The 285,403-nt window shown below is 40.2% G+C and overlaps 20 protein-coding genes, 2 long non-coding RNA genes and 1 pseudogene across 40 annotated transcripts; 8 read left to right on the forward strand and 15 right to left on the reverse strand.

The window, feature by feature from the left end:
* Window positions 1-3,610: 3,610 nt before the first annotated feature.
* Window positions 3,611-8,872, reverse strand: LOC121912827 (tissue alpha-L-fucosidase-like). Its single transcript, XM_042435285.1, has 8 exons — window positions 8,336-8,872; window positions 8,086-8,220; window positions 5,765-5,902; window positions 5,512-5,617; window positions 5,205-5,405; window positions 4,643-4,833; window positions 4,215-4,314; window positions 3,611-4,079 (listed from the first exon to the last, which is right to left on the reverse strand). Exons 1-8 carry the CDS (start codon window positions 8,680-8,682, stop codon window positions 3,945-3,947), a joined length of 1,353 nt encoding a protein of 450 aa, XP_042291219.1. The 5' UTR covers window positions 8,683-8,872; the 3' UTR covers window positions 3,611-3,944.
* Window positions 8,873-11,578: 2,706 nt separating this feature from the next.
* LOC121912826 (tissue alpha-L-fucosidase-like) lies at window positions 11,579-14,770 on the reverse strand. The gene is made up of 7 exons (XM_042435284.1): window positions 13,973-14,770; window positions 13,508-13,642; window positions 13,062-13,305; window positions 12,776-12,976; window positions 12,501-12,691; window positions 12,308-12,407; window positions 11,579-12,212 (listed from the first exon to the last, which is right to left on the reverse strand). Exons 1-7 carry the CDS (start codon window positions 14,344-14,346, stop codon window positions 12,075-12,077), a joined length of 1,383 nt encoding a protein of 460 aa, XP_042291218.1. The 5' UTR covers window positions 14,347-14,770; the 3' UTR covers window positions 11,579-12,074.
* A 96-nt stretch (window positions 14,771-14,866) lies between these two features.
* Window positions 14,867-19,137, reverse strand: zbtb8b (zinc finger and BTB domain containing 8B). Its single transcript, XM_042435283.1, has 5 exons — window positions 19,018-19,137; window positions 18,211-18,403; window positions 16,930-17,845; window positions 16,539-16,717; window positions 14,867-15,649 (listed from the first exon to the last, which is right to left on the reverse strand). Exons 2-5 carry the CDS (start codon window positions 18,382-18,384, stop codon window positions 15,335-15,337), a joined length of 1,584 nt encoding a protein of 527 aa, XP_042291217.1. The 5' UTR covers window positions 18,385-18,403; window positions 19,018-19,137; the 3' UTR covers window positions 14,867-15,334.
* Window positions 19,138-31,541: 12,404 nt separating this feature from the next.
* heyl (hes related family bHLH transcription factor with YRPW motif like) lies at window positions 31,542-35,292 on the forward strand. 2 transcript variants are annotated; one of them, XM_042434672.1, is made up of 5 exons: window positions 31,542-31,772; window positions 33,924-33,990; window positions 34,079-34,162; window positions 34,280-34,361; window positions 34,591-35,292. In XM_042434672.1, exons 1-5 carry the CDS (start codon window positions 31,693-31,695, stop codon window positions 35,274-35,276), a joined length of 999 nt encoding a protein of 332 aa, XP_042290606.1. In that variant the 5' UTR covers window positions 31,542-31,692; the 3' UTR covers window positions 35,277-35,292. The 2 variants fall into 2 exon arrangements, with proteins under 2 accessions (XP_042290606.1, XP_042290605.1); XM_042434671.1 differs by lacking the exon at window positions 31,542-31,772 and having other exon boundaries at window positions 33,761-33,990.
* On the reverse strand, window positions 31,690-39,102 carry LOC121912522. The gene is made up of 3 exons (XR_006100078.1): window positions 38,234-39,102; window positions 33,859-33,966; window positions 31,690-31,824 (listed from the first exon to the last, which is right to left on the reverse strand). It is a non-coding gene; the product is annotated as an uncharacterized LOC121912522 (long non-coding RNA).
* A 2,907-nt stretch (window positions 39,103-42,009) lies between these two features.
* LOC121913522 (coagulation factor XI-like) lies at window positions 42,010-46,757 on the reverse strand. Its single transcript, XM_042436184.1, has 9 exons — window positions 46,697-46,757; window positions 46,434-46,590; window positions 45,813-45,922; window positions 45,523-45,685; window positions 44,569-44,687; window positions 44,346-44,478; window positions 44,057-44,163; window positions 43,125-43,284; window positions 42,010-42,940 (listed from the first exon to the last, which is right to left on the reverse strand). The coding sequence occupies exons 1-9, from the start codon at window positions 46,755-46,757 to the stop codon at window positions 42,829-42,831; spliced, it is 1,122 nt and encodes a 373-aa protein (XP_042292118.1). The 3' UTR covers window positions 42,010-42,828.
* A 6,634-nt stretch (window positions 46,758-53,391) lies between these two features.
* On the reverse strand, window positions 53,392-59,541 carry LOC121913550 (coagulation factor XI-like). Its single transcript, XM_042436199.1, has 9 exons — window positions 59,461-59,541; window positions 59,166-59,322; window positions 58,717-58,826; window positions 58,298-58,460; window positions 57,375-57,493; window positions 57,152-57,284; window positions 56,868-56,974; window positions 53,704-53,863; window positions 53,392-53,504 (listed from the first exon to the last, which is right to left on the reverse strand). Exons 1-9 carry the CDS (start codon window positions 59,519-59,521, stop codon window positions 53,393-53,395), a joined length of 1,122 nt encoding a protein of 373 aa, XP_042292133.1. The 5' UTR covers window positions 59,522-59,541; the 3' UTR covers window position 53,392.
* Window positions 59,542-60,479: 938 nt separating this feature from the next.
* Window positions 60,480-63,241, reverse strand: LOC121912952 (glutathione S-transferase A). The gene is made up of 6 exons (XM_042435534.1): window positions 62,954-63,241; window positions 62,768-62,833; window positions 62,452-62,557; window positions 61,657-61,775; window positions 60,966-61,051; window positions 60,480-60,822 (listed from the first exon to the last, which is right to left on the reverse strand). Exons 1-6 carry the CDS (start codon window positions 63,119-63,121, stop codon window positions 60,690-60,692), a joined length of 678 nt encoding a protein of 225 aa, XP_042291468.1. The 5' UTR covers window positions 63,122-63,241; the 3' UTR covers window positions 60,480-60,689.
* Window positions 63,242-65,367: 2,126 nt separating this feature from the next.
* LOC121912951 (glutathione S-transferase A-like) lies at window positions 65,368-69,383 on the reverse strand. Its single transcript, XM_042435533.1, has 6 exons — window positions 69,132-69,383; window positions 67,886-67,951; window positions 67,658-67,763; window positions 66,467-66,585; window positions 66,295-66,383; window positions 65,368-66,193 (listed from the first exon to the last, which is right to left on the reverse strand). Exons 1-6 carry the CDS (start codon window positions 69,297-69,299, stop codon window positions 66,061-66,063), a joined length of 681 nt encoding a protein of 226 aa, XP_042291467.1. The 5' UTR covers window positions 69,300-69,383; the 3' UTR covers window positions 65,368-66,060.
* Window positions 69,384-69,668: 285 nt separating this feature from the next.
* LOC121913071 (glutathione S-transferase A-like) lies at window positions 69,669-71,143 on the reverse strand. Its single transcript, XM_042435730.1, has 6 exons — window positions 70,976-71,143; window positions 70,547-70,612; window positions 70,289-70,394; window positions 70,074-70,192; window positions 69,915-70,000; window positions 69,669-69,801 (listed from the first exon to the last, which is right to left on the reverse strand). Exons 1-6 carry the CDS (start codon window positions 71,141-71,143, stop codon window positions 69,669-69,671), a joined length of 678 nt encoding a protein of 225 aa, XP_042291664.1.
* A 192-nt stretch (window positions 71,144-71,335) lies between these two features.
* fhod3a (formin homology 2 domain containing 3a) lies at window positions 71,336-132,258 on the reverse strand. 2 transcript variants are annotated; one of them, XM_042435732.1, is made up of 29 exons: window positions 131,669-132,258; window positions 126,291-126,400; window positions 121,498-121,565; window positions 101,902-101,969; window positions 100,792-100,897; window positions 92,722-92,816; window positions 92,145-92,256; window positions 91,873-91,967; window positions 91,541-91,684; window positions 91,096-91,331; window positions 89,616-89,735; window positions 88,899-89,306; window positions 87,812-87,871; window positions 86,827-86,961; window positions 86,283-86,333; window positions 83,998-84,215; window positions 82,487-82,804; window positions 80,836-81,545; window positions 80,264-80,404; window positions 77,871-78,029; window positions 77,591-77,773; window positions 76,538-76,657; window positions 76,063-76,224; window positions 75,043-75,233; window positions 74,646-74,850; window positions 74,467-74,490; window positions 73,994-74,210; window positions 73,696-73,860; window positions 71,336-72,921 (listed from the first exon to the last, which is right to left on the reverse strand). In XM_042435732.1, exons 1-29 carry the CDS (start codon window positions 131,831-131,833, stop codon window positions 72,839-72,841), a joined length of 4,869 nt encoding a protein of 1,622 aa, XP_042291666.1. In that variant the 5' UTR covers window positions 131,834-132,258; the 3' UTR covers window positions 71,336-72,838. The 2 variants fall into 2 exon arrangements, with proteins under 2 accessions (XP_042291666.1, XP_042291667.1); XM_042435733.1 differs by lacking the exon at window positions 74,467-74,490.
* A 1,916-nt stretch (window positions 132,259-134,174) lies between these two features.
* On the forward strand, window positions 134,175-140,693 carry LOC121913523 (annotated as a pseudogene).
* Window positions 140,694-141,237: 544 nt separating this feature from the next.
* LOC121912938 (sodium-dependent neutral amino acid transporter B(0)AT1-like) lies at window positions 141,238-149,912 on the forward strand. Its single transcript, XM_042435517.1, has 12 exons — window positions 141,238-142,830; window positions 143,609-143,749; window positions 143,831-143,968; window positions 144,502-144,683; window positions 144,803-144,913; window positions 145,670-145,782; window positions 145,875-146,003; window positions 146,101-146,257; window positions 146,392-146,596; window positions 146,702-146,861; window positions 148,266-148,428; window positions 148,696-149,912. The coding sequence occupies exons 1-12, from the start codon at window positions 142,632-142,634 to the stop codon at window positions 148,900-148,902; spliced, it is 1,905 nt and encodes a 634-aa protein (XP_042291451.1). The 5' UTR covers window positions 141,238-142,631; the 3' UTR covers window positions 148,903-149,912.
* On the reverse strand, window positions 142,721-176,880 carry LOC121912943. 12 transcript variants are annotated; one of them, XR_006100181.1, is made up of 9 exons: window positions 176,792-176,872; window positions 175,443-175,568; window positions 175,352-175,362; window positions 174,195-174,284; window positions 173,957-174,076; window positions 172,526-172,655; window positions 159,334-159,453; window positions 143,568-143,691; window positions 142,721-142,808 (listed from the first exon to the last, which is right to left on the reverse strand). It is a non-coding gene; the product is annotated as an uncharacterized LOC121912943 (long non-coding RNA). The 12 variants fall into 12 exon arrangements; XR_006100177.1 differs by lacking the exon at window positions 175,352-175,362 and having other exon boundaries at window positions 175,420-175,568; XR_006100175.1 differs by lacking the exons at window positions 175,352-175,362; window positions 175,443-175,568 and having other exon boundaries at window positions 176,792-176,880.
* On the forward strand, window positions 153,456-157,784 carry LOC121912939 (sodium-dependent neutral amino acid transporter B(0)AT1-like). The gene is made up of 11 exons (XM_042435518.1): window positions 153,456-153,586; window positions 153,707-153,844; window positions 153,930-154,111; window positions 154,266-154,376; window positions 154,486-154,598; window positions 154,748-154,876; window positions 155,479-155,635; window positions 155,732-155,936; window positions 156,064-156,223; window positions 156,482-156,644; window positions 156,904-157,784. The coding sequence occupies exons 1-11, from the start codon at window positions 153,490-153,492 to the stop codon at window positions 157,042-157,044; spliced, it is 1,596 nt and encodes a 531-aa protein (XP_042291452.1). The 5' UTR covers window positions 153,456-153,489; the 3' UTR covers window positions 157,045-157,784.
* Window positions 159,186-167,235, forward strand: LOC121912941 (sodium-dependent neutral amino acid transporter B(0)AT1-like). The gene is made up of 12 exons (XM_042435520.1): window positions 159,186-159,595; window positions 161,041-161,181; window positions 161,284-161,421; window positions 161,552-161,733; window positions 161,831-161,941; window positions 162,033-162,145; window positions 162,309-162,437; window positions 164,011-164,167; window positions 164,261-164,465; window positions 164,591-164,750; window positions 165,254-165,416; window positions 166,299-167,235. The coding sequence occupies exons 1-12, from the start codon at window positions 159,397-159,399 to the stop codon at window positions 166,440-166,442; spliced, it is 1,842 nt and encodes a 613-aa protein (XP_042291454.1). The 5' UTR covers window positions 159,186-159,396; the 3' UTR covers window positions 166,443-167,235.
* slc6a18 (solute carrier family 6 member 18) lies at window positions 170,092-177,142 on the forward strand. The gene is made up of 12 exons (XM_042435519.1): window positions 170,092-171,848; window positions 172,506-172,646; window positions 173,075-173,212; window positions 173,885-174,066; window positions 174,154-174,264; window positions 174,363-174,475; window positions 174,572-174,700; window positions 174,814-174,970; window positions 175,143-175,347; window positions 175,451-175,610; window positions 175,715-175,877; window positions 176,812-177,142. Exons 1-12 carry the CDS (start codon window positions 171,707-171,709, stop codon window positions 177,028-177,030), a joined length of 1,860 nt encoding a protein of 619 aa, XP_042291453.1. The 5' UTR covers window positions 170,092-171,706; the 3' UTR covers window positions 177,031-177,142.
* Window positions 177,143-177,307: 165 nt separating this feature from the next.
* Window positions 177,308-189,304, reverse strand: tert (telomerase reverse transcriptase). The gene is made up of 17 exons (XM_042435516.1): window positions 188,721-189,304; window positions 186,903-188,211; window positions 186,630-186,819; window positions 186,396-186,549; window positions 186,090-186,257; window positions 185,736-185,897; window positions 185,549-185,647; window positions 185,356-185,441; window positions 185,093-185,209; window positions 184,874-184,945; window positions 184,275-184,463; window positions 183,810-183,936; window positions 181,166-181,227; window positions 180,600-180,724; window positions 180,321-180,458; window positions 178,031-178,195; window positions 177,308-177,889 (listed from the first exon to the last, which is right to left on the reverse strand). Exons 1-16 carry the CDS (start codon window positions 188,934-188,936, stop codon window positions 178,092-178,094), a joined length of 3,318 nt encoding a protein of 1,105 aa, XP_042291450.1. The 5' UTR covers window positions 188,937-189,304; the 3' UTR covers window positions 177,308-177,889; window positions 178,031-178,091.
* A 1,781-nt stretch (window positions 189,305-191,085) lies between these two features.
* rbbp4 (retinoblastoma binding protein 4) lies at window positions 191,086-197,747 on the forward strand. The gene is made up of 12 exons (XM_042435958.1): window positions 191,086-191,235; window positions 191,769-191,919; window positions 192,039-192,184; window positions 192,763-192,936; window positions 193,119-193,234; window positions 193,438-193,598; window positions 193,766-193,892; window positions 194,620-194,697; window positions 194,870-194,946; window positions 195,069-195,126; window positions 195,241-195,351; window positions 196,242-197,747. Exons 1-12 carry the CDS (start codon window positions 191,220-191,222, stop codon window positions 196,302-196,304), a joined length of 1,278 nt encoding a protein of 425 aa, XP_042291892.1. The 5' UTR covers window positions 191,086-191,219; the 3' UTR covers window positions 196,305-197,747.
* On the reverse strand, window positions 197,446-202,468 carry sync (syncoilin, intermediate filament protein). Its single transcript, XM_042435957.1, has 6 exons — window positions 202,220-202,468; window positions 199,498-201,044; window positions 199,195-199,409; window positions 198,711-198,918; window positions 198,442-198,566; window positions 197,446-198,370 (listed from the first exon to the last, which is right to left on the reverse strand). Exons 2-6 carry the CDS (start codon window positions 200,977-200,979, stop codon window positions 198,322-198,324), a joined length of 2,079 nt encoding a protein of 692 aa, XP_042291891.1. The 5' UTR covers window positions 200,980-201,044; window positions 202,220-202,468; the 3' UTR covers window positions 197,446-198,321.
* Window positions 202,469-211,696: 9,228 nt separating this feature from the next.
* kiaa1522 (KIAA1522 ortholog) lies at window positions 211,697-254,344 on the forward strand. Of its 5 annotated transcripts, XM_042435169.1 has the most exons (11): window positions 211,697-214,614; window positions 214,954-215,410; window positions 216,162-216,562; window positions 246,384-246,542; window positions 246,947-246,990; window positions 247,115-247,253; window positions 247,807-247,914; window positions 248,024-248,190; window positions 248,312-248,506; window positions 248,643-252,177; window positions 252,610-254,344. In XM_042435169.1, exons 3-11 carry the CDS (start codon window positions 216,328-216,330, stop codon window positions 252,648-252,650), a joined length of 4,623 nt encoding a protein of 1,540 aa, XP_042291103.1. In that variant the 5' UTR covers window positions 211,697-214,614; window positions 214,954-215,410; window positions 216,162-216,327; the 3' UTR covers window positions 252,651-254,344. The 5 variants fall into 5 exon arrangements, with proteins under 5 accessions (XP_042291103.1, XP_042291104.1, XP_042291101.1 ...); XM_042435170.1 differs by having other exon boundaries at window positions 211,697-215,410; window positions 216,057-216,562; XM_042435167.1 differs by having other exon boundaries at window positions 211,697-215,410.
* Window positions 254,048-259,361, reverse strand: yars1 (tyrosyl-tRNA synthetase 1). The gene is made up of 14 exons (XM_042435173.1): window positions 259,247-259,361; window positions 258,320-258,393; window positions 258,052-258,198; window positions 257,764-257,939; window positions 257,520-257,649; window positions 257,149-257,229; window positions 256,604-256,696; window positions 256,345-256,480; window positions 256,154-256,239; window positions 255,873-256,005; window positions 255,651-255,763; window positions 255,284-255,477; window positions 255,044-255,185; window positions 254,048-254,877 (listed from the first exon to the last, which is right to left on the reverse strand). The coding sequence occupies exons 2-14, from the start codon at window positions 258,374-258,376 to the stop codon at window positions 254,767-254,769; spliced, it is 1,599 nt and encodes a 532-aa protein (XP_042291107.1). The 5' UTR covers window positions 258,377-258,393; window positions 259,247-259,361; the 3' UTR covers window positions 254,048-254,766.
* A 2,826-nt stretch (window positions 259,362-262,187) lies between these two features.
* mfsd2ab (major facilitator superfamily domain containing 2ab) lies at window positions 262,188-279,247 on the reverse strand. Of its 2 annotated transcripts, XM_042436003.1 has the most exons (14): window positions 278,976-279,247; window positions 275,694-275,819; window positions 274,360-274,484; window positions 269,653-269,776; window positions 269,175-269,253; window positions 268,905-269,080; window positions 268,688-268,778; window positions 267,948-268,066; window positions 267,585-267,668; window positions 265,344-265,427; window positions 265,054-265,166; window positions 264,802-264,945; window positions 264,274-264,450; window positions 262,188-264,183 (listed from the first exon to the last, which is right to left on the reverse strand). In XM_042436003.1, the coding sequence occupies exons 1-14, from the start codon at window positions 279,063-279,065 to the stop codon at window positions 264,129-264,131; spliced, it is 1,587 nt and encodes a 528-aa protein (XP_042291937.1). In that variant the 5' UTR covers window positions 279,066-279,247; the 3' UTR covers window positions 262,188-264,128. The 2 variants fall into 2 exon arrangements, with proteins under 2 accessions (XP_042291937.1, XP_042291938.1); XM_042436004.1 differs by lacking the exons at window positions 274,360-274,484; window positions 275,694-275,819; window positions 278,976-279,247 and adding exons at window positions 270,624-270,710; window positions 270,821-270,903.
* Window positions 279,248-285,403: the final 6,156 nt, after the last annotated feature.

Consider the following 285,403-nt stretch of genomic DNA (forward strand, 5'->3'; position numbering starts at 1 on the left):
ACACGCATGTATCATTTCCTGTGAATCCCTCATGCATAGTTAGGCAATTGGAATTCACCACTAATAATGAAAACTATGATATATAGAGGTTGTTACAGAATGTAAATATATTGGATGGCTGTTGCTTAAAAAAAGCAGTATCAGAAATGAGGTTTGATTTTATAAAAATCTTAAGGATTATAACTTAAATACTTATTTACACTTTGATGAGACTAACTAAAATTTCTTGCTTGGCTCTCCTCTCAGAGATTTTACTTACATATACTGACTCCAGAGCAGCTCAGATCCAAGAATATATTTAACTGAAACTCCAATGTGCCTTTAGCACTGAGGTGTAATTGTGTTTGTATGTGTGCGTGTATTGACACTGTTGCTTTACAGTACACACACAGGTAACTATGTGGTTCAGAGACAACTGAACAATTACTGTGTAATTAACAAAATAAAATACCCTGCCACCCTCACGTTTACAAAAATGTAAATAACTGTTGCCAATGGACATTGCTCTTCTCAATATTACATATATTGTTATTACAGTATGATTAGTATGATTATTGTCATTAAAAGGATTCATTATTGCCATCACTCTCATTAAATGGTGTTGTCAGTTATAGCTATGGGTAAACATTGTTCTGTATTCAAGGGCGAGTCTTGTGTACAATAACAAAAAATAGCTTAATCTATGATGACAAGTCTTAAATCGCTGCTACTATGGAGATGGAGTAGAAGAGAAGCAAACTGACATTAACTCTGGGAAGACATTTTTCTCTGGGATCAATGATGGACACTCCTATGAGGAGTAAGAGATCACCAAAAGAGGAAAGTAGCCTAAGTGTTGAACAGAGGGACTGAACACAAGATCCAAACACAAGACCTTCTTTCTCCATGTGCTTTTATTCCACTCTGAACTCTTAGTTCTGCCAGAGGAGGAAAACAACATGAACATCAAACCAATACAGACTCTTCACTCTCTGTATTCTACTCTATAATGTAGCAAAAACAAAATAGTCCTTCGTTCTCTACTCTCTCCATGCCTCCTCTTTCATCTTTCTTGTATTTCTCACTGAACACAATGATTTTTAACCAGACGGGTTTGATACAGCGAGCTTTTCTGTCTTTAAGCTCAGCTTTATTCTTGAGTTCTCTTCTTTTATACATGTTTGATTCAGTGCCAAGACAGCATATTGTACATACAAACATTCAATGCTTTCGTTTTTTTTTTTTTTTCTCCTATAAAAAGAATTGACTGGAGCATATAGCAATAGTGATGCCATAAGATATGAACGTTTCATAATGGCACAAGTATCTAGATACACAAGATGCATGAGAACACCATGGTGACCGGGAGATGCAGTCTGAAAATGTGTTGGACGGTGGTGGAGGGTGTTGCACAGTGAAGTGTAAATCATGATTCAGTCTGTTGTGTTGTGGGTCTCATTTTGTACATACAAAATTTATTTATTGAACTTGTATGTTTTATGGATCTAGATGTGTCAAAGGAGCACGTCTGATAGCGCTGAAGCCCAGAGAGATGGCACACTGTGACGTGGTTTACCCCCAACACAGAATGTAACACTGTCAACGTTGTCAAAACATTTTCTAATGGCTAATATTATTACTATTAATATGATTATTATAAAGCTATTTTAGCGAGTTAAATCAGGGTGCTGTGTCTCGTTTGTCTTTCATTGTGTTGATTTTCTGACTCCTGTAAATAGTTTGAGTGCTGAAAAATATTTTATCTCATGTTGAATCTTAAATTTAATTTTCCTTACAGGTAAAACAAGACTAAGAGTCTTTAGCCATGCTAGCAGCTCTTTGAGGCTCTACTTAGGCTTTGAGCTAAATATTAATGCTAGCATGGCAACATACTGGATATGAAAATGCTAATGATGTTTAGTAGGTATAATATTACAATGTTCATCATCTTCGTTTGCTCTGTCAGCATGCTAACATTTGCTTATTAACACCAAACACAAAGTACAGCTGAGGCTGATGGGAATATAATTAGTTTTCCAAGTATTTGGTCATAAAATTAAGTATTGAAATAATAGGGGGGCATGAAAATCTGTACCAAAGTTTTCTCTGATAGGTTTACACTGAAAACCAAAAATGTCAACCTCACAGTATGTACTAGTACTACAAAAGTGGTGGATGGACCAGCAGACATTGCCATCCCTCACCTAAAAATCTGCCAGCAGGGTGAAATTATAAAGGACCAGTGTGTAGGATTTAGTGGCATCTAGCGGTGAGCTGCAGATTGCAACCATCGGAATACTCCTCCCCTCATCCTCCCCTTCCAAGCATGTAGGAGAACCTATGGTGGCCGTGAAACTCACAAAAAACACAAAAGACCCTCTTTAGAGCCAGTGTTCAGTTTGTCTGTTCTGGGCTATTGTATAAATATGGCGGTGCAACATGGCGGGCTCTGTGGAAGAGGACCCACTCCCTACGTAGATATAAAGGCCTCATTCTTAAGTAATGAAAACACAACAATTCTTATTTTATTTTACACTAATTAAAATATACTTATGGATATTATATTCCATTTCTGCCAAGTCTGTTCCACAAGATGCCGTTAAATTCTACACACTGCACCTTTAACTTTCCTTATTCCACCTTATTTTAAAATACTGACTTTATCTAGAGTGTGTGGTATTGTCTCATCCCATTGATAAATACTCATTTAAGAGTGAATGCCAGACAAGGTGACCTTCAAATGGACATTTTTTGCAGTGCAGACACACCAACCTGGGCAGCACCCATCAAAAATGCAAAGCAAACATCAGAGAATTTCCATTTCAAATTGTTTCCTGTTTTCTTTATCTGCCTGTATGAACTTCCAATGCAAATACTGAGCAGACCACATACACTTATTAAGGAAGGTTAACCAAGAGGACAAATAACAATTTAGTGCTGGCACTCTGAGTCAGATGCACCATCCCCTTGGGTATCCTTCCACCACTTAGGCCCTAACCTAGATTGATATATTCAGGGGATATTTTTGTCTATTCACACCATAGTCATGACAAAGAACTGCACCCACAAATTTAGCCTACTGCCACTAAATATAAGGTGTCAGCTGAGATTTAATGTTATGGTGTGCAGAAGTAGCCTCAAGGTGAGAGAAGAAATAGATTACAATCAAAGGTCAGCAGTTAGTAAAATATAAACGTGTGGAAGTGAATGAGTAATGATCCCCCAAGACACTTGCTGAAAACGAAAGTGCTAACAAGTGCTGCACAGAAACATTAAACATGACCAAATAGTTATCCAGAAGTACCCATGTTATCTTGTTCGCAGTCATGGCTGTACGGTGTAGAGTGCGAAGAGAAGTGGTTCACTCACACTTGTATAAAAAGACATTCTCAGACTGATGAGACCTGAAGGATTCTTAAAGTACCATCACTCACAGAGGAGACAACTTTGCCTCTTGACTTTGCTTTGAAGGATTCTTGAGGAAAGTGGACCTTGGAACGACAGTATTTTAAAGTTTGCCCTGTTGTTCAGTGCTGCTCCTAGTTGTGAAAACTTCTGACGTTGGTTGCTTTCCCCAGAGCTTTTCCTCAGTAGCATTAACCTTTGAGATCACTGACATGTGACATAAGCATTCACCAGACAAATCAAATCATCTTTTATTTAGCCCTTTTAAAAGGAAGCTGCACAGCAGATTCCACTTTTCATTCAGTCAATTCATTAAAATCATTAAAAAAGAGCAAAAACAAGAGCCATTGAAATTTTAAACCTTAAGTCCTCAGAGCAACAAAGGAACCATTGAAGAGGAGTGTTCCATTCTTTCACTTTGGCAAACATACTAATCATTACACAAGCCTTGTCCCTTAAAATTATAGTGCATAAATTTTCCCCTTATCCTACAAACATAATGAAAACCTGAGTATATCAAATTCTGAATATCAAACCATATAGCTTCAGGTGTTTAAGGCTCATAGGATACCATCCAGTTTGAGTGTCCAGGCCTGACCTGGGGTGTTGGGCAGTTCAGGCAAAAGGACAATAAGGCCAGCATTGGGGTAGACTGGGGACCATGGCAAGGGCTTAGGATTCCCCAACAAGGTCACCTGGACAAGGGACAAAGACCAGTGATGTAGTGACAAAATTAATGTTGTGAACTTAAATATCTTTCTTATTAAGGTTTTACTATTGAGTTTTTATAATGTGTGAAGACAACAGAAACATTATCTCAGTCTCTTTACCTTGGTGATTGATGATGTTTTGGGTTCCAACAGTTGCAATGTGGATTTGGGGGGTTTGGTAGTCACAATGGCATAGACAGAATTCCCTTTAGATGTATACCTAGAAAAAACAGAGACAATAACAGCATTATCAATAATCTGCATATACGTTATTGAATCAATCACTTAAACATGACTACAGTAGATATTTAGCTTTATTCTGCACTTTAATCTAAAAATCAGGACTATGGGGCTTTGACAAGGCCAATTCAGATCTTAAACTGAGAATCTTCAGTCAACTTCTGTCCACTATACAATATGTAAACACATCATGAGGTGCAATTTACAGCTTCAGCAAAGATTTTTGGCATTTCCGCTCTCAATTATAAAAATCCGAAACTACAGGATCACAGAGTGCTTGTCATGATCCAGCTCTCCCTGCTTCTTACCAGACTGGTACAGTGGTGTTCTCTGCCTGGACCCTCCAGGGTTTGGAAGCATAGATGGCCTCCCCGTTGACCTCTAGCCAGGCACCAACTCCCCGGAGCCTCTCCTCAAAAACTGCTGGGATCATCCCATCAGGAGTGGGACCCACATTCAGAAGGTAGTTACCTCCCAGTGCCACAGTGTAAACCAGATCCTGAAACGGGCGTAAAGGAGCAGGAGGAGAGCAAGTCGTCACTTTCACAGGACACGTTACTGACTTTATTTTTGGTCAGTGTTCTCTTGACTAAGATGACACGATTGAGGCAATAAAAAACAAAACCTAGTAATAATCACACATCAAGTTATATGTCAGCAATAAACACAGCCATAGCAGATAACAAATACAAAATGTATCCAGGTCAGGACATCAAAATATGCATCTATTCATCTCATAAAATCGGTGTAAAAGAGCAGAAATGGCCCATATTCTACATGTATGAGAGTCATACAGAAAAGTTGTAAGAGCTGAGCTGTTGTTACAGATTTGATGACCAATTTTATAATTATACCATCACATATACTCACCTCTATGATAGTGGGTAAGGTCATTAGTTCATTCATTTTCATGTTCCGACGATAGCCCCAGGAAAACGTGTCCACAGATGTGCATTTCTCCCACTTATGCTCAGGCAGCTGGCCTGGAGTATACTTGTCTTCACAGTTATAGTAGCCACCATGTTTACAGGCACAGCCGGCTCCCCATCTGTCATTGGTCACAACGGTATCCTAAAACAGGGAAGACCTGATAAGCACACGTAACCTTGCTGAAACAATTAATAATCGAATAGTCGCACACAGTTATGTATCGCTTCCTTGACATAAAGACACTTGCTTTAACAGGGCTGTCATTATAGAGCCAGGCCAGGAACTGGGTGGAGTTCCAGTAGGTGTCAGGTGCTTCCCAGTCCCCGTCAGACCAGATCACCTCAGGTCTGTACCTGCAAGACAAAAGGAAGCATGTTGCATTAAGGTGTACTCTCAAACAGGCATATGTCAGTTCAACTGAGTATGACCTAATCATATACGAGTGCAATGAATGAACAAGAACTGTAATTAACTGATGTAGAAATGTAGGCAATACACACCTTACAACCATGTTATAAAGCTCTGGCAGTAGTTTATGCAGCACAAAATCCTGTGTTTTGAATCCATTCTTCTTATCATTCAGGTAGAGAGGGTGGAACCACTCATACAAGGAGTTATAGAGTCCATAGTGCAAGGACCTAAACAAGTAAATTACAAAACCGTCAACTCTGTCAGGTCAGATGTAAGATTATTAAGCAAAATTCAGGCACTGAAACAGAGGAAAGTCAACAGCAGTGATGGCATCTTGAGTGAAAAGATAAAATAAACAAGCCACAAATTCAGCAACACAACACTGATTGTTAAATCTTATTCTGTTGTCCAGTTATCTGGAGCGTAGAGATTCATTTTTTACCTGGAACACTAGACTGCAGGCTTTCCTCATGCAAATAGGCCTTTTTACAGCAGATATTATGACTTGATATGATGATAATAAAAGCACAGGTGTTACTAATAATATTAAAGATGGCTCTGTTCTAATCAAGTGTCCAGGCCATGACAGTGTGACAGGGAGCCAGCATGCACAATACCAGGACTCTGAAACTGAAGCAGCTGAATTGAATTTAGCCATAATTAAATGTTATTATTTACACCTCTGCTTTCACTACTGTGGAAAAGGCCTATAGACATATCCACCAAATAGTGTCTAAGAAAGAAGTTGGTATATGCCAGCTGAACAGGTAAGGGTGTATACCATATGGGTGTAGATTTGGGTTATGGACTGTAGGGACATGTCCCTACCAATGTCAAGTTTTTCCTGAATTGTCTCTACCAACATTTTTACCCCTCTCAAACAATCTTGCCATTTTAACTACTCATAATGTTACTGATAAGACCTCTGCAGTTGCCAAGTGTGTTTTCCGCAAGAAGTGGGTTATTATGATAAAGAATGAAAGAGCAAGATATGGGGGATATTTAAATTTCAGGCATTAAGTGGTTGTTAGCTCTGACATGTCGTTTAATTAAAGAACTTTATTACTGTAGGCGGAAATTCCTCCCAAAGCAAATTAAGACATCAGGTCCTTTCTAAAGAACTGACGTGTAAATAATAGCTGAGCTTATCTCAGAAGAACGTCTTGTAATCAATCCAAACATTTATCTCCTTTGACATTATTAGGATACATATTTATATAACCCCATCCCTCCCCTTTTCAAAGAGTGGATGAGTAATTATTGCATATGGGTCATAATAACATGGATTATTTATAAGGTAAATTAGCTGCAGCTTGTCCAGCTGATTTGTTTGTGAATGTGTAGGCATTATTTCATTATGAAAATCCTGTCACCAGAAGCATGAGCAGCACCTGTGTTGCCAGATGTTCAATAATTATCGTATTTATACCATAATTTTGCCGTCTGTACGATGTACAATCAATAATGCCAAAAGTCCCAAAAATGTATGATAATTTGATCATTTTGAGACATTTAGCTAGTAGTTGTAATCAGTCTAGGCTATCTCATTTTAATTAATTTCCCTACATGATCAGGATAGTAAAATATGGATCCTGTGCCTGTGCTTGTATGCATATCTTCTCACATGACATCTTTCTAGACTACCCCCTTCCACACATCATATAACTATGCCATTTTATTTTTAAACGATATGGCTAGGTTTGTAGGTGGTGTCAAAAAGTTCTTCGTCTTCATAAATATGTGTTTTCTGAAAATCACACATTTACACCTATTTGTTATTTTGATTATGACTTGTGAACGATAATTTTCCACAAAATATGACAGTTTTAAACCTCTAGTACGATACTTTCACATTTCCCATCTGGCAATGCTGAGCAGCAGCAGAGACACACAGACAGGTGAGGTGCAGGCTCTCAGGAGAGCTCTGATAACACACTGAGAGATGTAGCCATAAGTTCAAGAGTCGAATGAAATATAGTACAAGTAGAAGTTTTTGAGAAGACTCAAAGATATCAATCAACAAACTGAAAGAAGCACAGAGCTGCAAAAACTCAGCTGAAGTCTGGAAACCTTACAGCAGAGAGTTGGTTCTAACAGAGCAGCACATTACCTACAGGTTTCTAGACATGCATTTTCTTATTGCAGTTATTGTGAACTTCTGTGTTATATCAGCAAATACATATTCAATAAACTTCAACTTTTTGCAGTCAGGCTTTTAATGTCTGTGTGCATATGAAACAGAAAAGAGAGATGGAGGGCAAGTGCCATCCGATAACAGAAAACGTCCCTACAGACGTTATAACTAAAACTATGCCCTTCATTTACTGCCATTGTTTGTATTTATGTTTGTGCATTGATTAGTATCAGGACACTTTCCCTGAGCTTCATAACAAAACATTTGAGGGCCCACCGTTTGCGCACTGCCTCTCCCAGGTCTCCCACAAGGTCCCTGTGAGGACCATTATCAACAGAATTCCAATTCCAGGAGTTTGGAGACCCCCAGTTAGTAAATCCTTCGTGGTGTTTGGCAGTCAGGACGACATATCTGTAATTAAGAGAGTAGATAAGTTAAATAGTTAAAGTGTGTCAGCCAGATGAGAGGCATGTCACACAATAACAGGAAGTGAAGCTGTCAACATCACCTTGAGGAACATACTCACTTTGCACCAGAAGCCTTGAAGATGTCCGCCCACTCCTCCGGGTTGAAGAACTGGGCGTGAAACTGGGGTGCAAACTCCGGGTAACTGAACCCAGGCGGGTAGTTCTTTGACATGTAGTTCACACACTTCTGGTCTGGAGGCTTTTGGCCCTGCCAGTGCCACCAGAACCACTCACTATCAAACCCGGGCACAGAAAACACTCCCCAGTGGATGAAAATGCCAACCTTCGCCTCATCGTACCATGAAGGCAGCGGTCTGGCGTCCAGACTGGTCCAGTCCGCAGTGTAACGAGCCGCCGTACGAGATGCGAGAGCACCGACAAAAACGACTAATGTTACGGCTAGCATAATTTCACCAGGTTATAAACACTTCTAGCTGGGAGCACACCTTTGTGCAACAGGAAGTCGAACAGTTTAGCATCTACGATAATGTCAAACTGCTCCAGTTGCAGCTATCATACGATAGTATTATTTCACTTCTTGTTGTGATCACGGATGTATACTCCTGCTGGACGTTTCTCATCATGTGACTGTGATCACATGAATTTTATAATGTTTTTCCGTCCATCTGTTTTTTTAGTAAAACTTTATTGAACATTTTTTTGTAAAACTTTATTGAACAAATCAGGGCTGCAATTAGTCGCCTTATGTCCAGATGTATGGAGCCAGGACAGTGACTTTATAATAAAACCGGAACTGAATAAACAAGACTGGCATTGAAATAGTTATATTGGAAAAAGTTGCATTTACACTGAAAAATAAATCAGTCATTTAAAAAAAAACAAGCTTTTAATAAAATATGAATGTTACTACTTATTTCATTTTGATATATATTTTTTTAATTCTGATGTTTTTTTTTAATACATACACAACTTTTTTCAATACATGTGTTTCAATACCAATGTTTCTTTTTTCAGTCCAGGTTTTATTTTCAATGCCAAATTTTATTTTCAATGCCAAAACTCAAAGTCACTGTCTTTGCTTCACAGTCATCATCACCTCAGTGTAGATTTGCAAAAAAAATATTTTGGAGGAAGGAGTGGTGGGGGGGAACTACATCACCCTGTGTTAATAGTCATATTGCTGCACGAAGTTTATCTTAAGTTTATCAAATGAGTAAAGACATAGTGTTGACTAATTCCTAGCCTATGCAGCCACCCCCACACACTTGGACTGCACTGTTGTGTGCAGAGTGGCATCACTAAAAAAACGAGTGGACACTAAAGATAAAACTATAAATAGTTCTGCTTTTGTCTCAAAAGAGACTTTATTTGCTCGTTTGTTTGTTACCTGAGGCCTTTGGGTGAAGAATTCAAACACTTGCACATAGTTTTCTGTTGAAAAATGAATAAAATGCTATTAATTCACATTCCATTTTACTTTTTCTTTTTGCTTCATGGTCTTATAACCATTTACAATATCATATGGCATACAGCTGCATACATATTCAAATAGCCCAAGTTGTGCTGGGTGGGGGGGGGGGGGTTATATCAGTTACTTGCTTTGTATCTTACAGCTGCAAAAGCTGATGGCAAAATAAGTACGTAATGTAAAGTTGTAAGGTGCATAAGTGCCACGCACTGCTTATTTTCTTCGTTTTCGGTGAGAAAAATGTTGTCAACTTTGGAAACTCAGTTTGCACCATAATACATCCATGATGCACACCCCTGCAAATAATCATTGCAAAGCATGATAGACAGACATGTTAACTACCAAATCAAAAGTTTTGCTTTATGTTGCATTCACCTCGCCTATGCATTTAAATATTGAAAGTCTCAATAATCTGTCACACAGATTTGACAAATGAGGGTTCTGAAAAGTAAGAGTGGTTTCTCTTTTGACATTTTGAACCAGACATTTACAGTAAGACATACTGGAAGAAGTTTAGTCATCTTATTAAACATTCTTCTGATTTAGTAAAATTAAAAAATGAAAGAATTTACCATCAGTTTCACTTTCATTATAATACACCACAGTGTTCTGGATAAACATTGGGAATTTTATAAGGAGAGACAATGAGAATGTGATCCAATTACAAAAACATTTTTCATTTCGCAGGCAACAAATGGACAATGATTTTATGTTATTTGAAGAGTTGATTACTTAAAATAAAAAGAAATGGATCCTCTCAAAAACAAACTGGACAACTGTACCAAAATCTATTTATGGCACCACAAATAGAAATGATGTGAAAACCTAATTGCTGTCTTTGTATCAAGACTTTTACTGTATCCATGTGTCCGGGTCATTCTCGTTGCTGCAGTCCGTGGAAGACTGAAGCTGCTCAGGGAAGGATTGGTCCCCAGTTGGAGCCTCCAGCCCGGCCCGGAGGAGTGAATCTCTCCGCTGAGCTCTGCGGCTGTAGCCCAGCCTCTTCAAGGTCCGCAGGGTGGTTGCGTGTGAGATGGGCTTTTCTCCGCTGCAGTTGTACAGAGCCTGGATCTGTGCGCTCGTAGCCTGGCTGTTCGCCTCCACCACTCTCTCCATCCTCCTCTCACCATTCTCGTCGACGAGACGTTTTCTCCCACAGGATCCCCGGTGACTCGAGGTCTTCTGCTTCTCACGCCATTCCCTGTAAACTCGAGATACTGCAGTCTTTGAAAATCCCAACAAGTTGACTGTTTCCGAGATGCTGCAGCCGGCGCGCCTGGCACCCACTATCATGCCCCGCTCAAACTCACTTAAATCTGGCGACTTCCCCATGTGTCACAGTCTAGTCCAACAGGCGGGTGGGAAGCGCCGCAGATCCCCGATTTCTGCTGAAAACAAAGCTCAAGCTCAAGTCATAAATAATATTCTTCTTCTATTCTGTATTTGGGGCATTAGATCGACGAATGCTTGTCGCCCTCTTCAGTTGGCTTTGTGATTTCTTGCATTTTCTGACAATTTTTGCTCACCTATGTGTTAAACAATCAGAAAAAAACAGTTGTGCAATCCTTGCAAACAGCACTCACAAACACACATACTGAGGATAAAGCAATGGTAGAGATCCGCCATTTTTTGGCACAGATTTATTGCCAGTTATTACACACATGTGGAGGTGTAGCACAAACATGTTTCTTAGTAGTGCCTCTCTTATTAATACGATGGATACAAAATACAAAATCAATTGATTTTTTTCTCTTTTAAGTGCCCTTTTCACACAAGAATTATCTAATTTAGAAAGTTTCTGGGACCTGTAAAAAAAATGTCTAGCTTTGGTTTTTCACAATGTGTATGGTTGAAATGAGGAGGAAAGAGTACATCACCATCAACATGCAACTGTTGACGTACATGTGATTTATTTTTATAAAACCTTATATGAAACTTGGGCTAACAAAAATGACTACAAATATGACTATACATGTAAGGCTTTTCCACTGTGATTGAGGCAAGATATTCATTGAAAAACTTTTTCAGTTTTTTGAGAAATGTTATAGAAAGTTAAGAAAATTATTGAGATTACATGAATGTCAACAGTATCCTGAGACAGCTAATATTACATGGCTAACAATGGAACCCAGCTTTTATCCTTGCAGTAAATTACCTGAGGGAATGTGGTCAGCCATGAAATGCTGATCTTTCTGTGAGCTCTGACAGCATATCAAATCATTTTTTGACCCTGGCATTAAAACCTTATTGTTAACTTCATTTACAATTCAACACACATACATCAAGTATATATTTTATCAGAGATCAGTGTAACAGTCATGCTCATTGACCTAAAACTACTGTCCTTATTTTGTTATGACTGTCTAGTGTTAGGCTACTCCCTCCAGTTTCAGTGTCCAGGCATTTCCAGGTGATACTGGCATAGTAGGCAAGATGACCATCAGCCCAGTTGTTTGTGTCACTGGAGCCCACTTCAGTGGTACATCAGGATAGTCCAAAAGTGTTACCTGTGAATGCAAAAGATGATGTGTGTACAGTATATGATTATGTCAAATTAGGGTGATAGTAATTAACTTTATAGGCATAAAGGTGTAAGGCTTACTCTCGTGGCCTTAGATGTCCTGGGTGTTGTGAGTTGAAGTGTTTGTTTAGGTGGCCAACCAAGGATAATGGCATTAACTGTACTATTTTTGGCAGTATACCTGTGATGGGAGCAAACAGTTGTAAGAAGCAAACTACTACAGGATTTACATTATTTTGCAACATAATTAAATGACTTTAAAATACAATCCCACCAGACTTGGACTGTGCTGTTCTCTGTCTGGACTCTCCAGGGTTTGGAAGCATAGATGGCCTCCCCATTGATCCCCAACCAGGCACCGAGTCCCCTCAGCCTCTCCTCAAACACTGGAGCAATCATACCATCTGCCATTGGCCCGATATTCAGCAGGTAGTTTCCTCCCATTGCCACCACATACACCATGTCCTGAGGAAAGGAAATCAGATGAACGTGAGCTCACTAAGTATTAAATCACAACATGGCTGTAGATGACCTACTATAACCTCCCACCTTTATGATGGACGGCAGGTCCATGAGTTCGCTGAGCTGCATGTCTCTCCGGTAGCCCCAGGAACGGGTGTCAATGGACTGGCATTTCTCCCATTTGTGGTGTGGAAGTTTACCTGGTGTGTACCTGTCAGCACAGTTGTAGTAGCCTCCGTGTTTGCAGTAGCAGCCCTTACCCCACCTGTCATTGGTAACCACCACATCCTACAGAAACATAAGAGTAAGCCCACATCACGCCAGACATGATGAAGTAGATTTTTGCCCTTTTGCAAACTGCAAACCCTTTTACCTTGACTGGGCTGTCATTGTAGAGCCAGGCCAGGAACTGGATGGAGTTCCAGTAGGTATCCGGTGCCTCCCAGTCCCCATCAGACCAGATAAGATCCGGTTTGTATGTCATCACAAGGTTCACTAACTCTGGAAGAGTCTTACGGGCAACAAAATTCTGAGTCTTGAATCCGGAGGCTTGATCCAACAAGAAAAGCGGGTGGTACCATTCATATAGCGAGTGGTAGAGACCAAAACGCAATGACCTGTTGAACAAGAATGGTGTTTCACTCTACTTTTATGTCACCCATTGTGATTATAAACTGATGAAAACTTTCACTATTTCAGATTTAAAGAATTCACGCTGGCTTACTAAATTTAACAAATCCACAAAGATTAGTAATAAAGGTTGAAAAAGCTGGATTTTGATAAACGTTAGAAAACAGAATCATTCTCCTGATCAGTCACCTCTTCCTGACAGCTGCAGCCAGTTCTCCCACCAGGTCCCGGTGAGGACCCACATCCCCTGAGTTCCAGTTCCATGAGTCTGCCGAGGGCCAGTTTGTGAAACCTTCATGGTGTTTGGACGTGAATACCACATACCTGTAAAGTCAATCACATACACATAAATGCCCACAAACATTTCAGGATCAAGGAAATGAGCAGATATTCTGTCAAAAATGACTAAGTGCCTAGGACAAGTAAGAGAGACACAGATTCTTCTATCTACTACAATACTGCATTCTGATTATTATACTCTTGATAACACTGTGACTGCAAGCCTTATACAAGACACTTTGCAGGTGGCTGTGACTAAGCAAACAGTGCCAACAAAAGGGGCCTGCTGTAGTCAAAAAAAACAAATAGGTTTGTGCACATTTTATGGCGCTATGCAAACACCTGTTGATACAGGAAGAGAGCTGGTGACCATACCTGGCTCCAGAGTCTTGGAAAATATCTGCCCAGTTTTCCGGGTCAAAAAATTCTGCGCGAAACTCGGGCGCAAAATCCGTGTATTTAAAGCCCGGCGGATAGTTTTTCTGCATGAACTCGACTTCTTCTGCTCGTTTTTTGGACTGCCACCAGTACCAGAACCACTCACTATACTGACCAAAGCCAGGGACCGAGAATACCCCCCAGTGAACGAAAACCCCGATTTTAGCTTCGTCGAACCACCGGGGAAGGGGTCTGGCATCCAGACTGGTCCAGTTGGCTGTGTACCGCGCTGCGCATCCAGGTCCCATCATCAGAAGAGGAAATGAACATATCACAGTGAGAATACATGTAGGTCGCATTCGAAGCGACATGATAACTCATGAATAAAACTGTCCCGATGAAGAAGCTCTTGCTACTTGAATATAGTCACACGCAACAGGTGAGTCCACCTTTACTAGTGGCGACAACAAGCATAAAACACCTCTGCATACTTTTATGGGAAGGGCAAACAGTGTAGTCGCCATCTGGTGGCTCAGTTGCTACATCAAGGAGAAATGTCTTTTTAAAGAAAACTATATCGTCCGTCCTATGTAAAATTGACTCAGTTACACATTTTCTGCAACTCCAATAAAAAATAAATCAGAACAAACGTTTTGATTTAAAACTTTATAATTTATAAGGTAGTCTGTTGCTCCATATTGCAAAAGCCTGTGAATTCACCTACTAATGGCACACTTTAGATATCTAGTGTGGGCTCATACACTAGAGGGCATAAACAGCTTATTCATATCATAATACTGCAGGTTGATGAACTACAGCAAGGAGATGTACATACTGTATATCATAAGATTAACACATATCTGCAAGTGAAAAGCAAATACACATACGCAATTTAGATTAAGGCCATTTATTGCAACATTATCCACAATGGCCCTGTTATAACCCTAAAGCTTATTTTATCTGTGAACTGTCACCATTTTGGATAAAACAAAACATGTAAAATCAAGCTACTGTCTTTACCCTCTGTATAATCCAGAAAAACTAGAAAGTACAAAGTAAGTAAACTAGAAACTACTGTTGTGACAGGCAAATCATTTCTATATACACAGTACATATAGAGAAATTATGTGCAAAGATGTGAACATGACATTAAAGACCATATTTATGATTAAAAAAACATGAAATCTGCTTGCTCCTGATGTCAAAAGGTTTGGATTTTCTGGTTATGAATGCATCAATAAATAAATTAATCATACAGTAATAATTTAATAGCAATAACGGTATGGCCACAGTTGGAAACAGAACAGCAGAAGCAGTTCAAGGAATGGTTTTCTTCTCAGAGTACAGTGGACTTCAGATTCACAGTGTGTGACCTACATCAGTACAGACAGCCAGCTGCCTTTCAAGCATCTGTTTCTCCACTAAGTCCTCCACTCTGCCGACCTCCACCTCGTCTACATCATCCATAAAGCTGGACCAATCTGTACCCCCGTCTGCACGGTCCATGGGCTCCGGTTGGCTGGCAGGGTGAACAGGGGCAGAATCGTCATGTGTGGTGGTCACACAGTTGCAGCTGTCGCAGATGCCGAAGCGCCGGAGTCCTGGGGAAACACTCGATCCTGTGAAGGTTCGCCTGCAGCTCTTGCATGATACCGACCAGTAGTGTCTGTGAACCTGTCAATGGTCAACAAAAACAGATAGCAGTATAAATCATTTTGCACAGGAAAGACCGATTTTTTATTTATTATAGGTGAGGAAAAACAACATACCAGGGGCCATAAAAATAGAAAATTCTGCTTGTTATACTTACTTCACTATACACAAAACACAATCAACAGGGGGAACCAAAACAGCAGCTAATTACTGGTTACAACAAACTGTTAACATTACTGGTTCCAACTGGTTTTGTACTAACCAATTTAGCTTAACTATGTATTAATTACTGTTCTCATGCAACCACGACAACAGGATTTAGTCTGTAAATTACAACACTAGAACAAATAATTACCCTTTTACAATTTCACAATAAACAATAAAATCTAAAATAAAAGCAGGTTAAAAAAGAAAACAAGTGAATTCCTTTTCTGTTGATTTGTCATTTGATCCCATCATCTCAGCTCAGCAAAAACAGTCTTTGGTCTTGTGCATGTCTGATTTAAAAAAAAAAACAACCTTTATGCCCTTATCCAGGAATTCCTTGCTTTTGTCTTGTATTTTGTAAATACCACACGTCTAATTTGCCATCAAAAGACCCAGCACTGATTACAACTGGCAAAGAGAATTAATAATAATAGTAATATTTGGACAAAAAACAGAAGACCAAGACAGGGTTTTTTGTTGAACAGGGTACATCATAAACAGGCTACATTTACAGAATAGATGGAATTAAGAAGCACAAATTATCACAAAAGGGCATATTAGTAGTTGTGTAATTCCTTCTTTAATTGACTTTTGTAATCAGCGACTACTTTTGACTTTGAAGCCTACAAAGCAAAGTTAGATGGTGTATTATTATCGAAATTAGGCTGATTATCTTGCAGTCTAAGCCACACTGAGTTCTTACACTGAGGGCGTGGCTGCGAAGGTGCTCCTGCCTTGTGAACCTCTTGCCACACATGGGACAGGGGAAGGGCCTCTCTCCTGTGTGACAACGAATGTGTCTCTTCATGATTCCTTTCTGCTTGGCAGTGTATGGGCAATACGGGCACTTGTGGAGTTTCACTGGCACTACTAAGCCATCACCTGCAGGGGGCGAGAGAGGCCAACAGTTCAGATTTACTTTAACAGGAGAGCGCTGCAAAATGTGAAGCCTTACTTCTCTATTTGACAATCTACTGAATGAAATATAGTATTAGTTTCAAAATGTATTTTTAAGCTTACAAGGAAATATGTAACCTCGGGTCATTTAATGGAATAGCATACAATCAGTTCACCTAGTTGATCTTGCCAGTTACCTGTGTCCTCTCCAAGCCAATCAGATTGGATCTCCATGATGGATGATCCCATATACCCCAAACCTTCATCCATTCTGCCTCCTCCTGTGCTGCTACCTAGTCCTTGGGTAAAGCGCTGCCCCACTCGGTCCCCCAGAGAACTGGGGCCTTCCCCTCTGGCCAGCATCTCCATCAGCTGCCTGGCATTAAAGGAAGGGCTGTATCCCAATGGGGAGCGCTCGTTGGAGGGGGAGGGACTTGGGGGAAGTAGCCTGCTATGATGGGGATTATGGAGCGAAGGCCCAGGATATGAGGTGAGGTCTTTGGTGTCAGGGGACTCCATAAGTTCCTCATCAGGGTCATACTCTATCTTTGGGTTCACTAACTCTGGGGTCAAAGCAGAGGATGAGGAAGATGAGAGGTTAGTCTGATCCAAGTGCCCCTTCTGTCCTTCACTCCCAGATGCAAACTCCTCCCTGGAATGGTAGTCGCGGTCCATGTCCCTGCTGGTGCCTGGAGGGGTGGTGACAGGGAGAGACAAGGGGGTTCTAGCTGAAGTAGCAGACTCCGGACCCAAATCCAACCCTCTATCTGCCTCTGCAACCTGTGAATGAGGCTGCGCAGCCCCTGCTCCACTGGAGATAGCTGCCGGAGGAGTGCCACTATCTGCAGGACCCATCCTTTCATCCTGTACCTGGTTCTCCTTCTCTGTGTTACTCTCCTTGTCCTTGTTGCATATTTCCAAAGATGAGCGGATGTATCCTTTACAAAAGTTCACCAGATCAGTCATCTGCAGGTAGCTGGCTGCTGACATCACCTCAATGACATTACTCCTGTTCAGGGCCAAGCGGCCAGAATAAAGGAAGTCCAGGATAATAGAGAAGGCATCAGCTGTAACAATGTCCAGCGATGCTGTGCTGTAGCGCTGTCCATTATCCTGAAAAGAGATCAATGCAGTTAGTTCAGGACTTACTTTACATGAAAATATAAATTGTGGTGTTTAGAGAGCAAACTTTTTATTTTTTTTTAAATAATTTAATAACTCTTTAATCTGGTTTCCTTTGCAAGCCTTTAACAATAATGAAATTTATGAGATGATATTTAGAGTATGGATTCATGTTGCAGCAGTAGCTTTCCTGATATAACAGATCTGTAAATTCTGATAATACTACATATATTTTCGTTGACCAGTTCATTAGATTTTGCATCTAGTCATATGTTATCCTCAGATATCATGCCCAATATCACACTTGGGGGGGGGGGGGTGGGACATGAGCAAACACTAATGTAAGCTTCTCCTACCTGCAGATAGTGAACCAGAAGAGCCCGAAAGTAGCCACTCCCCGCAAACAGCACATTACGATGGGCCTTGAAGACACGGCCCTCTACAAGGATGCTGCAGTCACAGAAGAAGTCCCGCTTACGCTGCTCATTGAGCTCAAAAAGCAGTTTGGGCAGGTAGCAAGGCACGTCCATGTCTACACCTCAGTGGGCTCTGTCAGGAGAGAGTGAAAAGAGAGATGCCACTTTGTGAAGGAAACAACAAAAGAGCCTAATATTGGATTGTTTGGTCCTGTAGTTCCAAACTTTTAATCCAAAATAAACCAACCACCATAAGAGAGAGAGAAAAAAAACCTCTGACGCCTCAATTTTGTTACTGATGTTTCCATCAAGTGTCACATCACCATCACCATGTTTTATACAATAAGACAGATAATCAGTATAGATTTTTTTTCAGATTTTATTGTTCAAGAGGCAACCACATATTACACATAAACAACATTATTGTTAAGTAGTTATTATGGTACCAGATCAAAATAGGTTTCATGTAAAGGACTGAAAGCTTCATCAATGATTTAACTAATGTGCATTAAGTCACTGCTGATTAAATATAAAAGCAGACACACGTTTGACAGACGACATAATATGAAAAGTTAACTGTCAAATAGCTCTACTTTGTGTTTACTTACAAGCTAGCTTGTGTTGCTAGCGCTAAGTAGCTAGCTGGTGATACTTTGTTAAAGAAAACAGAACTAACACCACAGGCTGCACTTTACAAAGCACGTATACTCGCCAAGAGGTATAAAAAATCATATAATACCGTCTCACCTGTCTAATTACGCGTCTGAAAGTGACAAAACCTTTAACAGAATACAACGATAGAGACTAGCAGGGCTCATTGTGCCATTGTCTACATTGGCCAACAACTTCCGCTTTCAGCAAACAATGACGTTTTTCATGTGTCCAATCAGAGGGCGAAGGAGGTGTGGCCTATAGCCAAACTCACGTGAGTGTAAATGACTCACTGTTGTTTAATAAAGTTCAGAAATTAATCTTGAAAGCCAGAACTAATTGATAGAAGGCAGGATAACAGGTTGCAGGCACTAAATTATAATTACAATTTGGTCTAAATTAAAGTATATAATTTTATATTAGAAAATGTCAGTGTTCTTATCTTGTGGTTAGATTACAAATCATAGAAAAGTCCCAAATCTTGCTCAGTTTATACTAACTCTGATGCTATCTCCTGTGGTCTGATCCTCCTGTAATATTATATGTAAACAATATTTTATAACAGAGGTCAGCAATTAGGTTCAACTGCATGGGCCAGATTTTTCAGGATTTTCATTGGAGGGTTGTTAACCAGCACAGTGGAAACACAGGGCCATGTGTTTTGTTCATTTATTTTTATTTTTCCTATTAGTAAGCAAAGGCTAGCAACTTATTTTAATACTTATTTGACTAAAAGTGACTCATATGTGAATCTATGTTCTGTGTTGCACTTGGAGACCAGAGACATACTGTATTGGTTATCCACACACGATAAACAGCGGCCTGCTCCTGTGGTTGACTGAAAATTCTGTTGTTGTCGACTTACAAAAAATGGCATCAACGCACCATTTCTGTAAAAAATAATTGTAATTAAAACAGTGTTAGAATTCACACATTAAAAATTTCAGGGAGCCAAATATTTGTGCTGGAGGACCGGATTTGGCCCACGGGCCACTATTTGTCTACCACTGTTTTATAGGATTATCAAATTATATTTGGTAAGGGATACAGAGGAGCCTGCATTTTGCATTTTATCTGCATCTGTGTGTTATGGTATGTTATGAAATGATAGCATAACCCTGGTGCATGGTAATATTAATTGTACACAGCATGCCGACGTGTACTTGAGCAAGACTGAACCACAAATTAATTAAATTAAAAGAGAGTTTAAACACTGTGATCAACAATATGCAAGTGCTTATTTCCAGCAGGCTAAATAAACTCACACTAGTCAGCTGCAATGCCATTGTAAATCTCTAAAATATGGATAAAATAGACAAATTAACCTTTAATTTGGCCCCAATGACATACCTCTAGCAGGAATGAACATATATGACATTTTCATTACAGACGAACAACAAACTAATTAGCTGGTTGGAAAAGAGATCCAATAACAGCATATGGACAAAAGGAAATATATCACAATATAAAACACTGCATTAATACATTATGTGGAAAAGAATAAAATGTTTTATTACTGAGCAGCTAAAATACAAGTAGGCTATATTAATCCCATTTAGATATATAAAAGATGGTAATTGAGTTTGGGGGTTTTTTTTCACTTTAGATTTGATAATATTTGAGTTATGTCTGTTATTCCTCATTCCAGCTCATTGATAGTGATGATGACAATGATGATGTTGCTGTGGGGAACCAACCTCAAAGTGTTGCCCCCCTTCTCATACCAAGTCCAGCATGCCGCTGCACAACCACAGGCTGCTCGCGCCTGCCTAAATTGTCTGCTCAAGAATACTTGTTTATTTGTCTTCCATTTCAGAGAAAAAATAGTTCCCTTTTTTATTTTCGGACATAGGAGGAGTAAACAAGTAGTTCCTTCAGTGCTGCGCCACACCCTCTCAGCACAATCCACAGCTCTTAGAAGTGTTTTTTACACTGATGGGTGCCGACCAGGCGACTTATTTGTTTCAGATATTTTCCCATGGCAAACAGGACGAATACAAAGGCTTCGTGGTGGCCTGGAGAAACCACAGGGTAGGCGTACACGAGCCTCCATACTCACCCTCTTTTGAAAATGAAATTTATGGCACCTCATAAAAACTCTATTCATGCTTATAAGCACTAAATATAAACTAGTATAAACCAGAGGGTTTGACTCAGTCCTTGTAAACCTGACCTGATGGAGCGTTGTGTCCGGCTGAAGGCAGGCCAACCGTCAGTTGACCCAGCTGCCCAGCCCTAACACAAGTCCATTCCAAAACAAAGCAAAGTTGGGTTGAGCTCTGAGGTAGCTCTGGTTGCTGACCTTCTTTTCGCTCTGACTCAGGGAAACACAAGGCCTTTGTTTTGATCATCTGTTGACACAAGGGCAGGAAACTCCCTCTCCACAGACCTTTCACAGCCAAGCAATCACACTGGGCTTTCTACAATACTGCCCTATCTGTGTGGCAATTTAATGCTAGTTTACACCCTGCAACTGTTTAGGAACAAATAATATGCATGATTTATGATGTGTTTTGGCTCATGCCTGTGATTATGATGCTGTATGATTTACTGATCAAAACCTAGTCTAAAGAGTAAATAGATGTAAGAATGGCTGTTATGTAAGGCTGCATCCAGATTTGGGACCTCACTCATTGTGTGTGTTAGCCACTCTGAGACCCACGGCTGGCACAGAGGGCTCCAGCAGCACCCCTCTAGGTCCCTGTGGTCTGTGCCTCAGCACATAACAGCCACTTAGGCCGGCATTTTCCCAGGCTGAGACAACACACCACGGTGGCAGCGCGAGCCACAGAGAGGGCCTGATTAAAGACTAGGGACAATGGAGGGAGAGAGAGCCGGGGACCGTGGTGGCATTTTCCATCTCTGCCGCTGTCTCCTGGGGGGACGAAGTATGTGCCGTGAAACGTTTGAATTATCCCAGAATCTCTGGAATTCAGACAGAGGCACCGCGGAGAGGACCCTCGACCGGGGATCAAAGAGCTTTGAAAGGAGTGCGGTGGACTGGTGGTGAAGTCGAGTACATAAGGGAGTATGTGTGTGTGCGTGTGCATGGCTGTGTGTGTCAGAAAACTGACTTGAAAAAGATAAAGACAATGTTTGAATTTGAATCATATTTTCTTTTATGGCTACATGTCTAAATATGTTTTCAAAAAAGCCATGTTTGACTTCTGAAGAGGCAGTGATCACTGGGCAATGAAATACAGGCATGTGGTGTGTTTATGTATGTGTGTGTGTTTTGCTGTCCTTTTATCCCTCATGGGATCAGATAATGCAATCATAGCCAATCATTGGGAGTCTAATACAGCGGGCGCCCCTCTTTAGTTTGGAGACGCCACTCTCCTCTGTGGTGGCAGAGGAAGAGGAAGAGAAAAGCGAGAGGGGGAAACCTCGTCTCTCTCTTTCTGTCTATCTTTCTCTGTAATTATCACTTAATGTTCCTCAGTGATCTGGAGACGTCTGTCTCTCGCTTAGTCCCTTCTTCCCTCACTGGAGAGGAAATGTATCACAGTCTGAAATAAATCTGCTAGCCTTTTTATTATTGTATATTTAGCACCAGAGCAGAGTAGTAAATGGAGGCGTCCCAGACCGCAAGCTTCCGGTAGCGCAGGGCCTCAACGCTAGCAGGCTGTCTTTGCCACAGCCAAGTCCAAAGATCAAAGCCTCCTGTACTATTTACAGTTAGCCAGTCGTCCTCAAACATTGACCTCAGGCAAGTTTTCATGTCTGAGAAAGGCAGCGTGTGTTTGTGCCCGAGCTACATGTAGAGTATGTGGAATTAGTTCACTACACAAGTATGCCTTTCAGCAAGCCAGTTTTGCATGGCCATCTGTTGTGTATGCTTTTCTGAAACCATGTTGGAGCTTTCGTGTCTGTCTGCATCCATATATCTCAGTGCTGTGTCAGACTTTGTCATGGCATTGTCTTGTGTTTGTTTGATGTTAAAACAGACAGCATTGCTTTTACATAAAATAATGTACTCTGTGGGGGCCTGGGAAGTTATTTCATGCCATTTAACAAGCATAATTAGCATCACATATGATCTGTATAAAGCATACGGTATACTCAAGATAGAGATGTCACTTTTTCACTCTAACACACAAAGAATGCAAGTTTAAAGATCAGCTGATGCAATCCATTAGTTTTCGTGAACAATGGAGACTTGGTTTGGCATCAGTAAAATGAAAAGTCCAGATTCAGCGTTGAGTGCATCCCTTATTTCAGATCTAGTTATTTTTAATAGTAAAAGTATTTATCAAAACCAGTAAAATTGGCATCAACTCTCTCAGGAGGCCACCTAATAAAATGATGTCTGTCATAACCCTCAACCTTCCTCCATCAAAGTCTTCCCTTCTTTCCCTGCACACTCACCATAATCCCCTTCCTGGAACACTAAAAATTACCCAACAGTTCAGTTCAGTGGCGGCAAGTTTTTATGCCGGTTTTTAGGGCTTACGCCTGCTCTTCTGAGCTGCCGTCAGAACAAGGTGTGAGCTGGATGCTTCCCTGATAAGGTCGTAATCTGAGGTGTAAAGTTATAAGAGGGATTTGGGAACGTGAGAGGCTGTCAGAGAGCAGCAGCCTGGGATGTCTGGGGCGGCGTACAACAGGGACGGAGCACCGTCTCCTGGGTTTATGTGTCTGTGGGTGCTCTTACCCATCCTGGGATCCAATTTATAGAAAGCTCTGAATTTCAAGCTGACCAGATCAAATGCAGCTGTGTTTCTATTTTGAACGCATTCTAGAGTTTACTTTCCTTTCGGATGTACACATTTCTACATTGTACGCCTTTTCTCTAGACACACAGACAAAAATAGAGAGCTGATGGAGGAATTAAGCATGACATGGCTCCATGCAGTAAAAATTAGTCTCCTTCATAAACTTGAATGATAGTCAGCTTCCAAGTTAAATGCTTGAGCAAAACTCGTTTTACAGTGGCTAATATTAGCTGAGTCTTAAAACCCCCAGTCATCAAATCAAGCACAGTCGCATGCATGGCTGAAGGGACAGAGTGGATTAGCCCTGAACTCTTTCATTTTTCACTTTTCCTTTCCTCTCCTCCTCTTTCTCTGCGGCTCGTAAAAGATTGCGTCCTGTGTGTGATGTGGCGGAGGAGTGCAGTCAGAATGAACTGATTACGGACGAGGGCCGACGTGCCTTTGAGTCATGGCACCGAACGACATTCTTCAAGCGCTTAAAAATAGTAACAGTTGGCTTTTTTTCAGGTTTGTTTTTCCAATCGGAGGACTTTGGGGCATCCTCTGCTGGCTTTTTTGGAGACTCGAATCATAACCAGATTTTTTTTTTCCTCAACCCCCCTCCTCCTCCTCTTTTCTTTCATTTTGTTATTGGGAGTTTGTTTAATCTTGTGAAGAAAATTGGCTTAGCGTGGGAAAGGCAGAATTCTTTTGGGGATAGGATTTGTTGTTTTAGAGTTGTGTGCATTGTTTGTTTTTTTTTGTTGTTTTTTTTCCGATCCAGGAAGAAAAAGTGCCAGTTAGTGCCAAAACCTCATGAAGTATAGATAAAAAGGAGTTGAGTGAGAGGGAGGCCGCAACACCACGACAAAGATATGGGCTGTCTGAGCAAAGAGCTTTACAAATGACGATCTCCAGGGGGAAAAGGGGGGGAGACGACATAGGGGAGGAAGGGAGTGGAAGAGGAGGAGGGAGGAAAAGAGGAGAAACAAATGTGGATGGATTGGTGGGAGGAGGAGGAGGAGGAGGAGGAGGAGGAGGAGGAGGAAGATGGGTATTGGGGGGAAATAACACAGAGCAGTGAGGGGGAGGGGGGAGATGAGAGGGGAAACATTCCCCCTTGCCCACATTAAAGACATAAAAAAGAAAACAAACAGAAAAACATGTCTGACATAAAGAGGCTGGTTTCCGCGGCGACAGCACAATGGCTGCCTGTGGCTCTCGGGGCCCTCGCCGTCCCGTCTGGGGCCCGGCACCAGCGAAAGTCACCGCAGTCACAGGGCCCATCAGCATGTGTGTGTGTGTGTGTGTGTGTGTCTGTGTGTGTGTGTAACATGGTGAATGTCATCACGGGCCCAGTGCTGTGGGAACCGCCATGAAAGGGACCCCACTCGGAAGCCACAAAAGCTCCTTTCTGTTTCTTCTCTTCGGCTTTTACCCTCTTTATTTATCTTTGCGTAAGGGAGCCGGATGAGGAGGGAGGACTCTCTCCCTGTCTCTCTCTCTCTCTCTCTTTCTCTGTTGCTCTCTCTCTCTCTCTCTCTCACTCTCTCCCTCTGACAGGCAGCATGACCCATCGCTGCAGCCCTCCTGCCCTCTTGACACCTCACATCACAGCAGCCACTATCTCAAACATATATACTGACTGTGTCTAACCCCATTTCTCTGGAGGTTTATTCACACCTCATATCAGCTCAATCGGATCATAAAAATACAATGCAGCTCTTGGAAACACCCAACAGATTCCAGACTCCCAGAGACAAACCTGACGTCCCCAGGAATGCCTCGTATATCCAGGTTATTCCGAGTGAATCAAGGACAGGGCCAGACAGGCAGTGCTACAGGTCCCAGGCATTCCTTATGTGTCTGAAGTGCAAATAATTCCCTCGTGGGTCCAGCTTGGACAGTGCCAAGCTGCTCTGGTGCCAGTTCCCATGCCAATCCAATCTTGACCCTGGTGACTGAGCGCCGAGCCACAGGCTGATGGCTATAAAGGCCTCATACCAATAAGAAATCAACTGATTTTTTTTGGCTATATGTCAATAGCACTTGCATACAGCAGGGCACCATGCAGGGCTCTGTTCACCAAATTTGGCCTTTCACACATTATCTGCAGGAGTTCCAGACAGTGAAGAAACACTTCATTTGACTAATGCTATTTGATCACATTTGAGGAAGTAATTTTGAATATATTGCTATTTAAAAGTGTTTCACAAACACCACTGCAATTTATTGTCGTCCATACTTGTTTAATTGGAATGTGGCGCACCATCTAGGATTTGGTCCTTTTTAATCTATATTTTTCTGTCAAGATACAAATTCTAGTACGTTGTTTCAGTGGTTGCATGTTGTTACTGTCCAGAAAAAACCACTTATGTAATTATTTTGTGATTACCACCAAATCACCAGATACTGATAATTTGTCTTAAAATTGCCTCTAAATTCATTGAATTGTGACAAAGCTGGTTTTCTTATTTCATGAAAAGTATGAATTAACTATGTGACTGTCCTCACCTACTGTATTCCATTTTTATCTTATTTTTATATTCTATTTTAATTTATTCTTTTAAAATTATATTTATTTGTTTTTTATATTGCCATGTGTTTATTATTTATGTTTATTAATGTCTTTATCTTAATTTTTTTTATGTCTGAAAATTGATCTAGGGCATAATAATTCAGTAACTGGTGTCTACAGACCTCCTTCTGCCCCTTCAGAAGCCCTAGAAAAATTTGGTGGATTAATTGCACCATTGATTGATCATAAGGTGATTATCCTTCATGATCTCAATTTAGACTGGCTTACATGAGCATCTAATAATCTTAAGAACTTGTAAACCACTCCTTTAGCATATCTCCTGTCTCCAGTAGAGTGATAGATGATGCCTCATGCAGTGTTGATGCGCAAACATCAAGGGGTGATGACAAACTGGAACCATTTGCTTTGAAATCCTCAGCACAGCTAATCTCTGAATATGTAACTCATATGTTCAATTATAGCATTGCCTCTGGCATCATCCCTACAGTTTTGAAGACTGGCTATGTTCTTCTTCACCATAAAGGTAGTAGCAATTCTGATTATCGTCCAATCTCAAAACTATCTTGTCTTGAAAAAATACTCCAGTCACTTGTTAATTAACAGTTGAAATCCAGGTATTCCATACTAACTCCATTTCAGTCTGGCTTCAAGCCAAAGCATAGTGTTATTTCTGCTACTTCTTTAGTTATTAACAATATAGTCTCAGCATTAGATAACAAAAACACTGTGCTACTCTTGTTTTGAAAATGCTAGCTGCCTGTGGTTTCAGAATTATCTTTCTGCTAGGTCGCAGCGTGTCAAGATAAGTAAGATTCAGTAATCTTTTCTTCCCATTACAAAGGGAGTTCCCCAAGATTCTGTTCTTGGACCACTTCTATTCACTAACTATATACACAGTTTTACCTCTTCATTGTACAATTGTAACTTCAATCTATACGCAGATGACACAGTCCTTTATTCCTGTGCAGACACTGCCACTCTACAGCTATCATTTAACCTTCTTCAAAAACACCTTCAAAACTTGAAACTGGTCCTAAACTGTGCAAAGACAAAATGGATGTTGTTTTCAAATGCAAGAAATACTGACTATGGTAGTTCTGAAATTCATTTTGTTAATGGCATCATAATAGAGAGAGTGCAATACTAAAAATATCGAGGCATTTGGGTCAATGAAAAGCTTGATTTTAAAGTTCATATTAACATGTTGTTATCAAAGCTGAGATTGAAATTTGGCTTTCTTTTTAGAAATAAATCTTGCTTCCATTCATTTACGAGTAAAAGAATTGTTGAAGCAGTTTTCCTCCTGGAGACTACAGGGATGTTATTTATGGGCAGGCAGCCAGTTCTGCTCTCAAACCCTTAGATGATTTATTACTGAAGATAGTTATGGGACACACTATTGCCTACTATATCAAAAAACTGGCCTGTCTGCGCTATCAGCGCAGAGGGATCAGCATTTGTTTTTATTCATTTATAAAGCTATTTTACAAAAGCTCCCCTCCTATCTCTCAGCCCTGCTTTCTCGGAATGTTGGTCGCCACTGTACCCGCTCACAGACGTGGCTCAGCCTGCAAGTACCAAAAATTCATACAGAGTTAGGAAGATCTGCTTTCTGTTACTGTGCCCCACATACTTGGAATATGCTTCAAGAAAAAGTACAAGTTGACCTCATTAATATCACTGAGTCAATTCCAAGTTTTAATTGATAATTTTATTGATTGTAACTGTCATTGCCTTTATTTTTTTTAAAACTGTTCTTATTCTTATTGTTTTAATTAATTAATTAATTTCTCTCACTGTCAATTCCTACACTTTTACTTTTCAGCATTATTAATTTTACCTTGTTTTTAACTGATATAGCCATGTATTCTTCTTTTATTGCTATTTGATTTTAATTGTGTCTGCATTTATTGTATGTCTGTACCTCGGCACCGTGTGGCACTGAGGTCTTAAATAAATATAATGAATAAGACAAATGAATGAATACAAACCACTTTGAATTGTCTTGTTGTTGAAAGATCCTATACAAATAAACTTGCCTTCGCTTGAAAATGACCCCGCTGCTTCTATGTATGAGATTGGCACCAATGCTGTTTGTAACTGTCTACTTTTGTGAATATTAAGTGTCTTTTTACACAGGAGTATCAATGTTTTGGGTGAAAAAGTTGCTGAAAGTTGGTTTTCTGCTGCTGCAAAACAGAGTACAAATAATTAAAGTCAACCATGCAGTGAGACATACAGTATCTGATCAGTTATTCAGCTTGACATGAATGCAAAGAAAAAATCACAAACAAAATATCCTGCTGAGCTGGTTCCATCTCACAGACTTTCAAACAATAGCAATAGTCATGCATCAGAAACAATAATTGCAGCTGAGTGTTTGTGCCTTATAAATTGTGGGTATGCACTGTCCACATTCGTGTGAGGGAGTTGCGTGTGTGTGTGTGTGTGTGTTTGTATGAATCAGTTCAAGGCCATGTGTGTGTGTATGTCCCTGAGCGTTCACACGTTCATATTCGAGCTGCGCATGTGTGCGTGCGTGTGCAAATTGTAAAAGTATGAGCTTGTTAATTTCAATAAGGGACGTTGCCTTGTTGTGGTTAGGAGGGATGGGAGGGAGAGGACTTGAAGTGGCCGACCAAGATCGCCAGAAATCTCCCAGAATTCCATCTCACCATCCAGTGCCAGCGCTCTCTCTCTTATGTCTCTCTCTGTCACCCTCCCTTTACAAAACCCCACCATGAAACTATTTTCATAATTAACTTATTTATTTATTCATTCATCTTCTTAATCACTTTCCACTTCATGCATGTTTTTCATGCAACTTGCTTCATACTGGAACAACTGGGAGGTGTGGCTGGCCAAAAATGACGAGAGAAGCCAGAGTGATTTCATTTTAAAGAAAGAAAAAAAAGACTGATACAGAGAAGAAAGTTATTCTTTGAAGAGAAAGGGTGGGTGGTTGATAAAAATAACAACAGAGAAGAGACTGAGGCCTGACTTCATAGATGTCTCTTTTCTTTCAGACTTTCTTCCCTGTTTTCTGATGTTGAAATGAGATCCAGATCTGAATTAAGGAATGATTGGTAATGAAAGGATATGTGGACGGGGGGTTGTTTTCCGAGGCAGGGAGGGTGGGAAGGAGCGACAGAGGGATTTCTCTTTTCTGTTAGTCCTTACTCATACTCACCACGCTATAAGCCCCCCTGGTGATTGTCACACTGATTACTGACACTTGTGTATTACACACACACACACACACACACACACACGCACACACACATGTTTTAAGTTAGTTTATTACTTTACACGTATGAAATGATAAAATGCAGGCAGATGAGGATAAGTTATGCAAGTGAGATAAACAGAAAAACAAAAAGCATGTCACACCAAAAGAGACAAAGAAAAGAAACATCTGCAGTGAAATAAATCAAAATACACTTGATAATAAAAATGTAATTTAAAAGCGGGAAACAGAATGAAACATTAAAAGGAGCTCATTACCACTTATAGCACCAAAAGAAGTACAAAAAATATTCTTGTTCAAAAAACATGCACAAAGATCTTGCACACATGCATTGTAATATGTTTAAACTAACACACCCTTCCAGTCTGCCAGGCAGGAAGAGACACACTCAGCTGGGCATTGTGTGGAAGGGGGCATGCCACTTGGCCTCTCTCCGTCTTTTTCTCTCTCTCACAAACACACACAAACACACACACACACAAACACACACACACATATGCACACACTGCTGGGTCAGTCAGGCATCGCTCCTAACAACCGGCGCCTGGGTCTCGTGTTTCCATGGCAATCTGCACCAGCAATCTTCCCACGGTGGCAGCGGAACCGAGTGCTAAGTGTTGCAAAGAACCATGTGTGTGAGTGTGTCTTTGTATATGTGTGCATATAAAGAGCGCTATCTTGTCCAGTGAAGAGCCCAGATGTTCAGACACTCACTGGGCTGATTCCTCTCTTGACCCTCAATACCTGCCCTCTTCTCTGCACACACTGACACAAGACTGGCTAAAAAAGCTTTGTACAAAGCTTTGTTTAAAAGTTGGCGCCTGAGCGCTGATCTCGCCTTCTCTATTAACAGGATTTCATGATTTCAGAAATAACACAATCTGGGTCACACTTTCAAAAACCAATATGCCGCAGTTCCACGGCTGATAAATCCTCATGTTATAAATCCGTGATTCCCTACCAGGTGTATTTCTACCCCCAGTTGAAACAGTCAATTATGCATAAATAGTTGAAATAGTTAGTCAAAGGTAACAGACAAAAAGTTGATATAGTTTATGTCAGTAAAGGTAATAAATAAAATATTGAAATAGTTTGCTAAAGGTAGTGAAGAGAACTGTTGGAATAACTAAAAGCAATGAATAAACAGTTCAAACAGAAAGTAACAGATAGATGGTTGAAACATCAAAAACTTCTTTTGCTACATAAGATAAAAAAGGTTGTGAACCACTGATGTAAACAATTTTACACTTTAGAAAGCAGTACGCAATATGAAGGATTATTTAAGATTAAAGGGAAAAAAATATGAATGATTTTCAGACTTTTCTTCATAGTGTGGTTCTTTGCTGCTTGCAGATGCCACGCATCTTTCCATCACTTGTGTTTTCTGTCTCTGCTATTGGTCACTCACACACACACACACTCACAAAAAGTAGCTCAATACCTCCGTTCTCCAAGTCACTTGTGTGACTGTGTGAGAGGCAAATATTGTGTACTGTCACACACGCTCCTGTAGATGATGGAGTCCATCACAGTCCATCATTCCCACACTCCTCACCTCTCTCCTTCCCTTGCTCCCCCTGCCATTGTTCTACAAAGGAGTATAATTAAAGGAGCAGAAGAAGAAAGAAAGGAGGGCAGAAAGAAGGAAGGAAGGAGAGCAGAATGAGATTGGAGGCTAATTGACTGAGGATGACTGAGCAAAGGGGTGGAAAGATGGGGCGGTGAGGGGGTGGGGAGGGAGGGAAGGATGGTGACAAGCCAGGGAAGGGCAGATTAAAGGGAGGGAGGAGGGACATAGAGAGGAGGCGGGGGAGCCAAAACTGGCAACCCTGCCCCAACTGCCAAAGTCCTATTTTGTCATTGGGTGGCTGTGACAGAGAGAAGGAGCCAAGAGAGAAATAACACAGAGAGAGAGAGAGAGACTATGATTGGATGCCAATGATAGAGTAAAAGACTAAAGCAGCTTGTGAATTTTCTTAGTTGTCACGGGCCCTTGGGGGTCGATCAAGTGGCACCGCTGACTCAAAGAGGAAAGGACAGAAGACACATGCGCCGAAGAATCACCAAAACAACAAAACATACACAAGTGACAAGAAGTAACTAAGGACAACAAGGCTTTTATAAGTAACAGCACAAGAGAAACAGAGAGTGAGGGGCACGCAGGGTGAGCTCTTCATCCAGAGGGGAGACGATCTTCAGTGTTGCTTCCACACGGCAGAGAAAGCGGATCACCCGAATCCATCAGTCCATCATCCATCCATCAGTCCAGCCAGTGAGGAAGGGGCAGAGAGATGAAGAGACCTCATGACTACAGCTCCCCAGACTCGGACACAGACGAGTTTATTGACGTGGGACAAGAAGACGGCTACTGGTGAGCATCAGACAACCGCTCCTGAGATTATAGCACATGGCCTCCAAACACACTTTAAAGGAAAATGACACGGCATCCAGTTGTAATTAGTAGCTCAAGACAAATTAGCTCCAAACATATTTGGCAGTAAACTGTGGGTTTTCCAAGCATTTTGACATGGAGATGAAAGTTGAAAGACTGCAGGAAAAGTCAGTTTTAAGTCTCAGTAGCTGATGTAAATTATAGAGCAATAATGCAACGCCAGTGACACTTCTTAAAAAAGTTTTTTTTTTTTTTTTTTTTTGCATTCAGAAAAAAGGCTTTTATTGACTTTTTTAAATGCTTGACAAATTGTTTAAGTCACTGAACATCAGCAGAGCAAGTGTTAACACACCTCCCAGTAAACCTGAGCTGTCAGTTTAAAGTGTAACTTTTGTCTCAGACCTATGGCAGCAAATCTCTTATATATAGAAATATATATTCATTATATTTTCTCTCTGTATAAAACACTGTCATGGTTGCCCTTCTTACATGTGAATATGGGTTCTTAATAGTCACTGCATGCATGTCATGCATTACAATAAAAAATAATGTAAGGCCTGTCATGTCTGAGACAGTGGCTGAAATTATTAACCCTTTATTCTTTGTAAATAAATGCATTTTATATAGATTGCTTGTGACCAAATACACAAGTTTGTGACAACACAAGTCTTAATCAAATACTTATTATTAAATATTCATTAATAAAGCAAATTATTGTGATGTATCAATATCAACTTGTTCATTGTCCCATGTAACATAGAAAAAAATGATGGATAATGCTGGAACGTTTGGGGCACACAATTTATGAGTGGTTACAGTGAAATAATTGTATTATACTCCCACTCTTCAATGTAATCATATAGTAAAATAAAGTACAAGCTTTTTTAATTATATGAGAGACATAATTCACTGTCAGAAATACAGTGATTACATTTCATGTCAAAAGCCATAATTTTTCTTTTCAGTTGTATATGATTTAATCACTGTGGGAAACTTTTACAGACTCAGACTTAATATATCCTCTGACATTTTGTTAAATCAGGTTGAAATTCATTTGATTCATATAGTTAACTACAATTGTATGCATATAGTTATATTAATATAACGAATAATAATATATTTAGTTATATAAATAATATGCAGATAAAATTAAGTAGTAATAACTAAAACAAGTTTAATTTAAAAGAAAAAAAAATCCTTTAATGCCACGGTGTATTACTGCAGCCCATTACTTCATTCAGTGTTGTGGAAAATGTCATAAGTAAAAGTATATTAAGCAGTAAAATGACTCTTAACACTGCACACACTCTTTACAAGTGACTATACCATTTTATGTTTTGGGGGAATTTGTCAAGCTCCTTGGCTGACATTAAGGAAATGTGAATTAAATGAAATAATAATTGGAGCTTATTTGTAACATGTGCATCTACAGTATACAAAAACACATTCACAGCAACGCTGGTTACATCACAAGCACTCAGCAAGCCAGTAACACTTAAGACAGTTTGGATTAATCAAATTGCTGTGTGACATGCAAACAGAAGACAGTGCCGCCTTTTCAAGTCAGCCCCATCAAACATAAATCTAAACAAAAACACACAGCTAAATTGGCAGCCTTCATGTTAAAATCTAATAGAAATGCAATAAGTCTCTGCTGGGGCAGTTTGAAGGGAACTCCAAAGCTGTCAGGCTCTTTCAGGCCTGTAAGATGAGAGTTCACAAACAAACACAATCCACATTGAGTGACTGTACTCTGAGGAGCGCAGATCCCATGCTGCATGTTGGAGCCCCATGCGAGCGAAAGCATCGCCGCAGGGCTATATAATCATCTTTCTAAAAGTGCTTTCGCTCAGATGGAAAGGAGAACAGCATGTCATTTCACTGAGACTAATGTCCAGAAACGCATTAAACCAAAAACAATCTCCTCTTCCCTCCTCTCCCGGGCACTCCTATGCCTTTCTGTGCCCAAAAAACTAATTCGATTGAAGGGAGCTTATGTGCCATCCTGCCTCTGTGTCATATTAGGGAGGGTAATAATAACAATATGCAGGAGAATCAAAGTTACCATGTTTCTCTCTTTGCCAATACCATCTCCCTCTGTCTTTCTCTCTCTCTATATCCATGGTACAGCCCAGTCACCGGGTCCATGTCCCCTGGCAGCGCCTCACAGATTCTGGCCCGAAAGAAGAGAAGAGGGGTGAGTGGATAATAGTCTTGGGTCTTAACTTAATAGTCCTGTCTTTTTGGTTGGCACCGACTGTCATTCTGCTCTTCTTGTTGTGTAGATCATAGAGAAGAGGCGTAGGGACCGGATCAACCACAGCCTGTCAGAGCTGAGGAGACTGGTGCCCAGTGCTTTTGAGAAACAGGTAACTGCTCATGAATGAAGATTTAAAAGGATTGTTTTATAGTTTTACAATAAAGCAATAAAACAGCTCTCTAAATCCTGACTTTATTGAGTAAAACATTGATCATTTTCTTCTCAGGGTTCATCTAAATTGGAGAAGGCAGAGATTCTGCAAATGACTGTGGACCACCTCAAACTCCTGCATGCCATGGGGGGAAAAGGTGAGAATTTTAAGTTAACTTTTTCTGCTCTTCATGAATTTTTTAAAGAAGATGAAGCTCTTGAAATGATGCTGGGAAAAAACCCATTAAATAACACATAGCAGACAAATAGAACTATTCACTGTCGTCTTATTTTGGACAAGGCAAATAACACACAGCATATTTGTCATGTCAAGCTGCATTCCATCACTATTATTCAGTGCATGACTAAACTCTTTTTCTCTCTCAGGTTACTTTGATGCGAGAGCTCTGGCAGTCGACTACAGGACTCTGGGTTTCAGGGAGTGTGTTGGGGAGGTGGTGCGGTACCTCAGCTCCCTTGAGGGGGAGTCTCCGGACCCTATAGGAGCCCGTCTTGTCTCCCACCTCTCCCATTGCGCAAGTGAGCTAGACCCTCTCCTCCTACAGTCAGCACCGGCCTCCACCTTGCCCTTCCCTCCTTGGCCGTGGGCGTCCTTCCCTCAGATCTCCCCCACCTCGCCAGCCTCCTCCTCATCCCCTTTCCCCAGTGGGCGAAGGGATCTAGCCCTGCTGGGGAGCTACCCGTCACCTGCCTCCCTCCGCCTCGCGCCCCTGGCCGGCTGCCAGCAGGGGGTACCACCGCTTCTCGCACCTACGGCTCTGGCCACCGTCCACAGGGTGCCCTCCCTGGCGGCATCCCCAGTCTTGGCCCCCTCCAGACCGACCCAGCCGTCCCCTCACAGTGCCTCCAGGGCTTCACCTCTTCCTCTCCCCACCCCTTCCTCTTCTTCCCCTTCTACTTCCGCCTCCTCTTCCACTTCATCATCCTCTGCCCCGCAACAAATCTCTTTCAGGCCCTTTGCACCTCTGGGGTCTCCCACAGCCCAGCGCAGGGGCTTGAGCGGATCAGCCAAGTCAGCCCAGGGATGGGGGACTGAGATCGGAGCTTTTTGAGGGTCAACTCCGGTTTTGTTTTCCAAACAAACTCTGTACAGTGGACATGGAGCTCCCATGCACACCATGTAGCAAATATGAAACCTTTGGAGAAAGAAATATTGAACATTTGATGATTGTCTCTTATTTTGAGAGACTCTAAAAGCCATATCCAACTATGGGTGAGGTTTCAGATAATCACAAACAATAATGTATAAAGAAAGAATGAAGAATAGTGCGGGGGAATGTGAAGGAATGGAACATTTGAATAAATTCATGTTCATGATCTTGCTTGACAAATACACACATAGAAGAGTGTCCAACAGAGCCATATATAAATATATATATATCTTGCTCAACAGAGAGTGACGTTGAGTTTTTACTGATCTTTTAACTGTGATGTTTGTTTTACTTTCCAAATCATTTATACATTTGATTACATTTTCCAGTTCTGTCTGATTGACAAAGAATGTTTTGAAAACATCTCTATAAAGACTAAGTGCCTTTACCTTTGGTCATGTTTTTACTGCGTGTGTTTCCTGACTGTATAACCAAATGCAAACATGTTATTGCAGCTATAAATGATCTGCTATCAATAATGGCAAAGGAATGGCTGAAAACGACTTGTTACCCACTTATCCATATTAGCCTTGTCTGCAAACACTGCTTGCATGTTCCCCAGCCGTAACCCCCTCGGTATCTGAGTTGTCTCCAGTGATGGCTGATGGGAGCTGTGGTCTTGTGGCTGCAGAGGATAAACATGGTGGGAGCTGGTGATGTTTTTGGGATGCCGCGGCGAAGCAAACAGACCCATCACTTTGCCCTCTAATTGGCAGTCCCCTGTAATTAACTTTACCCTTATATCAGTCTATGTATCTTCCTCTCCTCTGCTGTCTCTCTACCATTCTTTCTCTCCAATCTTGTGGTACACCAGTGGATATCTTCTCTCCCTGTTTGTCTGCGCCACTGTCTCCTCAACAATGGACAGACAGTAAGGGAGAAAGCAAGAGGGAGGGATGGAGAGAGACTGTGAGACGGGAAAACAAAGAAAAAGATCTAAAGGGCTGTGGTTGAGTGACTGATTTGGTATAGACGTTCAATAACAGGGTGGGAGGGAGGCAGGAGACAGGGTTAAGGGGAGATGAGAAGGATTGTGGAGGTTTAAAAGGACAGGAAGAGAAATGGTGTGAATCACAGAGAGTCGGCCAGCATGTGCAGGGTGCACAAGAAACCCTGAACAATGATAGATGACAGTTGCAACGGGTTGTTTCTCAAGAAGATCAGCATAATTGTGCCGTGCTTCACCAAAAACGGCTCCATGGGGATGAGAGAGCAGAGAAGAGCCTTGTGTGTGTTTACTGCTGGAGAACGCTTTGATCTACTTCAGGATGCAATGTCTGTGGTCTGCGGTCCAAAAATGTGTGTGTTCCGCAAAGTGCATATTGTTTATTTGAGTGAGTGTGCTAGTGTGTGCTTAAGCCAATCTCATGTGCTGGCTGCCCCCCTGTGCGTGTGTGTGTGTGTGTGTTTGTCTGTGCCTTGCTGAATGTTTTGTTTATGTGGTGTTGTGTGCACACACATCTTCGTGTGTGTGTGTGTGTGTGCGTGTGCATGTGTGTGTGTGTGTGTAATGTGAGTCTTCAGGGCTGGCGTCAGGACTGAACCACAGTGGCGGCGTGGCTCTCGTGCGAGGCCGGCCGGTGGTCGGACGGACGGTATGGTGGTGGAATGTTTGTGGAGGGTGCATGCGCGCGCACACACAGGCACACAGACAAAACACAAACATAGACACACACACAAGGCTGGCTGGCACTATTCTAGCCTCTGAGTGGAGGAGCCAGAGTCACCACCACAGCTTCCAGGAAGGACAACCACAGTCACACTGCACTGGGTTTCCCACGGGGGAGGGGAGGCTGAAGGCAGCAGAGAGGAAGGAGAGAAGGAACGACAGAGAAAGAAGGAGGGAAGTGTGTGTGTGTTCGTGAGTGTGTATTTGAGGCAAGGGGAGGGTTCAACATGCAAGGAGGAGGGCAGAAGTGAGAGAAAAAAGTGAAATATGGAAGTGAGAGAAAATTTCTCCTCTTCTTTAAGGTGTAAATACACTCAATCATGCAGATGCATCACTAGTAAATCAATGGCTGGATTTTATCCATGCAATTTATGTCTTGAAAAAATGACAATATAATTTAAAATGCGATGTTGGTTACTTGCATTTTACGAAACCCCCACTGAGATTTAGCCTGTTTAGTGTGAACATAGTCATTAATCTTAACCTGTACTAGCAGCAAAGCCAGTCTTGTGTTAAGTCTTCTGTTAAGTTTAGCTCTACTGATCTATTCATTATATATGTGTGTGTGTGTGTGTGTGTGTGTGTGTGTGTGTGTGTGTGTGTGTGTGTGTGTGTGTGTGCGTGTGTATTTGACTGTTATGGCCTTAGTGTTACGGGATTGAATTGACATTTGTGGTCTTTGGTCAAAGAAACCAAATAAGAATCATGAACTGAAGACAGTAAAAGCAGCGTTAGTTTTTTTGACTTTAGCAACCTCTGCTGTCAAGTCTACACAAGTGCAGGAATCAAGGTAGAACTGCAGGGACAAAGATGTTTCCTCAATCAAAATATATCATTTATTTGGATTAGGCATGGTGATGGCACGCATGAGATAGTAGAAATGCTGATAGAAGTTCATTAATATAGAATTAAAGAAAATATGTATAAGAATACGATTGTGGTGCAAGCGGAGGTAGAACTCAGAACTGTTTGGCAATAACTGGAACCAGAATTAATGACTGAATTCACAAAGCAGTTGTTCAGGGAGAAGCCAGACACAGTATTGGCATATTTGTCAACTCCTGGAGGAGCAGGCATGGTGATGGCACGCTTGAAATAGCAGAGGCGCCTTGAACAAAAAATCATCAACAACAGCATAATCAATCGTGTTTGTGTGCTTGTTTACATACATTCTTATGGTATACTGTACCTCCAAATTTCACCAGCGACGCTGTTAGTGATGTAGGTGTGGAACTGGCAGTTAGGATCATCATTGCAGTCTCATCTCCAAAGCAAAGCTCACAGTGGGCTTGAGGTGTTTTTGGATCTTTGTGGCTATGAAGCTGCAGGCCACCAAGGAAGCTTTAACATCCTTTATCAGTCCCTCTCTAGTCATCCTTGTGTTAGGTAGAGCGTCTCTCAGTGTCAATTTTAGTGGTTCCTAGTTCACTTTCACTTCTTACTTTGGGTCCTCAAGGCATTTGAGGCTTTGAAGACTCTGCTTTTGGAGTATTTCTCTGCCTCTTTTTGCAATAACAAGTGGATGTGCTCCACCGTCTCATTTACAAAGGCATTCTGCTGTAAAATAAGTTCTCCCATGGCATTGTATTTTTTAACAGTGGAAACCCTTTATCGCTGGTAAAATAAGAGTCCCGCACTATTGTATGACACAGACAGAGCGTCAGCAGTTGTTGCTGGTCCAGCTGTGCACCAATGGAGCTCCTCAGTGGGCTGAGCCACAGCATTGGCTGGACAAGCAGATCCTCCACCAGCTCACTGCTGACAGTGACTGTAGCAGGGAGAGGGAGCTGGGAAGTAGCATCTTTGAGAGAGGGGCTGTGAACCAGCACTTGTGATGGCACAGTACATGTCTGGGCCTCAGCTCTAACCAGGTCCATGATCTCAACAAAGAAATCCACAAACTTTACAGTTCTTTGGAGCAGTTGGTTATTAAGATTAAGAACAGCAGAACTGGTAATATTCGCTTAATGCAGCAGTAGACAACAAGGTAAAAACTGTCAGAATCAGACAATGGAGATGTAGTGAATACTCAGAGTGATCTGTGTAAACTGACTGGATATGAACCAGTTGGACCAGAAACTGAAGATTCTAGATTGATTGTGTACTAATCAGCATGATGTGACATCACCATCACATTCTAATTTATTACCGCATTCTATTCTATTTTCTGTTGGTCAGAACTGGTTGATTGACAGGCTGTGAAAGTCACCTGACCACCTTCATTTATAATAATAATCATTCATCTCAAAGGCACAATCCATAGTCCTAATACAAATAAAAGCTGCTTCATCACTAAAATTCAAAACACAAGATCTGAATTTGCTATCAACTGATTGACAGGTTGTTGTTTTTTTAAAAATTAAAAAGCAGAAATATATTTTCAGTCATGATTAGTTGAGATCTACATTCAATTATATACAAACAAAGTTGTTCTTGCAAATCAATGTCTTTGATTCCTACTACATTAAAATTAGTGCAGACATTGCATTTTGTGATTTCAATTCATTCAAAAGGCATCACATTTCTTCATGATACTGTCAATATTTCAATATTAAATTGTCAATAAATACTACCATCTTTGCAACAATTAATACCAATAATTACTATTATTACAGTTTGACTTAAAATCACTGACCTGACAAATCATTTAGTGGTGTGTAAGGAGACCAAAGTTAAGAAGATCATTTTATCATCTCTGTCACCTCAGCAGTCCATAATGTCATAATTAGCATTATCCTAATTATGTAACAGGTATATCGTATTCAAGTTTCTCTTGTTTTCATCAAGTTCACCAAATGAGCAAAAGGCAAAATTCAGTTTAACTGAACTTTCAATAAACCTTAATGTATCAGAATTAATTTAACAGTAATGCATTTGCATATAAGCATTAAAGACTGCTGTCTTCTGTTTTTACAGTTTTTTGGTTAAAATGTAAATCAATTTGATTGAATCAAATAGAACGGATCACAAACACAAAAGCATAAACAATACCTGAATGAGTGTTTGAATAAGTGATTAATTATTTCATTAATAGTGAGCATTTTCAGAACCATGACACATAGAGACTACTATTATAACTCTCTCTACCAAGGCATCTGTCAGGCTACCATTTCTCGTTTACAACTAAACTAAAAAGGGAGTATGATTATTCCATGGCTTGAGTCTTTAACATGCTTTTATTGAGGGAAGTACGTTCTGCTAACCATTTTGTTTAGCCACTATTGGGAGCTATACTTCTATCAGCTGTTTTGCCAGCGACATGGTGTCTGAGTTTAGTCTTTTATCTAATTTCTGTTTATTAGATTCATTCATACATGTTAACACCCCGTTTCGTCAACCTTAAGGAGTTCTAAGGTGGATGTCTTGCCAACGCTAATTCATTCAATCCAGATTAATTATTTCATTAATAGTGGGCATTTTCAGAACCATGACACATAGAGACTACTATTATAACTCTCTCTACCAAGGCATCTGTCAGGCTACCATTTCTCGTTTACAACTAATCCAAAATGCTGCTGCCTCGTTATTAACAAGGTCCAAGAAAAGAGATCACATCATCCCTATCCTTGTATTCTTACACTGGCTCCCCATTAATTTCAGGATGAACATCAAAATTCTTCTAATTGTTTATAAAACTCTCCATAGTCTTAACCCTGTATATATCTCAGAACTTCTCACCCCTTACAGCACCACTAGACCCCTCAGATCCTCCCACCATGGCATGTTGGTTGTGCCCAGTTCATGGAAAAAAAGGGCTTGACAGGGCTTTTTCTGTAGCGGCTCCTCATCTCTGGAATAGCCTGCCGGAGGTCATTAGACAGGCTGAATCTGTTGATGTTTTTAAGATGCACCTTTGGACCTACTTTTATTCTGTGGCTTTCAATTGTGTTTAATCTGATTTCTCTGGTTTTAATTTGTGTTGAAACTTGTTTCTATTTTAATCTTGTTCTATTTTCACAACATCTGTTTTGCACATATATGTCCTTATGCTTGTATGTGTATACATATTTCTGTCTTTGTGAAGCACTTTGGTGCAAAACTGGTTTGTTTTTTAAGTGCTATACAAATAAAATAAACTTGAAATTAGAAATGTCAAAGACTCCACTGTCCCTGTTACATGCTGGGTATCTTGACTGCTCCTTATATTCTGCTTTGTTGCATCTGGTTCAGCTGACCTTAGACCACTCTGTGATCTGACAGTGTGAGGGCTCCCTCTCCTGGCCAATCTGCTGCTCTGTGTCTTCTGTCTGTCTAAATATTTGTACTGCATGTACACACTGATGCGTTGCCTTGTGTCACCTCGTGTCTTATATTATGTTGTACTTAAACACACCACAAAGACTGGAGATTATATCCAAATTTTCTTTCTTTTCTTTGAGATACCTTCCTCCCAAAGCCAGCTATGAGTATGTGTTCAAGTTATTGTAAGTTGTAGACAATTCATGCTGTGCAGGCAAACTACTCTGAAGAATTAAGTAAATACAGTTACAATTCAATGAGACAAACAGAGATATCAACGGCAAAGTCACAAGCAAGCTGCTGTATGTTCATCTACAAAATTATATGCCTCTTGCTGATTGTGACAGCCCTCTGGCTTTGCCATGGCCCTTAGGTTTATCTTGACCTGGGTTCCTGTGTTTGTGTGTTTCTCCCTTCAGGTCCAGGTAGGTGGAGACTGTATTAATGCAACTTGGTGCACCTGACCAGTCCATCCAGAATGCATTTAGGATCGGCCTTCCCCATTCCTTGTTCTCTCACTTCATGGCTGGCTCTCTCCCTTGCACCATGTTTTCTCTTGTTTGGTTGTGTTGCACTTCTTTAGTTTAGGCCATACAACACTACACATTCACACATCCACTCACCAACACTACTGATCTACTGATTGACCATTCCCCACATTAGATTCATATTTTGTTGCAACGTCTTAAAAACTAAATATAATTGCTTGATTTTATTTCTCTTTATTTTTCATGGCCTAAGAATCGGGTTGCAAGATATACGGTACAGTAATACAGCAAAAATATATATTATTGTTAGCTCAGCCATGTAATATGACAAACCAGAAATATGAGTAATTTACTAAAGCACTTAAAGAAATGTGGCTAATTTTTTCACAATTTTTTTCTTGCAACAAACAAAAACCAGTATACATAAATCATACTCAGTGACCCGTACCCTTCATGGATCATGACTATGTTGATCCATCAAGGGTACGGTACAGATGCTGGAGACAGGAACTCTTCCTGCAGAGCATAAATCCAAATGAGCAAATGTTCTTCATACTTCACTTCAAATTTGACTTTCTGGTGTTGGTTTACATGAGCTGGTGCCATTTTATGTAAAGGAACTTAACTAAAATGAAGGGATGATCAACCATTGACTGTCTACTGTTTGGTTTAGCTTCTGTTGACATACTGTATTTATTAACTCATTTTTTTTTACCATATTTACCATTTACCAAAAAATGACAGGAGAAAAATTTGCACAGTTTTTTAATTTGATTTATTTATTTTTGTGAAAGAATTGGCATCCAAAGTTCAGACTGCCACATTAATGTGGTAGTGGGCACGTCTGAAGGACACAGAGGGAAAGGTCAGAAATGTGTGTGTATATGAGGGTGCTTCCTCTTTTGGAAGCTGATGTAAAGAGGAGGAGCGAGAGAGGAAGGAGATTTATACAGTAATGTAATCATGCACACAGAATGCTTTGGTTGAATATTTTGTTGAAATTTTCATGTCTTCAACTGTAATTTTCCTTTTTTTTGAAAGTGTTTGTATATACAAGTTAAACAATCCCATAACAGTTCTTCAGGGAGAAGCCGGACACAACATTACTCAAATTGGTAACTTTGGGAGGAGCAGGTATGGTGATGACACGCTTGAGATAGCAGCGGCGCCTAGAACAAAAAAATCAACATATAAATACACCTGACTTCATATCATAAAACAGGGCTACGATAGCATCAGATTGATGATCAAGTTAAACGTTACATGATTTCTAGGTTTTGCTGGAATTGTTACAATTTTACCAAAAAATTGACAACATTTGTGTTTTGGGTCTTTTTGCTTTTGTTGGCCTACCAGTAATTACGGTCAAAGAAGCTCTCGTTGACATAAGTGTAGAACTGGCAGTTGGGATCCTCTGTGCATTTCCACTGGCACATGTCTGGGTCATCCATCAGCTCGTAGCTAATGTCAGACCCTCGAAAATCTATTCCTTCATAAGCGTCCCGCACCCAGCCTGTTAACAGAGAGGAACAGAATAGACTGTTGGCTAAACTACAGAAATGCTACACTAAAATCAAATAAAAAACATGAATAAACACTGATATGTGCTGAATGATTCCAGTATTTTCTTTGTTCTGTTAGATTACATTTAAATACAAAAAATTAGCCTACTCCTGATTTTATGAAGTCCCAGCACAATGCTTTATTTCTAACTCTACAATACCCCTAACCCTAACCCCCTAACCCTCTGGCGCTAGCTTCATAAAGCAAACCAGATTAAGATGCTACAGCCATGCTAGCAGCGCTCTGAGGCTGTACTTAGGCACAGTCTTGCTTTAAGTAAATTGTAATGTCAGCATGCTAACATGCTCACAATGGCAATACTAACATGCTGATTTTTAGCAAGTATGATGCTTACCATATTCACCATCTTAGTTTAGCATGTTAACATGCTATCAATTGCTAGTTAACACTAAACATAAAGTACAACAAGGGCTGATTGGAATGTTATTAGTTTTGCTTGTATATAATCCAAAGTATTGGACAAACTGAAAGATGAAAATTAAGGGATCACCAAGATTATTACAATTCATCCAGTGGGCAATGTCAAATGTCATGGTAATCCATCCAGTCGTTGTCAAGATATTTCACTCAAAGCCACAAATGTGAACCTCATAGTTACTGAGAGTCGATCCAAACAACCAGAATAGTTCACATGGTCTGTAATATGTGATGGTCTCCTGCATGTCTTTTCTCAATGTTTTCAATTGATTAGTGATACATACTGTTAACTTGCTGACAGAAGCGTGCTGGTAGCCCAGATGTTACTCCCTCTTTACTTATGGTCACCATTTCATTGGGGTTGTTCTTCAGATAACATTTGTAGTCATTACTGCAAGAATAATGAAAATTAAATCTTCAACACAAGTATGTCTACATTTTGAGATAACAGAAAGAACAGATAACGACATTACAAATGTTGCCTATTTGATACACGAATCATATAAATATTTGTTTGACTTGACTGAGACAGTAACGTTGTACCCTTTAAAACTGCTGGCAAACACACACTACCTGGTGTAAGAGAAGTAGGTGCAGAGTGGATGAGCAGAGCACAATGTCTGACAGTGTTCAGGTGAGGCAGCGGGCAGCGTCTCGATGTTGTTTCCTTTGATATCAGTTCTTGGAAAGAGCTTGCCCTGACACACTGTACAAAACACAGGTCAAACAATGAGAGAGCATGCATGACAACCTGCAGGATGCTTTCCTAATGCTATGATCTTTGCTGTTTGTGTACCTGTGTCAAAGGACTGAATTATTTCTGCTTCGTGGGGGAACCCAGATACTACACCAGCCTTTCTTTCTATAGTAGGAATCCTTGGTATTGTCCAGCTGAATTTAAGGTGACACTTGTACCTAAAAACAGAACAAGAAATGACACCATCAGGGAACATCACTCCACAAGAGTTAAATCTTATACTACTCAGCATGTGAAAACAGTTGTACAATATCTACTTTGGCTCTGGCGGAGTGTCAGGTGTATGAAAACAACCCTGATGATGTCACAGCTATGTTGTTAGGGTTATTTCAGCTTGGGCTCAGTATTTCTTACAATATATATTCTGACCAAGGATCTTTGTTGCTCTCAGCTGTCAAATAAAGGCTTGCCGGAAAAAATATTAATGTCATTCATCCACATATATCTACCTTGGCACTCTTCCTCCTAACTCCTAACCACAAAAACCACAAATACTAAGTATGCTCATGAACCAGTACCTACAAAGCTACAGACTAATATGTCTAGTTTTTGAACTTGCAAGGTCAGCTAAGCTACGTTTAGTAGTTAAAGGCAAAATTTTTCAAGTCTGTTTTAAAACACAAGTCAAATGCCTATATGAACAGGTTTTGCTTGCTGTAATGATCCTTTCCTACAGTAATACACTTTCGATAGAAGTGATGGGGGACAAAATCCACAGCCCTCATTTTGTGCAAAAAATGTATTCAATAGTTTATAGTTACAGGATAGTTACAAAAAAGGGGAATTTCATGCTAAAAACACTGACTTTGGAAATTATCAGCTTTATCACCCAACTGAATTTCAGTGCAGGAGAAGCACACCTGTTTCCTCTTATGAGCCAATAAAAGACATTACTTAAGTAACAGCATTACCTCTGCCTCCAGAGCAGCCCTGCCTTCACAAAATGACAATACAATTTAAACTGCAATGTGATATTATGTGATTGAGTTTTACCTAATCCTCTCCGGTGTGAAGACTCCATTTACAAAAGTAAAGAACTGACAGCCAGGGTCTTGTGTGCAGGCTCTCTGACACTCCTCATAGTCACTTGTGAACAAGGATCGGTAGTCTGCCCCTAGGAAGTCCACGTTCTGGTACACCTGAGGAAGACAAGGTTCTGGCAGACAGATGGACCAGCAGACAGACAGAAAGAGTTAAAGAGAGTTTCACCACATATCACTAATTAACTAGTGACTAACTAACTAGTGAATAACTGTTAAATGGTTCAGTGGTTGTGTGCCTACTTGGGTCTGGGTAGCAGGGTTTGAGAGAAAAGCCAGAGGTGATACCCTGCTTTGAAGGCCGAGCTTTGGGCTGTCCAGAGGGAGTGGACTTGAGGAGACAGTAGAAATACCTGGTGGAGAGAGAGGCCGGTGTACTGAGGTTAAGCTTTATGGCAGCTGTGGTAAGACAACATTAGTGAGTTGTGACTCTAAGGTCACAAATTAAACTCACTTAAAGGGCAGAAAAAGCCTGAGCATGTCAGTATGCTCATATATCTGGATTCACCAGTAGAGCCACCGAACCCCCAACTGATCCAGTGGGATGCTCTAATAAACTTGTTGATCTGCGATGCATTATTGAATTTGACACAAATGAAGTCCAGCATTTTTCATTAAGAGTTTGGCACACTGAAACTCAAAATAGCGCCAAAGTGGTCAAAAAATACTATAAAAGCAAATACAACTGTTATATAATAATACTTAAAATATATACCTTGTAACAACTATGATTTTGTGGCTCAAATTTGACAAGTTTCAAGTTAGATTTTTAGTGTTTTGTTTTCTGAAATCAATTTAATCATCACCCATCACCCCTTGATATTTAATAAATGACTATTTCAGTGTCCATTGCTTGTTTTATACCTGTTATCTATGGTGGAGTCAGGCCGAACGAAGGCAAAGAAAAGACAACGGTGATGTTGGGTGCACAGGTGCTGACAATGCACAGCATCAGGAGAGCGGAGTACTTTTATCTCTGTTCCCAGGAAATTAATGTTCTCCAGAAGGTCCTTTCTACATTCTGAAGAAAAATGGACACAGCCAGACACATTTACATGTACATATAAACATACACTGATTGTACCAAATGACTAAGTGATAAATATGTAAAACAGTGTATGTATTACCTTGACTAAAGGAAAGACCACAGAGGTAGAGCAGACCCACGAAAATGAAAAGTGTTCCCATCTTCTCAGTTTTGAAGCTACTCAAGATTCTTCAAACACAGCTGCAATCAAAGGGATGTTTCTGACCCTATTGCAACTCACTCATTTATACTACTGCTCGATTTGCATGACTAGTTGTTGACATATTCAGCAATTGGCTGGCAGTAACCACTGCACAGCTGACTTGATGTGTAAATAACACAAATGCACACGCTACTGTAGCCCAGCAAGTGTCAATATTCATTACATGAGCATGAAGGAGAGCAGAGCATAACTGAAAATTCAGCAAACTTCATGTCCATCTTAAAGTAACATAAAGAAGCAAAAGACCAGTGCTTCTGTCAGTTGGTGTCTGCCAACCAACACAGATACTTAACTAACACCAACAACCAGCTTGATTTTAAAGCAGTTTATTTAATGGATGTGATCCACTGCTGATCACATACCCTTCCTACAAAAATGTTCAGATATCTCTCTTTTTCATTTGCCTTTAACCCACAGCTCAACTTAATTTATGCAAAACAAGCCAACATTCATTTTCTTAACACAACAGTGCAAATTTGTTTTCCAGTTACATTAAGAGTCCATTCTAAAATAGTCACAAGGCTTTATATGATCTATTTTCTTTCTTCTAGAATACACTTTATGCTTTGTGCTTGAACAAAACTAGTCAATAAAACTTTGCATTCCTTTTTTTATTTGTACATTCGTCACTACTGGAGAACTGCAGGTCCAAAAACTAGAGTGAAGCAAAGGACACTGAGAGCATCAGTGGCTGATACAGGTTATACAATACCTCTGCTGTCAAAACCATACAGGTGAAGGGGTCAAGGTAGAACTGATTGGACAAAGATGTTTTCACCTCAACCAAAACTGTGTAAAGAATTGGCATCCAGTGTTAAAATTTGAAAGCAGAGATCAATGTGTGTGTACAACAATTACTCATGTAATCTTTTTACACAGTCACATTATGGGGATGAGCCCCACTTTTGGGGACAAAAAGTAAGTGCCCATATTGTAAAATGCACTCAATTTTAGGGTGAAGAGTTAGTTTAAGGTTAAGGTAAGGGGAGGGTTAGGCTTAGGGTAAGTCTCCATGTGGACAATACAACATCAGTGATCAATGACAGTGTAGTGGGCTGTAAGATTGTCTATTATTGTCTATTGTCTGTAAGCCAAATTTCCCCTTTGAGACATTAAAGCTCTACTCTACTCTTCCCTGCCTGAGTGTAAGGCATTACCCCCACGTAGCTCAACTGCCCAGGTGCTTATAGTGTAAAGGTCTGCACAGACAAAACACAAAGCGAATTTTACCGCATAAGGTGTCAATGGGAAGGTGACAGATATTTTTATGTTTGATGTTCGGTGATTGGGTGAAGTTAATCCTGAGATGTCATGGGTAGATGAAGCAGAGCCAGATGCACACTTTTAAAAACTGGAAGTTGTGCATATATTGGGAGGAGGCAATAATTGAGAAAGCTATTGACAAAAAACAAGTCATAATGGGTCATTGTGTCCTATTGCATGACCTAAAAACTGCATGTATTGTGAGGAGATCCAGATGAAAATGAAGTTGGTTTGCAGTGTCTGACAAAAACAGAGAAAGCTGTTGACAATAAACAAGTCATAACTGTTCATGAATTACATTAAAGCACTTGGGTTATGTATAGCCACATTGGCAGATGTCCCCAACTGTTCTTGGGAATTTAGCATGCTGATTAAAAAGCATATAGACACTTAGATGCTGCATTGGGCATTGTTAGTCAGTGTATTGATGCATCAACATTGCCACCATATCTGTCCGGTCTAGTTGCCCCTCTGAATGCATACAAGTATATTGTGGGAAGAGGTCTATCTGCTCTCTCAGCTACTATAACTCACTAAGTTATCAATCAATTTTCCAGCAGTGTGGATTGTCACAAAATACTAAACATTTATGTGTTATCCAGAATACTTTGTTAATCAAAATTAAAATTAAAACTAAAGTTGAGTCTACATTTTGTAATATTAGAACTTAATATATTCTGCTTTCATATTACATTGTTATATAGCCACTATGATGACTGCAAAGACTGGTTATGATGGGGAGGTGGTGGAGCACGCGAAATGGCAACATGAAAGCACTAAGGCAGAGAGGGAGACGAACATATTTAAAAAGACAGTCACACAACAATAGGCAAACAATGGAGGTGTGTCACCACGCTGTTGGATAGATGTGACCAGCTGATAGCCTGTGTTACAAACTGTGGAAATGGAGCTTAAAGGACATGCAAAAATTACAAGGTAGAAAGAGTTAAATAAAAGGATATTGGTTGCAGTATGGGAAATGTAGGTTCCAGCGTTTTTGCAGCTTGAGACTAAAAGTGGAAATATCTCCTCTGCTGCTTCTATTTTGACTTCTTTTTTTTAAAATCTTTTTGGCAGGCAAGACAATTTACGTAATCTCATGGGATGGTGTATAATAGCACGCCACTTTTAAAGACACTCACATGTCATGTCTACACATTTTAACCTTTTTGCGTGTCACTTAACGCTGTTGGGTTTTTTAGGCACAAAAACCACTTGGTTAGGGTTAGATTAGAGTAACTGTTCAATCAGGAGAGACACGTTAAAGAAGTAAAGATAATTGTTTATTGTATAGATGATATTGACAATTGGCCTTGTCAAAAGTCTTTGGCGCTTAGACTCTACAGGGAGATTTTGTAATCACGGGACATCAGTCCTGAGCAGCAGCAAGATAAATCCCCCCATAGAGTCCAGACATTGGTGGTGGTGGTGGTTGATGTCGTCCGCTGAGACTGATAAGGCTGATAAGTTTGATGAAGTGATGAACTGATGAATCTGCAAAGACTGGCTATGATGGGGAGGTGGTGGTGCATGCAAAATGGCAACATGAAAGCACTACGGCAGAAAGGGAGACAAACATATTTAAAAAGACAGTCACACAACAATAGGCAGACAATGGAGGTGTGTCACCATGCTGTTGGATAGATGTGACCAGCTGATAGTTCAATTACAGCCCCAGATAATGACAGCAAAGGAAATTATGAGTGAGCATGCCTGAGAGATGTGAAAGCTGTGATGGTATGAGAAATAAAACCACAAGCGTATTCATGCAAAGATAGTCCTCCTGACTGAAGTTTCATTATAGCTCCATTAAAAATGCTGTAAAAATGTTCCTTTTAACAGCACTAAAATGCTCAACGTGACGGTTAAAATATCTGGTAACAATGTCTCGAGTCATGGTAAAATGTGTCCAGTTAGTGGTTGGTTAGTGGTCTAAAACAGTGCTCTCCTACAAGTTTTTGCCTACAAACTATTTAGCCAACCATCCAACCCGCCTCCTCCTAATAAGGCAAAATCACCATATAAAAATAAAAGAAAGTCACATTATATTGACGCCAATGCATCAGTTCCCCTGTCACTCAAACATAATGTTGTGAGGCCCCAAAGGAGTCAGCAGACCGTATGGAGCTGGGTAACCCATTCCACCATTGTGGAACCACAAACAAGATCTGGATCATGATTCCATACCAGTCACTGACAGTATTACCATTCATTTGCGGACCGGATCGGACAGGAGGGGACATACGGCCTAATGAGTGACAAAATATTGCCATACTAAGCTTTGTAATATTAGTTCCTGGCTCAAAAACACTTTGCTTACTGGAGTCTGTACCAACCTTTGACAAAGCGGATTCATATCCTGTGAACATATTCTGAGTACATAAAGGTTAAAATAACAAATATATTCCATGTGATCAGAGGCTGTTAATACAATATTACTTCTACTACATGACTGATTCATTTACTTATTCAACCTTTATTTGCACAGGGTAGTTTTTATGAGCACATACAGTTTACTTTGTCTCTGCAATTATTTAGTACACAAATTATTTTTCCCAGTGACATTGCATTAAACATAATGTCTTGGAGACAGGGTTAGTCACAACAATTCCCAGTTAGCAGTAACTGTAAAATAACATAAATAAAATGACAGAAACAGACAGCTCTGACAATTATATAAAATAAACACAATACTGGTTCAATGACAGTAGTCACTGTTGATTAGAACATAGTGTTGGAAGTTTCAGAGAGGTATTTTGATTTTTCCTACCATTTCCTAACCACAGGCTCAATGACATATTTAGACTGAAATGGCACATAATGAGTTACTGAAAACAAAAATGAAAAACTCTGAAAACATTTGAACCCGAAGTACGACTCATTTCTTTCTATTTTAGTGCCTATTGCCTGTTTTGCACCTGTTATCTCTGGTCCAGTCAGCCTGACAAAAAGGTTAAAAAGAGACAGGAAGGCTGCTAGCTGCGTAGGTGCTGACAATGTTTCACATCAGCAGAGAAATGTTACATCTGTTCGTTGGAGATCTATGTTCTACATTATAAACAAATCAAATAGGAAATATATACACATATGTACATGTACAATTATGGTTATATAGACACTCATAGACATTTACAGATGCGGTTACACTTAGTTAGCCACACACGGTATGTAAAGCAGCGTAGTGTATGTGTGAACCATAAATCAAGGGTCTAAGGATAGAAGTGTTGTACATAATTTGTATAACATAAATATATTCCTTTACTGAAACTCTGTCTGTAATCAGATCTGGTTTCATAACCATAAACTGGAGATAAAGCTGAGATGGTTTAAGGTTGATTGAAGGTGGATTGAGGGCCAGAGGTTTCTGCAGGAGGGAGCTGTTGTCAGCTGCTGTTTTCACCTCCTCATAGAAGTCGGCCACAACGTATTTCTTGTCCACCCACACAACATCCCTATTGTACAGACAAGGCTTGGTTATGCGTTGCTGGTATTCCTGGGTTGTCCTCATCTGTTATACTGTTTTGTTACCATGAGTGGGACAAGCTGTGGACTGATTGAAACTGTTTGGCATCTTTTTACAATTAACATGGTTAAAATCTCCAAGGAAAAAACAAGGGGCATCAGGTGAGATAGATGACATTGCTGCAACACTGAAAAGATGACATCGGTAGCAGCTTTGCCATTTGCCCTGGGATGGATATACACCACTGTTAGGAATATTAGGGGAAATTCTCACGGCAAAGCTTGATGTCCGGCAGGCAGATCCTCTGACATACAGTGACACTACTACACCATGGAGCTTTCCCTGTTATCCTTTGGTCACGGTCCAAACGGATCAGGATTCCAAATCCATCAATGTCCAATATAGAGTCCAGGTCAGTGTCAGATAATCACATCTGAGTAAAAGCCATCACACACACATCTCTGAATTCATGCATAAATTTAATTTATTTCTAATTTTGTGATTGAAATCTAAGGAGAAAGTCTCGAGTGTAGTGGATCCTGTTTATATTAGATTTGTCAAACAATCCCAAGGCGAGGATCAGCATGGTTGTCAGGAAAAGTAGGACTAATATCTCCATCTTCGAACTGATCACGGTAAACTCATAGGAAAAAGCGGTACGGCAGGAGAACACTGGTTTAAAGCCTAGTGAACACTGGTTAACTAAACAATAAGTTAAAAGACACAAACAAACAGACAGACACACGGAGCACAAGAGCAGCGCCATCATGCTTGTATGTGTATATGTCTGTCTTTGTAAAACACTTTGGTGCAAAACCTGTTTGCTTTTTAAAGTGCTATATAAATAAAATAAACTTGAAACTTGAAACTAGAAATGTCAAAGACTCCACTGTCCCTGTTACATGCTGAGTATCTTGACTGCTCTTCATATTGTGCTTTGCTGTATCTGGTTCAGCATACCTTACCACCACTCTGTGTTCTGTCAGTGTGAGGGCTCCCTCTCTTGACCATCTGCTGCTCTGTGTCTTCTGTCTGTAAAAATATTTGTACTGCATAGTCAGGACCCAGAAATATCAAACTGATGTCAAAGAGCTGCTGACAAATACACACTATGTGTTGCCTTGTATCACATCGTGTATCATATTAAGTTGTATTTAAACACACCACAAAGATTAGAGATTATATCCAAAATGACTTTTTATTTCTTCTTCTTTTTAATCTCTTAAAGAAATGTGGTTAATCTTTTTTTAATCTTTTCATAATTTTTCTTGCAGCAAACAAAAAACAGTAAATAAATCATTCTCAGGCACTGCTAGACTGGGGACCCCTGCCAAAAGAAAGATGACTATATTGATCCATCAAGGGTACGGTACAGATGCTGGAGACAAGAACTCTTCCTGCAGAGCATAAATCCAAATGAGCAAATGTTCTTCACACTTCACCTCAAATTTGACTTTCTGGTGTTGGTTGACATGAGCTGGTGTCATTTTATGTAAAGGAACTTAACTAAAATGAAAGGGGGATGAACCTTTGACTGCCTTCTGTTTAGTTTAGCCTCTGTTGACATACTGTATACATTAACTCATTTTTTTGTGGAAGACTTGGCATCCAAAGTTCAGACTGCCACATTAATGTGGTAGTAGGCATGTCTGAAGGACACAGAGGGAAAGGACAGAAATGTGTGTATATATGAGGGTGCTTCCTCTTTTGCAAGCTGATGAAAAGAGGAGAAGCGAGAGAGTAAGGAGAGAAGATTTATACAGGAATAAAATCATCCACACAGATTGCTACAGTTGAATATTTTGTTGTAATTTTTCATTTTATTTGAAAGTGTTTGTATGTACAAGTCAAACCCTCTCAACACAGTTCTTCAGGGAGAAGCTGGACACAACATTACTTAATTGGGTAACTTTGGGAGGAGCAGGTATGGTGATGACACGCTTGAGATAGCAGCGGCGCCTAGAACAAAAAATCAACATATAAATACACCTGACTTCATATCATAAAACAGGGCTACGATAGCATCAGATTGATGATCAAGTTAAATGTTACATGATTTCTGGGTTTTGCTGGAATTGTTACAATTTTACCAAAAAATTGACAACATTTGTGTTTTGGGTCTTTTTGCATACTCGCATAAAGAATACTGTTGGCCTACCAGTAATTACGGTCAAAGAAGCTCTCGTTGACATAAGTGTAGAACTGGCAGTTGGGATCCTCTGTGCATTTCCACTGGCACATGTCTGGGTCATCCATCAGCTCATAGCTAATGTCAGACCCTCGAAAATCTATTCCTTCATGAGCGTCCAGCACCCAGCCTGTTAGCAAAGAGGAACAGGATAGACTGTTGGCTAAACTACAGAAATATTGCACTAAAATCAAATTAAAAGGATTAACAAACATTGATAGGTGCTGAATCATTCTAGTCTTTTCTTTTATCTATTAGATTACATCTAAATACAAAGATTTACATCACAAACTCCCTGCCCAGTGCCATCTTCTCCTTCTATAGGTACCACTCACAGTACCTGTCCCCCTACCAGCTCCCCCCACAGGCTTCATCTGTCACTACCACCTTCACCACTTACCTTCCCCATACAGACCATTATTTCCCACCATAGACTCACTGCAACTGGCTCATCACTGTCACCGGCAACCCACTTAAGCCAGTTGTAAGCGGTAGCATCACACAGTAATGAGTAAAAGCAATTGGCACAATTTGGCCAATTGGAGATAACTGGAGAGGTTCGGGGACACCAGTGACACCACAAACTAAAAACTCCCTAGCTCCCATAAGGTTAGGCCTAGAGATATGGAATTTTATACAGGTTGACAAGATGTAGAAGGTATGTGGTGATTTGCATGGTTCTGGCATAAAGCATGTCCTAATTACTGTTATTCAAATATGACTCATTATAAACGAGGACCAAAAACACCTTTTTGAGCCTTATTTGAACTGATGTTGTTTTGTTTGTGTTTTAGCCACATGCTAAACAAACACATTTACAGAAACTAGAAGATGTCACTTGTCAAATGAAGCCTAATACATGTATCGTGGCCTTACAGTTCTTCTGTTACGAGCTTTTCCATTTGGGTGTGCTAAATAGGTGAAAATTCTATAAAAGGGGTGGATGCTAAAGGGTTAAATGCATCCCCATTTTAATTAATAAGAGTTTGCCGAGCTACTTTCCTATTTCATGTCAAAGTATGACAAAATTCTCATTTTAGGTGTTTTTAACATCCATACCTGCTGCCTTTCTCAGACGTTTGTAACTGATTTTATGAACACTTTAGAATCTTTTAACCTCACTCAGGCAATACAAGAACCTACACATTCCAAGGGTCACACTCTTGACCTAGTTCTGTACAGCAGTCTCAGCTCCAACAATTTTGAGATTAAGGATATCTGTGTGTCTGATCACCAAGCAGTTTTATTCAATGTGGTTTTAACCCAATTACCATTTAATCACAGCACACCCATAAGCCACCATGTTTTTAATTCTATGTCTGCTAGCAAGTTTTCTGAGCTTTTTACTAATGCCTTTTTAACTGCCTTTAATCTTCATTTTAATACAGAGGAGCTGGTCTCTCTTTTTAATCACACTTCTCAGTCTGTCCTGGACTCTGTTGCCCCCCACGATAAAAAGTCAAAGACAGAACCGCAACCCTGGCTAAACGGATCCACCAAAGAATTAAAGCGGGCCTGTAGGAGAGAGAAACGCAAATGGAAAAAAACAAGTTTACATGTATTTTATGAGATCTGGACGGACGCAATGACAAACTATCAAAAGGCAGTTAAAGAAGCTAAAACCTAATTTTTTTCTAGTTTAATTTTAGCAAGTCATTCTAACCCCAGTATTTTATTTAAAATAATAGACTGAGTGACCACCACCTCCCCTTGTCATTTTATTGATGCCTCACAAGAGATGTGTGAGAAGTTTCTAAATTTATTTAGTGAAAAAGTCATGGATATAAGGCAATAAATCCACCTATAATTGGTTTTATTCTTACCTTTTAGAAAGAACCTTCTTGGTCACCATCGGTAACCTCACTTCTTCCATAGCCCACATTACCAGTGGTGTACCGCAAGGTTCAATTTTAGGTCCAATTTTATTTTCCATCAACATGCTTACACTTGGCCAAATCATTCAACAACACAACATTTCTTTTCATTGCTATGCAGACGACACACAGATGCCTCCAACTAGTTCAGAACACAGCAGCTAGGCTTCTTACAGGTTTTAACAGACAACATCACATCAACCCAATCCTGCCTTCTCTCCATTGGCTCCCTGTTCATTTTAGAATTGATTTTAAGATTTTACTGATCTCTTTTAAAGCACATCTGGGTCTGGCTCCCACCTACGTGACAGATATGTTGACCCCGTACGAACCAGCCCGCAGCCTTAAGTCCTCAAGTGGGGCCCTTCTGGCTGTTCCAAAGTCAAGGCTTAAATCTAAAGGTGACCATGCTTTTGCCATCAGGGCCCCTTGGCTTTGGAATGACCTGCCTGAGGAGATAAGGCTCACAGAATCAGTAACTTTTAAATCACCTCTCAAAACCCATTTCTACAGACTTGCTTTTATGTACTGTTGTCTTTCGATCATCTTTCTATAGTCTTTTAATCTTTTTATCATCTCTCTATTGTTTTTCATTGTCTTCTGCTGCCTCCTTAGGGTCAGACCTGTTATTGCTTTCTGTGCCGTGTCTTTGCTTTGCATTGTACTGCTTTTGCTTTGTCTGTCAAAGCACTTTGTAAACTCTGTTTTTAAAGGTGCTATAAAAATAAAGATATTATTATTATTAAAGATGCTACAGCCATGTTAGCGGCTCTGTGAAGCTGTACTTAGACACAGCATTGCTTTGAGTAAATTGTAATGTCAGCATGCTAACATGCTCACAATGGCAATGCTAACATGCTGATGTTTAGCAAGTATAATGCTTACCATATTCACTATCTTAGTTTAGCGTGTTTGCATGCTAGCCATTGCTAGTTAACACTAAACATAAAGTACAACAAGGGCTGATTGGAATGTTATTAGTTTTTCAGGTATATAATCCAAAGTCTTGGACAAAATGAAAGATGAAAAATTAAGGAATCACCAAGATTATTACAAATTATCCAGAGGCAACATGCGTATACCAAATGTCATGGTAATCCATCCTGTAGTTGTCAAGATATTTCACTCAAAGCCACAAATGTGAACCTCATAGTTATTGAGAGTTGATCCAAACAACCAGAATAGAACACATGGTCTGTAATATGTGACGGTCTCCTGTATGTCTTTTCTCAATGTTTTTGATTGACTAGTGATACATACTGTTATCTAGCTGACAGAAGCGTGCTGGTAGTCCAGATGTTGCTCCCTCTTTACTTATGGTCACCATTTCATTGGGGTTGTTCTTCAGATAACAGTTGAAGTCATTACTGCAAAAATAATGAAAATAAACCTTGAAAGTATGTCTACATTTTGAGATAACAGAAAGAACAGATAACGACATTACAAATGTTGCCTATTTGATACACGAATCATATAAATATTTGTTTGACTTGACTGAGACAGTAACGTTGTACCCTTTAAAACTGCTGGCAAACACACACTACCTGGTGTAAGAGAAGTAGGTGCAGAGTGGATGAGCAGAGCACAATGTCTGACAGTGTTCAGGTGAGGCAGCGGGCAGCGTCTCGATGTTGTTTCCCTTGATTTCAGTTCTTGGAAAAAGCTTGCCCTGACACACTGTACAAAACACAGGTCAAACAATGAGAGAGCATGCACGGCAACCTGCAGGATGCTTTCCTAATGCTATGACCTTTGCTGTTTGTGTACCTGTGTCAAAGGACTGAGTTTTTTCTGCTTTGTGGGAGAACCCAGATACTACACCAGCCTTTCTTTCTATAGTAGGAATCCTTGGTATTGTCCAGCTGAATTTAAGGTGGCACTTGTACCTAAAAACAGAACAAGAAATGACACCATCAGGGAACATCACTCCACAAGAGTTAAATCTTATACTAGTCAGCATGTGAAAACAGTTGTACAATGTCTACTTTGGCTCTGGTGGAGTGTCAGGTGTAAGAAAACAACCCTGATGATGTCACAGCTATGTCATTAGGGTTATTTCAGCTTGGGCTCAATATTTTTTACAATATATATTCTGACCAAGGATCTTTGTTGCTGTCAGCTGTCAAATAAAGGCTTGCCAGAAGAAATATTAATGTCACTCATCCACATATATCTACATTGGCACTCCTCCTCCTGACTCTTAACCACAAAACCCACAAATACTAAGTATGCTCATGAACCAGTACCTACAAAGCTACAGACTAATACGTCTAGTTTTTGAAGCCATGTTCAGTAGTTAAAGAACGATTTCACAATTTTTCAAGTCTGTTTTAAAACATAAGTCAAATGCCCATATGAAGACAACAACAGGTTTTGTTTGCTGTAATGATCCTTTCCTACAGTAATACACTTTCAATAGAAGTGATGGGGGACAAAATCCACAGCCCTCATTTTGTGCAAAAAATGTATTCAATAGTTTATAGTTACAGGATAGTTACAAAAAGGGGGAATTTCATGCTAAAAAAGACTGACTTTTGAGAATTTCAGTGCAGGAGAAGAACACGTTTCCTCTTATAAGCCAATAAAAGACATTACTTAAGTAACAGCATTACCTCTGCCTCCAGAGCAGCCCTGCCTTCACAAAATGACAATACAATTTAAACTGCAATGTAATATTATGTGAGTTTTACCTGATTTTCTCCAATGTGAAGACTCCATTTACAAAAGTAAAGAACTGACAGCCAGGGTCTTGTGTGCAGGCTCTCTGACACTCCTCATAGTCACTTGTGAACAAGAATCGGTAGTCTGCCCCTAGGAAGTCCACGTTCTGGTACACCTGAGAAAGACAAGGTTCTGGCAGACAGACAGAAAGAGTTAAAGAGAGTTTCACCACACATCACTAATTAACTAGTGACCAACTAACTAGTGAATAACTGTTAAATGGTTCAGTGGTTGTGTGCCTACTTGGGTCTGGGTCACAGGATTTAAGAGAAAACCAAGACCCAAACAACCTAGATAGATGGACCAGCAGACAGACAGAAAGAATTAAAGAGTCACTAATGTCACTAATTAACTAATGATTTTAATAACTGTTTAAAATAGTTCCTACTTGTGTCTGGGGTACAGTTTTTGAGAGAAAAGCCAGAGGTGACACCCAGGAGTGGAGTCTGAACATTAGGCTGTCCAGAGGGAGTTGACTTGAGGTAGCAGTAGAAGTGCCTGCAGAGAGGGGCAGATTTTTTGTGTGCATTTAACTTAAAAACAAAAATTAAAAAGTGAAGAGAAAAGTGGTTTAGATAATAAACTGCATATGGAGAACAGTGTGCTCTGATTTATTTTAAATTACACTATGTTTTGCATCCAGTACAGTGACTTCTTGACCTCTAGAAGGAATTTGAGTTGGAATAAGATTTTGTTTGTTTTGTTTTTGTGCTTTCTAATTTTACAAAGCTTACTCTTAGTTTCTTGTTTTCTGACAGCATTTTAAATAAAATAAATCACTAGTACATCACAGTTAATCATTTATTTCTGATTATATGTCTATTGCTTGTTTGGTACCTGTTATCTCTGGTCCAGTCAGGCCGAATAAAGGTAAAGAATAGACAAGAGGGGTGCTGAGTGCACAGCTGCTGACAGTGATTCACATCAGGAGAGTAGAGAGATGTTATGTCTGTTCCCGGGAAATCCACGTTCTCCAGAAGCTCATGGCTACATTCTGAGGAAATAGAAAAGGAGACACACACCTACAGTATTTATATGTACAAATACAAATACACACATATCAAATAGATTTTACCACATGTAAATGGTAAAATATAAACTCAAATACATGATCATACTTAGGTAGTATTACCTTCACTAATGGAGAGGCCGCAAAGGGAGAGCAGACTCACTAAAATCAAATGTGTTCTCATCTTCTCAGTTTCTCTGGTATTCTGCTGAGATTATTGAAGCACAACTACAGTACAGTCAAAAGAAGTGAATTTGCAGCTGCAGGCTCCCCAAAGGACTGTTTTGCAATCCTCACATGTATACATCTGTTTTACCACTGATTGTTGACACATACAGCGATTGGCTCACAGGAATTGCATGCAGCTGCCTTCAGGTGCAATGACCCAGACACACAACCTTGGAAGCTAGATCGACAAGTATCAATGTTTGTCAAATGAGCATGCAGGAGAGCTAACTGAAAATTGTCCAATATTTGCAGATGTAATTTGACTAACCTTTTAAAATCAATAAATGAATGGGACTTGGTTAAAAATTAGTGAGATAAAAAGGTGTGATTTTATGTATTCATAGTCAAAAATCAGTTGAAACTAAGACCTCTCAAGTTTATTGGACGTTCCTAAGTCATATCAAGGGTTGATCACTCTTTGGATGGTGTCTTGCTCTGCTGACCGGTTTATCCTGTCACTTCATTGTATTTTTTGTCCTTTAGAAAACACATTTTGCTTGAGCAGCTGCCAGCTGCGGCCTGCAACTTGCAAGTCACCAGCAGTGATAATGGTTTCATTTACTTTGATCCCAGGGTGAAGACTAAAAAACTCAGTTTTGTGATAATAAGAAGCCAAAAGGAGCCTGAATCTGGGTTAATGTTCTGTTTGTACAGCATGTTTCCACCCACTGGCCAAGAAGGGCAAGACAGAAAAACCGTATAAGTAGAACGAACTATGGACGAGCATAAAGCATCAGTAGTTTATAGGAATTTAGCAACCTCTGCTGTCTAAACTGTTAAAGTGCAGAAACCTTTTCCCCTCAACCAGTTGTATAAAAGAATTGGCATTAAAATTTGCTCCGAATGATCAACTTTGATGAATATAGAAGCCTTCAGTGTAAACTGTAAACTGATATTGATATTAATAAAGCAGGTAAAGTTGAAAGTCAATCTTTATTGATTTGTTTACAGCATACAAAAAGAGTCATCTGTAGCTTAAATTACAAACAAATAATGTCAAGAAATTAACCACCATAGAAAATTCTTTTTTTTTTTTTTTAAATGCAGTAGTGCAATGCAAGGAGTGGTTATACATATCAAACAACAGGAACGGTTTAGTGTGACAGCTGATGTGAGTTTGAATGTCAGATGTCTTTGAGCATGTCTTGTCCCTGTGGGTTCTCCAGCCAGGTAGGAGGCCAGCTGGCTTTGATGCTGGGTCTGTCCTTCAGAGAGTTATAGTAAGCTGCCAGTTTAGGGTAACGCTCCTCAGATAACCTACAGAATGAAGAAAAGTTGGTGTGAACTTCAAATTACACATTTAATGCACCTTGATAATCAATCCATTCATCTTGCCAAGCAGCATTAAGTCATTCTCAGGCATTTGATTAATGTCATTTAACAATATTTAGTACACTTACCCAAAACGGAAGACGTAAGCGACGCTTGGAAAAACGATCACATCAGCCAGTGAAAAGGTCTTTCCTGCCAGGAAGGAGCCTGATACCTATAACACAGAACAAAGGAGCTAATTCCATATTCATGTGCTGGCAGGCAGATCTGACAACATGTTAATGAAGAGGACTGCATTTGGGGAGGGGGTAACTCATTGAAGACACACATGGGCCTCCAACAGCTGTGTTGAATGGGTATATTTTAGTTAACTAAAATACAAAATACATTATAGGTATATGTGTATATAAAATGAATAGTTCAACATTTTGGGAAACAGCCAATCCACGCATTCTTGCAGAAAGTCAGATGACTAGATAGATACCACTCTCATGAGGGTGGTATCAATCTTCTTATCTAACCTTACATTTCCTAAAAAATGTTCCTGATTTTGCTACAATCCCAAGAAGATTAAAGTTTAATTATCGTGTCATTAATTAAACTTGTGTCGCAAACCTTTCCCAGACTTACCAACTGGTGTTATCACACTAGAAGTACAATTTCTTATACACACACACACACACACACACACACACACACACGCGCGTGCGCAATAGTATGTACCTGCAGGGCTACTTCAACAAACCCTGAGCAATTGCCAATCACTGCAGCTCTGCATTTGTGTAAATATGTTTGAAGGTACAGCATCTTCAGCTTTACCTTCTGCAGGTATCCCTCCCACAGCTTGAGCTCAGCACTCAAAGCCTCTCTGTTTCTCTTCACAGCAGAGTCGTGCCTCTCCCCCTCCGGGACCTTCCAGTCGTAGTAGATAACATCAGCTGCAAAATGTCAACAGACAATCAGTTGTAACACCAGCTCTCCAAGGTATGAAAGCCGTGGGAACTATCAATGAAGCCCATCTGCACACTGTACATCCCCACCCACATTGTGCTTAGACTAACTGCTTTCACTTCCCCTTGCAGCTGATTGTGAGGTCAGTCAGGACATTATTATGTAATTTCAGTAACTAAAGACGGTGAAAGTGTCTCAGATAAAGTTTGAAGCAGCCTACTCAGAAAATAGAGTATTCACTTGAGTATTTATAATCATGTACAAGATTGTGCAACTGATAGCTCTGTGCAGCTCCCCTCTTTTTGCAAGCTCTCTCCAAAAATACCCCATCCCATGACTCGCATGCAAGTCTCTCCGAACATGTGATTCTTTGTGGGATTAAAATCATTCCTTTCAAAATCACTTCCTGTTTAAGCTGTGCACAACATACACTTCATGCATAGTGCCAAGGCTTGATTATGTGATAGCACAGCTCATTAGTGCACACCGTGTGTTTTGAACACACAGCATGCACTAATTGGAGGGGTCAGCTGGGGGATGATGATAAGTCCCAAAGGCAGACATCTAAATGGCAACAACAACTATGTCAACAGGTATGTCCCGTTTTGCAATACAACAGCATTACTTGACTTCACAATACTTTGCATGTCAGGGTTTACATACCCATTTTCTGGGTGAACGTGACACCCTCAAACATGCGCTGGTACATCAGTGCTTGCTCAGCAGGGCAGTCAGGCATCAGCTTGTTTCCCTGGGACTTGAATTGGCTCTGTTGTTAGAAACATGAAAAGACCAACTATTATGAGCAGCTGCACGGAGCTCCGGTTTCTCTTCCTTTGCAGTGTGGGGTATCTGTTTGTCTGTGAGGTATTGTTAAAAAAAAAAAACACAGAGTACAGGGAACACTCCCGGATATTAACTCCTTGGCTGCATAAATGTTTAACAAGGGCCAAGTTCAGTTCCTTGGCCAAGTTCTTACCTCCAGGTACATGCAGGCAGCGTAGGACTCATTCAGGACATGAGACCCATGTTTGAAGGCTGGAAGCTTTAAGAAAGAGTGAAATGTAAACTTTGAATAGCTACTTAAAGCTTTATTTCTATCACAAAAATGAATATGATTCAGTGCTTATCAGGAAAATATGCACCCTGTTTAAAGTGAACTCACCTGTCCCCTGGGATTCATGGCCATGACTTCCTGAGACTTGTGCTCCATTTTCTCAAAGGCAAGCAGTTTCTGGTTGTAACCCTGCAGGTTCTTCTCCTCCAGGGCAATCATCACCCTCCAGCAAGGGGGAGAGCCGGAGCCCCACAGCAGAGTCATGTCCTTGGCCATGGTTTCAGACTGAGATGTTTCACCTGACGGTTGGAATTGTAGACGGTGTGAAATGAATGAAGAGTGAAGCTGGAGAGAGACAAATGCCTGGTTTTATAACAAGCACCAGTCCTCCACAACCGGATTGGTTGAGCTAAGTCCCATCCCATTTTTGTGTTATCATCAAAGATCTGTGGCTTAAGACAGTTGAGATAGTTCACCCCCTTCTTCTGATAACATGATATCATATTTTAAGTTCACATGTTACAGCAATGGCAAAGAACTGCTGGTTGCATTTATAAAGTATTTTCATTGTGGAATGTGTCTCCAGCTGCTTGTGTCCACAGGCATTACTGTCAAGCCAAACATGAAGAGGAGTGACTTCTCTTGCTTTGCACCATTGCTCTTTGATTTCACACACACGTGCAGGTTATGAAATATGGGGAAAAGGGAAACGAGAATCTTACACAAATGCTGGGGTTCTTTGCACTGAAATGGGCACAAACAATAAAACTAGAAACACTGAAATTCTAAAAATAATCACCCAATTCACAGCCTTTACAACTACTGAGTTTATGGAGATCCTATCATGGCTGCAGTAATGTCTTTTATGCTGTAATATTCCAACAAACATAACTGAGATCATGTTTATCTGTGAAGCCACCAGTCATTGATATTATCTTTGTTCGTTGTTTTGTTTGAAATTATCCCTGGAGTGATTTCCTGCTGCATGCATACGGTACTGTTGAAATCTCACAGTGACTCAGCACTTTTCTTTTACCTCTGTACACACAGAGAGAGGGAAAACCAGTCTTTTTATTATTATGTTTATTTCTTATATATTCTGACACAATCATTCATACTAAACAATCAAATCTGCATGTAATACACACTACATGATGTATCCCTACATTTGTGATTGACATTTAAGGTAGCATGGGATTGAAATATTTAACACCCACTAATCATATTGCAGTTTCTTTGTCTGTTCCTGAGTCATACTTTGAACTCTAAATGTAATGCACTTGAATATTTTCCAGTATCAACACTACGCTTAAGTAAACTGTGTGAGGAAATAAACCACAGTACTGCCCTGTAGTCAATACAGTTTGCCTTCACCATCTCTTTGATATTCTGGTCTGCGAAGAAAACTTGTTGAATGGAACGAAGTTGCAGATATCACATGAAAATCATGTGGTTTCTCCAAAGCCCATTCCTTGCAGCAACACTTTCTGACCAGCTGATTATGTGTATTATTTTATGTTTTTGAAAGGTTCGACAAAAAGATTGCATCATAATTTATCCCTATTTCAGGAACAATCCATTCAGAACAACTAGTGTAATGTGTAACTGAGTGACTGCACCGGTGACATTCCAACTCTTCATGTCATTTCATCTTCGATCTAACGTACGTGCAACTGAAAAAATTCTTTATCTGCTGTGCATGAGTATTTCCTGCCAGTGTGCATGAGTCAGTCATCCTGCTTGGTTGGCATAACATAAACATTTTGTGTTGACAAAGCATAGAGAGGAGAGCAAAAAAAGCTATGATGTTCACAACTGGTTTTTCTCGTTAAAAAAAATTTTTGTTGAAAAGATTTTGTTCTTCGTGAATTATTTAAACATTAAATACAATACACAAAATTCAAATAGTATTTTTTTTTTTTTTTTATTGTAAAGGCTAGGCTTATGCTACCCACTGGTATGTTTCAACTCCTAAATAGTCACATGAGGCCTTTTTGTCCAGGACTGGTGTTTCCAAAGTAAAGTCATATCTTGATCTGCTTCCCTGTTGTCCGGCTTTTCCTCTGCAAAGTCACAAAACTTGTTCTTGCAAGTTGATTGTTAGCAGAATTTCATTTCAATAAGATGTGGGCCTGCAGACTTTCCCAGCATATACTGGTTCACTGATACAGTACATTGCTCATGTTAGACAGGCAGAACGGACTGTTCCCATGTCAGTTACAAAGAAACACCAGAACTGACCTTCTCATCATCAGCTGATGGAGGGAAAACAGGGGCAACCGAAAGTCCACAGTGCCAGAACTAAGCACGGACCCGGATGAGCATCCAGAGCATAAGACGTGGAAGCTGCTGTATCTTTAGTGGCATGTAAAGTTCTTTTACACAGCTGATATGCACAACTATTTATTTTTTTATTTTTGTGATATAAAGTGATATAGACCAACACACAGAGCAGCTGCTGTGAATGTCTCAGAGAAGCTGTGCATTCTACATAAATGCAAAATCATGCACATGACACAATATAGATCTACTATCTCATTTATGCAAAGTCACGATGAATGTCATGTCATTTGAGTTAGCTTTGTGTAGAGCAAACCTGTTCTGGCATAGACGTTTAAACAATACAACCATCAGGTCATGTCCTTAACGACACCACCCACATTTTCTAGATACAAGATAGAAAATCTATGGTACAGTGCACTTGAAGTAAATATTATGTTAACTTTTTTTTATGGATATCAACTTACATGAGCTCAACAATAGCAATAGTAACGTCCAAACTTTAATTCAGGCGGTGAAATGACTTTATCAATAGACTCAAAGAGGTAAGAATGCACTGAAAACTGGTTATAGTAAATTCTTCATGTATTAGTCAGCAGAGACTGGCGCCAGATATACCACGACATGTATTTGAGCAACAAAAAGCTGCTATACAAACAATGCCACATGTGATATTTTGTCTACTACATAAGCCTGTTGCCTTCAGTGACCTGTGAGTTTCAATTAATTGACAAAATGATATCTCTAAATTAAATAAAAAAGTTAATTTGACAAAAAATAAAACATATAAATGCCATTGTAACACTAATATATTTGGAACATAATGCTCATCTGATTGCTTTCCTTCTTTTTTAAACATCAGAAAAATAGAAGCACTATATTAAACAGTTGCAAACACTTTTTAGACGTGACTGTAAAGTGTGTGTGTGAACATCTCAGATGTCTTTGAGTGTGTCTTGTCCCTGTGGGTTCTCCAGCCAATGAGGAGGCCAGCTGGCTTTGATGCTGGGCCGCTCCTTCAACAGAGAGTAATACTCAGCCAGTTTAGGGTAAGACTCCGCAGATAACCTGTAGAACAGAAGGTACAGATGGAGACATTTGAACTCCAGCGTCAGTGCTTATTTAGTGGGTGAGACATCAAGGAAATGTGACAGGCTCCTCCCACTTACCCAAATCTGAAAAGAGTAGCAACAGTTGGAAAAACGGTGACATCTGCCAGTGAGAAGGGGGGTCCTGCCAGATGAGAGCCTGAGCCCAGCTACAAAGAAAGGGGTGAAAAATACAGCATGTTTGAACACAACAGTGCATTTTGAGTTTGTATGTTTGTGTATGTATAGATACCTTCTGCAGGTAACCCTCCCAGAGTTTGAGTTCAGCAGTCAGAGCTTCCCTGTTTCTCTTCAGAGCCGAGTCATGCTTCTCTCCTTCAGGGACAAACCAGTCGTAGTAGATGACCGCATCTAAAAAAAAAAAAGAAAAAAAGATGAAGATTATACACACATCACCATAGTCAGTGGATAGTGGCTTCGATCAGTGTATGAGCCTATCATCATTGCACATTTTTTTTGTGTGTGTTGAGTGGAGTGTAGCATTTTCAGACTATAATTAAAGGATAAAGACTTTTTTTATTCAGGGGCCATGGCTGTATTTTCATTATCGATTAATCTATCGATTTCCTCAATTCATCATTTTGTCTATAAAATGTCATGAAATTGTGAAAAATATCCGTTGTAGTTCCCCACAGCCCAAGGTGACGTCTTAAAATGTCTTGTTCGTCTAACTAACAGTCCAAAACCCAAAAATATTAAGTTAACCATCATGTATGACAAAGAAAATCATCATATTTGAGAACCTGAAACAAGCTAATTTTGGGCATTTTACTTAAAAAATTACTTGATTAATCAACTAATTGTTGCAGCTCTATTCTTATTGTCTACATATCCCATAAAAAGCGCATCACAAATATACAGTTTTGTTTTTAAAAGAAGTTATGTAATATCCTCAAACACCTGGGCACTGTAGTTTCTAGCAAATATTCCACAAACGGGACTAAATAGTGCATTTGTTAGGGACTATTTTCAGCTGCGGATTAACACACATTTGTTGCTCTAGCTAATTTACTGCAGCAGACAGTGTATCTAGATTGACACAAAATAAACTATGGTAAATATAAAATATTGCCCGTCTTACCCTTCAAATCACACTTTGGTATAACTTGCAGAAATGCTTCAGTGTTTGTAGTAAAAAATAAAAATAAAAACAGGACCTCTTACTGTTATGCGTCTTTAACAATCTGAACCACTGCTACTTCAAATTAATAGAATAATGTTTATTGAATGAAACACAACAGGACGAAACCTGTTGGTATTATGCTGCAACAGTAGAAATAAACTGTGCATTCTTTATCTGTGCGGTAATGAACAAATATGAGGTAAGAGGTCAGATTTGGTTTGTGTTACAGCTTGTACGTCCCATGACGATAACACTGCAGTCACAAGCTTTGAGCTGCATACTTTAATGTGTTTGTCTTACTGAGTTTCTCATAGAAGGTGAGACCCTCAAACATGCGCTGGTACATCAGGGCTTGTTCTGCCGGGGTGTCTGGGATCAGTTTGGTCCCCTGTGACTTAAACTGGCTCTGCCATCAACACATATAGAAAACACACACACACACATTTCCATGCTTCATAATGTTGGATTTAGATATAGTTAGCATCTAGAGTGTCTTATTGGTAATTCAATTTGGATAGGCTCACTCACCTCGAGGTAAAAACAGGCTGCATAGGATTCATTCACAATGTTGTCTCCATGTTTGAAAGTGGGAAGCTGTGAAATGGAGCGATTATGGTGAGCATGACAAACAATTCACAGACAAACTGTTATTTAGCATTAATCAGATATGAGATCCTGTGCTATTTAAATCCTGTTTGCTAATGCTACTGGGAGCTAATTAAGACAACCTGCTGAGCTGTATCACACAGTAGGGCTCTTGGGGAACAAAACCTGGCTCACTAGCTCAGTAACTATGAATGACAGCATAGGTAGTGTTTTCCACATCAGTATGACTATAAAAATATTTACAGAAAAAAATGGGAAGTGCACATATTTTGCTTGAGCTGTCACAGCACTTGCATACTGTCAAACGTAAGACTAACGTACGCCAAACTGCCTTCAAAATCCTGTCAATTAAACCATATCTTTTTTACTAGTAAATATGGGCAACTGATAAAGCAAGAACTAGGACTTTTAAGTGACAGGTAATCATTTCTGATCATTTCGGCATACTGATAATGCACCTAGAGATCCTCTAAAGCAGTGGTTCTCAAACTTTTTCACATCAAGGACCCCTAAACTGACACAAATTAGACCACAGATAAGATTTTTGCTTTTAGACATTTTATTATGGTAAGTGTATTAAACCCATGATCAAAACAGTCGTACATTCTGCCATTGTGTTACTTATGGATGGAATTATGGTGAAAATAAATTATTCCTCTTTTTGCCCCCTGGAGCCCCATCAAGGACCCCCGAGGGTCCCCGGACCCCACTTTGAGAACCACTTTATCATTGCTTACACTGGTCCTTAGTGCCCTCTGTTGGTGTGTTGAGGGGAAAGACCCTTGTGTGAAGTAATACAATTTTACAAAGTACAAATTTTGCTTTAAAAATGAACTGCTTGGTGAAGTGAATATAAGCCGAATTAAAAAGTCCATCCATGTGATTCGTCAGAAGCCTTCAGTCATGTTTCAACATGAGTCCTTTTTGCCGAGAAGTCGGAAAACATTACATAAGTCAAGTTTTGAATGGAGTTTGGTGCTAACTGACCAAACAGCGCGTCTATCGGGGAAAGTCAACATGGAGGGAATGTACGCTGCCTGTGTTATTAATACAAGCTGTTGTAGTTAGTATGCGTTCATCACAATGGGATTTGAGGGAAGGGATGTCATGAATTTAGTCTATTTTACAAACTAATGTATACGGTGTTTTCTAAACTACTTCTCCCTACCTGTCCCCTGGGATTTATATCTATCACTTCTTGAGATTTGTGCTCCATCTTCTCGAAGGAGAGCAGTTTTTGGATGAAGCCCTGCAGGTTCTTCTCCTCCAGGGCTATCATCACCCTCCAGCAGGGAGGAGAGCCGGAGCCCCACAGCAGAGTCATGTCCTGGGCCATGGTTTTGGATTGAATAGCCTGAGACTTGGTTGGGCCTGTTAGCTGACACCGACGGATTTGTCTTTGCAGGATTGGTTGTAACTCGTCCCACAGTTTATGTGGATCGCAGGCTATAATAACTGTGCATATTGCCATCTAGTGGCTGGAAGAAGGAAATGCAACTTTCAAACAATTTCCCTTTATCATAATTTACCAACAACTGTATTAAACTAGATTTGGGGGCACATTTTAAGTAATTACAAAAAATCAATACACTTTTTGTTTCAATATATTTTTATATATATATATATATATATTTATAAATTTCACTGTTAAACAAATAAACACATACAATAAAATGATGTGCAGGTTATACAGTGTTCCTATGTTTCAGAGGTCCTTCAGGACATCATAACCCTGTGGGCTGGACAGCCAGTGTTGGGGCCAGCTGGTTTTAATGCTGGGTCTGTCCTTCAACAGGCTGTAGTATTTGGCCAGTTTGGGGTAGCGTCCAACCGACAGCCTAAAGAAGAAGACACTGATGTCACTAAAAACAAAGCAGTTTGGGAAAGGGGAACATCATCTCTTCCAGCCCATACTATACTGTGGATGAGTAGATAGAAGTCTGTCACCTACCCAAAACGAAAAGCATAAGCAATGTTTGGAAAGACAATCACATCAGCCAATGAGAACGCTCCCGCCAGGTACGAGCCAGCACCCACCTTGAATGAAAGAAGCACTGCTGTCAGCATGGTGTGTATGCATGTCTGTGAGAGCGTAATACACGTACCCTACCTTCTGCAGATAACCCTCCCACAGTTTGAGTTCAGCAGCCAGAGCTTCCCTGTTCCTCTTCATAGCAGCATCATGTCTCTCTTCTTCAGGGACAAACCAGTCATAGTAGATGACTGAATCTAAGACAATATGGATATTGATATAGTGTGTGAATTTGTTCACTGCTACTTCTTTCCTTTTCACCCTGTGCTGGTGTTTGTGTGTGTGCATCTTACTGAGTTTATCAGTGAGGGTGAGACCCTCCATCATGCGTTGGAACATCATTGCTTGCTCTGCAGGACTGTCAGGGATCAGCTTGTTGCCCTGCAACTTGAACTGATTCTATCATAGCAAAGTACCAGAAAACATAAAGATTATATGTATATATATATATTCAATATTTTTCACATTTACTGAGGTTGTTTATGAACTGATGAGCAGAAGCATGTAGTGTATCCTTCCAGTTCAGTAAATAGGAAGTTTTGACAGTTTACCTCCAGGTATAAACATGCAGCACTGGACTCATTCAGTATGTTGTCTCCATGTTTGAAGGCAGGGAGCTGGCAGAAAGAAATGTCATGGTATTGGCATAAGAAGGTGGGCTTTTAGGTTGCTAATTGTGCAGTACAGTCTGTGCCACATGTGCATTTTGTTATGTGCAGCATGACTTAAAAAAATACATTAAGTTGCACATGGTTTTTACTCAAACATTTTATAGTGCAGGCACACTAATAAAGTTGAACACTGACTATATAGGAAATTAATCTTTTATTCAGAGGCCTCCCTAGTCATTACTGGACATTAACTATGTTGTTAAGTTAATCCATAAGCGAGAATATTGCAGTACTTGACTGATGGCTGGTATTAATTCCTCACCATGTTTGTACATTTTACTGTAATCATTATATGCACGCTAACCCTACCTGTCCTCTTGGGTTGATTTCCAAGACTTCCTGAGATTTGTGCTGTTCTTTCTCAAAGGACAGTAGCTTGTGTTTGTAGCCCTGCAGCTTCTTTTCCTCCAGAGCGATCATAACTCGCCAGCAGGGAGGGGATCCAGCCCCCCACAGGAGACTCATTGACTTTGCCATGGACACAGAACGGAACGAGTCAGTGAGACAAGGATATGAAATGAAAGGACGCAGCGAATAAAGTGAACAGCACCTCACAAATCCAAAGGTCAGTCATTAGTGGCACGCCCACGAGTTCAAGTGTGGGTTCAAGGGGCTCAGAAGTGAAAGCAGTGAAGAAGAATGACACGCACATTCTTTTTTTTTTCACTCAATAGTTTTTTGGGTTTTTTTATTGCAGAATGTGTATACACAGCATTTCAAGTGAAAGTGTATGTAACCATGACTTCATGTTCAACTCACTACATGACATTTATGCAGTGATGTTTCCCAGGTTTGTTGCACTGTGAGAGGAGCGGAGACTTCAGCTGGGACTTCAATTTATCCAGACTGTCCCACAACCTGTTCAAGTTCATACAAAATGTGACCACAGAGTTCAAAGCAAACGTCCAGATATTTCAGCTATAACCACATCTTTCCTTTCTTTTCTTTTTTTTTTAATTACAATTCACATAATAGCCTCTTTTGACCTTTTCTCTCAGACTATAATACAAGTTTCTACAGAAATTACAAAAATAATACAGAACACGAACCGCACTAAACATGCACACTGTAGTACTACAGTTTAGGGTGTCTCGCAGCTGACGAGGGCATTTACACATTATATGCAGTCTTCTCTGCACGTCCTTCAAATAGTTTATTAAAATTTTTAAAAAATGTCCTTATCTTTTTGTCTTTTTACACTTTACAAACAGTTCCTCTGAGATAAATACTTCCTTTTTTTCTGTTCAAAATCAGTCATTCATTTCAGCATGAGAGACTATTAATGTTGAGAAGAGTAAGGTGCAATAAGAAAATGACTGTCCGAGCTTTCAAATAAATACTGAGAACAATTTTGCCAAAATAAAAAAGTGAATCCAACACTTACACTGTATCACCTCGATGCAACTACACCTGCTAATGTGACATTTGTGAGTTTACTGAGAAGCAGGAGGTGAGTAAAACAAGAGGGAGAAATGGCGAAAAGGTACAGCATTGTCCCTTTTAGATGAAAGGCACACATCAGATTGAAAAACCTTTCACGTTCCTACTAAAACACAAACTACACTCGTCACTTATCAAACGTGCAGCCGTGGAAGCGAACATTTGCATTTTCACAAAGGATAATTTTCAGTAAGCCTCTTTGTTGGTGTTGATGTCTCGGGATTCTTTGAAACTGGATAAGAGAACTAATGAAACTTCCTTTTCAGGCCATTCATCTTTACAACCAAAATTCACAGCTTAAATACAAGGAAAATGGTGAAGTCACAGCTGCAGAAACTTACAAGCAAAAATTATCCCTTTGTACTAATACAATGTTTCAAATATATCGTTACATAAATAAAAATTTCAATTCAGTGCAGACGCAGCATCACTGAATTACTTTTTTTTTTCCTTTTCCTTGCCTTGATGTTGAATACATCAGTCCTTATTCGATGCATTGTCTTTCTTTACTTCCATGTTTTCCCCTGGAAGATTTTTCTTTGTATTGCATTTAAAAAAAAACAACACTATCACAACTGCAGCTTCATCACTCAGACACATCAGGCAAGATTAGCAGCAAAAACCTAAAGGGGTTTCTGGCTGGTGCAATAAAACTCTGTAAAGTGTGGCGAAGGCAGCCGGCAGACAGTGACTGTGTTTTCATGGCGACGGGGACAGGCCAGTGGTGGGTAGTTACATCTGTATATCCGGAGAATCGGTTAGTCCTAAAGCAAGTGCTTCCTCTGGGGTCAGACCGTTCTTCAGAGTCCGCCTCACTGTGAGGAGAGGAGAGGAGAGGAGATGAGAGGAGAGGAGAGGAGAGGAGAGGAGAGGAGAGGAGAGGAGAGGAGAGGAGAGGAGAGGAGAGGAGAGGAGAGGAGAGGAGAGGAGAGGAGAGAGTTATCACATCGTCATGTGATAAAAAATGTGACTTTAAATAACATTGCCAATTACACTTGCCCCAAACACATCAGTGACAGCTCGGATCTTGCTGTTACTCAAAACCCATTTTTTTAAATGTTTGATTTTATTTCCAGCACTACTCTGTACTTGTATTCTGTTTTAATTTTCTAAGTTATTTTTCTCTTACTCATTATTAAAGGGGTATTCAAGAGATTTCGTTTTGCATTTTCATTAAGTTGAGGAACTCGGGAGAGACAGATTTTAAAAAGGTCAAAACTGATGCAGCAGAGGCCGAGATAATGTGACTTTCAGTCTCTAATATGGGTCCATTTCCAAAAAGACGGGATCCTACATTTCCCATAATGCAACTAATACATGTTAATGTTGTTCCAAAAATGTAATAGTGTATTTTTTATTTTCTGAGGTGTTCTTAGAGTTGTTTCACAGCCATCCACACCTTTCCTTTATGCATTCCTTTGTGAGATAATAGTGTACAAGGTTTTTTTTAGTATGCATACTGACTGTTTTGGGTATAATGTACTTTATTTTTCCAGTGTGAACACACTAGATAAGCAAAACTCTACTTAGAATGAATATGTAGTAAGCATTTGAGAAGAAGTCTTGTTTCAGTAGCATTCAGGTCATACATGACTTGCGGTTGGCCCTGGACCTCCTCCTCTCTCGGGGCTGGGCTCTGGTTCCTGGACCCTGAGTGGCCGACCTCACTATGCGCTCCATGATCTCGTCTGCAGCATCATCTCCACCGATCTGAGTGTCCTCCACAGGTGGTGTCCATGCCTGCATACTGCGACCTGAATGAACAAGATGAAACAGATTTATGCTTGAGCAAAAAAAAGAGAAGAAAAAAACTCTAAAGTACTGTGACTCTTGTTTTATAGTTTAATTATCTGAGTGATCCTGTAAGGAACCTCCAGTCACCCTCACCTCCCCGTCCAGGCCGTGATCTGGTCCGTGTCCGGAGCCCCGGTACTACGCTGCTCTCCTTGTCACCGCCGCTGAGGCTGGTTCTCAGCACCGCTTTCATGTTTTCATGCTCTGCAGCGTCCTCTGCGTGGCCCAGACCCTGAGGCTGCTCGCTCTCCTGGCTGCCACTAGGGACGCTGTTGTTGCTGCTGGAGCCACGTCTGCCTGAGCCACGTGACTGAGGGGGGAGACAGGAAGAAACAGAATGAGAGGTTGTAAGAAGTACTTTGGACTTTGACTCAAACATTCCAGCGCTGAAGCATCAACGGCAACATCCAGACAAAAATGAATGCAATGCCTAATGCATTTTAATGATCCACTCAAATGTTTCAATCTGTTTAAAGGAAACTTTAAGGTAAAGTGGTGGAGTTTTGGTTAGTGGGATCATGCAGACACACATATAAAGACACACATGCAGAAAGGCATGGTGATACCTCGCTCTCCTCTTCCTCATCAGACTACAGGGGAAAAAAAGAGTGAAAGTCAAAGAATAGATCAAAGAAAATAAAGGGAAAAAAGTGAAAGAGCGGCGCTAGATTTGGAAAAAGAAGAACATGAAAATAAAGCTGAAAGTCTGAGTGTGTATTTGGGATTGTGTCTGTGCAATGCTCACAGGAGCGTTGACGTCTATAATCATTTTTCCTCGGGTCTTGTTGCGTTCGCGGTGGTCGGCCCGTTTCTGTTTCTGCTGCAGCACGCGGTCTCGGGTTGTTCGGTACTCCAGTGCGAACTCACTGAGGATCTTACTGAACCTGTGGACACTGATCTCTCTCACACTGTAGGCTGGATGACCGAGGAACAACAGGAACGAATGGAACCTAGGAGGAAGAGGAGGAAAGGAAAGGAGAGGAAGAATGAGACCATTGTTGCTCAAAACACAATTTCACATCAATATTTTATTACAAGGGCAGCTAATCTGGTTTTACTGGATTTATTTTGAACAAACGCATATCGTAAACTAGACTAATAAAAAAATCTGAAAAAAGTTGTGGTGAGAGGAGCTACTCTACCTGTTGATGATCCTGCGGTGGACGATCTTGAGGATGATAATCCTCTCAGCACAGTCTTTGAGGAAGTCAGACATCTTCTGCTTCAGCTGGGGCTTCATCTCATGCTTGGCGATCACTTTCAGATGGTCCCATGAGGCTTTGCAACGCCGCTCCATCTGACACAGGTTCTCCTGCAGCTGGTCGAAATCCACCTGACGGCAGAGACGATGCAAATCAGAGGCTTTGTGAATGTAGAAGAAAGGTGCTTTAGAAAATTTGCATTCAAAACAAAATGTGGGAAGTCCTCTGAGTGACTGTTTTGCATCACTCTTTTAAAGATTTCCATATCAGTCAGCCACAGTGTAAAACATCATACAGGAATTTAATCTTTTATCAATAACTTAATATAAATACTAATTATCATGAGTTCTTTTGACTTGATGCTTTGAATTGATGAGTGTTCACTGAACTCATCAAATAAGGTCACAGTAAAGCCATTTCAGGTCAATTTTGATCTTCACCTAAGATGTTCCTGTGACTGACCAGCACCTGACTGAAAATACTGGCTGTGCATGGGGAGTTCTGTTCACAGGTTAGTATTGCTTCAGTTCCCACCCCAGTACTATTTTAATTTAACAAAGTCGGTGTGAGCAACCTGATGATAGAACTGGTCCAGGTACAAAGTGGCTCCAACAGTAGCACCCACATATAAATTCAGGGCTGGGCTCTGGAAATGAACTATTCAAACTGACAAAATGTAACTGGAAAGCAAATCTGACTGTGACATGTTCCTGTTTGACTAAACAGTTGTTGAATGAACTGAATATCCTCAGTTTATTGAACTGGTTTTTTCAAATTCAGTGAGTTTTACATTAAAACAACTCATGAACCAATTTTGAACAAATTATGCAACTTAAGTTCAGTTAACTCACATTTTTAAGGCAGCAGCAGAAATTGTGTTACCAAGTTGAACTTCACATGTTTTACAGTGCTTGGATACAACATAGAGTAGAGCTTTACTATTTATTACTGAGTGCCTACTTTGGCAGAACGCGTGATGGCTCCAATCTCGGAGTAGAGGTCAGTGCTCTGAGGGAAGTTCTCCACCACCACAGAGCAGGCGTGATGCAGCAAAGACTGCTTATGAACCGTGTCCTTTACTTCTGGAACCTTCTCCAAGTACGTCAGCTCGAAGCCTTTAGCCTAGACACATGGGCACACCAATTATTAAAAAAGAAACAAATCTAACTTAACTTATTGTGCTTCCTTTTATGTATTCTTATGGTATAATTATACATATTATAAGGCACTATAAAGTACATCTGACTTCCTCTAATTATAGAAGCTAATATGTGATGTAATTTTTTAACTACAAATTACAGACTTAGAAAATTCACACACAATTAAAATCACCCACTATCTCTTCAATTACAACTAACTACTAGCACAAACAAAGGATGCTAGTCATTATGTCCCAGTGTGACGATGATGTGAACCTGTAATCGTCATGACTCACATTGGTTCCATTGAGGAAGTTTCCAATGGCGAGCAGTGTGGCGAGGATGTAGCGTAGAGTTTTGTTCTTCTCCAGCTGTTCCATACCCTCCTTCAGATCCTGCAGCGGCTCTGCTACTTCCTGAGATGGTAAAACACACACATCATTAGTTGAGTCAATTAAGCCTTTTAACAACATGTGTTTCATTAGTCCGTGGTGAACAGGTGCACCTCATCTCCTTCCACAAATCATCTGCGCTGGTTTGAGGTCATGAGAGGTTGTTTAAAGGTTGTTGCCTTGGTCAGCCTTTGCTATCAAACATGGTTCTGATTACATAAACTTTTTGTTTTTGTGCAGCAGGTTCTTCTGCGCGCATGTGTTTGTGTGCCTGCACGGTATGTTGCCCTCCATTAAGCCTCCCACTACCAAACCGTCCCACAGAGTCGATTCGGGAATGCCGCTCTGCCAAACATACGGTCAGGAATCGTGCCTTTCATGGAGAGATTAAAGACAACTACATCCTGCGGAAAGCCGTAAAATTTACAGGACAGCAACGGAGGGGCGGCATGTTTTTCATTCTCTGGGTTTGACTTTGAACTTCTCCTCCTGGATGCATTCTTTGCTCGCGTAAAACATGGTGTACCAGAAGAAGACAAGGCGCCGTTAATAAGCGTGCATATTTTGCTATGATGTTATGATGTAACTATGCTGATGTTTTGCGGATGTTTTTTGTACTAAAGAGATGTTGATACTTACTGACACAAGCGCAACACACATACGCATGCGTGCACACACACACACACACAGATGCACACATGCTGTGCACATTTACTCAAACCTTTACGGTGCAGAGTTCATTTGGCTTTGTGTGCACATGTCTGTTTCTGCTTTAATAAAAACCACTTTCACTTGCTAAGTATGATTTTAAATGTGCATTCAATAATGGCTTTTGTTTGGCCTTCACTTCTCCAAAGTCTTACAAAAACTATCTACTATTTTTTCTGAATTCTTTTTGTTTTACTAAAAGGTTAACAGTTTTAATTGTTAGAAGTGCTTTCCCATGTTTGCACAGACCTTCTCAGTGGCTTCGTAGTCCATCTTAAAGGCCCAGAGCTGGAGTCTGGCAGAGAGCTCGCTGATGGAGGACAGAGTAAGGAGGAACTGCTCTGCTGAGCCCAGTGGGACATCGGGGTTAGCCAACTGGGCCTCCTGGATCTTCTGCTTCTCCTCCTCTGTGGGGATCATCGTCAGGATTTTCTGAGGAGGAAGATGTCATATAAAAGAGGAAAGATGTTAAAGAGTTTCAGTCATGAACATCGCTCTCTTTCTTTTCGCCATTGTCTGTATCTCTCACCTCTATGCCCTCCTTGTTCAGCGCATATTCATCAAAGTTAAGGATGGCTGTCTTGATAGTGCGAGGTGGAGGCAGAACCGTCAGACCGATGTTGATGGCGTTACTCCTCTTGGAATCCAGAACGATGATCTCCTGGCGTTTACCGTCTGCTGCTGTTTTCTGGGACACACAAAAACACAGAGAGGGTCACTGCTGGGTCTCTCTCTCTCACTCTCCCTCCATGTCTGTTTTCTTGGGGTGGTCCGCTTTATGGGCTTGTAAGGATTAGAGGGATCATCACTCAGGTTACATTGACTGCAGCTGTGAGAACTATATGTTTAGTAGAAGCAGAAAATACCATCACATGTTAGATATATACTGTGTGTGAGTGTTTATGTGGATGTTTGCATTAACGCAAGTCTGCAGATGTACTGCATTGTTACTGCATGTGTACAGATGACCTCACCAGCGCTCGAGGCTATTAAAAGCCATTAGTGTGCGCAAGTTGTAATAAGTCACCACATAAAAGAGTAACAGAATAGGTGCTAAGACTTGGTTATTGCAACTAGGAAATTGTATACTCACCATATGAAGACTGGTAGACAGCTCATGTTGTAGATTATGCTGTGATGATACTGAAGAGTAACTTCATTTTTAACTATGTTTTTGGCTCACTTCCCTCATAAAAACCTTTATTAAAATGTTTTATAGAATACATAACTATATTTGTTGATGATGGTCTTTTTTCCATTACTGATGCACTGACTGGTAACACATAATGACTATGTGTTACAACACAGGTATTATGTTTCTGTTGATGTCAGATGTCAGATACAAGTAAAACCAGTAAAAAGAGCACATTAAAGCTTGCAAAAACCAAAAATAGTATAACTGAGAAATTCAGACATTATCAAAAACCTTCTGAAATGAGACCAAAGATTGGTATCTCTAATCTCTACTAGCACATACACAAATCTGCAATAACTGATTTTCTAACCACTTAGGGGCAGTGGAACAAAAGCTGGGAACACAACACTGACATTACCACCTTTTAACTTTAAATGGCGCACTTTGTAGCAAAAAGTGGCATATTTAAACATCCACCACATACAGAACAACATTAGCATTCATTTAGAGTCGTGTGTCTGGCCACCTGATGCATATAAATCCAATATTCACTCTTTTCAGTTCTGTTTCTGGTCTCCACTGACTCTTGGGGGAAATATCTGGCTCTTTAGCTGCTAAATCTTCCTCTCTGTTCATCAGAGTTGCAGTTGGGCAGGAGAGTACAGTGGGTTTTTAGAGCTTTGATTGATTCTAGCTGCTTTAACATTCTGATGAGACCATTTGTGACACACTATATTGTAAGTACAAGTGTTTTCCATCTATTAAGCACCCATGCATAAAGCATAACCAAAGGTAAGAAAATTATAGAACAAAATGAGAGAGCCTGCCAGAGCAATAACAAAGCAATATCAGCAGAGTCTGCCCTGACTTCTGAATTCTTTGATACCCTGGAGGTCCTCTAAGTTCTGGATTCTCTCATTGACTGACAACTTAGCTTGAGCTGTTTTGATACTGAAGCTGCAGACCACCATCATTCTGTTACATTATTTGTAGACCAGCAGCCCAGCTGAGGTGAGTTTCTAACTGATTCGGCTCTAACAGAAGCTGTGGTTTTGAAGTAGGGGCTCAGGGGTTCAAAGTGTGAGAGGCCTGGTTTCGGGTCCCCATCTTAGCAGACCATACTCTTCTTATTTAGAGGCTTTGTGAGCATTACAACAGATTCAAGTTCAGTTCGATCAGGATCAGAACACACATGACCCCGCTTAACCCTTAAAACCTTAAAAGTACTGGAGATAATGGACAAAACCTACCAGGCTGTTTGACTGGCAACCAAGAGGTGTTCAAAAACCAGTGCAGAAGTACATGAAATGTCATGAGAACAAAATAGATAGTACATGACTCCTCACAAAGTTCTGCAATTTATACGAGGGGCTGGTATGACTTAAAATATTCTACATGATGTGGTGGGTTAAGAATTTCCCAAATAGAAATCTCACATGGTGCAAGGTGACCACGAAACATGGCCATCTTTTGCTCAGTGAGTAACAAAAATGTCAGATTTTTAATCTGGTACAGTAGCACCACCTTTTGGCATCGCTGACTCACAGATAAATGAAAAATGTAATGTCTATGGACTGAAAAGCTTCATTTTTAAAATGCTCCACTACATTCCTCTAACTTTTGTCAAAACCCAGTTTGAGTCCACCATGTGTGATGTGAGATGGATGAACAAATAAATGAACAAACTGACAGCACTTCCCTCAGAGGCAATTGTGATTAATAGTTGGGTTAGTCGAGGAATTTGATCATAAACCTCTGTGTTCCCAGTTCAGACACTGGTTGTTTACCTTTGTAACTGGTATTTCCTTTGACTTCGACTCAAACAGGTGTTCCAGTTTGGCTGTGTCTAATTTTACTGAATCCAGTTTGGACCATAACGAGTCTCCACTCCGCTTGTAGTCCCTGTATTGAGAGTCTGTTGGACGCACCTGATCACAAACAGAACAAGAAAGAATTGGATGAGACATGTGTTGGACTTTCCAACAATAAAAAAGGCAAATGAGAGACACTCCACACAAACAACAATGATTAATAGCAGCAACGGGAACATGTTGGGTGAGTCATTTTGTTTTTGATGACTCCTCAATTACTGGCTGATTGAAATGTGATGTCTTTCGAGAAGTCTTCATCTTGGTCTATTGGATCTCCTGCATGGCCGACAATAAAGGTCAAACATCTCCACAAACTTAAGAAAGGTTAAGAAAAACTAGTTACTAAAGACGTTTTATGACTCCCTACCTCTAGTTATCATCTTCTGGATAAATTATATGTGAAGCTGAATAAACCTATAAAATTGTTTCTTTTGTCCAAAAAGCCTGAAGTGTACCTGGTTCATGTAAATATATATGTCTTGACTCACCTCACTCCAGAAGAGCCTGATTGTCTTCTTCTTCTTGTTGAAGAGAGGCGGCTCCGGAGGAGGAGGCACTGGAATTGAAGAGCTAGAAGAAGGGAGAGGAGGAGGCCTCATAATCCCTATCAAGGGAGGAGGTGGGGGGCAGCTGCCTAGCATAGGTGGGGGTGGAGGTAAGTGGGGGATGAAGGGCGGAGGAGGCGGAGGGGGAGGGAGCTCACTGCATCCGCCCATCAAGACGGCATCCAGAATGTCTTTGTCATCATCCTCCGTCAGGTCGGTGAAGTTGATGTCCCCGATGCGCAGCTCTCGAGGGCTGGCCAGGAGCTGGTCCCAGATCGTGTCCGATTCCTTTTTGGGTGGAGGAGGAGGAGGCTCATTGGCTTGGACGTCCAGGTGAGGGCTGGCCATACCGAAGTCCTTGATCAAGTTTCCAAACCGCTCAGCGAATGGGCGGATGCTCCTGCGTGCATCTGATTTGTCAGCTTTGTTGTCGCCCTCTGCGTCACCCTCCAGTTGCCCGTCAGCGTCCTCATGTGTCTCTTTGTCTTCTCCCTCTCCTTTCTCTTTCTCTCTCTCTTTCTCCTTCTCTGCATCCTCCTCTTCCTCCTCCTCATCACTGGGTTTCTTGTTCTGGGAGTACAGCATGTCCAGCATGAAGAGCTTGCTGTTGAGGAGTTTGCTGCACTGCTCGTTCATCTCTGCCTCTTTAAAGCCTGAAAGAGAGGGTGATGGGGTTAAGAGGAGAGAGGGATATTAAAAAGTGCATACTATGTATTATTGCTATTGTCAAGGAGACTTTAGTACCTTACAGTATCATCAGGATGGGATGAATTAGAAATAAAATATAATAACATATTTATTATTATTAAGTTTACATACTGATGTTTTTTCTTCTTAACATTTTACACTTTTCTTTTTCTTTTGTGGTCTTGATTCCAGATTTCTATGATCTTAGACTTTTGACATGTCATGTTCTTGGTCTAATTTTACTGTTGGATGATGTTCTAGTCATTCATTACTCTGCAAAATCACCATTTTTTTCCAAATGTAATACAATCTTCAACATATTTGTCCATCCACTATATAAGACTCTCATCTGAAATAGTATTATTGATAATGGGACCATACCACCAACTTAAGACTGTAGCATTGGAAAAACATTGCTTCAAAAACATACTAAACATGCTTAAAACCAATTTGCTTGCGGTTTTGAGATTACAATCGACCTGCAACTGGTCTTGACATTAAGTTACGCTTACTTTCTCTGTTGCTCATCAAAGCAATTTCCCTTCTCATCAATCATTTGCAACACTGATTTTTTAAAATATTCTGAAACCTGCATTGTGGTTACATCCATGTCTGCAATGCTGGCAGCAGAATGGTCTCTTGTGTTGTTGCCTGTGTGCTTGTGCATGTGTCCTCATGCACGAACACGCAATACAAACGAAATGGGGACCCACCCTTCAAAATATTGCTCAATAGCAATATTTACTCTTGGTAAAAGAATCCACAGGTTACCTTTAAACATGTACGTTGGTGTGAAGTAGTGGATAATGCTAATAAGGTATCACTAAGTATATCCATCCTAACAAGTGAGACTTAACTAGATTTGAAAATGATGTAACTTGAATGTTTTGCAGTAAAAACTACCCACCATTCTCATTGCTGCCTCTCTCCTCTCTCTCCAGAGTGCTGCTGGCGGAGGAGATGCTGGAGGCTGAGCAGTTGTCCTTCTCGTTCACTTCCTCATTCTGTCGCTCCTTGTCGCTCAGGATGCCACTGTCCTCCTCCGCCTCCTCTCTCTCCTTCTCTGGTTCCTGCTCAGGCTCCTCAGCTTCCTCCTCCTTTTCTTCTGCTGTTTCCTTCTGCACTTCCTCTTCTTCCTCCTCTTTCTGTTCTTCCTCCTCTTCAGCAGTGGCCTCTGCCTCTTTTTCCTCGGTTTCTACGCTGGCGCTGGAGTTATCGGCCTCTCCTGTCACAAAAAAGTCAGATTTACTTTATTTTTCTAAGATGCTGATATGCTATCTCTATCTCTCACGCCTTGATTTGGCATTTATCACACTTATCACACACACTTATCTGCAATGAAATACAGTTTGAAACATGTGACATGGCTGTCATTTTAAAGGAGCCTCTGTTTAGGCACATACACTCACAAGAAAAACAAAAACACTAATGTAAACAATATGGCAGGTACACAAAGTTAGGTTGTCGCAGGACCAGGACGGGAACAGGAAATGAAGAATTAAGTTCCTGTTTACGTTAAAACATACTCACGTACACGGTACACCCACATGTAACACACAGTACAGTCCGTGCAGTGATGCAGGCGGGGTTAGAATAACACGGCGATGTGAGGCCTCATACACTCAGCTACAGTACCTCAGCTCACGGCGACACATTCACTCCAAAACAAGGCTGTTTTCTTACACAAGATGTTTTGGCATCACACTTTCAAAAAGGTCTTTCAAAAATGCATATGACCCTTTCACCCATATCCTCTCTCTTTCTCTGTTTTTTTGGTTTTCTTTTGAGCCCTCACTGACGGTGTCCCCTCCTCTCCCTCACTATTTTCCACAATCTGTCTCTCCTCTCCTTTTGCTCACGCCTGCATGCTAATTTAAATGGCAGGCTGCAAACTGAAACAATTTAAGGTTAAGAATGATTGCTTTGGGGCGCTCTGTTGGAAATTGAACTGGCAACCTTCTGGTTTTAATTATAACTCCCGAAAGTAAAAGCTATACAAGTGCTCTGAACTAACAAACAGAAACAACCTTAAAAACATTTGTTAGCATGTTAAATCAAATGGCTCTCCCACCACGATTTGTTAAATTGCTTCACACTATAACATAGCATAGTCTTATTTTACAGTAGTAGTGGTAGTGTGAGCAGTACTAGCAGGAGAAACAGTAGCAGTCGCCCTAGTAATACTGAACACTATATATGTTATAATACAAAACCTAATAGGTATTTGGCTAGAGTTTTACAATTAAATCATCTAAACAAGCAGGTAAACATGTGGGCTTTACTTCTCATCATCTAAACAATTTTGGACTTGTTAATGACCCACATCCCCTCAGAGACACGGTGTTATTAGTCAAAAATATACGCCGCTGTTCGCTACATGACAGCCACTCCATCAAGCAGTATGCTAAATTCTCCTACCAGTCTCAGAGGGCGTGTAGGGGGTGGCGGGGGTCTCGGCTTCGAGGTCAGCCTCTGCCTCCTCCTGGGAGGCAAATGAGGATGGGGTGCTGCTGCGCGATGATGAGGGCCAGGCCTCTGAGGGTTCAAAGGTCAGGTCGAGGTCAGGGCGAGTCCTTGACACCCGGACGCGATTCTTCTCGCACTCCTCCGCTGCCAGACGATCCAAGTTCTTATACCTGAGGGGGAGAGAGGGAGGATCAGAGGAGGCAAAAAAAATAGAGTCAGAGACCCCTTTCTCAGCGGTGCTGCTCTCAGTGTTGATATTTGCCAATTCACTAAACTAAACCACTAGCGAACCCCTCTTTGCTATTTTATTGGAATTCCTCACAAAATCCAATCCTACTACTTTAACCTTTAAAGACTCATCTCAATTTCTCCTCTAAACTACCAGCCCATCTCACTCCTCTACCTTGCCTAATTAATCGTCCGTAAAGCATATTCAGTGCATTCATCACTAATTTCCTGCAGTCAAGAGGATCAACATTCCGCTCTCCTTTTCTGTCCTGTCTAGACAAACACCCAGCTATCACCAGCAGTCCAAATATGAAAACAGAGGAAGTTTTAGAGAAGAAGAGACAGTGTTAGGGAGGAGGATGGCAAGAATAGGAGAGCGACAGGGAAGAAGAATGGGAGAGATGGGGTGAAGTTAATGTTAGCTTGGCTGCTGAAAGGCCAAACATCAGAAGTGAATCAGAGTAAACCTGTTCAAGATGTGCCTCGATCGGTTCTCCTCCCTTGTCCTTTTCCTCTCTCTTCCTCCCTCTTCTTCTTGTTCTCCCCCTACCAAACTTTACCATTCAACTTGCCTGCCAGAACAGAGATTGGGGGCACCGAAACAAGTCTCTCCCTCTCTCTTTCTTTCTCTAACCCCTCCTCTTTCCCACCGTGCTATGAATGTGTGGTGCTTCTGTTCAGACTTCATTAGCATCAGGCCACTTCAGAGGTCTGAGGAAACTGGATACTGATATATATGTGCGTTTGTGTGTGTGTACACACGATAAAGCATGAAATTGAGCGAATGAGGGAGAGCGGCCAACTATGTATTGTGTGCTTGAACCCTCCCATATACACTGTATGTCTTTACACACTTAGAAATAAAGTGTTGAGTGACAGCAAAAACACTCTAACATACCAGTCTACTACTGTAAGCACTGTTTATGTCTATACATCACTCTTTGATAACTGTTTGTGTTCACTAAGCTGTACCCAACCAATAACTCGATATATTACCAAATATTGGACTGATATTGCCACTGTATTAAAATCTGATCACAGCAAATTAGTAGTGATACGACTGACACTGTGAATGAGAATAATACCACCTGAATTGTCACGATTTATTTAGTTAGCAAAATTAATTCACCCCAGGCACTCTTAAAACTCTGTAGGAGCCTAAAAACACATGTTTTTCTGATAATACCATAAATACATCAAGCTCTCCTGTGGATCCGATCTCCCACATCGAATCAAACTGCACTTGGTTTGTCTTTCTTTCCTTCTGTCTCCCTCTTGTTCTCTCTCTGTTTCAACAGTGACTTAAGTGAAGCCAGCAGCAAGAAGTGAAAGCACTGTAGACTGTCGACAGAAGAAGCAAAGGAAGGAGGAGAGGAGAAGAAGGAGAAAGAGGAAGAACAAAAAGGAGAACAAGAGGAAGGAAATGAGAAGTAAGAGGAAAGGAAGACGTTTTACCTCCTCATATGTTAAAACTCTGTGATGAGCAGCACAGTGGATTTGGATTTTTTAAAATTGTCATCATTCCCCACTAATATATACAATGTTGACTATGATCAGTACTAAATCTGATCGTGACCTCACATACCCTCTCTTTCTTCTTGAGATTCCCATCTGCACACAAACATAGATTTATTAGGCTCATGAAAATTCTTCGTATGTTTGTGTTCGGATGTGCATGTACTTCAGTGAAAAGTGTGTCTGTGTACGCGCACGTGCTTTCAATGTGAAAGGCTTGTCGAATCCTGGAATCTGATTTCTTCACAGCACGCAGCTAAAACAATCAAGCCCTTGGCAGTTAAAATACAGCTCCTTAAAAGAGGAGAAACAGGCAGACGGAGCAAAGAAAATCGGTTCAGTATCCCCTCGGCCTCTGGCAGCAAAGGGCACCTTTTTAACCTGAAAACAATTAGACTATTACCGAGCTTCCCAAACCACAGCCTGAAACATATTCCCCCCGGGTTCAGCTGTTCTGCGTGTGTGTGTTGTTTTGATTTAGTGCACACACTTACCTCTCATCCCGCGCAAGCCTGGCCTCTTCCATTTTATCCACATAGTTGCGGCTGTGAGGGACACACAAACAGAGAGTTTTAAAACATAATAATCATACCCTTCATAAAAGCACAGTCAGTATGGTCTTCTGTAGGCCTGCTGGTATGAATATATCATGTTTGCACATCACACACACAAGCAGTTAAGGTATTTGTTTAACCCATACCTTCATACTCTTTCTTGTGTGTTTCCATCATTGATTTTCCTAAGGTAAGATGACTTCTTTCAGACTATTACTCTCAGATTTTAAATATATATTCCAAATATTTTGCTCACTCATTATGTTGCAAAATGAATGAATATCTTTTAGAAACATGGTGTTTATCCCTCCAGTTGAGTTCTACAGACTTTTAGAAGCTATGCCAAGAAATATTTCATGTTTGGTTCATGGTGGCCCAACACCTTAACAAGACATATCATGTTGGTTTTCCTTTAACTGGTTATTCATCTGTACAAATGGTTCATTAAAAAAAAAAAAAAAAAACAAAGTCAGCAATGCCTCACCTGTGCTTGTTCCTCTCCTCTCTCTCTATCCTCTGCAGCCTCTCCTCTCTCTCCACACGGCGGCGCTCTCGCTCGGCCGCCAAAGACTCCTGGTGTTGTCTGTAGGAGGAGGACAGAAGACCTCCAAGCGCAGGCCTGAAAGAGAAGCAAAAACATTGATTTAAACCACTGCCAAGTCAGTATAATCCAGATGATAAACAGAACATTTCTCTTTTTTATCATTTATTGTTGGGCTTAAACAATTGGTCGATTAATTAATCGGTCAATCGACAGAAAATTAATTGTCAGCAAATTTGATAATTATTTGATTAATTGTTTAAGTGAGTTTAAAGGAGAAATGCCAAAAATAATTGTTTGATTAAGCCTCCAAAATTGAATATTTGTGGTTTTGGACTGCTGTTGAGACAAAACAAGCAATTTAAATATGTCAACATTTTTCACTATTTTCAGACATTATACATACATTATAAAAACAAATCACAATCATTATTTGATAATTAAAAAATCATTAGTTTCAACCCTAGTATATTAATTTTTTTTTCTGCTTTACGACAAAGTTTAAAATTATGTCTAGTATGTAATATAATGAACGCATCACTGTTTTTTCATCTGCTGGCTCACAAATGCCACAAAATCATTTCATGATACACATACTCATTGTGTATGCAGTGTTTCTATACAGTATATGTAGGTATGTATGTAGCATGTCATAAATTATGTTTTCATGGCATGGAGGAAATTTGAGCAGCTCATTAACAAGGGAACCAGAGAGCTGAAATCAAATTTACTTCAGTATGTCATCACCATGAATGCACCACGGGACTGCACACAATCCATACTTGTTACACATGTGAGTGTGTTCATGTTTGTTCATGCAAACACACATGAATATGTACTTTTATGTGAACATGTTTAAAATACGGCATATTTTAAGGATGTCTTTGTGCTCTTGTGCAGACGTGATTAAGGTGAAGCCATCTCTCACCTGGAGCTGGTGGGCGTAGAGGGGCTGCTGAGAGAGGAATAGGACATGTGACCTCCATTCCTAGGTGAGAAAGGGAGCAATAAAATGAGTGACAGTGAGTGACTACTGCAGTCATCCAGATACATGACACCATATTGACTAAGCAGTCAGTGAGAAACCGGTGGCAAGAAACGAATGTGACACCTTGTTACATAACAGAAATGTTAGTGCAACACCAGAGTGACCCTAATTAGTAACCGCTGTGGTGTTTATTCCCTTTCTGGAAAATTCCAAGCAAGGCATCTCTACTCAGTTACAACCCGCTGTGAATCTGAAAAGACTCTTTGCTAAAATGTATTTCCCTTGACAAGTCATTGAGTGAGTGTTAGCAGGCAACACATCTCTTTTTGAAGTAATAGCAGTGTATTGCAAAGGTGTCATCGAAGCAAAACCATAGTGTGTGTGTACTGTAAAACAGGCAAACAGGGCTGTAAATAGTAGCCTCTTGAATATAAGATTATCATAGCAAGCCACGCAATGTGTAGCTGAGGTGCAGGCCTTTTACAATAAGACAAACACAACAATACTATACATACTGATACTGAAGTGGACAGTGAATGGAGAGAGTAAGGCTCAGAAAATGCAAAGTTCTATAAAAAGATCATGCTAAGAAGCGAGCCTATACAGAGACTATACAGATATACAGGTGAAGAGTTGGAAAAGGCATCTGTGAAAAGTCAGTACTTGCATACTGTATTTCTTGAAAAGAAAGGTGATGTAGTGGCACTGGAAAGCAAAGCAAGGCTGTCAAAAAAGTGTGGAAGACTATCAACGCAGTGGCGGGACTAAGAAAAAGTGATGTGAAGGAGCAGCAGGTGATAATAAGAATGCTGAAAGTGAGAAGCGGTGCAGTCAAAGAAGTGAAAAGAACTAGTGAAAAGGGGGAGTTGATGAATAACAAGAGTGGAGATTCAAGCTGGTGCCAGGATGGGAGCCAGAAACGGGAGTGGAAATTGAAAAAGGAAAAGTGCATCTTCGAAGAGATGAAAGGAAAGCTTTCTTTGCTTCTTAAACTCATGGGAGATCACGTTCTGCTGTCACGCCTGACCTTGGAGGTGTCATTTTGGTTGACTGCTCGCTGGGTTTGGCTGGAGCCGGGGGCGACGGCTCCTCATCCAGGTCGTAGGAGAAGAGGTGGAAGGGAGAGTGGGGCATGTAGGGCAGGCGATCGGGGGAGGGACGGGAGCTGCCGCGCAATGGCGGGCTGACCTCCTTGGTTGCTGGGACAGTGATGATAGATTTCTTCCTGGCCAGCAGGCTGGCCAAAAGGGAGGGCTCGGCTGGGGGGCTGAGAGGGGAGGAGAGGGGAAGAGAGGAGGTGGGGGTAGAGGGGGAGTGTTGGGCTGGTGCGGGAGGTGGTTCGGTCCGATTCCGCTGCTCCTCTTTTATACCCTCCTTTCTGGAAGTGATGGCGATGGACTGGAGGGTCGTTCGGTGAACTATGGATGGAGGATGTCTACAGTAGGAACAGAGGAGTGGATGAAGAAGAGGAATAAACACATGAAACTAACCAAATGATTGTTAGCTAGTATGAATGTATCTATCTGTGCCAGTTTAACAGATTCAAGGGTTACAGAGTAAAGCATTGATACTAATAACTAACAAGCACATATGCACATAGGCCACCAAGGACGTCAAACCAACCACATATACAATGGAAAAGAATCTTTTAATAGCTTTGTGGCCTCATGTACACTCCTCTAGATGAATAAGAAGAGCACAGAACATTATTTCATTTCTACATTACCACCATGTCCTAAAATACCTGGGGGTGGTCTGACTAGACACTGTAAAAGCCCCCTCCTGCTCATCCGAATCAGACTCAGTCACTGGAGTCCCCTCTTCCTCCTCCTCCTCCTCTACCCCATCCTCACATTCCTCCTCTCTGTAGAGGCAGAGGGGGTGAGAAGGGGTGGATGGATGGATGGACAATTGAGGGAAGGATTGAAGGAGAGATGAGGCGATACATAAAAATAGCACGCAAACAGAAATCACTAAACTTTTGAAGGAATAAATAGATGGAACAGAGGAAGGGGGGAGATGGAGGGTTAGATGAGACCGATGTGTGTGGAAATAATGATCACAGCTGCGCTACCAAGCAGCTGCACAAGTATTTATATGATGCTAAAAGACAACAAACAAGGACATCAGATAGAGATTAAGTGAGAGGAAAACAAAAGGATTAAGACAACAGAAAACAACAGGAATGAAGGGGAGAATATGTCGTGGCTTGACAACTGACTTGAGATCAGTGTCACCGAGCTGTGTTGTCCAGTGAAACCAGATGAGCCATGTTGCAGTCGAGTCAGCGTGTGCTGCCAGGCGTCGTACCACAAGACCAGAGCCACATGTGTGTGACGTGTGTGTGTGACGAATGGGATGGCCAATAAAAATGTGTTTGTTTGTGCTGAGTGAGCATGCATAATAGAAAGCAGGATGTAGAACAGGCTTTCACCCATCACTTTGTTCAGTAAACCATTATGCAAACAGATTCTCACTCAATTATACACATATTCGCTTTTTTGTCCAGAGATACACAGGCGTGCCTGTGTATAAAGGGACAGAATCGGCTACATCCCCTGGAAGAGGATGAAGAGTGAAAGAGATAAGATGGAGGGGAAAGAAAGGAGAGATTTACCTGATGTAAACAGCAACACCCGCCTCCAAATTTCCCTTTAATGCATAAACACACAGCACTAAAAAGCCTGTGCTGGTTTAATAATGTGTATGCTTGTATTAGAATTACAAACAAACAGATCAGCAAACCTTGCAGGGTTGTGCAGCTGCTATGAATGGGGTTTTTTTGTATGTTTCTTTTTTCTTAGTGGAGCACGTTGTTTAAGTCTGCACTAGTGTTTCAGAGTCCACACCAAGTGCTGTATGTCAAGTGAGACACACAATTAGCTGTTACAGCATGTAGGTGAAGAGCAGCGGTAGTAATAGATAGGCAGAAAGCCACAGAGGTCAACAGCTGACCTTTCTCTGAGTGACCTTTGAACTTACATGGATGGAAGGCAACCCGACAGTGCTCTAAAGCAGAAAGTGTTGGTAAAAGACAGTCAGAACTTCTCTCTCCAGTTCAGTTATTTTAACACATGTGCATCAAAAAATATCCTGTAAGAAGTGATGACTGAATCGTTCACACCATAGTTATTCTTTGAACCTACTGGACACCCTCCCTCTGTCATGACACTTCATAAAATGACTTGTGGACTGACATTTTTCCATCTTGCCTGCTCCCTCACCTTTCGCTCATGTCCTCAGCCCTCTGGCCACTGAAAGGCTGGAAGCCTGCTCTCTGCGGAGATGCAGGGCTGCAGGGGGAGGCGTTACCGGATCGCCCAAGAGAGGCCCTGCGGCTCCGCCTCCTCTCTAGGCCACGCTTCTTATCCCCGCCCCCAAGGCTGGCCCGACGGCGGTCCCGGCGTCCCATTGGTGGAGGCTGGCTGTCATCATCGCCGTCTTCATGCCGTAGGGTCATCTGAAGAAAAAATAGATTGGGTGTGAGGTAGGAGTGGTGACGGGTGGTTCCCACAGAAAAATTTTGCATTGAGCAACTGAACTATAAATACTGTACCAGACATAAGCAGCAGCTAATAGAAATCTACTCTTTAATTAAAAAAAACAGTATCAGCTTGCAATATTTTCCTTGTGATCTTATGACTGAATATGTTTGAGTATGTCTCAAACCTCATAGATGTTGAGCTGCTCAACCAAGTCCAGATCGGTGCCCTTCCGCCCCAGGTGTCTTTGGGACACTGTCTCCATGCCCTGTTCCTCCAGACCATCCACCATGTCATAGAACGAATCCTGGTCAGGCAGCGCTGCCAGGGTCTGCAAAAAAGGAAAGGAGACAGAGAAAGAGAGGGGATTACTCAGGTGTCACCATGTACTGTACATCTGACTAAAGAGTCAAATCACAAAAAAACATTGTTCTAAAATGAATGGAAATAAATCAAGTAACTTTAAGTAACTTTATACTTAACACAATATTTAATAAAAGTCACCATAGACTTAAATACCTTATTGATGAGGGTCATGGCATAGACCAGCAGCTCTGTGTCTACGCCATCCTTCTCATGCAAGATCTCCATAGCATTGGACCATGGCTTGCAGCCTGGAAATCACAGATCAATTCATAAATAACAATATGAATTAGTTTGTTATTATCCACCAAACCACCCTATACACTTTCCCTACCTGGGCAACAAGCCAAACTATTAAATTGTGTAGACAAACAGAATAAGGAATGATTAGTTCCTCAGCAGTTGATGGTGTATTCAGTACTCTGTACCTCTCTTGGCGTCCACAGCGGTGATGGCTTGTATGAGCAGTGGGGCGTTGGACTCGGAGTACTCCACAAACACCAGCAACAGCTTCAGAGCTGTTTTTACTACCAGACGGAACTAGGGGGAGAAATATTATTATGATATAACTTTAAATTGAACTGACTTTGTTGGGTGCTTCTATATCAGACAGTTGGAATTTACGTTATAAAGGTTTTATAGATTTAACTCTATTGGCAGTCAAGAAATACATTTATGACATCAATGATAGATGCAATTCCCTATCAATGACAGGTGGGTATGCGGTATGAATGTGTTGTATATGTGGTATTATATGTCCTATGTCTATGTGTTATAGAAAAGAAACAATGCAATGTCTGGTTTTATGTGCTGGAATCAAGACTGTTCAAAGCAGAAGCGTACCTTTAAAAAATACCACAAAACAAACAATAGACACCACCCTCAGGGTCAGAACACAGAATACAATCAATAGCAGATGTTTTTGTGCACTGACCTGTTTGCAGTTTGTGTGTGTGTGTGTGGGATTGGGTTTGGGGAAGATTTAGTATGCATTCATGTCTATACCTTTGAACCAGCAAGAGTGTATAGCCACTGGATTGTCTCGGCGTGGCCAATGACACCGTTCATCCCGTCCACATAGAGCATGATCTGCCCCAGAGCTGAGAACAGGGTAGACAAAAAAAAGTGGAACAGAAAAGTTAGAGCGAGATAGAGCAAATATAGAAAGATAATTCAACACATACTCTGAACAAACCATGCATACCAAATGGCAGCTGCACACGGGTAAAGCTACAGTGGCTATAAATAACAGCAGAGGTCATAATGAACCATGTTTCTTTTTTATGCTTTGGGTTTTTAACGAAAGAAAAAAGCACAGAATACAGTAGAAATTTGAAATTAAAATTGTTTTTTAATTAATGTTGTTTTCAAGCTTCATTGGTATTGTGTCTTACTTTATTTCCCATCACAGAAACATACCTGTCAATGGTTATATATGACAGTTGTTGACATATGGTTTCCCTCTCTTCCTTCTCTACTGGGTGTTTACAGGAAATGCTGAAACTGCACTGAATGACCTTTTACTCAGTTATCAATGATGGTGAGTAAACAAATACATTTACTCAAGTACTGTGCCTGAGTATCATTTTGAAGTACAGTATATTATAATTTACTTAAGTGCTTTTTACACCACTTTATAATCACTCCATTTATCTGATAGCTATAGTTACTAGTGACTTATAGAAGATAAAGATTGTAATACATACAAAACATGATTTGCTTATCAAATATGTTGTTTGAAATAACTTCCACCTTGACCTGTTTACATGATATTGAATATGTATTGAATATTGAAGAACATTTTGCAGATAACGCTTCTGTGAAAAAGTGAATAAAGGACCTTTACTTGTAGAGTGTTTTAGATTATGGTATTTTTACTTTTACTTAAATAATGGATCTGTATACTTCAGACTAATTAACCCTTAATGGGGATATAAATAAATAAATAAATAAGTCTATGTATGCTCAAATAGTTGGTACCAAATAGCTCTGAAGATCAAAGTTAAATATCCACATGGAGACACCTGGCTGGACACCAAAAGGAAGAAGAATCCCTCTGGAGTATTGAGAAACGGGCTAATTTCTTCCCAATGATCTATTGAGAGACGAAATAGTAAAATGACAGCCCCACTGGCAATTGTGTGGTATTAGTGAGCTGTATGTGTTGAGCTTCTCTGTCAAACTCCAGAGCTGCTTTTGTGTCTTTGTCCATCCCTGCTATTGCTGTATGTCAAAGCACAGGACAAACTGTATTACACCCAAACTTGAGAAGTGAAAGAAAATTAACATATCTAATTTTACCACATGATGAATATAGTACCTGTGACAACTGAACAAAGCTCACACACATCCTGATCAAGAGAGGGACAGAACAACTCCTATCCTACCCAACTATTGTCTCTTTGTTTGTTCTTTTGGTTTCCTGTGTTGCATTTCTGTTGTTCAGTTCTTTTGGTCATTTGGTTTTGCTCATTCATGTTATTTGAGTTGTATCTTTAAAGGACTGTATTACATTTTTAGTTAGTTTGTAGTGTTGTGTACCTAAGTTTATGTATATTGAGACAGCTTGATTTATGATGGGTTGTAGTTTGAGTATTATGTGTTCTGGGTTTTGGTTTTCTCTTTGCTGTTTCCCTCCTGTGTTCCTGCACTCCTCCCAAACTTACAAAGTGATCCTGCAAACTCAAATCAATCCTAGAAAGAGAGAGATTTGCCAAAGATCCGACAACTGGCTCATTCGAGTTTGTGAAGGAGCATCTGCCGAGGAGGAAAAACAGATAGTGAAGAGCTCTATTCAACCTTATGGCATTCTGATTAAGGAATTAAAAGGATGATGATGATATTCGCACTAGTGCTGATGATGATGACGACGATGACAACAAGGACAATGGTGAATATGATGCTGGAAATGGTGATGATGATGACAATGAAGATAATGCTGGTGATGGTAATGACAGTGACAGTGATGATAGGAATTAGAGTTGATGGTGATGACGTCATTAACATTCAACAAGAACTTTATTCTACACTTACTTTGTGCTTATAATTTAGTGACATCTTCGGTTGTTTTCTATTTGAAAGTACTGTATTAAGTAATATTGGTTCAAACTTGTTGGAATGGAGGATCAATGACACATTACTTTGTTTTTCTCAGGATTTTGCTATTTTGTGATTCACCATGAAGACTGTTACTGACTTGAACTTTCCACCCATATATTTTAGTCTTTGATATATTAATCAAAAGTAGATATTTCTGTTAGTATTTGTGGTTCATTCAGAATCTGAAACCATGTTGCACATTCTATAAAAACAATGGACCTAAACACAAAAATAATTTAAAGGCTGCAAAAACCTATTTTTTCAATAAGATTCTTACTATGATTGAGAAAGGTCCTGTATGAACACACAATTTTCTGTCCAAATTCAAACAATTTGGTTATTTCACATGGAGGATTTCTGTATTTGTGTTTAGTTTTTGCTCACAGCTTTGAAATGGATGTGGCTGATAGAAAAAAGTATACGAAACAACCACACCTACATCGTTCTGTTGAACCAGATTATCTGAGTTCTTGCATGTTAAACCCCTCACAGATAGTACTTGCTAGCTTTTCTAATGTTTTAGAACTACCAGCTATAATTGTAAACTGAATATTCACAGAAATGTACTTATTCCAGCTTCCTTGTTACGCCTGAAAAACATGTTTGTTAATTGTTCATGTGTCACTGTATATAAATAAAGAGTTGTAAACGTTCTACACTTGAGTGTTTTATTTGTGCTGGGGTGTTGAGGATTTCCTGTGGAAACTTTAACTCTGCAGTTTGTAACTGACTGCTGGGCTGACAAAGACCACAGAGGTGCGAACTACACAAAACAGAAATTACCTCAGTACTTATCATACAAGTGCTTTGATGAAACAAGTGTTAGAAGAAAATAGGGATCTCTCTGCACAAAAAAAAAATATATGATTCAAAGTACCAATTGGTTTGGCACATTTTGAGTCCTCTGTCAAATAAAATATCAAAATCAAGCACAAACTAAAAATTATATGAAAATATCTTTCAAGCCTCAATGGTATTATATTCAACTATATTTTCTATCACAGAAAATTACATGTTTTTAGACTTATATGTACAGAAGCTGAGCCAAAAAGGTTCTGTTTGTCATCTGTTGCTGTACGTTAAAGTGGAGCACAGACTAATTTCTATTCAAACTGTCAGAAGTGAAAGTAAAAGAGGATTTTCACACAGTACATTATTTCATCACATGTTGAGTATGAGTTTCAGGGAGGAGTGAACTCAGCTCACACACAGTTTGACCAAGAGACAGAGAAGGCAACTTCCTCAACCATGTATTTGGACTTCAATTTAAAAATTGAAGTCATATCTTCATTTCTTGGACAGATCCTAAAACCCTATGACAAGAAATGTGGGAAAACTGCAAGTATTTTGTCTGTTGATGAATTTCATCTCCTCAACCTTATTGGGAGACAAAGTGCTTATGTGAAGGAGTTTTTCATCGATGAGGAAGAATTTTTTGACCCAGAGTATGACTACGACTTCACTGAACTCTCTGACTACTCTCAGTGTATGAGAGGCGATGAGCTTTATGAGCGCCCAAATGGTTGGTACCGAATGGCCTTAAAGGTCAAAGGTAAATATCCTGATGGAGACACCTGGTTGGGCAGCAAAGGATGGAGGAGTCACTCTGTACCTGGAGAATGGCCTGTTTCCTACCATGGAACAAGCTTGGAAGGAGCCAGAGGCATCATCAAGAGTCACTACAAAGCAGGAGGCAGAGCTAAGTATGGCAGAGGAATCTACTCAACACCTGATATACATGTTGCTGAGGAAGAAGAGTATGCCAAAACCTTCACATCAAAGACAACAGGGAAGAGTTACAAAGTGATCCTGCAAAATCGAATCAATCCTGAAAGGAGAAAGATTTGCTCAAAATCCAACTACTGGCTCATTCCTGTTCCCAAAGAAGCATCTGCCAAACGAGAGAGAGAAATAGTTGAGCGCTCTATTCGACCTTATGGCATTCTGATCAAGGAATTAAAGGATGATGATGATGATGATGATGACATTAGCAATGATGCTGATGACAACGACGATGACGACAACGACGATGACGACAACGATGATGTCATCATCATCGTTGACGATGATGATGACGCCGACGATGACAATGAAGAAGATGATGCTGGCAATGGTGATGACGACGACGACGGTGAATATGATGCTGGCAACGGAGATGATGACGACGATGATGATGACGAAGATGAAGATGATGCTGGCAATGGTGATGATGATGAGGACGGTGAATATGATGCTGACAATGTAGATGATGATGACGATGATGAAGATGATGACGACGAAGATGAAGATGATGCTGGCAATGGAGATGATGATGATGATGATGATGACGACGAAGATGAAGTTGATGTAGGCAGTGGTGATGCTGATGATGAGGATGACCATGGTGAATATGATGCTGGCAGTGGCCATGGTAATGACAGTGACAGTGATGACGACTATTAGAGTTGATGGTGATGATGGCATTAACATTCAACAAGAACTTTATTCTACACTTATGATTACTTACTTTTTCTCAGGATTTTGCTATTTTGTGATTCACCATGAAGACTATTTCTGACTTGAACTTTCCACCCATTTATTTTAGTTTTTGATATATTAATCAAAAGTAGATATTTCTGTTAGTATTTGTGGTTCATTCAGAATCTGAAACCATGTTGCACATTCTATAAAACAATGGACCTAAACACAAAAATAATTTGAAGCCTGCACAACATTATTTTCTCAATAAGATTCTTACTATGATTGAGAAAGGTCCTGTATGAACACACAATTTTCTGTCCAAATTCAAACTATTTTGTTTGTTGTCACATGTAGGATTTCTGTATTTGTGTTTAGTTTTTGCTCACAGCTTTGAAATGGATGTGGCTGATAGAAAAAAGGTTATGAAACAACCACACCCACATCGTTCTGATGAACCAGATTATCTGAGTACTTGCATGTTAAACCTCTCATAAATAATGCCTAGTGTGAGAAGTTTTTTTTTCCTGAATTTTGTTGTGAATGTTGAATTTGAAACAACATGTTCAGGTGCTTTAGAATTATCAGCTATAATTGTAAACTGAATATTCATATTATTGTGTGGTTAAGAAACTTTGGGAAAATCAATATTTAATGATTTATTCTGTCAAAGCATCAGCACTCAGCACTTTTAACCCAATAGTATACTCTTTTTCACAGAAATATATTCATTCCAGCTTCCTTGTTACACCCGAAAAACATGTTTGTTAATTGTTCATGTGTCACTGTATATAAATAAAGAGTTGTAAATGTTCTACACTTCACTGTTTTAATATCACTGGGGTGTGGGGGGATTTCCTGTGGAAACTTTAACTGCAGTTTGCAACTGACTGCTGGGCTGACAAAAACCACAGAGATGCCAACTGCACAAAAGAAAAACGACCATAGTATTTATCATACAAGTGCTTTGATAAGATAAGTGTTACAAGAAAATGGAGAAAATCAAGCACAAACTAGAAATTATATGGAAATAAGCTGCACTGTGTTTTCTATGACATAAAATTACATGTTTTTAGTGTTATATGTACAGAAGTTGAGATATGGTTTCCTCATTGAAAGAGTTCTGAACTCAGTGAAACCAGTCTGAGCAGCTTCACCTCCCCTTTGTTTTACAAAATTACACAAACTTTTGTGATATAGCCCTCACATAATACTAAGATAGGCTCCTGTATGCACTTTCATATATATGTATTCCACTTTGAAGTCTGTAAAGGAACAATTGTGAAAGTCATTCAAATAGGGAAGAATGTAGTTTCTATTGCGTTCGTCATCTGTTGCTGTACGGCAAAGCGCAGCACACATTCATTTCTATTCAAACTGTGTCAGAAATGAAAGTGACAGAGGACTTTCATACAGTATATTATTTCATCACGTGTTGAATATAACTTTCAGGTTAGAGTGAACTCTCATGCAGTTTGAAGAAGAGACAGAGAGAGCAACTTCCTGAATTATGTATTTGGACTCAAATTTCAGAATTGAAGTCATATCTTCACTTCTTGGACAAACCCTACGATTTTATGACCACAGACGTAGAAAAAAAGAAATTTTGTCTGTTGATGATTTTTTCTTCAACACCATCACCAGGAAGCAACAGGCTTATGTGAAGGAGTTTTTCATTCATGAAGAAGATTTTTTTGCCCCAAAGTATGACTACGACTTTACTAATCTCTTTGACTACTCTCGGTGTAGGAGAGGTGATGAGCTTTACGAGCGCCCAGTTGGCTGGTACCGAATGGCCTTAAAGGTCAAAGGTATATATCCCGATGGAGACACCTGGTTGGGCAGCAAAGGATGGAGGAGTTACTCTGTACCTGGAGAATGGCCTGTTTCCTACCATGGAACAAGCTTGGAAGGAGCCAGAGGCATCATCAAGAGTCACTACAAAGCAGGAGATTGAGATTCATATGGCAGAGGAATCTACTCAACACCTGATATACATGTTGCTGAGGGAGAAATGTATGCCAAAACCTTCAGATCGAAGACAACGGGGAAAAGTTACAAAGTGATCCTGCAAAATCGAATCAATCCTGAAAGGAGAAAGATTTGCTCAAAATCCAACTACTGGCTCATTCGTGTTCCCGAAGAAGCATCTGCCAAACGAGAGAGAGAAATAGTTGAGCGCTCTATTCGACCTTATGGCATTCTGATCAAGGAATTATGAAACAATGACTAATGTAGTCAGTCATCTTTTGCCCAGACCTGTTGCTCGTCCATTTCATGCTGTATCAAAACGCTGTGGACTCAAAGCCTGAAAAGGTACTATCTGAATCTCAGTTGTTCTAAAGGGGATTTCAAGAACTTCATGTTTACTTTGTCAATGCTTCTACTTTGCTTTCATATTTTGTTTCAAATGTATTTTTACAATAATCAAAATATGATGACTTGCTGTATAAAAAGCAATGTGTTTACTTCAGCTTCTCATTCCAGATTTGTAGACTACCATCTGCATACGGTATACACATGTACATTTCAACAAATGAATGCATATTTTAAAGCTTGTGTCATGTCCACGTACAGTCACTGATGCCAGTCTGGTTTTTACACCTGACAAAAATGCCTGTAAAGCACTCACATGTGTTACATAAATAAAGAGCCTTATAGTTAATGCCCTTCAGTACAGTGTTTTTACAGGTGGGGGGTTTAGCAGGGGGAGTTTCAGCCAGGGACCACAGACCCTCTGACAACTACCCTGTTCCATTTTTCACATGGCTGCAACTAACAAGTCATTCCACAATTAAAAGACACAAAAATACTCCATAATTATGCCACTTATGAAAAGATTATGAGTGCATTTACTGCTAGTGGAAATTATAGAAAGCGTGTGTCTGTGTGTGAGTGTGTGTGGAAATTTGTATCTGTGTTCATAAATGTTTTGTGTATTAGAAAATACACAATGTTTTAACTTGAAAACCAAGGAGATATCAGCTGTAGTTGAAGAAATTACAGCATGGTGTCAACTCAAAATGCCTAATTTATTATTTCTAATGCTATTATCATTAATGTAATTGTTATTTTTCATGCAGTATTGCTCTATGTTTGTGTAGTGATTCAAAACCTTAAAAAATACATATGCTATATACAGCGCAGCATATCATTCTAAAATGCTGAATGAAGTAAAAGAGACAGAGGAGAAAGTGTGACAGAGATTAAGACAGAAACAGGAAGGAAGTCTGTAAGAATCACTGAGAATCAGTGTCAGTGTGTAGAGACAAAACGGCAATCTTGGCACAGTGATGTAATTATGGTTCTGGGAACAGTAATTCCTAAAAATTCCCAAAAAACACATCCGCACATTAACAACTGCTCAGATAATGATAAACTAAAAAATTTATTGGGGGAAATAAGTTTTGCCTACATTATAGTATATTGGCTATACTGTATATAAATATGGTCATGCCAATAAAATCCATTCAAATTTGGATTTTAAAGCGAGAGAAAAGAGAGAGAGAGGGACCGTACCTCTTAATATGTAGTTCTGGTAGTTCTGGTCAGCTTCTGCTCCCACCTTGATGAGACACGTCAGACCTTCAGCCATCACAAACTCATGGACCAGGTCTTTGTCATCCTGAAATAAAGAATGAAGAGAGAGAGGGAGAAAGAGAACAGGATACATTTATACAACTTACAGAAACACAAAGCCTGACACTAAAGTGTAATTGCATTCTCTTTAAATACCACACAGTGGCAGTAATGTGCAAAGTAATGTGAAACGTTAACAGAACATAAATTTTCAACCCCCCCCCTCCCCCTCCCACTGGTTCAGGCCAGCTGATATGCACACTTCACATGTCAGCAACCGTGTGTTTCGCAATTTTGTTGCTTTTGACATGTTGTCTAATATAACAAAAAGAAAACTAAATGGATGATGCAAACACTTGAAGGTAGTTGTCTGACATAACCCAAATGATTCCTAATGCTGCCTTCAGATGCACTGTGTAAAGTTCAGACTTTCAGAGTCTTACATGTGCTCATTCAAGAGTTCTTGGGAAAAAATAAGCATAGAATCTGGAGAACATCATTTTATTGGTAGCTGTTATGTATTTTTGTAGAAACCAAGCTGCACAAAGCTTGATATAGCAGCAGTGGAATGAAGAGATGTAATATACGTTTTAATTCAACTGTTAAAACGTCAATGCATTTGCCATCAGATACTCGCATGACATTTATGCTATGCTCACATGGTCATATTTACAGGTTCGGGGGCAATAAATCATGACACTTAGAAGTTTAAAACTTTTCAAACTTTCTCACATTGCTGTTTTGTATGTGCTGAATCACGTGTTATTGTATTTGAGTGCCTTTGTGTGTGTGTGTGTGCTCCAGAAAAAGCTCTTGGTGTTTTAAGTGGCTGACTCCTCTCATCTTAAAATAAAGATTCACTCACAAACACAAAACGCAAACACCCACACACACACACACCCCCACACACACATACAGGCACACAGAGGGAAATGCCACGTTGATGGAGATCCCTGTCATCATGGAAGCGCACAGTGGCCACAATAAGCGACTGTATTCTGCTACAACAAAACTGACAGTAATTGCATGTGAAATATGTGTGTGTGTTACCTGAAAAATTTGCTTTAGAGAGAACAGCGCCCTTCTCAAGTCACGTCCATTGGAGTTATACAGTCTTTCTGCAGAGAGGGAGAGACATAGAAGTGGTTATTTGTCTATAATTTAACAAACAAAAGCAATGCAAGGACTATTAAAGTGACTGGACACAATCTGTTGCCTTGTATATTCCCTCGCACACCTTTCATCTCTCTACACTCGTTATATGTTTCATTCTGATGACGAGATCAATAAAACCTGTAATGTCGATGAGTCTCAGCTGTGCAAAAGTTGCACAATAGTTTGAGATGCGAGAGGAAAGCTGAGGTTCGATGGAACCAATCAAACAGCACGACCCGGATCACCTGAGGCAAGCACTTCATCACACACTTTCACCGCGTCCTCACTCGCAGCGCAACACGTGCATGGTCTCTCTCTCTCACACACACACACACACACAAACACACAAACACACACACAGACACACACGTTGCAATGGTGATTAGAGCTGTATTGGAATGTTAATGAGTAGCTGGCCGGGCTTCAACGGTGAGGTATTCAGGTCACGACATGGAAAGCACTCAGAACCAACGGCTACAAGCTCTTATACTAGTGCAGTGATATTCAGCTTTATTATTTCTTTCCTTGAACACAAAGAGATAAATAAAAAGTTAGAAAAGTACAAAGAGATCATTAATATACTTCTATAATATTCCTGCAGGGCCTTAAAATGATTATTGGAACCCTTTAATGGTACTTCTGGTATTTCTTATCTCCTACACAGTAGTAACATTAAAATAATCCTTTATATTCAGGGGTTTATCACGTTTTCCTGGTAATCAGTGTTACAGTAATAAACCATCATATTTTGACTATATTCTCATAGTTATGGGTATGTTTTGTCCTTCAAAAATGTATTATTTGAATACCACATGTGCCCCTTCCTCTTTCTCTTAAGCAATGTTAGCATCTCTATGTTAACATATCTGTATATGTGTGTAACAAAGGTTGACAAAATGCAATAAATACTACTGTCATGAACCTAAGAAAGTTATATTTTTGTTACAACCATGTTACAGAGATATTGCTTCAACTCGCTGGTTATTTTTGAGGTTGCACTTTGTCCTCTTGTTGTACTGTACTAATTTTGTCCGCTCCCTGTATACACAAATATTTGCATTTGCATATTATACAGCACTTGTATTTGCATGTTCATACCCCTATTACGGTCAAACGACAGAATAATTTTCTTAAGTGCTCTGCATTAAGCTCAAAGTCTGTTTATTTGGGTGTCCATGATGTCCATTTGTGAACATGAACAGTTGTGCATTCAGCTGTGTGTCAGCAGGGGGTTTTGGGAAACCTATGTGTGTAAATCCTGAGTTTGCCTGTTGGTAACAAATCCTTCGGTCCATCAGAAGGAGGGGGGGTTGGTTAAAAGCGTGTGGAGGTAAGGGCATGGCAGGACAGTGAAACCACCCCCTGATGTGGGCCCAGACGCCTGTGCTGCTGTCTGGAGCTCAGTGGTAACAATCGCTAAGCTAGGTAAGGCTATCTCAAGGCCAGGGTCAAAATCATTATCATTCTGCACCCAGACGAAGAATTACAGGCTTCTCTGTCTCTCTATCTGCAGGACTCTTTCTGAAACATTCATGAAATACATCTGTGATAGTCTACGGCGGAGATAATTAAGTTATCGAAGGTCATCAAATCATCTAAATCATTAATGCGAAGAGGCAACTGGCATACAGCAGTAAATGTATGGGAAAAAGTGACTGGAAACAGAAAAGCAAAGGATATGGAGGGTGGGAAAAGAGGAAAAAACACATAACCAGCAAAGAGGTGGGAGGAAAGAAAAGGAAAGGAAAGTAGAGGTCAGTGTCTGATTCGAAGAAAGAGGACCAATTGCTTCTGGGTAATCACGACAGAGCAGACAAATGAGAGAGCCAAAGACACGGAATTCCCCTTCCTAAAATACACAAACTATATGTCGCAGCCAAGTCATTTTACTGAAATGTGGTCCTTGAAGATTTTTAACCCCTACTTAGCTTGTCCAGCAAATTGAAAAGATGGTAAGTTTACAGGCCTGTAATTCTATGTCTTAAAAGCACTTTGAATAGCCTCGTTGTTGAAAGGTGCTACACAAATTAGCTTGCCTTGCAGTTCTAGGGGACAAACAACCACTTTGTTAAAATGTTTACTTCTTATTTACTGTGTCATATTACTGTAAGTTCCCAACATGGTAATTGCATCTATCTAACAGAGAACATTTGACACCTGCTGGGCACAGAAAAGAAAAAAAAGACAATTTTAGTAATATATCAGCTTAACTGTTGATTAGTCACACATGTGCCTTTCATTTAATGTTATGTTTCCTAAAAGCAGGAGAACGTGAATAGGTAGCAGGTGCCATGACCTCACTCGTATCTCATTCAACAAACCACAACAAACTGCGGCTCGGCTATAACGAGCTCTTACAAACTGCCAATTTCTGTCTGATTTCCTTCCTCTCGTTTCTAGGTTTCCCTGGAAATCAAGTGGCCACTTAATGATGCAGGGAACACTCCATCTGGTCCTCGAGGGTCAATGGCTCACTCAGACGATCATGTGTGATGTTTGCGGTCTTCATCAGGCCGTGAGTGGGGCTGTCAGGGTAACCTTTACCAAAACGTCTGCTGTTCATCAGGAGCATGTCAGCAGCAGTGATAAAGCTTAAACTTGGCTTGATTCATTAGTGGTGCACCACTAGTGATGCAGTCAGGTGTGAAAAGCTAGAAACCTGGCGTTATTATTAAGTAGTTTACAAGGAGAACCACCGCCAAGGTAAATAAACGCACACTGAATTACACTTTCAAAAAATGTTCATGTTAAGCTAAAGTTTATTTAATAATCTGATTCCTATACCTCTCTTCTTGCATCTCTACAACATACATCTTACAGAATGAACACCGTTTAGTATAAGAAGCCTCCCATCCTCACATTTTGAGGGTTTAAAACTGAATTTAGGTGAGTGTGCTGCCTCCCTTGCAAGCCATTCATCAAATATAGGCCAGACACATGAATCTAAAAGTTACTGTACTTCATTTTGGTTTCCTGAGCTACAGACTCAAAATAAAAGTATCTGCTAACTGCACAGCTGCATAGGACATATTAAGGACTCATTCTGTGCAGGTTAATGTTGACTGTGACTAATTTATTAACCTAGCAGGACACAGATGATGAACAGTATGCCATAAACTATCAGGACATATTGTTTGTGCCAGGGATGAATTCCATGAAATACAACAGAAGTAGAGGTGAGAGAAATGAGTCATAAGCAGCCTCTGTTAACTTAAAGGGAAACTTTGGTATTTTTCAACCTGGACTCAGGTTTTCCCATCTTTTTGTGTCTAAGTGACTAATGGGGACAACAATTTCTGAAATTGGTCCAGTATTGAGTGAGAGCCTTGCAGCCAGCAGCCGATAAATGGACTGCCAGTAACCCTTATATACTTATAATAACAATCTGAGCCTGTCAGTGGCAAAAACAAGCACTTTTAGTGGACGTACATTGACGGGGTGCTATTGCCCCGTCGGATTACATTGTAGCCAGTTTTGCAGCTGCTGACTGAAGCACTCTCACTCAATACTGGACCAATTTCAAAAATTGTTGTCCCCATTAGTCATTTAGACACAAAATGATTGGAAAATAGGATCCAGATTGAAAAAGAAGTTTGGATTTTTTGGAGAAACTGGAGATCTCCCCGCCTACCAATCATCCGGGGATTTCTAAATGCACAGTAGTTGCTTGAATGGTGGCGAGTACAGCCACTAACAAACATACATTTTAAGGACATGCTTTACTGGACATGATGCTCTCCCTCCATTCTCCTCTGTAGTGAACTGCATGTCACTGCCCCCATATCAAGGGCTGCCCTAAAGACTTTAGATTGTTTCTGCAATGCAGGTTTTTTTTTTTAAAAACTCTATAATTGTTTCCACCCAATTTTAACAACGAAAGCTGGAAGATTGTCCTCAGTCTCTAGTTGAGTGAAGCATTTAAAGACTTGTGAGTAGAGAGGCTAGAAGACAGGTTGTTAGTTCATATATCAACACAATCAACAGACTACAAAACCATGTTGTTTTTACGTAATCAATAGCACCCGGCCACTTAATTTTGTTTCCAAAGCAAATCCCATTGAAATCCCTTTTCTTTTTTTTCTTGATACTATAACAAGAGAATCCTTCATTTGTTTTTTCAGACTTAAACATTCAGTAGTAAAACTTTTTAAGATGTTTTTTGCAATGCATAGTTGAGACAACAGCATCACAGTATATGCCAACATTACTCATGGTAATACCCTGCAATCACCTGATAGTTGCTAACAAAGTCTTGTCAACATAATTACCCTTCTGCTCCAGAGTAAACAGAGTTTGACATGCTAAAATAATCAATGGGCCGTTGTCCCATTGGCACAGGGGGTTCCAGCTGGCTTAACACTGATGGCGCATTCAACCCTGGAGATAATTCAAACAAACTACTCTCACCTTCAACCTCTGGGCCAAACAGCTTGGCCTAACAACACTGCTTCAGTGCCTGCATCTCTCTAGAGGGAGACTGAAATAACAACGAAACATAAACTAGGAAGATAACACATCTTAATTAGATGCCCTCCATTGGTTCAAGTGACAGAGCAGTAAATGTGGGGGTAAGTGAGGAAGGGGAAAAAAGCAAAAGGATGGTGTTTCAATGAAGGATTTGCCTGTCCACGTGTCTTTTGCTGGTCATCCTTTCTTTTTCCTGGCTGTAGGTTTTATTATTGTCACAAGAAAAGCTGAAACACACACTGGGATGTGTCATTGTGGCTTGTGCGTGTGTGTGCTCGTGCAGTATCTGCGTGTGTGTGCGCATGCATATCTGTGAATGTGTGCTCGTGCCCATGTGTAAGCGCTGGTGTTTGCTGAGTGCAGACAGACAGATGAAGGAAAGACAGAAAGGCACGTTTCATTTATAGACTTTCTTGGAGTTTTTACTGTTTTGTTTTGGAGGACTCACAGTTCTTGTCCACGCTATTTCCCCATGACCTCACATGCACTGCATTATGTCAGCCTTAACAAGTCATTTAGCCCCATATTCCGTCTTAAAATCGTAATTTTCTTGAAGCAAAGGGGGAAAATCTGCCAGCAGAATGAGTTATTTCCACTTGTTTCTGCTGTAGCTACTTCTGTTCATAATTTTCAGATATATTTTTATAGTTTATCCAAAGAGTAAAACAAAACCTTTCCATGAGCTTTTAATAGTAAATAACACTACGCTAAGTGTGCATACTCAATAAGTCAAAAGCCTTACCCAGCATGTGAAGCTACCTCTATAATTAGAGTTTTATTGAAGGAATGACATGGACACTGGTGTTCAGTTACTGTTTACTCTCTAACAGGGTTTCTTAAATCCTCAACACAAGTGTAGACCAAACAGATATAAAAAATTATCATCATGTCTATTGCATATCATCTACACTACTTAAGTGACTTGTCATGAGAAAAACGGATTTATTGGATTTGCAACACAAAATTTTTATTCTGTGATTTATTATATTGTTCTAATTATGTTTAAAATAATGCATTAAAAACATAACTTTGAGGTTCAATAATTGGTTAAATTACTTGTTGTTTTATAAAGTGTAAGGAATAAATTCATTACTTAATGAACATAGAAGAAAAATGCAATGGAAGGACCTGTATGTGCATTAGTGCACGTGTGCATGTGTGCATGGGAGTGTCCTCTGCAGTGCATCAGGGATTCCCCCAGTGTTGAGTCTGTCTGCTAAGTCGTTCAGGAGTGCTCAGAGCCCTCCTTCCCCTCCTGCCATAATGAGATTAGTGCTGTGACCCTTCAGCTTTGACTAATCCCTGCACATTTACTGCACCATCTACACATCTCCAAACAGAAAAACACACAGGCCAAGTCAGGTTAACACAAGACCTAATCCACAGCAATTATACTCACAACCGCACTGCAGTTTGTTACACTGCTGCAACGCAGTTTGTTACACTGCTGCAACGCAACTGGGGACTCTGCAAAAACAGAGTCCCCAGTTGACTGAAGTCAGCACCAGTCTACTACTACTACGCTTAATCCTCAGACTTAACAACAGGAAGTCAGGTCAGCAGATATTTCTTTAAGGAAGGCATAGTTAAAGAGACAGTGGTGTGAAGATGGGTCTGGTACACAAAAGGTAATAAGATGTTCATCATAAAAAGGAATAAGAAGGAGTTACAGCCATTGAAAAAGTGCCTTAAGATGTAGTTCCTTTCAAGACCACTAGATGCTGGCTGCAAGCACAAAAGTGAAATTTCTTCCAACTAGAAAAACAGAGTTAGTGCATGTTTTTCCACAAAACATTAGGGTCTCAGCAACTAACCTCACTTCTTCTTAGAAATTGAATTCTTCTAGATGCTTGCTTGACCCACCTCAGCACCACCTTGCTTCCAACCTGTTGCCCAAGTTTGGATTCTGACATGACGTTGACAGCAAAACCAAAATCCTCTCAGAAACTTGATGTCACAAATGCTATATTTATGTTTTCCTACAATCTATGGATGTAAGCATGAGAGATCTGATAAACAATCTGCTTTATCGTTTCCATTTTCTCATCACAAACAATTTGAAGATGTTCTCCTAGGCTCTGGGAACTTGTGATGGGCATTTTTCACACATTTTCTGACATTTTATGGATCAAACAATCAGAAGATTGATCAATAATGAAAATAATCGCTATTTGCAGCCATACTTTTAGTATTTAAAAAGTTGGTTTACAGTAAAAAGGAAATAGATGCAAGCAAAGAGACAAAGAACCCCAAACACTAAACCTCAATGACACCTTTTCACTGATAGTACATTAACCTGCTCTACTGTATGTATTTTGACCAGGGGGGATTATTTTAGTGTAACTCTAGGGACATCTTCATTAGGTCACAGGATATTTACAGATAAGCACACACCGAGGTCAACCAAGGGTAATATTTTTCAGGCAAGTACAACTGTATGCGGGTCAAGCGAGAGAGGGGCGGGTCACAGCTGGTGGTCCAGCATTTAAGCCTAGTTATAACCGCTGACTCGTGTTTCTGGAGGATTTCATTGCACCCCTTAAAAAAAAAAAAAGCCCCCACCCGGCTGTCTGGGCCAATCAGTCAGTTGGCTTTTAAACTAGGTCTTCAGTGGGATCTAAAATAAAGAAGTGAGAGGAGCATGAGGTGTAATGGCACGCTGGAGAGCCTGATTTAATCCCAGGAAGTCTTTTCCTCTCTGGGCTGGTATCACACTAAATATAGGCCGGTTGGATATCAAACATACTGTAACACCCATAGATGCAGGGTTCATTTTTCAGGTCATGCAGTGCAGTGTGTGTGTGTGCACTGCCCTGTAATATTTACATTCAGTCAAGTAAAAATGATGCCAATTGGATGAGACAATCCCAGTCATTTTCAAGGCAGCTTCACCTGAGTGAGGAATGAAACTTGATGCCAATAGTTCAATAATATCAAGGAGGTTAAACTTTGCTCTGTGAGTGAGATTAATTTTAAGAAGTGGCGGATTTTACACCACAAGCACATTTCTTTTAACTTCTTCTAAGAAAATATGATGAAAAAAAGACAAGATTGAATTTTGTCTCAGCGTGTGCAAAAGGTGCAGCTGCTTGTGTGCAGCACACATCTGTGGAGCGGCACATCCATAAATCTGCAGTTAAAAGAATAAATACCCCCCTCAATCTGTCACAAGCTAATATAGTTTGGACAATAATGCACCATTTCAGTCTCATGTCAAGTGAAGTTAAAAGGAAAAGTTGGCAGGCAGCAAAGACTGCTGAGGACAACTGGGTTATTTTGCGACTGTCTATTTTCTGTCTGTTGGTCTTGGCCTACAGTATGAGTACTGGAGGCTGCTGATGGTGCAGATGACGTGTGTGTATGTGTGTGTGTGAGGGAGAGTGAGGGAGAGGGAAAGGGAGAGTGAGACCTCCAAGGTTTGACTGTGGGATGCATGAGATTTAAAGAATGGCGACGGACCTAGACATGAGATTACACCAGGCTCAGCAGGGACACACACAAACATGTACACACATCCACAGGCAGATACAGTACAACTATAAGCCTGAATGCAAATGTACTGGGAATGGAAACACTTGGGAGTCAATGAAAACAAACTTTTATATGATTCCCACAAATCCACCTCTGTGGAAACAAATGACTGCATATTTTACAGTTAACACTCTGATATACAGCACATACAACATACCTACACACACACAATCACACACACACACACACAGTAAAATATCTCCAGACTGTAACCTCGAATCCTGATGAAGGACTTCAGCTGTGAAAGAAGCCCAGAAGCAGATGTCTGTAGGAAAGAAACTTACTGCCACATAAACACATAAAAGACATAAAAATACATAATAAAAATACACACACACACACACATATACACATACACACTCACAAATACACACTCTGAGACCAAAACGTGCCCTGTGCCCTTCACATGACCCTGGCACCTCTAAATTAGTCCACAAACACACACATACACGTACACACATACACACACACAGGAATAGTTACCCACAACACAAACACAAATATACTCAGCTTTTCTAGCAGGCTCCATGTGCTGCCACGGCGATGACAGGCCTGAGAGCAACAGGCAGCTACAGCACTGCTCTATATTCACACGCACAAGTGCACACACACAGACTAACTTACGCTATACAGAGACAGTGACAACTTATTATATACTCATATCAACATTATACAATATAAGATAAAACAAACTAACGTATGCAGCTCAATTGATTCATTTGTCTTCTTGCATCAGTGTCAGTGAGAATAAACATTCTGGATATCAGTTTTACACAGTGTAACTATTGGAAAACGGGCCAGAAATGTTTACATGATGAAAGCTTTGATAATAATCATGAACAAATAAGATTATGAAGTAAATGACTGCAGTATGTCATGCTGTTATTGTAACTGCTAGTGCTTGTCAAAATGAACCCCAGATTTTCCATAAACTCTAAAGATTTCTGTTGTAAAAACAATGTCCAATGCTCCATTTGGACTGGAAGAAAAGCAGCTTAATCTCATTTTTTTGTCAGAAATCAATTTGTGCTGTAAAGCAATCCAACACATTAACAAATACACTGTTACAGCTGTAGTTTGTAGGTAATTTACTTTCTTGCCGAGATTTACATGAGATCGATACCACTCTCATGTCCGTCCATCATGTTGTCTCTGTGAGGTTGCTAGGCAACCAGCGGAGACTCCAGGAAGTGACAGAAACAGTGCAACACATAACCCCTGTAAAACCACACTGTCATATTTACAGTTCAGTTTTGTACAAGTTAAAGAAAGAAGATATAATTAATAATTAATTTCTGTTTGGGTTTAATAATGTACCTATCTATCTATAACTTGTTAATCAGTGAGCTTTGGAGGTGCTGGTAGGCAGGATTGTTACTTTGGGATGTAGCCAGGCTAACTGTTTCCCATTGTTTCTAGTGTTTATGCTAAGCTAACCAGCTATCTCTCAGCAAGAAAGCATATCGGGGCATTTCCCAAAATGTCAAACACTTCCTTTAAGTGCAGAACAAGGCTGCCAAACTGTGGAATGATCAAAATCAAAATCTTGTCCATTTCACTCAAAACTTTTGTCCAAATATTGCGTGCAACTGACATTATGTCATGGAGCTGGTATGTATTTGCATTTTATTTGTGTTATAAAGTGTGACCTGGTTTTCTGCAGCATGCGGACAGACACAAAACCTGATTGTGGGAAATATTGTTGTCTTCACTCCCACATACAAGTGTGCACGTGTGAAACAAGCGTCCAGTGTTTTCCCTCAATTTTCTCCCACCCACCTTTTGTCATTCTCTCTCTCTCCCTCTCACTTCTCACGCTCGCTATTGCTGTCATTGTTAATTGACTGGCTTCACTGTGCATGTGCAGTGACAACGCATGTCAGACATAAGAAAAAAAAAATCAGAGACAAACAGAGAGAGGACATTTAACTTTATAGCTAAAATAACAATTATTTTATATGTATAGCTGGCTTCTTTTATGGGCTTTGCAAATGTACTTTGTCAGCATTATTTTTGATAAAGTCATACAAATAAATCGCCTAAATGGAGTATGTAGAGAAAGGGAGGCCGACAAAAAAAGAGAAAAGGAGACAGATATGAAAAAAGAGGAAAGTCAAACGGAGAGAGAGAGAGAGTGAGAAAGACAAACACAGTAGAAACAGACAGAGGAAGCAGAGACGAATAACAGCAGCCAGAGTGAGTAAACAGAGAGGATACTGGAGGATATGTGCTGCTTGCTGAGTGGATTAACTGAGTGAAATCTTGCTCTGACTCATACCACACTTGCCTGTTATTATACTCCTCCCTTGTTTGTGTATGTATGTGTGTGTGTGTGTGTGTGTGTGTGTGTCTGTGTGTGTCTAATACAGCCAGCATGATGACATACGATGTAAGATAATGTATAAGGGGGTTATAGCATAGTTTGATATATTTACAGACAGAGAAGAGACTGTATCAGTTCCACTTTTTTAAGTCTGTTGTTCTTGGCTAACAGTGTAGATCATATAGATGATGATAGATGGCCCAGCAACTTAGATGTGCATGTGTGTGTGTGTGTGTGTGTGTGTGAGAGGTGACAGAGATAGAAAGAGAGAGAGGACTATGACAGTCAAATGAGATGAAAGATTACAGAGTGGTGTGCAAATAGTTTCCTAAACAACCTATGGGTGACATGGGAAATTAACCTGCAGACAAACTAAATGGAGATGAGATATAAATACTATATAACACAACAGAAAGCATATGTTTATGTTGGACTTATACTGGAGGATGATTTACACTGGTTGTGAAAAAGCATGGGAGTTAGAGGCACAGTTAACTTCTTGTCAGTCCAGCCGAATTAATCTCTACATTAAGCTGCCAAAGCAATATTCCCAAACTTTTTTTAACTCCAAAACACATGCTCAGAGGAACCACAGTGTGTTAAACTTAGTAGAAAACTGTGGGATTGTACCACTTTGGCTTAACTTTCTTTCTCTCACTCCTCTCCTCACCTGTAAGTCAGAGAACCACGGTGCTATGACATAACTTGTGGAGCTGCTGGCTAACTGCTGCTCTGTCTGGCAGGTGCATTTCCTCCTTGCTTTGTTTTTCCCTTGTGTTTCCTTCCCTAAGTGATTTACCATTTCCCTGGAAATCCTCCCTCTCCCTGTCTCGCTCCACACATCCCCTAAACCCATCATCCCTAAAACCCCACGGCTGGATCAGATGCCAAGCCTGCAGATTCTCCAGTGTGTGTTCTGGATGTTTAGCTTGTGGTAATTGTAATGTTTTATTGCATTATGTAATAGTTTGAAAATGATTAAAACAGACCAGCCAGAAGTTTGTGCAGGCGCACTCGGGCGCATATATGAACAAGCCCAGACATAACACTCAGACACACACACAGCCAAACACACACAAACACACACACACACACACACACACACACACACACACGCACACACATGTATGTAGTCATATATTTCTTACTTTCTTCCGGTAACTTCACTGAGGATTGGGAGAGCAAACCCCAAACAGCAGCGTGTTCTGCCACAGCACAACAGTTTGGCTGCTCATGTTTGTCAGCATAACTAGAACCCAGGGAAAATCCTGCCACATCCACAGAAAGCCCAACACTGTAACATCAAGACAGGACTCACCACACCACAGCAACAGATCACAGTGAATATAGAGACTCACAGCTGCAAAGCACATCTGGATTTCACAGAAAAACCAAAAACATAAAAGCAGCAAATAATCACATTGTAGTTTTACTGTATATTGTGGAATTGTGCAGCCTGACAGCTGAGTGTAATCAGTGCAATATGTAGAGTTGTTATCCAGGTCTCTTTATGTCTAAAAAGATCATTTAAATCTACAAATGCAGCTGTTGCAAAGGTTCCACTTTTATACACTTATGCAACTACTAAACTGTTTGAAAGACCAGACAGCCAGTTATTTACAGTAAAAGAGCCAATGTGAAGAGTGCTACTGCAGTAGGAATGGACAACAGCTGCAGGATAGATGCATGTTATGTCTTCTCTACAGCGGCTACTGCTGTAAAATTATTCCACCCCTTCCACTGCTCTACACCTCCATCCCTAATGCCTCATCAGCCCATCTCTCCATCTCCCATAGCAGTAAGTAAGGCATGACTCATGTGGGCGCAATGCTCTCAGTTGCTCCTCAGGGTTTCAGCTGCTGGTGAGGGTAAAGGGGAAACTATTTGAGTGATTTTCTCATTCTTGCTTTGCTCTCTGGGATGAAAAGAGAAGAGTACTCTGAATGCATATACTGCTGATTTCAGGTAATGGTGAGACAGTGGAACAGAAAACATGGACACGTAAAGATAAAGAGATAAAAAAAAAGACTGAGTGACAGGTCTAAACTTGTCAAAGACCACGCAAACACTTCATAAGCATAGCGAAATATCCTTGTTGACTCACACACGTGCACGCAGAGAGATCATAGGCACAACTCCTTGAGCCAAAGCCACAGGTGTCTATGAGAACAAAGAGTCACGAACAGTATGTGAAGCTGAGCAGAGTAAATATAGATTTAGAGAGCAGAGCGGGCAAGCCAGGAAAAGAAAGAAATGCAGTTAAACAACAGAGGTGGAGTGTGTTTGAATGAAACCAGTGTATGCAATGTAGCACAAAGCAGACTAATAAGAGGATGAAGGAGAAATGATGCCAGATTGAAAAGCAGTTAGAGCACATTGTCTGAGACTAGCACAGATATTAGAGAGCAGCGTGTCAGCGAAACCATATAATGTGTCTGGACTTTTACGACTGCACAGCCACAGATGTCCTATACCACTGCCCCCCTCCCAGCTTGCCCATCAACAAGCATTATCTCCCTGTCACACCATGCCATTACCAGGCCTTATCTCCTACAGCGCGGTGGGGGGGGGGTGGACACCAACACAGTAAATCACTGTTAGAACCAGCTGGAGTTGTCTCTTTCTGCAACATCTCAAGGCCAGACTGCTGTCACTATCACCGCACCCCCGTCGGTGCAGCGACAACGAGTACTTCTTTTTATATTTACAAAGACTGTGATTTGTGCAATGCTTACTGATGCCTTCGAATCCTCAAAATATCTGAGAGAGAAGCAAGGAAACATGGAGCACAGTCTTCGACTCGGTTTTTCGACAAGCTGCTAATTTGTTATGTAACAGCACAACCAGGGAAAATCAAAGCAAGTCAACCTTCACTCCAGCTCAACCTCCCACCCCTGCCTCTCCTTTACAATACTGCAGGGGGTGATTAGAGACGGATAATTGGGGCGCCGAAATCCAACAGTATAGAAGCCAAATTTCTTTGAAAAAGGTCTAAATTCCAGAGCCAAGTGCCAAGGGATTGAACAGGCTCCAAAACACATGCAAGGTCTTTTGTTCTGCCCTCCAGCTCTTTTGTTTCACCTGCTGTAACACTCATTACAGGGAGCTTTACCTGTCAGACAGCATACCCTCTCTATATTTGATCACTTAAACTGTATTTAATTACTGCATATCCTTTCACTTCAGGAGATGCTGGGAAATGAGGCCGCATGGGAAACAAGAGCTTTGGGATTCTGAAAACGTCTTGTTAAGTAATGTGCTGTTAAAACAGAGCACACATTAGAAAATTACAGTTTGTGTACAGGCAGAGCAGGTTTATACTTGGTTTTATCATTTCATCATGCTTATTTAGCTACAGTGTTTGTCTAACTTTGGCTTTGGATTTATTACTTTGTCAATATGTTATTGTCTTGTATTGTGTTTTTATGTCATGTGTAGAATATACAAAGTAGCTAATGGAGATCCAACAAAAAGCTAACATCCACGGTTGATTGACTCAGAAGGAAAACACACAAGTGACATTGGTTTACTTTGATCTTTTTATCATAAAAAGTAATTTCAAAACTATAAATAATACTTAGAGCAGATTAAAGCATAATTTATATAATTTTATATAAACAATAGCTCATGACTACTTGTATGAAAAAGGTGTAGCTTGTGGTGATTAACCCACGGAGATTTATCATCCCATTCTGTGGTTCCCCTCAGCTATATTGAGCTTTATAGCGTCTTTCAGCCTTTGTTTTGGTTTTCTGTCCCACAACTTTATGGTTCAGTCTCACTGTTCTCATAACTATAGTTTTCAGCCACAACAGGCAGCTATTTTCAACAAAACAGCTCTAAAAACCGACTATACCTAGTTGACACTAAACAGCAGACATACAAAGTTAGCTACTAGCTGATGAACAGAGTAGATATTTAGCAGCTAAATAGCCAGATATTTACCTCATGAGTTGATTAAGACCAAAACAGACCAAAAAGAAGAGTGAATATTGGACTTAATTGCACCAGGTGGCCAGAAATACTCCAAATAAATGTTAAAGCAACATGTTGCTCGTTATCTTAAATAGGCAACTGTTTGCTAACATTTATTGGTGACCCCTGCTAACATTTACTGTCTAGCATCACTGTCAGATCAAATTTTACTCTTCATAAGCACACTGGTTAATGACAAGGTATCTCATGAACTACTGACCGGATATCTGTGACCCTTTGAACTTTCTTCTAGAGAAAATATTAAACAGTAATTAGCAAATTCCAATGAAATTTACTAATCATGTTCATGCCCCCCAGAGAATGACCTTTCTCCCATTTTGGACACTTTTGGTTTAGCATCGCCCTCTAACCAATATGTCAACTTTGCACGAGACATGTCATGACATAATTGTCAAATTTCAATTAAATGAAATCATGGCCATGCCCACATGTTTTGACCAGAGCTTCCATATTGTGTGGTGTAATGTAAACTGATGCCTCTAGGTGCCACTGATGCTGCTGTCAGGACTGTAGACTTCTAGTCTTGCTATACACGACTGTTCAGTGCAGAAAAAATGTCTAATACTAGTACAAGAGAAGTTAAGTTAATTTCAGCGACCTATCAACATTATTCATTCTAATTTTCCTCTATCTTCCTCAATCAACCCTTTTTTGTCACATCTTGCTTCCTATAACTCTAACATTAAGTGAGTAGAGGTTCAGCACTGTGCTGCCTTCCTTGCATGTTTCTGTGCTGTCAACACTTTCTAAAGATAACACCTCCACTTCACCCACACCCCTGAACCACCTCTCTCTGCCCGTCAGCTAAGGCCTACAACAACTCCACTGCAACAGAGACAGCTAAAATTAACCCTTAAACAGGAGGTTCTGATTGGCACTCTGACAGGACTTGCAGACCACGGGATCAACGAAGACAAAAGGGTGGAAATGTGGGAGAGAGGGCACACAAGTAAACACTGAAAGACAAAAGAGAAAAAAAAGAGACAGACATACATAAACATAAACATAGATGGGGAAAATGATGAGGCTAAAGCTGAGGACACCCAGGATATCCGCCTTGCATTTAAAAAAAAAGAAAAATTCCTGTCAAATTGACCCCAATTTCTTGGTAGGTGCTGAGAAAACCTGGATCACTAAAGTGCCACGAAGACCTCTCCAGTGCAGATACATTGTCTGCAGGGTTGTGCTTACACCAGCAGACAAAGTCACTGTTTTGCTGACCATGCCAATGAGTCCTCCTTTTCATATACAACAGAAAACCCCATTAACTCACACACATTATCACACCCTCACTCACACATACACGCATCACAGAGCATCCTTAATCCCAAATTGGCAAGATGGCATGTAATTTGATCTTTCCTTTAGCAGCGGTGCCAAGAAATGCCAAGGAGAGCTGTGTTTCTCATACAGTTATACTCTTTTTTTTTTCAACCTTGTGGCCTTGAGAGAAGATCAATGACTGACTAAAGAAGCCAGGTCTAAAACCCTGAGATCTGCCTGACATTTGAACTTAGTACAATCAAATCCTGATCCTCACCAGTCACAACTGAATGCTGATGAGTAAGATTAGGAAAATCTGAAAGGAATTGATCCTTTCCTGCATTTTAATCACAAAAACCAAACATTTCTCACGCATGTGGCACGGTCAGCAATCCATTAATTTAAACATGCGATCCTACAGCACCATACTGACCAACTAACTGTGAGTCACAGATACTTGATTCTATAAGCAATCTGTATCCTTGATTGTGACAGACTTTTCATTTAGTGGATAGTATGCTGACCACTACTCAAGCGATTTGAAGGTCAAGGCCCCAGAGGATTACAGAGCGTTAAACGGGTAGATGAGTGGACAGCTGAACCGACTCATTGAAGCACCACTGAGAGGGGGTTGGAAATTGGTCAGTGGATCTCTAAAGTGAATGGATCACTCGGACTCGCTTGAGCTATCTGATTATGTGTCTGTTTAATGCAGTAGAATTACAAAACCGCCACTCCAGAGTATCAACTCCGGTCAGGATTTGGTTGCTGCCCAGCATCTGTGCTATGCTGAATGAAATCTGGATTGTGGTCAATACAGTCAGTAAACTCTGTCATCAAGCCTTGGCATTGGGCAAAATTTGAGTTTCAGTCATGCCCTTCAAAAGGAAATGCATCTCATATGGTGATGATGCGAAGTTCATTTTTAATAATAAGTTTTTTCTCAAATTGTACTAAAAAGGGACATTGGTTTTCCTCAAACCAAGATGAGGCATGGGAAGATCCCTCATAAAAGCCTGTGTGTGTATTACATGTGTATGAGTGTGAGAGAAAAATTTAGCTTACACCATTACTCACTCCATTCACTCAGGCCCGTTAGAGGATGACAAGAGAAATGTGGTGTTCGTGGATGCACGTATACTTGTGCACATTGTGTGTGCATACTGTATATGTATGCAGCAGGTGGCTGCAGACTCTGGTCAGGTTTTCTTATCCCCTTAAGAGTATAGCTTGTCTGTTTCAAACATCGCTGACCCTGGTACTTAAGCAAGCAGTTATTCTAAGAAAGTCAGGGAGCCATATGTCCAGCAGTAAATCAGAAAACCAAGTGAAGGTGTACAATCCCTAAAATGGGAAAAAAAAAATGGGAATAGTTATGTGGCAAAAACGTCTCTTAATGTCCCTTTTTATGTGCTTTTTTCGCTCCTTAATGTTCTACTCCCAGTGACCTTTCACCTCATCACATTCTCAACCAATCCCTCAAAGGCCCTGATTCTGGCATCCAGATTTAGCACTGCTATCACTGGCATGGAGAATGTTGACCATGCAGACAGGTTGTGGAGGAATATGGAATAAAATTAGGGTCATATATATTGTAGCTGTGTATCACCATATCTGAATGTGTGAAAACATTTTGTATGAGTACATTCAAATGAGTGAATGTGTAAAAACATATATACGAGTACAAATCAAACCTAAGAGTACAAATACTTTTGTCCCACATTTGACATTTCCACCTGAATAGCCAATGGAGATGCTCTGAAACACTGGAGCTGTGTTTGCTGAAGGCGCTAAAAGTACAAACCAACTGCACAGCCTCTGAGCCTCTGAACTTAGCAATGCTCATGCCAAACTCCCATATAAAAATACACAATTTAAAATAGGCCTTGATTGTAGGTGTAGGACAAGCAACATGGATCATATCATTTTGTAGGTAAATGTGGACTTACTGCAGTAAAAATGTAACTTAAATGACTAGTTAACAAGCGATCCATCACCAATCATCATCATTCAAATTGTCATTTTTTCAATAGAGTTCAGTGTGAACACTTGTCTGCTGAAGAGTTTGCTGGCAGCTTCATTTTGGCAGTCACCCTTGGAGCAAAAGTTCAGAGGTTCAGAGGCTGTGCTTTCAGCGCCTTCAGTGGACACACTCCCAGCGTTTTGGAGCATCACCATTGGCTACTCAGGAGGAAGCATCAAATGTGGGACAAAAGTATTTGTACTCATAGGTTTGATTTGTACTTGTAGATTTGATACGTAGTTGTAAACTTGGGATTCATACATACAGTTGAGTTCTGTGTGAACTTTTTTCATCCACAAACAGATAGATGTGTAACTGCAAACCTTTTTCATAACTGCAAATCTTTTTTTATGCACTCACACATTGGAAATTATTTGTACAAATCTTTTTCATTTGTTCACAAAATGTCGTGCACAGCTACAGATCTCCTTATGGATTCAAAAATCAAATCTATGTGTTCAGATATTTTTTACGCATTCAAACATTTGAATTCATTTGATCAAAACGTTTTTACACATTCACACTTTTGAATGTACTGATACAAAATGTTTTCACCCATTCATACATGGTGTACATATGACCCTAATTTTATTCCATAGAGGAAAGGATTGAGACACAAAGACCTAGAGGACAGACAGTAAGAGAGAGTGGGGTGATTTTAATTGATATGGAGCGGCTGAAGTGAAGACAGAGAATGGCCGGTAAAGACCCTCTTGAGACAGACAAGACCAAAAACGAATAAAAGGAATATATTGCTTGCTGTGAGACTAGGCTGTTGGCCAACTTACTAAAAAGTAGATCACAGACACCAACATCATCTATGCGTTCTCAGTAGACTCTGTTTCTTCTAGATCATTAATATAGATTATGTGATAGGCGTAGGCAAGTAATAAGATCTCAGAGAGAGAAAATAATATCTTGTAGCAGCTGTAAGGCTAGATTACAAATCATTTCAAATGAAGTTGCTAATTCTGGCAAATGTGCTAGATTTACACTTGGATTCATCCTCTGGGGACCATGAATGTCTGTACCAAATTTCATGGCAACTTATCTGATAGCTGCAGTCTGGACCAAACTGACTGACCAACTTCTTCTTCTCCATCTGCTACCTTAATGTTATGTTATATGACGGACAGGTGCCAATGATTTACTACGGAGAAACGAATGATTTTGTTGACTGTGTTCTCATATAAACAGATGATCTGTAGTTTATCAAACTTGCCTTGTTCTTTTAAGATATAGATAAGAACATAGCAATGGAGAAGAAAAGAAAATGTTGGCTGTGTGTTGCATAAAAGTATGCCACCCTTACAACTCTCTATCTCTTCTCTCTCCCTCAGCTCTAACTTTATCCTTCCTGTTGTCATAAGAGTTTTCTCTACCTTGCTGGTAGGTTTTACCTTCATCACTCTCTAACTTTCAATGGTACTCACACCTCCCTCCCTCTCTTTCTCCCTCCCTCCCTCCTCTTCATCATTACAAACTGACAAGAGTCAAGGGCATCACACAGTGAATACTTCACCAGCCCCAGAAGAGAAAAGCTACTGTGCTACTGTGATAACACTTAAAACACCTAACTCACTTCACAGCCACGCTTACATTCAGAGCTTCCCTTCCCTTTTCTCTCTCTCTCAGCCATGTAAAAGCTCCCTCCACACATTGTAATGCAGTTTTTTGACCCAATCATAATATGGAAGACTTCACGCAACAGTCCAACCTGCCTCAGAGTGGGAGGTCTCCAACCCCCACATGTAAACCCCTGGACAGCCATCTAAACGTGTGGTACACTGCGTTCTCAAGCTCGCTGATGTGTTTGACTGTGCATGTGTGTGTGTCCAGGGAGAAATGCATGTTAAACACATATATAAACATGTCACATAGCACTCACCGATGCAGGCGTGTACACGGACGGTCAGCTGGGTTCGTAAAATAACACTGTGCTTCTTCCCTCTGGACCTAAGAGAAAGAGAAGAGAGACAGAATTTGTCTTAATAGCCGGTAAACAAAATCAGTGATGATTGAAAAATAATTTGATGAAAGCAGCTGAGTATAATGACAGGTTGCTGCAAAATAATGTCACTTATGGCCAAAGCTAATTAACTTGTATTTTCTGGAATCAAGTGTGATTTTCTTGGCACTAACGGAGTGATCTGTCTGGGTTCAAGATATATTCACACTTGATTCTAGACCCTGCACTGAAAAGCAAGTGCAATTACCTCATCCTATTGGCTGCTGCTTTAAGGAAAATAACATTCTGCTACTTGTGTCAACAAAAACAAGACAAAAGGACTTGTTATGATGGACCTATTTTATAATGTAGAGGCACTGGCATGATGGGATAGGTGCAAACAGTGAGCAAGCATAAGTGTGCCTGCATTGGGTCTGTGCCCCTATACTGATACACATCTGTGCCTTGAGGACAGACAGCAGAACGGCAGGAGCAGACACAACACACATGTACACACACACAAACCTCCACACACTCGACCATCGTGCCAATGAGCACATATTCATACGCAGCATATTTCCAGTGGAAAAAACAACATAAACATGAACATAAAGTATGATGGTATTTTGAGCGTAACTCAAACTCTCTCTCCAAAATGCAGCTGTTATCATCAAATCTGTCATCACTGACTTCCATCGCTAACATATTGATAGCATCCAATCCAAGCAGAGAAAGCGCTGCTCTGATAACGCACACCGCTGGAAAACACCCATTATACACAACGTGCAGTAAGGATAACACACACCCAAACAAGACAGCAGCTGGCCTCCTATCCTTCTGTTAAGCTGCGTTATCTGCTTTGCTGGGAAATAGAGCAAAATGTTAACACCACCTATTGAGATGCTGATAGAACAAGTTCATTTGTCTTACCTTGCTGATAATCTATTGTGTGAGAATGACAGTCAAAGCAGAGACTCAGAAAGAATGAGAGTTAGAGAATTTATAACTGTGAGGATATAAAAGGGTTGTTTGGGGTCACCACTCAATCTACACCAGAGAATTTTAAAGCGGGGTCCGGGCCTCCCCAGGGGGGCTCCAAACTGTTTCAGGGGAGGCTCAGTGAATGGAAATGAAAAAATAATACATTAGTTATTACATTACTTATCAAGAAGAGATTACATAGAAAAGCCTAAATGTTTTTTCATGTATTTCGTGTAGTCTGAAGTATGTCAAACAGTAATATCAGGCTATCTTGGTTAATTTTTGTTGAGTGTCTATGGGGTCAAATGGCATAATCATGATCTCATAGGCACCTCTCTACAGTACAAATACACTTTTCAGTATGACATTAGTTATACTGTATATATATTTTACATATATATTTACTCAAAAAGGGCATTTATCACTATTTAAATAAAGCTTTGAATGTTTAATAAGGAAGCTCTTCTCTCACACATTCTCCCTTTATTCCTCCAAGGTTGAATGTCTAGTATTTCCTCCTGGTCTAATTTTCTTCATCACTTCCTTTTTCAAGTTTCTACATTCACAATCCCGACATCACAATACCTGACTAATTATCTTTCTGAACACACACATCAATCCCTGGATCCTGTTCTTTTTTTTTTCAGACATACTTTTGTGCAACCCAGCACCTCTCCATCACCACCATGACCTCCAGGATGTCCGTGGAAACTCAGCTGGAAGTTCCCATCAACCACCTGCTGGCTTCACTCCACCACCACCAGGATCCTGTCCTATCTTATATTTTCATATGGGCACAAGCTTAATGAAGATGCTTCGCACTGAGGGAGTAATCACCAAGGACTTTCTTGTTCCTAACCTCAATAAATATTGTTATACACTTCCAAATCTCCTCTCTATATTGAAATATATTTTAAATATTATAATGACAGGTGAAAATGTTGCACTTTCTCTTCAATTTCTCTCAGTGGAAGCATACTCTGAGCTGTCCTCACCACCAGAGGAGCTTGTTTACTGTCAAGTGCGGTGAGCAGTGTCATACCGCAGCTGCAATCACGACACATTTTTGATGTGTGGGAAGATAAATTCTGGATGAAATTCAGTTGACACCAATTTGCGCTTCATAAAATTCCTGGCATTTTTAAGATAGGGGTTTCCAGACATGTAGTCCTTCATAGATGCTCCAGAAATATAGGTGTGACCTATGTCTTTAAGCAAATCATCATGATAACATGATATAGACAAGCCCATTGTAATGGCTATGCATAAAAATGAGGCAAAAATGTTGTGGTTATTGCAAGATTAGAGAAGCTAGTCTCTCCCCAAATTTCCTCCACAACTTGATGTTTAGTTTATGGCATTACGTACACCTTCAAGATATTACAGCAGCTGTCAAAATCTGCCATTCTATAGAGCACAAATACAAGATGTGGTGTGTGAGGCTGAGATGTTGAGTGTGATTAGTTTATTCATTTATGACACTATATAAACAGCATTCGTCCGACAAAGGGAGGACAGGACAGGCTTAGTAAGAAGCATCCATCCTCAATCTTTGTGATGTTTTGCCAGAGGGTCAAATCCAACCCAGTGTGTGACTCATTTCCTTCTGTCAGTACAGTATGACCTTGGTAAAAGTCAGGTTTGATAGGATGACATACAGGCCAGTCCAATCCAACCAGTTCTCCAAGATCTCGGCCACTCTGGAAACACAACACATGCCTTTATTCACCTGTCGATCATTTGTCACATGGCTTAGCAGGAGCACAACAAAGACTCCACCCCCCCGCCCCCCCCCCACACACACACACATAGACACAGAGATAGAGAGACAAACAAATAAATGTACACATGGAGACAAGCACACACAAACAGATACAGAGAACAACCCGGCTCTGTGGGTCTGCCATCACTTATCATACTGCCGCCCACAGCCCCCAAACAGATCAACATACCACAACTGTCCGCAAACGCACACTGTCACACACATACATACGCAGCCAGTTAACAGCTGCCATCTGTGTGCTTCTCTGAGGTCTTTGTCACAATGTTTTGTGTATATAAAAGGGCTTTCAGGTGACACAATGCTGCCCATGTTCCAGTCCCTGAACAACAGCTGAGAACAAAGTGATTTTCTGAACTTGTGACTCAACTATAGCAACAGCAACATCTATAACATTGTGATTTATATCTGATAATGGAAACTAACTAATTCACCACTGATCATTTTAAATCTGCTGAATGTAGATCATGTTTACTTGTTCACTACAAAGCTAGTTAGGTAAAGTTACAACACCTAGTCAGCTAAGTGACACTTTGGTTTACCAATATCCCAACAAAAGTAACAAGACCATATATGCTCGAGGCAGTGCACAGATCATAATACATCAATAAAGAAATAAAAGGAAAAAGCAAAAGTAAACTAAATAAAATAAAATAAATTACAATTAATTACGTAAGACTCTAGTTTTCACAGCTTCACAGTTTGTGCCATATTTTAATGTGTCAAGGTAGGATAGGGCATGAAGACAGTAAAGTTGGGTTTCTGTTTTGCTAGCCTGTAGGGCCGGGTGATATGGACAAAATCTACTATCACGATATTTTTGACCAAATACCTCAATATCGATATATAATCATCAGTAATGTGGATATAATGACTAAGTGGGTTAAGATAAATAATAGAACAGCTGGAACAGTCTAGTACGTTCAGAAAATTACATCACTTTACTGTAATGCAGCCTTAAAAACAAGGAAAAGACAACACTTATGCCATATCAAAATATTACAATATCTAAAATCTAAGAAGATATCTAGTCTCATATCACAATATCGATATAATATCAATATATTGCCCAGTCCTACGTGTATATTTAATGTTGCTAATAAAGAAATAAGATTGATGACATACATTTTCTTGACAGACATTTTATCAGGAAAAAAAAACAAATACAATAAATTAAATTTTGGACCTAAGCAACACTGGCTCTTTGTTAAATCCTTTGTCTTATACAGCAGAAATGTAGACCGAAAATTTACTTTAGTTGGCCTACTTCTACGTTACAAGTTAAATAAGAAAAAAAAAAGAAGCTGATAAGGCTAAATACCTGCTAACGCTAACCTAGCCAGGCGACACTGTGGTGCTATTTCAAACAGCAAATACCAAATATTTAGGCTATTGTTCAGGCCACAATCTATTAACCAAATTGGTCACAAGAAGGTAGGCCTAGGTAGTTTATCACCTCTGCCAAACAGTGTCCTGGGGGAAACCCTGAACCTTAGTAACAGATTTCCACTTTCCATTTCTCTTGTCAAACCCAAGAGAGGCATAAGCACTGCTGCTAGGAGATTCGAGAGACTGAAAATACTTCACAACAGTACTGTTACAAAGTGATCATGCTGCTCCCTTCAGCACGTAAAGTTGACAGCTTTGTGAACTGTGAAAATTTGCCACAAAGACCAGAATATCAATTATTACAGTGAGAGAAGAGCTGTAACTGTGGAAGGGAGGGCACATCTGTCCCGTTTTCCAGAGTACTTCATACTTTCCGTAAACTTTTGCTTCCAAGAAACCATATCCAGCAGCTTGTGATTCTTCCTATTTTATAAGAATGAAGAAACTCAAAAAATGTGTGTGTGTGTTTGAAGGAGAGAGAGGGAACGGGGACTCATCATTTTGTCTCAAATGGTTAGAGATGATTTAACAGTTAAGAGTGCAAGTCTGGTTGTTGCAAAGGGTATAAATGTGAATCAGTCACCCTGTGTCATCCTGCTGAAAGCCCTCCAGCTCGTCCCTTTGCTCAGCCAGAGAGGACTCCAGATCCAGATAGGTGCCATTGTGGGAGAGCTGCAGTGCGCAGTCATCAAGCTGTGGAAAGGAATAAAGAAATCTTTTTTAATACAACTGGTTTAATGACGGAAACAGAAGTGAACTAAGATCCAAACTGATTCTACAAAACTAATGGGTGTCCACTAAAGCTAAAAGTAGTCACTAACTCAAAATTGGCATTTGTACCTAAAAAAAGGATGGAAAATATGATTGAGCACTACGCGGTGGCATTTTTAATGCTCCCTCACTACGTCTTTGCATGTGTTTCACACCCTTTTTTTTTGAGCCCGTAAAATGAAGCCAGTTTACAGGGCGGGGGATTGAACATGAGTGCGTACAGTGGTCCATGAAAGGAGGGGGAGCCATATGCAATGTGGCTCTGCTTTCGGCATTACAAAGCTGGTAAGGGAATTAAATAGTAGAGACGTAGCAATAAATAAACATGAAACTAAAACCAGAGGGGAACACGGAGAGAGAGTAAGACAGATTTGGCCTAAGCTTTAAGTGTATTTAAATGACATCTGTGAGAAATATGATACTTAAATATTGTTGTGTACAATATGAGAGTCTCTGTATGTATGTCTAGGGTGAAATTACAGTAATTTCAAAACAAATAATTTAAAATTTATATATGTACATTTATGCATATGACAGATCTGTTGACACTCTCTGTTTTTCACTTCTCAAGAACAGACCAATCTTGTTGTGCCCATGCCATCTGCGATTGCATGATCTAAGTTAACACTGTGGAGCAGCCTACGTCAGAATTGACCCACTATGCTGTGTAATGAGAAACCCTGCTGAGTTTGAGACCAGGTGCACAGTAATATATCTGCACACCACTGGCATTAAGGTTTATGAGTACAGTCACAAGCTGATAGCAGGTGCGAGGAGCAAATCCTAGCAACAACTCGTAAAGAGTAACATACATCGGTCTTATTGTTACAATCAGCTATGAGCTCTTCAACTCTTTGTTGAAGCTGCTGATGTCTCAATATGTGAATGAGATCAGAGTCATGCATTGAATTAGCATTTAGCACTTCTGTGGTATCAGTGGGTTTGACCTAGCCTGGCCTCTGGTGTGCTGCGAAACGCCCCCCTGCCTGTCCAGTCAAGCAGCATGACGACACTTTCTGACCAGCAGAGACCGCAAATCACAAGACCTGCTGCTGCTCTCTGACTTTCCCTCCCTATCACTCAGAAACAGAGAGACGGACTGTCGGATGGACTCACGGCATAAATATAACCTTGCTATATTTACTCTGCACTGAGGCAGCATACACACAGGATCTCAAGGGTAGGCGTGTCCGCAGGGGCTGGGAGTTTAAGGGGGGTGCTGCCAAGGCCAGTGTTACAAAGGAGAAGCTGATTGTCATCCACGTTGCAGAAGAACTTTGCAGTACTACTACTATCCTAGATTTCTTTAAGTGATCCCAGAGTGAAGAGACGAAATAACAGGACATGAGCAAAGGAGGTGATTTAGGGTCCTGCACCAGTTTCCCCTCACCCACTCACATTATTAATCCGTGCCAAATCCTAATCCACAACACTAAAAAGGCAAAACACGAAACACGCAATTATCAGACGCACCCCTGATTAAAATGTTAGTCAGTTAGGCTGATTACAAAGATAATCGTAACCATATTTCCTAAGGTAGTCTAATTCTGATATAGTCAGGAGAGAACAGGAAATACATGACAATTTTCTGACAGCAAAATGAGGTTGAAAACTAAGGAATCAGCAAGTTAACTGATCTTAAATCAAGATTTTTAGCTACACTTGCAGCACGGCCCTATTTATGGTAATCTTTGTCAGTTAGTTGGTCAGTCCATGGCTTTGATCCACACTTTCCACTTTTGGATGGATTGCCATAAATTGTGCACAGACATTCATGTTCCCCAGAGGATGAATTGTAATAATTTAAGTGACCCTCTGATTTTTCTTCTTGTGTCATCATCAGGTCAAAATTTCAATTTGTGCAATACTTTGGTTTATGACCAATTATCTGCAAAACTAATGACATTCCCATAAGCTGCAGCTGTATGTGCTGTTATGTGCTAATTAGCAGATGTAGCCTGCTATCACGATAAACATAGTAAACATTACACCTAGTAAACATGAGTATGTTAGCGTTGTCATTGTGAGCATGTTGACATACAAGTGTTAGCATTTAGCCTCGAGTACAGTCTCATAGAGCTGTGAGAATGGCTGTAGACTTTTAGTTTTACTCCTGCTTGTTCCACTTGGTTTCAGATATTGACAGGATTTGTCGTATCTGAGGTGTTGTCTAAGGTTTTGTAGATTACAATCCCTCTATTAAAAAACCAGAGCAGTATGAAAAAGGCATAAAGTAAGGTCAATCTGTACAGTCTATCCCCAATTTCAGCCACTATGGAACCCTGGTGCATTACCATTATTATTCACACTTTTCGTGCCAATATGGCATATGAGATTTGCTAAATCTCAGATTGAGGTTTCACCAAGTAGCGGGGGGTGGAAACAATGAGGGGGGTTAATCATGCCCTGTCCCACTGCCCTGGTTTTATGTTGAAATAAGACAAAAGCATTTCTTGTGCCCAATCTGTCAACATTACTCAGCACTTTAATCAAAATTCCACCGTGTGTTTTATCCTCTTTCAGCATTTGAGTGAGGCTTTCTTTATCTCTTTAAAAATCCCCCATTCTGTCTAACACATGTCGCAAGACAGCTCCGTGCTTTCTCTTACATCTCTGCTTTATCTACACACATTACTCAATCATATAAATACTGCTTGGACAGCGAGAAGTGAGCCCCCGGACCACTTTGAAACACAATACGTTAACAGCACACCCTCCGAAGGGTGTCTCTTTCCTAAAACACTTCGTTTCAGTAATAGGAGTAATAACATAACAAAACACATCATGCTGGACGGAGACGGGAGGGAGGCGGCTCCAAGAGGAACCGCAAGCTCTTCACACTCAAGGCTCCAGTCCGGGCCAGGGAAACACTTAGTGGCTAGTATACTTTACACTCATTTAATCAAATTCTCCCAGAAGAGTGAAGCAGAGAAAAAAGGGGGTAGGGGAGTAATTACTTCCACGTTAAAACAACACCGGGCCTGCTGGCAATCATGGTGGGTCGACTGTTAACGATGCCCTTATGTAACTTAGACGATGAGTTTTTAAGAACTTTTTTGTGTCAAAATCAGAGCCCGCAGAAGAGGGTGTGTTCTACACGGCTATTAAATCTCCCAATGTTGCTTTAATGGGAACCCTTTGGTAATGAAATAAAAGCTGAGCTGTGAAGTCTGGGCTTTGTTGTTTTTGAGGGGAAAGGGAATTTTTATCCCTGCACAGCTTCTGCGCTGAGCTGAACATATCAAAAGGAAACTTTTTTGTTTAGCAGTTTGGGTAAAATGACACATCCCATGCACACAAATCAGTGACTTACTGATTTAGCTCTGGCAAGTAAGCCTGACCTTATTCGTGTGTGTTTATGCGTGTTTGTGTTTGAGAGGACGAACTGGTGCATGGTCAGAGAGGTGGAAGATGGAGATGGAGGAAGAGGTCAGGAAAACCACGGCAGCCAAAGTGAGGAGAACAAAGTGTTGCAGGGTGATCCAGGCCCCGGCCACAGGAATTCTGGGACAAGTGACCTATACTTTACATGTAGCCCAGCCAGCCATACACAGAGCTCTACCATCACAACATAATAATACAGTAGGCTCAGGCTTTTCTAAGAGAAGAGCACAGGAGGTTGAGACAAAAAGAGAGAAAGACTGTTTTTAACAAAGAAAAAGCTTAAACAGCTCAAACAGCTCAGCTCAGTAAGTTGTCAAACCCTGAGCAGCCTTGACATTTTCCAATAATATAATAACATTCAAGCTTTTTAAGCGTCAGCTCCGAGATCTGGACAGCGAGACGGGCAAATGTGCAACTTTTCAGTTTCATCCCTATAATCTAAACTCAATATCCAGTTGCCATTGCGCACGGTCGTCCTCCTGATGTGAACAAAATTGCAAACACGAACACAGGCTGTGCCATCTGTGCGTGTGTAGGTTGTAATCATAAGCTTTTCTGTGCTGTGGGCCACTTTTCATTTGTTTTGTGGCTTTTAAAGACGGGCAGCAAAAGATCGACTGCTCTGGAAAACCACTCTGCTGTTGAACGCTGGTGCGCTGTCAGGGCTGTGTGCCAAGAGTTCAACTCACTCTTTCACTCTCTGCATCTCACTTTTTTTTTTTTTTAATTTCAATCAACATTTTCAGCTTGAACTGTGTATCATCTACTTACAGATAAATAATTCAATGGTCACATATCTGCTCCACTTGTATGTGAGTGTGTTCATGTGTTTGTGTGCCTAAGTCAACCTGGCCAGAGAGGAATGTGTTGCTGTTTTGTTTTTTTTCTTGGTTGCTTCAAACTCTGAAATTCACTGAAAGTGACATCTCTCTTCCTCTCTTTCACACACCCATCGTAATCTGACACTTCCCACTAAATTTGATCATCTGTGATTCGGGCTCCTTGCTGGACTCCTGAGCATTATGACTGTCACTTGCAGATGAATGAGGCAACTCAGGATATATCCAGTTGCACTAATGCCTTTGCAACCACCTGTCACTGTGACATGCAAAGCAGGGTGCAAAGAAATACACCAATAAATCCATCTTATTCACTTTGACAATAAGAATAAGAAAATATGGCACTTCGGAGATCCCCACAGGGAAGTATTCTTACTTTTAGCCCCCCTCAAGAGAGAGGTCAAAGGTTAGACACAGCTAAAGGGGTTCTTGGAGCTGTTGGGGGTTCTGCCCATAAGCTCTCGCTTATGGGCACTTCAGCAAGGCAAATGTATGTGTACGGGCTTAAATGAGGATATTTTGAGTTTAACACAAGTGAAGTGACACGTTTGCTGTTGCTGTAGGCTTCGAGGCAAACATTTGCAACCTTATTTCATCCCTCAGGCTGGGGAGCCAATCAGTTGTGCTTGCATGTGTTCTCAAAATAGCCTCTGAATGGAGGGTATAGAAGTTTCTTTGCAGTAGGCTTCAAAAGAAAAACAGCAGTCGCAAAATAAAGCCATGTAGTCCTGTTTTAAACCTGCATAAGAGTGTGCTTTGAATCTGAGTCATGAAAAATAATTAGAATCCTTGATTATTCACAACAAGATTGTTAGTTGTCCTTGAGTTTCTAGTTTGTTAGAGGAATATATCACTATAAAATTGCTGCATTAACTACATATCTTTATTTATAAGGCTACAGTTTTGTTATGATATTCCTCTGACAGTTATTTCTAGGGTGAGTTTCTTATCACACTGGTAATCCTACCTTGTGTGGAGCTTTGAGGAGCCGGTGGATGCCTGCTAACTGGTTGATGAGGGGGATATCCTCCCTGAAGGTGTACAGCGGTGGTCGAGTCGGTTCTGGGAAATTAGTGCTGTTGAACGGATCGGTATCATCTAAAAACTGAACCCTGCAGACAAACGTGGCCATGGTGCATCCATGCAAGTGGCTCCTCTGAGCCGTAAGCCCGGTTTAATGAGAGCTGTACCAGCTATGCGTCCCCTTTGCTGAGCGCTCCTGTCCTGGTAACGACAACAAACTCCGGGTCTCCAAGTGCGCCCAGTGCGCAGCCTGTCCTCCCGTAGGACACGCAGTAGGAGGGGGGAGGGATGCCGAAAAGATGGCACAAGAAGCCGGTCGGGATCTTGTCTTGCCTCCTTGCTTTGGTTTTTGCTCGCTCTGAGCTGTTTTGATGCCGCAGTTTTATTCTCGGAGAGGCAGGTGGCCAGTGGTAAAGGGGAGGCAGCAGGCGGACTCCAGCTTGGTGCCGGAGAGTGAAGGATCAGCGCAGCTTGGGACAGCCGGTCTGCTGTCTGTCTGAGTCCTAGTAAATCCACCCCCCCATATCTATTTTCCCCTCTGCCTCATCTCTCCCTCCTCCCCCTCCCCCCTCACATCACAGTCTCCGGCTTAGCAGTGGCTTCATATATGAAAATCAACTGCACTAATCACCCTGTAATACATGTTTGTAGAAGAATACCATAAGTATGTAAATACGTTAATATAAAATTATTATGTAAGATGCCACAGGGACATCAGACAAGAGGCAAAAGCAGAGATAAAGTAAACATACCATAAATTAAATAAGGTAGGCTAAATAAACTATTGATATGAGTGCAGTGTGAAGTATTAGTCTATGTAGAATGTTATGGTGATTTTAATTGAAATAGCTTACTACAGTAATGTGGTCAAAGATGCTATTCAAAGTATTTAAGATTTCTAAAGTGCTCTATTGAGTAGAACAGACAAGTTTAGATAAGGGTAACATAAGGAAAAATATTGGCTGGCAAGTTTTTTTCCTGCAATTCAAAGTGCAACATTAACCAATTACGCCCTCCTGTGGCTCAAGTATTTCAATACAGGTGGTACAGTACGCCTGTTACTTGTGCCAACTAATGTGGTCTTTCCTCTTTTTGCTGTATATTGAAGGTACACTGTCAGTCTCTGAGTATGCTGTAATGTTTTGTCTCTACACTGTAATGTGACTGACATTACAGGCACTATGGGGTTCAAAAGAAACTTGAGGAATTTGTGTTTGGTTGCAGCTGCAGATGCTGATGGTGTAATCTGCCAGTGTTAAATTTTTGTGGCTGATTAAATGATTATCATGTCACAAGCTTGCAATTGTGATGGTGGTTTGAGGCGGCCACGATGAAATCATAAAATTATTATGTGAAATTATTGTGTGAAAATAAACCTTATGTGATCACAAGAGTACAAAACAAAATAATAACACCCAGGACTCTACAGCTTTTTGTAGTTATATAAATGCCCCCAAATAGAAACATACTTTTGTATTTATAGCAGATGGAAACACAAGAAGAGTGAGAGCTCTTTGTATTTTCCTTTACTCTGAGGTTTTATGATAGGCCTTAACCTGGTCCACAAATTGTAGATTTGGCAGTTCAATCCATAGCAGTCTGCTGTCGTTAGTGTGTGTGTGCGTGTGTGAATGAGAGGCAAATCGGAAAGTGCTTTGAATAAAAGCGCTATATAAAAGCAGTCCATTTATCATATGACTAGGCCCTTTGTCTGTGCCTCTGTAAACACCATCTGTGCACGTGAGCAAAATCTATTAGTGATATGTAGTTAAATCCATAAGGGAGCAGTGGAGATCACCTTACTGTTACTGTGCCACTGGAGGGCAGAAAGACACTAGTTTTACCACAAACAAACCAAGAAAAAGAACACATCACCCTCACATATGAGGTAGGATCACTATTAGTAGCATGAATCTTAAGTTAATAGCTGGTTGTAAAGTAAGGCCGAAAGTACAAAGATTTCCTCACATGCTCTGACAACCACTCACTGTATGTTCTCTTATCTCTAGCTCTCTAGCATTCTTTGGCATGCATGGTTAGGGATTATCAGCCTGTGTTAGTCTAAACATGACTGATAATCCCTGACTGATACTTTATACTGTGCATAATTACAGTAGATCTTCAGCTTGAATGAAATAATGTGTGGTATATCAGGCCATTAGTTGAGTGATGTGGCAGGGTTGGTACTTTTAATATAATTTGCCACCAAATCCAAACCATAACCTTTAAACTTAGAACTGCAATCCTGAATTTAGGCAATGATGACAACTGACAGTTAAAAATCCTAAATTACTCTAATAGATATTTAAGAATTTAGGAACATAGGGAAAGGTGTGCTGGTTTTCTGCTGGTTTTCGCCCTCCTTTGGCAGAGTTGCACTGGCTTTTCAGCACAAATGTACTGCATCCTGAGAGTGTCTTAGCAACCATCTGTCCCACAGTACAGACAGGATGTACCGATTTGTTTTGGACAGCAGCTACTGCACTGTAGCAACCTTTGAACACATGTGTTCTCCCAAGGATGCTGTGGGGCATAAGCGCATAATTAATGCTTCCTTATCTGATAGTGATGTTGTAGAGTTTCTATTAGAACTGCACCGTCCTGGTGAGTCAGATGTAGGTCTGTTGATAGGTTTTTGTTGTTACTATACTCTTGCTGCAGAAATGTACTGAAATCCTGCCGGTAGTCACACATTTACAGTAGGTTCTGAAAACATCTTAATAGGTTGCTTATTACCACACTCCAATGTACATTCACTCTCAGACTGGTAAAAATGTAATCCACAAAATGCTCTGTTTTGGTGAAAATGTGACTTGAAGTAAATAATGCAGAGGTGTTGTAATTAAAGGCTGAATTAAAGCTACAACTAAACATCTGGAAGGAGACTGTCTTCATGTTAAACTTGCTGTACAGAGAAATAATGAAATAAACTGAAAACCTCTCAGAGGTAGAAACCTGATTTCCCAACAATCCCAGTGGTGTCAAGGTAAAAACACAAGCTGCCATTCAGGAGAGTCTGCACTTTATCTCAAATGGTTAACATTTAGCTCATGTTACTACTGATTGAATCTGATAGGCACCTCTCTGTACACGCCGCAACAATCCAACATGTCACAACTCTTCCTCAAGACATTAAAACAATTAATCATAAGGATCATAATCTGATGTCTGATTCAGCAATTTCATATCAGCTGATTTAGATCTCTGCTATCTAAAGAAGTCCTGACAGCAGAGTGAACTTTCAGCCCTGAGTTTGCTCTACCTGCATGGTCATACATGATAATGAAGATAATGAAAGCTCAGATCCCTTCTGTTAGATGCCGCTATACTGTATGCAGAGTCTTGCTATGAAGGTTTTGACATTATAAGTTTGGAGAGATTGAGAACTGTACAGAATGAATTGGAAGGACTTACATGACTGGGTATAAAAAGAATTATTTATCTATCTATCTTTATTATTGAGACAATAATAAAGATATTATTGTCTCTTTATTATTGAGACAATAATAAAGATAGATAAGTCCTTATACAACATGCTATGAGGCAGAAATTACAGATTGTTTTAATGTGTTGAGCTGTTGTAAAATATATCTCATGCTCCAATGATCACATATGGTTACAGTAAACCAGGTGTTTCTATGCAGCCACATACACATCTTACCTATCTTTCCAGTTATCTGAGCTTACCTTGGTGTGTCCACAGGTGCTTTTATGATTGGTTTTCTTATCCTGCTTGTGTTGGAGGGCATCCCACTGTTGAACCTGGAGTTTTCCATCAGCCAACACCTTAGGAAGTGCAGGGTAGGGGTTTGCGCTGCAATTAACCCCTACTTGGCTGGCGTGAATACATGACTGATTGTTAGTCTAGCTTGAAATTTTGTTCCTTTCAATAGATTAAGGATTTGGATAACAAACTTAACAACTTTAAAAGTTTATTCATTCCCATCTGAACCTGGTACCCAGAGGTAAAAAAAAAAGATTTGTGAGAAATGTCTGTTGCAGAGGTATCTGTTTTCTGCTACAGGTTTTTTATTCATGGCAGTGTCATTCTTGGTGGGTATGTACAACATCACCATAACTGCTTGACTGATGTGGTGCCAAGTTTATTATACTTAACTAAAACTAAACCAACAAACTAAAACTAAGTGTGAAAAAACATTTTAGTTAACTGAAATAAAAATAAAAACTAGACTTTTGGGGGAAAAAATGAAAACCAACTGAAACAAAACTACATTAAAATAAAATATACAGAAAATTTCTCTTCTCTAAAAACGAAATAAAAATGAAAACTAATGAAAAATACAAAACTATAATGACTCTGTGTTGTACTTCTTCAATTCATCCCAGAGCCCCCTGCCCTAGAGCCAGTGTCCTCTCAATCCTAATCTCACAGGCAGGGTACAATTTTTAAACATTTCTTTAATTTGAGTCTAACATTTAATGAACAATTTTCACCCCTCCATATCCCTGTAGATCCAGTTTCAGAATGCAAACACAGCTCTCCAGTGGACTACTTCTGGTACAGAGAGACGCTGAACACCTCAGATGCTATGTAGGAGGCTGGAAGTCTGCATTTGGTTGCTGCTTGGACTGCGCTCTATATTTGCTGCTTTAGAGGGATTGAGACTACAGGCAAGGTTAATGTGTCTAACATGGCAGCGTTCTTCATGCCTTGTAAGTACAATACATCTCACCAAAAATAAAAGCTTTGGTTACTCTAATATACTGCATCTTAAAGCCCCTATACATCCATATATTCTGCATTTTGAAACCTCAAAACAGGTGTTCTCACTTATTTTCCTGATTAGACCTCTGACTGACTGGCAGGACTGTGTGGGTGTGTATAGATGTATGATTGACACATCCTCTACTTCCTTGTTAATTTTGTTGCACCTGTTATGTCAGGACACTTTTATTATTCTTGGAATTTGCTGATATGATGTTCTGTACCTTTTTTAAGGCAGACATTTTGACTTGTGATAGCAGGACAAGCACAGGTGTAACTAATAACAGCAAAGATGGCTCACTTATACATCAAGTATCCCACTAAACCAGGGAGCTAGCTTGGCCCTGGAAATGCAACCATAATCAATGTTACTGGTTCCACCTGTGTTTTCCCTGCTGTGATGCGTCAGTCTGTTCCTCGAGAAAAAAGGAAGGGACTTGTCAGATGCAAAAAAAAGTTCAGTATGCTCAATATGTGCATGAATGAAGGCATTATATAGTATGAAGAGCACAGAAAAGGCTTGGATCAGCAGCTAGTCTGGATTGCAACACATTTCAAGCTTGGCACTGTTACTCAGGCAGCATCAAGACATTTATGCTAATGTCACTAGAAATGAAGAAAATGCAGGAGGTAACATGGTGAGTACTAGGGATGTGCAGAAGGCCCGGTATTTGTATCTGTATTTGTTGAGGCAGCGAAATTATTTGTATTTGTATTTGTATTCGAATAAAGGTGGGAAGAGGTTTAAAAATCCTGTTTTTGTTTTTATTAGGCTTTTAATTTTAGAAAATTAAAGTGTTACGATGAGTATTCATGAAGACTGTTCATGAAGCATGTGTCAGAAGGCTCAGATTTATCTTTGGAGAACACCCCCAACTCCGGGAGTGATGTCCAAGTTAGGAAATGTGCGTCATGTAGCAGGGAGATGTGACTCCCCTCATTGAGACCTGCTGACAGACGTACCAGCGGAGCAGAGGAGAGAGACTGAGATAGTGATGTAACCGATCTGCGCGCTGGTATTTTACATGTTTTTTTGTTTTTTTTCCCCAAAAACAAATAATTTTTAAAATATTTGTATGAAACAAATATTCGTAAAAACCCCACTATTTGTGCTTTGCCAAATAACGTATTTGTATTCGGGCACACCCTTAATGAGTACATCATACTGTGCAATTGTGTCTAACAATAATGGGATGCTTGCATTATTGATAAAGAATATTAGACATGTTGCCATATAGCTTAATGGCATAATAAACACAAGCACAATAGACAATATATGTAAGAGGCAGACATGCCAAAAAAAAACATGTAGTCTGGAGGTAGCTCACTCAATAACCAAAAATATGTCAAAATAAGGTAATAATGACAATCCAGAAAATACACAATATAAAGAACTATATACACATATATTACAATAGTGGTTTAGATGAAACAAGATAGATCTAGTTCCTCATTAAGCCCATGGGGAGACATTGTCCCATCTTGCCTCATGATATGCCACTTTTATTTGGACCGTCATTATGAGCAGAGGAGTTGGAAAAAAAATGTTCACATCAGCAGATCAGGAAATTCTGACAGTGACTATATGTCCTATATGTCCCACTTAGTGAAAAGAACTACGAGAAGTGTCAACAAACCAGTGGTAAAGTGGCTACAAAGGAAACCATTGCTGGCAGTTGCATCTAAATGAAATCCAATATTAACATTGATAGAATGAATTCAGCTCATTTAAAAGGGCCTATATGTTTGTGTCTGGTTTCACATGTTAACAAACTGTACCAAAAGTCAGAATATACATGTGATATCCTTTAATACAAGTTTCCTTGTTCTTCCCATTCTGCTGACATGGTGTCAATGCAGAGCAGTCAGTAGAGGACTAATCAGGAATCAGGAAGAATATTGAAAACACCTGTGCAGCAGCTTTAGCATGTAATTAATCATCACATTGATTGAGATGCACCAGTGGAATTACCATGAACTACACTATGCAACACAATGTCAAAGAATTAGTCCAACATTTTGAGAAATTTGCTTATTTGCTTCTTTCCAAGAGTCTCTGTGTTAAGAACGAAGCTTGAATCAGAGTGTTGTCAGCTTAGTTTAGCAAACAGAGTGGAGGTCGGGACTTAGCCAGCCTAAAGTTTATATTTCAAACTTAATGCTAAGACATGAGATTTCTCTTCTCATCTCATTCTTGTAAAGAAAACAGAGTGTGTTTCCCAAAATGTTAAAACCACCACTCTTCATATTGTGGAGTCTATAACAGATTTATGGTAAATGTAGTCTTTATTTTGAGAAACACAAGTGCTAACCATTAGTGTGAGATAAAAGCTCCCAATTTGTGCAATTAACCATATTTTGTTCTTACATAAACCACCAGTTATTTAAAGATAATATTGTGTTATTTAAAATGGAGCTAATTGCACCTTTGAGATTTGTCTTTCTTCTTCCTCTGTGTACATCACCTCCATTCTGCCATGAGTTGTCCCTACTATCTTCCTCGTTAGAGGACTGACACTTAAAGGATCAGTTGAGGGATTCAAGTTCCTCTTCACACCAGATATTAACTATCTTTTAACCTAAATACCTATCATAAGGATGGAAGATACTTCACTCTGACGATATTCTTGTCGATTTCTAGCTACATGAGTTGATGAACCCATCAACATCTTTGGATGCAGGAGCTCAAGTTTTTTACTCTTCTCTTTGGCCTTTGGAGGTCTCATCTCTTTCTCGTGCTGCAACCTTGTTCAGTAAGTACAGTACATGCTACTGTGGGTCATCATATATGTTAAGAGCCGACTCTATAAGTTAACAGCTAATCTTATCAGTGGAGATAAATAGATAAAGCGGTTTGCTTCTTTTTCATGTTTATGTACATGTAAGTGCTTATAGAGCCATGAAGTATATATAATATTTCATATTACATTTAATAGATTTTCTTAAATTATTTACTTTGCAAAATTTAAAGAACATTATTATCTTTTATGTTTTCTAGAAACAACTGTGGGCAAGATGCTGTTATCATTTCTGTTATTAATGGCTGTATTTCTGCCTACGTTGCCACCGTTATCTACTCACTTATTAGCTTCTGGGAAACAGAGCACTTTGATGCCTGTCTCAATGAGTGTTTACAATGAATATTACTTTTTTTTTTACTTAATCAAGGCAAAATAAAATAATCTTTTTTTTTTTTTTTTTTTTTTTGAAGCAATAGCATTACTATTATATAGCAATAGCATGACATTATATATCCTGAATTCCCCATTTCAGAAACATCATGATGCTGCGGAATGCATTTGATCAAGCTGAGGGGACCATTACAGAGAGCAACTATGATGAAATGCTGCAAAAGCTCAACAGTACGGCCTCGGGGTCAGAGGTCATTCAGGGGCTGAGTGTCAACACCGGCCACCCAAGGACTTTTCTCAGTGATGTATGATTTTTACAACATTTTAGGGAGGCATCATAATGATTAAAAAAATGCTCTATTATCAGTGTTTTCCCTATACATCTAGTATGTTGAGTGTTGCAGGTGACTCTGTGTGCTTTTGTTTTCCGGGGAGTGACGCTAAACTGACATACAGTACCTCACCTGGAATCCAAATTCAGTATGTTGAATGGCTGTCATTAGTTATTGTACACACATATCAATTAAAACCTTTCTGAATGTATCATACTTTCATTTTTGATTTTCTTGTCATGTTCGCAGGCAACCCACCATGTTATGGACACTTAACCCTGTCCTACTGTGTTTACATCATTATCTTCCTCTTAGTTGGAGTCCTCAGTCTTTTCATTTCAGGATTTGCTTTGAACAAATTATTCCAAAGATACTGCTGAGAGAAAATGATCAATAAACATGAGCTCAACACTATCTCTGCCAAAATCAACATGTGCTGTATGACGCACCCATAAAGTCATAAAATGACAAGAACATTGCACTGGATTTTGCCGCTTTATTGATGTGAAGTCTCATTTCTCTCTAACTAAAGGAGTCAGAAGTGTAGTCAGAAATAAGGCAGATGTTAAACTGTTTTGGGGTGTATGGGGGGAAATTTATTTGGATGCTAAGATTTTATGTGTACTTTATTCAAAACAAGAGGCCAGTGCAATAAAACAGGATTACTTATTCGATGGAACTTCTGCTGCTTTACTCTGTTTAAATTTAGTTTGTTGAAGTGGTTTAATTTTGAGATTGTTAACTGTATTTTGTGTGTGTTGTGTTGACAAATGGAGATATTTTTATTATAAATTTAAAAAATATATAATTGATAAAAGTATATTAAATCTACATGGAATTTCAATAATACTACAGTATTTGATTGTATCTTTTGTAAAAAGCTGGATAAAATTTTTACAATGACATTGGCCTCATTTTCAGTCAGTTGCTTCGACAACACATCCTGCAATATGTAACACTGAATTTGTTTTCCTTTTACTCCAAACCACTCTCTGAGTTGAATGTGATCAAAAAAGGAAAAGTATTTCAACACAGGATATTTTTGTGGATTTATGAATGGCATTTGAACTGACTTGCAAATGAATTAGAGTATATGAGTCCTAATTTAACAAGGCAATATGTTATTATTTCATTGTTTTGATGGAACACAGCTCAGTCAGTTTTATACATTACACAATGGTATGTCATCATACTCTAAAAATGTATTATAACCATAATTTTTACAATTTCCACATTTATAAAAATGTCATTTCTGTGACAATCACATTTACATTTTACACAAAAATATGTGTATGTATGTGATGGAAAAGACTGAAAATAATGGAAATAACATACAAATAGTGATTCTGAGCATTACATTTCAAAAGTTGGATGTGTTTAACCAATGTCAAGTTCTCTGCGTAGGGTTTTTAGTTGACAGAGCTCACTGTAACTTGAAACAACTAAGATAAGAGATAAGATCTTCTCAACTTTGAAAACACATACAGTACTTCACCTTTAGAGAAAATGCTGTAAATGAATAAAACATAAGAAAAAGAAGAAATACATTCGTCAGTGTGACACATGCAGTATGTGGCACAAATAAACAAACTGCAAAATACATAAATGCTGCAGTTCTTTTAGTAGATATAATGTAAGACACCGAACATACACACAGATAGCTTTATGAGCATCCTTGACATAACGGCTATAGATTACGAGTCAATATACACCTCTCTATAAATGTCGACTTCAGTCTCTCTGTGGTTAATTATTGCATTAGGAAGGAACACTGATAAGATTTCTATATTCACTGCTTCACAGGTACACTGCAGGAAAAATATCATGATACAAATTCAAAAAGGAAAATCATATCTTTTAGTCTGTGGCATTTTGGAAATGACGCCAAACATTATCATTTATAATTTCATAGATTCATGATAGATTTATAACATTAGCATATAATAAATCTCAGTATCTGGACAACATGTGTCTTTACAGGCTGAAATGATATGCAAGCAGATCTTTATGTAATAAAACAATCTGATAACTCAAGGGCTGGAGAAGGTGTGGCCTGATAGTTATGATAAGATTTGATGGAAAATGTGTTGCCACTGTCTGTAGAGAATTTCATTCTTTCTATCAAACAAAGTGACACAAAATTGTAGTTTTTGCCACAATAATCAATAAAGTCATACTGTTTGAAAAAGAGTTATATAGTAAAACAATCAACACAACACTCCTCACAACTTTTTGAACTTGAACAAAGGCTTCTCATTTAGTTTCTTGTGTCTCTTATTCAACTATGACTTTGCACCATTTCTCTTACAAACTCATGAATATCAGACTCATCTATCACAGAAAAGTGTTGGCAATGGCACCTCATGTGAAGTATTAACCATTATGGAAAACGCTGCACTTTCTTCTGCCTAAAATTGCTGACATTACATAATACAATACAGACTCTAATGAGCAACTGATAACTGCAGTTTAGGTGCCATAGGTCACAGTAAATACCTCAGTGCCCATTCAGATGAAACACAGTAGGGGTAAAGGACTCCGAGGAGGACAGTCCACAGAGAATCAGTAACAGTTTCCACAGAGGAGGCTGATCCAGGACAGGCACACCCTCTTGAAGGTTGCACTGGAAAGTGACAAATCCAACAACTGAATACCAAAGAGAGCCTCAACAGCTACATTTTGCAATTTGGTGTCCAGTGAAGTTTATAAAAAGGCACCATGAAGCTGAAGATTCCAAATCCAGGACTGGATGATCGGATCCCCTCTCATGGGGACCTGGAGAGGATGGAGACTGAGGAGGCAGGAGACAGGCCCAAATGGGACAACAAAGCCCAGTATCTGCTCACCTGTGTGGGATTCTGCGTGGGACTTGGCAACGTTTGGAGGTTCCCGTACCTGTGTCAAAGCCATGGAGGAGGTAGGCTTGGATGAGAGTGACTGGATGTTTGAGTTTTTTCAAAAAAGATAGAAGGAGCATGCAAGAAAGTGAGCAGTGAGTATGAATGAGGAAATGAATCTAAATATTTCCTTTACCCCTTTTCAGTAACTGATTATTTGAGCATTTCCAAAACTCAGTCATTCCACTTTTTGTCTGAATTAAACCATAACACCCATAAGTACAGTAGACTGTAACACATAAACTGTCCCATTTGAAATTGAATTTTCATGTATAAAGGCTCCACCAATTTAAAATAAGAAGGATTTTTTTTAACATTGTGAGCCAACTGAGATTTGGAAAACTTGGGAGTTAATGTTTGAATGTGCAGTAATATTTTTACACACAGCAGAGACAAAGTATTCATGGCAGAATACACGGACTGATTCATTAAAGTCTCCAATAAATTTGAAGAGACAGAAATGCTTGTTTTTAAAAGCTCAGTTTAAAATAAATAGATTTATCCCTCGGAAAATGTCTACTAACTCAGAATTATTCAACAATTTCAACTTAAATATTACAACTTGTACTACTGGAATTAATTACTTTTCTGTTGTTTTGTCAAACTTTATGCTGACTGAATTTGTCTTTTCAAGGTAAATGTAGGTAATAAAACATACAAAATGCTTTTTACAGTTTATGGGTGTCTTGATGGAAGCAGTTTTGTGGAGTGAAGTGCTGAGTATTTACTTACACTCACATTAAAGTGAATCACTCACCACATTGACAACGCATAACAACCATTTAAATGTATTTCCAGGGGCATTTATGATCCCATTCCTCATCCTTCTGGTTCTGGAAGGAATCCCACTGCTGCACCTGGAGTTTGCCATCGGTCAGCGTCTGAGGAAAGGCAGCGTGGGAGTGTGGAGATCTATCCATCCTTGCCTGACTGGAGTTGGTGGGTGAAAACATACACTTTTGGTTGTGTATTTTTATTTAAAAGCAATACTACAATACTAATTGTTGTATTCTGTTACAGGTATTGCGTCCTTGCTTGTCTCATTTTTGGTGGGCATGTACTACAACACCATCATGGCTTGGATCATGTGGTACCTCTTCAACTCCTTTCAGGATCCCCTGCCATGGAGCCAGTGTCCTCTCAATGCTAACAGGACAGGTATGTCTTCATCCATCAAGATAACAGTCAGAGAAACTTTAAAAAACTACAGTGACAGTTACTGTAGATATATTTCTGAAAATGGCTTCACAAAATCAATTAACATTAGACAAAAAGAGATGCTTTCAGAGCCTAGTTTCTTCAGGAATCAAATGTTACACAAGCAAGCCCTTTGTAGTCTACCTTTCATGCAAATCTGGTAACAATGAGAAGATACTACTCTCACATCTGTTCAGTAAATATAAGGCTACAGCTAGCAGCAGGCTAGCTTATCCAAAGACTGGAAACTAGGAAACACTACAGATTGGCTGGCTATGTCCAAAGTTAAAAAATCCTCCTAACAGCACCTCACTGCTCCACTGCCAAAATTAGTCTGGCACATAATTCCTGAAATGTAAAAACAACAAGCTGTGAAACCACAAGTTAGCATTTCAGTTTTTCAGCTGGGAGTGGTATATTCTTCTCATCTGTAGTCATTTTCTTTAACTACAGTATGTGATCCTAGATTTTCCTTTTGTTATCTGCCCCTACAGGTCTGGTGGAAGAGTGCGCACGGAGCACTACTGTTGACTACTTCTGGTACAGAGAGACTTTAAACATTTCAACAGCTATCGATGAATCTGGAGGTCTGCAGTGGTGGATGGTGCTCGCTCTGGTGGCAGCCTGGGCCCTGCTCTACGTCTGCTGCATCAGGGGGATTGAGACCACCGGCAAGGTCTGAGAGTAATCAAATGTGGGAGACTGGGAGTGCATATATGTTTTGTTTTTTTGTTTTTTTAAAATATACAGGCATATTATATCGTTGAATAATTTTGTCATTCTCTCATTTCTCAGGCTGTGTACATCACCTCCACTCTACCATACTTGGTCCTCACCATCTTTCTCATCAGAGGACTGACTCTAAAAGGCTCTCTAGAGGGAATCAAGTTCCTCTTCACACCAGATGTAAGCACTGTTGTAACCAACATTTGTCAGTTAAATTGATATCATGCAATTTTTTTAAGGAATAGTTTCATTTGTTGTCAAGAAATTTTTTTCTTGCACGAAGTTAAATAATATGATTTATACCAATCTCATGTCTGTTCAGTAAATATAAGGCTACAGCCAGAAGCCGGTTAGCTTAATTTAGCATAACACTGGAAATAGCCTGGTTCTGTCTGACCAGTATTGCTAAAGCTCCGAAATTAACATGTTACAAACAACAGAAACTGCAGCAATAAAGCAAAAGAAAAATGAAGCTGTAATTAGAATAAGCAGAGATTACCAAGATTATGCAAGACAAAGAAAAATTTTTTGCAATAAAATTTCATCACAAGACTGATAAAAGCTGATAATCAAAGTTCAAACACTGTATAGCCAATAAATTATGCATACAATGTCTTTCAAATCATGACATGAGTAATATCCAGATAACAACTGGATATTAATATAGCAATAAATTTATCACCCAGTTATTTTTCAGGATTCTTAAACAATAGTCAATCTTTTTTTAAACTCCTCCTGGTTTTATTGTGTGTCCTTGAAGATTAGAGGTCAGACAGATTATATATAGATTATATAATCCTAGTGTGCAGTAACATCACACATTAATTATTAACAATGGCCAGGACATAAGGAGATAGTGCTTACTGTCAGCTTTAAAGAACAGAAAGTAATCTAGGCTCATTTTCACAAGGAATTTATGTTTTTATTCTCTTTTAGGTGAATGAGTTAATGAACCCATCAACCTGGTTGGATGCGGGTGCTCAGGTTTTCTACTCCTTCTCCTTGGCTTTTGGAGGTCTCATCTCCTTCTCCAGTTACAACTCTATTCAGTGAGTAACTGCCTCATCATTAGTACTGTCATAGAGGAGTTCTCTGTTTAGCAGTTCCCCTTCCATGATCTACATTTTACATTTTCTTGTAGCAACAACTGTGAGCAGGATGCCGTTCTCATCTCCATCATCAATGGCTGCACCTCAGTGTACTCTGCAACGGTTATCTACTCCATTATCGGCTTCAGGGCAACACAAAAATTTGACGACTGCACGGGAGAGTGAGTTTCATCCAAATGTGCAAAAACACATTTTATTTGCAAACTAAGTGTGATTCACCTATATGAGGCTGAAGTTATGTCTGTGGATCTTTTGCAGCAACATCTTGAAGCTGATGAATGCCTTCAACTACCCTGAAAACAGCATCACAGATGGCAACTACGATGAGGTTCTGACACACCTCAATCAGACAAATCCTGATATCATTCAAGGGTTGCAACTAGAGCACTGTGACATGCAGTCTTTCCTCAGTCAGGTCAGTAAAGAACATTTAAATATACTGCCAGTGCTGTTAATCAGTCTATTATCTACAATTTATCCATCATTAGTCCAAATGAAATGACTTAACAGAGTGTTAAAGACCGAAATATTTGGTGTATACTCCTTTAGGGGGTGGAAGGAACAGGTCTGGCCTTTATCGTGTTCACAGAGGCCATTATCAAGATGCCTGTTTCTCCTCTCTGGGCTGTCCTCTTCTTCATCATGCTCTTCTGCCTTGGCCTCTCAACTATGTTTGGGAACATTGAGGGAGTAGTTGTTCCTTTGCAGGACCTTAGACTGTTGCCCAAAACATGGCCCAAAGAAGTTTTTTGTGGTAATTACTTATATTTCATTTTGTACATAAAATCATTTTCATGTTGAAATAGAAAAATTGATATGGGTATTTCAGTGTAATCAGTTGTTTCGTTTTGTGTTTCAGGTCTGACATGCTTGATCTCATTCGCCCTTGGGCTCATATTTGCCATGCGCTCTGGAAACTACTGGTTAGCTCTTTTTGACAACTTTGCTGGCTCTATCCCTCTTCTGATCATCGGATTCTGTGAAATGATTGCTGTTATCTACATCTATGGCGTAGATAGGTGAGTGTCCTAGAAGTGATTGATCAGTGCAAATTCACAGTGTCCAAGGTAATTGTTTTTCGCAATGTTAAAGGCTGATTTATGGTAGATTGCTCGACACTGTTGATAAGTGTTGCTCACAAGAAATGACATATTTTCAACAAAAATTGTTGCTTGACACTTTCCTCTCATGTCACGCACCTGGAGAATAATGTTATGTCGCGGAGTGTGATTGAGAAGTGCTAATGACGGCATGGAGATTGTAGTTTTCACTTCCTTATTGATATTTTGGTCTGTAACTTTAGATAACTTGTAACGTCCTTGTCTAATTAGTCCTGGTCGGGATGATGTAATGTAACTAGACAAGCTGGCTGGAGGATAGCATCTGGTTACCATGGAGATGACTGAACTCTTTCACTGAAGCATAAATTGAAAACATCATGCAACGCTTTAATTTCTACTAAGTGACACTTATCACAACTGTTGAGCGACCTGCCATAAATCAGCCTTTAGCAGTGTGGTTGTAGAGATGACAGCATCAGTTAGTATATTTGGTCTAGACTGAAATATCTCAGCAAATATTAAATACTAAATTTTGTATGGACAATCATAGATCCTTAATGATGAATATTAGTCACATATATATATATTCCATATAGCACCATTATAAAATCATAGTTTAGATTTGTCCACTATTTTGGTTTATGATCAAATACCTGTAAAACTAGTGACAACCCCATCAACCTCAACTGTACCTTATGTTTGTTAGCATACTAACATTTGCTACTAAGATGATTATGTTAAACACATATACCTGCTAATCATCAGCGTAAGCATCGTCATTGTGAACATATGAGCATGCTGATGTTAGCATCTAGCTGAAAGCACCTCTGTGCCTAAGTGCTGTCTCACAGAGCCGCTAGTGTGATCTTAAAACAGTGCAAAAGTGAAGGAAATAACACAGCACAATGTATTCTGACCTTGGAGCACAGATAATGTGTTACAATTGTCATAAAAGAGATAAAGAGGTACAGAGTGTACTGTTGATGTAGTAACACCATGGTGAGGAATGTGGAAAATGTTTTGCTCAGAGTTTTATAATATTATTAATAAAAGTAGTAAAAATGCTAGTAATTAGTTATTAAATGTGCAAAATATTCTGTAACAGTATGTTTTACACAAATTAATATGGGACACAAGGTTCGGTTAGCCTAAAGTAATATAGTTCAAGTAATAGAGTGCTAATTTTCACATGGTTAAAAAAGGTTTAGGTCCAGTGTAGCATCAACACGTTGAACACAGGCTGTAACAGCCACACAAGCTGCTTTATTTACTGTAACTAATAAAAGTACAAGGTCGTCTTTTATGGATGCTTTCATACACACTCAGCTGACACTAAGTCTCCCTCTTATTGCTTCCACACAGGTTTAACAAGGACATTGAGTTTATGATTGGCCACAAGCCCAATATTTTCTGGCAGGTGACATGGAGGGTGGTTAGTCCACTCATCATGGTCGTCATCTTGATTTTCTACTTTGTAACCCAAGTCACAAAGACTCTCACCTATTTGGTTTGGGACCAGGAGGCGGTAAGTGTGTTCATCACTTAAGTTTTAATTGAGATCATATAAAATAAAGATGTGGGTTTTAAAGAAGTAGCAGCCTTAAGAGGTTTCTAAATGTGTCTTTTATCAGTTTTGGTAAAATATGATAAAGGGTTTGGTGGAGGTTCTGGAGTTAATAATAGGTGTGATGAAGTGTGTGGAGGCTTTTCCTCATCATTACTGAGGAAACATGTAGTGTTTTATACATTGCTGTTGACTTAATCATAACACTGTCCTTTACTCTGGCCATAGGAGAGCTTCCCCACCCTCGAAGCGCGTCCTTATCCTTCTTGGGTCTATGTCATCGTTTTTATCCTTGCTGGAATTCCCAGTTTATCCATCCCAGCGGTTGCCCTCTTCAAATTCATCCAGAAGAAATGTTGCAAGCAGAAGGAATACACTGGTGACACAGTGAAATCTATCTCCTCCAAAATACAAATGAGTGACAAAGAGTTTTAGATAGATTTTACCTTGATTATTTAATAACAAGATGAAGGAATGTGGACATTTTATTTGTTGTTTGTATATTATGCTTATTACTTTTTTCTTCCTCCCATATCCTGGACACCAGGAGAAGAGCACACTATGACTTTTAACTGAGAAATGTAGAAGTAAATTTGGAAGTGTTTTCTGTAAAATAATGTAGGTTTGGAGAAGAAAGTAATTGATGTTGCTTTTCATACAATTGTAATATTAGTTTCCCACTGTGCTAATATTTCACATGTTATTGTATGTTATACATTAAAGGAGTAGTTTGACATTTTGGGGAATACGTTTCACTTTCTTGCAAAAGTTGGACGAGAAGATCGATGTTAATCTAATGTGTGGATGGTAAATATGAAGGAACAGCCAGCAGCTGGTTAGCTTAGCTTGGCAGAAACTGCTAGCCTGGATCTGTGCAAAGGTAACAAAGTCTGCCTACCAGCAACTCTAATGCTCACTTGATTTACACATTACATCTCGTTTGTTTAATACTTTGCACAAAGCTAAGCTAACCAGCTGCTGCATGTTGCTCCATATTAGTTCTACATACATAAAAACAGTATTGGCAAGCAAGAAAGAGAAAAAGTGTATTTTCCTAAATATGCCAAGCAAAAAAAATATTGCAATAATTTATTTTAAAACAGTATTTTGTAAATAATCTTTAATAGAGGAGCAAATTTTTTGTTAAAACTTTAAACATACTGTTGTGTAAATCTTGTTTTGTTTTGTTTTTTTAAACCAAAAATGACTATATTCATGGCATCAGTGCTTTTTAACCCACTTTTGTGTTGTTTATAAGGTTTTTGGCATATAGTCAAGGGACTATTGTAAAGTTTTAATATTTTGTGTGTATTACAGCACTGCACTTACACTGCCATAAACTGCCTGTCAGTTTATTATCTGTAAATGTTCCTCTCTCACCAGTTCAAACTAAAGAGCAAAATGAAGAGGTTACATGCTATGAAAATAAATCATGTGGAAAATCATTGAGATTATTGGTTCTTTCAAGGATTTTGAGACATACGTACATTTAGTTGTTTTTTTTTCATTGAACCAATGAAATTGGATTCCGTTTTAACACTGACATACAGTGGTTTTGAATAATCAGCAAATTTTAGAAACAAGAGACCAAAGCGATATGTACAATCTCATCCTTTTCACACTGTATCTATTTTAGAAGCAAAAGAGACCATCTAGTGATTAAGCTTAATAATTACTTTAAGTTGAGTATTTTTCAGGATAGACATGAAACTCAGAACATTTACCCTAGTATTAATTATTAAATTATGGTTATACAAGGGCAAAAGTACAGGGCGTACTTTCACTAATCTATGGACCACAACAGATAAAGTTAAAGATCATAAACTTGTTTCAAAATTGCTGAGTGCCCTTTTGTGGACATTCATACATTAAACCCTCACTAATGCTTCAACTGTAGTAGAGACAACTCCCCTGCTTCAGTGCATATGTGGACACCATGAGACTGGTACTTCCTAACCCAGGACTGGATCTGCGGATCCCTAACCATGAGGATCTTGACAGGATGGAGAAGGAGGAGGCCGGGAGCAGGCCCAAGTGGGACAACAAAGCTCAGTACATCTTAACCTGTGTGGGCTTTTGCATTGGGCTTGGTAACGTGTGGCGATTCCCTTACTTGTGTCAAAGTCATGGAGGAGGTAAGCTGGAGGGGTAAAGAGACATACGTCTGTGGTTTAACTGTTAAAAGACTTTCAATTTTTGAATGTTTGTTTGAAAAATTATAGACTGGTTGAGGCACCCAGGAGTCAGGTTATTGTTTACTCAGGTACCTTCATTTGTGATTTTGCTGGAGTCACTATTAGTAGTTTACCTGTGCAGCATTAGTATGGGTCATTGAGGGATTACGAAAGGCCATAGCTATTACCAGATATCTAAACGTCTAAATCTTAACATTTCCACTACAAAATTCACTAGGCAAAATGGAAACTTAAATATATCACTCATTCATGGCCACAAGAGAGTGGTGTGACATTTCCATCAAGTTATATGAATGATTCTCAGACTGTGAGATCTCCTGAAGTAATGGCTAATCTTTGGCATGATGAGCAAAAGACAGAGAATGTGGGGTCTGCTCTATTATTGCTATATGCATTCGCACTGCATACATTACATCACGTGTGTGTGTGTGTGTGGGCAGGGTTAGGTTGTGGGATTTTTTTTAGTTTTTTTTTTTTTTGCTTGTTTTTGTTTTTTTGATAAGTTTCAGTATTAAGTGGATCATTGTTGTTCTTTTGATATGCTGTGGATTGAGCCACAGGGGATGAGACGCAGGTTTCAAAAGACATGCATATTTTAAAAGTATAATCTGTTGTTGTTGTTCTGTGACTGGTTAACTAGAGGTTTCAAGCCCATAAAGTTAAAACCAGTGTCCATAGTCCATGTAATCAGTCACAGTAATGTGACACTTCTGATCGATACAAAACAATAACAATATTATATTTTAGGCCTCTGTAAGTTTTTTGAAATTGCATTTAATCTTTTGTCTAAGTAATACAATATACAATATTGTATTTAAACATCTGTAAATAACTATAGTCATAAACTTTGCTTATCACAGTATTATATAACAATGAACCTGTAACCTTGTACACTTCAGTTAATACCAAACTGCCATTAACTGTTATCAACAAAGCTCTTTTTAAAAACGTGACATACAGTACATGCTATAGTGTATGGTGATATTTCAACCTTGCTTATATTCCTACAGTTCATATCATCTGCAACACTTCATCATAATGCTATAATTATACATGCATTGTCCGAAATCTAGACCAGAATAAAACCTTAAAATGCAGAGAGCTGAATGGTACAGAAGCCGAGAACAGCTGTGCTTGCAATTTTTTTTTTAATGCCGTTATCTCAAGATGATTAGTTAATTATTTTGCTACCTTGTGAAAAACTGCTTTGTTACCTTGAGATAACAAGATAATCAACCTGTTATCACAAGAAAACAAAGGGTTGTTTCCTTTTATCAGAGATTAGGAGTTCCATGCCAGCATAAGTGATGGGATAAATGAAGCTTTCTAAAGCTGTGAATCAAATTAAGCAATTGTGTTGAAAACGGTTCACTGTTTCGAAGCATTTGATGCAGTCAAAATGGCGACATCTGCTGGGCAACTTTGACATTGCTTTTATATGTAAGGATTTGGGGCAAGACGTCATGAAGCAGGCAAAATATATGTAAACTCACCACTACCATCTGTTTGACGTTTTCTGCCATATTTTATTCATTAAAGGCTGTGATCTCGAGAAAACAAAAATCGTTATCTTGAGAAATCAGCCTTTTGTTTTCTCAAGATAATGAGATAAATTAACCATGACAAAATGAGCTTTGTTATCTCAAGATCATGGGATAATTAACTTGTGATCTCGAAATAATGGTATTAAAAAAAAAATTTGCAAACACAGCCATTCTTGGCTTCCATACAATAGAGATATGGACCACGTTCCTTTATTTAATTGACTCGATGTCAAATCACAATACTAACATGCTAATAATGTTTCGCAGGTAATGTTAACCATGTTTAGCAAGTTAGCTATCATGGGCTGATTAGCACAAGACACAAAATACAGCAGAGGCTGATGGGAATATAATAAGTTTGCTGGTATTCAGTCATTAACTAAACTGAACAACTAGTAGTGGACAACTTGAAAGTTATTACACACTAAGAAACACTGTGTTAAAATTTTACAGAGTTTGTGTCAATACAGCGCCGACACAATACTGGGATAATGTTACCCATAAAGCCACTCAAGACAAGGCATTGTTTTGGACCAGTTTTATGAGTTATTTTTCATTTTTACTGTTGGGTTATTAACCCACACTAAAGCGGGTTATAATCTACTCTACTCTTTTTAAACTTGCATGTCACAGTTTGTTATTGATTGTTAATAACTTTTAAATGCCATATGCACATCGTTTTTACAAGAAACAATACATTTGTGACCATTTCAAGCTTAAGCTTGTTGTGTGTAATACTGGCAAAAAATAACAGGTTGCTACTGGGTCAAGTTAACCCGATGTTGTATTGGCGCTATATAGAGCCAAATTGGGTAAGATTTTAACACAGTGATTTTTGGTGAGTGCAATTCATTCTTTGAGGAGCATGAATGTGTGTAGCAATAATGGCAGCCAATAGTTTCACTAAAACCAACAAATGTCAACCTTATGGCGCTAAATGAAAAGTTAGGCTAGGCTAAAACATGACGGCCATGTTAGCAGTAGGCTACTTATAGGTTGGGTGGTGCTTTGAGCTAAATCTGAATGTCAGCGTGCTAACAGCCTCACAATAACAATGTTATGTGTATGTTAAGCATGTATGTTTACCATGGTCACCATTTTAGTTTAGCATGAGGCTTTGCTAGTTTTGAAGGTATTTGGTCATGTTTTTATGATGTGCTGAATGTCATGTTTACAAACATCATATGTAGAATTCAAAAATTCCGCAACTCATGACCATTAACCACATACATTTTCCAGGTGCCTTTTTAATTCCCTACCTAATCCTGCTGGTGCTAGAAGGAATGCCTCTCCTGCTGCTGGAGTTTGCAATTGGCCAGCGTCTCAGGAAAGGCAGCGTGGGAGTGTGGAGGGCCATCAGCCCTTATCTGACAGGTGTTGGTAAGTAAAATAGGTTCTGAAACAATTTGTCCAAAAGAGAAGAAAAAAGGACCCCATGGCATCAGTAGGTATCTGGCTTCCTGTGAGTTTGATATCACAGTTAATGATGCTGTCCCTCAGGTATTGCCTCCATGCTGGTGTCCTTTTTGGTTGCACTGTACTACAACACCTTAATAGCCTGGATCATGTGGTATCTCTTCAATTCCTTTCAAAACCCGCTGCCTTGGAGCCAATGTCCTCTCAATGACAATGGGACAGGTATTTGAAAATACACACATTTTCAGCCCACAAAGCATCCAGATTGCATTCAAGTTTATGTATTATATATTTGTTGCCCCTACAGGCTATGTACCAGAGTGTCAACTGAGCTCCACTGTGGATTATTACTTTTACCGTGTGACTCTGAATAGTTCAGCCTCTATATCCGACTCTGGGGGAATCCAGTGGCCCATAGTACTTTGTCTGTTAGCTGCCTGGTCAATCGTCGGTATATGCTGCATAAGGGGGATCAGCAGTACAGGCAAGGTTTGTTGAACCTACCATTAATTATGATACACTGCATAATCAGTATTATCCAGAACTTCAATAAAGCTAAATTAAATTAAAGCTAAACTAAATTAAAACTAAAATCTATTGTTCATTATCAATATTAATCCATTCTCTCTTGTCATGACCTCAGGCAGTGTACATCACAGCCATCCTGCCTTTCATAGTGTTGGCAATTTTCCTGATCCGAGGACTGACTCTTAAAGGCGCCCTGAGCGGAATCAAGTTCCTCTTCACACCAGATGTATGTTTCTAATCTTGATTAGATGAAAAGACATTATATCATTATTATATCATCAACATTATATCTCATAGCTAAAAGCCACATCACAATGTGTGCCTCGTTCTTGCAGGTGAACGAGTTGATTAAACCAACAACTTGGCTGGACGCAGGTGCCCAGGTATTTTACTCCTTTGGTTTGGCATGGGGAGGCCTCATCTCTTTCTCAAGCTACAACCCTGTTCAGTAAGAGACTGACATTTATAATAACTGTGGTGTTTAGTTCAAGTCTCATTTTGCTTACTTTGACTGAAAAGTTAGTAACCATTCTCAGACGTAGAGTCAACATTATATTGGTTGGTTACTTGGTTCTTTGTCTCATTTCTTTTCCCAAGCAACAACTGCGTGCAAGATGCTGTGGTCCTATCTGCCATAACTGGACTCGCCTCAGTCTATGCTGCTACAGTTACCTATACCATCATTGGCTTCAGGGCCACAGAGAAATATGACCACTGTATCAATGAGTGAGTAAAGTTTATTTCAAGGTTATGAAAAAGTTAAGTAGAGATTTTTAGATTATGATAAATTTAAAAATTGAATGATTATATATCCCTCAAACTTATATCTTCAAAAATTAACTGATTGGGCCTTTAAAGAATGGGTTCAAATTTTTTTCATATAATCTCTCTAATACTACACTCATGTGGTCATTCTGTATGTACGATGAAAGAGTTATTGGTTTGCTGTCATCATAGCATAGCACGATAGCATTTAGCTCTAAGCGGAGCATTGCTTAGCCTCATAGACCTGCTATCATGGCATTACTTCTCTCAGCAGAAACTTTGGATGGTGTTTCCTTGCTGAGCTGTAGTGGAAAGGTTATAACACAAAGAGGGCATTTTGTACTAAAAAAACTAACTTTGGAAAATACTCAGTTGTTTTGGCTAAGTCAGAGTGCAGCAGCCTCATATTAGCTTCAGTTGAACAGATTTTTACCTCATTTTTGACATGGAGTCACACTAGTAAGGGGTCACTTTACAACGAGTACGGACAGGAGGAATGATTATAACGACCAATAATTTTGACTCCTGAAATGTTTCTAACTGGTGACATATTTTCTCCCAAGAAACATCATGACATTATTAAATGAATTCAATCTTCCTGAAGACAGCATCACTACAAGCAACTATGAGGCAGCCTTTAATCATCTGAACAGCTCTTATCCAGATATTGTTCTTGGATTGGAGATTAAAACCTGTGACATGCAGAAACTACTCAGTGAGGTAACTATATTGAGGAATATCATAACTATCACAAAAAATTTACTATTGTTTTTTACTCCCACCTGAATTTCAACTAACTCTTGTGTACTTATCCAGGGAGTGGAGGGAACAGGTCTGGCCTTCATTGTTTTCACAGAGGCCATCACCAAGATGCCTGGTTCCCCAATTTGGTCTGTCCTCTTTTTCATCATGCTTCTCTGCTTGGGGCTCTCAACCCTGTTTGGCAACATCGAAGGAGTGGTGGTCCCCTTGAAAGACCTCAATGTTTTCCCTAAAAAATGGCCCCATGAAGCACTGACTGGTAACTCGGTTTTTAAAAATCAATCTATACAGCATCTTTGCAATCCACAATGAAATGTACCTGTGCTGATTGTGGCTGGTTTCTGTTTTAAAACAGCTTACCTTGTTTTTGTGCATGTGTGTTTCAGGAATTACGTGTGTTGTCGCCTTCATCATGTCCCTCCTGTTTGCACAGCATTCAGGGATTTATTGGCTAACTCTCTTTGATAACTTTGCTGGATCTGTTCCACTACTGACCATTGGACTGTTTGAGATGATAGCTGTTGTTTACATCTACGGCATAGACAGGTTAGAGCTTATTCAAACTATTTTAGCATCACACTGTTCCTCTGTGTTGGCTTGATACATGCTTGAACATCTTGATACTTGCTGTACATTTACCATATAGGCCTACCGTATATCACATTAACAGTATTAGCCGTATTCAAGTTTACTGAGAATAATTTCATAGAGATGGCAGACTTACTTAAGTTTTGTGTAACTGGGATCACTTCATGAAACATTTCAAAGCTCTTCAAAATTAATTAAAATCCTTTTGCATGGCAGGTTCAATGAGGACGTGGAGTTCATGACTGGACGTAAACCCTCCATCTTCTGGCAGTGTACATGGAGGCTCATCAGTCCTCTAATCGTCCTGGTCATCTTAGTTTTTTACCTGGTGACACAAGTTCAAGAGGAGCTCACCTATTTAGTCTGGGATCCAAACTCTGTAAGCAGATCTGCTCAATTAATTAACCTGTGTTCATTTATATTCAGATGGATCAGCTCTGATCTAAGATTCATTAACTTTTTTATGCTGCTTCATTTGAAAATGCACAAAGTTGTCATGTGTCAAACAATTTTTATGGTAAATATTAAAAGTACAGCATGTAATAGTACCTTGTTGGACTCAGGAGTTAATAATTCCTCAGTAAAGTTTGGAGAGTCATTGTATACTAAACATACTAATACCATTTTATGCTCGGCAGGAGAAGTTCCCGTCTCTGGCATCAATACCGTACCCTTCATGGATCAACGCAATCATCTTTGTTTTGGCTGGAGTCCCCAGTTTGGCTGTACCTGTGTATGCATTATGTAGGTTTCTTTTTGTTTGCTGCAAGAAAAAATAGCAACCGGAGAAAAAATGTGCCAAATTTCTTGAAGTGATAAAGATCCTAAAATTCAGAATACAACAAAATGTTATTTAGTTTGTGTTCAAAATCGATATTTATATTACAATGTTTTTTTTTTCTATTTATATTGATGCACAGGTTCATAAAGCACAATATTGAATTTTTATTGATGCACATATCTGCTCATGTTTTGTGCAGTTTCATGGCTACTGTGTAAATATAGTCACTAATTGCACTTTTGTTTGCTAATAAAGTTTCTTGTTGTACTGGACTTTTCCAACAAGTCAGCCTTCTGTTTTCCACCCATCCATATTTTATACATCCTGTTCATCTGAGGATTATTAATCTATGTATGTATAGCATATAGCTCTCTTGTGCTTTTTGCCATTGAAACATTATTCTGCATATATAACTTTCCAAAAAATACTATTCAAACATATACTGCACCCAATAACACTGTCTACCAAAACACATCAGTCAGTATTTGCCAGCAGCTGCTTTGTGACGTACAAATACACAGACAGAAGAAGTAGAGCAGCAAATTGGCCAAGAGAGGGAGCCTTTACACGGACATATAGTGGCAGGAAAGTCAGGTCTATAAGGTGCAGATAAGGCTCCCAGCATGTCATGTAGGGACAATGGAGTCTTTGACAATAATGTTCAAGGTTCTTCAACTGTTATAATATTAACAGACCACTATGACAGGAATAATAAATCACTTATTCAACCACTCCTTCAACTGTGGTGTATAGTGGTATGTTTGTATATATGATTTATATACTATTTTTATATATTTTATATTTGTATACTATTATACAATGTTTAATTAAATACAGAGAAAGCAGAGGTGGATTAATCAGCAGTCTGTACTGCTAATAGTCTAAATACAAGAACTTTTATTGGAGTATGTTCCAGCCAAACTGAACTTTGCCTCTTCATAATTGGGTGCACTTAGTCAACTGCCAGACTATTTCCCTTCAATGATTCACAAAATAATGATAAAAACAAGAATCCTATACATAATATACCTGTCACACTGTACCTGATGTCTTCTTTTAAGGACACCCCCACAGCAGACTTAACATGAAACTGTGTGAGCTAAAGGTTAATGAATTGTTACCTCATACTGTACATGTATTCTGGGGTGATTTCAGAAAAGGGGGGGATTTCATGTAGTATTCTCAACTTATGAAAAGTTGCCAGTGATATGAAAACAAAAATCTGTACATTTTATTGGATGTGGATTAGATTGTAAAAATACAAGCTGTAAAGTCTCCTCTCATCCACGGACCACCAGTGTGGTTTTTATTTCAAAATATGATCTCTAATACATGTTTTTGGATGTTTCACCCAAGAAGCACTCTTATGATTCAAAGTGCATTACACTGTCACATGATGCTCACACAGCATTTTTGTTACATTATGGCATATTACATCATACCACTGAACACTTTTTAATAGAGTCAATAAATGACAGTGTAATTATTTTGTTCAAGGTGTCAAGAAAAAATCTTAATGTGTAGCTATACAAGTTCAAACTTGTAGGTCCAAGCTTTTTTTAAACTACTGAGTAACTATTTAGTAATTACAGGGAAAGTGATATTATTTCTGAGTCACACTATAAAATAGCCATGTGAATGTTTATAAAATGATGATTAATATACAAGGGAACCTGTGGTAATGTAGCTTTTGGGATTCAGCGTAGGATCCATCTATAATCAAATCTGAGGATTGACAAGAAATAACATTAGCTCTTATGTCATATACCACAAAAGGGCTCAATACCCATACTTTCACTTGGACTTAACTTTACTGTTGTTGGACAACACACAGTAAAGAGGCAATCTCAACTCAGTTTTAAATCCAGAGACATGGTTGGAGGCATGTGTTCAGGTATCACTTTCACTGTACAATCAGAGGAGATTCTGCAAACCTTTTGTTCAACAGTTCTCTTCACATGATCTCCCTTTATAGTTTTCTTTCTAGGACTCTGTTCTCATCGTCATCATTAATTGCTGCAACTCAGTGCACTCATGCAACTGTAATCTAGTCCACTATCAGCTCCAGATCCCCACAACCATATGACAACTGCATGGGAGCATACATCCTGGACCAGTGGATTCAAACCCGGGAACTTTTTGCTGTAAGGGGACCAAGCTGACCATCATACTGCCCAGAATGTTTCATTAAATTGATGATGGTATAAAAAAAAGTGCAGAGTGCACACTGGCTAATCTGTGGACGGCAACAGATAAAGTTAAGATCATAAACCTGCTGAGAGCATACCCTAAGCCCTCACTTTGACTCTGAGGAACCATAGTGTTACATCTCTGCTTCAGAGGAGCTGCCATGAGACTAGTACTTCCTAACCCGGGACTGGATCAGCGGATCCCCTCCTATGATGATCTGGAGAGAATGGATAAAGAAGAGGCTGAGGACAGGCCCAAGTGGGACAACAAAGCTCAGTACATCCTAACCTGTGTGGGCTTTTGTATTGGGATTGGCAATGTGTGGCGATTCCCTTACTTGTGTCAAACTCATGGAGGAGGTAAGCTGAGATGAAAATGGTAAAAGGACATCTTACATCAATTTTTGGATGATTGTTTGACAAATTATAATGTGGTTAAGGTACTTTTTAGTATTTTTTCTGTCTTTTAAATATAAACTTCCAGGAGGTAAATATTGTAGTTAAGCAGTGCAGAATTAGTTTGGGCCTTTAAGGGGTTATAAAATGATGCTAGAAACTAGATATCCAAGCTGTGAATTTGACCCTTTCAGTAAAAAAGCATGTTTCTGTGATTGTTAATTACAGTTTGTGTTAAAGTCAATAGAGGCACAGTTGCCACAATTGCACCAACTAAAACCAGCAAACCAGCAAACTAATTTACTAGGTTGTTAGATATTGTTTGCTCACAGTACATGGCTAACCAGATATAACGTAGACTGCCAAAACTGACTGTGGTAATATAGTGGAACTGTCTGAATGGCCTCTGTAAAGGTTTTTGCCTTCTGAACAAACAAATATTGAACAACGCTCCCTTAAACGGAACAGAGTGTAATGAATGATCAGAATAACTGACCAAATATAGTTGAAAGCCTCATGAAGAAAAGTTCACTGAACATCCAAATAAAAAACATGTTGCTGTTGCAGATGGGAATTTGCTGAGCTATTATCCTTATCCTCATAACTAATGGTCACACAATTACTAAACATAGTCGTGACTATGAACATTTTAACTGAACTGAAAGAAATCATTGAAATCTGCAAAGTTATAGGTTCAACTTCTAGACCTCTCTGCACATGTTTCAATATTCCTGGCAGAATATGAGAGGCAAAGTGGAGAGTCACACCTCATGCAAGCCCCGTGTCTAGAACATTTGTCAATAAACTCATTACCAAAGTCAAAAACACAAATCAAAGTGCAGAAATGCAAAGCAAAAGTTAGAAACACAAAGTGGCTAAAAATCAGAAATACAAACCAAAACGCAAACAAAATGTCATAGTTCTGAGTTCCTCAGTAGGTTGGTTGGTTTGTGATCAAGCATCTCCTTACATTTTATTTATTTTGGACTAAATCAATTTATGAATTCCACAATTATGTCTCAGAATGATGTCAACATGTCATAATCTCAAAAAAATAATGTCAAAAACTGTTTCAGAAGGCAAAAGAAAGAAAAAAGGCATGTTATGTATTTAATAATTTCTGAGCCTAATAATTTGATACATGAATATTATATATATGAAGAGCAGTCACTGTAATTTATTTTTGCTAAATTTACTTTGGCAATAATTGTGTTGTATTGTTTTGTAACATTTGTTATCGTAGGCCAATACAGCATTTTTCAGTTGAACTAATTTTTACTGTATGTTTAACATCCAAGCTTTAAGGACCATTCACCCATATTTGGCAAGTTAAAAAAAGGCCAATGATTATCAGAAATGGAATGATATGTAGTTGGACAGTTGTGCCATTGATCACGTACATTTTCCAGGTGCCTTTTTGATTCCCTACCTAATCCTGCTGGTGTTGGAAGGAATGCCTCTCCTACTGCTGGAGTTTGCCATCGGCCAGCGTCTCAGGAAAGGAAGTGTGGGAGTGTGGCGGACAATCAATCCTTATCTGATGGGTATCGGTAAGTAAAATACGCTCACCACAACACATCAAGACAAAGTTGTTAATGAATATCAGGCTACCCTTTGAGTCTCATATCAGTTATTGATTCTGTCCTACCTAGGTATTGCCTCCATGCTGGTGTCCTTATTGATCGGACTGTACTACAACACCATAATAGCCTGGGTCATGTGGTATCTTTTCAATTCCTTCCAATACCCTCTGCCTTGGACCCAGTGTCCTCTCAATGATAACGGGACAGGTATTTGAGTGTATACACGCCTTCAATCCACTCAAATACATATGCATGCGCACCAAAGCTCCCAAACTCTACCCATGATTAAAACATTAATAATTAATTAATAAACAAGGCCTGTTTATTTCCCCTGCAGGCTATGTACCAGAGTGTCAAAGGAGTTCAACTGTGGATTACTATTTTTACCGAGTGACTCTGAATAGTTCGGCCTCTATATCTGACTCTGGAGGAATCCACTGGCCAGTAGTAATTTGTCTCTTGGCTGCCTGGTCAGTAATTGGTATCTGCTACCTAAGAGGGATCAGCACTTCAGGCAAGGTACATTGAACACAAATACTGCAGTCAAGTACAATGCATGTCTGAATCACTGCCACCAATATTATTTCATGTTTTTCTTTTCTTGTCATGACCTCAGGCAGTGTACGTCACAGCCCTCCTGCCTTACGTAGTGCTGGCCATTTTCCTGATCCGAGGCCTTACTCTTAAAGGTTCTCTGAGTGGAATTAAGTTCCTCTTCACACCAGACGTATGTTTCAAATCACTAAAAAAAGAAGCTATTTAGATTCAGGTATGTCACAATACAAACCCACATTACACTGAATTCCTCGTTCTTCCAGGTGGATGAGTTGATGAAACCATCAACTTGGCTAGATGCAGGTGCCCAGGTCTTTTACGCGTTTAGTTTGGCATGGGGAGGCCTCATCTCCTTCTCAAGCTACAACCCCGTTCAGTAAGAGACTGAAATTCACAAGCATTTACATCTGCTGTGTGTTTTATCACCACACAGCAGTTCAATTCCTGCTTAGCTCACTTTGATGGTAATACTGTAGCCATTTTCTGACCCAAGGTCAACATGCTATGTCCTGAATCTTTTGTTTTTCTCTTTTCCCAAGCAACAACTGCATGCAAGATGCCATGATCCTGTCTGCCATAACTGGCTTCACCTCAGTCTATGCTGCCACAGTTACCTACACCATCATCGGCTTCAGGGCCACAGAGAAATATGACCAGTGTATCAGTCAGTGAGTAGTCACAGTACGTGGGTTTCAAGGTTTTTTGAACAGAACAGAATAAACTACTTTTTTGGTGCCTCATTACTCCAAAATAAAAGTAAAAAAGGCTTATGATTAGGGTTAGGATTGGTCAATAGACAGTAGGTGTTTTCACAGGACACAATTTGATTTGTCATAGTAGGAAAAGCACAGGTGTTACTTTCCCTGTTTGGGACAGTTTCAAACACTGTGTGGGAGACAATCTTGGATGCTTATGGAAGTGGCGCGGTTGTGCACTGCTCTTTATCTGAAGAGGGAAATGCAGACTTGCATTTGCCCAGAATGAAATACGTAGAACAGCTGATTTCATTCCCTGGCTCTCCAACACAGAGGCTATATAGAAAGGCATTGCTGAGAGGAAGTGGTCAAGCATTCAGCTCACAGAGTTGCCATAGGCAAAACACTCCAAAGTCGTTGGTTGTAAGTTGTTTGGACAGGTTTTAAACAAAATTCAGACCCACTGCTCACAGGAAGAAGCAGGATGAAGTGCTGCATTTGAGTATGCCAAGGTGTTTCAATGCACACATGACTTTCAGTAACAAAAGACGCTCCTGTCCACACTCCCATTCACTCACACGGTGTATGGCACACAAGGGAGGACTGCAATTCTGAGTTCAATCTCAGCTCCTCTGGTGGTAGTGGGGGTCCTCGCTGTCTCCCACTGGTCTGTGGGCTCTTGACCAGCAGGACTAAATCAAGAGATCCTTAAACTACAGTTTGCACGGACTTCAGAGACCTCAGTTAAGCAGTTACACCAAAGCACAATAATTCTTCCCCTAAACTCACACTCCCCTCACCAGGTCAGACATTGTTGTCACCTGACACATGCAATAAAAGGAATATGTTGTCCTCAAGCAAACTTAAATAATGGCATGTTCTTCTGATCACAATTTAGCCCACTGTGGCAGGCACGTGCAGTATGATCTACATTGATCCCATGTCAGCAAAGCTTTGCTATGGGAAGCATCCAGGACTGTCTCTCACACATTGGATAAGTCTCAAAGGGGGGTAAAGTTACTAATTATGAATGATGGTTCTGTTTTATTCAAGTGTCCCAGTAAGCCATAACAGTGTGACACTGAGGCAGCATGAACAATAACAGAACCCTGAAACCAAAGCAGCTAAATAGAATTCAGAAATCATTCATTTTATTATTTACACCTTTACTTTTCCTACTGTGACATGTCAACATGTCTTCAGTGACAAGGAGTAGGTGGAAATGGGCAAGTATGTATATAGTTGGAGAATGAGATGAGGATGTACGGGCAGGTGTGGGAATAAGGTGACTTGGACTACTAGAAACACACTGAGGGCAACTGCTGGTGGTTTGGGGAATGACAGGAACTGGATTAACAGATGAGTAGCAGGCAAGATAGATAGAATAAGTGAAACAATTAAAAGCTAGCTGACACCATGACTCTAACTGAAAATCATCAACTATGTGTACATACTTCATCTTTAAGGGGTCAAAAATACTCATTGGACCTGTAATGTTGACTCCAGTAATGAAGAGTTACCAATCTGTGACATATTTTGTTTCTAGAAACATTATGACATTATTAAATGGATTCAATCTTCCTGAAGACAGCATCACTACAAGCAACTATGAGGAAGCCTTTAATCATCTGAACAGCTCTTATCCAGATACTGTTCTTGGACTGGACATGAAAACCTGTGACATGCAGAAACTACTCAGCGAGGTAACTGCTGTTGATCAGTATTTAGCACTGCCTCCATGACATGACATTTCTGAACTAAAAGCACAATGCCCTCCTCGTCCTATGTTTGTTTAGGGAGTGGAGGGAACAGGTCTGGCCTTCATTGTTTTCACAGAGGCCATCACCAAGATGCCTGGTTCCCCATTTTGGTCTGTCCTCTTTTTCATCATGCTTCTCTGCTTGGGGCTCTCAACCCTGTTTGGTAACATCGAAGGAGTGGTGGTCCCCTTGAAAGACCTGAAGATTTTACCTCAAAAATGGCCCCAAGAAGCAGTGACTGGTAATTTTTAACTTTTAATTATCTAGACTGCATCTTTGCAATCCAGAATGAAATGTACCTGTGCTGATTGTGGCTGGTTTCTGTTTTAAAACAGCTTGCCTTGTTTTTGTGCATGTGTGTTTCAGGAATTACGTGTGTTGTCGCCTTCATCATGTCCCTCCTGTTTGCACAGCATTCAGGGATTTATTGGCTAACCCTCTTTGATAACTTTGCCGGATCTGTTCCGCTACTGACCATTGGATTGTTTGAGATGATAGCTGTTGTTTACATCTACGGCATAGACAGGTTAGTGTTTTAAACTCTTGTATTTGCTTAACACGGTATTGTATGATATTGTACAGTTTACTGCAAAATTAGCATATAAACAGCACAAAGTGCCTTGCTCTAAAATTGATACATTTTTAAAAATGTTATGTATTTAGTTAAAGCTGCACTTATTTTTACACTTATACACACTTATATTTTTACATTAACAATGGATCAAATGACTATGTGTAATGTTTTGCAAGGTGTTGCTTATAGCGAAAATTATCACTGACAATTATCACCTGAATTTGCAGTTCCCAGATTTTTCAGCTTCTGCTATATAGACCATTTTAGCATTTTTCAGCTCATTCTTTTTTATATTGATAATAATCTATTATAATAAATCAATGATATATGTTTTGTAATATCTACTGTATTTCTGTCTTCTATGTACTGCTGCTGTCTTGGCCAGGACACTACAGATTGTTAATCTCAGCAAGGTTAAATGTTATATTTCTAATTAAAACCATTTTGTGTGGCAGGTTCAATGAGGACGTGGAGTTCATGACGGGACGTAAACCCTCCATCTACTGGCAGGTTACATGGAGGTTCCTCAGTCCTCTAATCATCCTGGTTATCTTAATTTTCTACCTGGTGACAACACTCCAAGAAGAGCTCACCTATTTAGTCTGGGATCCAAACTCTGTAAGCAAACTCAGTTAATTCATCTGTGTTCATTTACATCTCGGTATGTTAGCTCTGCTTCAGTATCTTTCCATTATGTTGCCTTTTTCCTTTCATCACAGTGGCGAAAAGTACATTTACTCAGAATAAGATTTTACATGGAAACCATATGATTCATTTTAAAATACAATGCTTTTAAATCAGTGGTTCCCAACTTTTTTGGCTTGTGATCCATTACAAAAACAGCAGTGTCTAGTTGCGGAACTTTGTCATGTTTCAGAAATATGACCTGTCTTTAGCTCCATGTTTCCCCTCTAAATTTAATTTAAATGACAGTTAAAAGCCCAAAGAGGTCAAATTATCCAACATTTCAGAAATAAACATCAAAGATTAGGGAAAAGTCAAAAAATGAAAACAAACTTGTGTAGCAGAATTTTTTTTCTTCTGTCTGCCCCATGAATCATCTTAACAGCTTCATAACAGATTTATTTTGTGACCCTTTTGGAGGAACCACTGGACTAAAATCCATGACTGTATATAAAGTAAAACTAGCTGCACTCTGACAAGCTACAGCAGTCACATGGACCATTTTTCTGAAGAATGTGTCCTTTTGATTTAGACACTTGTAGTACATTTTGTTGATAATGCTTCTGTACTTTTACATAAGTTGGATTTTGATTTTGCAGGACATTTATTTGTATGTATTGGTACTTTTACCTAAGTAAAGAGCCTGCATACTTCTTCCACCACTGTCTCATCATGTCTAATGATGTGTCCAACATTTTTCTGGTAAATGTTGTTTAATAGCACCTTGTCAGGATTCAGGAGTTAACAATTCCTCACTTAAGTTTGGAAAGCCATTGCATGCTAAATACACTAACTATACTGCTTTCTGCTCTGCAGGAGAAGTTCCCGTCTCTAGCATCAATACCGTACCCTTCATGGATCAAGGCAGTCATCTTTCTTTTGGCTGGAGTCCCCAGTCTGGCAGTGCCTGTGTATGCATTATGTAGACTGGTTTTTGTTTCTTGCAGGAAAAAAAATTAAATCCAGTGAATCGATAAGCCAAATTTCAATTTAATTCAGAATACAACATAATGTATGATTATTTAATTTGTTGCCTTGGTTTAATGGAAATCATCTTTAACATTATTTGAATTAAAGATGCAAATTATGGTTTGTCTATTTATATCCATGAAAAGGTTCTCAAGGCACAATATTGAACTTTTATTGATGCACTTTAGTAAATGTTTCATATTTGTTCTCATATTTTGTGCAATTATATGTCGGCCCTATCAATAATATATTTTTTTCTATTTTATAGTGAGGGTCTAAGGATAGAGGATGTCATGTGTTGTACTGATTGTAAAGCCCCTTGAGTCAGATTTGTGATTTGTGATACTGGGTTATATCTAAATTAAACTGAATAGATGACTTTTTTATTGTTTATCCTCTTCAGTAAATGGCATATCATTTTGTACGTGAATGTATAGTAGTTTGCTTGTGATTTTTGCCATTAAACTATGTTATGTTCATTGAAATATATCCTTATTCACTTAATTTTTCACAGTAGTTTGCCTGCACAGCAATTGTCTACAACTTGCAATAACTTGAATATTGAGCACATACTCATAGCTGGCTTTTGGAGGAGGGTATCTCAAAGAAATATCAATTTGGATATAATCTCCAGTCTTTGTGGTGTGTTTAAGTTCAACTTAATATGAGACATGAGGTGACACAAGGCAACGCATCAGTGTGTACATGCAGTACAAATATTTTGACAGACAGAAGACACAGAGCAGTTAATAAAATAATTAATCACTTATTCAAACACTCATTCAGGTATTGTATATACTTTTGTGTTTGTGTGATCTGTTCTATCTGATTTAATCAAATTGATTTACATTTTAACCAAAAAATAGTAAAAACAGATGGATTTATCAGCAGTCTTTAATGCTTATATGCAAATACATTACTGTTAAATTAATTCTGATACATTATGGTTTATTGAAAGTTCAGTTAAACCGAACTTTGCCTTTTGCTCATTTGGTGAACTTGATGAAAACAAGAGAAATTTGAACATGACATACCTGTTACATAATTAAGATCATGCTAATTACGAAATTATGAACTGCTGAGGTGACAGAGATGATAAAATGTCTTCTTACACACCACTAAATGATTTGTCAGGTCAGTGATATTAAATCAAGCTGTAATAATAGTAATTATTGGTATTAATTGTTGCAAAGGTGGTAGTATTTATTGACAATTTCATATTGAAATATTGACAGTGTAATGAAGAAATGTGATGCTTTTCAACGAAGTGAAAACACAGAATGCAATGTCTGCACTAATTCTAACAATTATTAACAGTTAGTTTATTTTTAAATCTACTAGATATCAAATTTATTGATTTGCAATATCAACTTTTTAAAATCTAATTGAATATTGTTCTCAACTAATCATGACTGAAATATGTTTCTGCGTTTTAATTTTGGTCCTTTAAAAAAACAACCTGTCAATCAGTTGATAGCAAATTCAGATCTTGTGTTTTGAATTTTAGTGATGAAGCAGCTTTTATTTGCATTAGGACTATGGATTGTGCCTTTAAGATGAAATGATTATTATTATAAATGAAGGTGGTCAGGTGACTTTCACAGCCTGTCAATCAACCAGTTCTGACCAACAGAAAATAGAATAGAATGCAGTAATAAATTAGAATGTGATGGTGATGTCACATCATGCTGATTAGTAAACAATCAATCTAGAATCTTCAGTTTCTGGTCCAACTGGTTCATATCCAGTCAGTTTACACAGATCACTCTGAGTATTCACTTCGTCTCCATCGTCTGATTCTGACAGTTTTTACCTTGTTGTCTACTGCTGCATTAAGCGAATATTAACAATTCTGCTGTTCTTAATCTTAATAACCAACTGCTCCAAAGAACTGCAAAGTTTGTGGATTTCTTTGTCGAGATCATGGACTCCAGTACATCGTTGAACCTGGTGAGAGCTGAGGCCCAAGTTCTGGTCCACAGCCCCTCTCTCAAAGATGCTACCTCCCAGCTCCCTCTCCCTGCTACAGTCACTGTCAGCAGTGAGCTGGTGGAGGATCTGCTCGTCCAGCTGATGCTGAGGCTCAACCCATTGAGGAGCTCCATTGGTGCACAGCTGGACCAACAACAACTGCTGACGCTCTGTCTGCATTTGAGCGCAGTCACTCTTGAGACCCTGAAAAGAGTTCCAGGTGTGTCTTTAGATGCAAACCTCCCTCCTCCTCCCTGCAACATATGGAAAGTTGCTGTGCTGCTCCAGAGCAGCCTCATGAAGACGTTTGGCACATCAATCCAGGTCAAGAAGCGGCTGGTGAAAAAAGACCCAGCACTCCTGAACTTCATCCCTCAACACATCATCAAGGCCGTCCTAACTAAGGCTGAGTCTGCAGGTGAGACTGCAGCTCCGACCCTAGCAAGTGATGAGGAGAGCCGTCTGTTCTCTCAGTTTCTCCCCGAGTCTGTCAAGGAGGAAATGTTTGAGCAGCATGGATCCTGGATCAGGTGCACAAAGGTCTTCAGCAAGGCTTTCCCCATTATAACAGATGAAGATATGCTGGAGTACCAGCAACGCATCACCAAGCCTCGTCTGTCCAGTCGGGATGTTGTGTGGGTGGACAAGAAATACTTTGTGGCCGACTTCTACGAGGAGGTGAAAACAGCAGCTGACAACAGCTCCCTCCTGCAGAAACCTCTGGCCCTCAATCCACCTTCAATCCACCTTAAACCATCTCAGCTTTATCTCCAGTTTATGGCTGTGAAACCAGATCTGATTACAGACAGAGTTTCAGTGAAGGAAGCCACAATCAGAAGTGTCCTAGTGGATCTTTTTAAGTGTCGAAATGAGAACTTCTCCAAAGCACAGCAGCAGAAGGCCTTTGTAGATGACATGGTGGAGCACATCCACTTGTTGTTGCAAAAAGAGGCAGAGAAGTACTCCAAAAACAGAGTCTTCCTACAAAACCTCAAATACCTTGAGGACCCAAAGCAGGAAGTGAAACTGAGCCAGGAACTGTGGCATCCACTCAAAGTCAGACTGGGAGAGGCTCTGCCTAATACAAGGCTGACTAGAGAGGGACTGATGGAGGATGTTGAAGCTGCCTTGGTGGCCTGCAGCCTCATAGCCACAAAGATCCTAAACCACCTCAAGCCCACTGTGAGCTTTGCGGCAGGCACCAAGCCTGGAGATGAGACTCCTTACAGCATTAACATCCCCATCAGAAGAGACGAGAGAGAGACAAAAAGAGAGCTGACCCAGCTGGAACTACGTCTGCAGGAGGAGAAAGCACGAGCCAGGGAGGAGGTCTTCTCTGCAGAGATTGTTACAGTGCCAGTTGTGGCAACAGAGCCTAAAGAGAAAACCAAGAAGAAGAACAAGTTGTTCTCTCTGCTCTGTAAACTGGCCTGGTGGAGGAAGACATAGAAGCAAAAACACAGAAGCAGTTACTTCTACCAACTACAGCTTTTTTTTTTAGACATTTTGTTGTGACATTGTTTTTTTCTTTTCTGTATTTCTTCATTTCTTGTGTTTCATTATTGAATTTAATAAATATGTGAACATAACAAAACTGCTTCAAAAGACTACGTGTAGAATTCTTGAGTTGATTCTCTAGTGCACCAGGAGCAAATGAAGTGATTTAAGTACTGTAGTTGTATGGTCAGCTTTTCACAGACACACACACAACTGAGGATGATGTCAGGCAGGGATTTGCAGAAGCATGTTTACACCAGTAGGTGGCAGAAACAGACAACTGTTTAGAATTTTATCAGTTCAACATGAAGGGAATTAATATGTCAATCAGGCTTTTGAAAAAGATTTTTATTCAAATGAATGATAAACTCAGGTGGACATTTATACAGATACAGTTGTCTCTACTTTATCTGGGAGTCATAATCATTCCTACATTGTTTGATTTCATATTGATAGGTAACCAAAATGGTTTCAGATATGGAAGGTCCTGATTCAGAATGATTAAGTTGATAATATTTAAATGATGATGTTGATATATTCATGAAAGTTTAAATCTACACCAGGAAATTTTTATATTATTATTGGATCAAATGGCTATGTGAGGTTTGCAGTTCCCCTCAGCTCTACGCAGCGTTTTAATGTTTTTTAGTTCATTGTTTTATTTTTTGAACTCAGGTTGTAGCTGTTGACTCAGGGGAGAACTGAGTAAAACTGAGCTCACAGTCACAGGCAGGAAGTGCAGGTATGATGGATTTCATCACTTGGTCAAATTATTTGTTTTTCGACTTCAGATAAACATGTATGTGCGTGCACCTGGAAAAAGCAGACTCAACTCCTGCAATGCACCAACCTCAGGTCTGCTCAGAAAGTCTTTAAAACAATAACAACTTGTCTTGTACAGAAAGTTGTTGGAGATAAACAGGAACAAAGAAATGAGCTGACAACGCTCCAGTTTTAACGTCCAGTCATTAGATTAGATTTGAAGAGATGGTGCCAAAATGTGACCCTGGCAGAGAATCTTTATTTCTTATTGTAACAAAACTGAGACTCTGGAATAGCTTCTCTCTTGAACTTTTCACCTGATTTACTACATTAATTTTACTGTTAATACTGTTTTACTGAATTATAATTACTTTTTCCCATTTTCTCTCCCTATGTTCACTTTAAATGTATATTTTAAGTGTGTTCTTCCTCAGTTATTCACCTGTGTGCTGTATTTCCTTGTAAAATAGATTGTATTTTAATTTACAACTAAATTAGCTATAAAAGTAAAGTTTCAATGATGAACAGAGACACAGCATGGTCATGAAACATCTGTCTTTATTAATGACCACATCCAAATGGTTCTCTTTACTGAAAGTCAGTGTAACATTGAAACAGCATCACAGGGTTACCCATTAATCTGTGGCTTTGCACACTCCCATCCTAAACAAGTGGGGAGGTTTAGCCACTAAATCATCATGACTGATGTTTTCACTCCCTTCCTGGTGCCCTGATATCGTCATAAAAAAGCTATAAAATCTGTATCATTGACTCAAAGCTGCAGCTGATAGGACATTTAAGGACAGCCCAGGAGAGTAAAGACAGACAACGAGAGAGGAGCACCAGACATCATTCACACTACACCACTTGAGACGGTAACTACTCTGACACACACTGAGCTGCAATCAAAAGGAGAATTCTGGATCAAATAGAAAATTAAACTAATTTAAGTGTATGTTAAGATTAGGAGAGTTGCACCGTTGTAACAGAAGTGGCATTGTGCTGAGCCTTTCTGCCAGCTGAGGATGGGCAAAACAAACGACTCTGTGGCGGAGGAGAGACCCAAATGGGACAACAAGGTTCAGTATCTTTTAACCTGCATTGGCTTTGCTGTGGGACTTGGAAACGTCTGGCGGTTTCCCTACCTGTGCCAAATTTATGGAGGAGGTGAGATGCTACCTTTACATCACTTTTATCGAAATCATGAGATACTTTGATACACAGCTGAATTGCAACAGCACTCATTATTCTCTGTTTCACTGTAATTAGTCAGTAACAGATGAACTAAGAAATTGTAAACCTTATCTATGTCTGATTAATTAAATGCTGATTGAATCAGCACCAATTCCTGTATTTATTTCCTCATAGTTCCTGGTGAGATATCTTGAGTCCCACAACCTGGCTCAGGGTTGAGTAAACAGTCAATCCTGTTAAAGTGTGCAGGGTCTATTAACTTAAAATATTGACTTTGAGATTCTTTATTCTCACAGCCAGTGTTTCAGACTCAGCTGAGCCTCTATTTGACCTCAGCTCAGTGATCAATTAGTTAACCAGTTATTGAGTCTCTTTAGCCTCAGATCTGTGTTATTTGGATGAAATAATGAGCAGTGATTGAATGTCCATTAGGATCGCAGTGCCCTTATTTAGCATGGCCTGTAAAAGATTCATCCAGATGGCTCAAATAACCACTCATGATCATTAAACTTTCACAATGTCAATTTCTTTCATTTGCCACGTAAAGTGTGATAATTAAGATTGTATTGTTCTCTCTAAAGTCCTGTCTGATGCCTAACTGTGAGGTAAATATTTACCCAATGTCTTCAGGTGCATTCCTCATTCCCTACCTGATAGCGCTGGTGTTTCAGGGCCTCCCTCTGCTCTACCTGGAGCTGGCTATAGGACAGAGGCTCCGCATGGGTAGCATCGGTGTCTGGAACTCCATCTCACCACTTCTGGGTGGAGTTGGTGGGTAACCTAGGATTTTTAGTACAATTAATCACAATTATCATTTGTTACAGAAATATGTCTTTTGAATAACTGCCTTTATAATAAGCGATATTTCAGAAAATATTACTGCTGTACCACTACTACTACAGATAATTAAAGTAGATGAAATAAAATACAGATTCACCAGGTTCATAGCAACTCAGGGCACATTCTCTTTACTAGTCACAGTTAAAACATTAAATGGAATAAAAATATTCATGAGAAAAAAATGATGCATGTGTAAACAGATTTTAATTTGTTATAATCTTTTAACAAGTGTGTTGATAAAACTGAAGTTACACATATAAAACATTGGTAAACCTTCTCCATGTATTTTGATGTATTTTTTGATGTATTATTTGGAGTGGAAAATGTTGTAAAACGTATTATTTATTTCCTGTGTGTAGGCATTGCCTCCATGATAGTATCTTTCCTGGTGAGCATTTTCTACAACACCATCATGGCGTGGGTGCTCTGGTACTTCTTCCACTCTTTCCAAAATCCACTGCCATGGAGCCAGTGCCCACTCAATGATAACCACACAGGTAAGTGTGGAAACCCACTTTGCAGTTGTTCTAGTTGCTCTAAATACACTTATGATCACCTTGATATAGGACACATAGTATATTAACACAATGCTGTGGTTGCCACTATTACAGAGAGAGTAACAATAGAAGTATTGCCTGATTGCAATTTGATACCGTATGTATACTATCAAATAGAGTTTAAGAAATTATAACCAAAGTGAACTGTCGCCAAGCAGTCTGGTGAACTATCAGGCTCTGCATGACATTTCAGGTCATATTCAACAGAGAAACTACTGAATTGTTTTATGGCACAAAGGATGATTGCACCACAATAAAAAAAAAAAAAGCTTTTCTTTCCGGGTAGATTTCTCTGCGTGGAAGAGTGACAAGCAAAGAGAACAAATTGTTTTCATCATTGTCTCATTTGTTTTCAGTAATCTGACAAAGGTATCAATATTTATTTCATGACGTATTGTGTTGTAAATGCTACATAATTTATCTTTAATTATGTGGGTACGCATGGAGTTTTACTAAAACCTGAATACAAATATTGATATTAAACTCAGTACATGAACCAAGCTTATGAATGTAATATATAAACCAAAGTGAACTCTACTTTAAAAATAGGCACTTATAGAATTGTATACACACCAAAATTTTGTTTCTTTACTTGTGTTTGGATCCATATAGGCTACAATGTGGAGTGTGAGAAGAGCACTCCGGTGAATTACTTCTGGTACCGTGAGACACTGAACATCACACCTGACATTGAGACCAGTGGTTCCCTGCAGTGGTGGATGGTCGTCTGTCTGGCCAGCGCCTGGAGTGTGGTCTACATCTGTTTCATTAAAGGCATCGAGTCCATAGGCAAGGTTAGAGGACCTGGTGAAAATATATGTATAGTCCTTTTAAAATCAATCTCTGTATCATACTGAATTATCTTTTTTTTAACTTCTCAGGCTGTGTATGTGACAGCCACCTTCCCCTACTTGGTACTGACCATTTTCCTGATCCGTGCCCTCACTCTGCCTGGCGCGACTGATGGACTGCTGTACCTCTTCACTCCTGATGTGAGTTTGCTCCCTTGTTGCTACCACAGGTAATGAAAGTTTGTATTTTAAATCCCAGACACAATGACCTGATGTGTTGTTTTTTATGCTCGCTGCAGTGGGAGATACTAAAGAACCCTCAGGTGTGGCTGGATGCTGCCACCCAGATCTTCTTCTCTCTCTCTGTGGCCTTTGGAGGTCTCATAGCTTTCTCCAGCTATAATGCAGAGAGGTAAGGACTAAAACTCTTTAACCTCCCTTTGCACAAATAGGATGATTTGTGTGATGGCTGGCAGAACTATGTTTTATTCTGTTCTGTGTCTATTAGAAACAACTGTGAGAGGGATGCTGTTCTAGTAGGAATAATAAACAGTGCCACATCTCTTTACGCATCCATTCCCATCTTTTCCATCCTGGGATTTAAAGCTACCAGCGCCTTCAACTCCTGTCTAAACGAGTATGTATGCACATCTATTCTATGTCATTCAATGCTTCTTCTTTGCTTGCTGATACCAACTGAGCATGTGAAAATCCTGAGAGATTTTTTTTTTCTTTACATCTCATCTGCAGAAACATCTTGGCTCTGACCAACCAATTTGAGTTTTCTGACCAGAACATAACACTGGAGAACTATGAGCACTGGCTTAATTATCTAAATCAGACACGCCCAGATGAGATCTCCAGTTTGCATCTGAGGCACTGTGACCTGCAAACATTCCTTGACCAGGTAATGTATCTTTAAAAACTCATCACATCTTGTACATTGCACTCTGTCCTCTCTAACCTTCTGGTTGTTTTCTACTCCCCGTTCTCTCCAGTAGTAGAGTACATGATGTACTGGTCAAGTATGTGCAAATTCAAGATTCCTCATTATTTTCTTTCCCATCTTTCTCCCCCAGAGCGCTTCAGGTACTGGCCTTGCTTTTATTGTGTTCACCGAAGCAGTGTTAGAGATGCCAGGCTCGCAGGTATGGGCCATATTGTTTTTCGTCATGCTCTTCAGCTTGGGCCTCTCCTCCATGTTTGGCAACATAGAGGGAGTCCTCACACCCATCAATGACCTCAAACTGGTGCCCAAGTGGATCCCAAATGAACTCGTAACAGGTACCTGCAAATCAGCTTGAAGGACAAGTTGTTTTGAAGTCAGAAGGATATATTTTGTTTCTTTTGGATTACCTTTCTGATTTGTTTTTCCTCACTTCCATAGGGGTCCTCTGCTTGATTGCCTTTTTGACGGCTCTCATCTTCACCCTGGGTTCAGGGAACTACTGGGTGGAGGTCTTTAACAGCTACGTGGGCTCTGTGCCTCTGCTCATCATTGCATTCTGTGAGATTATTGGAGTCATTTATATCCATGGAATGAAAAAGTAACCTTTTCTCCTCCTCTTCTTCAATATAACTATAACTATCTTCATATAATTTGAATCACAATGTGTTAAACATGTTCTCCGGTTGCTGTGTCCTCTAACAGTTTCAGTGAAGACATCTATTTCATGACTGGGAAGAGGCCCAACATTTACTGGAAGGCGTGCTGGATGGTAATCAGTCCTGCAATGCTCCTAGTGGTGTTGGTTGCCTACGTGGCCATCCAGGCACAGACGCACCCCTCCTATCCCACATGGAACCCTGCTTATGTAAGCAAGACAAGGATACTGAAATGGAAATGTTAAGAATGCACTAACATGGTACTCATGGATCTCGCATGGATCCATTATACAGTACTGTGCTGTTGTGTAAAATACCTTACAAAAAACTTTAGCAACAGTATTTAAAGCTTCTATAATCAACATTTTTACACTTACAATGGATCAAATGACTATATGTAATGTGAAAGGTCCCACTTATAGAGATGGTCCCACCTGACTCTTAGTTTCCCTCAGTAGAGGATCATTTAGCAGCTAAAGAGCCAGATCTGTTTCTCAGGAATTAATGGAGACCAAAACAGGAGAGTGAATTCACCTGGTGGACATAAACAACTCCTATCAAATGCTGATTTCGGTTTGTGTTTATTTAATGTGTAAATTTGAAACTGTTTGGTAACATATTCGCATAACAACTTTCTAAGGTGATAAATGTCAGTATTGTCTTGTGTTGCCCCCAAGCAGCCAAAAATTATTTTAAAAAATGGCAGGTTTAAAGTGAATTTCAAGAAATATGCTTATTCATTTTTTATTTGTTCTGTCTGTACAGTAATTATGAAGCTAAAGCCAGTTTAGCTTAGCATTAAGACTAGAAGCAGGGGGAGAACAGCTAAACTGGCTTTGTCCACAGGTTTAAAAAAAAAAAAAAAATCCATCAACCAACACCTCTAAATTTTACTAATTGCCACTTTATATCTTCTTTGTTTAATCTGTACAAATACGAAAAGTAATTGTTGCTATGCTAAGCTAACTGCCTGCTAGCACTAGCGTCATAATTAGCATACAGATAAGACTGATATCGATCTCATCTAACTTGACAAGAAAGCGAATAAGCAGTTTACCAAAAATGTTTAACTATTGTTTTAACATAACCGCACTTTAAAATGAAAATATGTTGCATTTTATACCTTTCTGTCTTTCTTTTTAGGAATTGTTCCCCCAAGCTGATGTGCAGCCCTACCCAGACTGGGTGTTTGCCATAATCATCCTCATCTCCGTAGTTCCTGTGATTTCCATCCCACTGGTGGCTCTCTACAAACTGATCTGCTGTGGAATCAAGAAGTCTTCAACACAAACCGACCTAAGCCCCTACTGCAACGAGGGCTTTGAGATTGAAACACAGGAACAGAGGAACCAGACGGCTTAGTAACAATGACACTGGTGTTCCTGAACAGAAAAAGACTTTATGAGTACTGATGTTTATCACTTCACCTATGGACAACTGTTGATCCTGTTGATTTTTTATGTTTACATTTATCAGGTCTTGTCAGTTCCTGACCTGACTTATGACAACTCACATTTGTTTTTTCAATAACAAAACTGAATTTATTTAACAGTAAGATGTTAAATCCTTGCTTTCCTCAGTACATGTTTGTGTAGTGCACATGATGTAAATACAGAAGTAACACAAATCTAACACATCATACTGAAACACAGTGTCTTTTAATTCAGCATTTATAAAACCCTACATTTGAATATAAGTGTAGTCTGAACAGTCGCTTTAAATGTCACAAAACATCATTGCATGATATCTTAAGCTTCCTACTGTTCATAGGAAGAACTCTGATTTCTAAGAGCTTTCTAAAAGATTTTAAGTAATACAAAGAACTGAAAGCACATCAAACCTAAAGGCAAATCATCTTGACTTGAACTTATTTACACATAAACTATTTACGAAGTGACAACATGCCTTATTCCTGGAAAATTACTAACAAGTGTAAATCAAAGTCCAGAGAGACAAACAGCTATATGTTGAAATGAGGTCTAATAAAGCTGGATGATTTGGAATCATTCATCTTTATTGATCTGGTGATAGGTTGTGTTTATGACAAAGATTCACCACTTGAGTGTTTTATATCGTATGACCAAGGACTGTTTTTCTCTGTCTCTGCAACCTGCTTTCCAAACACTTAAGGATAGATAACTTACGATTGCTCTGACACATTAAGGATCAGATAAATACAAATCACTGTTTCAACACACTGCTCGTCTCACTCCCTCGAAACCTGAAGATGAGACAAGATTAAAAAATAAAATTTAAAAAAATCGTTCTTCATGGTACAACTTAGTTTGACAGATATGGGTTAATATTTTCAGTATCACAACATTAACATATCAGAGAAGCTGGACTAAATACTTATCCATACCGTTCAGCTGCTGGGGGTTTCTTGGTTGTGATGGAAGCCTAAACTGGGTCAAACTGGTAGTTTAGGTCTGAATGGCCAAGAAGTCTACAGGGGTCCTGGGGTTAGTGGCCTGTCTGACCCTGGCCAGCCTCAAATCCCCCAGACACCGCTCCAGACTGCGCTTCCCTGTCAGGAGGATGATAACACGAGAGCGGAAAAAGTTTTTACTCTTTGCTGGTAAGCAGTAAATCTATCCACCTGAACTTTTTCCAACTACTGTAAAAACTGATTTAAGGTGGCAATAAACTTGCCTTGTGTACTTTTAGGATCCTGTTGTTGGAAAACTTAAGATTTAATTTTTAATCTAAGTATCTAGGTTTGTTGGGTTGGGTGAACTTCTCACAAAGTCCACATTCAACAGGATTGGCCTTCATGGTAAATTGCAGTGCTGATGTTTTCATATTGTACATTTATGGTTTGAAGGAGGCTAAATTTCCTGCAGGCGCACAGCGCACAGTAGAGCCAACACACTTATTCCTTATGTAATTTTCCTCAGGTGGTGGTTTATTTTTTGCATCTGTGCCTGTTTGGTAATTTCCTGGCTCCAAATGGAACCTGCTTGCACCAAGGTGGGAGGAGCAGTGCAATTTTTGTGACTCATTTTGGCACGAAATTGCACTTGTGTTCCACCTGCTCAGATCACCTCACGTTGCAAATGTAAGGCAATTTTGATGGCTATAGTTGGCACAGACTCTTGCACACAGAACACACCTTTACCATGTATATATGTATGAGTTTTGCCTCTTTCAGTTTGCTACACATTTTTACATCTACTCTCTACTCTTTACTCTTTCCACGACAATAGCTTTTACACAAAGTACCATCACTGCAGTTCAGTTGCCCCCAAAGTCAAAGACAAACAAAAAGCCCCATGGAAAAACACATACACAACTTCCCTTAAAAATTGCAAAAAGGCTGAACGTCAATTGAGCAAAACCAAAATACAGTACATCATCATTCTAATGGGAAAAAAAACTGTGGGGTCTAATTTGCGATGCTATTTTTCAGATTTGATCTCTAATAACAAGGGTAATCCTCAAGGTTTGGTTTATTTTCAACAGTTGAATACCTACTGAATCCTTGCCCGGTTAATAGACTCTGACCTTTTATCACTATCTAAATGAAATGCCTTTCCAGCCTTTCTGTTCAGATATAAAATAACAAACATCAGCTCGGATATACTGTCAGAACACAACAGTGGTCATGTTGAAGTCAAATCTATCCCTCCCCCAAACAGCAGCTTTTCCTGTTTCAGTGTAGTTGATGCTGATTTGCTGTGGAGTAGTCTCTTTTCTTAGGTCTTCTACTTGTGCACTTGACCCCATAACTGCCGCATATTATCAACTTCTACCCGTAGACTGGCTCTTTTCCAGTGACCTTCAAAAATGCTTTGGTACAGTCTCCTCTCAGGAATAACTCTCAAGATGCCAGGAACATTAACAACTTTAGGCCAGTTTTCATTTTTGAGCAAAATATTTGAGAAATTGGTTTTGGTGTTCAGCTATCGGGTTTTATTGGCTCCAATTTCAATCTTGCTTCCATGGGGCCACATTATGCACATTTCCAGGTCTATGTTTTTAATCTGGGGCTCTATTGGAATATCTTTGCATGATTTACAGTTCAAAAATCTTCTTATTCATCTTATACTGACCCTTTACTCAGTCCGTCAGTTCAGCCTCTGTCTGAAACAGGCCGTTTTAGCTCCTGTCCCTTTAAGGCCCCCTCCCAATGAGCCCACTCTGTTCTTATTGGTTAGCTTCCAATGTGGTAGTCAACAAACCTCATGTGCAAAGCCAAACCAACAATGAATTGATCCTACTTACAAATGGTGTGTGTGTATCCAAAGCCTATTCCTCTGTGCCGTAGACCTCCATTGTTGTTCAAAAACTATTAAAAACACATCAGTGAGCAACACTGCTGCATTGGGTGACATGGTCCTTCTCCCTGAAGAGTATGGGCACATTAGTTTGTTTAGAAACGACCCCAAAGACTAATAACAGTGATCATGTTTTCACCCTCCAGAAAGTAGTTCCATGTAAGGCAGACGCCACTGAGCATGTGCGGAAACACTGTTCCATTTACAGTGCGTTGCTAGCTTGTTGTGCTACATATCACATCCTCTTGACTTTGTATTAAAGTTCTTTACAATGTAATGTAATGTGGCTAGTCATCTTGTGCTGCCAAAGGATACTTTCTGTGTGATATTTTTGTGTATGCGCGTGTGTGTGTTTGTGTTTGTGTGAGTACATACGTTTGTGCAGGTGCGGGAGCAGATCCTTATAGTGAGAACGGTGTTGTGACAATACCAGCAGAAAGGAAAGACAGAAAAGCAGCTCCACTGCTTCATACTGTACAATGCCTGTCTGGGCCTTAGAGCCTAACATCAGTCCTGGAGATAAAAGGCAGAGGTGCAAGGAGAGAAAACACGAGGGAGAAAGAGGACGAGAGAAGACATAAAATATTGAAAATTACTTTTGAACTTTATATTGTTCACATTTTTTTTTACAGATGTATGAAGGGGAAATGTTGCCTTTGTTGCTGAGCCTGATGAGCTCATTGGCATACTCAGCCATGTCCCATATCATCTGCAGGAAGTAGACAGGGTTCTTAGCAACGGTCTGACCAAAGGGCAAACTCTGGGCGCACACATGGAATCTAAAGAGAAAAACAAAAATCAAAAGGGCACAAAAGAGAACATAGACACTGAGCCCATTGAGATATTTACATTTTGAGATAAAAGATGGTGCAATTAGTTCTCAGTTCAGTGCCGGTATTGATTGACAATCACCGCTAGACTTATTTTAATAGCAATATTATCTGTGTGCAGGTCCATTTATTATTAAGTCATGGCCAGTGAGCACATGCAAGAGTGAAAGTAAACAGTGAGTGACGTTCTTTTACCACTGCCATATTTCAATCATTCAGGTGGGTAATGCTAAAAAATAAACATATATTCAAAATTCCCAAATAACTTACTTAATCTGAATAAGTAATACAAACTAATAGACTGTGGTATCAGTGCATATTACATGAAAAAATGCACTTTAAGTTTGGAGAAAAATGATAACGAGTAAATTATAAGGTCACTATCTTTACCTGTATGCATGGAGCAGCACCAGCTTGTAGATGTTCTTGTAGACTGCCTCAAGAGAATTGGTCTGAAGAAGAATTCATCATTATATTGACCACAAAAGTGGATGTGCACAAAATATATAGGATCAATCAAATGCAAAAATCTTTAAGAATGGTTATTGAGGCAAACTGTCTGCTCCTTGGCATATTTCAGTTTGTCCCGTAATATTTATTGATATTTACAATCAGTCTGCTATATTATTTTCTGCTATATTGCCATTATGTGTTGCAGTGAAACAACATGACACACATACTCTTATCATGGAACTGGTATTTACCCCTTTGCAGCTGTTTGAGGGTAACTATAGTAACATAGTAACCTATAATGTTTTTCACTTTACATGTATATGAAGGCCACCTGACTATCTCTTCTTAGAGGAAGTGCAGGTTCAGCACAATAACATTCAGTCCTCTGCAGATTATACCTTTATAGGGTGTGTCCTTCGAAGGAGGCAGCCCCGTAACTGGGTCACAACTACTGTGCTTATTCATTTATTTATTAAGGAAAATTATCGATTACAATCTTATGTATTTGTGTGAGGCAAGAGTATGTGAACCCTTGCTTTCGTAACTAGTGTGACCCCCTTTTGCAGCAAGGACTTTAACTAAATGTTTCTGGTAACTCTTTATCAGCCCTGCACATTGGCTTGAAGGAATTTTAGCCCATTCCTCCATACAGAACAGTCTGAACTCAGGGATGTTAGTGGGCTTCTTTTCATAACTGCACGCTTCAGGTCCTTCCACAGCATTTCTATGGGATAAAGGTCAGGACTTTGACTTGGCCGCTCCAAAACATTAACTTTCCTCTGCTCTAACCTTTCTTCGGTAGAGCGACTTATGAGTTTAGGGTTGTCGTCTTACTGCATGACCCACTTTCTGTTCAGTTCACAGACAGATACCTAGACATTTTCCTATAGAATGTGCTGGTACAATTCAGAACTCATAGCTCCATCAGTGATTGTAAGCCAACCTGGTCCAGAGGCAGCAAAGCAGCCCAAACCATGATAATGCCACCAACATGTTTCACAGATGGGTTAAGGTTCTTAAGCTGGAATGAGGTATTTGCTTATCACCAAACATGATGTTTCTCATTCAAGTGGAAAAGTTTGATTTTGGTCTCATCCATCCACAGAACATTTTTCCAACAGCCTTCTGGCTTATCCATGTGGTCTTGAGGAAACCGTAGGCTTTTTGGAGAGGTGGCTTTTTTTCCTTGCAACTCTGCCATGCACACCATTGATGTTCAATGTTCTCTTAATGGTGGACTCATGAGCATTGACAGAAGCCACTGCAAGAGAGGCCTTTAGTTTGCTAGACGTTACCCTGGGGTCCCTTGTGGCCTCCTGGAATATTACACACCTGCTCTTGGAGTGATGTTGTGTGTGTTGTTCAACCACTCCTGGGGAGGGTAACAATGGTGTTGAATGTCTTTAATTTGTACACGATCTGCCTGACAGTTGACTGGTAGAGTCCAAACTCTTTAGAAATGGTTTTGTCACCCTTTCCAGCCTGGTAAGTATTGGGAACTCTTCTTCTAAGGTCCTCAGAAATCTCCTTTGTTCGAGCCATGACACACTTCCACAAACCTGTGTTGTGAAGCTCAGACTTTGATAGTGAAGACCCAAATTTCTCTTCTTTTAATAAGGCAGGGCCTCCCAGACTCACACTTGATTGTCTTCCCATTGATTGAAACACCCAACACTAATTTCCCCTACAAATTAATTGATAATTCTAGAGGGTTCACACACTTTGCCACGCAGAAATATGTAACATCGGATCATTATCCTCAATAAATAAGCGACAAAGTGTAAGGTTTGTGTCTCATTTGTTTAATTGATGTCTCTTTATCTAGTTTTAGGACTTACATGGAAATCTGATCATGTTTTAGGTCATATTTATGCAGAAACAGAGCAAATTCTAAAGGGTTCACAAACTTTCAAGCAGCACTGTATGTTTACCATGTTCACCATTTGAGTTCGGCATGTTAGCATGCTAACATTTGCTAATTAGCACTGAACACAAAGTGCAGCAGAGCCTGATGGGAACGCCATTAGTTTTGCAGGGTTTTGGCCATAAACCAAAATATTGGACAACACTGGTTTGCGAAATTTTGGGGTTCAACAAAGTGATTACACTTCATCCTGAGGACGCGCTGAATGCCATGAAATTTGGTACAGACAATCAATCCAATAGCTGTTGAGACATTTCACTCAAAAAACCCAATTGTCAACCTCATGATGGTGCCAGAAAGTCAGGAGATCACAAATGTTATTGGAATGAATCATCTGGTGACCATGACTGTCTGCACACAAATTTTATGGAAATCCATCCAACAGTTATTGAGATATTTCAGCAGGGCTAAAAATCCTAAAATGTCACAATTTTGACCAGTTATGGTATCTTTTGTCCATACATGATGACAAACTAGCCAAATTACCATCTGAGTTTGAAACAGTTTTTTTACAGGGTGTTTTTGGATTTTCCTCATTAGCTTTCTGTTAACCATGCTCTGGCTTCCTGTGGCATATTTCTATATTTTTTCCTTGGAAGTAATGGTGGACATTCACAAGATTTAGAAAAAAACCGTTATAATCATAATTTGCCTGACCTTAAGGTCCAAGAACAGGGCATGGCACTTGAGTCTGAGGATAGCCATTAGTTTCCTCCTCATTTGCTGTCCAGGTGAGTGGAAAGAGCCCAAAGTAAGGCTGTAGCGCAGAGACAGGCCTGCATAGCTGTAAGAAATGGAAAGTAGGAAGTAAATCAAAAAGAAAATGTAAAAAAAAAAAAAAAAAAAAATTAAATTAAAAACCATAAGAGAATTTACAATGACAAAATATTGCAAGTGAAGATTTACTGTAGTTATAATGTTTACTGTGTTTTATGCAAGACGACGCTAGACTGGGAGTTGTCTGTAAGAGTGTTTATGAGTACGTACAAAGTACATGAGGGGTTTCACTCAGCTTACAAGAAACCATAAAGACACCTAAAAGTCCAATAACTTCTCACGGCAGAAATGCAGTTGAGGCAATAAGTCTACAGTATAATAATTACAGCTGACAGGAAGCTTCACCTGGAATAATCTTTGTACACATCCAGTGAGTGTGTGTCCAGCAGCAAGCCACACCAGGGGAAGAGGCAGTGAGGTGGCAGCATGCGAATACCAGGACAAGAGTCCATTCCTCCTGACGCTTGAAAGTTGATCACCACCTTCTGTGGGTTGACCACCAAACCATACTGTGGCACCCCAGCCAGCAAGATCCTACACACAATGTGCATGTGCCATTATCAATTGCTAAATTAAACATTCAGCATCATGTTATGTTAAATCTGTCTCTCAACCTTTTTCCATATAAAAAAAAATAAAATATGTCGCCCTATTTGGATTTGCTAATACAGATATTCACCACTACTTTTAGAAGAAATATTTCTTCATCAGTTGGAGCTAAAAACATTGTACATAACGTCTATATTTGTTTGATAATGTGTTGTTTGCCATACCAACAGATACAAGATGCAACATATTGCAGCTAAAAAGGAAATAGATCATTTGTCAAAATACATAATATTTAAAATAGTGTATTGGTAAATGTCAAAAATAAATATTCCCAAAGTATTCTCACTAGTACAGGTCAAGAGCCAAGGTGTCACATGAACGGTGGTGAGTCATACTTGAGAAAGCTTTGTGCTTCGTGTAGGTCTGGGGTGATCAGAAGGAAGTCATCCACCAGTCTCATCAAACATCTAGGAGGAGGAGACAGAGAGGGAATCAACACATAGAGTTAACAGAAAAGAGCTACAATACAGAAAGACTGCTCTCTGCTGCTGTTGGTGTGTTACTACATCTATAGAGGTAGATAGTGACTGAAATACAGGGAGGTCCTGCTGTACCCTTTGTTTTCAGTAATGTCTTTGAACAGGACATTCTCCATGTGACCGTAGCAGAGACAGCAGAGCAGACTGGACACAACCGATCCCTGAGGAATCCCTCGACACTGACGATATGTTCTGCGACACAGAGAGCCAAAAATCAAGTCAAATTGTCAAATGGTCAAATTGTAACTGCAAAAGGACAAATTGAGTAGAGTTTGTGCACATTTCCATGGTGCATAGCTCTATTTAATTTGTCAGCTAAAAACAGAGGCAATGCTTACTTCTTCCCGAACTGAACAACACTGCCAGTTAGCATTTGGGTGAAGAACTGCAATGCCTCTCTGCCGTGAAGATCTGAGCAGAAATACTAGAAGGAAGAAAAGTAATGGAGATGCTGCTCAAGTGTGTTGAACATCTATATGCAGGTAAAATATGTCCTTATTTAAAAGAAATATCTGAGGATGTCAATCTCACCTGCTCTACCAGTATGGCGTGATGAACTCCCCTTTTCTGCAGTGACATCACAAACCCTTTCATGTTAGTGGAGCCCATGTTATCTTCCAGGAAATCTGCCTGTATTAACAAAAATCAGAATCGTTCCAACTGTGTCAAATATTGTGTATATATATATGTGGGCATATGTGTGTGTATATGGTGGTACCTGTCTAACAAAGGACTTTCTAAGGCCTTCGTGGGAATCTGCCCAGATCTTGGCATAGCGGCGTATGGTAAAGAGCTCATCCTGGACAGGTGACAGTGCATGGCCAATCACCTCGATGAGTTTTTCATGAGGCAGACTCTCATAGGCTCCACTCACGTCCACCTTAAACACAGAGAAAGGACACAAAAAATAAAGAAATAAATCAAGGTGGAAATCTATTAATTAAACCTATTTCTACAGTTTTTAGTAACCTAAAACTACAGTATAATGCTTTTTGAAGCAATATTAGTCACAGTCCTTATGTAAAATACTCAGACTTTGCCAAGACAATTAAGCATAAGGTCAAATACCAACCTTAACAAAGTAGAGGGGTTGTGGCTTGTCCTTCTGGGTCGGCGCCAGAGAAGACAACACCTTGTGGATATCGGTCATCCCCCACACTGTGGAGCCCAGGAGGGATGGAGTGGATCGCACACAGGCCCGCAGCATATCCAGCAGGTCCCGGACATGCCCTCCGTAGAGCTGCAGGGGAAGAAAAAATGTCCCAAACAATTTGCACACCACACTCCAGACACCTCCAGCACGCCATGCAATAACAGCTTTTGACAACTCATGGACAGGGATGTTAGGAAGAAATGTCACATCGTTATCACAATGTACCCTCGTTTTGGCATCTGCTCCAACGACTCGTGTGATAGGCCTCATGCCATCCGTCTTTGGAATGAAGCGAAGGCGGGAGATGACAGTGGTTTTGGGGAGGGACGCCACCTGAGCTGGAGTCAACTCCTCCATCTGGCCCTTAGAGAGGTGACCTCTAAATCACAAAAAAATGGTTTTCATTTTGTGAGCTTTTATCCCATGACTATGAAAATGAGCTATTGTGCATGTGTGTACCTGAAGGCTAATTCCAGCAGTTTGGCCCAGACTTCCTGTCTGTAGAACTTGAGGGCGTTCTTCTGTCCCACACTCTCAGTGACATAGAAACAGGCTCGGACCAGGCCTACAACATAACCGTCCAGAAGCCAAGCCAGGAGTTGACCCAGGACCCGTGTCCGATATGCAAGCTCACTGGGTGGGAACCGGCCTGCAGACGAGAGTGGTTTAGTTAAGTAACCCAAAAACAGCTGGAGGACAAAAACAAAAGTTTCCCAACAGCAATAATCTCACCTGTCTTACTGATCTTCAACCAGTCACAGTCATTCACCTTCATCTTCCACATCAGCTCAGCCAGAGAGAGCCTCTCAAACTTGCTGCTACGCAAGAAGCCCCTGACCCTGGCAAAGAAATTAAGTCGGTTGTGGACAGAGCCCCACAGCTCCAGTGGGATCACAGAGGAGAGGCACTCCCTAACAAACAGGTAGACCCGGTGAGGTGCACAGTGTTGGGGCAAAAGGGAGCTTATTTCCACCTGTCCTCCATCTCTCTCCTCCACCAGTGGGCACATCCTCTGCAGTATTTTGCTGTAGGGACATCTCCTGTGTTGACGCAGCAGCTGACTAAACAGGGGAACCATGTTAAAAAAGCGCTGGGGGAGTTTCTTCGGCTTTCTCTCAAGCCCGTTGAGATATGCCAGTCCCTCAAAGAAAACTATTCTTACCAGATCTTGCCCTTGTAGTCTTCTAGGTCCCTCAGCACTCTTCTTCTTCCTGTTGAGAAGGAAGCCACGCATGCCCCTGCCCCCATACAGGAGTCCCAGTGTGCGGATAAAACATTGTGAGGGAGGCAAAGGGGGGAAAATGCCTGATCTCCAACTGGGTCCTCCCTCCAAGGGAACTGTGGTTGTTTCAACAGGCTGTTTAGAACCTTTACTGCTATTTTCCAGAGGCTTTAGAGATTCTGTTCTTTCCACCAACATGGGCTGCCCTTCTTCTGCTGGTTCATAGCAAAGCTGTTGGGTTTCCTGTGTGGGTTCATGCTGTCCTACCCGTCTCCTCTTTCTAGAACAAAGCATAACCTCTTCCTCATTCTTCTGATCAGTTTCTCTCTTCCTTTTACCCCGCTGCACTCTATCATCCCTTCTTTTCCTCTTCTTGCTAATGGTAGGATTCCCAGCGTTCCGTTTCCTTTTCAGGGTCACTACACCTCGATACCTTCCAAGCTGAGAATTATTATGTGTCCTGTATCGAGACTGGAGATAAAACCCAGAGGAGGCAGCAGTCATGGACACCCTATCATAGACAGGAATGCCGCACACCTGGAAAACACATGAAGGAGGAACTGTGACAAACACGGAACAGCTCTCCAACAGGTACCGTGTGATGTCTGTGCCAAGACGTATTGTGACTTTCTTCCACAGATCACTGCCATGGATGTAGGCGGCACTTTGAGTTACATCTCCTTGGAATTTGAAATGGTCTGCATCCCGCTCCTCCTGAGCCAGGGACAAAAGATTGTAGCCGTGTGCCAAGACGTTTCTTTTTCTCTTTCTTTTCAGACTATTAAGAACAAAGGCCAGCAGTTCAGGCAAAGTGCAGATCTGTGAAAAGCATAAAATACAGTATATCACAGATACATTAACATACAAAGTAAGCATCTCTCTTTTGAGTGTTTCAAATAAATTCCTGACATGTTCATTCATTTTTGCATTAAGAAAACATCAAGTACAGTCTATAATACACCTGACAGCTTAGTGGGGCTGTCTTTAGGTATGTGCATCCATAATACACAGTATCATGACTTAAGACTTATAAAATTCTTCCTGTGAAGCTCAGTTAGAAGATTCACAACGCATCAGCTGACCTAAATTGAGCCCTTATGATTCCTATTCATTCATTACTTGTAATACGGTATATCCATTTCTAGTGACGATTACTTTTCATTTCATAGGCTCTATGGTTCATTTACAGATACTGACATCTTTGAGGACAGTTTACTGTTCAGCTGTAACCAAAATATCCCGCCTTGGCACATAATAAGCAAAGTTGAAAGTAAAGTAAAGGATATAACATTAACCCAAACATTTTAATATAACCTTAGGTAAGTTACCTGGTTACAGCTTGGCACTTGCTGTAGCTCTTTGTCACAGCAAACAAAAACGCCCCGGACGAAGGATTTGAAGCGGTTTGTGTCTGACTGTTGAATAAGAATTGCTTTCTGTCCCTCTCTGAACACGATGCTGTCCGCAAACTCCTCCAGTGTCTGTATGTGCCGATACAGTGAACGGAGGATGTCCAGCACTCGGGACGTATCAGCTGTAGACATGCTGACTGCTGTATTATTACTCAAGACATAGTAGACAGTGCACTGTGCGGTGGTTAGCTAGCTAATGTTGACTGTAGGTACAGTTTTAAGAGCCCGCGTCAGCGATTACCAATGAAAGAGCAGCTTAGGGCTGGTGGCCAATCAGAAACCTTCTTACTGCACCAGTGATTTCGCAGTTGACCAATAGCGAATAAGAAATAACGTGTTGTCCTTTATCATAATTAGATGTGCGCATTGACAGTTTCATGTGCAAAAAAGTGTGCAGTAGGCTTACAAACCTCTAGGGCCCGTTTCTAAAAAGCATTTTAGAAATAATCATTCCTCCTGTTCATAGTGGTCATTAGAAAATCCCTTCATAATGCACTTAAAATGTAAGTGATGGGGGCCAAAATCCTCAGTCCTTCTTCTATCCAAAAATGCATTTAAACGTTTATCTGAAGCTAATATGAAGCTTCAGATAAACTTTTAAATAGATTTTCCAAATTAGTCAAATCAAGTAGATATCTTTCAACGTTACAGTCTTTTTAGTCCCAAAGTCCCTCTTTTTGTTACTATACGTCCACAGCAGCTCAACAGGGAAACACAGAGAGGGGATTTAATGCTAAAAAGACTGTAAATGTGGCAGATGTGCAATTGATATGACTAACTCAGACTGCTGAAGCCTCATATAAGCTTCAGATAAAATTTTAAATGCATTTTTGACACACAAAATGTCTGTGTGGACACACTGTGGATTTTGGCCCCCATCACTTCCATTGAAAGCACATTTGAAGGGGATCTTTTAACAGCCAGGAGGAATGGTTACAGTGAGGAAAACCTTGTTCAGTGTTCATTTGGACACCTGACTGTTGTTTTAAGACAGAACTGAAAAATTGCGAACCTGTCCTTTAAGGGGACCCACAGCAAATTGTTTAAAGGTGGGTCTTTAGCTGGGATTAAAGGGTGGTGATAAATGGGAGAGATCTGACAGTGAAGGGCAAAGTGTTCCACAATCTGGGGGCAGAAATGTAAAAAACTTTTGGATTTTGACTGAGAACGTGGAAGAGTAACTGATCAGGCAATGTGAGGGTTTGGGATGTAGAATATTGACTGAGGAGATCAGATATGTAGGCTGGTGCCAACCATGCATTGCTTTAAAAACAATTATTTTATCTTATCTAAAAATAATCTTAAAATCAACTCTGTATTTCACTGTAACCAGTGAGGGGATGCCAGGGATGATGTAGTCTCTCTTCATGATACCAGTGAGGAGTCTTGCAGATGCATTTTGAACCACCTGCAGGTGAGACAGGGAAGAAAACTTGTATAGACATACTTACTGTATTATTTAATGAAAACAAAACGTGCAGACTCTCTGCACTTATGAAGAACTGAAAATATTTGATGACCTATAGAGCAACCATGGAAGAGTGCAGACTTATTATCATCAATTTGTTTTTTAAATTTTTATTAATTTTTATTCATTATGTTGTAAAATTATGTTGTTGCGGTTTCTATTCCTTGATGTTTGTAAATGAATCATCTTCAATAAAATAAAATAAAAAAAATAAAAATAAAAAACAAAAAACTTACTGTATTACTGAGTGGTATTTCACCACTCAGTGGTATTTCACCACTCAGTGGCTTCAACCACTGGATGAGATATGTTTTCTGTGGCTGGAATGCATTTTAAGTGAAAACTATAATTGTATCTTTCTGAACTTTTTCTTAGATTTTCTGTTGAAAGTAAAATGACTTTGTTGTAAGTTCTGTGATTGTAAGTAAATTGAACCTAGTTGATTTTAGGACGTTTTTAAATGAACCAACAAATATTTCAGACGCATCTTTAAAAAAAACAAAACACTCAAGGATTAATTCGAGCATCAGTCACCTAAAAAATGAATGCAGTAAAAATAAACTATTATATCAAATAACGTGATGAGAGGAATAGGAAGCTTTTAGTGAAAACAACTGCTGCAGGTTTCCACTATTGACTGTATATATATATATTTTTTTCCCTCTGACTGATTTGTAGGTACCTGATGGCAGCTTTACGGCCTCCTGCTGCCATGCTGCCCTCTGCTGGTCTTGACGCGCACAGCTGCTGCCTTCTGATTGGTGGACGGAAACCCCCCTCGCTTGTACGGAGCGCGCGAATGCATACTCGGTTGTTAGCTGCTAGCATCGTTAGCGTTGGTCAGTCCGTTCTTTAAACGACACAGCCGGTCTGCTAGTACACGCCGAGAATAGGACCTGAGACAGGGCACCAGATCTCTGGTCTGTCGGCTGTTTGAAATACCTGCAATGGCAGATAAGGAAGGTAACGTGAACGCTTTTATTGTTGTCTGCGACAAAACAAACGCTGCTGTTTGACGGCTAGGTTTAGTAGCAGCTAACTACCGTAGCTGCACGAGCTAACCTTTATCATTCATAACAAAACCCGGATACATTTTCATTGTGTACGCAGCAACAGTCTTAGTTGCAGGTTGCAATTCGTGTTTTCGCACATTTTAAAGACCAGTTGACTTTATCCACGGTACATTGTAGAAAGCTAGTGAGGCCGTTACGGTATAAAGCATGCTAACGTTAGCGAGAGCATAACGTTAATTAGCTATATGTGATGTTTATCAAAGCGCACACAGACACTGCTACGCGCTGTACAGTAGTCAGCCCGGACGTTAATTTAAGAACATGTACTGTATGCAAGGACAATTTCAAACAACTGTTCGTGTTGCGTCGTTAATGCCGTGGCACTCTGATATCTTGCAAGTATTTAAAGCGATTTAAATGGAATTGAAACTGTTGTGGAACATCCCAGCTGTCCTTTAATATCCCACTCTTTCTTTCTCTCAGTTGGTGCATTTGATGATGCGGTGGAGGAGAGGGTGATAAATGAGGAGTACAAGATCTGGAAGAAAAACACTCCTTTCCTTTATGACTTGGTTATGACCCACGCCTTAGAGTGGCCCAGCCTCACTGCTCAGTGGCTGCCTGATGTCTCCAGGTACACACCGTTTCGTCATTTGGTCCAGTTGTAATTCACACATGTATGCACACCAACATGTTTTTCAATAAGTGTTCATGACATAAATGTTAAAATTAATTTATTGTGTTGCTTACTAGGCCAGAGGGGAAGGATTACAGTGTGCACCGGCTGGTTTTGGGCACTCACACATCTGATGAGCAGAATCACCTGGTCATTGCCAGTGTCCAGCTGCCCAATGATGATGCCCAGCTTGACGCCTCACATTATGACAGCGAAAAAGGAGGTTGGATACTTGTACAATCACATGCTAAATAAGTGTGCATATTCAGGGAGCCAGACTTACCATGTTAGTAGAATCTCTATATTGTGCTGCTGGATTGACCACGACCATGTTTTTAAATAAGATGTTTACATGCACATTGATAATCTTGTCTTAACCTGCTGAAGGCCAATCTTTAAGAATAATTATTCTATGATTAAGTAGATTACAGGCCACTTTGTGAAAAAATGTCAGTTTCGGTTATTAGAAAGCACTGTAAATCAAGCAGCAGGTTCCTCAACACGCTTTCAAATGCTTCTAATTGCTGTGTGTAACAAAGTTTCCTTTTGTGTTACTTGTTTTTAATTGCAGCATCTATAAACAAAATAGAGCTGCTATTTCAATCGGTTTAAATCAGCTTTATTGTTGGACTTGAACCTGTTTCCCATTCCCTACGAGTGATGACTGGATGTCGCACTCTGGTGTTCTTGGGTGAATTGTACCTTTTTTTTCAAAATCAGTTGCTGTAAGCCAAAAAGGTATGTATTGCCTCCATAATGCATCTGTAAACTACACACGCATTTTGTTGTTTTCCCCTGCAGAGTTTGGAGGCTTTGGCTCTGTGACAGGAAAGATTGAGATAGAAATCAAGATTAACCATGAAGGAGAGGTGAACCGTGCCCGGTATATGCCTCAGAACCCCTGCATCATTGCCACCAAGACCCCCACCTCAGATGTGCTGGTGTTTGACTACACCAAGCACCCCTCAAAGCCAGGTACACAAAGCACTGCTGTAGGTGCACCTTTGTGGAATACTTCTCTTGACAGTAGCTTATCTTGATACCCACTGTAGACCTAATGAAAAGTTTTTTGTCTAACACTCTCATTACTGTGTATCTACTTTTTATTTATACTGTGAAAATAAATAGACAGTGTGCGCTTATTTTATTATCCACAGATCCGTCTGGAGAGTGTCACCCTGATCTGCGTCTCAGAGGACATCAGAAAGAAGGTTATGGTCTCTCCTGGAATCCGAATCAGTCTGGCTCCCTGCTTAGTGCTTCAGATGACCATGTAAGAGACAGCTGAAATTTAATTCTTAAAATTTTTTCCCATATATTAAGAGTTTCAATGAGCCTACAATTTATTTATTTAGTACTGCACATTCCTAACTATGAGCTTGTGTTACATTTAATTAAATTAAGGCATTTTCAGTTACGTAATTTAGAATATAGATGTTTTTTTTCCCAAAATCTTTATCTTTCCTCTATCTGTAGACAATCTGCCTGTGGGACATCAGTGCAGTGCCAAAGGAGGGGAAGATAGTAGATGCGAAGACGATCTTCACCGGTCACACTGCTGTGGTGGAAGATGTCTCCTGGCATTTGCTCCACGAGTCACTCTTTGGATCTGTGGCAGATGACCAGAATCTCATGATGTAAGAGGCTTGATAATAAGTCAGATGTTATATGCAGGTGAAATGTTACATCTGAAAAGTCTTGATTTATTGTTCTATGTAGATTGTACTCTTGCACAGTTGACCTATATCTGTCATCGTTCAAATTTTGTAAATGACTGATTGTCATTTTGCTTTTTTCACCTCAGTTGGGACACTCGTTCAAACAACACTTCCAAACCCAGCCATGCAGTAGACGCCCACACAGCCGAGGTCAACTGTCTGTCATTTAATCCTTACAGCGAGTTCATCCTTGCCACTGGCTCAGCAGACAAGGTATTGCAACATTCCCCGCGTTTATTGTTAGTGCTTAGTTTCCTTTAGAACATGGTGTTTGACTCTTCAGTGTCTAATGCATTTTTTAACTCTCCCAGTGTTTCCCACAGAATTAAATTGTAAACTAATCATTAAATAATGCCATATATAAGGTGCTCCACTACAAATAGCATGCAGCTACAGTATGTACAGTGTACTCTGCTTGCTAATAACTTATTTGAAGTGTTGGCTCTCCGAGATAGACAGCATTTTGTTAAAAACAGAGATAGACAAACTTATCAGAGTTAATTGAATGCATCAGTTTTGAATTCAGGAATTCGGACAGCCGTCTTCTCTGCAGGGAAAAGGCAACAACAATTCTTCCTCCCGCGCATGATCATGTTTTGATTCAGAGTGTGCACAGAGAGGAGGGGCTATTCACAGACAGGTCCATTGTCAATGTGTTTGTGAGAGGGAGGGAGAGCGCGGGCAAGGAGGGGCTGAGCGACTCAGTGCACTGCATGCAGCTCTACAATGAAATATGATTTTACCCACTTTAAATAGTAAAAAAAACAGAACATCAATATGTGGTGGTCAGTGTTGATATTGTGGCAGACTGCCACAAACAAATCAGTGTATGGGAAACATTGTCTTCCACAAACTGAATAGTGCTAATATTGTTACTGTTTTATATCTCAGAGATGAAGAAATCTGGCAGCTATGTGTAATATTTCTCTCCTGCTTACAGACTGTGGCTCTTTGGGACTTGAGGAACTTGAAATTGAAGCTGCATTCCTTCGAGTCACACAAGGATGAGATCTTCCAGGTGAGATTTTTATTACACTTGACTTTTTTCTTTTTTTTCTAAGAGAGAATAGTGGAATATAATTTGTTTAATCCTGTACAATCAACTGGAAGACAATAAACCAAATTAAATTACAATAATGCAATAATAAACTGTAATTGTGTAATCTGTCTTCTCTCACTGGCTGTTCCAGGTTCAGTGGTCACCTCATAATGAGACCATACTGGCATCCAGTGGAACAGACCGTCGCCTCAATGTTTGGGACCTCAGGTAAAAAAAAAAAAAAAAAAAAGCAGGTACACCTTAGATTAAAATAAACATACAACAATACAAATTAGTTATGCTGACATGTTGTTTGGCATATGGTTTAACTCTTCTGTCTCTTTTTGTAGTAAAATCGGAGAAGAGCAGTCTCCAGAAGATACAGAGGATGGCCCGCCTGAGCTTCTGGTGAGTCTTATGGATGACTGCTTAACTTTTGAAGTTCAGTTTGTATGTAACCGGTGACCATGATAATCTTGTATTATAGTAGTGAAAATGGTGGCTTTTCTTCTTTTACACTAGTTCATCCACGGAGGCCACACAGCCAAGATCTCTGATTTCTCTTGGAACCCCAACGAGCCCTGGGTCATCTGCTCGGTGTCTGAAGACAACATCATGCAAGTCTGGCAAATGGTGAGAGAATTTACACCACTTAATAAGAAATATTAGCTGTGGACACATGATTCCCTTGTTGTAGTATATTGTCTTAAAGGGAATCATTTCCCTCAAACAGAAAATATAAGATACAAAGAAAAATATGGAGGCCAAGTGCTTACTCAGTCTCACAAGCAATAAGTTCAGGAAACCATAAGGTCTTCTTGAAAATGAAAAAACTCATAAGTGAAAGGAAACATTCTTGAGGCACTCTTGGGCAGAGCAAGGGGACAAGTTGTATTAAAAGTCTTTATTTAGTCAGACAAATTGCTAAAACACGGACCGGTTTCAACCTCACAGGACGTTCATCACGGTGGAAACAGTGAAACAATATACAAGATAATTAGTTGTTTAACAGCAACAGGTTAAGGTTACAGACAGCAGGTGATTCAGCTCCAAGGATCCCATTGCTCTTATGAAAAACTAGAATGTGGATCAGGCAACGATAAATTTGTAGAGAAACATGTCATGGGACATTTCCTGACATTTCAATTACTGACTACGATTTAAAAATCTCAGTCAAACCTGATTTTGACATAACATTTGGAGTGTTTCAGTCAGAGCAAAGTGAGGATGCAGAAGAGAGAAATGATGAGAATAGTAAGTGTACTAACCCAGTTGTGAGTTAACTTTATTCACTGTGTAATACTTTTTTTATATTACTAACACTACTGTATTTCCTGTGACACTGCACTGTAATATATGTCAGAAAAGCTGGCAGTTGGTTATGTAGCAGTGTTCGTTTTGGTAAAATCTGGCTCTCTGACATCATCACAGTTCATCTTGTAAATCCTTGAATCAAAAACACCACTCACTTTTAAATATGTCTCAGTATGTGACTATGTGACTCACACATTGGTTCTTTTTAGGCTGAGAACATCTACAATGATGAAGATCCTGAGGGTTCGACAGACCCTGAGGCCACAGTGTAACACGTCTGCCTGCTCTGTGTGTGTTAATCTACAACCTCATCAAAAACTGCAAAAGAGCCACCTCAGTAGTTTTATGCAGCTACTTCTGTCCATCCTGCTCTACTTTATTGGTGGGACACTGTACGCCACAAATCACCGTAAATACCAGAAAGCAGAGCATAATCATGTAACGCTCTGGTCCTGTTTAAAATACTCAATGTTAAGAGGGAGTTAAGAACTTTCCTTTGAGTAATTTATTACATTTTACCCATGTTTTTCGTACTACGTATACAGTAAAATATGTATTTTTGTAATCAAATTGGCTCTCCCTTGTACACTTGATGCAAATGTTTTAGTCAAAGCTTTTTCAATAATAAACTTATGTAGAACCTCAGGTGGTAGGGGTGTAATGGTACACAAAATTCACAGTTCGTTATGTACCTTGTCTTTGGGGTCATGGTTCGGTACATTTTAATAGTAGTGTTGCACTCGGTCGGTTATGGGTCTCTCATTTGTCATTCTGACTATAGCTAAGCTGGCTGGCATACATCCATGAGCATGCTACAGCGCATTCTTTTTTTCCCCCCTATTCATATTTTGCAAAGACCTGCCCCAACTCTGTTTCTGATTGGCTCTCACTCTGATTCTAACCCTAACTATCTCATCTACCTACCTACTACTTCATGCCTAAACCCAACCAACAAAGGCATCGAGTACTAGCCAATCAGTGGCAGAGTAGGGCGGGTCGTTTCGAATTGTGTGTGGGAGGGAAAATAAGGCTGCTACAGCTAAGTGGTGCGCTGCCAAAACATTCTGGGTGGAACTCGCACTCTAGAATTATTGTTCCACACATTGGAGTAAGTGGATTATTGAACTTTTTTTGACAGTAATTGTTTGGGACACGGAGCGAACCAAGCTGAGGAAAGTCACATAGCGAACCGAAAATCCAGTACAGAACGGTTTGGGACAAATACACGTACCGTTACACCCCTGTCAGGTGGTGATCATATTGACAACCCAGAAAAAGTGCTAACGCACAGTAAGTTCCTGTTAAACAGTATAAACACATTAAACCCTTCACACAATACAAAGAATAACACATTTAGAAGTAAGATGCAGCCCAGCTTTTTGACATGATGCATAGTATAGAGACAATTTGATAATGAGTTTTTTTTCCCATGCTAGTTTATAGTCCCAAACAATTCTCATATTTTCATTGCTTAAGTCAGGTCACCACCTAATTGTTCTGGACCTTGATTTTCACACCAGCTGTTTCTGAATGAAAATAAAATTTCAGAGTGGATCTGTGTTTAAAATGTCCATTTTCACTTCCCCCTCACCATAGTCATTCATTAATGAGTTAAATGTTGTTGTTGTGATATAGGTTAGTGGTTGAACTTTTTCTATGTTCAGTATTTTGCAATTGTACAGTGAGTGCATTCTTAATAAAATGTGTTCAATCAATTTTTTTGGTTCACGTTATCTATTGTCAGTATTTCTCTATGAATGTGTTGTGTACATATTTTATAAGTAGGGTCAGCGTCTTGCTAAGTTTAGGAATAATTTTAAACAACCTTCAATAATCCTTTTAGTGAATGAGTCCGTTATGACTCATCACACTTTTGCTCAGACATTTTTATGTCTGGTCTAACGTCTTTGTGCTCTCCAGTCCCATGAGCTAAATCTCACTCTATTACTCTCTGTCGTATTGTTTAGTTCTTCTGCCACATTGCCCTTATAAGTACATCAACCCCTCTCTGTTCCTTAGCAGACATGAACTCATCAGCAGCACTCACATTACAGTTAACACAAGCCTTTATTTATAACATAACCTTTTCTACAAGCTATAGTCTAGTTTATGATTATAGACTGTTCCTAAGAAAAATTATTGATTTTAATTTTTTTTTAACATTGGCATGTCTATTGATTTGTGTAAAGTGCATTCATTGAACATTTTGAGTTCACTGTTGCAAATTAAAAAAAACATTGACACATCGCAGAACTCAGTTTTTCTTTTAAAGTCAGGAAGATCATAAAATCATGTTTTCTCCTTGTGGTAACACTTGTTATGATCCTCAATGGCAGCCCTGTAGAAAGAATACTTTAATTAGAGCTGTTTTTATAAATTTATGATACAGAATAAATCATCAAATCTCACCTGTAAAGGAGGAGTTGCTTGGTAAGGCTGTCTCTCAGCTCCTCTATCTCCTTGGTTTTTCTCTTCTGAATTGTTAACTCGGTCTTCAGCCCTCTGCTGCTCTCCTCCAGACAGTACACCGTCTCCTGTAAGAGTGGTAAAGCTTAAGTCCATTTAGCATCAAATGTTCCTGCCTTTTACCAATGTACAGTTGAAGGATTGTTAAACTTTTTTGTTCTCCTTTCCATCTTCCCCATATTGCATATTCCTCTCCATGTCATCTTGCTTACCTTATACTGCCCCACATCCTCTCTTCTGTGTATGTGAATTAGCTTGAGTTTCTCCTCTAAACAAGCCCTCTGGAGCTTCAGCTTTTGGATCTCTTCCCTCAGGGGTCCCAGCTGGGCCCTCAGCTCCTGGGCCTGCTCTTTGGCTTTCACTAGTGCTCCAGCTGTTGCCTCTCTCCTCTTCAGCAACGCCAGCAAAATGGGTTCATACCTGTCCAAGAGAACCATAGGAAGATTGAGTTTCAAGCCAAAACTGAAATATGAGCAACAAATGACCTGTAGCCAGCTGCAGACAATCAAAAGAAAAACAACACTGGCAAAATGCGATTCTTAGTTTGCATTTTGTGCTCTTGACTTTCGCCCTAGCAGGAATTACTGGATTTGTTGTTTATGGCTGAAATTGCAATGTGTGTTTGCTGTAAAAGATGCATGTAATCAGCCATTAAATGTGTTAAGTGTGAATACCAGTACTAGACAGTGACATCACCTGTCCTCCAGCGCTCTCAGCCCACCCTGTAGGTATTGCTGGATGTCCCCACAGGAATGCCTCTTACACTGGGTCATCTCCTCCTGGGAGTTGGAAGTCTGGTTGGCGCTCTGTGCATGAAGCTCTGCTTGCAGGCTTAACAGCTGTTGTTGATGGGCTGACCTGAGCTGGGAGCCCTCCTCTGTCAGCTGGAGCACAAGGGACCGCAGCTTCTCCTGAAAGATGGGAATGTCTTTATATGGAGATTTGCTTGGTATTGGAAATGTGATTCACTGACAAACATTTTTCTAGAGGGTTTCTTACCTCTTCTCTCTTGAGCAGCTCCACCTCACGGTGCTGGGTGTTCAGGGTTGCCTGGCTTTGAGCACAGTCCCTGGCCATGGCGAACAGCCTCCTCTTGAGCTTTCTGAGCTCCTCCAGCACCCCCTGTCTCTCCAGGTTCACCTTCCACAGCCTCCTCTCCTCCTCTGCCCTCTCCTCCCTGAGGCTCTGTATCTCCTTCTTCCTCTCCTCCCTTCTGCCTTCTTCCTCCCTCCTCAGTGCGATCATCAGCTCTGCCACTTTGCTTTCAATTTGCTCCCCTGTCTCTTCTTCCTCCTCATTGCTCCCCTCTGCCTCCTCTTGTTCTTTATGCCCTCTTAGCTCCAGCACCTTGGACAGCAGTTCCTTCCTGCTCTTCTCTAAACGCTGAACCTCCTCTATGCACTCCTCCATCTGAGACCCCACTTCTCCAAGTTCATTCATGCCAGAGCTCAGATCAATGGTGTCCATCTTTAGCACTTGTCTCTCTTCAGCTGAGAATTCAGTGTTGATCACAGCAGTCTCAGTTATGTCTTCTTCTTTGTAAGTACCTTCACTAGTAGACATGTATCCTGTCTTCATCCCTTCACAATACATTGGGTCATTTTCTGTACCATCCAAAGGCATAGATGGCACAGAAAATCTTAACTGCGGATCGAGCACTCCCTGGTCAAGAACTTTCTGGTCCTGATTTCTGCTTTCCCTGGAAACTCTGTCTTCTGCCACACATTGACCAACCCAACATTGGCTTGGAACTGACTGGCTTTCCAACTTCATTGTCTTTGCTGGTTTCATGGGTGCCAATGTTGTGCCCCTGTAAAAATGAGGATTCTTGCTGATGTGTACATATTCTTGGCTTGCATCTGTAGCCCAGTCTTGTGGCTCGAAGTCCATGCCGTCCTCTTCCATACAGCCCTCCAGCATGGCCAACATCCCCAACAACTGGCCCTCGTACTCCACCATGGTGTCACTTAGTTTGTTCCCCGCTGAGGTGATAGGCATATCTATTTGGTGAGAAACTTCTTTGGTAACTCCACACCTGTTGGCGATGGAGCCCGGTCCCTGTGACTGGTCTTGTCCTGGTTGGTCTTCTGCTCCAGCCTTATCCATGTGTGTGTCAATGTAGCTTGTGGAGAGATATGCATGGGGAGATATATTTGTTTCTCTAAAGCTCTCCATCTTAACTTCCTCTTTACTCTGAGTTGATTCACTCAGGCTTGTTTCACTGTAACTTGCTGAGAAGTGAGAGCCAAAGGGAATGCCAGTAAGCTCCTCGCAGCTCTTCAGTAAGTCATCCATCTCCTGTAAGTATGGCTTAATTAAAGCTGATTGATTCAGCTGTGTTCCTGCAAAGGTATGTCCGGATTGGACCGTGTTGCTCTCCACTTTTTGTTCCATTAGGGCTCTATCCGGATCCCCATCTTCTTCTTGGATGAAGAGAGGCTGAAACCCAGTGGATGAAACGCTGTCATCCATGTCCTCCATTGGTTTACCCTAATTCTTGGGGTCACTTTTGATGTACTTGTCTCTTTTAGAGCCAAATCACATCCCTTGAAAAAAAAAGATGAATCTGTTAGACAACCTAGCTGATGCATATTAAACGTGATGTCTGTAATTGTTGGCAGTCATGTTGCATGTCACAAATACTAGGTCTGGTTTGCAGTGATGACCTGTCAACATAAGTGTTGGGTTAATATTTTGGCCAGACTTCTGTGTAAGCTATGTTGATGTCATTAGCACACGTGGATATGTAGAGCAGGGCAAGAGGGTGGTGTAGCAGAGGTTATGCCAATGACAGCTGTCCCTGAAGGCTAGATGCCCAGTGGACCAACTGACTGCTTGGCAATGCTCAGACAAGCCTAAACAAGCTCAAACAACACTACTCATGCATTCCTATGAACAACGCAACACAACTAATGTAAACACACACTAACTGCAGAATGAACACAGATTACATTAGTGGGCAGATTATCATAACATGTCAGTGTGCCGATGGATGGGTATTCGCACTTTTCCCTGGCGAATAATGCACTGTAGCTGTAATTTCACCCTTTGAAGTATTTGCCAAGACTGGCCAGAGACTCCCCTAATTGTAAATTAATCAAATTGACCCAATAGTGTCATCAAACAGATTTGTAATGTAGAAAGGGCATGCTAGACAGGTGTGACATTCATTTGATAGCTGCTGTTTCCTAGCCAAAATATACAAAATTCAAGATGCAGTTCTAGTGTTTGTTTCAAACTGGATCAAATAACAGAAATGCTGATCAGTGTTAAGATTTTAAGAAGCCAGCAACAAATTTTTTTCCTTGGCTCTGTCTGTCTTTTTTTCATGTAAGTATCCCCGATGCCCTGGACAGTGTTGTGCTATGCATGGCTGACCAAAGCCCTGGGGACAACATAACAGTGACCAGCTGTCTTGCTGCAGGGCAGGCGTAGGCACAAGGCACATTCCCTCTGCCACCCAGAGACAGCACTGACCTATTTTTGATATCCATTCTAAACACAAACTTCTTCAACTGATAATTCATTCATTAAACAAAATTAGGAACTTTTAGGCCTCATCTGACATGCCTGTAGTTTTTTTATTGCTAAAATAGTTCCACACACTTCACAGAGGTAGTTATTTGAAAGTTTGGATTTTCTTCAGGGGTATCCTTTCAAATGTGACCCGCATGATAAACATATACCATCATATGTTAACATCAAATATAATTGAACTTACTTCTCAGCGGGTTATGCCTGTTTCCTCTGCTCATGTGCGGTATCCACAGGATGAATCCGTTAGAAAGGAGTTGTGGTTCAAACGACAAAGTAGAATGAGCGGGAGCAGTGTTTGTAGATGAAGTGAGAGAGGAGGGGGGGGTAAAGACAGTTGACCCAGCCTCCTCTCCCTCTCTCAGTCAGTGAACAGCTATGTGTGACCATGACTACCTCAAATCTGTTTAGGTTTATTAATAAACACTGGGCTGGGAGAAAGAGGAGCCACAGCAGGCCATTTCAACCTAAGAGAGAGAAAGGATTTGTCAGAATGAAGAAGTTTTAAGCTGCCATGTGTAGTTTATATCCAGTTTTTCTAAATTTATATTTGTTAACCTATAAAGCACATAGGACCTTACATATATTCCACTCTGGATGATTTTTCACAATTTTAATGTCAGAAAACTTGCATTTTCCTGAGTCAACTGACATGTCCTTGATATACTAGGAGTAATCTACTTTATTTCAAGATATTTGAGAATAATCTGAAGGCGAATCTGTATTGTAAAGTGAAATTTAATAAGTCACTGACTGACTGTTTCAATCTTGGTAAGATGATAATTATTTTGTACTGGTATACCTTGTAGCACACACATACAGACAGCTATTACAGTTTTAATTCTGTGGTATAGGGTTAGGTCTTGTTTGAATTTTATCGATTCCGTTTCTGCTTATCAATTCAGGTACTTATCGATTCCCAATTTCAATTCCAACATGGTAGAAAAAGATGTCAAAAGTTTAGATAACAAAAATATCTTTATTCTTTTAAGCATTTACTTGCATTAGTGTGAGTGCTAGCGAGGTGCCAGCACTGGCTATTGACACATTTGGGCCAGGAGACCGCAAGTCATCAAACTCTGAACATTCTTTTAGATCAACGCTGTGCTGCCTTAAAGGTTTAGTCAAATTGGATGTGCAACCTGACTTACAGCTAATTAGCATCCCACGTGTACTTTGCCTTGTCATTTTCTTCAGTAAAGTGAAGCCACACTTGAGTGAGTGTTTACGGTCATCCATCGTTCACTATTGTCGTGACATTAGCCATGCATGCTTGTATCTAAACAAATTGACACACTGTTGCATTGATGCATGATGTAGAAAGGCCCTGGCAGATAGTCATGTCCTTGTAGACATAAAGCCTTTGTTTACAATAATAAAGGGTTATCACGTTTAGGAACTGATGAGGAGAACCGGAATTCAAATTTTTTACGTGTACCCGGTTCTTGGAATTTTGGATTTGGTTCTCATTTGGAGCTGGTTTTCAGTTCCCAACCCTACTGTGGTACCAGTGTGACTGGATGAGCTACAGCAGAGAGCATCCATTATGGCCGGTGAGAGGTGGATGGGTGTTGGAGGTTTATGGTGTGTGTGTGTGTGTTATGATGAAAGAGAACATGGCTCCAGGATTCCACCCATGCCTCCTCATTATCGAGAAGTCTTTAAATAGCTCCCTGCACTTTTCTGGCCACTTCCCATGGGAGGATTGGTTTTCCCCTAAACTTCTGACCCCGACAATAGACCAGTGGACAGGTGGTAGTCTTCTGTAGTCTGAGGAGAGGGCAGACAGGATGAAACGGAGCTGAAGAAGAAATGAAAAGGTGTTGCAGATGAAGAAGACAGGGAAATGGCTTCAGGGAGAAAGAGGGAGACTGATAATGGTGAAACACTGTGAAGGACAGATACTGTATTTTGGAGTGGTCAGTTACAAGCATGAGCCGCAAAGACTAAATATTTTATTTTTTTAAATTTTATTTTTAGTATTTTTTCCCCCTGAACTATAATTTGAGCTCATTTTATAGATTTTCTCTTATATAATGGCATTTTATCATTTATTTTGACAACACATTTTTGGGTTACATTTATATATTTTGCCTTTCTTTTCATACTTCATACCTTCTTTTCGTCATATACTATGTGTGATTTTTTTATTAAATAGGAAAACATATAACAGTCAATCACCACTAGATGGCTTCACAGTCTAATTTAATGCCTTTCATCCTATGGGTAACAGAGGAGGAGAAGTTGACAACCTCACTTTGATCAACTGGTTTAGTCCAGAAACAGTTTCAACCTCCCTACCCAGTTTTTTCTATAGGCATTTCAATGAATAAAGCTGTTAATTTGATAACAGCTTTATTCATTGAACTATAGCACTAGTATGATCTGTTTTTAAGGGGGGATGGGATGATAGCAGTGATACAGGTTTATTTTAATGCTGTGGATAAGTTTTCCAATTCTTCTCTGCTTTTGTCTGTCTCACTTTTCTCTCAAATGTGTCATTGAAAGGCTGATTCCTGTTATATAAAGGCATAGAGGGATAGAAAGAGAATGATGGACTCTTGTTTAGCCCAGATAAATTGAATGCAAGGCTCACTTCAGAGTATTTACATGATCCCTTTCACTGATTATACTTTTATTTGCAGTTCACACTTCATAAAGAAATGATGCTCAGGCCTTTGTGACTCTGATTCAGTGTTTCCATGACAAAATTGTTTCCCTTGTGTCCAAGGAGAGATGTAATGTTTATTGAAATCACCCTTGTTGACCACTGCGACTCTGTGTTTTGGCAAGTCTGGGCTTTGGGAGACAGCAATTTACATGACGTTATGTCCAGGGATTATCTGTTTCAACACACTGTTTAACACTGTTGTGCTGATGCACACCCACACAGCCACTGGGATCAAGAGAGAGACTTTGAGACTCTCCCTAACTTTCCTGCCATAGAAATCGTCATCAGTTTAGCTGTTTTTTGACTTTTTTCTATCATTTTCTTCCCAGAGGAAGGAGAGATCATCAGTGCGTGTGCGTAGGTGTAGTGGACGGGAGGAAACAAAACCTTTAAGGGGGAGTTGTGGTTGAGGACTGAATGTCCCACTGAGATAGGCCATATGCTGGACATTCATTTGGACTGCGCTGTGACTGTCTGCTCCAATCTGCAGTACTGTCCAAACTCACCACAACATGCTGTCAGTATGTGCTTCTCTTCCTCCTGTTTCTCTTCCCCTCTAACTTCCTCACAAACAGCAGTAAGGGATCACTATCCAGAGAAAGCTGAACTCAATTATTGTTTAAATCCTTAATCCTTTTCCTGTGTCATAATACAAAGAGGATCTCTATGAGCCAACTGCGGTTTACCAACATTGGTGAGCAGGTTTCTGAAATGTATATTGTTCAAATTTTGAATCAATGTATGATTCACTTAAATCTGTTCTGGAATCACTGAAGATGCCTGGATCCATTTTTGTGGATTTTTCTTCAATCATTTGCCTCTTCATAGTCCATACATGATGGTTTGGGGAAAGGCCCTCATTGTTGATCTGAGAGCTTCACTTTTGGGTGGTTCCACTCTGTTTGCTCACTCTTCTTTTGGCGGTCTCACAACATCCAGCCTTCGGGGATTTAAGGTTTTTTCTTATGTGATTTTGAAATAAAGTGAGGTTAAGACATTAAAATATATCTAAAATACGACTCACCATCCTACAAATACAAACCAGAGTTGCTGTTTTTGTGTGCATCATTTCTGCGTGCAACATGCATCTTTTTCTAAACATACATGAAATTTCAGTGTCCAACATAATATTTTTTGGCCAGTAGATTAGAGATTTACTCGCTCCTTCTCTATTTTCACTGGCCCGGGAGCCAAAAAATGAAAATAACTCATAATTTTGGTGATTTATTCATTGTATACTTAACACATACAACAGTGAAGTTCCCTTTAGATTTTGTTGTTTTCCTTTAGTCATAGATATGTAATGTTGATATATTACACAAATATGCAAAATATAAAATTAGGCATATATTGGATTAGTAAATTAATGTATAAATGTAGGTTTCTCCATATTTTGTGTAAAGCCAGAGAGTATGGAATAGCTACATAGGGAGAAGAGAAGAGAATGTATGATAATAACATTTTAGCGAGTATGGATGGCCTTGATAATAAACTCTTGTGTCTAGAACTGAGACATTGCTGAGAGATCTGCAGAAATGCACTCTTTAAGATAGAACAGCGAGAGAAAGAACATCATGACCGTCGCTGGTTGGTCAAACACACACAGCACAGCTGCTTCAACTTGTGTACTGCTTCATTTATAAAACGAGGAAGTACTCTAGTATTGATTTAGGACCGGTTTAGGACGAGGGGGGAACATTTCTCTTAGTTTGATAACGTTAAGAGTAAAGTTAGAGTTTGTTGTTGGCTTCCTGACTGGTTTTAAAAAAAGAGACTGAGGGAGAGAACACGAGCGAGCGCAGGGCATCTGATAACAAGTTCTATTTTCCAAACTCCAACTTCTGTTCTCCCACTTTGGCCTTTTGTTGTTCCCTGCCATCTGTCATGCTGCACATCGTACAGCATTGTCTCACTATGGCTAAGTGTGTTTTAATGACAGTGACCTTATCTGGTGTTTATTTTACAGAGAGTGCCTCTACTACATTATTGTCAGTTGCCATCTTCTTACTGTCACCAGCCACCCAGTGTTTGTACCAGTTGGTTTTTCATGGTCTTAAGGGATCACTTAATATAATGAAGTAGGGGGCCCCATGTCCTTCTTCAGTGTGTTTTTCCACTGTTCTGGATTAAGCATGTTTCCCCTATTTAAAGATGATGGACACATTTACACAGAGCAGTTACAGCTTGTTCCCGTAGTACTTTAACTATTTTTATCTCACCCAAAGCTCATAACAAACTCTCTTTTAAAAATAAAATGTAGTCTTTGTTGGGGATTTTAACACTTCAACACCACTGTTTTTTGGATGTTTTAACAGAGCCTTCATTTTGAAGTGCTGGAACAGAACCCCAGATTTTTTGTATTACATCAACCTTCTCTTATAGTCGCCTATTGTTCGGTGTATCATCTTGATACTAGCACAGTCACAACTAGTTCCCATGAAGGAACACCGCAGATGAAACCACTGATATGAAGAGATGAGATCACATGTGTTCACTCAGGATCATGTTGTGGTCTCAGTCATGGGTGGCGGAGGAGTCAACAAGAACATGGAGGAGATAGAGTATTCAAAGTAGATGTGTAAATCTGTAACCAAAGTTTAGGTGAATGGGCAATTTAGATTTAAATAGCGGCTCGGGTTACATCAGTGTATTGGTGTTTGTTTATGTGTTGAACAGGCAGTGTGTACAAGCTTGCAATGAGACGTCATTCCTCTCAACAAAGTCATTTATCTGATAAGAAGTGTTGAAATCTTCTCACACAAAAAAATGCTGCCAAATAGATGACATAATTCCACTTCAAGAAAAATATCTAGGAATTGATCTGTTCCAGTGGTGATGGGAGGATTCAGCGCAGGAGAAGTATTGTTCGGTTGTTCTAGGAAATGTTTTGTGCATGATGGTGTGGCTCTAGCAATGGCAATGTCAGTCCGTTTGTCAAATGGTCTGTCTTAGGTCCACATGGAAATATCTCAACAGCTATTGGATGGATTAAGATTAAATTTTGCACAGACATTCAAGGTCCCCAGAGTCATTATCTTAATGACTTGGTGGTCCCCTGTCTTTTCCTCTAGCATCACCACCAGGTCAACATTTTGTTTTTTAGTGGAATACATCAACAAATTTTGGATGGCTTGCTATGAAATTTGGTCCATGGTACCCAGAGGATGAATTACAGTAACTGTGATGATCACCTGACTTTTCCTATAGTGTCACCAGCAGGTTAAAGTTTTTACTTACCTTATTAAATATGTCAACATCTCTAGATGGATGGCCATAAAATTTTGTACAGGCATTCAACCTACTGACTTTGCAACATTAGATTGACAACTATTTGGTAATTAGGTACAGACGTTCATGCTCCCCTCTGGATTAATTGTAATCAGTTTGGTGATCCCCAGACTCTTAATCTAGTGGCGTCATCAGGCCAAGTTTCAATTTGTCTAGTACTTGTAATAATGACATTCTCATCAGTTTCAGCTGTTTTTTGTACTAATTAGCAGATGTTAGCATGCTAACACGCTACACTAAGATAGTGAACATGTCAAACATTACCTGGTTAACATGTAGCATGTTAGCATTGCCATTGTTAGCATGTTAGCATGAAAATATTAGTGCACCAAAATATTAGAGAACCACTGTGCCAAACTAGGCCTCATTCAGACACTGGCATAGCTATATCTCACTTGGGTCCAGCTGGAGAAAGAGAAAGTACACCAAAAGTATTATCTACCACAGTCAGTATAACATGTTACATTCCTCTGGTTTTACTCATCTTTGTCCAGGCTCAAGGCTCTCCTGGCTCCTACTGGTGCCACTTTTAGCACAACGATGTATCATAAGGCTCCATGAGGACAGTCTGTTCTCCTGAAGCTCGCTTCTAAACCCAAACATATAAAGCTTACATGTAAAGTCAGTGTTGTGACTGCTATGAGCCACTGGCTGGTAAGAGTGTACAGTACATGCATATGTGTCCATGTATAATGAGTGTTCCTGTTTGCATCCTTTAAAAGAGCTGCAATTTGCTGTTTTAGGACATCTAATGGTGTGGTCTAAATGTTAGTTTGAGGTGCTACAGTCAATATTGTGATGGATACTTGCAATAAAATAAGTTTATGACTTTTTAGAAGATAACAAATATGCTCTTGCACACCCCCAAAAGCTGTGCTCTCCTCAGGCTGCACAAAAATGCTCGTAATCCCTGTTGTTTTCAGAAATGGTTTTACTAGAGAGAATCACCACAGAAAAAAACTGTGTTGAATCTCTGTTTTCAGCACTCTTAATTAGATGTTTTGCAAGTGCCAATCCTGTTATTTTAATAAAGATTCGACAGAGGTCACCTCAGGTTTCCTGGCTGTGACGTCAGTGCCTCATTTAAACGACCCCATACAGAGAGTAAAAACACACATAGTTCCCCCCTGCAAATGGAGAGAGGGAGAGAAAGAGAAAGAAAGAAACAAAAAGGGATGGTTGGATGGATGGAAAGCTGTGGCCTGTTTTTGTCCAGTCCCAAACAACCCAGCAGCAACCACACCCTCTCAGGAATTCCTGCTGCAAAAATATTTCATGTCGTGTTTTTAAAGGAGCAGTTCACCCTAATCATAACAGTCGATGTTTTCTTATTTGACACGCCCCCATATTGCATAATGTGATGTATATGGAAAACACATAATATAGCGATGATGGAGCTAAATGCAACCATTTATTTTTAGTTTTAATTTGCAGATGTAACAATAGATTTGTTATGTAATGTTATCCTGCACAGAATTGTAATTCATTCTGTCAAACAAAATAGTTTACAAAAATGAAAGGGATGAATAGAAACTTGTAATGTGATGGATGTAGTATTGAGGATGGATTTGGATTTTTGTTAGGGTTAGGTTAAGTCAACTAAAAACGCAAAACTGAAAAGCTTGCCAATCATCACAGGCCAAATTGGCAGGATTGCTAAAATGGCAATTTACCAATGGAAGACTTTAGTTCAAGTAAAAGTGGAGAAAAGGTTGTTCTCCACCAAAATTTCTCTGGTATCTGGCTCTTCTATCCCAAATATTTCTTCTGTTTTTTATTTGAGTGAATTGTGTGAGTCTGTGTGTGTATCTTCATGTGTGTATGAATTGCTGGCCAGATGGCTGTGTACACAGCCAGTGTGTTTTGGCTCTGACCACTCCTGAATTCTGAGAAGTACTTTACTGTCCACTGTGAAGACAGTTTCAGTCCACGAAGCGTACACACAGGCCTTTGTGTGTTTTCTCTGACTGTTCTTTATTTTTTCATCTTTTAAGTAAAAACACAAGGACCTGTGAGGCCGGTCATGGACCATTCATAACATTTTATAGTTCCCTTTCCTTAATTTATTGTGTGTGTGTGTGTGTGTGTGAGGAAGGTTCAAGTCAAGCTAAAGCAAGAACCATCAACAGACCAACTCGTCCGGGCGAAGGCAAACACTGATTGGCTAATAAAATTGATGGACGGCTTACGGGTCACAAAGTTGATCTATGGCACACATGGAAATCCCACCCACCTCCTCTTCTCTAGATAGTATCTATCAGACAGATAGAAATCTCTCAAACACTGATGTAGGGTCAACATTACAGTTCACTATATCCAGTTTCTCCATTAAATCACTGCTTTTAAGTCCAAAGCACTACAGCTGATAAGAATGTGAGCTCTGGAGGCAGCTTCAAAGCTGTAGTTGGCATCTTACTGACAAGGAGAAGGTCAAAAAGAGGTCATTAATGACAACGATGAACACTGTTTAGAACTAGGCGATGCATACTGCATTATTTGGGGATTACAAGTTTGTGGTGTGATTTGTCAGCCAGACAAGATAATGCATTTCCTGAGATAAATGACTCGTAGGTGTAAACTGCAGTAGATCTAGGATATTGCTTTGTTTTAGGGTAGAACTGACAGCTAGTAAGAAAATTGCCCTCTCTTAGCCTTATTGTCGTCTGGCTCTTGGACAGAATTGTTCCCTAGAGGCGCCATAAAGCAGACAACAGCCAACTCTTACAGCTTCATTTTCAGCAGGATCAACCCATATTTTCTCTCTTCTAACTTAGCCACTCACCAGAGACATGACTCAACAATATTACCTCTACTCTCTCCGTTTTTCCCATGAAGGCAATGAAATGGACGCTTCCCTCACACTCTTATAAATATATAACCTCATTTTTTTGCATGTCTCAATTAGAGGAATGTGGTTGGGACAGTGAGTAGCCAAATCCAGAAGAAAGGGCAACAACATGCCTGGACAGGGAAAACTGGAGGGCAGCGGGGGTCAGAGAATTGTTTTTCCCTCCTACTTTTTTTCACTCGTGAACTTTACTTTTTTTCCACTCCTCTTTCCTTACCTCCTTTTTTTTTAACCAAAACCCACCGCCGACAGACTCTTAACATCTATTGTAGTTGTACGCTGGTGAGACAAAGCTGTCTCTGTTGTACCGAGGAGTCCCCTCTGTGTATTTCACGGCTGAGTATCAACCTGGAACGTCTCCCTCTCTTCTCTAAAACTATTATTACATGCCATGATTCTCTTTCTGTCCTCATTTCTCTCTCTCTCTGTCTCAGCTCCCTTTCCACCCCTCCCATCCTCCCAGTTGGTGGATGTTAAAAATAGTGGGCTGTGGAATGTAATTTTGGAGAGTTTTTGTCCTTTTTCAGAGCTTCTTAGAAAATGCATTTCTAAAGGATAAACACGCACATAGTACATGTTAATGAGGTGGTGGAACAAAATAACAGATAAGTATGTTTTGGTGGTTTCTGATGTAGTTTCTGCATTGTATGCTTTTGTTGGAGAAATGACCAGAGAGAAGCAGTTGGTGCAGAAAGAATGTGTCTGTCGCAGGACAAAGGCAGGTCGGGAATGATAATGCGGGTCCGAGAAAGCTGGGCTTATCCCAACCGGCAGTATGGATTTCCTGACTGCAGCCTCCTTTCAGTCACATCTAACACACACACACACACACACACACACATACACACACACACACACACAGGTCATTAACAGACAGTTCGTGTTGCTATTGGTATAAATGCTGTCTGTTTATGGGACTCTGATTGGACGGTCTGCAGGCCTCATGTATATCCCTGAGCAAGGTGCTTATCCTTAACTGCTCCACTAGATTGCGTGATCTGTGATGGTGTTTAATTTCTTCCATCAGCTGTTGTGATTTGTTTAATTATATTGGTGCAGACATTCTAATATTACATTATATCATTATAACGGTGTTGAGTAGTCACAAAATAGAAACCAGTCTGCTTTCAGGGCTGACATGCTATCATACAATTATTATGCATTCTTTTTCACTCTTGTTGGGCTGTAATTTGACTCCTAGTTACAGTTCGGTGATGTGATGATGAATACCATGAGATGATGCAAATGTGACTAATAGATTTATTTTGCCAGACTGTTTGTACGAATGTTGAAATCCTTTCATCTTTGGTTGTATTAGACCTTGCAAGCAATGTTGCAAATCAATCAATGAATAGGACTGAGTTTTTCATTAATATGATGACATATGTTGATGTTTGAAGTACTTAATTTAGTGGATCAGCCAAAATGAGATATTCCTCTATAAATAAATAAAAATAGCACTCTATAGTTATTTTACTTCTAAACAGTTCCTAGTTTGAATTTCCAGAAACTTTGAACTAGTCTTGGGCAGTGGCTATGTTTTAAATGCATAAAGTTTTCCAGATTCTGGCTCATTTTCTACAATATTTATTATCTGTGCATAACAAGGTCCTGCATATCTCTATAATCCTGTGTTCATGAATAAACAGAACTCCTGCATGACTGTGTTCCTAAACTAATGATATAGAATTAAGTTTGTTGCAGCTACATAGGGAAAATGCTGGATCCAAAACTTTTGCCCAGTAGTCCAATTGTTTGCATGACCATCCATCTGCTTTCTAAGCAAAAGTTTTAACATTTTAATGATAGATGCAGTTAAATTTTCTCTCTAGCAGGAAGTCTTGGAAAAGGATAAACTGTGTGTGTGCATGTAAACACAGCAAGCAAACAGTAGAGCTAGAAAAGTAGAGGTGAAGAAAGAGAGAAACAGAGTAGAGGAGGATTGGTGATACATTCCCCAGTAGGCTCATAGTGTTCTGGTGGTTAATCATTTTGTACCTCTTAGAGTACAAACACTCACACACACACACACACACACACTCTACTGCTCCCCTCGCAGACATACCGTGAGGGTGGCTGTTTTCTATTGTATCGCCATGGAAACGTTAAAACATTTCAATCTGTTAGGCATGAGCAAACTAAACTATGACTCATTTTAACCCCTCCCAGTACGCCAGTAAGTGCATACAGTATGGATCCCCCCCACCTCACACACACACACACACACACACACACACACACACACACACACTCACAAAACTAGAGAAAACCTCATCATACACAGAAATTATGAATCATCTCACATTCACGTACAGTAACTATCCAACTATACATTTCTAGGGAAAAACAGTTCACTTTTTTGTAAAGGGAGACAATCAGAATCTGATTTTAATTTTACACAATATTTAGTGTATTAAACAGATTCACTCCAGATGTAAGAACTCAGATTATTATCTTATGTTTGCAGATGAGATATATCAAGAGGCCGCTGACTGTCACTGACAGTAAATTACTTACTTGAGGGATGAAGGCCATTAAAGTTGCAGCATATGAGTACCTCATGTTGTATGACTTTTTTTTTTAAATCCCTGACTGACAGTGATATCTGTAGGTCCTGTGCCAGAATTAGCCCAGGAATCCCAACAGACAGGTAATTTGTCTGCCTCATCATAGGTGCTAAATGGAGACAGAGTCCTGGAGCTCACTCACTACAGATGAAGCGGACCTCATGCATAATGACAGTGCAGGAGTTAGATAACACATCATAGGGCAAAGAAGGCACATATGATTTTATTCTGACATACACTATGGCGTGGATTACATTCATTAATTTGGTTGAGAATTAATGCCTAGCAATCAAGAAGAATAACTGGCAGTGGTTGAAAGGATAGTGAAGCACTGTGAATGAGGTATTTATTGATTTCAATCCCTAGACCAGCAGGAAACTGATGTGAGTGTGCAACATTCTTATTTCCTCAAACAGCTGCTAAGCCAGGTGCTTTGTAAGATTTTTATTGTTTCTGGCTGTAGCTATGAAAGCTAAAAGCCAAAGATTTTGAGCTAGAAAAGTAAAACAAAACATTATTATTATACCTGTATTTTGCTTGGGGATATGTTACCTTTTCAGCAATATTTCTGCCAGATCTCTGCTCTAATTAACAAGCTTACTCCTGTGATAATGGTTATGTGTGTCAATCACAGGCTACTGTTAACAGAAGTGTGTGTTCTCAGTTGTTGCTAAAACAGGTCCCTAACAGTCAAATGTCTGATCATTTAATGCTCCTTTAACTTCTGACCAATGCGTTCATCCAGGTGACTGTGAAGCAGGGCATTGTTTAAGAGCATGCTTGTTCTGTCTACTTTCCTTTGGTTTAGATATTACAGTATTACAAGGAAATATTGTGCTTCTAGTTTAGCTTGTAACAAACCATCAATTGAATGAAGGCTCGTGTTGCTATTGACAAATTGTATCACAAACTGTAGCACAGGTGTGTCTGAGGCAGTTCCCCCAAGGCTGCAATACCTCCTCCCCCTAATTCCCCCTCCTTACCCCAGTGGGTCTTCTCCACATTGAAACCAGATGAGCCAGTCTCAAGATATGCACTCCACCCACCCACCCACCCACTTCTGACAAGTGTCTCCCCCCACCCACGCACCCACACATATTCAGTGATGTCAGCTTGTCTCGTCCCCACCGCAGCGCTATTTGAAACTCACCTCAGAGATTTGAGTGACAGAGCTTTGCACGTTGAGTACAACTGGACAAGACTTAAAGGTAACTGGCCCCTTTGTGACTCAGCCCACCTGTCTGTCTTATTGTGTGTGTGTGTGTGTCACGTTTAACAAGGGGTATCAGATTTCCAAGTGGCTGCACAGTGACAGGAAAGAGACACTCCCTCTTATCTGCAGAACAGAGCTAAACCTCTTCACCTTTACCAAGACAACCTTCCATCACAGGACCACTCAATATTATTTCTCAGGGAACTCTGTCATCAGATTTCCGACTTAATATCTTTTTTCCTCTGTCTGTGAAAGCTACTTTGGCGAGTTAAGATTCTTGCTGGAATGTTATTTATGGATACACTGGTCCAAGGTGTGTATATTTTTGTCTTAGCTTCCATGATGCATCATCACCCTGGGGTTTCCGACCCGAGGGAGACTGGGATGACTGCACCTGATCCCCGCAAAGGAGGCTAGGAGAGAAGAGAAAAGGAAAGCTGAACAAAAAAGGTGGATGAAGATGTACTGACTGCTAGAAAAAGAAGTAACTAGCAATGACCTGTGCAGCTGTAGTGAGTCTACACTGAAGCTAAATTGCTAAATTCCAGCTGTTTGGAACGTGAGGACAAGCGACTGGAGCTGGAATGGTGTGGCTAACTTCTAACAGCACTGTGAGAGGTGGGAGGAGAGGCTGGCCTTCCTACAGAGGGAGGGACTGACTGTTCAGAGAGCGTGATGGAGCTTCATTCACACTGCTAAACACACACACATACACACACACACACACTCCGCAAGGCTGTTCTCAGGCTGAGAGAAAAGAGGGAGCTGAGGAAGGGAGACATGCACGCTGAGTAAGTTGTACACAGTTACGTCCTGTCTGACTATTTTATAGCAAAGATTTTGCATTGTTTTGAGCTTTTACAACATATAGAGGATGTGTGTGTTTGTGTGTTTGTGTGTGTGTCTGCTCATCTGCGTTCTTTGAGTGTGTCTTTATAAAGTAGAAAGTACTACACATTCCACTGCTAGTTTTATTAAATCAGGCTTCTTTCTTTGCTCTTACTCACCCATACACACATTCAGTACAACACACTCACTTTCCTGCTGATGTGAACCACATGTCACACATGCATGCTCACACACACGCACGCAGGCACATACACACTCATACATAGACACTGCAGAGGTCCAGCTTTCCTCCCTGGGGCTTCTCCTCTACATACACAAAAATGAGAGAATAGAAAAAGGGAGAGTGGGGGCGGACGAATGACGAGAAAACTTAAGGAGGACAATGTGGGAATGCTCTTGATATATTGTTAACAGTCAGGCTAGTAAATGTTCTCTTTTCATCCTCTGTTCTGCTTTAATTTTCCCTGTTTTTTCCCATTTTCATTTTGTTTCAATTTGGATTATTCCAATTCCTTGTTCTAATTGCTAATTAGTCTGCTCTTTCTCCATCTTGTAATTGCTCTCTCATCTCTCTCTGTCCTCTCTCAGGCTTTCATTCTCAGCCTATTTTTCTGTCTTTCCATGTTGCCCTCTCTTTCTCCCTCTCTCTGTCTCTCTCTCTCTCTCATCCTGCTGATCTCATTGTTGTCCCAGGTGGTGACAGACAGGAAAAACAGAGACGCTGAGCGAGGCCTAAGAGGGACAGAGGGGTTTGTCGAACCCTGGGAAGCAGGGAGGTTTCACGTTCTGTAACCCATTCTCGACATAACACAACACTCCGGGTGGAGGTACCGGGCCTTAGCTCCCAGGACCAACCTCCATGATGTCCCGGAGGAGGTCTACAGGCGATCTGGTGCCCAGGGACATCACTGAGATCTTAGCCCGGGAGGCGAGGGCTCAGCGTGGGCAAAGGAAGCCGGGAAGCTCCCTGGGACAGGCCTTCAGCTGGTTAAAGGGCAGCCGGAAGAAGAAGAGCATTGGTAATGGACTGAACCGAACTGGTACCGGTGTGACAGATGCCAAACTGGGACATCAGAACCTTGACCCTGCAAAAGGTGAGTAGGTCATCCCTTCATACATCAGTGACAGTAGGTAAGACTAGATTTAGAACCTACATCAGCAAAAATTACAGTCAGGCAAATATAAAGATTTCACATGTCGAGGCTGTACAATGTATCAAATGAGTGTGTAGTGTCAGAGGCATTGCTGGTAGTGATGAAGAGAATTATCACCCGACTCTGCAGTTCTCCTCGGTTTTATTCAGCTTTATAGCGAATTTCAGCTCATTGTTTAGCTGGCTGGCTGTAACTTTACTGTTTTGGTTCACTCTCACTGCTCTCATAGTGTTGTTTTTGGTCACAGCAGGCATTTTTTAGTGTCTTTTAGCTCATTGTTTTGGTTTTATGGCTCACAACTTTACTGTTTTCATTTAGTCTCACTGCTCCCATCAACATCATAGCTGGTGAACATATTCAAGAATTTTAGCTTCTAAAGATTCAGATAGTTCCCTCAGAGGTTGGTGGAGATGTAAACAGAGCTAAGAGGTGAGTGAATATTGGACTTACATTCATCAGGTGGCCAGAAACACAACTCCAAATCAATGCTAACTGCTAACATGTTTGTATTAATGACTTTATAAAGTGATTACATGTCAGTGTTGTGTTTATAGCTTGCTGCACTGACACAGTTACACCCTCAAAAAATTTGAAATCATCAGAAAATTAGGGTACTATCAAAGACAGGGATGTCTACATAAAAGTTACATATAGATGAGAGCAGCACATCCGGGTACTTTGCCCTTGTATCATGCCCCCACCCCTTTTTGGGTGAAAACAGTCCCTCTAATTTGACTGGCGGTAAATGCAAATTCCAAGGTCTTTGCCAATTTAATAGCCTACAATAAGAAACCCGTATCGCTTTTTAGCTTATCCTACGGCCAGTCAGACAAACAATTATGTTATGTCAACAACAAAATCAAAGAAAAAGGTGGTGAGTGTCTTGGCTAACTGCTAAGTTAAAGTAACTAACAGATCGGAATAATGTGTAAACAACTGTTGGATTAGCGAGAAAGTCGCTAAAAGAAGGAGCGAGCTTTGAGTGCTTGAGCAGAACTAGTGTAAGTTTTAATGTACAGCAGGCAATTAGACTGTAACACAGAAACGCTGGCAACTGGAAATGAGACAATATGCTTACCGCAGCACGTCAGCATGTCAGGTCACAACTTCATCTGTGCAGAGGTTAATGCAGCATTTAGACTCACTTTGAATTTGGATTTTTTTTTACGACAATCATGACATAAAACCACTTCAGGGAATATGCAGGGGAAGCCGTCTTACTTGGTACCTATGCCTCAACAAACCAGGGGAAAAGCCAGCTTGCTGCAACCAATGCTAGCGAGCTAGCTGTTACAGGCTAACACTGAATTGGGATTTCCTTGGGTTTTCACTATGTTCTATGTACTGTCCTTTCAATGCAGCATCAACATTCACTACTTTGACTTTTAACATTATAACTGTTGACTTTAAGATCATTAACTAACCTGTGTGAAAGTGTTTGCCATAGATGTATCCCACAGTTTACCATTTTCATAATCTATGTGGATGGCCTGAAGCCACAGATCTTTTTTTGTACTGTCCTTGGCTCTTTGGGGAAGTAAAGGAAATCGTAAACTGGGTTCTTTTTTTTTTTTTTAATTGTTTAACGAGCAAAATGCAATACCGCAGCTTTTGCCATTAGTTTTTCCAATTTGGCGCCAGCACTTTTACAGCGCTTGTTTTCATCCAAAAGGGGGTGTGGTCATTCTGACATCAGGGAAGTGATGTATGCCTGCTCTCATGTATACAAGTTCTGTCAGGTTGTATATTCCTTGTGTACGTAAACGTTAGTTGAGCATCAGAAGTTTTGACGCCATACTTTGCTGATTTGGAAGCTGTACTGTATAATTCCATTTTGTTTTGTCTGTCATGATCTTAGACTGTATGGCCATGATATGATGTTTCTGAGAAATGTGTTGACTTTTGGATTAAGATGGAAAGTTAAGAGAGATATCGTTATCGTCAGGACATCAGTCTACATTTATAACCTCATCTAGTGACACGCACATACACACACACGTAGACTGACATAGTGGTCTAATCCCTTTTTCTGTTTACTGATGCGTTTGCTTGGTCGGCAGCTCAGAGATTACCCACAGTCCCCATTTCCTGTTTTTGTTCCACCTCTAAAGCCATCTCTTTCTATTCTGTCATTGACTGTGTATGTGTCAATGTGTGTGCGTGTGTGTGTGTGTGTGTGTGTGCGTGCGTGTGTATGTGTGTGTCACTGTAGTAACCATCCAACAAGTCTTGGAAATCCAAATTCACTGACCTTCTTTGGTTGGGTGCCTTTGTGGTTTATGTGCTCGTTCCGCCTAAAAAGGGACTTCCATGATCCCTTATTATGCCTCACATTGTGGTTTTGTAAGTTCTATGGAGAACTATGAATACTGGATAGGTAACAGACAGTGGCTTCAATTTGAAACCAAAGATTATCTAGTAGTAGGGCTAATAATTCCTCAGCAGAGGATGTGGTCAGGGCTGATGTGTGGGAACCTTTTTTTTTTTTCTTTTTTCTTTTTGTGCCATTTCTTCCCAGTGATTTTCTGATTTTAAGACAGAAGAGGGCCACAGTTAAGCATGTCCAAGAAAACAGACTGCAGATAATCATGTACCCTCAACTAGGCCAGTTGCTGCTTCAAAAGTGACCTAGAGATAATGAAAGCGTGACTGAAGTTTTTGCTGATCCTGCATTTCCTTTTTTTAAAAGTGTGTTTTGAACATTTTCCTTTATTCAGTGGTAGACAGCAGATAAGTGACAGGAGATGAGGAAGGATGTTTTATTTTAAAGAGGAAAACTGTAAAATCAGAAAAGAGAAAGGTAGAAAGGATGCCCTCTCCTGCTTGTGATTCTACAAAGGTCAATCATGTGAATTGTTGTGACTAAAACTTGTCAAAATGAACCCTCTATCAACAAACACAGGACATCTGTAGTCCGAGTCCCACATTATTCCAACAAAAGGAACATTGATTCCCTCTGACAGAAGATCTGTCCCGTTTTTCCACCAACGTGCACAGCTCTTGATTTCTGGCTCACCTGTGTGTGTGAACAAATTATGTTTGGTCTGTCCTGTTTTCTTTGGCACTTCTTCTCATACAGAGAAAGTGAGAGAAGCCTGTTCCCTCACCACTAAATAATTGCATTATTTTTTTCTTACACTGCAGTTCATTCTTCCTGAACCCGCTGGGTGACTTTACTAACATGACAAGACAAAGCGTTAGTCTGTACAAAGGAGACACACACACACACACACACACACTAAGTTTTGCTATGTTTTGTTATTTGAATTCACTACAGACCCATATAGTTTTAAAAGATACTGTAAATCCATTATATTGTTATTGCAGTACTATTGAGAATACATGTGCATTTGTGTGTGTAAGGTATCACACAAGTTGCTTTAAATTATTCCCCATTTAAAAAGCAAAAGGATACATTTCTACAAGTTATGTAGTGTCATATTACACCTCTGATATGTATAAAAAGTGATTAACTAATAAAAGTTTCTGTTGGGCATAAACTATTTTACATTTTATTGAAGAACGGTACATCATGTTCTTATCAGAGGCAGGATCCAGCTTATTTCAGCTGTTCAGCTTTCAACAAAATTCTGATACAATGTCTGCATTGGTCTGAAATCACTCCCTACTTATTAATATTCAGTACACTATATTCAATTTCCACCATTTCATCTAAATGTCTAGATTCTAAGTGTGAAATGTCTGCACTACGTTGTGCGTGCAAAAATTCTCCAAAAGGCACAAAAAGACTGCAAATGGTCCCGTAAATCATTTTATCATATTCTAGTTTAGTGATAACCAAATTTAAGATGCATATTTGTTGTACAGTCGTGTTGAGGCACAGAAAACATTAATTCATCCCAAAAGAAATGAGCAGAAATGCTTATTTTCAGTTATTTAACTCTGTAGTCCATCTGTCTGCTCATCATATAAATGACAGTAAATACAAAGTGTATTCTCTCTCGCTCCATCTGTAAGGATTCCCCTAATGGTTTACTTACATACAGCTCTTACTGTAATATGTCTTTGTCGGTGGATTTACGTTGGCTGTGTCATCCCTGCATGACTGGCTCAGATCTGCTCATTTGTGATCCAGAGCTCTGCAGTCCAGCTCTGACTGCTGGCCATAATTTACAGAGATTCCTCTCCTATAAAAAAAATAACACTCTTTGATGTGCTGAATTCCTGGGAGCCTTGTATCAGAGCGGTGTGTGTGTGTGTATGTGTGTCTGTGTGTGCGTGTCAAGGTCTGTTAGTGTGCATGTGTGTGTGTGTGTGTGTGTGCGTGGCAGCCTGGTTGCTGGATTGGGCCTAGAGTTATGCGATGGAGAGGAGAGATTACAACAAAATCACAAAGCCCCATTCAGCCTTGAGAGGACTCTCAGGGAACACTCTCTCAATGCTTTTTTAATTAGAGCAACCTCTCGGCGCACACACACACACAAACACATATCTGTCTTACTCTCCCAGGTTTTTGCAGTTTCTATTCATTACTGCATATTACTGTTTTTGATTTGCTTCTCAGATTGCTCAACAGCCTCTATTCTGCACCGCTGTGGGTGTTTCGGTCTTCACTGCTTATTATTGTGTAATCAGCGTGCGCGGACGTCTGCAGCTCCCTGTGCGAGAGGGTGTATGACCGAGTGCAAGCCTGTATCAGAGGGTATCTCTGTGTTTGTGTGTCAGCGGCATATTGCCGGGCTTAGGGCGGCGCCAACCCAGCGACGGCACTCATTACATCACCTCCACACACACACTCACACACACAAGAGCGCACAGAGCCCCACGCAACTACCTGCTTTGTCCAGCGCAGCCCATCTTCAGCTGCTGGCTGTTTGAGCGGTGAGGTCACTCTGCACAATCCCTGGGATTCCACGTGTGTGTCCGTCCATGTGTGTAGTCATTGTTTTCTGCGTGTGTGAAGCCATGTGTGTGTGAGAATACTTTTTATTGTGTCACAAACACAGGCCTTGTAAATCTGTTTGTAATGAATCCCATTCTTTGCTCGATTTTCTCTCTATCAGTGTGTTTGAGTGTGTGGGTATGTATGTGTGTGTGTGTGTGGGTGTTTGTGTGGGTGTGTGTGTGTGTGTGTGGCTGCCACATCACAAAACAGTCAGGGTGTGTAGATTCACAAACTATAATGCAGATTACAGACCCAGCAGAGTAATTTAAGAGCAAACATCTCATTACATGGAGAACATTGCCTTAGCTCTATTACAGGCCACAACTCAGGACTACTTTAATACAGTTTGACAGGCCGGAGGGAGTAGAGGGCGAAGAGAAGGCGTGCGGCAGAGAGGAAGCAGTGTGAAAGTTTAATGCAGCCACACAATGTCCCCCGCCAACATCATTCACCCGCTCGCTTTCACACACCCACACTTTGATGAGAGAGGTAATTTTACCTGGGTAAGCAGATACACCTCCAAACCCTCATCCGTCACTGCGGACCTAGCAGCCACGGCGGTGAGGTAAACGTCTCCCAGGCAACGGCATTGTGAGGCGCGCGTTGCTGTGGCAGCAATACTGTAAAGGCAACAATAGGGGTCCGACTGTGATGTCGGAGAGAGATATTAATCGTCTTTTGGCTCGCGTTTAATGCGAGGATGTATAGCATAGCAGGACGCAGAGACGTGCAGCAGAGGAATGAAGAGAGGGTGCAGATAACATAGAAGGAATAGGAAAGTATAACAAGAATTGAGGTCACAACTCTCCCACTCCCCACTAATGATAACTCTGTGTTAATCAGGATTCATTTCACATTGTACACGCTTCAGAAAATGACTGTCCTTATCACCCTTTATGGTAATGTGTTTTTTTATCTGTTCTGTAGCTAATAACATATCTTATTATAGAATTCTCTAATATAATTTTTATAGTTATATCAGGGTCATGCACACATACTCTTTATGCAAATTACGAATGCAATACTGTAGGCACACTGACATGTATATAGGAGGGGGTTTCTAAGATGAAGTATTGTTTATGGAATCAGAGCTAATGGGTTCTTTTATAGGACACGTGGTGTTTGATGTGGCGGGGAAGCAGCTGGAAGACATCAGCGTGGGACTAAGGGAGTGGGAGTCTGATACACAGGGATATACAACTGATTTACCCTCAAGACTTTTTCTGTGTCTGTGTGTGTGTCTGTGTCTCCTGTTATGTAACCTTTAGTAATGGATACACCTGTTGAACACTGTTTACCTGATCCAGCTGGGGCTCTTCCTAATGGCAAAGAGAAGAATAGACCAAACCATTACACAACAACTAAGGAATTCATTCAGTCTTGAGCAAAGTGACATTTAGAGCCATATATGTTGATGACTTGCGCTGGGTAAAACATCTTGGAACACTGACCAATGTTATTTTATCTTGTGTTTGCTTCTGATTTAAGCTGAAATGCCACACTAAGATTGATCATCAAAGTTCAAAGTCATGTATTTATATATGGCAGATTATTTACAGGAACTGTTCTGCAATTTCATTCTTATGCCATCCCCCGTCACTAAAAGGAGAGTATAGTAACAGCAGATGTCGCCACCTACAGGCAAAGATTGTAACACCTGCTTCAATTTAACATTTGCTCCACCTGCAGGCAATGAGTGTGTACACTCATGTGTAGCTGCAGTTATTTATATATATATATATATATATTTATATATATATATATTATATATATATAGACGTGATACATACTTCGAGCCTCATCCTCTCCCTCTATGGGATCAATGCGTGAATGCAAACTTCTGCCAGCTGAGCCGGTTAGCCTTCTGCTAACTTGAATGGGGATAAGATCATTTAATCGTGCGGCTCTTCTAGACTTTCCAAATGTTATCGGACCACATGGATCAAAGTCTCATAGTGAAATGAGTTATGTCGTGGGAGTTGTGTGACACCCAAAACAATTTATCCACTGTTTTACGGCCGCAACAGTAACAACGGAGTAGGCTACGGCAGAGCCTGTGACTCAAGCCTGTGTCGACAGCTGGCGTGTCAACATCTGCGGCGCTAAAATACTGCTGCTGTTTCTTTACCTTCCGATGGGCTGCGTAGGTTGAACTGAAAATGCAGGCCCGTACGTGAAATTACAGGTGCAGTGGCTTCGCAATTGGATGATATTGACTTGGCCTGGTTTTTCGTTGCATTAATGCCACTATGTGTCCTGTGTGGGGTTTTTTTTTGTGATAGCATTGCCTTGCCACAAGATGGGAGTGCTGGGCTAATGGCAGATTTATTGGCTGTGGAGATGCAGCTGTAAAGCCTTTATCCTCTACCAAGGATGTGATCAAGGTCATATCGGTCAATCTACAATAACTGCTGGGCTTTTATTTTGTCCTAATTCAGGCCACTGTCAGCAGTCTCTCAAGTCTCGGGAACACACACACACACAAACACACATATAGCGATACACACAAAAACATCTAGAAAGGTAAATTCCCTAATTCTATCTTGGGCCCTAGTGATGGTCACCCTGACAACCACTTCCCTTGACAACTATCCCCTGACAACGGCATTCCTCTGCACAAACGTCCTTTTAGTGTACAAATGTACACGCACACACACCGACTCGCTTTGCTCTCCTTTGAGGTCCCTGCAGCTGTCAAATCCTAAAATCTCTCCTGACAATGACACATACTTTGATCACGCTCATATTTAAATGTATCTAGGGCATGTTTGGCATGTTGTATTGCAGCTCATAGGTGAAGGCAGGGTATAGAGCACGCACACAGACACACACACACACTAAGTGCACTCTCATTGCTGTATGACAGATGAGGTAGTGAGCTCAGAGTACTCTACCAGCACAAATGTACTGGGTGTGGTTCCGGTGGGGCTGCATTAAGAGGCAACATTTCTCTCTGAGCATTTTATTGTGGATCATTTTACACCCTGCAATGGGAAGCTTGAGTGATGTCATACGCTGACATCTTCTGCTCTCTCTCATACGGACACGCTTATACAAACACAGTACATTGTAAGGGTTTAAATTCATGTTTGGGAATTCCCAGCAACTCCTGCAGCTCTTTAGAAACCCAAATTGATTCCTCCTCCAGAAAAAACGAGGGATTATAAATTCTTCAGCAGTCCAGCAGCTTCTCCCCTTCCTCCACTTCTTCTCCCCCACCCCAGTCAGTAAATCTGCTTTTTATTGGCGGCTTTTTTTATCTTCCAGCAGTCCTCCACACATAAGATGGAAGGGGTGGGAGGAAACGTGATCAGGGTGACCATGATGAGGAGTGTGTGTGGTTTCATTTTCTTGCTCTTCATCATCGCACTCTCTTCCTCTTTCCCCTCCCGCTTTCTACCATTTTGTCCCTACAAGGAATCTCAGTTTCATGTGAAAGGAGTAGTGTGCTTCATGTCTCTCTCTCTGTGACCTCCTTCTGGAGTAGTTCTATCGATCCGCAGGCTCTGGGAGCAGCGTCGCATGCATCAAGTGATGGCAAAGGTCTTGACATCATCAGTGTGGGACAGACCTTGATGAGTCACAGTGACATTGCTAAGTTAACATAGTATACTATCAGACACTGTTATGCGGCGAGCAAACTGCCTCCGGTGAGGACGCATCAGGACACACCGGACCGCTAAACGCTCCGGCTGATGGGCGGTGCTGTTTCCTCCATGATCATGATGCTTTTTTTATCTCCAAATAAAAACTTTCTCTTTTTACAGCTTAACGGTACACTAAAATATGTTTCTGAAAACATTTGAGGCGAGAAATAGGCAATGCAATAACAGAATCTTGATTCATATTTGATCAGCACTGCCTAGTTTGACAGTTTGAGCTGAGTTTCATGAGCTAAGTGCATTGCACTGGATGGACTCGTTTGCATGAAGTTAAGGTCGAGTCGTGTTTATGCAAACACAGATATGGCGAACGGTCCGTCAACTCACAGCGCCATATCCGTCATGCACAACACGGCCGCATCTCCTGCTCTCCATAGAAAATGAATTGATTCCGTTGACTTGACATACGTCTTCGCATCCAGTCTTCTTGCCACTTTAGATACATCAGTAGGGATTGTAGGAGATGGGAGGAGGTGGAGGGAAACGGAACACAAGGAATGAGGAAGAGGAGAAGTTACAGTAAAGACTTGAGGGGGTGTCTTATGTTTGCTGAACGTTGGCTCACATCACTGTGCTCTGGTTAGTGTAAGAAATGCTGCTTCTCTGTAACTCACCCATCTGGATCAGCATCTGTATTTCCTCTAAGCATAGCGGGAATGTTCTCATCTCAAAACAAGCTTTGATCTGTGTGACGGTTGACTGGCATGTACCTTGCTCTTTCTAGTTTTTATCTGTGTTGGCGCGTGCATGCGTAAGTTCATGTGTGCGTGTGTGTGTGTGTGTGTGTGTGTTTTGTGAGGAATTTCAAAAGGTTCCAGAGGGAGGAGCTGCACCTGTGAAGATCAGCTGCATTATTGAGCATCCCTTCACTTTTGCCTTTATCTCAGTATCTATTCCTTCTTTTTGTTAGTCATTCCTAGTCAGCACTGTGTGTGTGTTTGTGTGTGTGTGTGTGTGTGTGTGTGTGTGTCAGAATCTGTGTTTTCTCTATCACCACTGTCTTGACAGGATCTGTCAACTGTGCTCATAATGCTCTGCATTAAAGACAACTGTTCACCACTCTCTAAAGAGGGAATTAGGAGAGGCACACAGCTGAAGTGTGCCATTATCCCACGAGAGAAAGGTGTGTGAATCATGTAATCGGCTATACAATGGAGATAAATGTGTGTGTGTGTGTGTGTGTATCTGTGTATTTGTGTTTTCACTCCTCTCCAACATTGAATATGCTCAGCTGTGTGAATGCTCAGCTTGGGAGCACAGTGATCACAGAGGCAGAGAGTGGGAGGGGCACTTGCGCACACACGCAATCCTCACACACATACATGCATACACACACACACACACACACTTTGTAGTGAGCTTGTCAGTGTTGGATGCTGCCGTTGCTTCTGTGGGAAAGGAAGTGTGTCAGCTCGGATGATAGCGCTGGTTTGAGTGTTGTATTGTTGTTTTCCGGATCTGTTTGCATGCTTGTCTCAGAGCCGTAGTGGGTTTGTCTTATAGGAATGGTGTCAGTGGGTCTTTAGCACACATACTGCGGTGTGTGTGTGTGTGTGTGTGTGTCAGCAGGAATGATTTGACCACAGGGATTCAGGAGCGTTATTGGCTTTGGCTCAGCTCTTGAGAGAAGGAATATAGATGTGATGTTACAAGACGACGAGATGGTAGACCCTCTTTAGGGGCTTGAGGACTGCCCCAAAATGGGGAATAGCATCCAGAAGAAGAAGAAGGTCCAGACAGAGACAAACTTCTCCGCGCCTCCGGCCCCGTCCCTAACTCCCAGCCGGGAAAAACCAAAAGGCTTCTGGCTGTTTGGACGCGTGGACAAGCTGAAAACAGGTAAGAGAAGAGCAGGATACCTAGATATGAGTCATCATAGCTGTTCATTTACAGTCCTGTGTTTGAAAGATTGACAGTTGGCAAAGGAGTACTTCATTTGTATTTGTAAAATCGGACTTGTTTTGAATGTTTGAAAAGGGATGACATTATGTGTGTGTGTGTGTGTGTGGTCATGTGTGTGCATGAATTAGCTCCTACAGTAAGCTTTTTAGGTTCAGGGTGACCATATTCCCATGCTGACTTCACCTTAGTCAGCTAAGATTCAAGGCTTCCTGCTTATTGCAAAAGCGTGCAGAAAAGGTTGTATGTGTGTGTGTGTGTGTGTGTGTGTGTGTGTGTGTGTGTGTGTGTGTGGGCAAGAGTTTTTTCTGTTTATACAGGTGAATAAGTGGTTTTAGATTTAAGTTTCAATACACATTTTGTTGCCGTTTCCCATAGCATTGACACTATGTGTGCGTGAGTGTGTGTGTGAGAGATCTTGTGGGTATGAGAGTGTGTTATTTTATGATTCTGTGAGTTGTTATTGCCAGACCAATATACCTGCAGTGGAAAACAGAGCTTAGTCGGTCCCACATTGATCATTGTCTGTGTTAATAGTCCCTGAAGCAACAAAACCCACCAGACAAACAGGTTTAACACAAGCTCACACTGACACAGACAAATTGTTAGATAATGCTCAGGCTCTGAGATTTGTCTTTCACAAGGCTGCTTCGGACATTTTCTGTTTCTCAGGTGTTTTGCTGTTTTCTGTCCTCATCTAGGATCATTTTTATTCAACTTTTTGTTACTGTTTATCTCAGATGATTTTATCCCGTCTTTCTTCTAGTATTCCGGACGAAGTGCCAACTTTAGAGTTAAAAAAACTCCTCAGACCCAAATGTAAATTATACATATTTAAGTTTCTCTTCCTCTTTCACTTTGCTGTTGTTTAGCTTATCTTGGCAAGATAGTCACCAATATCAATGAATTTGCTTGTAGATTCATGTATTGCAGGACTAGATTTAGTCGAAAAGTTTTGGCAGTAATGGCAGCTTGTTTACTCCCGTATACAACCCAAATTCCTGTATAAACCCAACAGAAACTATTTCTACACAACCGAAAGTGATAGATAAATATAGGCCTACTCATGGTTTCATTATGATTTCATCATCTTACTGGCTTGGGCCCTCTTAAATACTTCAGGCAAACAATAATGTACCAAATCTTAAAGGTTGCATCAGGGTGGCAAAGATAAAATGTATCTATTTTAATTATTTACATTTTTTTTTTCATCAAAAGACATCAAAAGAGTACTTAATATCTGTCAGATCTGTGATGCAGCTTCATTAGACAACTGTCCTGTTATATGGCCATTAGTTGGTGCATTTAGACTCTTATCAAATGCATTTATCTGCTTGTGTTATTAGGCAGCATGTCATATGAGCAAGATTGGCTGGAACCAAATAACAATAACAGTCAGACCAAGACTAATCAGTTCTCGAAAGACCTCCATTTTTCTTCTGAGTGTGTTTTCTGTTTGCAGTTAGAACTTCAGATTTATTTTTCTTTATTCCTTCATTTATTTAATTTATTTGACAAGGACCATGCTCATTAATCAACAGAAAAAACAAACTGTAAATGAGCCAAAGTTAGCCTACAAGGCTAATAGTTAGTAGATAGATAGATAGTTGACAATTTCATACTGAAGCCCAGATTTTGTGACAATTTAAAATGATCTTGGTAGATCAGTTCAGCCATCCAGAGCATCTTGAATTTCACCGACATGGCTAAAATCTGGACATGTGATATGTCTCCGTCATTGGACCCTGATGCTTCTGGTTTCCAAGGTAACAGCTGACCCCGCTGAACCCAGTTTGTTAATGGTATGGAGGTATGCATCAGCCACCAGGCTAAAACAAGACAGGGCAGTTAAGAAACCTCTCTTACGAAAACATCAGGATAGTGTGAGTGTGCATACAGAAGTGATGGTCTGTGCTCGTACTAAATAATGATCGTGTGTGCAAACACATCTTGGTCTCATTTTCTCTCAGGGTGGTCGATGTCTGTGTGGGCGTGTGTGCGATCGTCGTCTTCTGTTCTCCTGTATTCACCGCCTCATTCATGGCCAGTTTATTCAGAAACACGGGGTGTGAATGCATTCCTACATTCCAGCCGATTTCCTTACGCATGGGCACCCGTCCAGCACACAAACACCCGACTCCTCAGAGTATGTTGAAATGAGGCTCAATTCCTGTTTTTTTGAGGTGATTGCAACTGCTTCTTGCTGCATATTGCCCCAAAATAAAACCTGATTGAGCAAGAAAAAGAGGAAAAGAGAGAATTGTATGACGCTGAATTATCTTTGCACACATGTTCATGCGCAGCCGTGTTGATGCAATATTCCTGAAAGTTGTTGACTTTATTTATACGCCAGTAAACCATATCAAATGGATTAAAGCCCACAGTAAAGGCAGCAACTATGCGCTTTATGGTGTCTCAGTGCTGCAGTAACACAGTTTTTCAGTGTTGCAGGATAATGAAACATGCAGGCGATGAACTCAGTGGCTACTGTAGATCCTCTCTATGTGCTCCTGAAATATGTGTTATCTCTGTGGTTTTGGCCATTTTCCAAACCAGAAACCCAACCTTGTGTCCTTCACCACACCTAACAGGTTGTTTATGTCGCAGACTGGGGAACGACTGGATGTCACACATGGAATGCCTGGTTATTTTTGTGTATTTGGTCAAGGTCAACAATGGGTGTATTTTTTTCCTCACCTTTTGCTTCCCGTTGGCTTTTGCCATTCTCTGAATCACTGATCACACCGCTCTACAGGGGGATGTAAGAATGTGACAGCAACAAGGCTTCCAAGCCTTGGGTCCTTCAAGCTGCACTAATCAATATGTCTATATTAGGAATGGATCAAATAGATCACTTGAAAGAAGAGAATGGAGAATTATCACCTGACTCTGCAGTTCTCTCACTTCTATGAACACTTTGATCTTTTTTGGATCATTGTTTTGTTTTTTGGTCCAGCAAACTGCTCTCAACCTTGTTTTCAAGGTCACCACTTGAACTTGAACGTAGTGTGGTATTAAGCAGTCTCGCTCAGTAATTAGTGGACACTAAAAATAGGGCTAAAGAGTGAATGTTGGACTTATGTTTGTCAGGAGGCCAGAAATATGATTCCCAATGAATACTAATGTTGCTCCATGTCTGCTGTATGTGTGAATAGGCAACTGTTTGCTAATATCTATAATAGCTTCATTAGGTGATTAGAAGTGCAACAATTAGTCAATTATTTGATTAGTCAATCAAACTAAAAGTAATCTGCAACTATTTTGATAATCAATTAATCATTTCAGTCATTTTTCAAGCAAAAATGCTGGTTCTAGATTCTGAATTATGAACATTTGCTGTTTGTTTTTATCATATACGATAGTAAACTAAATATTTTTTGGTTTCTAGAGCTTTGTTTCACTTAGCACAATAAAGCTATAAGCTGTTAATAACCAGACAGGGTTTTCTGTACACAAACAGTTTGTGTTGTACAGAGCCGAGATGTTACCAGCTGAGCTCCACAAAAACAAATATGCCTATTCATCTGCCACTAAGACAGTAGCTACAGTGGACAAGATTAGCTCACTATGAACTCACTTTGCTGAATTCACAGGTGGTCACTGACGCAGAGGGAGCCGGGCAAACAAACACACATGCTGTCTCTGCTCTGTCATTCTTTCATTCTTGAACCCTTTTGAAGTTTTATAAAATCATGTGATGCAGCTGATGGGTCTCCAGATGTTTCATATTACCTTCTCATAACTGTCCACTGTGCGGGGTGAACCTTCAGCTGGCTTTCATCACCAGATAGATCGACTCAGTATTTCTCTGCATTAAGATGAGATGTCAAATGATCCATTTTATTAACTGGTAAACCCGAAATATCAGGGCATATCTTGGAAATCAAACTCCTCCTCTGGCTTTTCCCTGCATCTCCCCTCCTCCACACTCCACTCTGCTTTCCGTCCTTTATGCCGCTATCTCCTCGACCTTGGATTGTTGAGTGGTTTTTCATCTTCCAGCATTCCAAAGGGGAAATGCTTGCATGAAGATACATGAAGATTTACACTGACTTGACTGTGAAAATATGGAAAAATTGTGACGTAAGCTGCAGTGAAGGAACGAGAGGTGAAGAAAAGTGAAAGCTGACAACAGAATTAGGAAGGGAGAACAGAAAGAAGGTGACTCCGGTTTAGAGAATATAATGGGAGGAGAAGAAGAGAAGAACATGTTGTATGGGGCTGTGTATAATTCAAGAACAAGGCTGCCAGCAGATTTCCTTCCTGCCATTTTCATTACTGACTGTCTTATGTGGGGTGTGATATTCCATATTCCATTATCCTGCCGGGCAAAGCTCGACTAAGCCTTTTGATTTCTGTAAGCGGGGCTAAGACGCTCTCTTCTTGGTCCTTCTTTGAAGATCCCATTTACTGGTTGCCACTGTCAAAGTCATGGACTCCCTGCAGAGAGCTTAGGCAGCATACAGTTGAATAAAGAAGAGATGACTTTTCGTCTCTCCTATCGATCCCTCTTACGCCATGCTTTGCTCCATCTCGTCTTTTGTGCTTTGTTGCTGTTTCTATCTGTACATCACACTGCAGCAAGCAATTCATGCACAGGTATATCTAGAAAGCATACCTATAAAACTTCTATTTCCCTTCTTTTCATTTCTTTTGTGCTATCTTTGAAGCTGTATTTCCTACCACAAGAAACAACACAATAGGAAAAACTGAGGGAGTTATTCTTATTCTAATTTCTGTTTAGTCCATGCTGTTGACTGAGTACAAAGCCCCCGGATTGTTTAAAGGCAGTGAAAATCCTTGTCATTCATCACTCCTCTCCTCCTTCCCATGGTTCTCAGGACCTCAGGGGCAGCACTGCCTGTTTTAATTGTCGTCGTCAATTTTTCACCTGTTAAATCATGTACAGGCCTGTTGCACCAAAGTGTCGCCACAGTCTTCTTTGGAGATGAAGGGAGATCATTACCTTCTTCCTCTATTCTGTCCTCTCATGCCCTTTAGCAGTGAGGAAAGGAACTTTTGTTTTCTGCCTCTAAATGAAAGGACATTTTTGGCAACATGCAATTGTGGTTAGTTTACATATTCTGGCCTTAAATATAGCATGGGAATTTTTTTTTTCTGGCCTTTGGATGGCATCTCCAGAACATTTTCAAGTGAGGCAAATTCCTTTTAAATGATCCACAACCTGTTAGCGAGTTCCATGCATTTAAAAAGAAACTCATAAAGTGTATGTGGAGTATTTTTGTGAGTTTGCTATTTAATGACTTGACCCAAATTTAAAAGGGATGTGTAAATTATTAAATTAAATCTGGGGCTCTGAATATCTTTGCATGATTTACATTTCAAAAAAACTCCTTATTTAACTCATACTGACTGACTTTATACAGCCCTTCAGTTCTGCCTCTGTCTGAATAAGGCTGTGTTAGGTCTTTAAGGCCCCCCTCCCGAGGAGCCCACTCTGTACTGATAGTAGTAGGATTTCACTACTTTTTCTTGTTATTTATTTGAAATGTCAGCCTCTCAAATATATCTTTACATGCTTGAGCCAAAATCCAATCTGAAATATACAAATGGATAACACAACCCATAGGAAAACCTTAGCAACAACCATAACAATCAAGGCTACAGTTTATGGGCTGGCATCAGTTCATTGGCAAGGTGGAAAAAAAACATCGCAAACAAAGCACTCAGAGGGATTGCAGGGACCATTTCTACATACATTAAAAGCAAGTTTTGGAACTTTGACCATGTTTAGCATAGATATATGACATCATAACAGTATATAAATAACAGAAAACTAGAAAAAGCATATTATGTCCTTTTTAACATAAGCTGTCACTGGAAAAAAATGGTTACAACCAGTGTTGAGCTCTGTATTCATATAAAAAAATAATAACAAATGCTTATAACTACCTGAAGGCAGTAATCCATTACACTTTGCCTAATTAAAGCTGCACTAACCAATATTTAATATTAACCATGGAAAATATGACTACATGTATTGTGAAAGGTGTCACTTGTAGTGATGAACCCAGAGAGAATTATTACCTGACTCTGCGGTTCCCCTCAGCTCTACAGACCATTTTAGCATCTTTCAGCTCATTCTTTTGGTTTTACAGCCTGTAAATTTAATGTTTTAGTTCTCATCAATCTTGCTTCCAGTTGTATTCAGGGAAAAGGTCGAGATAAACCCACTGTATGCTACCAGCCCAGCAGTAGAGTAGACAAAGTTAACAACAAGCTAAACTTGAGTTCGTCAGGGAGCCAGAAACACAACATCTAATGAATGCTAATGTTGCACTGCGTCTGCTGCATATTAGCTTAATGCACTTTAAGAATGAATATTTTCACTTGGGAAAGTAACATTTTTGTCATTTATGTAAAGTGTGAGTATTTTTTTCACCATTTAATTTCAATCTATACGTAGATTAGGCAGGAAAAGCAAAGACTGTATTTTGCTTTGTTACTGTAGTATCATTATAATTTGTTTTTTGAGTAATGTGTCACCACACAGCACTGGGTTAGAGCGAGTACAAGCCAAGCACAAGCCTGCAACTCATGTCCTGTAGCTGTCCATGTCAGTGTGTGTCTGTCTTCAGTATAAAAGGACTCATTGTTTAGACTGCTCTGTAAGGGGGCTCAGTCAAGTAGCTTCCTGCATTGGCACCTAAATTGAATTATAGCATCAGACCATACTGTTAAACAGCACACACACACAGACAGACACACACAAACACACAGACCTGCGTGTGACCTTGCCAGTCAAATGTCATTATTTCAACTTTGGACATGGCTTCGATTTGATCTTTATCATTTTAAATGAGAGGAAAATCGTGTTTTATTGCTGACGTTAGGCTTCACTTTCCGATATGCCTGTGTCCAATCTGTAATTTGAAACTTGTGACAGTTGTAGCTAAGCATGTCCTGCCCAGCTGATAGAGAAGAAAGAGATATCAAACCAAGTTATCCATCAATCAGAAGGGCTTTTACTGCTTATTTAGAGCTTTTTTCTGACACTGATAAAAATAAATGTGGTTTGGTAAGTTGTTGGTGTTGATGTTCTGTCTGTGTTCTGTACCAAAATTTGACCACTACCACACACCAAAGTACTTACAATAATTATTATAATTATAGTTATTATAAAAGTTCTGTTTAGTTATTCCCCAAAAATGTTAATTTTTTCAATATGAAAAAGCCTCAGAATCAGCGTTTTAGACCATCACTGGACACTGAAAGTTTCCTTTGAATATATGATGTAACAGTAAAATTCACTGAAGTGCATAGGCACCATCTTTAGGCAGGGTGTAGCTTTTACAGACTGACACATGAAATATTTACCCTGTAAATATTTATGTAATTACGCATCTGAAATAACATAACAGTAAAATACACTCATCAGTTGTGGTCAAGGAGGAACTACTACATGGACTCAAATAAGGATCAATAAGATTTTGACCTTTTAAAATGAAATTCAGGTTGCACACATATTTAAGCTACAAGTATGAATTTTAGCCCTGTTTTTACAGCTGAAAGTTGTTACTTCATGTGTAACTTCGCTGTCAAACACAGTGTGAGAACTTACTGAGTTTTCTGCTTTGAATCTGTCCACAAAAGCAATACTCTGTGAGTGTTTGTGCAACCTCAACCCACATTGATATAATTTGTGCAATTTTATTGTGACACAATTTCAAACTACAAATCATTTCTGCCTGTTCACATATTTCAATATTTTTCTGAACATCATTTAACAAGTCCAAAAATTTTATTGACCCTTATTTGAGCCCATACAGAACTTCCTTCATATGAGAAATGACACTGAATGTAAAGCTAGTTTTGTTTTGTCTGTCTTGAAGTGTTTGTGTTTAGTAGTTAGTAGCTAAATCTGCTCTCTACTATTTTTTAAGATTACAGCTTATTCTCAAATAATAAAAATATATATTCTCAATCCAAGTGACATTTGGGCGGATTTTGCCAGCCACACACCGGCTATCATTAACCTCAACAACTGTTATGTCATGTTATTAACAGTTATGTCATCTTACTGGTGTCAGGAGACCTTATATTCATGTGGGCGCAGAGGTTACACTGGGGAGCTGAATATCTGTGCCAAGCAGATGGCGCCGAGTCGGTGCCAGCCTCAGCCTTTTTGTACTTCAACATTTGGCAATAGGTTTACTCAAGCACGCTGTCGTCTTTTCACGCGGATTTACAAGTGTTTTCAGACTGATTCAGTCAAAATGGTTTCGACTTGTTTACGAAAAGGGAGGCTTAGTTCATTGGCCGTGCATAATGGGATTTCGCTGAGGAAGAGTGACGAGGAAGAGTGTGTTTCTGCGATACTAATGAAGGCTCACAATTGGCAGAATGGGGTGTTGTTTGCTGTGGGCAGAAGGCACACTCACACAACCCTCATTCACTGCCTATCTTGCACTCAAACATACACACATTGTAGCACTTATATTGCTGATTAACCACTAGTATTTTCACTGTCTGTGCACTTATGGGTGTGTTATATGTGTGATGTTTTGGACAAAGTCTGCATCTGTTCAAACATAATGTGTTCAGTGTGATTCGCATGACACACAGTCAGATGAACTTGGAGTTGTGAAACTGCTTCCTCATCCCTCACAGCTCAGCACTCAGGATGTCAGCAGATGTTTTTGTTCATCTAAACACACTTGATATTGATGAAATATATCAACATTTCCATGGTGACACCTCATCATGAATACATAGTTTTATATTTTCCATTGTTAAAGAGCTTTTCTGTCCTGTGTTACAGCAATTTAACGGCTGAATCACATGAGATGAATCCACTGTAATATGGACAGAGAGTCCGTGTACAGAAAAGAACAAGGGGTGATTGTCTCGCAGAAAAGTCCACGTCTGGAAGTCTTTACAGTCTCTATAACTTCCAGAGGAGGATGAGTGTATAAAATGATGTAAATGACATTTTGGTTAAAGGGAAAGTCAAATGCAGACATTCTGATTCGCTAATGAGTCAAACCAGCCCATGACATTTGGATTTTCTGTCTTTATTGCGATTTGAAAAGGTCAAGGAGGTTGGGAGCTTTCACCGCTGCTAAATGTGAAACAAATTTTCCCTCTGAAATGTGAAGTCTTTATCTTATTGGAAGTTTTATGGTAATAATCCAGGCCTCACAGGTCTTGGTCTATGACAGTGGTGAGATCAAGCCATCTTTTGCTTTGTTATCTATCAATCTAAGTCTTGTCCCATTTCAAGAAAAAAGTTTCTTTTGAAAACTGGATACATAGTAGATAGTAAATCCATGAACCCACTGACAAGTTCAGTGATGGACAAGAGTAACATTGATGAACTCACATAAAGAAAAAGTATAGTTAAGTTTTAGTTTACTGACATTTTTTTATGAGCACAGCATTCAGTCTACAGCTCAACAGTGTGTAGAATTTAGTGGCATTTCATAATCATAGTGGCACCCCAACCCTCTGCTAAGCATGTAGTGGCCGTGAAACTCGCAAAAAATGCACAAAAGATCCTCTCTAGAGCCACTGTTCGTTTTTTTTGTTCTGGGCGACTGTAGAAAAGAGCCACGCTAGCTGTTTCCCCCTGCTTCCAGTCTTTATGCTAAGCTAGGCTAAACTGCAGCTGGCTCCAGCTTCACATTTAACAGACATATATGAGAGTGGTATCAATATTCTCAACTAATATTCAGTAAGGAAGCGAATAACTCTACTTCGCAAAATGTCAAAGTATTCTTTTAACTCCTTTAACTATTACCCCACGCTGTCACTTATTGAAGAAATGAATATGAGACCATTTGTAGTAAGAAATCATTCTATAATGTATGTTTGGTTTTTTTTGCATCTACCGTCCTGTGTTTTTTTACGTTTGCTTCGGTTCTAACTGATCGAACCTTCAGACTTTACTGAAGAGTTTTAGGTGCGACACAGGAATCAGACTCGGGGGCGTTGGGCCTGTCCTGTCCTGTCCTGCTTGGAGATGAGTCTGTTCTTCTAACTGCTGCGGAAGCTTTAGGTCTCTCATTAACTCATCAATCATACTAAATGAGACCATTCACCATTAGGGAGACATGGCCTCAAATAACCTGCCGCACCTGCACCTTTTTTTTTTTTTTTTCTATTTTCAGCTGTCGTCTGTTTTCCTCATGGACTTACTTACTTTATTCTCAAGTGAATATATCTTGCAGCACTTGACAGTAGTTGACTCACTTCTTGAAGCAAAAAGTGAGTTAAGACTTTTTTTTGCGGTATGGTCTGCACTTTTCTGTCTGTTTTCTGCAGGGTGGTTATGTCTGGAGGCCTTTGAGTCTCTGCGTACCCTTTAATTTTTCAGGGTCACCCAGGGGCCTCCTTTGCTCACATACCAAATTGGCAACAAATAGATTTATCATCTTGTTTTGAGACTGTAGATGAATGTAGTGGGTCAACTGTGTCTCCGCCATGAGGCTTCCATATCTATAGGCCTATCTGTGTTTACAGAGATTTCATTTTGGCTCACAAAAGCTTTTAAGTCGGAGCTACAAGCAGCAGAAACAGCTCAGCCTCCTTGAGGAAAAATACCCACAATCCCCTTATCAGGAACAGAGAGAGAGAGAGAAAAAGCGAGAACAGCAGGGAGAGAGCAAGAGAGTGATAATTACAAAAAGAGTGACTATGTTTCTATTTTTAAGCCCAGTGGGTGCTGCAGCTGCTAAGTTTAGCTCGCTGTTTGTGTGCCCTCGTAGAAGGTCCTGAAGTGCGATCAGTCACCTCAGCTCAGGTTTTCAACCTGCTCCAGGTCAGGATTTAAAAATGCAGCAAATACAGAGTCGATCTCTGCTGAGGAAATGAGCTACAGATATGGTTTCACTTACTGGTTGGTTTCACTTTTTCTTTCTCAGGCTGATGCGTTCTGGCCAACAAGCAATCACCAGATCCTATCGTACTGGTTTACTGTGTGCCTTGCTTAAGGGCACCTTATTAGCTTTAATCAATCAATCACCACATGGTAAATATTCATCAGTATCCACTGACATTCAGCATTAACACCCAATAAAAACTGCATTATATCTATAGATAAAACATTATTTATTAGTTTCAAAATTGTGCAATTAAATAAAAATAAAAAATATGTATTTATCCTACATTAGTTTGACATTACGTACACTTTACAAAAGTAGATAACTATACAAAAAACCAGTGGGTGTAAATAGTTAATATGGGGTTGTCTGTCTACTACATCTTTCCTGGTTTTAGTAGAAGCCTACAGTGGTGTCTTTGTCTATTGGCCATCATGATTGGATGTAAAGTGACTGACTTTCTCCCTCCTTCCCATCCCTATAGACAGAGGTAATGAAACAGTCAGAGTGCAGGAAGAGAGGGTTAAAACGTAACCAACAATAAACCTCCGATCACACGTGCACACGCACGCACACATACACTCAGGTGTCATTATTCAGCTCATTGCTGTTCCCCTGATTTGTATTCTATGGCCACTGTGGTGGACTTGAGTTATGAGCCCTCCTACTATGAGTGGTGTAGTATTAACCAGAGGGAGAGAGATGCAGTCTAACCTCCATCCTCCATGCATATATCTAGTAGAATATTTCATGTTTCATGTATCTTGTTATGATAATATCTCTCACCCTCCGTTCAGCTGGCTTGGTCAGAATGAAATATGAACTGTGAAATTAGGCTCATTCATCACCGTATCTATCTGATGAGAGCTAATGGTTGTGAAGGGAGCGTCAAAATGAAACATACAATATGTAAAACAGCACTACAGGACCCTGGAGCGGCGAAGACAGAGGGACAGAGAGATGAGGAAGGAGACTGACGGCAGGCGAGGAAGGGCTGAGGAAAAAGTAGGGGAGGGTACGGGGGCAAAAAAAGGACATAAATCACTGAGTACAGTAACTGTCACTACCTATGAATCACCTGCATTTCTGATTTCCTCTGGGTGGGTCACAAGGGAGCGAGATAAAGAGGGAACAAGAAAGGAAGTGAGTGAGTTGAATAGATGCGGCAACGAGGGCAAAGAAAGCAAAAACTAAGACAAGTAAAATATATAACTAAATACACCAATACATACTGTTGTTATCAAAATAATTCAAATCGAGTGTAAAAGAGTTTATACAGTGATAGTAGAGCAGTACACAACATACTGCTTATAGTTATTATGGTTAAATAATAGAAACATTTGTAGAATTAAAAATTTGCTCCGAGTAGTTTTGTTGATTAAGGTGCTCAAACTGAAAACAGCCACAGGGGGCTGCATGTGTGGCGGTGTGTTGCTGATATAATGATATTGTTAATATACGCTGCAAGAAGTTCGGTTTGAGCAGTAGATCCATGTTAGAAGGGTTTTTAGATAGTTTATAATACAGGATTTTACAACTCTGGATTATTATCATGGTGGTGTTTACTTTATCTTTTGTTGCCAGGTATACAGTAGAAATACAACGCTCAGGTTACAAAGTAATCTACCCGTAATGTGTGCTTGCATGCATTTGATTGATCACCAACCATGTTAAACTTGTTTTCTGGACCACCAGAAACTACTTGCATCTCCTTACCATAATCCATTATAGAAAATAAAATCTATCCACAGAGTACATATTAACATTTAAAGATATTGTCGCTTTTGAAGACCTGGTGCTCATGTTGTGATGTTGTGTTAAACAATCTTGGCTGTGTGTTGCCCCTGGCTCAGCCTGATGTAAAACACATGGCAAGCACGATGATCGATATTTTCATTTTTACTTATGTACTTTTCATATTTGACCTCATACAGCCCTGTCCCTGTTTCTCTATGTCCCTCCAGCATGTCCCTCTAATAAAGGCTTCTTATGAATACACAAAAACGATGTACGCACTGAACCACACACATTAATAAACATACACAGTGACCATTTTCAAGCCGAGCAGGGCATGAAGTGGAAACCCTGTTACTTCACATGGCCCGGCGGCTTGCATCCACACCTGATACTGATGTTGAGGTAATTAGAAAGACAGCAGAGCAGCTAACCCTCTCTGCCTCTGTTTACCTCCTTCCTCTGCACAGCAAATGAAAGGGTAAGCTGAGGACATGAGATGAGCTAATACTCACCATGTGGTCACAGTATTACATTTTCCAATAAATGTGCGCGTGTGTGTGTGTGTGTGTTAGTGTCAGGGTTTGGGCTTGGTCAGTCCACTGGGAGTCATATTTTACATTAGCTTGCTTTTTGTCCGGCATTGGTACAAACTGGTCTATGACTGTACAGTAAACATCCTCATCTAATGAGCTGCTGGTTTTGCAATCTCATGCATGCACTTGCAGTTCGAACTTAGAGTTGATATATACGTAGCACTCTCTAGTGGAGCAAAAGGCTGTATGGGTGGATACAAGGAATGACTGTGATGATGTAGAGCAGCTTATCTCTGTGATCTGTCCTCAGAGAGATGAGGTCTGTGTGTTCTCCAGTAAAACTGATATATTTTCCTTTTATTAAATATTGCCTATCAGTCAGTCTCATCTGATTATTTTGGAAATTATTCACTTATGTCATTTTTCATGTACAGTATAAGAAATATGACATCCCAGATTATGGTCCCAGTATTGAGTAGGTGTGGTGGTGTCAGGGTTTAAACATTTCAGTTCAGTTTACTCATCACTAAGGAGTATACTCAATCTGTGAAAACAATTATATGATGTCTTTGTGGTTCTGGACTTTCCGAAGTGTTGAAAAAATTACCCTGATGAGGTCATCAGGGTCATTTTGGCTCTACCTCAAGACTTTTACATTTATTTAACAGAAGTCCCACATTAGGAACTACAGGTTGAGGTGTGAGGTTTGAAAGAAGTGGACATTTAGGAGACAGGGGGCTCAAATGAAACACGCTGTTGAGTGGCATTATGGGAATTGTAGGATCCAATGTTGTTTTTAGCTTGACCAACCATTGGGACTAAAATTCAGGATACATCTGTCTCTGCTGCATACTTTTGGACAACTATTGTGAGTTTCCAAACTTTATGGAAGTAAATATTGCATTACTAACTTTTGAACTCCTGAACTGGGTCTAGTTGGGTAACCAGATTGTCTCACACACTAGCACTTTAAACGGGAGGCATGAATGACCTTTTTAATATGAGTTTTATGACCTTTTAGATATTAGCATGTATTTTAATTATGAAAGTTATTTAAATACTGTTCCTAAACTGGACTTATTTATGCTGCTTTTATCTGTTTTTTGGACAGATTTACTTGTTTGGTTGTGTGCCCTGGTACTCTCTTCACAAAAGAAGTTCCTAACAGAAAAGAAAAGAAGTTGTTTGACCAAATCATGGCAGCACCTCTTTAAATGGAATTTGAAATGTATTTTTTTGTTTGTGATTTTTCTTTGGAATGAAACATTGAACACAAAATTATTTGTCATGAACATGATGAAAATAACTAAATACAGACACAAAATGTTGCCTTTATTATAACTCCATACCACATACAGTTTAAATTTAGTTACACAACAGATTCCAGTCATACTTGGCTGGAATCCACCACATAAGATATAAATCAGTAGAGAGAATAGCATGTCAAATCATTGTCATTATTCTGAATGTGGCTCCAACTGATGTAGATGATAGCTTTATGGTTTTTCTCACACATTTTTACAAGCGTGTTTTAATGACTGGCCTCTGATTGTCCTCCAACTGGCTGTTTGACCTGCTAACAAGCCTCGCACAGATGATTTATATTATAAAAGGCTATAAAACAACTGCTTATCCCTTAAAATGGCACACTACTTGATTTAGAATTGTTGAAAGGAAGTATATGGCTGTCTAGCGTTGAATATTAGTAGTTTTGACTCTCTCTTTGTGGTTAAAATGTGAGTTTGTGGCATCAACATTAGCATAAAGTTAGCATATGTTACTTACTCCATTGTAATGCACTGTGCTATTTTGCTTATGCAGTGGAATGGTGTGTTGTGTGAGCTGAATCAAAGGCATTTGAAGCCCTGTCTCCCCTCTGCCCTCTCCTCCAAGACCAGATGGTGTCTCTTTAGGCCTTCTAATGAATATTGATATGAGGGGTCTTGGTTAACAACAGGGGGGTACATGGGCTAGGCCAGAGAACCCCAAAAATTGGCACATATTAAAGGTCCACATTGAGGGGACTGGGTGTGGATGGGATTTATTTTTTGAAGAAAGGGAGTGTTTGGAACTTAAAAGGCCACATCACTGCAAGACAAAACGGTTTTCTTATGCGCATAAGCTCCCACATGTCCCATATTGGTTAACTGACTCGCACAAATTAATATGGATTAGGAGTTAATGAGTGTGAATTAGTTGCCTGAGTGATGTCATCCAGAGGATGTGTCAAGCTTTGATGTGAAGTAAAGAAATTGGATTAAAAAAAAGAAGAACACGAGGTGAAATAGACATTTGAGGCAAAACACTGTTGTACTGAGATGAGAAATGCTGATAGTGTGAAAACAGATGTCAGGAGTGTAGGAGTGTAAGGTGAAGAGATGGACAGGTTAAGCCACTGGCAGCGCTAATCCATCTTCTGGCAAGGCGCCCGTCTCTAAAGCTGCTCTCCTGAAGGCTTCAGCTTATTCCAGCCTTCGCTCACCCTGAGGCTGAAGCTCCGCCAGCACCCTGGGCAGGGCAGTCTGACCCAGGACACTGGGGTGAAGAGTTCTTCAGTGGAAAAGCCTAAGCTTAGCATTCCCGCCTCTAATTTGCCAGTGCCAGGAGCCTGGAGTTGTTGGTGTGGTTGTGAGCAGGGATGGTGGGTGTATGGCTGAAGGTAATTGTGTTAATACCCTCCACCGTGTCCCTCCAGCTGGTCCGGGTGTGCAGGCCAGCTGTAGCCCCCTGCTGTGCCACTTTATTGGGAATAAACATCTATTCAGAGCACAAGTGGATCAAAGTGCTGATGAAATAATCCCGGAACTCAGCACTGGTTGTTTGCTTGGTACAGAATCATCGTTTTTAGTTTAGTTTTTTTTTTCTCAGAGCCGTGTTGTATTTCATACCCTCTGCAGTTTGTCAGGAAACATTAGTAGGTGCACAGCAACTCATCCCTACACACACGCAGCGCCATTAAAGCTGCAATGATGAAGTGAGGCTGTGTGAGCTATTTATAACTCAAACTAGACTTCTGTGGCTGTAAGGCTAAAGGGCAGACAGGAAGAGCAAGGCAGAGAAAGAGAAAGATGTGACGCAGGAGAGATTGACAGAGACAGAGGAAGGAAAGAGGGCTCCAGAGGAAACAATCCAGTGCTACAGAGGAGGACATACAGTTCATACAACTGGTTGTTATTTAGCTTTTCACTGTGAGGACACAACCTTTACTGTCAAATATGGCCCCTGTAGCTCTTAGATAATGAGATAGAGCGTCAGACAGCTGAATGATGCTGAGGGCATCCATTAGGGAAGGGACAAAAATATATCAACGATTATAATAAAGTTTTAGCTTCTTTTACTGATATTATTGGAATTGCTGACAATGAAGATAAGGGGGAATGCCTCCAGTGCTGCACACTTGTGAAATGGAAATAGCCTCTAATACACATTTATCACAGTAGAGGTTGGAGAAAACAATTAATTTACCCTTTTTGTCTACATTATTACATTTCTGTTTGATTTCTACTCCTACAAATTTGGAAATTTGTTGTTTTGATGATCTAGTTAGGAAATTTTAACTAAAAATCTTTTCATTTAAATTGTCTTAATAGTCAACTTAATATTGTCATAATATTATATTTTAATTTTCATCTAATCTCTGTAATCTCGGCATCATTGTAAATGAGGGTTGCCCTCAATGGTTTTCCGAGAATCTTAAATAAAGGTTGAAATGAAATGAAATCTTATTTTGGTAATAATCAAGGTAGTATTTCACACCAAGATACACTTCAAGACTTCAAGAGGTCTCAAAATAAATCTGAAGGGTCATGAGATGATTAACAGGATAAGACAGAAGGAAAAAACATTCCTGCTGCACAAAATTGTGTTTATTTTTGCCACATTTTTTTCTCTAATTGTCACCTTTTTTCTTGTTAAATTGTAGGTAGCGTTATCTTTTCAACATAGTGAGTGAAAATCACTCTATAGTTAGACTGAACATGGGTGGTGTGTGCATACACACGTGTCTGACTATATTGAGTGAAGTGGGGGTGGATGTCTCCTGAAAGCCAAACTTTGACAGCCGTTTTGCTGGCGGGGGGGTTCCTTCATTTGACAATAGAGAGGGCATCGCAGAGAAAAATAGAGAGAGAGAGAGAGAGAGAGAGAGAACAGAGGGGGAAGGGAGGAGGGAGAACGGTATCAGACTCAGGGATAAGGCAGCTGGGACAGGCTGCTTGGCTGGAAGCAGGTTTTGTTGTGCTCTTTTCTCCCCAAGCGAGTCAGACACTCTGCAAGTAGAGGAAAGAGCCTCTGTCACAGGACATCTACAGTCAATCATTTTGAGTTCATAGTATCTGGATATTCTACTGTTCTTTTCACCGGTGACAGAAGAGAGGACTTGTCGGTCTCAGTTTTGTTTTCCCACAATATTTACAACTATATATTTTATATCTGCCATGGTGCTGGTGTAGGAATGGTGGTCTACTTGAGGAAGAGCATCCACTCTCTGCTGTCTGTCTTCAAGAAGAAGGGTGAGTGCTGAGTCACATAGAGGAATTTGGCAGGCTGTAGCTTTGACTTTAGGTTGTTGAACACTGGTTTACATTAATACTCTTGACTTTGCTTTGATGGAGTTTTCTAGAGTCTACTTGACTTTTTTGTACCCTAATAAGTTTATGTTGAGGCTGTGAGGAGATGGATCTGTGTGTTTTTACTTTAGTGGAAAGATATGATGATAATTGCTCATTTGCAAGTCTGTCTCTAAAAGCTCACACACATAAACACACACAAACAGGGATGCAAAAATTAGTGTTAAAGGCAATTTAGGGGTGCTCTCTAATGAGATAAAGGGCTTAACTGACTTTTTTGGCCTTAATCAACCGAGAGACCTAAACCTCCTGCAGGGGTCCGCCAAATCTCAGGGAGGGCTTCTTCTCCAATTAATCCCAACTGGTATTTACAGAAGCGTATATGTGAGTAATGCACGTGAGGAAATGCTGAAAACTGACTAATGGAGGTCTTTAGACTTCAGACAGTACCAGGTTCACAATGAACAGAGATTTCCCCCAGCGACACACAGGGGAGGGCATTGTGTCTGGGCATGACTGGCTTGCCTCACCTGTGTGAATGTGGGAAGATAGGGGTGGTAGGAGTGTGTTACTCACTGACACACACACACAAACACACAGACATGTACAGTATGTACATTCACGCACACACAGGATTACCTAACCAGGTGAGACTGAGAGCCACAGTGTTGAAAGTGACAAAGGAGGGAAAGCAGACACCTCACGTTGACTTTTGTTTCGCAAAGGGACACGTTACACGAGTGATTTACTGTACATCATGCTCTAAACATGATGATGGGTTCCCAACTGATAAATGATTACATAGATGAGCATAAATTCATGACATTGTTTTACTGTTTTGACCATTCCAGACATAGTTCTGCAAAACCAAAGGCTGACAGGTTAACTGGACTAAAGCTGAAGACATCCTCTCTATTTCAGTTATGTAGGTCATGGTGCCAATTAGTCCTTCTAGCTTTGCCTATATTGATTACAATCCAACTAGTATCCAATTTTATTTTTCAAATCTGTCTTTTACATTGAACTGTCCTTTGATATTGAGTAAAGCCGTCCTGAAGGGAGAGCTTGGTCCAGTTCCCACGCAGGAGGCCCCACTGCAGGGAGTCGAGTGGCGTCTTTGCATTCGGACAATCCAGATTATCCAATCCCCCAGAGACTAGCAAGGAAGAGAGATACTGCAGGAGATTAGCCGGGCATTGGTTTAATGTTTAGGACCTAGCCAAGCTGGGATGTCTGCCCAGCAAACTGCTCAACTGAGGAGATTTGAAGAGTGTACTGTGTCAAAGGTTCACCGGTAAATACAGACATACTCACGCCAGGTGGAAGTGCGCAGGATTCACTGTAAAGCTGATAAAAGTTTTGGCAAATGAACACCTGTTGAGTCTGTTTTTATGTGTGCATCATAAGAGGACAAGGAAGCACCAGTAGAAAGAGTTCTCAGTGGAAAATATGGTGATAAGCTGATGAATTCCTAAATACAGTGTTTGGTCACAAAGAGAGAGAGTGTAACAAGAACTACAATCTTCATTGAAGTTCAAGATCAAAAAAATAGCAGCAGAACTTTACTTTCATATAAACCAACAATATTTATCTTCTTCTTCCTCCATCCCAACAGCTGGTCCCAAAGGGAATGAGGACCAGAAGAGGTTGACGGTACACTACACCGTCTCACAGCACTACCAGGAGAATGTTTTCATAGAGGGCAGCAGGCCTCAGTACCTGGAGGACCTGCACACTGAGGCTCAGGAGGGACTCAAGATACTACAGCAGGAAGGTCAGACACATTCAGAGAGTCTTTACAATACATATTAAAACACATCAGTTCATACTGTACAGAGACTCATATATCTAGTTATTATACACATGCCCAGTTAATGTACACCCATCTAAATGAAACTTACCCACAGTTACAAGCTACCATAATATTTCATGACTGATATTGCTAATATATTAAATAATAATAAAATCTATAAACTCATTTAAGAAAGAAACATATAAGATATAAAAGATTGTGTGTTTTATGGTTGCTCTTTTCTGCGTGAAGATAACTGGAGGTTATATGTTTTACTGTTGTTACATCACTGATTATAGAATATACAGTATAATGTATAGATGGATATAGATAGCATGGGAGTATTCAGATTCTGTGTCTTAACCTCATCCTTTTGGTTAACACAGAACACAAGAATGGAGTGAACTTCCTTGACAATGAGAGCATTGCTGTAAGTACCCCAAAACTAATGTGGACAGTCTACCATTTTTCCTGCACTTGCTTCACACAAAGAATACCACCTAACTAAATACTACTGTGTGTGTGTGTGTATGTGTGGTGTGTGTGTCCTGCAGTCCACAGACACTCTGCGTCCAGAGCAGGATATCAGCTCCAAGGACGAAGGTGGCTCTCCGGAGTCGAGATCCACCGCCGAGAATATTGATAGCACAGTAACCTCTGCTGTGTCAACTAGGCCTGTGCTCACCCGCCAAGGTAAACGAAAACACTGTTGTTGTGTGTATGTGTGTGTAGAGAGTGAGACTTGGAAAAGGAAGCATCTGTATCTCATTCATCTAAGAGAAGTAAGAGCTAATCATAACACTTGTGCCTGTGAAAGCACTTTGTGCTTTGGGTTTACCGCTTTATGACGTAGGCGTGCACTTATTTTGCATGCATGTCTCATTCCCAGCTGCTTGGTGCCTCTGCAGTCATGGTGTGATATCAAAGGAAGACGAACTTGACACACACACGCATACAGCTGAAGCTTCTTTTTCAGCTATTCAAAAGTTCTAAGCATCTGAAGACAGCACTGCGGCTGCCTCTGCATATCACAGCTGGAAGGCAAAGCCTGCCGATCTGTGTGTGTGAGATGAGTGTGCTTTGTATTCTGATGCCAATTTCAAGCACTGCTTTTGAACTACTCAGGAAAAAACAACTCCCCAATAGACTTAACTGAGTTTCAACACATTATGGTGTTTCCTCCTTTCTTTTCAAAATTAACCCTCCTCAAATTCAGTTAATAAGACAGTTTTCCGCTGTCTCTCAGGTTCTACATTCAAGCCTCTGAATCCAGTGAAAAGGCTAGATAAGACCAGGAAAAGGAGCAGGAGAACCACCATCATGGGTATTCCCAACCAGGTCCAGAAAGAGCTTGGTACGTCCACAGAATTATCCTTGCTGACTGGGGGAAAAAAAAGTTTGTGGACATCATGTATCGTTGGTGGTATACATGTCATTGACAGTGATCCGCCCCCTCTTTCCAGCATTGCACAGAAGCTCCACCTTCCAGCAGCTTGTTTCTACCCAGCTCCCTAATCACAACGGACAGGTCACTGACAGCCAATCAGGTGTTGTTATCATTCCTACGGTTGACGGAGAGACTCCGGTAACGAATAAGGAGGGTGCGAGAGTACACCTTTCAGAGCTGGAGGTAAGGTTCTCCAGAAAGAATTCTTTCCTTCAGAATAGTTTTAACATGCAGTACAGGTTTCATGTGTTTCATTGTTTTTTTATCACTTATGAATGGAACTGGTCTCTTGTCTCCTGAACAGGCATCCGGAGATGAGCAGCGGCTGAGGAAGCACCTCCAGGCAGTCTTCCAGGATGAGCAGCTCTTCAACCACCAGGGCTTTGGCTCCCATCTCGGCCCCTCTTCCGTCCTGAGACCCAAGTCTGTTGCTGTACCTGGCATGACCACTTCCTCCTCCTTCTCTCCTTCTATGTTTAGCTTCCTCCAGGAACCCCAGGTCAGAACAAAATCAGACTGTTAATTAAGATTAAAATTCAAGAGTTAGTCTTCTGAGACTTTAACCTCTATAAAGAATATGTGAACGTAATTAAGTCATACCAATAGTTGTGAAATCCCCATTTGTTTTTTTCTAGGGCCCAGTGATGTCCATCTCTCCTCAGGCCACCTACCTGTCAACAATCATCCCTAATGCAGTGTTGCCAGCCTCGATTGATGTCATCGAGATTGACCGCAGCAGCAGCCGGACGCGTGGTAACAGTGTCAACCATGGCGGGAGTGTTCGCACAATAAGCAAGAGCAGCCTGGCATCCTTGGACTCATCAGTCAGCCCTCTGTTGTCAAAAAGATCAGATGGTGACGGTTCCCAGACTGACAATTCCCACAGCAACTCCACACCAATGCCCACATCAGCTTCGGGGTCAAACTGGAGCGAGTCATCCAAGACGATTATTTCAAACTCTTCCCCCATCTCCTCCAAAAGTAGTACACGCAGCTATAACTCACAGAGAGTGGGTCTCAATGGGCAGGAAAGCCAGGCTGAACAGTCTGGTGGAGACCAAGACCTTGTCAGTCTCCGCAGCTCAGTTAGCATGATTAGCTGCCCCAGCAGTAAAAATGAAAATATAATTACGGGAGAAGAAGTGGAGTCTGGTGCGTCAGGGTCAGCAGCTGCTGGGGAGGATGCAAAGAACAAACGGAATTGCACGCGTAGTCTTTCGGTTATGAAGACTAAGCAACCCCCGGCACCTCCACAAAGAACAAACTCTCTGCATAGTAATAAGATTAGGAGCAACTTAAAGGTTCTGGTGGACAGCAAAGATCTCAACGGTTCTGCATCTGGAGAGGTAGCAACTGCTACAGGAAATATTGTAGCAAAGGATGAGATCAAATCTGTAACTGCAGATACCAGTAAGATCCCAACCCTTGTATCGAACTCTACTGGCACTAGCTCTCCAGGTGCCTCCACCAGTGAGGCTGGAGGAGCAAGAGAGCCTCAGCCAGAATCCAGCACCTCCTCCCCACAGAAAACTCCCTCAGAAGGTGGGAAATTTGAACGGACCATGTCCCCTTCCAGTGGCTACTCAAGTCAGAGTGGCACTCCGACACTTTCCCCAAAAGGGATCTCCCCAACCTCCCCAGACAAACAGAAGAAGAAACCCGTTAAGCCAGAGAGATCTATGTCTCGAGCCTCATCCTCAGCAGCTTCTCCTTCCTCCTCACTTACTTCTCTTTCGTCTGGTACATCTGAGCCTGTAAATCCAGATGTTTCCACATGTAGCCCTAGTCTGCCTCCCCAGGGATCTCCGCCCACTGTTGCTGCAAAAGAACTCACACCAAATAACAAGTCTTCAGCTTTGGGAGTGGAAGTCAGAGAGCTGTTGAACATCCCACCACCTCCCAAGGTCAAAGCACCATGTCCTCCTCCTCCAGAGACATGGGTTCACAACAGACGCACCTTTGAGCTCCTGTGTGGGCCCTGCCCTAATGTTAGCAAAGTAACCCAGAAACCAGCACAGGTACAGGACAGCACAGTTAAACAAGCAGGCACTCAGACTGAAGCCAGCAAGGAGTTGCAGGTTTTAGTTGAAAAACAGACAACTACAGAAAAAGTTGTGTCAGAATTGTCAGAAAGCAAAGCAAAGACTGAGACATTGTTAGCAACACTTCCTGAGGGTGTCCCTAAGGATCTAGAGGGTAGGGAATGTCCAGGTACAAAACAAGAGACGCTGTTAATCCAGGACAGGGTGGAAGCAAGTGCAGATGTTCAGAGACAAGAGCAGACTAGTAGTCCTGTTGTGATGGAAAAAGAGAGTCAAGAGACAACTCCAAAGAAAGATCCCCCTCCTGTCATGAAGAAACCCCTGACAGTACTGCACAGAGAAGAATTAGTGTCGACAGAGCAGTCAGTTGAGAGACAGCAAAAGGAAATGTGTAGCAGTGCCACGATAGAAGTTAATTTACCAGTTGAGAACCCTACAACCTCTTCACAGAATGGTGTTACGGTTGTAGTTGATAAGTGCGAGGGTGAGGTAGACATAAGTGAAGCCCCATCCATGCAGACACTTTCTGTAGATGTCCCTAAAATGAATAAGGCCTCGCCACCACCTACCCCTCCACCTGCCTACCAACCTACGCCTCCTCTTTCAAGAAGGACACCTCCCTCATCAGTATCTGTGCCACCTGATGAATTACAGAGGGTACAGGAGGAGGAGATCCACGTCGTAGAGTCTTGCTGGCCACCTCCTCCGCCTCCTTTAGAAGGGGACTCAGTCTTTGATGGGGGGGATGAGATAGACTTTCCTCCTCCTCCTCCACCCTTCATGGCCGATAGTGTGCCAGATGTGATGTTGAACAGTTGTACCACAGAAATGGCTGTTCCAAACAGACCGACTGTGGCACTACAGGAAGTTGAAGAGGCAATTAAGGACTCAAGTGAAGCTGAGACACCCTTACATGGACAAAATTCAGACTTGCCCTCTTCTGTTACACAAACAGTAGTACATGATAACAAACCGGAAGTTGTCATGCACGTTTCAAAAGCTAATACTGATGGGAGTTCTTGCACACCAGTGCAGAATGTTTCTTCTGTTTCAGACAATGTCCTACCTCCACCAATGGAAGGGCCTCCTTTACCACCTATGACTAGAGAAGATAACCCATCATCAGTCTCTGCTTTAGCTTCTCCCTGCAGTTTCCTGAAGCAAGACTCTCTGAAAGTTGAAGCTCAGTTTCCCTCTGAGCCTCCTGTCAGTGCCCAACTTCCACCTCCAATTGCTGCCCCAGCAGCACCCCCTCTACCAGTAGAGAACTTAACCCCTGGGGTTAATTTCAGAAGGCAGCCCAGTATAGCAAACAGAGACAACAGGAGCAAGGAGCTCCTTGCCCGCCACAAAAGTGCACCCATTCCTAAAGAGGATGCAAACATACCTCTTGTCACCCCCTCCTTACTTCAGATGGTTCGCCTCAGATCAGTCAACATGGTTGAAGATCAGGTGAAAGCTCCCTCTGAGGACAAGTCAACCAATGAGGGAGCTCCAGTTCAGGAACATTGCCCAGTCTCAATGCCAGGACCTCATAACACCCCACAAAAGCCCATCCGCAAGTCCCTGTCTCTAAAATCTCCACCTCAGACAGTGAAAGCATCATCTGTGACACTAAACACCCCTTCCATGCGCTTACAAGAAGCCATACGTATGAAAACTGCAGCAATGTCTTCAAGAGATGGTCTCCCATCCCGACTCGGTATGAGATCATCCGCGTACAGTTGCGTCAGTGAACCAGGGGCTCTGTCCTTGAAATCACCTGAAGGATCTGACATGCACAAGTCCCCAGCCTCTACCGCCAGCTTTATCTTCTCTAGGAGCACAAAAAAGGTTGTCATAGAGACTGCGGCTGCCTCCTCTCCTGAAGCTCAAGCAAGTCTGAAGCAAAACTTGGCGGCTGAACTCATGCAGTTTTCTGACCAATCAAATGCTGCTGCTTTCTCCAATGGCGGGGTGAAGTCTGACAGAGTTCCTCCACCAGTAGCTAGAAAACCATCCCACAGCAGCATCAGTCCTTCTCAGAGTCTTCCTGCTTGTTCAACAAAGATGGATTTCAGTGTTGATGGAAACGGCGCGATTGGAGCAGTACAACATACGAGGGCAGTAACACCTCCTGAGACAACAAGTAAGAGCAGCAACATTATTTGTGTTTGTTATTTTCAGTCATTGTCTTTGTTAAAGTCTGAGTACTTGTAAAAAGCTGATTCAGTGCTTCCATAGATCAATAACGTGCTGCTCTCGTCATGAAAAGGCAGAATGCAAATTCTAGCATTACACTGAACAGCTAGGTGGTTTAACGGTGCTTTAGGGAACATATTTTTGGCTCTTCATACAACAGAGAAAACTGCACACAAACACAATAGAGATTCTGCTGACTTCTCTAGAGCTTTTTCCAGTCAGATGTGCAAGCATGTGCTTCAATCAGGCATAAGCTAAAGCTCATGATCATGTCTTAGAAAGTGAATTAGATTAGGACAGAATACTCATTACATGTGTTCCTGTAACTGTATTATGGTGATGCCATAATGTCTAACCTCTTCTTGTCTTCCCCTTCTAGCTACAAGAGTGACAGCGGACACAATTGAAACACTGTTTTGAAAGAGCTTTGTGGTGATTCACAAAGGACAAAGCTCATGAAAGAAGAACAAGCAAAGACCACAAACAAGTAAAAGGACAACATATTGCAAAGACTGACATTAATTAATGAGACACTGAACTCAACTATCTGAGTGTTGTGTGTTAAGTCTTCTCCAAAAGCCTTAGCCTGTAATGGCCTTCCTACATATTTATGCAAAAAAACATGTAGCTCCCACTTTCTAATGATAGCTTTATTCTGGAGTATTTTTCTAAGCTATAGTTTCTCTCTTATTAAGGCCCCTCAGGATGAAATGGTGTACATTGGCTGAACTGTAAATATTTGGCTTGTAACAGATCGCCTCCCAGAGGCCGAATTAGGTAGTGGTCACTGCAGCTCAGAGAATAAGGATACATCTTAGCAAAGCATTTCTGTACAGAGATTTATTGTCTGTTAGGTCTTTTTTCCCCCCTCTTGTAATATAATGCATAATTCTCATGGGGATTCATGCAGTTGTCAGCAAATGCTGACAACCACATCCACTACAGAACTAATCAGCATTTTATCACTTTCTTTGCTTAGAGATCTGAGTAAAAACAAATTGTCATACTCATTTTCAGTCCTGCTTTTCACTGTGTGGATAGATATATGTGAAATAGTAGTTGAAAAAAAGGGATGCTGCATATTCACAAGAGGAAGATGTCAGTTTTTTCAGTTAGGACAGAGGCACTTTTGTAAAGCTACAGATGATAAACCGATAAGACTTACGAAAAGATTGCAGCAGCTGTTAAAATGTCAATTAGATGCTTCTACGGAATTTCTGTTTCTTGGGTATAGTAAAGCTCAACCCAACACATTCTGAGAAATATTTTTTAAAAACCAATAACACAAGTATCCTATTTATTTATGTGTGGTTGTTTCCACTAGTAGCACTGTCAATCACCTTTTCCTACCAAATATGAAATATTTAAGAATCTATTTCATCTAAAACCACTTTTAGGGCTGTGAAGATTGGCCCTGGATGATTGATACACTGGAGTAGACTTAGTTTGAGGTCAGTTTTTTTTATTAAATGTGAATTGATCTCTCTTTCTCCATATCTAAATCTTTGGCCCAAGTCTGTCTGGTGGAAAATCCAGCTCATCACTATTTGCACAAAATGCTTTCCCCAGCAAAATCATTGGTGAGTGAATTATACTGACTCTTCATGGGTCAGAAATAGACATTTTGATGATGATAAAGAATACGTATGTACAGTTATTACTTCTATAAATAAAATTTAAGTGTATTAAAAATGCTGTTTGCTTCATTCATTCTTTCCAGATGTAGTAAACATCTAGTTGCCAAATGCTGTTACTTACCAATTGTTTTACGTGTTTCTATCAACCAACACAAAAATATTTTATTCCTGCAGACCACAGAATTTATCCAGCGTTTATTTCATATTAGAGATGATGCATTATTTGATTATGACAGTTAATGTTTGAATATTGATTTCTGTACAACACTATGTCCCAATGCAACCGTCCTATACTACAAGGCCTATTGATCCTTATACACATCGAATGTCTGTCCAGGAAACCATTGTGATGAAATTTGGCACATTGGCTACCACTGACATTTACTGTGAAGGCAAACAACAGTGTGATTTTAACCAGGAAAAGTACTGACACATTCATTCCCTTTTTAAGACACCTGAGATATTACTTATCAGTTACTTCCAGGAATGCGTCAACCAGTACAGCAACATTTAAAAATGCAGACAATGTGTCACATTTGTAGAGTTAAGTGTGTTAATAACACAGTACAATGCCTGGTAAATAAACAACAGTAATGAATCATAGTGGGTCACATGTCTTTGCAATTACAGTTTCAATGTTTATATAATATTTGTTGTGATTGGCTCTTGATTTTAGGAATTACATATTTTTTCCTAATAAAGTCAAAGCAATTTAAACCAATTTGTGTAAACCAGTCCAAAGCATCTCAGACTTTCTGCATTAATGTCCCATCATTCTCCAAGAATCATCCCGATGAAGTTTGACCATCATTGCCATGGCAACTTGTTGATGAAAGCATTTTTGTTGTAATGTGGCCGGCAGGAGCAGCTTCAGTGGTGAAGGTCATGTCTGTGAGTATTTAACTGATGTTGCCTCCTTTCAGTGTCTTACATGTGATCTGTCCTAGTTTGGTCATCAGATGCTTGTCTTTCCACTGAGCTACACACTCGTCTGATATCTTCAGGTCCACCTGGGAGAGGACAGATAAAATATTAAATCATCGGGTACATGAAGCATATTCTCCTACAAGATTTTATTCCAATATGTCATTATTCTATTTTAGAAAAATGTTACCGACTAAAATTAGAGATCAGATTACAACAGTAGAATAACAGTAAAACCTGGCTGAAACATACCTGTAGTTTCTCCCACACCTTCTTCTTTGGGTTGAGTCTGTCATCTGGTTTGCCCGTCTCATACCCCTCCACGAAGACCCGTTCCCCTGGCGATGACCCCTCTGGAGGGTCCAGAGGCTCCACCCTCCTGGGCTCCCCTTCACTAGAAATCAGCCAAACACAGAGAGTAGAAGGATTAACGCAGGAAACAGAGATGTGTCGTGTGTGTATTTGCTTGAGCAAAACAGAAATTACACTCACATGGAGGCACACAGCAGCATGGCTTGAGATTCAATCCCACGCATCTTCTGGGGTTTCAGATTACACAGCACCAACACATTTCTGTCCTGTAGGTCCTCCTGTGAAATATAGGCCACCAGTCCGCTGACTACCGTCCTTGGCTCTGCCTCTCCCACATCAATCTTCTCCAGGTACAGCGAATCGGCGTCTGGATGCTGGAAGGTTGGGCAGCAAAGAAAGGCATGGATCACAAAGGTGCCTTTGTCAATGTTCAAATTTTCAGGAGATCTAATTAAACACATCTTTAAAGAGTTAATGTGAGGGACAAATTCTTTTCTGATGCAAAGGACCTGCAGCTTAACAGTTGAGTAATGTATTGACGTCCTACCTTGTCCACACTGATGATCTTGCCCACCCGGATGTCCAGTCTGGAGGGTGCCAGCTCATCGTCCTGTCCACCTCCTCCACCTCCTCCTGCCTTGCCACCCTTTCCTGCTCCTTCTGATCATACATACACAAAAATGATGGTAAATCTCCTCATGAAGCTAGTTGACATCCCATTAAAATGTAGACCTTGTTACGCACAGTGAGGACTGGGTAAAATACTGACTCTTTGAGGGGTCGGGGTAGGCAGAGTTGGTGAGTTTGCGGAGCTCAGGCGACTCAAACTTCTTTCTGATTGGATCCAGCAGTTGGTTGAGTGCTGCTTCCACCGAGGCCTTCAGGTCTCCAGGGTGAATCGACTAACAAAGTGAGAGATTACCAACAGTCAGACTAGAACATGACAAGAAAAGGAGTTGTTTTAGCAGAACAACTACATCCTTGAGGTGCAAGGGTGTATTTTAAGCAGCAGTTTGAATCTAGAAATAAACCAGTGCACCTATAATTTACCTCCTCAGCAAAGTCCTTCTCCACCTCTTCAAACACAGTGTAGATTTTGTCTCCACCCCACTTGGGGTCTCTTTTGATGCAGAAATCTAAAACACACAGTCATCCAAAATGTCACCTATTTTTACATTCTGTTTACAAGTGGTGGGAAAAATCTGACGCCAAGATAAAGAAATTGAAGGCTGAGTTTTTACCTCCACGTAGAGGGAAGAGGACATATTTGACAAAGGAGAGGACTCCGTTGTTCTGGATGTTGCCTGGCTCACAGAAAGCCTTCTTCAGCTTCTTCTTCACGTCCTCTTTTGAGTCGAGTAAATCGATCTTTGACTCCTGCAGCCACAAACAGATAATGAATTGACAACTGGACACAAGCTGCAGAAATTAAATGTTAATACAAATGCAGACTTATTTATTTTTGATTTTCTCTAATAAATAATGTGTGTGAAAGCTTACTTCTTCTGAGGAGCTCATCTTGGCGCCTGTCAGTCCTGGTACCATCGGATTCATCAGATGGGCGCGCTTGGCATATCCAAGAGAGGGCAGGTACTGGAGACAAATGAAACGCTACAGTTACCCTCGTACACATGTCATTAGATTCTAATTCTTTGCAATGTGATTTACTTTTATTTTTGTCAAGACCATACACACAATGCACCTCCAAAATACCAAGATTCTCTAGTTCCAGTTTCTTATGTGAATATAATAAGTCCTCTATGATAGTAAACTGATTATCTTTGGGTTGTCGACTGTTGGTCGGGAGAAAACAAGAACTTTTAGGTTGCATCTTAAGCTTTATGAAACGGTGATCAACATTTTTCACCATTTTATAGACCAAGCAATTAATTGAGAAAATAATCAACAGATTAATTGATAATGAAAGTCATCGTTAGTTGAGACGCTAACGGTGTGTGTTGAAAATGAAAGAAAAAAAGATGTGTCAGTAATATAGAGAAGAGAGAGGGTTGAAATAAATGTGAAAAGATGCAGACTGATGGTACCTTCTCTGCCAGAGTGAAAATCTTTCTCTGGTCAACTCCTCCAAACTGGGCGTCCACCTTCAGGTACTCCTCATCCAGAGCCTGACGACGAAGACGAACCACATTTACAGCTCCAATAAACACGTAATGGCAAATACCGTTTCAAAGAAAACAGCTGTGACTGGTTCTAAAAATTGTATATATTTAAATGTCAGTTTGCACTCTGGATCATATCCCCCTGGTATCACATCTAAAACATCAGCTTTTACAAATGCTGCTGCTAATATAATCCATTATCAGACCTATGATGAGACACTCACTGAGATATTTTATAACACTGCTTAGTTTGGCAAGTTCTACACCTGCTGCTGGTACTAGTACAGTGTTATTACCTGTAGTCCAGGGTACAGCAGACCACTCAGCAGAGGATGCTCCACCTGTTTGACGACCTCAGCTCCAGCCTTCTTGGCGTCATGTTCTGTCACCATGGAGGACAGACGGTACACATCCAGAGTGTACTCTCTGACAGACATGAGAAGACAAGATTAAAGCATTGGATTGAGAGTCAAATTACTGCATATTATAGAATACATACTCTAAGTCTGCAAATGAATTCAGCTCAGACATACAACTGACCTGCTGAGCTGGTAATCAGTTCCTTTGACAAACTTGAGCTTGTCCAGAGGTACACCGATGCTTTCCAACATGGCCTTGATGACCTGTTCGTAGTACTTCACCCTTAATTCCAGCAGCTCCCAGGGAGCCTTCATGTTGTCTAGGTAGGCGTGCAGGTCTGCAAACAGAATAGTGACCTGAGGAAAAGACAAAAACAAATGAGCCACATGTAAGTAAAGCTTTGATTTGTTTGAATCTCAAACAAGGATGACAGAGGAACAAGCAAGACACTCAGTGAGATCAACATACCTCACATCCGGCCTTCAGAAAGTCTGCAATCTTGGACATGGGGACAAAGTAAGCAACATGAGGTTTTCCGGTGGTTGCTGTGCCCCAGTACACCTTCAGCTCCCTCTCCTGAAGAACCTGCTTCAGCTTCTCCTCTCCAAGGACCTCCTGCAATAAACACACACAACCAAGGATTCATGAGTCCAACCTACATGAGGGCTTTAGTCACTATGTGAGAGTGTGTGTGTGTGTGTGTGTGTGTGTGTGTGTGTGTGTGTGTGTGTCCCACCTGGAGGTTCCTTGTGATGAGGTTCAACTTTTCATCCGGGCTTAGCTGATCTGCCATGGCGCAGGGCCTTTTAACTGAGAGGACAGAAGTAAATTTTTAAAGTATTTTTTAAGAATAAAAAGCAGCAATTTCAAGAGATTCAAGAGAGCTTTATTTTGATTGTCTCTGACAACAAAAGAATTGATATCTAAATCAGAGATATAAATATAAACATATACGTGTACCAAACAGAAACCAACTATAAAACAAAACGGCCATTAAATAAAGGGGAAAAAAGAAAATACCATTACCTATAAATATCAAAATGCTGTAGTAGTTTGTAATGTTGCTGTTATTCATATAGCGTGACAACACGTCATGTTTAGAGCTGACTTAATTGTTTCCTGATAATCTTTCCAACACAAAATACGCCATTGTAGGCGGCGGCAAGCAGGAATCTATCCTAAAATATTACATTTGTAAAAAAAAAATTAACTACAGCTTAACTAAATGTGTATATGCCGAATTTACCAGGAGACCATATCTGTTGTTAAAACGTATTACTAGGCGTGTTGTAACTAAGAAAGTTGATTTAAACTGGATAAGCTGACTTTAGCTTGAAGTTAGTAATTCAGCAGCACAAAACAGGGAAGCTACCGGCTAACGTTTTTAAATTTAAATGCCCACTTCCCTCCATATGTCAACCACAGGCCATTCAGTCACTTTAACGATATGCTAATAATACGCTGCCCGGCTCGTTATTAACGTCACGCTAATAATGAATGAACTAGCTCAGCAGCTAACGACAAAACCATGTGCAGCTAACAGAAATCTAAGCTCCAAAGATGTTTCAGGTTGAAACCGCGGCATATTTACTGGCGACATTTTAAGTTTATCTAGCAGCAATATCAATACCACAAAGACAGATTTAACAACCTGCTGACTTACCTCAAAAGCTGACTTCTTACAGAGAGGAGCGTGTGAGAGAAGCCGGCCTGTCAGTGTGTTGCATCAGCGGTTAGCTTCAGCTCTGCTATCGACTCACGTAGACTTCAGAAGGGGAAAGCAATCGAGTGCAGAACAGATGATGTTTCTTTCCAAGGGAGTAAAATATTTACTGAATATAATGATTTCTAATGCTGGCAAGCACAGAGGGCAGTATCAGGTAATTATTGAGTGTGACAGGCAGGTGAGAACAATTATTTTATTATTAAAATGTGTCAGAAGTAGTGAGATCTATGTGCTCATAATGAATTGACTTTACTTTTCCTCTCAGCAAGGCCTGAGTAATTTATTAGTACTAGTATTTATTAAAAAAACATGTTGAACCCCTACAGACCTTCACAGCATGCACACACACACACACACACACACACACACACGCACACACACACACACACACACACACACCTCGACCTGCATTGTGTATGTATGTATGTGCCCTGTTCCCATTAAGAACAGTGCACACAACAGACAATATGATTCAGTTAGACACCAAGAGACCCAGACACCCTGTGTTAATTTGATAAAGCGTGACATTTTGTAAATATGCATTCACTGTGACCACAATATAAACATAATAATGGTGTTAAAGCATTTTGACACAAGACTCCGCCGAATAACAGGGCCACAAGAACAGGTGATAATGTAGGGTCTGCCTATGTTTATATTGATTATTATTGATGCAAATTCAAATAAAAAAAATCAGTTAAATTCATATATGTGCAGCTAACTGACACACAACTGCTCCACAGCCATCTGCCATCTGCCTCTCAGGCTTCTAACAATAATTCTTTCATTTATTCATTCATTCAACCTTTATTTAGACTTGGAAATATATTGAGATAGAGACCTCATTTACAATATATACAACACATCCTAGGCACCAAGAAACACAGATCAGATACTTGGATAAAAATGTTGATAAAAAAAGTAAAAGTAACTTTTAAAAAAAGTAAAATTTTAACATGTTAAAACTTTAGGAATAAATAAAGCAATTAAAATGTACAGCAAATTAAATGAAATAAAGGTAAAGTGAAAAAAATAAACAAACAAAAATGGTTTTTGACCATGTTTTATTATATTATAATGAAGTTATCTGGATGCCTAAATCACCATCAGTTGACAGCTTACAGGACAGAGGATGCATCTAAGAGAGATAATGTTATAAAACAAAAGGTGTAGGTTCTTGTCAATGTCCACCCAGTCAGGGGTAAGAGTCTACATTTGATGGGAGGTTTTAGGGTCAGAATTCAGGCTCCAGGTGGGGGAGCCAAACTTCCGGATACAAAAGTTGTTGGGCAGCATTTTGATACCGACAAATATTTGTGTAATACTTGCAGAGTTAGTACTTACACAGTATGTAGCAAGAAAGACCTCCCAAAGTTGAACATTCACCATGCACTGATTATCTTCTCTGTGCTTGCAGTTGAATGTGAGTTTGAATGTCACCATTAAGTTTAAAGTCCACCTCCACTTCAAAATGTGTTTTTCTTCTGGTTCCTATTGGATATACGTGCAAAATTTGTTTTCACATTCATCTGCTGAAAGTGGAAAGTTTCTCTGTGCTCAACTTAAATCTGATTTTCAAGAGTGGGGTTATGAGCATGATTTGTGACATCACAACTAGTTTGTAAGCTGATAGTGGTCCAGTATGCAACTTACACATGTGTGATGTGGAAACTTGAGCCCTTCGGTGCACAAACACTGAGAACTTACTTTACAGTGAAGTAGGAGACATTTTATATCAATCAAATTTTTGAAATGAACAATTTTTGCATATTCATAGATTCTGGATTTTTCAAAGAGGGAGAAAAAGTGGATGTCATTTCAAGTATTTGAATGACGTAACTGGACATTTTTTTGTGGAAAACCATATTAGACATATTATGATTCCAAGCAGATTATTTTTATATACCTAACAACATGTCTAGAGGTGATCTTTAAGCAATTATCAACTCAAATGTATGAAAGCTAAAAATCTGGTTTATGATGTGTAGACAAGTATCATAAGATACATAATTTGCTCTGTAAATGCAATGAAGCAAGAGCATCTTTTAATGCTGCAAAGAATCTGTGGCTGAATGTTGCTACACTCAGAAAACAACTAAAATCCCAACCTAAACACTAATGAACGGATGTGATAGATTATTTAATTTATGTTTCTCAAGTGAACTGTGTCATGATTTGAAACACACATATATATATATATATATATATATATTCATTCTTTTGATGAAATGTGTGACTATAAACTGTAAAACAGGAATAACAGCAGTAGTGTAGTGTTTGTCAGTCACGTTAACTACACATTCTTTTTTTAATTAACAAACCCTCACACTAGATGGCAGTAGTGGACCATGAATACCCACTGCGTCACCGTGTTTAGCAGGCTGTAAGGTAGTGACGTAGGGTGGTATGATGGGTATGATGTATGTAAACACTTGATTTATGCCTTTAACAAAAACTTATTCATAGCATGTCTATGTGTGTGTGTTTGGTGGGTAAATCCAGTTACACAAATGAGTCAGTTTTGTGAATGAATCTGCTTTTTTCCAAAGGTCATGTCAAGTATGGGCCTGTTTCATTTATCTTTTTTATGTTTTATGTTTTCAAACCTGCTGAAATTTTAAGTATTACAGCTCAAATACTTTTTGAATAGTTTCTGATGAGCGGAAGAACACATGTTTTAAAGAAGATAAAGCCTCTTAAAACATGAGACTTAGAAGGAAATCCTCATGTTTCTTCATGTGTGGCTAATTATTCACATGCTGCATGTGTGATATTAAAGTATATCAATAAAACATATAAAAATATCTATAATTTAAATGGTGCTTAAATTGGCTTATGCTTGTGACATATTTTAAGTAAGAAATGTTATGACGACTTGTTCACAGTACACTTATCAATTAGTATTTATTAACATCTCTTCAATCTCAACGTTTTTTCCTTAAATAACTACAGTACAGTGTACATAAGTTCATTTCACTTGCAACCACAAATATCAAAGATATTTACACGTTTACGTACAATATATACATATGCACAGGAGGCATGTACACAAGGCGTCTGTGTGTCCCTGTCTTTTAAAGCTCACACATTTGGCTACAGCCTCAAGAGTCAAGAGGGACGTTCGCTGACAGATCCAACAAAAGACAAAACAATGAAAATAAAACAGGACGAGATTTACAGGATGTACAATTATTACAGGTTTAGTGGGTGACAATGGCACAGTGTGGGCCTCTACTAGTGATGTGAAAAATCTTAGAACAAAACTTTAAAAAAAAGAAGAAAAAAAAAGAGGATGAAACAACACTTTTCACATCGGTTTCCCAGTTGTCAGAAACAACACGTCGAAGATGTAGCAGTATGTATAACATATGAAATTGAATGTACACATTTCCATATCAATGGATATGAACGATGTCAATCCTCATTTTTATAACAGGGATTGAGATGATCATAAAGCATCTTGGTTGTTCCTTCAATTTACACACTTATGTACAAAAAAAAAAAAAAAAAACATTCAGGAAGACTACAACATGTACACTTTCCCATCTTTCAACCTTTTTTTTTTTGACAATTATGAGCTTCCCTTTTTGAATGCATATGGAGCAAAGACATCAGCGATGGCAACATGCATTAAAAGGCGTGTGAATGTTTTAAAATTTGACCCATTTGCCTCATTGTGAAATGGATAATTCTGTGAGGACAACCTTACAGGCCTTAAATAGATTTAAATACTGCAAGAAGTATGACTTACCAGGAATTCAAAAACAGTAAAATCAAAACTAATAAATACTTAAATAATGATATCGCTAAATTAGTCCTGGCTGTAGTCACTGTTTTGCTTGGTATTGTGTCAATGTAAGCATTTAGAGGAAAGGTTTTCCTGTCTATAGTCGCTGTCCTATAAATAATGTAATTGATGGATAAACATTGCAGTTATCTGTGCAAACTAACAGCTTTTACTATTGTAGTGGTTTCAGTATAACGGTGGAGAAATAAAAAGAGCCCTTCAGAGCACTGCTGTTACCGTTTTGGCCATTTGTTCCAACATCATTATTACTCCCTCTTTCTAGAAAAGCCAGTAGGATGGGGATGAGGTGGAAACAATCTGGCTGCTTTTAGTAAACTATGAGGAGAAATTGTAAAAAGTACAAAACACATTTAAACATATTCAAAGTACATACCAAGACAATGACTCAAGAGCAAGAGACTGACTCAAGTTACAGTTTGTCAGTCTGGAAATTTTCTCCCCAAAAATGGAGCTGAAATTAAGGCATTATCGCTATTTGTTCAAGTTTCACATGATGTTGACAGAACTATAATGCTGTTTTTAGCGCAGTGCTCATGGTCATTAGTGCTTGACGTACGTATAAGGATGGGAACTGTTCAGCTCCAGCGAGTAGCACCAACAAATGGCAGCGTGGAGTAAACACGTCCCCTGCTCCCATCACATTTCACGGTTTTGTGCAATTTCAACTGAGACCAACCTTTAAAAAAAAAAAAAAAAGTTTTTTCTGCAGTACTCAAAAGTAGCACGTTGTACAAAAAGTAAGGCTTTTGAGATCTGACTGAAAGAAGAGAGTGAACATCATGCTGGGAAAATGTCACCAACACAAAGGCTAGGATATCAGTCTCTAGAAAGGCCTCAGTGTGGCTGAAGCGGCGACACTTCTGAACCAATCAGGTTTTGTAGACGTTGAACAGCAGCAATGTGATTGGACAAGGCAGTGTCTGTATGATCCGACAGGCTCAGGTCCGTTGGTCCCGCCCAGTGCAAAATGCCAGTCGATCACTCGATTGGTCCGTGGGTCTGTAAAATGTGCTAGATCATGTTGGCCAGTTCTGTCGAGTCTGTTTCAGAATCTGCCTCGTTGTCCCTGCGAGAAAATAAAGAGTGTCTTCAGTTGGAGTTCTGCTTCACCGACATGCAAACACAAAACGCGTGATTTTTAAATCCACAGCCTTACCTCTGTTCCTGTAGTAATTTGCGGTTGCCTTGCCTCCTCTCCTCATCGATTGGATAAGAGTATAATATGATGAGGCCGATTATGATGAGAGCTATGGGGGCAGCGGAAACCAGTATTTTCAAGGTTATATCCACTTCCACTGGTTGGGTGCAACCTCGACTGATGTAGCCTGCAAAACTAAAGAAGGAAAAAATATATAGTTATGGAACTGAAAACACTTGGAGAGTAACAGATTTCACATCTTTATACATTGTAGAACATTCATATTTACAGAATCTGAGTTGTACAGATACAACTTCCCACCAAATCACTGATCAAAGGCCAACAGACTGCTGTGAACTCCGTCATGTGATGCATGCATGCACACTACAGACTTACTGTACTTAATCAAATGAAAGTTAAAGGATTTCCTTGCTTTGATAAGGGATTAGGGTGCTTGGAGATTTGGATTAGCCTCATTCATGACTTTTCTTTATTGTGTCCTGAAAAAAACTTGATGAAAAGACCTACAAAACATTCTTAACTTACTCTAAACTGAGAGTGGAGATGCCAAGGGAGACTCCAGAGGCAAACTTGGTGAAGAAGACATAGAAGGAATAGAAGAGGGCCTCGTGGCCAGTGGATTCAGGGTTCTGCACTTGGAAATCGTCGACAACATCAGGCAGCATAGACCTGACGAGACGAAAAAAGTTTCAGTCAGAAATGTTTTTCTTTAACTTGTGCACAGAATTGAAGTATTTAAGAATGTAAAGTCCACAAAGGGTCAAGCAGGTGTCTCACCAGGGCAGCAGGAAGGCTGCGGCCACTCCAACCCCAGCAGCGAAGGAGACAATGTAGGTGACAATCAGGTTACTCTTCAAACACACCACCAGGATCATGAAGGGAACCACAGACTGGAAAGAACAGAAAGACATTAGACCACTAATGCACACAAAATCAGCTGTCCTTCAGAGATTCACTTCCCACTAGAGCCACTTCCCTACAACTCACAGAGAATCACTTAATTCCTGTCAGTCTTACAGACTTCTCATGACTTAGAAGTGGTGTGTGGACGTGTCTGCGGGCCTTACCAAGGTGCCAGCGTAAACCGCCGTCTTTTTCCCAAAGCGAGTCAGAAACCACTGCCAGAAGGGGATGGCCAAAGTAGCGGAGAGCTGAGGGGGGAAAAACATTAAAGTCTGGTTAACCACCTGTTTTCTCTTGACACACAGAAATATTCCACACAGGGTCCACTATTACAGGTTAATGTTATTTTGCTGAAGCAAAGGATGACCCTCTGTGTTGTGTTACATAATAGTAAACAAGCATGAAATTAGACGCATTCTCAAAATGCTTCAGCTTCCATATGGGTTTGAAAACACTTGAAAGCGTGGTGATGCAGACGCACATTTGACCTCTCGTGTCTGCCAAACACAACACAGTGAAGACAGAAGACAATGTGGCATCCGCCGCTCTTCCCAGAGCAAATCTGAGCTCAATGTGATGCAATAATCCGCAGGGGTCATCCTTTGACTCTACAGGGGGACGGAGGACTCACTCAGATCAGTGTGACCTCTGACCCTTCTGTGTTTGACTAAAGTAAAGACAACACAATCCTGGTGCAACAGTATTTTTCTACCTTCTCAAATGCATATGAATGAAAGGTTACGCTCCCAGAGATAGACCACAGACACACCTCTCCTGTCTGGCTGCACAGTCATCTGTGTTAGTCTGTCTGTTAGTCTGTCTCACTTTCTGTTGTGGCTTTGCGCCATTTTATGTGGTTTCTCACTACGAGTAAAGAATCTCCTTTGTATTTCCATGCATAAGTGTGTCTGTGCGCACGCTTGAACGGAGTCTAAACTTCACCAGTAAACGCACGAGTGTCACAGACACCAACATCCACTTATCAGTCAATACCACTTATATATACAGTTTATCTTCTTTGCAGACATCATAAAACATGTTTTCTACAGCTGACCTACAATGTATTCGGTAGTGAAACGTGTCTACTCCTCTCCCATAAAACCGTCCGGCCCAATTAGTTAATTTGCAGTTCAGCGGCAAAACTGGAGTACAATGTACTACACAGCATGCTTTTTGCAACGTGCATCACATTAGCAAGAAGCACAGACAAGGCTCTTTTTGTTTGTTGCCATTTGATGAACTCTCACTGCTCTCACACAATGTTTCATGTCATCTGAACATTACTGTGCTCATCAAGTAACTGGCAAGCAGTCAGAGTTGTAAGATTGGGTTTCAGGCTTTATTGTCATTTCTCAACGCTCATACATTGAAATGAAATTAATCCTCTGCATTTGACCCATCCTATACAGCAGGAGCAGTGGGCAGCCGCGGTGGGCGCATGAGGACAAGCTCAAGTTCTTTTTGCCGGTGCCAAGGGTCATGGGCACTTATAGAAGTATTAACCTAACACATGTCTTTGATGGTGGGAGCAATCCAGAGCACCAAGCAGAAACCCATGCAAACATGGAGATAACATGCAAACTCCAAACAGGTTTGAACCCAGGACCTTCTTGCTGTGAGGCAACAATGATAACCACTGAGCGCCTATATGATGTTTCATTTGTTTAACTTTATCTTTGTGTTCTAATAAGATCTGACATCTCCTCAGATTACTGAAGGTGAGGATTAGGATAAAAAATGATGGATAACCTCATAAGGAGCCATTTCTCTCAAAGCTTAATGTGTTGAAGCTTCTAAAAAAGTCATTTCACTAAATAAATGTACTTTAAAAAAAAAAAAGGTGGCCTCCTTGGCTCTATAATCCTTTCCATAAAGTAAAGGATCAAAGCATGTAATCTTTTCAACCTCTCTAACCTGTACTTTCTCACCCTGTACAGTTCTGCTGTGCGTGCTACTGTAGGCACATCTGTGAATTAATTGGGTTTGAAACCTGTCAGGACCTGACGGTTGAGTGGCTCTTAGATATGAGAAACTTCTCTCTGGATACAGGTTTATACAAAAAAAGGGAGGCCAAGAGAGATAACGGAATGAGATGAGTTTTCTTGTAGCCAAGTGTTGCGGTGGCTTCCTCACTGTCTGTGGGAATGGGATGGCATTCAGGGAGACCGGTCACACATCATGGAAATGGGCAGCCAGCAGACACTGTTCTCTAATGGAGAACAGACTGGCCTTGTTACTGAAGACAATTTATGTGTTCGTCCTAGGAGGGAAGCTTTTGTCTGCACTCTGAAGCTAATGGCTTAACTTATTCCACTGAAATGGGCTGCTCGGGGTTTCGTATGCGTTGCTATGGCAACGGTGCACCTATCTGCGTGTCTGAAAATGTCACCTGTGTGTGTACTCACCATGATGACCAGCAGAATATTCTGGAAGTCGTTTCTGAAGCCTAGTGTGGAGCTGCAGAACAGAGCAAAGTTTCCCTCTAGGAGCTGCAGAAAGAAGAAGAAGAAACTCAGTCAAATTTTATAACACGCAAACACACACACACACACACACACACACACACACACACACACACACCAGGCAACCTGGCAGGCGTAAAGTAAACTCGGGTTAGGAGGAAACCAGCAAGAGACTTCCAACAAATCAGAAAAAACAAACACAAGACAGACCTCTGGAAGAGTATTCTTGCCCAAAAACAGCAAACAGATTGACAAACTGCATGTCCTGCGAGTCTGTAATATAAGTGTGTGTGTCTCTATACGCACCATGAAAGCTAGTGAGGTAAAGAGGAAGACCATGACCAGTTTGGCATAAGGTCCATGCCCCATCACCAGCTTAATCCCCTGGAAGAAACCCATGGGCTCTGACCTGAGACGGGAAGAATCTGGGAGGAGGAGAAAATGGGAAAAAAAATGAAATAATGATACAAAATGACATCCACTTGAATACATTTTTATCTCTTATTCCTTATGGTGTGCACCCCCCACCGATACCCCGCCCCCGATTCGTTTTACATGAGGAGCTGTTTTTCACGCTCTGCACAAAACGCATCTATATGATTCATCGCCGGTCACGAGGTTTCTAATTTAACTAAAGCCACGCCACACGCTATCAGCCCACTGTCACACCATCACATGCAGCTAGAACTGTGCGTCCCCATTGGCCTAGACTACAAACATCGATGACAGATCTACCACATCAAAGACTTGTTAATCTGTGTCAAATCAGGAAGCTTAACTTGAGAAACTGAAACTTTTTGGGGGGATGTTTAACAGTATTTCTGGTCATAAAACTTTCCCACCCAAAATATTGTTTTATTTAGTAATAATTCAAACAAAAGAATGTAAGGAGCTGTTTTTATGTGATATTTGATGATACATAAAAAGGTAAGGTGATTTCCCATTGTATTCAACATGTTTTCCCTCTGATGATGCAAATTAAAAGAGTGGAGAATGGCAGCTACGTTGCAGGATGGCAGCGCTTCGATTGAGATGTGAACTCTTACCTTTTTGTTCTCTCACGCCGAAGAAAAGAATGATGGCACAGAGGACATAGATTGAGCAGATAACACCGGAGGAAATCATGTAGGCCGTTTTCTGCCAGGGGAGGAATGAGAGAAGAAAGGGACAGTTAGCAAAAAACAAAAAACCCCCCAAAAATGAATTTTACTTCTACCTTGTTCAATCAGTACTTGTGTAAGTAATAAATACAAGTGTGTTTACCGTGTGGTCCAGGGAGATGACAGGTTCACTGTTGTTGAGATCGGCAGACTCGGTGGAGTTGATCTGATCTAGTAAGATGTCGCCGGGTCCTGGGAGGCACGGTGCGTTGGCCATCCCCACAATCTGACCCTGGATGGCTGTACCGAGCACGGTGCCAAGAACCTCCACCGTCATCCCTGATTGGAGGACAGATCAGAAATGTTTAGTTAGGGGGTGATACACTCGACTTTTTTGTTTTCCTTCCCAGGAGATTCAGGATATGATACTCACTGTATGCGGTGGCCGAGTCCCTTTCTTTCTGCTCCGAGCTGATGAACATGGTGAGGGCAGAGTACGGCACATGGAAGCACTAATGCCAAAGGGAAAAAAAAAAAAAAAAAAAAGGAAAAAAGTGAGAAAAATTTAACAAGACACAGCTTTTCAATTCACTTTTTGGTCATGCAGAGACTTTGGAACATTTCGCTTTTACAAAATGTTCTGCATCTATTTTGGGAATATTGCTACAATATGTGTTGATCAAGAAGCTTAAAAACAAAAAAAAGGAAACATCAGGTTACTTAATTTTAGCACCATGACAACCTTTGTTGTTATACAATAAGTCATTGAGGGGGTGAAAGGGTGTAACATTGTTCCTCTGAATTGCACGGGGAAATCAATGTTTTCCATGACCCTGTATATCAAGTATTGCATCAGGTGTGTGTGTGTGTGTGTGTGTGTGTGTGTGTGTGTGTGTGTGTGTAATACTCACAGTTTGAAGGGACTGGAAGAGGCAGTAGAAGAAAAGGTACCAGATGACTTTGCCGTCCTCAAAGGGAGGAACGTACCATATGAGAAAATAGGAAAGCACAGCCAGAGGGGTTGAGAGCAGGATCCTACAGATGGACAGGATGGATAGAGAGGGGAAGGGGGATAGTGGGGTTGAGGGGGGGAACAACAACAACAACAAGAGTGGATGAACACGTGATCTTAACCGAGCGTGAAACACTCTAAACTCTGTAAACAACTAGCAGCCTTTATGAAAAGAGGGGGCCACTCATTACATAACAAACTGTAGCCATTCAAGTGTGTCTTTCATTTAATTTGTGCCAAACTCTCCCCAGCTCGGCACTGTTTGGTGACTGTTGTTATCAGGGACATAGTGTTCCCGCTGAACATGAAACAGGTTGAGCTTGAAGTATATCTGGGTCTGAGGTTCATTTGAGGACATCTCACTGTGGAATGCTGCTGAACAAAACCAAACTTGTCTTTTGACTGAATTGAATTCAGTTGCTCTGAAATTGTATTTGATCCTCACCGAAAATTCAAATCTCTATATATTATCTATTATTATATATCTCTATACTTCCACATTCGGTTCTCGCAATTCGGTTTCAGCTCATGCAAATCGGTTTGAGTTCACTGAGACACATATCTGGTCGTTGAGGAAGAGCGATGATGTTCAGATTCAGTTTTTTTAATGCAATTATTCAAGTTAAACAATCCAAACTAAAATAAAAATGATTCAAATTCAGTTTCTAGTGATACACTTCTGCCTATAAAAACACCCTCTGTTACATAAATGACGGTTCAATGAGGCAACTGTATGTGTGTGAGTGTAGAAAAAGGGTGTTCCAATGTTCAAATCTATGCTCAAATGAGAACATAGTGTTTCAGTTTTGTTAACACATCCGTGCCATCCTGCCCTCCTCCTCAGCTGTTTAACATCCCGTATATACACACCATGAGGTCATTTTATGAGGAAATGATGGAGAATTCCTGCCAGAGTTGAATTCCTTCTGTCACTTCCTCTCACTGTTCGCCTATTTCCTATGGTCAGATCAACAACATCCAATCAGACACCAGATTGAGTCAACCACACCACCGGAAATAAGAATCTTGCTTGTGGAACAGGAAACATGTCAGGGTATCCTGCTTACCTACGCTCGAACAGAAATGTGATTCATCCTTTACCAGACAGGATATGAACTCATCACAGTAGACCACAAGCAAAAGCTTGCCATGACACACATATATATATATATATATATATACACACACACAGTGATGCAATTTCTAGCCATCGCAGTGGCTGATATCCAATCAAAGCGCTAAGCAGCTTCACTTCAGAATCACCACGAATCAACTTAAGCCGACAAACTCTGATGTACAGGACGGACATCAGGGAAATGTCAAGAGAAGCAATGTTCAGCAGGCTCTCTCACGCATGTGATCTGATTAAATGTACTCTTGTGTGAAGTCACTGTGGGGGTGTGCAGGAGCAGATGTTTTTATCAAGACCTGAAATGACAGGACATTTGAGAATTGACTTCCTTCGCGCCACATGAGACAAACACCTACGAAATTAGGCGAGGCGCTTCCTTAAAATTTCATTCGGACATCCTATCATAAAAATGAAAGGGGCTGTGATGGCAAAACACAAGACTGAATCTCTTAAAGTTTTACAAGTTTCCTTTTGAAAAAGACTTTCTTAAACTTTCTTTTTCAGTGTAAGCTTTTCTTGAGCTTTACAAGGTTAAAACCAAAACTGGCACTGTGCTTGCAGAACTGCAGTTACACAGCAGGCCATATAAGTACTGGCCTGATGCCTCTCCTGGAATCAAATTTAAATCTGAAATAGCCATGCTGACTAGAGCAGGGTGATAAGTTAACTTAGCAGGTGACAGTCTGTAGTTTGGCACCTATCGACTGCAAAAACTTGTCTTACTGGCTGACAGTTATAAAAAAAAATTTTTTTTTATGCTTTTGGCAGCCATCATTGGGTTGGGGAGGTGAAACAGCTGCAGAGAGATAAAACCTGCCAAACACTGACTTTGAGGCCTTGGAGTCATATTTTCTTGCTTAAACAACTGCTTAAGAGATCAGAGAACATTAAAAAATATTCATATTAGGAAAAACAAAGAGTCAATATTTGCTGAAGTAATGATTCAAGCTGTTTGGATGCTAAACAGTCAGTGGAATTAATTTAAATGCATGTTTAAGAAATAGCAGGAAACCAGCAGCCCGTCATTAGTGACTGCTCCGGTAGCTCTGCGGCAACAGTGCAACTCATTCTGCTCTCGCTCTGCGGTGTGAACTGTAGTAACCTCCTGGATTCCTCAGCGAGTCTTAAAAAATCCTTTCCAGCCCTCATACTCGACAGCTGAGGCGCCATTGGCTCGTGTCGGTGGTGTGTTGTGGGCTGGACCAATGAGAAGCCAGTTTGACTCACGTCTCCCCTCCCCCGCTCCCTAAAACACAGAGCTTTTAAGATGGAGCTGCTTTGCCGCCTTTCTCCTGCTTCCTCTGCGCTCCCAGCTACCGCACTCATCATCTCCTCACATCTTTATGACCGAACTGACCATAATGTGACTGAACATGCCAATCATTCCTCCATCTCTCCTGCTCCTACAACCCCCCCACAACCACACCCTATCTCTAACAACAAATGGACAAGATGTATCTTGCATATCACAAGCAGCATCCAGCATTGACCCACTTTCTCGAGACTTTCATTCGAATGTCAGCAACTTGATGAAAATCACAATAATGATAAAGTAACCTAACCCCTCCAGCACATCCATAAAACTAAGTCTCATTAAGATGAATTTTATGCATAAACCAAATTATCAAAGTAGTATACAACATACATCATTTCAACTTTAGACTGTGCAATCAGAGAATACTAAAGAAATACATTTTTTGGATTAAAAAGTGAAGTTTTACAGTTACATCTATGACACTCAATATTCCAAACATAGCTAACATGTAGAAACCTTTAAAAACCATTTATACTGTGGTTGAAAAAGTCAACTCTGATGGCAAATTCATGATCATTTGGTTATAAATACATTTGCTCATATGTTACTGCCACAGTTTCAATTTGATTTCCAGAGAGGTACATTTATGGTACTGCTACCAAACAGGATGATCATTCCTTTGTGTTGTAAATTAATTAGGCAGGTCGCCCCACTGGAGGCACACCCAAAGGAGCATTTAACAGGAGAAACCGAGAACGACATCACACGACTGGGTTCATTTCCCAGTTGCGTCCCTTCTTGCACAAGCCGCACAGATTTCCTAAGCAATGTGGGAGATAAGATTATTTTAAAATCAAGCAGGTAGATGGGTAGATAAGCTCTCTGGATGAGGTCTTCAGTTCCTTGTGGCGCTCATAATGAAGCTGCCGTTTGAGAAATCTTGCCCTCATTCTCCTCTGTCACCTCATTGCCTTTTCCACTGGCCCGTCTCTGTCTTCCATGAACCCACAATGAGTACCTCATGTTCCCAACTATTGCAGAACAGTAGCTCTAAAACATCTTCTGTGTTGACAGGGGACTGGCAGCAACCTCTACAACCAGCTGCTCCCCCCTTGACATCCTACACCGAGCTTCACTTGCATAACGGCGTCATTCATACCCTCCTCGGACATCCACCTCCAGGAGGGTATGTAATTTTTGACAACTGTGGGACCACGTACAAGATAACTCAAGAGATAAACCCACGTACGTTGCTAAGATATTGAGAGGCGGGGATGTGGGGGGAGGGGATATAGGGGGTTAAAAAGAAAAGGGTCAGTAACCTTTTCCGTGAAAGAAGCCTGAAGCATCACAGGCCTCCCGCTCCCTCGCCCTGGCTGCTGCACACAGGCACCATTAACACGACGAGGGTGCAGGGCGAGTTCATTTTCCTCCGAGCAGTGAGGGTGTTTCACATAAATTGCACAGGTCAAATATGAGAGTGAATGTTTAATTTTGTACCCGTTCACAGTCGGAGTCCTCTTGAGGAATTTCTCATAAAAAAGGGAGAGGGCCGTTAAGATTTGCTCGCTCAGTAGCAGGCAGGAGCTATATTTATCAATACCATGCCAAAAGGCCATGCTGTGGGAAAGACCAGCACCTGCTGAACCCTCCTATATTTGTTTAGTAAAAAAAACCAAAAGCCTCAATGCCTTTACGATTTGGCTTTGGCATTTTCAGTGGAATATTTAATGGCCAGTATGCATAGCAGCACTTGGGGGTGGGTGTGTGTGTGTGTGTGTGTGAAAGAGAGAGAAAGGGAGGGGGGAGGGAGCTTGAATAGACATGTATACGCATGTGTAGGCAATGAGGAAATGGTATGGTAGTAATTGCATCAGCGCGACCCCCCTCTAGTAAAGATGACGCGGGTGATTCAAACAGCACAAAGCCCCGCCCCAAAACACTGACACGCTACAGCATACAGTTGGAAAACCTTCAGTCACACCTCTGACTCGCCAAGGCTGAAGTCAGTTCCCTGTGGAGTATTTCCAAAACCAAATACAGGACAACTGATTAAACAACTTTGGCACTTTATCTACAAGATGATGGATGTGGTTTGGTAGAGACCTAAACAATAGAGCCGGAGGAGGATGATACACCTGATAAAACTGCACAGATTCCCTTAAAAACAGCTCTAACATGTTGATCTTTTTGTTCTTCCAGCTGGGAACTAAACCTACCAGGGCAGCATGCGTCCGACACGTGTCCATGGGCTTCGGGAGACCAGGAAGCCCACCGTGGGGTCCGTTACCGCGTCCCAGGCTCGGCCCACAAACAAGATGATGGAGGCGTAGAAGGGATCCAACTGCCAAAAAAGGAGAAGATGCAAAGATTAGAATAGCTGCGACTGAACACGTACACAACTGACTAACATTATTTCCTAATGTTACAAGTAGCAGCACGTCCTGTGAATAGCATAATATAGTATCAGCATCTGCTCCAGGATGCCAGGAAATATGACAAATAAACTGACAAAATATACATATCCGGATGAACAGCTCACTCACTGAAAGCAGCTCTTTGATGAAAGGGTGTGTAGCTTTGACGCAACAATGAGTAGTTTCTTTTTTTAGCAATTCATATATTATTGACATTTAGCATCAAACATTTCCACAAGATGTATTTCAGATACTCTAAGTATACATCATATATTCACGTTTGTCACCAATCTCAAAACAGTACTTTTCAGAAGAACACACAGACAAAAGAAAAAAAAAACAAACTGTGAACGATTAGGGAGTGATCTTTTCTTTGCTGATCTTTCAGCATTTCCTAAGAAAATAGTCAAAAGGCAGCATGTTGCAAGAATCAAGTCAAACAGCGAAGGTGCCACTTGGCAGCTCGCCGTGTCTGCTCTTCGTCCAGCGCTGTGCAGAGGAGACGAGTCTGACTGGAAGCCAGGCAGGATGGATGCTTCACTCCTGACTGTACAATCTGCGCCATGCTGTGTCATCCAATAGACTCTTAATCAACAACCCTGGTAGCCGGACAAAGCTAAACCCTGGGAAGCCGTTTGACTTACATGCCGCCTTGGCCTTAACCATCAGATTAGTGTCAGAGCCCATTAAAGCGAGCCCCTCCTCATTGTACTACCATCAAACCCCCCCCTCCCCTACGTTTTTTTCCAAGAATGAGCCCCTGTAAGCCTTTTGATGTTACAGTGGAGCCCATCTTGGACTTTCAAAAACATTTTTCCACCTCTTCCATTTTTCCAGGACAATCACCGCCTTTGTCGGTCAGCTTTGGTGGTCACAATGTCTTCGATTATGAGAAGAGGTGCTTGAAGGGCACAGGAGGGATCACGTACAACTTCTTGCCCTTTAGACTGTAAATGCCACCTCACATACTGTGACAGGACAGCACAGAGGAGTGGACAGACAGTAGCGGATGTTCATGTTCCCATTCCCCGTAAGGTGGTCTTTTTCGGGAATCAAGTTGGCTATATTTAGATCGGTGCTATGAAAGTAACGCTGGAAAGGTTGAGCCAGGCAGCTGTGATGGTGGAGTTTCTCACCTGTGCTACATCCAGTAGATAGATCTGCAGAAAGAAGCCCAGGGCACATCCTGTGATCTGGTAGGGCGCTCCACCGATAGCATAGCATATCTTACTGCAGATTGACAACCTGTTCCTATGCTCACGCTGAGGGAACACAAGCAAAGAGAAAAAAGGAAAAAAAACACAGTTAATAAAAGGAACATAATTAGCTTAACATAATTGGCTTTAAAAGTGGAACCAGGGTTAGGAAATTTCATAAAACTGCAGGCAAAATAGTAGACAGAGAATCCGTCTTTGCACTGTAAAGATAATGCCTAACAAATGAATTTTTACACATTCAGCATTAACCTACATTTGGAGAAAGTGTCTTTAAGGCTTAGTATACACAGCTGCCCACAAACATTTGCAGGCTTTGGCATGTAACCAGTCCGTGTAATTCTAGGTGGGGTCCATTCTGCAGAGTCAACCACAGCAACTTAATCCTGACAGGGATACAGTATACAGTATAGTCGCCTGGCTTATAAATAGGCAACTTCACCAATTTCTTTCTTAAGAGTGTAATCCTCAACCTGTTGTTCCTTCAGTCTCGCCTATTCCTCCCTAGTCCGATTAAAACAACAAGACATTTTACAGCGCCTTACAAGGAAAGTGGCCTAAATTCTTTATCGTCAGAGTCTTAAGTACCAGAGAGCTCAGCTGGCAAAAAGCTAACCATGATGTAGCGTATTTGGCAGAACTCAGGGACAGCTGCTAGGAAACAAGAATCTCTTGGTTTTCCAACAAGCGTTCATTCTCCACTGTAGATGTAATAATTTCCTCAACTGACAGACACTAAACGACTCCTCTAATAGCAACACAAATCTCTGTCGATTAGTGTCAGGGCACGACACCACCGGAGTGTCTCTCACACACACACTAAAATGCCAGGGTGACACCACTTTGGCAGCGGCCTGAACTGACTTAACACCAATAGGGATGTCTGCCAGTTTGACCAGTGCTCTGACCGCAGTAAAGCCGTCAGAGAGCCGGAAAAAAAACACACACCCTCCTCCCCGACCAATCAAAAGGTTGTGTTCGGGACTGCCTAATATGCCCTCTTGGTAGCTGGTCAAAGAATTTTTCATCACTGGTGTTGAATGAGGAAAAGGCTACAGTTAAAAGCCTCAGACTAAAACGTAAAAGCGGTTTCATGACAACGCCGTCGGCTCTTGAAAATGACCTTGAACTGCAGGGACATTTCAGTACTCCTCAAGTTTATGTCCTTGATATGCATGAGAAGAAAATGAACACTGACTGCATTCATCTTAGATCAAAACACAACACAAAACATCTCTGTGGCTGTGAGTGAATAAACCAGCCTCTGTCCTGTTGATACACTCAACCCAACCTTTGTTTAGGTGACAAAACCCTGACATAAGATACCTGCACCATTACAAACAGAGGAGGATTTTTGGTATTTAAACTTTTGTGACTGAGCACAATGGCTGGCTTTACAACAGTTGGGGCTACCTGGTGATTTAGGTCACATCTAGGATCCAACTTGACCACACCGTGTGATACACAATTCTCCTAAAACCTTACAACACAGCTGTAAACTGGATGAGGAGAAGTCACATAAGTGCTGTATGTAAATGCCTGACAATGCCTAGTAATTTCTTTAATACACTATGAGCTGACAGAGCGTGGGAAGCTTGTCAACCGGATTTCTTTGTCCTAGACATACATTTTTGCCCCTCCTAGTCTTACAATGACACTGCAGTGAGTGTTCATACTGTGACATGAAACCAATCAAGAATGTCTTGTTGTGACAGTGTATTCATGCCACTCTGTGCTGACACTCCTTCGAAGCAATCCACTTAAAATAGCCTATTTTTGCCTTAAGCATCCTAATTACATCAGTTACATAAGAGCCGAAAATGTGTTTTCCATTAAACTCTATTTTGTAAACCTGACACGAAAAACTGCCTCTTATTACTACCTCACAGGCTACTTGTTCTTCTATCAGTGCTACCAGTAGTGATATGCTACCATTGTAGACTGATAACATGCTTTGAGTCAAAGGCACATGCTGGAACAGGTGGCTTTTTGAAATATTCAAAACATAGCAAAATCATTTTGATTGACCATGAGTGTTTTGATTTGGTGGGTGCATCTCTACTATCTCTTGCAAACAGAAATGTGGAAAAACTCTGATTCTGGGTGGGATTTGGGGAAAATATCCTCTGTCTGCTTCTTCGGTTTGACACGTCGCCTTTGTGGGGTTGCTGCATGACGCATTCAATGCTGTGGGAAATAGAGGAACTGCCACCAAAACTGCATGCCACATACCCAACTAAGAGGGAATCTTTTCCAATTTTAAGTGACTTTTTGGAACAAAAGATCTAACGAAAAACATAACAGTAAACAAGGATGAGCTTATATGCTGATACTGCTCATAACAACCCACTACTATTCACACGAATTAACATGCTGAAGCAAATGTTCTCCTCATTTTGTTACTGAAATGCAAAGCACTGTGTCACTTATTTTCTAAAACAGTGCACGTGAACGCAGCACACACACACGGCTACTGAATCCCACATAAAGTGTTATGAGGGATGTAGCCATATCTCATTTTGTTATCAACGGACAACACCCTAAACCGTTTGTTTGAGAGTTTCACGTTTCCAATTGCAAATTTTCATTCACATTAAATCACTTTAATTATAGAGACCATTTATACAATTCAGAATTACAGCGTCTAGGACTTATTTCACCAGCCGCACGACCATATATTTAGCTCAAAGAGAGAAAGGAGAGTGGCATTTTCGGGATTTAAATTTAGCTCTGTGTGGCTGAGGGTAATGAGTGCACAGAAAGCCCCTAGCATTGCAGCCTTACTAACACAAATTATGACTTAAACTTACAACATTTTACTGTTTCTAACACCGTTTAAAGCCTTTTTTAGTTATATGGTTTGACGTATTTGCAGATGTTGAAGTTCAAAGGAGGGAGTTTGCAGGGCAGTATTTGCTCACTGAAATTATTCTTATTTGGTTATGTAAATACATTTTTTGTTAATTATGTCATTCATTTTTGTTGAGTTACTAATGTAAGGTATGTTGCATATCTGCTCTGAAGGTAGGTTTCATGACTCACTTCCTCAAAACGTCAATTAACCGGTGTGCTGCTCTAATTCATTCAAATTTTCAAGATACATTTCAGCTTCCTCTTTTCTCGCCAGATGTTTTCTGCTGAGTGGATTTAAACAGGAAAACATACATAAACGAGAATATTGTTGAATTAATGAATGAAACTCACCTTCCTGGCCAGTTTGATGCCATCCGAGCTGCCCGGTTTATTCAACAAACTGGCGTTAGAGTATTGTTCGCCTCCCTCTCCTTTTGCCATAGCAGAGTAGCTGGTTTCTTGGTTGAACTCAAAAATGTTTTAGAATAATCAAACTAGTCTTCCGATAAGATTTGAGAGGGGGAAAAGGAAAAAAACACGTCTCAAATGTAGTCGTCGTACGCTCTTCTTTCAAAACCGAGAAGATCTGGTCTATGAGGGTGGACGTAGTAATTTCAAGAGCTAAGTGACCCGCCCCCCCTCTCGTTTTTTTTTTAACGTGCCATTCACGCCATGTTTTAACCCCGCCCACCGGTGACAGCGCGTGAAGCTGACTGTTCTGCTGTTCATCCATAGCCTATTATCAGGCTGTATGAGAAGATAAGATTCATCTCTCCTGAAATTTTTCCATTTCTCCATTCTGAGTATGACTCTGCTCTGTTTACATTCTCGACAGTCACAATAAGCAGCAGCAACTATGAATAATGTCAACATCCAGTGAAAATGTCGCACGTTTCGTATCATTACATGATATCATATAGACGTGGAAGTTAGCTTCTGATTCGGGGTTAAGGGGGAAATTAAGGGGAAAGTTAAAGGGAAAGTTAAGTTAAGGGAAACATAAATATTGAAATTTAGCGACTGATTCTTCGTTTTTTTCACCACTTACACTTATAAAAGAGTGTTAGACATCGTTTCAAAAAGCCTTAACGCTGTGGAACCTTTATTTTACTTATGGAAACAGAAAGAAAGGGCAATTTCACTGTTTTTTCCCCTATCCAGACCACATTAGACCAGGTCCAGATCAAAAACCACTATACTTAGACTTGTCAAATCTGGACTAGATTACCAATGACACTCCAGCGACTCATTAAAAATAAGTTTCAGATTTGTGAAATTTTTATTCTATTGATGAAAGCTGAAAAAAAGGCGATTACACTGATAATTCTGGTCAGTTTGATGAAAGGTGAGAGAACAACAGGTGTTTTGTGATTGTATTTCAAAAGGTAAAAATAACTTTTCTACATTGTTTTTTTTTAATGAGAAAGAGGAGCTTTACATAGCCATAACCAATAAAATGGAGAGATGTGGAATCGTGCTGTGAATTTCTAGCCGCAAGATCAGTGAAATCACCCTTTTTTATTTTTCACAAATAGAATAAAAGTTTCACAAATCTGAAACTGTGTTTTAATGAGTCTATGGAGTCTCTTTGTTAATCTAGTCCAGACTTTACAAGTCTGACTATAATTGTTTTTAATCTAGACCTGGTCTAATGTGGTCTGGATGGGAGGAAAAAAAAGTAGTGAAAGTGTCCTTTTTTCTGTTTCCATAAGCAAAATAAAGGTTTCACAAATCTGTAAGTGGGTTTAAAAAGCGTTAAGGCTTTTTGCTATGATGTCTAACACTCTTTCATAAGTGTAAGTGGTGAAAAAACAGAGAATCAGTTGCTAAATATCATTATTTATGTTTCCCTTAACTTCCCCCTTAACCCTGAGTCAGAAGCTGACTTCAGCGTCGTAACATAAGTCCTGTACTGAGTGTTTTTCCTGAGAATTTGGGGCCTTAGGCAACCTGGAAGGAGTTATGATTTGAGTTTACATTCACTTTATAGAATGATGGATACTGTATGATGACTTCTCTAAAAAGAAAAAAAAAAAGAATTCACAGAGATTATAACGGAATGTTTATTTGAATAAACAAATATGTAAAATCAAAATAATAATATTGAAAAATGACAGACTCTCTTTTCAGAGTCAGGTCCAAATTTTGTGAGACAGTGTTTCTACGAATACAGTCCTATGAACGACTGTTAATCTACAATTATTTTCATATCCTAATACATTTTTATTAGGCTGCCATGTTGTTTCCTGTTCTGCTCTATGTTCCCATTCAGCTGCTTTATTGTCCATACCTTTATAACACAGTAACTCTTAATTATTTGCATAGGCTACATATAATAAAGTAGGTTTTTACTATTCATTTATTTTTGTTTTTGGGGGGGTTTAGTTTTGTATTTTGTGTTTCATTATCCTTCACCTACCTTATTTCTGGCCATAATTTATTTATTTAATTAGTTTTCATTCATTTATTTATAATGTGCTGAAATGTCCCAGTTTTCAAATACCCTCAAATGTATCTTTGCTCTACTGAATCTGTTCATTTCTAATGAAGGGGTTCATTAGAAATCCATATTTTGTGATTTTGAAGTGAATCTCATGCACAGCTGATATTTTCTTTATGTAAAAACAATATATTTTCCTATTTATAAGATATAATTTTACTGTTAACTGATAAATTCTACAGAGGCATATTCACCCAAAACATTTTATCTACCATAACAAAAATATCTAAAACAAAATGAAATATCACAGAACATCTACATCTTTATAAAAAATATCATTGCCTACTATTGTAAAGTACAGTCAAGTTACTGTAAACTCATCATTGTCCACAGTTCTACACAGAGAGACTACACAAGACATTTTTTGGGATGCTAAATTATATCTTGCAGATACTTGCTTGTATGTATCTGCAAAAATACTTGCAAGCAAGTGTGTGGATAAAGTTCAGGGAATGTTATCTACAGGTACAAACACTGCACATAACTGTTTATTATTGGTGCATGAGTGCCTCTATGTGTCAGGGTACTCCTTTACTATCTCTGGTTAATCATGCTCTACCTCTAGCTTCACAAGCTGTACATACTTCTGTTAACTGAAAGTAAACACTTTTCCTCTGTACTGACCATCAGTGAAGACAGTTCAAAGTGACCATTTAAACATCTATGAATATTGACACATACAGTATAGCCTCGCTACTAAAAGGAAGCATACACAAGATTCTTCATGTGTGGTAGAAGAAACATCAACTTTTCTCATGCGGCCTGCTGAAGTTTACCTGCTTGCAGCTTGAGGGCAAATCTCTGACTTAGGTCTTTATTTGCATAGCGTCTTCTGCTCTGGTGAGACACTGTGCATGTATAAGTTCTCATTTTAGCTGAGCACACATACCATGAAGCATATAGTATACACATGCAGGAGCCTATACACACACCACTGCTGGTTTGAATACTCATCTGTGTGTCTGCCTACAGGAGATGTATATATATATATATATATATATATATATATTTGCAATGTTTACTTATGGCTTTGCACACATGTGCTCTTTCAACCCTCACACACACTGTGACACTCCCCACACAGGTATGAGCACACACACCTGCCGCCTCTCTTAGCTCCAACATTTATTTACAATGCTGCTTTATCTTTGAACTATAACACCTATTTGTTTACACACACCCAATACTTCTCATTGGGAATCTCCCAACTGCATCATTAAACACTGAACAGTTGAACCATGACCTTGCCAACTGTACAGTCAAGTTCAGACCATACAATCACATGTGGTATGAGTTTGTAATGGTCATGACAGATCAATGTGTGTCAACATACTGCAGATTAGATAAGACTTTATGGCCTAGCTGGGGTTGTGTTGGTAAATTCAGGACACAGTCACATTGTTGAATATAAACAGAGTGTCAAAATGTCTACTGCTTATGAACACAGAAAGAAAAAAGAAAAAATTCAATTTAAAGATCCCCTTCAGATATGTATTAAGATATACAAAGATACTCTGCTTGGAACAATGTGTGTCTGATATGGTTTTTCCATGAAAAAGTATAATTATTTTGTTAAATTTCTTAAAATGACATCTCCTTCTTCTCTCTCATTAAAAAAAATCAGAATCTATTAGTAAACTGTTATCTATTATTTTTATTAAACTTATCAGTAACTGTAAAGTCCATTATTAGTGTGTGTTCACACTGGAGGCTTCAAGGTTCCACATCACACTTGTGCAAGTTGAATATTGGACTAAGATTGGCATCCAACCTAATTGTGATGTCACAAATCATGATCATAGGCCCGCCCCTTAAAATCAGATTTTCAGTGAGCACAGAGAAACTTTCCACTTTCAGCAGATGAATGTGAAAACAAACTTTGCACATATATCCATTAGGAACCAGAAGAAAAACACATTTTGAAGTGGAGGGGGAATTTAAACTTAATGGTGACATTCAAACTCACATTCAACTGTGCAAACACAGAGAAGATAATCAGTGAATAGTGAATGTTCACCTTTGGGGGGGTCTTTCCTGCTACACACTGTGCAAGTACTAACTCTGCAAGTATTACACAAATATTTGGTTGCTATCGAAATGCTTCCCAACAACTTCAGATCTAAAAATTTCACTCCCAGATATTTTCATAATCACTGTCTTGAATGTCTCCACACTTTGTCACCTTTGAGCTCCACTCAGTACAAAGTTTTGTTGTAATAAGTCTGGAGCAAAGACTTACTGGTCTTTTGCAATCAATTTTGTGCATGTTGAAATATTTCTACTACCTTCTAATATTGTCTAACCCTATCTTATAGTTAAGCAACAAAACTCTCCTATTCTTGCTAAAGTAACTGTAACACAGTAACATCTGGGCCAGGGACCAGCATCTTAATTGTTTGTAAGGAAATACACACAGTCAGCTAATAGCTGCTTCTCCCAAAGCTCAACTAAACCGAGGGGGATTTGTCCTAACTGAATAAAAACCAAACTCCCTTGCATCATAGTGCGAGACAACAAAGCCTGCATACTGCACTCCTCATCCTGAGAGACCTAACCCTAATCTAACAAGGTACTTTCCCATGGATCACCTTACCCGTTCCATTCATTTTAGCTACTGAAGAAACACTAGAAATTATTTGGTGTACATCCCCAAAGGAGCTGCTGTGACCCTGTGTGCAACTTGAAATACAAATTTAAATTGTTGAAATATTGCCTTGGATTCGCCCTGTGTTGCGTAGTCTGTAGCGATGGAAAACTGAGTGCAAGCAGGGAGCATTGGAAAGCTTGATCCAGTCATGGGTATAACAAAGCCTAAGGGCCTGTCTATGCTTGTGTGTGTATTATCTGTATGAGTGCATGTATGTGTGCACTTTGTGCCTCCTGAACTTGTTCAGTGCCACTGATATTGTAAAACTCACACTACTTGTTGATAGACATCACATTAGCACTTGTGACAACTGTACAACTGGATAAGCTAGCTGGCATTTATTGTGTCTGTGTGTATAGACTGTATAGGTGTGTATGTGTGAGTTGAGCCTCATGACTGCATGTATTTGTTGCCAAACACAGTGTGTGTGAAAAGTCTGAGATAGCAGTACTGTGCAATGCAATACGGTGCGGGGAACTGTCCAGCAGGTTGTGCGTCATCTCAACCAAGCAGCGGGGTATACATAGTTACAGGTGGTATGGAAACTCTGGAGGGAGGGAAATACACACACACACACACACACACACACATACACAAACACACAAAAAATTGTGCGAGGAGATTTGTAGGGAAAGGGGGGAGTTGTCATGCACTTTGTGTCCAGGAGTTCAGGTATTTTCCCATGAGGTAGGTTTCAAAGAAGACACTAACTCAGCTGGCAGGCAGTTGTTCTCATTCTGGGTCACCTCACGTCAAATAAGTTTGAATCAGTTGAGAATGTCTGTGATCTCTGGAAGCCAACGTTACTTTTTAATTACATAAAGTAGAATTTTGAGGAAACACATTAGCTCAAACTGTCAAATTAGGTTTTTGTCTTTTAGATTCCAGTTTCCATTAACTTTGTATTGATTGAAAAGCCGTCACATCTACAGTAATTTACCTCTGAGCTAATGAAATATGACCGCACATGAGCTCTATGGACCTGTACCAGCTCGGTGTGGCAGTTCTGATTTAACAAACCCTTTGGCAGTGATCACAGTTAATCTTCAAGGGCATACAGAAGATCAGACAGTGGGCGACATTCGACTTTAATCAGTCAGCCTGTTCTGACTTGCATCAAACGCTGCTCCGTTTGAATGTACTTTGGAAAGTGAATACTTTCCTACACCCACACATTTATACATGACTGAGAAATGAAGCTAATCCTAAAACAATTTGGGATTAGTGTGTTGATACAATACAGCTTGCAGCTACATTAACCCATGCTTTTGGGGTAAAGTAATGCAAGAATTATCAAGATATTGCTACTTTAAATTGAAATATTACTTTCAGATGTCCTGCACTTACTAACTGGCTAATTGAAGGAAATATGTGTGTACATAAAGTTTATTGATGGAAGGTGGAGTTCATTTTCCTCCTTATGTGTACACAACTGTGGTGAAAGTAAGTTGAGTCGAGGTCACTGCATTGCTACTGAACATAACAGTTTAAAGAATGTGTTTAATACAGAGCTAGTCAAATATCTAATGGTTAAATTTGTGTAAAAAAAGAAAACATTTCATATTTATACAGTTATGCTCAATTTGTAAGTCACATCCACCATTAAAAAAAGCTCAGACTGTTTAATCTAGT

Source organism: Thunnus maccoyii, chromosome 15 (genome assembly GCF_910596095.1).
Source record: "Thunnus maccoyii chromosome 15, fThuMac1.1, whole genome shotgun sequence".
In the NCBI taxonomy this organism is placed as follows: Eukaryota; Metazoa; Chordata; class Actinopteri; order Scombriformes; family Scombridae; genus Thunnus; species Thunnus maccoyii.

Bases quoted from the DNA above. Each gene is read 5' to 3' on its own strand.
- LOC121912827 (XM_042435285.1), bottom strand. From the start codon at position 8,682: ATGCTAGCCGTAACATTAGTCGTTTTTGTCGGTGCTCTCGCATCTCGT. The intron at 4,315-4,642 runs GTAAGAAGCAGG...TGTTTTTTCTAG, and splicing joins AACACCACTGTACCAGTCTG to GTATACATCTAAAGGGAATT. The intron at 4,080-4,214 runs GTAAAGAGACTG...TCCCTTGTCCAG, and splicing joins AAACATCATCAATCACCAAG to GTGACCTTGTTGGGGAATCC.
- LOC121912826 (XM_042435284.1), bottom strand. From the start codon at position 14,346: ATGTCGCTTCGAATGCGACCTACATGTATTCTCACTGTGATATGTTCA. The intron at 12,692-12,775 runs GTGGGAGGTTAT...TCCTTTCCTCAG, and splicing joins ACCTGCCGTCCATCATAAAG to GACATGGTGTATGTGGTGGC. The intron at 12,408-12,500 runs GTGGGATTGTAT...CTCCCATCACAG, and splicing joins AACAGCACAGTCCAAGTCTG to GTATACTGCCAAAAATAGTA.
- zbtb8b (XM_042435283.1), bottom strand. From the start codon at position 18,384: ATGGACGTGCCTTGCTACCTGCCCAAACTGCTTTTTGAGCTCAATGAG. The intron at 16,718-16,929 runs GTAACTGGCAAG...CGCCCCCTGCAG, and splicing joins TTGGCTTGGAGAGGACACAG to GTGATGGCTTAGTAGTGCCA. The intron at 15,650-16,538 runs GTAAGAACTCAG...GACCATTGACAG, and splicing joins TTCGCAGCCACGCCCTCAGT to GTTCACAGACACTACTGGTC.
- heyl (XM_042434671.1), top strand. From the start codon at position 33,838: ATGCAGGAGAATCAAAGTTACCATGTTTCTCTCTTTGCCAATACCATC. The intron at 33,991-34,078 runs GTGAGTGGATAA...CTTGTTGTGTAG, and splicing joins CCCGAAAGAAGAGAAGAGGG to ATCATAGAGAAGAGGCGTAG. The intron at 34,163-34,279 runs GTAACTGCTCAT...TTTTCTTCTCAG, and splicing joins CCAGTGCTTTTGAGAAACAG to GGTTCATCTAAATTGGAGAA.
- LOC121913522 (XM_042436184.1), bottom strand. From the start codon at position 46,757: ATGGGAACACTTTTCATTTTCGTGGGTCTGCTCTACCTCTGTGGTCTT. The intron at 44,688-45,522 runs GTAAAACTCAAT...TTCTGTTTTTAG, and splicing joins TTCACACCGGAGAGGATTAG to GTACAAGTGTCACCTTAAAT. The intron at 44,479-44,568 runs GTACACAAACAG...TGTTTTGTACAG, and splicing joins AATTCAGTCCTTTGACACAG to TGTGTCAGGGCAAGCTCTTT.
- LOC121913550 (XM_042436199.1), bottom strand. From the start codon at position 59,521: ATGAGAACACATTTGATTTTAGTGAGTCTGCTCTCCCTTTGCGGCCTC. The intron at 57,285-57,374 runs GTACACAAACAG...TGTTTTGTACAG, and splicing joins AACTCAGTCCTTTGACACAG to TGTGTCAGGGCAAGCTTTTT. The intron at 53,505-53,703 runs GTAGGCCAACAG...TTTTTGTTCTAG, and splicing joins TTCTTTGACCGTAATTACTG to GCGCCGCTGCTATCTCAAGC.
- LOC121912952 (XM_042435534.1), bottom strand. From the start codon at position 63,121: ATGGCCAAGGACATGACTCTGCTGTGGGGCTCCGGCTCTCCCCCTTGC. The intron at 61,776-62,451 runs GTATGTAAACCC...GACATTTTGCAG, and splicing joins CACGTTCACCCAGAAAATGG to CTGATGTTATCTACTACGAC. The intron at 60,823-60,965 runs GTAAGTGTACTA...TTCATTCTGTAG, and splicing joins GCTTACGTCTTCCGTTTTGG to GTTATCTGAGGAGCGTTACC.
- LOC121912951 (XM_042435533.1), bottom strand. From the start codon at position 69,299: ATGGCCCAGGACATGACTCTGCTGTGGGGCTCCGGCTCTCCTCCCTGC. The intron at 67,952-69,131 runs GTAGGGAGAAGT...TCCATTTCACAG, and splicing joins ATATAAATCCCAGGGGACAG to CTTCCCACTTTCAAACATGG. The intron at 67,764-67,885 runs GTGAGTGAGCCT...TGTTGATGGCAG, and splicing joins CAGCCTGTTTTTACCTCGAG to AGCCAGTTTAAGTCACAGGG.
- LOC121913071 (XM_042435730.1), bottom strand. From the start codon at position 71,143: ATGGCAAAGTCAATGAGTCTCCTGTGGGGGGCTGGATCCCCTCCCTGC. The intron at 70,001-70,073 runs GTAGGGTACGTG...CTTTCATTCAAG, and splicing joins GGGAGGGTTATCTGCAGAAG to GTGGGTGCTGGCTCGTACCT. The intron at 69,802-69,914 runs GTAGGTGACAGA...CTTCTTCTTTAG, and splicing joins GCTTATGCTTTTCGTTTTGG to GCTGTCGGTTGGACGCTACC.
- fhod3a (XM_042435732.1), bottom strand. From the start codon at position 131,833: ATGGCCACGTTTGTCTGCAGGGTTCAGTTTTTAGATGATACCGATCCG. The intron at 100,898-101,901 runs GTAACACACACA...TCTTTATTTCAG, and splicing joins CTCTAAAGCAAATTTTTCAG to GATGACAAAGACCTGGTCCA. The intron at 84,216-86,282 runs GTAAGTGTGTGC...TCTCCCCCTCAG, and splicing joins AGGCTTGCGCGGGATGAGAG to GTATAAGAACTTGGATCGTC.
- LOC121912938 (XM_042435517.1), top strand. From the start codon at position 142,632: ATGAAGCTGAAGATTCCAAATCCAGGACTGGATGATCGGATCCCCTCT. The intron at 145,783-145,874 runs GTGAGTAACTGC...ATTTTCTTGTAG, and splicing joins TCCAGTTACAACTCTATTCA to CAACAACTGTGAGCAGGATG. The intron at 148,429-148,695 runs GTAAGTGTGTTC...CTCTGGCCATAG, and splicing joins TGGTTTGGGACCAGGAGGCG to GAGAGCTTCCCCACCCTCGA.
- LOC121912939 (XM_042435518.1), top strand. From the start codon at position 153,490: ATGCCTCTCCTGCTGCTGGAGTTTGCAATTGGCCAGCGTCTCAGGAAA. The intron at 154,377-154,485 runs GTATGTTTCTAA...TCGTTCTTGCAG, and splicing joins AGTTCCTCTTCACACCAGAT to GTGAACGAGTTGATTAAACC. The intron at 156,645-156,903 runs GTAAGCAGATCT...TATGCTCGGCAG, and splicing joins TAGTCTGGGATCCAAACTCT to GAGAAGTTCCCGTCTCTGGC.
- LOC121912941 (XM_042435520.1), top strand. From the start codon at position 159,397: ATGAGACTAGTACTTCCTAACCCGGGACTGGATCAGCGGATCCCCTCC. The intron at 161,182-161,283 runs GTAAGTAAAATA...TGTCCTACCTAG, and splicing joins TCCTTATCTGATGGGTATCG to GTATTGCCTCCATGCTGGTG. The intron at 162,146-162,308 runs GTAAGAGACTGA...TCTTTTCCCAAG, and splicing joins TCAAGCTACAACCCCGTTCA to CAACAACTGCATGCAAGATG.
- slc6a18 (XM_042435519.1), top strand. From the start codon at position 171,707: ATGGGCAAAACAAACGACTCTGTGGCGGAGGAGAGACCCAAATGGGAC. The intron at 174,265-174,362 runs GTGAGTTTGCTC...TGCTCGCTGCAG, and splicing joins TGTACCTCTTCACTCCTGAT to TGGGAGATACTAAAGAACCC. The intron at 175,611-175,714 runs GTAACCTTTTCT...GTCCTCTAACAG, and splicing joins TATATCCATGGAATGAAAAA to TTTCAGTGAAGACATCTATT.
- tert (XM_042435516.1), bottom strand. From the start codon at position 188,936: ATGTCTACAGCTGATACGTCCCGAGTGCTGGACATCCTCCGTTCACTG. The intron at 181,228-183,809 runs GTCAGGCAAATT...ATTCTTCTTCAG, and splicing joins CCCTGTTCTTGGACCTTAAG to ACCAATTCTCTTGAGGCAGT. The intron at 178,196-180,320 runs GTATGTACTCAC...TCCTCCTGACAG, and splicing joins GCTCCCGCACCTGCACAAAC to GGAAGCGCAGTCTGGAGCGG.
- rbbp4 (XM_042435958.1), top strand. The intron at 191,920-192,038 runs GTACACACCGTT...GTTGCTTACTAG, and splicing joins TGGCTGCCTGATGTCTCCAG to GCCAGAGGGGAAGGATTACA. The intron at 195,352-196,241 runs GTGAGAGAATTT...GGTTCTTTTTAG, and splicing joins TCATGCAAGTCTGGCAAATG to GCTGAGAACATCTACAATGA.
- sync (XM_042435957.1), bottom strand. From the start codon at position 200,979: ATGGAGGACATGGATGACAGCGTTTCATCCACTGGGTTTCAGCCTCTC. The intron at 198,919-199,194 runs GTGATGTCACTG...TCTCTTGGACAG, and splicing joins CTGAGAGCGCTGGAGGACAG to GTATGAACCCATTTTGCTGG. The intron at 198,371-198,441 runs GTGAGATTTGAT...TTCTTTCTACAG, and splicing joins AAGCAACTCCTCCTTTACAG to GGCTGCCATTGAGGATCATA.
- kiaa1522 (XM_042435170.1), top strand. From the start codon at position 216,328: ATGATGTCCCGGAGGAGGTCTACAGGCGATCTGGTGCCCAGGGACATC. The intron at 246,991-247,114 runs GTAAGTACCCCA...TGTGTCCTGCAG, and splicing joins TTGACAATGAGAGCATTGCT to TCCACAGACACTCTGCGTCC. The intron at 252,178-252,609 runs GTAAGAGCAGCA...TTCCCCTTCTAG, and splicing joins AACACCTCCTGAGACAACAA to CTACAAGAGTGACAGCGGAC.
- yars1 (XM_042435173.1), bottom strand. From the start codon at position 258,376: ATGGCAGATCAGCTAAGCCCGGATGAAAAGTTGAACCTCATCACAAGG. The intron at 257,230-257,519 runs GTAATAACACTG...CTTCGTCGTCAG, and splicing joins TGCTGTACCCTGGACTACAG to GCTCTGGATGAGGAGTACCT. The intron at 256,006-256,153 runs GTAAATTATAGG...TCACTTTGTTAG, and splicing joins AGAAGGACTTTGCTGAGGAG to TCGATTCACCCTGGAGACCT.
- mfsd2ab (XM_042436003.1), bottom strand. From the start codon at position 279,065: ATGGCAAAAGGAGAGGGAGGCGAACAATACTCTAACGCCAGTTTGTTG. The intron at 269,254-269,652 runs GTGAGTATTACA...CTTTGGCATTAG, and splicing joins TCTTCCAGTCCCTTCAAACT to TGCTTCCATGTGCCGTACTC. The intron at 265,428-267,584 runs GTGAGTACACAC...TTCCCCCCTCAG, and splicing joins ATATTCTGCTGGTCATCATG to CTCTCCGCTACTTTGGCCAT.